Source organism: Sphaerodactylus townsendi, linkage group LG08 (genome assembly GCF_021028975.2).
Source record: "Sphaerodactylus townsendi isolate TG3544 linkage group LG08, MPM_Stown_v2.3, whole genome shotgun sequence".
NCBI classification, from domain to species: domain Eukaryota; kingdom Metazoa; phylum Chordata; class Lepidosauria; order Squamata; family Sphaerodactylidae; genus Sphaerodactylus; species Sphaerodactylus townsendi.
In genome coordinates, this window is record NC_059432.1 from 36,237,719 (window position 1) to 36,502,258 (window position 264,540).

The window sequence follows — 264,540 nt, forward strand, 5'->3', positions numbered from 1 at the left end:
GTTGAGAGCCTTGGGTTTATACTGAACCCAACTTTATTACTGGAGAAGCAAGCTAATGCAATTGCTAAAAAGGTTTTCTTCCAATTCAGCCTAGCCCAAAAGATGGCCCTTTATTTTGATATGGTTGATTTGACCTCCTGGACACACACCACAGTAACACTGAGGTTAGACTATTACAAGGAGTTGCATACTGGTCTCCCCTCAAATCAATTCAGAAACTGCAGCTGGCCTGGTAAAGAATGTTGCGGCTTGGCCATTATCAGGTCCTAGATGGAGAATGCCTATCACTTCCATCCTGCAGGTACTTCACTGGCTCCCCATCAGTTACCAGGGTCAGTTTAAGGTACTGGCTATCACATACAAAGCCCTTCATGGCCTTGGATCCTCATATCTGTGACATCTCCTCTTCCCCTATGGTCTGCCATGGCAGCTTCTCTCACTGGAGCAGGACCTTCTGCAGGTGCTAACCTACAAATGGCAAAATCTACTGCTGCTCATACACATACCTTCTTTGTTGTGGCCCCCACCTTGTGAAATGTCCTGCCTGAGGTCAGGAAGGCCCCCACTGTCCTGGCTTTCTCCAAACTATGCAGAACTGAATTATTCATTAAGGTTTTTTTGTGCAAGCATTAGACTTCCTCTGTACCAAATGACTCACAAAGTTTATTCACAAATGATTCACAAAGCCCTTTGGGGATTGGGTGGTATACCAAATCCAATCAACCAAATCAGTCAATAAAAGTTACATAGAAAAATATTAGGGGGTGTGATGTGTAGTAATGTGTATAGCTTTTTGAAACAAGGATCCTACTGTGGAATTTTGCATCATTTAATGTCTCATGCTAATACATATGCTTGAGTCAGTGTGGTATAGTGGTTAAGAGCAGGTGGACTCTAGTGTGGAGAACTGGGTTTGATTCTTCACTCTTCCACGTGAGTGGCAAACTCTTATTTGGTGAACTGGTTTTGTTTTCCCACTCCTATACATGAAGCCTGCTGGGTGATCTTGGGCTAGTTACAGTTCTCTTTCTCAGCCCCACCTACCTCACAAGGTGTCTGTGTGGGGAGAGGAAGGGAAAAGAAGTTTGTAAGCTGTCCTGAGGTTCCTTACAGGAGAAAAAGGCATAGTATAAAGCCAAATTCCTTCTCCTCCTTGTTTCAGTTCTGTTTTCAGACTTCTTGTTGGTTCTACAATCCTGAACCAGCAGTGGCATAGGAGGTTAAGAGCTCATGTATCTAATCTGGAGGAACTGGGTTTGATTCCCAGCTCTGCCGCCTGAGCTGTGGAGGCTTATCTGGGGAATTCAGATTAGCCTGTGCACTCCCACACACGCCAGCTGGGTGACCTTGGCCTAGTCACGGCTCCTCGGAGTTCTCTCAGCCCCACCTACCTCACAGCGTGTTTGTTGTGAGGGGGGAAGGGCAAAGAGATTGTAAGCCCCTTTGAGTCTCCTGCAGGAGAGAAAGGGGGGATATAAATCCAAACTCTTCTTCTTCTTCTTCTTCTACTGAATGTTCCATCCATCTACTGTATTGACTCACTCTGTGCAATCCACCTTGGTTCTAAGTGAGAAAGGTGGAGAATAAATAACATGAATTAATAAAGTTCACGTACCTAATGGTTCATTCCGCACAGCACAAAAAAGATCTCTGTGGGACATCTTTTAAAAAAGCAACTGCCTCTTTTCACTCTGCACACCCAAAATAAGACATCCAGGGAACATCTTAAAAAGAGGCGGCTTCTGGGTGCTTTCCAGATACCAGAGGCGTCAGAGGGGGAAAGAGGCTGTTTCCCACCCAACCATTTTGCTCTCTGGTCAGTTTCACCCTCAGTTTGCACAACATTTTGTGTGCAGCTGAAAGGATTCTCCCTGCTGCCATTGGCTGAAGGTAGCCCAGGATGTTTGTTCTGCAGGATCTGATCCTGGACACCTTTTCAGCCCAAAAAGTACATAGTTGTATTCAGCTGGTCCTGCCAATTCTGGCAATATATAGTTTTTCTACCTTTTTATTTTATTTTCAAGCAATTATCTTTGTAGATATGCAGACTCACATAAGAGAATCTTAGCCACTCGGAAGACAGGTCTGCTGCCACTGAAAAGCATTGGGTAGACCTGCCCTCCACAGACCGACATCTTCATCATCATCATCATCATCATCATCATCATCATCAACAACAACAACAACAACAACAACAACAACAACAACAACAACAACAACATCCTTTTATTGACAGCAGAGAGGTTGAGGAGAATCAAGTTAAAATAAATAGGTTCAGACATTATCAGCAGTTTTATAAATAAATAATAGATAGATAGATAGATAGATAGATAGATAGACAGACTTGACGGATTTGACGGACGGACGGATCTGGACGGATCGGACGGACGGATCGGCGATGGCTGGCTGGCGATGGCGATGGCGTAATGCATGGGCGATGGCGTACGGATGGCTAATGGGTTACGGATGGGCTGACGGACGGACGGATGGACGGATGGATGGATAGACGGATGGATGGACGGATGGATAGACGGATAGATAGACGGATAGATAGACGGATAGATAGACAGACACACAGACACACAGACACACAGACACACAGACACACAGACACACAGACACACAGACAGACAGACAGACAGACAGACAGACAGACAGACAGACTAAAATCTGCAGCAAATCTGTTGTGCCAGCATCAAGTATTTGGCAATGTCTAGGGATCTCTGAGGATATTGGTCACAAAGCAGATAGAAAGATTTGACCTTGTCCGATGAGAAGACATAGTTCTCAATATAAGGGTCTATATATTGTCTTCTAAATAAAGCATATAGTTTGCAATCTAGAAGGATGTGCTCGATTGTTTCAATGGCTTTTTGTGAGCAAGGACATGTTCTTTGTTGGTATGGGATGTGAAGAAATCTGCCGCTCAGGACTGCTGAGGGTAGAATGTTCAGTCGGGCTAGAATTAAGGTACATCTAAGGCAGGGGTAGGGAACCTTTAACACTCAAAGAGCCATTTGGACCCGTTTTCCACAGGAAAAGAAAACACTTGGAGCCGCAAATAATTTTTGACATTTAAAATAAAGATAACACTATATATATAGGGTTTTTTTACCTTTGACTCCGCTCATTCTGAGAAGCGCATGGACGCCAGCTTCGGGCTCTTGCCACCTGCAGGGCAGGCAATGATGAAGCCGGGCTGCTCCATTTTACCTCACCGTCCGCCGGAAAGCACCGCCCGGCCTTCCAACGGGCGGGTAAGAGGGGAAGCCTCGCGAGCGTATGCCGGGCCGCACCATGTAAGCAGTTGGCGCGCCTGCCCCGCCATACCTGCAGGGCTGGCAAGGATACTGTCAGCGGCTCGGCTCATGGAGCCACAGTGCAAGGGCAGAAGAGCCACATGTGGCTCTCGAGCCACAGGTTCCCTACCCCTGATCTAAGGTATGGCGAAGATATATTGTAGAAATACCTCGGTAGCTCTTTACTGGGGGGGTGGGGAGGTACAGACTGACATGTTTCTCTGCAGTATGAAAAACCTGTGGAGTGGCAGGTCAACCCAATGGAGTGGTGGTCTGTGGAGGGCAGGTCAACCCAATGCTTTTTAATGGGCAGCAGTCCCGTTGTCCATGTGGCTAAGATTCTCTTATGTGTTTATGTAGCTACAAAGATAGCTGCTTGAAAATAAAATAAAAATAGGAAAACTATATATTGCCAGAATTGGCAGGACCAGCTGAGTACAACTATGTACTTTTTCAACTAAAAAGGTGCCCAGGATCGGAGACTACAGAGCAAACATCCTGGGACAACCTCCAGCAAATGGCAGCAGGGAGAATCCCTTCAGCTGCACACAAAATGCCAAGCTCGAGCTGAGGGTGAAACTGGCCAGGGAGCAAAACGATCAGGTGGGAAAAATAAGATGCCTCCTGAGCTCTGCATCCCACACAGCCAGGCAGGAGACATCTTGCAGGCGGCTTAAGGGGGAAAGGTTCATTTTTGTAGTCGTGACCGCGAGGTCAGCGCAAGAACGAGACGAGACGCGGTGATAACATCTGGTGGAGAGTGCCAGCAGCGGGGCTGGTGTCCGGTGTTTTAGCGACTCTCCGCTGCTGGTTCCTGGCACCTTTATTATGATTCTAACGGGGGCGTAGAAGGGCGGAACGGGGGGAATTCCGGGAGAGCGGGAGAGCGGGAGACTGAGAGATCATCATGTGATGCATGATCTCATCTGGCTGCTACGTGCGGAGAGGAGCATCAGTGTCTGGGCCTAATCCTCACCTGGGGCAAGACCATTGTCCCTTTGTCCGACACCCGTGGTTGCGGGAGCCAGGTAGTTCATGACCTGTGACTCCATCGGGGATGAGGGGTGGATGCTGCGCACCAGAAGGTCAGGAGCGCCTTCGGCAGCCAGCGCTTCACTTCACGGGCTGCTGGGTCAGCAGTGCATCCCTACATCTCCTTTTTACATTTAGAAGGGAGGCCAAATGTTAGGGGCGATTTGGGGACGCTTCGCCTCCTCACTGGCATTGTTGGTCCGAAGCTGCTTGTGCAACATTAGAACTTGGTTATGGCATGTAAGGGAAAGTCGAGGGGTTTCTACACATGTTACAGGCAATATTAGATATACATTGAATGAAACAAGATCCGGACGATGAGGCACAATAATCAAACCAATGCAGAGCTGTACAATAACATTTAACCATCCTCCCCGGTAGCCAGCTCCAAAGGGCTGGTTCACCAGTAAGGCAAAACGCCATACCAGGATTAGATACAACATCTTGCAGTTCACGACTTTCATATGAATCAAATGGGAATTATCAGAAAGATTAAAACAACACATATCATGTACATTCTCACAACCTTTGATGATGCAATAACAACAAATAATCAATAGCTGCACGATTATCTAAAGTCGCTTGATCGAAAGTTCCTGCTGCTCGGAGGCCAGAGCATCCAGAGCAATGGAGGTGGAGTTGATGGACTTCAAGCAAGGGCACAGGCCAGCCGCCAATGGTCTTAGCGCTGTAAGAAGCGAGTCCGGGACTCCCACTAGGGAAGTCGCGAGGGAGACTAACTCCGGCCTGAGAGGGCAACCGCCGTCATCCGCAAGAGGGGTCGAGGGGCAGAGTGGAGCGGCGGCGACGGGCGCCCGGCTCCCGTGGAGTTTCTCCTGAGGCAGGACGATGGGTGAGGCGGCTAAGGCAACAGAGAGTCCCGCAGAAAGCCGAGCAGGGATGTAGTTGAAAGTTCTCTCCCCGCAAGTCCAGAACCAACCCTTGGGGAGCAAGATATTTCCATACACACGGGAATGTCCTCCGCGGCGCTGCAGTAGTTCGCACTGGCCGCAGCCGTGAATGGGCCCGGTCGGGTTCACTGCCGCTACCGCAATGCGGGCTAAAGTATTGGACCCGGGTGATTACGCACAGTCTTGGTGATGAGAGGGAGAGCGCCGCCGGGAGGGTTTGGACTCACGGGTCCCTCAGTCAGCCATAGAGTACTCTGATGGATGAAGCATCTATAAGCAGTTTTAAACCAGACCTCGCTTAGGAAGTCTCCAGGGGCTTTGCAAACGGGGAGCAGGCAGGAGCTTAGCAGGCTCCCCTCTAATTCTAGGTACTGGGCTTCCAGGGCAGAAGGGACGTAAACGCTGGCAGCGCAGCAAATTGCTTCCAGATGTTGGTTTGGTCAAAGCCTCGTCAGGGTGGCCGACTGCCACTGGCAGGAGGCAGCAGAGCAGGCAAAGGATGGTGGTCACCGAGCTGGCAGTGATGATTGCAAAGAGGGCGGCACAGAGGTTCTCGGCATCTCGGGTGGCCTTGCCATGCAGCAGCTCTTGAGCTTGACTGGCGGTTGCTTTGACATTCCCCAGGTCATCCGTGGTCCTGGACCGCCTGGGCCAGTGTATGCTCCCGCTGAGGCCGGCTGGACAGGATCCTCCAGAGATGCGTCTCCATCTCTGGATGGGGTTGGTTTCTCCTGGCGCCATCTCCATGGGCTGGCCCACATGGCGAAGTCGGATTTTATCTTGCAGCCCAAGCGTATGGGCTGCTTCTAATGCAGTTCATTGGGGCCACCTCTTCTTTAAATTGTTTGACAGGAAGGGCAGAGGGTAGGCGATCCTGATGGAAGCTGGCTCAGAGCCATCAGGGTGTTGCCAAAGCCAGGAACCGAGCCTCGAGGGAGTGAGGGGCGGACCCTGGGGAATCTGTGGGTATGCATGCTAAATTTGCAACACAAAAGAGGGCTTGGATGCGCTTTGCGGTGGTATTTAATCCAGGAGACAAAGCAATTAGGCGACATTAGGTGAATTTCACACACAAAAGGGGTATTTTGCAGGGAAAATATACTTACCGCGGACCTTGGTGGTTAACGCCGTAGAGGCTGGAAATGGTGCTGAATTTGTAATCGAATTATCTTGGGAATTGGTCAACAACCAGCCCTTATGGGCGGCCGCTGCCTGGCCTTGGACGGTATTGATAAAGTTGCCAGGCGCTAGGCAGCCATAACCCAAACAAGTTTGGGTATTAGAGGCATAATGGTGGCAGCCCCTTTAACCTGGGGCCTGTCCTGGCAGTGCTGCGTACCAGGACGGGCCCAGATTTTAATCCAGGGAGGGCCAGTCAGCCAATCGCCCTCCCGCCTTTGCTGGTTGAAAAATAGAGGGAAGAGAAAAGGAAAAGAGAAAGGGGAAATAGTTTCCCTTGGGCGGAAGTCTCAAAATGAGTTCAGAAGGCACAATTAGGATCAATAATCTGTGTGGATGGGTTTATCCATCCCAGACCAGGGTCGTTTTGACCTGGCTCATGAGGTCCCTTCCCAGAGATTGACATGGATGTCCAGAATGATGGGCGGACTGTGAGCCGTCGCCGAGCCCTGGGCTGTGGACCGCGAGATGGCTGACGCCCGCCTCGCGTTTGTTTTCCCCACCCCAGATGCGGACAGGTCTCGGTTGGCCACTGGTCAGGGCCACTCGGCTGCTCCGGATGACAGTCACATCAGCACCGTGTCCACCAGGCCCTTGAACAGACGCCTCCATGGTGAGCTCCAGATACGGGTGGGAGCTTCGATGGGTGTTTCCACCGCTGCGATGGTGGTACCAAGGCTGCCTGGATGGCTGCCGGGTCATGGCCTTTATTGCCGGATGGCGGTGGCAGTGCATGGGGCAGGAGGATCAGCTAGCGCAGCTGGTTCTGCTGGTACCCCAAGTGGATGTTCAGCCCAGACTTGGAGATGGATGGGTCCCTGGTGCGCGGAGTCGACATCTTCGGGACGATGAACAATCCCTGTTCAGCGGGCGGAGGCCTTTGGCAGCACCAGCCCAATGGTCCCGGTAGGGATGGGGTCGCCATACTGGGTTAGCGACATTTGAGGACCTCTGGGGGAACTTCTGAAGGAGATGGGCTGGGTGCACGGAGCCGAGATGCCATGAGAGGGGGGTACCGGGTGCGGGTCTTGGGTGTTTGGGCCTGTTCTAGTACTCTCCTCCTGATCCTGGCTGGGAGATGCCCGGGCGCTGAAGCTCATCGGCAGTCAGCCTCCAGTGGAAGCCTCTCTGGCACCAGGGGCATCGGGTTTTGGCGGCCCTCAGGGGCCTTCGCCTCTGGGAAGATTCCTCCTCCATCGGGATTGTAGAAATCTCTGCCGGGCTGCCTACACTCTCCGGAAGTGTCCTGACCTGCCGCAATTAAAAGCAATCATCCTGGGGCTGTCTCCTGCTGTGGAGAGAGTGCCATGGCGCAGAAGGCTAGCTTGGTGGGCGGAGGATCCAATGTCCTGGCAAGCCTTAAGCATGTCGCCGTTCAGGATCTTTGCCTAGGCCCGGATTGCTCTATGCACTCAGTGGGAGGCGCTCTCCTGGCGAGGCGCATGAGGAGCCTCGCTTTGGGCCTCCCCGCCATCTACCCGCCTCTTTGAGAGCCTCCTGGAGCCTGTCTACAAATTCAGCCGTGGGCTCTTGGGGGTTTTTTGGCCGGATGGCATGGAGAAACTTTGGGTTGGCTGGCCGGCATTGGGAACCTTTGATAAACGCTTTGTGGTATTTTACATCTACAGAGGCGATCCGTAGCGGCATTCTGGCAGAACAATCTGATCGCTAGCTGGCGTGGCTGCATCGGGCCGCAGTTGCGCTGGCGTGGTGGTGCTGTGCCGCCCGCAGGCTGCCCCTAGCGAAAGACATTGCTGGGGAACTCGCTTTCCAGATCACATATTGTGCAGGGCTCAAAAGCATGGAAGGTGGTCTTCCAGTCATCCCGAACCATTAGGTGATTCCTCGCGCACTGCTTCCAGCATGCCTCCTACATAGGGCTGGTGACTTACTACCCGCATCACTTTGGCGGAGCTCGGGTGGTGATGTTATAGCCTAAAGGGCGGTACTCGACAACCCGCCGAATAACGCCATCCCTCCCCTCGCATCCGCGGAAGTGAACGGGCATAGAGCCAGGATATCGGCATCGCCTTCCATTAGGTTTCCTTCGCAGGTCGCGCTAATAATGCTCTGCGAGGGTTTGAAAACCCGCCATTACGCGTATTTGACGGAGGTGCTATGGCTTCAGAAAATGAAGGCGGAGCAGGAGGGCGGCCGAGCCGAGAATTTGAAGGAGGCAGGGAGCAGGCAGAAGGAGGACAGGGCGCCCACTTTAGAGGATGTGAGAGAAAATTCCGGGGTGAAACTGGAAGTTGAAAGATCGAAAGGAGGGCTGGCCGCCTAAGCAGCAAGGGAGCCGCAGGTCTGCAGGCTGATGGCGACATAGCATTGTTCCACGCCAGTAGCAGTGACACCGGGTGCTAAGGCTCTGTGCTAAGAGTGCCTCGGGATGTTTTCCTTAATCCTAAGATTCAATGTCCCTCCGTCCCATGGACATTGGAGCTTCAATCTCCGACCAATTTCCATGCAGCTCTACGGGGACCTCTGCCGCTGCTGCTAACGCTTTTAGCTCTAATGTGCTTGCTCATAAGCCCTGCTTTTGCAAGTCTTCCCATACTTAATCGCGTGTTCCGCCGACAAGAGAGTGTCCTCTGTGGACTCAGGTCCCTGGATGCTACCATCCAGCGGACGCCAGTACCGCTGCCCCTTCCCAGGCGACGGTAAGCAGGGTGGAGGTTCGAGGATTCTCCCGGTTTCGCACCAGCTTGTAGTCGGACTGCGAGGTCAGCGCAAGAACGAGATGAGACGCGGTGATAACATCTGGTGGAGAGTGCCAGCAGCGGAGCGCTGGTGTCCGGTGGTTCCTAGCTTACTCTCCCGCTGGCTCCTCGGCACCTTTATTATGATTCTAACGGGCGCAGAAGGGCGGAACGGGGAATTCCGGGAGAGCGGGAGAGCGTGGAGACTGAGATCATCATGTGATGCATGATCTCATCTGGCTGCTACGTGCGGAGAGGAGCATCACGCTCGGGCCTAATCCTCACCTGGGGGCAAGACCATTGTCCCTTTGTCCGGGACACCCGGTGGTTGTGAGCCAGGTAGTTCATGACCTGTGACTCATCGGGGGATGAGGGGTGGGGGCGCGGTGCGACCAGAAGGCCGTAGGAGCACCGGTGTGCCAGCGCTCTACTTACGGTGCTGCTGGGTCAGCAGTGCATCCCTACACATTTTGAAGCATTTTTTTAAAAAGACATCTTGAGCAGACATAAAGGATGCTTTGCGAAAAAGTCTGAGTGGAGTGCCTTCCCAGGATGCCTTTTTTTTTTTTTGCATCGGGACATCTTATTTCAGCTGTGCGAAATGGACCAATATTTCTAAGACACAAATGTATATTATATTATAGTATATTGTATACAGTGTAGTATATTGTATTATATAACTGTATATTAGTATAACCAAGAGATCAATTCTTGTCCCCATATAGAGACTCTTAAGAACATCTGCTTCAGTCAGATGAAACTGCATATCTGGCTGCACTTTTGCACTCCAAAACCTGTGAAATTAGTAAGTGTGAAGTGAAAAGTTCATGCGTGTGATAGTGGGTTGTCTTTTTTTGTAAGAATAGAATGTCCTGAATAAATGCCAGTCCTTGGGTCATAATACAGCAGATCAAGGAATTAAAAAGGACACAAACAGTGTAGCAAGAGGAAGGGGTGGGGGAGAAAGGCAAAGGAACCAAAGAGACTTCACATCATTGTTCAAAGCTCCTTGGTCTGTGAGTACCAGGCAAATCCTCCACCTGCATCCAAAATGTATTTATTTGGAAGCAAGGGCCATTGATTTCAATGGGACTTATTTCAGAGAATGTGAGCTGAGGGAGTGAGCCGTAGCTAAACAATAAATAAATTAAGTTATCATGGAAAGTATTATAGGGCCAGTGCCCCATGTAGTCTTGCCTTTCCGTCTGTTATCTCCCACAGTGTGAACGTGAAAGCATGACCTGTGCATCTTTTTTTAATTTATAGCTCCCCTGTCTTCCATGATTGGGGATAGTGGCAAAAGGTCTCCTATCCAAGCAATGACAATACTCTGGGGGCTAAAGAATGTGCATTTGTGGAACTTGATAAATACCAGTAGATTACCTTAGGCATTTGAGTATGACAGCTTTTGAATTGCTATGCCAATACAACATTGCAAAACATCATGCTATAAAAGTATTGCCTTGACATGGCTGAACTGGTCATCTGGATCTGTGCCATAATAACATTAAATCTAGACTACTGTGATGCACTCTGCATAGGATTAGTCAGCTCAGAGGCGCCAATTAGTACAGAACACCACAGCTTGATTATTATCAGGAGCGAAGCCGAACATGCTATTACTCTTATTCTGCAGTCATATTTCATTGGCTGTCCTTCCCTTAACAAACTCAGTTCAAGGTATCGGTTGTCACACACAAAACCCTTCATGGCCTTGATCCCTCTTATGTATGGGCCTGCCTCTCCCCCTATGGTCTGCCATTACATCTCCACTCATCAGAGGAAGGTCTTCTGCAGATGCAACCCTGCAAAATCAACAACTGCTGTATAGGTGCATTCTATGTCGTGGCCCCCACCTTATGGAATGGCCTGCCTGAAGGTCAGGAAGGCTCCCAACCTCCAAGCTTTCCACAAACTATGCCAAACATAATTATTCAGGAGGGCTTTTTTTACACAGATATTAGGCCCGTACTGTAATTGAATATGGTGCAGAAAGCTGCTTTGACAAAGGAATAGGGTCTCCCTCAAAGTGTCTAACACATGCTAGTTGCCGTCCAAAAGATGGTAGCAATTGACTTTTTTTGTGAGAACTTACTTGTATAGATAGATATATAGATATGCACAGTCTTCGTGGACTGCAGTACTGCTTCATAAGTGCCTCTGTAAGTATGTCTCTACAATGTAATTTCTGCATTGTTTAATATGACACATTTCAATGCTTATGTGTTATTTCAGCTCTGTTTCAGATTTCTGTACCATGCGGTTTACTGGATGTCTGGTCTTCTCGGTCATATTTGATTTAAACTGTGAATGTGCCTTTAGAATCAGTGAGAACAGTGGACTAGAAATAACGTAAATAAATCAAGTTGCCTGCTGGGAACAGGAAAGGTGTTGAAGGGGGAAGAGATTTTTCCCCTGTCTTTACTGTAGTAACTCGGGAAAAATGTACTCAAAATGCAGCCTCAAAGGTGCATACTGAATGTTTGTATGTGTGTGAACTTTTGTCCACTTGCTTTCTGCTGGGCGATTTTTGGGTAGGTCATTGTGACATCCCCATGAAAGGTAAGAAAACCCAACATCAAGGAAATTGCCTGTGATTAAGAGATAATGTGAAAAGGATGTTTAATTGCTTTCCTGTAGTATCTAACACATGCTAATTGCCACCCAAAAGATGCTAGCATTTCGCCTTTTTTGTGCTAAGTGAGACCAGAACTCACTTGCCATTTTTTCTTTTTATAACACACATGTTCCTTTGAACACATATTACCAGACTGTAACATGAAGATTAAGAGACAATTGTGAATTGTCGAAGGTTTTCACAGCCTGGAAAACCCACCACAACACAATTGTGAACTTTACCAATTTTTGCAACTTTGTTTCTTGATTCATTTGTATGCTCCTTTAGACAGATATATAGATATGCACAATTGTCTCTCTATGTACATTATATAAGTAACTCTGATTTACCGTTTACATTTATTTAGTGCTGAAAATAGAAGAAATCAAACACTATCACACTAGAAGATAACAAATACTAGATGAAAACGCTGATATTAAGCATAAGTAACACAATACTGAATTTCCTAAAACGGCTATAATTGATATTTACTCAAGATGTGGTTTCAAGTTTTAGGAGAAGTGACACTTTAGTGGTAATAATAATAATTTGGAAATTATTCAAATAAATGCATTAAAATGAAAGCATCAAATTAATTCTGTTAAGCCCCATTTTGCATGCAGCATTATCTGGGCAACAATGACAGTTCATACATTTCCAGAATTATTTAGTTAATGCAAGGGGCTTTCATACAATAGTCTTTAAAACAGTCCTGGTTTCTTGGTCTGTTTACAACCTTGAGTCATGGCCTACAATTATTTACACATAATAGCACTCAGTTTGAAGAGGTAATCATTATTACCTAATTTAACAGGCAAAAAAAGAGAAGTATCTTCAGAATGGTGTGGTGGTTACAGTATCAGACTGAGATGTGGGGGACTCACTGGGTGACCTTGGGCTAATCAGTGTCTTTCATCCTAAAGGATAAAATGGAGAAAGGGGCAATTATGCTGTAATTCAGCGGTTCTCAACCTGTGGGGCGCGACCCCTTTGGGGGTCGAACGACCTTTTCACAGGGGTCGCCTAAGACACTCTGCATCCGTGTTCTCCATCTGTAAAATGGATAAATGTTAGGGTTGGGGTCACCACAACATGAGGAACTGTATTAAAGGGTCACAGTATTAGGAAGGTTGAGAACCACTGCTATAACTGGTTTTGGGTCTCCATATTTAACTGTGTGTGTTTTTGAGGGTCTGTGTGTTTGTTTTTTGAGGGCGTGAGAGATCTTTTGTTTGTGTGTGGGATTTTTTGGTATTTGAGTGTGTGCTTGCCTCAGGCTTCTGAGAGGTGGGACTTCTGGTAAGTCCCCAACACTATTTAACCACCAGCCAGCTCTTTTGAGCATTCTCTGAGAGGCAGTGGCATGCACCATAATTTCTGAGAGGCAGCAGAAGGGAGCTGAAGGTGAGCTCTGTTATTTCCAGGCTTGGGAGAGATTTAGTAATTAATTTAGTAATTAAATACCAGTAATTAACAGCTATACTGCTGGCCCACAGTTTTGATTGGTAACTGCATCCTAAATACGTAGACTCTGAAGTAAGTCTTGTTTCTTTGTGTGGAAATTGCTTCCATGTATGTTTCTTTTGGATAGAGGCTGTGCTGCCTGCTCCTATACATTCGCATTGATAAGTGTGTCTCACTGATTTTAGTATAAAAATGCATAGGAATGTAGATTCTGCCATGAATCCAGAAATCATGAAGTTTATATCTCAGTAATTTACAGTGAAATCCTACGCAGAGTTAAACCTTTCTAAATCGATGAGCAAAGGAGGGGGTAGGTGTGGGTGTGTTCTGGTTAGAAATGCACCTTTAGACTTCATGTTTAAAGATTAATACACTATAGGGGAGAGACAGACCAAAGAATAATGAAGCATTTTTAATTAAGCATTTTTAAATCTCATTCAATGTCAATTAGGATGTTGAGTATATGATTAAATCTCACCCATTTAAATTAATGAGAGATAAAGGTACTTCACTTTGGCTGGACTGATCCATTCCATTCAAGAACCCTCAGTGCATAAATAGCCTCAGGTTCTGCATACTGCCCATGGGGCACAGATTCCCTAATATTGTTAGAGGAGATGTTTCAGTATATGAATTTTATAGCTTTGTAAAATGCATAGAAAGCCAGAGACCTGTTTGAAAATGAATAGAGCATGGACACCAAGCTAGTTCAAACCAGAAGTTGTGATTTCTTGACTCTACTCAGGGCAATAAAATAAAAGTATCCACAGTATCAATTTTATGGTACCCTGTTGCCTTGAGACAGACTGAGAGTCAGTTGAAAATCAGCCTCACCATGGGGTAGCTTCAGCCATGTGATGAGCCAGTTGTCTGGCTTTTGCAACGACCTTGCACTGAAGATGACCTTGTAGAGATGTCAGGGTAGAAGCAGGTAAACATCTACTTTCTTGTGTACCCAAGACTTAACTTCCCACTTTGGAGGAGATTACAAAGAGACATGGCATGGGGTTTATTTCTTCACAAATGGAGAGGTGACTAGTTCTTCAGTCATGTGGAAGTAAAGTTGGCTATCTATATAGTTTAAAAGATAAAGCCTATCCCACTCTAAGACTGCAACCCTAAGAATAATTTCCTGAGAGTAAGGGCCATTGAATAAACTGAGACTTACTTCTGAGTAGACCCTCTCAAGATTGCTTAAGAGTTTCCAGAAAAATACCAGTTTTTAAGACAGCAGAATGATGGCATATCACATTGCATATTTATTTCTTTAGGAAATGTCTTTATTTCTGCTCCAGAGGGCTCATTCAGATTGCTTACAAGGTAAAACATAATAAAAAGGGGGGGAAATGCTGTAGAAGTTGTTAACCATGAAAATCCCATCCTTCTAAACAAAACCAGAGCATAAAAACAGCATAAATCATTGAACATCTTGCAATGACTCTCAAAACAGTTCTCAGTCTAGAAGCAGAGTATAAAAATGATTGGGGAGGGGGACTTTTTAAAAGCCCCTTAGTTAAAAGGCTGGGTAAAACAAAACATTTTTTCCTAGCACCTAAAAGAGTACAGGAATTATTTTCTTCCAAACGTTTAATTATTTATGCTTAGTTTTGCATTTAAAAAAAATATTGAAGTAATCCCTTCATGTGCAAATGCCACAGACATGCAGTAGGCACAAATGCACGTATTACTACCAAATGTTTAAAATGCTGAGAATGCCAACAATTATGATGGAATGCTGATGATCCATATGGGAATTTAGGAATGTTTGAAATTTTGGAAATGATCAACATTCACTGACCTTGAGTCTAATGACCCATTGTCAACATTTGCTCATGTATCTCCATCATACATGAGAAGAAATGGTCTCTAGTCCATGAACTCTTAGGCTGAGTTAGTCATTAAGGTGCCACAAGACTCCTGTTTGTTTTCGCTGCAAAAAAGTGACATAGTTATCCCTTTGGAATCCATCCTTTTTGGCTTTCACTAGATACACCCAGGACTGTTAACATCCCCTTATGATAGTTAGTAGTCTCTGCATATCAAACACTCCTTGGTGTATGCACATGGCAATTTGCAGATAGGTAGGGTAACTTCAAATGTATTATAAAGTTCTGATTCATGTTATGGGAGCAGCACAGTCACCACACCCTTTTGCCTCCATCCCATAATACTTACCATTTAGTAATGTGGAAGCCAGAAAGGATCCTGTACTTATGTTACCAAAGAGGCATGGGATGGAGGAGCTGTGTACCTACCACACCATTCTGGAAAGTTAAAAATGAGACCTTGATCAGTATTGATGAAAAGGTTTCAAATCTCAAGAATGTGGAAGTCAATAATCCACTGATACTCCAGCTCTGGTCTATTTCGTTTCCAAGGCAATTAACAAGCATGAGTTATAAAATCCTTATTTTGAACCACAGCTACTGGGAAGTTTTAGGCAAACTGTTCTGCCTCGGTTTTCCCAGTTGTTATGTGGGGATAATAAGATGACCCAAATGTGCTGGGTATTTTTATAATAGTTATAAAATAATTACCTACAGAGGTAAGGATTGCTAATATAAGGGGGTAGGTCCAAGATGTGGAATTATATCCTGTGATGTTCTTATGTCTTCTTCCAAGAATAGGACTCTTTCTGAAGGACACCTTCAGACCCAGACCCAGAGTTTGGTTCTAGTCCAATATATATATATATATTTAGTAATTGATGTATCTATTATGAAAGTGTGAGCACTTGGCTGTTTTCAGAAATTATCGTTCATTCTCGGGTGCTTTCTTTTTAAAGAAGTTGTAATATTTGAAATTACTTTAATATTTCGCAATGTTATCAGCCATGTAATAATTCACCTGGTAACCACTAGATGCATTTTGGTAATCTTCAGGGACTGAGGACTGTGGATATCCCATAAACAAGGGACAAAAACACAAAAAATCACTGTCATTTTGGCTCTCTTTAATAGACAAATCAGGTGAGAAGAATTCAGAATGTTATTTTTGTTTGTGCTGTCCTGCCAATTTCTTTAAAGTTTCTCTGAAGACATAAGGCTAATATTTATTTTTGAGCCCTCTAATTAAAAGGCCTGTTATCTCTGCTTGACCTTATTTCCTGCCATTGGCAAGAATGAAGATGCTTTCCATTCAGTCTAATAGCCATATAGTATAACCCTTGCTGTGAACAACTGCCTTTTAATGCATCACTTTGTAGAATGCACCACTCTTGGGAATTCAGATGTCCGCCTCAGAAAAAGGTCATTTACAAATTTCCTCTTGTCTGACCTAAGGGATACATCACGCAGTGGTTCCCCCCCCCCTCGCTCTTTGTACTGTACTTCCGTCCCTGGTCCTGTTCAAGACAGCACAGGTGGTTTTACATTTGAAAACCAGGTGTCTAAAGGTAGATAAACAGCTGATCTATTTACATTATTATATTGGTTAGATTTCAAATTCAAAAAATGATAAAAACGCATGTAGAATAGTATGTTTTCCTTGTTCTGGTTGTCATTCTGATCACTTGGTTACATTTTGTGACATGCACACAAAACATACTTATACAGATCTGCACATTCATGTGTTCCCTAACTTACTTCCAGACGGGAATGACTGTATTATAAGTCTTGACCATTTAAAGTGATTTGGTTTGATACATTTCTTGTCCTTCAGCCACACTCAATTATATAAAATGGTTACTAAGAAAATGGGTTGTAAAGTAGTTCTAAGTAGATGTACACTTTCCTCAGTCCATTGAAGTCAAAAGGGTATAACTCTAGTTAGAATTGCCCTGTACATCTAGCCTACAGAATTCGTGTTAATGCCTTTTTGACATAGCTCTATTCCCCAAGACAGGGCAAGGAAATGGCAATGCATTTATTGTGGAAACAGGAATCTGGAATCAAAGTGATGGATGAATTGTGCATTCAATAAATTACATTCAGGAAAAATATGTCATCAGTGGCTTTTTGCTTTGCCCTAAACTCACAGATCTCTCTCTGTGTGTGTGTGTGTGTGTGTGTGTGTGTGTGTGTGTGTGTGTGTGTGTGTGAGAGAGAGAGAGAGAGAGAGAGAGAGAGAGAGAGAGAGAGATTCAAGCCAAAAAGACAGCCTGCTATAAGGACAAAGAAATCAGGGAGCTGGAGAGGGCTGAGACACCAAAGAAAAAGTGACAGAAGATTGGGGGGAAAGTTGCTTTCCATATTTTTTTTCTTTTTACAAGTTGGGCAGCCCAATCTTGATGCAGAAAGGACAGAAATTGAAAAATGTCTTTGGCTATGGAGGTAGGTGATCCCAGGCTAAAATTATTTCCACCTCTGGGAATGCCCCTGACCTGTCCCCCCACTGCACCAGCATGCTGTTCCATGCCTCAGTAGTTTCCAAGCAGTTGCCACTTCTGGGTTTGGGCATTGTGGAGGTGCGTGGCACCTGCTCACTGGTGTCTTTGTGCTCTCTGCCGCGGGGATGCCACCTACGCCAGCAGTGTTGGCAAATATGCCCAAGGATCACCAGAGTATAGCCAAATGGCTTGCAGTTTGCTGTGTCTCGGACCATTTGAAAAAGAAGATGCCTTTGCATTTCTGCAACCCACTGCAGTCACAACCCTTTGCTCCCTAATGCTCATTTAATATTATCTCATCATGTGGACATTAAGCATTTTTAATGACTCCATCTCCATTTCTGCACCTCAGGTCAGTAGCCAACACAGCTTCCTAGCCGTCCTACCTATATCTGGTTGAGGCAGCTATGGTACCATCGGGCCTCCCCTGGCCTTTTTTTCAATTGAGTCCCCCATTAACCCTCAGAGGATTTGTCTATTATCTTAGCCATCTTGGAGGTAATCATAAATGTCATTTATTGCAACATTTTAACATGTTTTAAATTGTTATACAATTTGTTGTAAGCTGCCCCAAGTCCAAAAGGGGAGGGGCAGCATATTACATCTAAAAGAAAGGAAGGAAGTTTCCTCTAGTGTGTGTGTGCTAACAGTTTTCTGCATTTTTAACCCTGTGTTCAAAGCTTTCCCATGACGAAAATGCCATGAGGATGGTGAAAAGCTTTACCAGCAAATCCAGTGCCAGATTTACCTATAGGCTTGGCAGGCTGAAGCCTAGGACCTCAAAATCCAGGAGGCCTCCAGGCAAGGTGTACAATATATTTGACACTATCATAGGCATTTCTTACACAGGCTGCCATAATGCATTGCAAGCAACCCTTCAGTAATTTTCCTTGCACTTCATTTCAGAATAATAATAAATCAATAATACACTAAAAATGTGTTTAAGACACTTTTCATCTTCCTCAAGTTGTGAGCATGTGGATTGGGAGGGGCCTCACGAGTGCAATAGCTGAGGGCCTCTCTTCATCAAAATCTGGCACTGAGCAAATCACAGGCACTGGAGCGGACAACCCCTAAGAGAAGGACAGAGACAGGATCTTTGTAAAAACTGTGAGAGGAGAGGCAAGCAGAGAGGAAGGTACACCACAGGATGGAAAGGGGGCAGGGAGGAGCCTTCCGAATGGAAAGCAAACAATAAACTGAGTGGTGTTTTGAAAAGGAGAAAGAGTCAGAAGCGAGTTGGAAAGGTGAATGAAAACCTCTTAATTGTTTATTGCCCAATAAAGATGAAAGAAGAAAAAGAGACTTCTGCAAACAAGCAAGCCACCACAGCTTGACCACTGAATACAAATAGAGGGAGTCACACTCTCATTTAGAAAGTCTCACATGTTTGGAGATTGTCTGTGTTGCTGGATAGGAATCTAGCTCTGCCCTAACTTCAGGCAATTCAGAAAACTAACTCTATTGTGTCTCTGTGATTAAACAATGCTGCATTGCAAATAACTGCTTTTAGAAGCTCCATAAGCTTGATAAATTCTGATTGGCTTCAATTTGCAGAGATTATACAATCCCTGTGTACACAGAACAAAATCTGCACTAGATTTGGGAAAGGCTTGATGTGTTTGGGCTCCAAAAAAAGGGTGCAGCAGGCTGCAAATAGTGGCAGAAACACAGCTGAGGATTCTCTTATGAAAACGGCTTCCTGTCAGAAGATGAAACATCTGTTCCACACAATAGATTCATAAAAAATCATCCAAATAAAACAGCAGTCTCATCAACAGAGCAGCTTCACAAAAGATGTGGAAATCGTTTAACAAATTATAGCCATTTATTAACATGTCAGTTGTCATATTTCCATCTTATTTCCTGATAGAATTCTACAGTTCTGCATGATATTGAGCTGAATTTATTTATTTATTTATTTATTTATTTATTTATTTATTTATTTATTTATTTATTTATTTATTTATTTGCTACCCTTTTCTCCAGCCCTTCCTCAAGGGAAATCAAAGTAGTTTTTCCCCTCCTCCATTTTAGTCTTTGTAACAACCATGTTATGCTGAGATGGAATGGGTACCCCAAGATCAGCCAGTGGGAATTAGAACCTAGGTCTTGCTTGGCACTATATTTCAGTTTTACAGCTGATATAGCCTCTGTCAGGGAGATATTGACAATCTTATTGTGGGAAGAGCAACGCTAAATAGTATTAATATATCAAGCTTATTCCTTCTTCTCTGAACCCCATTATTACATATTTACACAAATTCAAAAGAAAAAATAGATTAAACAGAAATTAGATCCAGCAGAAAAACTAGATTAAAAAGCAGTCCCTACCTTTAAACCACTTTACTGACTTTAGTTGAGAGAGATGTCACTCACTTAAAGGGGTCACTGAAGGCCTTGTCCTTTGAAGAAATTTATGATAGTGAGAGAGTTTTAATTGTGTTTCTTGATTTAAGAGGATAAGGGCTGACCTATTTCGTCACATCCCTCCCACTCAATTGGATGATACCATTAAAGGCATGAAGCTCTACAAGATAAATTTGAACATTAACTTCCATTAATTTGAATGCAAACACTTAGTAGAGTATTAAATAAAGCTGGTTCGGTATCAGCACAAATTCTACTTTCTGCATTGTATAAAAGAAGGCAGATTAAAAACTTCTTTTTATAGTCAGAAATATGCCTAATATGCTACACTGATTTCTATTTCTATGTTAGATTGTATACAATCCTTCCTTCCATTCAGGTGCATGTGATGAATTAGGCAATAGCTCGGTGGTTTTCAATCAATGGGTCAGGAGGACCCTCAGATAGGTCATAAACCCCTGTAAGGCTGCTATTTTGTGCCCATTTTTTCGAAGTACTTTCTGCTAGTGGGCAAGTGTAGTGTGGAAGCTGTGCCTCCTGCCTGTCTTTGTTTGCTGGGGAAAGCAACAGTATGACAGGGAAAAGTCACTCATTCCATAGTATATCATCAAGAGTGAACTCTGACCAGGGTTACCACTGATACTTTTTTTATTGACCTGGCAAGGTTGCCACACTTGTAAGGGCAGCTGAACCAACAGGGTGGGCCATGGCTCACTGGTGCTCATCCACTTCGCATGCAGGATGCCTCTGGTTCAGTCCCTGGCATCTTCAGTTAGAACACAGGTGTCAAACTCACGGCCCTCCAGATGTTATGGACTACTGTTCCCATCATCCCCTGCCAGCATGATGTGACAGGGGATGATGGGAACTGTAGTCCATATCATCTGGAGGGCTGTGAGTTTGACACCTGTGAGTTAGAAGGATGAGAAAGTGGATGATGCACAGGACCTCTTCTGTCTGGGACCCTGGAGATTGCTGTCAGCCAGAGTAGACAATAGTGGCCCAGCAGAAGGTGTTTTGTTTGTCTGTGTAATCCACAGAATAATGGCACAAAATTCACATTTGTAATGGGAAAAAAACCACCTGTTAAATTTAGACTGTTTTTATTATTTATCTAAATAGTTATACCTGGCTTTTTTTACCAAATGGAATTCAAAGCAGTGTGCAACAAAATTCTTCCCTCCTGCATGTTATCCTCTTAACAATGACCTTGTGAGGTAGATTAGAGACCGATAGTGTATGTGCTGGACTCAAGGTAAGCCAGCGAGCTTCCATGGCAGAGAGGGGATTCAAACCTGCATTTCTTATATCATAATAACATCAGTCTAACTTCTGCACTTCAAGGCGTCTTTTACCTTTTATAACAGTATAGGAGCAGGGCCAGTAAAAATATATATATATAGTTATTAAATATTTTATTTCTATCACCTCTGTTGTTTTAGAACATAAGAATGTTCTGCCCGTCCTTCCCTAAATTCCTTTCCCTATGTTGCTGCAGCAATGGAATTGAATGCTGATGAGCAAGGCAGCTAACATTGACATTTTGGATCTAAATATAATATTTTCAGTAGTCGGGGCAGCCACATTACATGGCTGTTTGTAGCCCAATAGTAAACCGATTTCATTAATATCATATCTATTCTTTTATCAAGAAAGAGCAGTTTTAAAGGTCAGAAAAATGGGGATATTTCCCATTTGATTTTGTTTGCCTTGTGGAGCCAGTTGAAGCCTTTTGAATACTTTCATACAGTATGCAGAAGCCAGACAAAGTTAACTATCTTTGTTCTTTTTATGTTTTCAATTAAGTGTTCTAAATAACATGACAACGCTGTGTATAAAGAAGTCCCGTGACAATGTAAGGCGGGCAGCCATTATGTTGATTTACTTTGGACCATTTTAAGTTCATGGAGTGGGAAAAAGAGACGAGGAGCTTAAAACTTCTTTCACACTGATGTAATAAATTCTGTGCATTGCTTTAAGGATGGGGCAAAATAGCTAGTAAGTGAAAGTCAAGGGTGGAAGCGAAAAACTTGTTTTGTATTCTGCTGTGATGGAAAACAATAGATTATGGGAAAGTTCTCTAGAAGGTGATCAGAGGAAAAGTTCACCAGCATCTATCATGGAGGGTGTCTGTGGGGCCTGCTGGGATAGGAGGGAGGGACATAAAGGTGTCAGCAGTGGGGCTGATACTGTAAATCACAACAAATGAACAAATCAGTAAAATGGCTAGCTAGGAAAAAAACTGACTTCAGAATTCCACTTCTTGGCTGATGCTGGGGATGTATTTCCCCCCTGCCCCCATGTGACCTGAGGGTGCCTTATGCGGTATGTGGGTCTCTTCTTATTAGACTTCACATGAAGATCTATTATCAAATCTATTCAGAAAAGGTGAAAAGAGGAATATTACCACATTCCAATGGCATCTCTAGGATTTGCCGTTTATTCTTCTCGGTCTTTCCTTCTGTGAAGATACAGTCTTCTAATTTTTTCTGCTATAAGTGTGTCAAGGATAGAGTAATTTAGAAAAGATAGCCACAGAAAACATGCACAAACACACACACACACACACACACACACACACACACACATGATGATGATGATAACCTCAAAGAAGCCACAGACACAATCAATGGAAAGCCACTTTATATAATACATTTTCAGGTGTGCATTTAAAGTGCTGTGAGTGTGTGCCTGAAAATGTACAGTGTAAATGTGACAAACATGCATTTGCAAAAACCTGCAGGTATTTGGATCTTGATGCCATGATTGGTTGCACGTTCTTGCTAAGAGTAGAGCAATGGATCACACTGGGCCTTTCCCCGGGCCCAATCTTTTCTGTATGTGTGTTTTATCAGTTGCTGATGTGGTGCTGAGGCATGGATGATTACTTTATTGGAAAAATGACCACACTGCCTTTGCCATGGGCAGCAGACCATTATCAAATTTGTAGTGTCCACCTAAAGAGAGTTGAACTTTTCTAAGACCACAGATTTCAATTGATGTTGAAAGGTGTAACTCTGCTTAAGATGGCACTGTAAACTGCTTCTTCATCTCCTACCATTTTCAGGAGTGAGGACCTATTAGCATAGAGTAATGACCATCAGTGGAGCATGGAAACATGCTCCTTTGCTGGAGTGGGGCTGTGACTCAATCCTAGACAATCTGCTTGGCATACAGAAAGTCACAGGTTCAATCCATGACATCTCCTGTTCGAAGAAGAAGAAGAAGAAGAAGAGGAAGAGTTGGATTTATATCCCTCCCTTTCTCTCCTGTAAGGAGACTCAAAGGGGCTTACAAACTCCTTGCCCTTCCCCCCTCACAACAAGCACCCTGTGCGGTAGGTGGGGCTGAGAGAGCTCAGAAGAACTGTGACTAGCCCAAGGTCAACCAGCTGCCATGTGTTGGAGTGTACAGGCTAATCTGAATTCCCCAGATAAGCCTCCACAGCTTAGGTGGCAGAGCAGGGAATCAAACCCAGTTCCTCCAGATTAGAATGCACCTGCTCTTAACCACTATGCCACTGCTGCTCCCATCAGCTAAGGATCAGGCAGCAGCTAATATCAAATACCTTTACCTGAGACCCTGGAGAGCTGCTACCAGTCAGAGTCAGTAGAGCTGACCCTGATAGACCAGTGGTCTGATTCTTTACAAGCCAGTCTCATATATTCATGTGAACAATATACTAATATAGTCCAGCAAATGTCACCTCAGATTCCAGTTTATGAGGTGGCTGTAGGTTAACCATCATTTCCCACTGCCTGCAGTTGGGAATAACACTAGTCTTTCTTACAGAACTGTTGCAAAAAATTACTGAGCTGATGTATGTGAGCCCACCTGAATTCTGTGAAGTGCTGTATACATGCAAAGCAGCTCTACTGTTATTAGAAAAATAAAGCAAAATTAAATGCGCATAGAATAAATCAAAAGAATAAATGATATTTTGTCTCAAGTGAAAAGTATATAATGATGCGTATGATTACTTATGCCCTGACCTGGATTGCCCAGGCTAGCCTGATCTCGTCATATCTTGGAAGTTAAGCAGGTTTCTCATACTTAGATGAGAAACCATCAAGAAATATCAGGATTGTTCTGCAGAGGAAGGCAATGGCAAACCACCTCTGATAGTGTCTTGCTGTGAAAACCCTATTAGGTTGCAAAAGTCGACTGCAACTTGACTTTACCCACACTCGCAAAGACATACCATAATTCCTTACACTTGTTTGTGGAATACAGAATATGGAGTGCCAAGTTGAACGTGTACCACCAAACCCTCAGACAGCAGCAAATTTAATTTTTTTAAATCTGATATAGGCCAAGGACTCTGGGAGGTCCAAATTCCAGTTTATTTGCTGAAAATTATTTTCATCTTTGAGTCTTCAGATTATGTAACATTTTGTATGTAAGAGCCAATCTGGTGTAATGGTTAATAGTGTCAGGCTAAGATCTGGGAGTCTTTGTTTTGAATTCCCATTCTGCCACGGAAGCTTGCTGGAAGTCACACACTCTCAGCTTAACCAATTTTTTTTCTGGGAGCCACCCTGAGGCTGCAAGGGGAAGGGTGGCATATAAACTGAATTAAATAAATAAATACATCACATGAGAATAAAATGGAGGAGAGCAGAGGGATGTAAACCATTTTGAATCGCCGTTAGGGACAAAAGTGGGATGCAAATGAGGAAAATTAACAATAATAAATTCTGATGGATTTTAAGGATTTGTGAACATGTAAAATGCAAATCTAGTTTGTGTGAGTGTATTTGAAATACACACTCTTCTTTTGGGGGGTATGCTGAGAAGGTCTTTGATCTCATCTCTTCCTTACCAATATTCTGACTTGCTTGATAGAAAAGAATCAGATAGTTTCCACAGGTAAATGTATTTTGAATCATCTAAGATTCCTTTTTAAAAATTTTAGTTGGTATTAAGAAATAAAGGTGATGGCTCAGGTTCTGACAAAAACATCCACTGGTGGAAGGATTTCCATAAGCCCAGAGTAATTTTCCTTCCTCCTAAGGCAACTCAAGATGCTGCTCTTGAAGAAAAGAAGGCCCCAAGAAGAGTATGAGTATGAACATCTGCCATAGAAAGAGGGGAAATGGTAATAATCAAATCCTGCCCGGGATCCAACCCAGTCAGTGTAAACTGTATTGTTGTTACTAATACTAATACTATGTGCTTTACAATTATATTAGTGGTCACTTAAAACTTTAGTTTCATATTAAAACTTTTCTGCCAGTTAATTGGTGCAGCTGATCACCAAGAAAACACAGCATTCTTGATGAGTCCGACACTATACAAATACCATAATTTTTCAATTATTTATTGACTTAGCATATGTCTATGCTGCCTCTTCAGGGTCCTGCTTGATGTAGCTTACAATTAAAATCACATCACAATTTTTGAAACAAGCCATTGGCCCTTTCCCCACTTTCCTTAAGCCCCGCGCTATTCTCCTAAAGTAGCGCGGGGTTCAGCTGCCCTCCCCACTTCAGGGGCGGCGAGAACGCAGCCGCCCCGACGCTGCTTCTCTCGCACCCCTTGACGCGCACAATTTCTGGCGCCTTTTCAAATGGTGCTTTTCGACGACCCCGCGCAGAGCGCGGGGTCGTGGGGAAGCCGGGGCACACGCCAGGAATTGCGCGCGCCGGGAATTGCCCGCAGCAACCCTCGGGCAAAGGTGAGTGGGGAAAGGGCCATTAAAAACAAGTTAGGGAAGGACTGTGACTCAGTGGTAGAGATCTAATTGGCATTAAGAAGGTCCCAGGTCCAATCCTTGGCATCTCCATTTAAAAGGATCGGATGATAGGTGTTGTGAAGGATGTCTGCTGGAGACCCTGGAGAATCATGGCTCTCTGAGTAGACAATATTGTCCTTGATGGACCAATTGTCTGATTCAGTATAAGACAGCTTCCTATGTGTTCAAGCTATTAAAAACAAGCCACTGAACATAAAACAACATAAAAAGCAGACCATTAAGAAGAAGAGTTTGGATTTATATCCCCCCTTTCTCTCCTGTAGGAGACTCAAAGGGGCTTACAATCTCCTTGCCCTTCCCCCCTCACAACAAACACCCTGTAAGGTGGGTGGGGCTGAGAGAGCTCCGAAAAGCTGTGACTAGCCCAAGGTCACCCAGCTGGCATGTGTGGGAGTGCACAGGCTAATCTGAATTCCCCAGATAAGCCTCCACAGCTCAGGCGGCAGAGCGGGGAATCAAACCCGGTTCCTCAAGATTAGAATGCACCTGCTCTTAACCACTACACCACTGCTGCTCCTTAAAAGATAAAACTGTATTAATTACAAATATTTTGTTAAAAAGAGGGTACAGTTTTAGGGAAATGTGTTGCCAAGGGGTTTGTGAGTAAAGAAAGGTTGGGAACCATTGTTCTAGGCCATTCAGATGAATGGTGTTGTACTGTGCATATTGTTAATGACTTGGAGGCCTTGAATATTAACCACTTCTCTAATGCAGAGGCAAACATCTGCTAACATGACACCATGCCTTGCCCTGCAGAGACATTTTCATTCTGCTGTCAACTACATCTGAAATATATTAATTGAGAAATAATTAAACATTGCTTGCAATGCTCTCCTGCATCATATGCAAACAGCTTTTGTTAAATATTTCATTTGAAACCCACCCATTGAAATTGCATTCATTTCCAGACCACACGGAAAGCTGCATAATTCATACAACTTCATCAGTTTTCTGGTGTCGTTATTCCACCATTTGGGCCTGCTCCCTCATTCAGTAATCAGCCACCTCTAAACATGTGGACTTCTACTTACCTTACCTTCCTGCTAATCGATCATGTTAATGGTTTGCACCTCATAAACATCAAGAGCATTGCAGGAGAAATCCGTGTATGTCTCTTGCATTGCATTGGGAAGGGGTAAGAAATGTTCAAAACTGGCAGAAGGACCACCTGCCAGGAAAGCTCCACTTGTCTTAGTGGCTGTTTTCCTATCCTTTGGTGTTTGGTGGAAAATATAGCCTCCTTCCTTAGAGCAGGGCTTTGATCCCTCAGAGTTTTACAGCCAAGAGTTACTGCATTCATTGAAGTGTCACCTCTTCAAGGTAGGGGAACAGCAGTTGTTAAGTGCACACAATACACAAACAAATTTGTGATTATCCTAAAACACTTAAGCATTTTAATGTGGTTTATGCAGTCTGCGGCACCAGCGCATAAACATGTGTATAACCTTTCAATGCCTTAACCGGTGCTAATAGGGTCACCTTGGCATAAATAATGCCTGAGCTGATGTATTTAGCAGGGTAGTTTTGTGAGGCTCGGCTGTATTTGAATGTGGGGATGCAACTGGCAAAGAGCCCTAAAGCCCCTTAAAGGTTAACACATGGCTCCCATTTCACCCCATGCATGAAGCAAACGTATTGTCTAGCAGTGTCATCCTAAGCAGAGTTATGCCTTTCTAAGACCATTGACTTCAACTGATTAAGAAGTTTTAGGATTGCATTGTAAGACACCAATACACAACAATATATTTTTATCAGAAAGTTTGAGAGCATCTCCGAAGGGCTTAACAAAGGCTTTGGAATCCTCAGTCATTACAGGTGCTAACTAGCTTAGCAAAACTAGGGAAGTTGCATTATTACCAGTTAATGCTATTGTGAATGGTATTTTCCTTCTTTATATTGAATCTTACCTGATTTCAACTTACCTTGTACTACCTGAAGTTCATGTCCCCTTTGGTCCTGCAGCCTACAACTTTTGTTCTTCGCAGTCCTGTGTGTGTGTGTGTGTGTGAGAGAGAGAGAGAGAGGGGGGGGGGAGAGAGAGAGAGAGAGAGAGAGAGAGAGAGTATAAATGCATGTTTTTTGAGGACCAGGTATTTGCACCTGATGAAGTGAGCTATATAGCCCATCAAAGCTTATGGTGGAATTAAAAATGTGTTCGTCTTTAAGAATACACCTGTTTATTTTTGCTGCAATAAACTAACACAGCTACGCCTCTACAATGAGCTACAAAAATGCTTGTGATCAAATCCAAATGCCCCCAAATGTTGACTAAAGATGTGCACTTGGCATATACTTTGGGATGATGTTTCTTTCTGGCTCTCCAAAATGCCCATATTGATTAATAAATAGAATTTAAAGAAAGGCGGGGAGTTTTACATTTAGTGGCTAACTAGACGGCAAAAGAAACATCATTGGTGGTGGGGTCTTAAGCAAAGCTGATAGTGATAGAAATGGTATTAAGTTGCAGCTGACCCATAGGGTTTTCAAAGCAAGAGATTTCAGAGGTGATTTGCCACTGCCTGTCTTTGCATAGCAACCTTGTGTAGTCTTCTAAACCCATCAAGTTCAGTAGACTTAGACAAGCATAACTCTGCTTAAGACTGCACTATAATAATTTTTACTGCAACTGAGAACTACAGTTTTTTTTCTAAAGACTAGGGATTTTCATTAGAATTGGCAGATCAAAATAGAAAGTGTCTGTCAGGAACCCACACTAGAATTGCATGAAGGTAGGACCTTGCTGGGTTTGGCTTTTGTTGGTTTAAACAATCTAAGCTGTCAAGATAAATTAAAAATGGGCAGCCAATTCCCAGTGCAAAATAGTACATGTAGGAGTTAGTACTGTGATATTTGTGCGGGAGGACAGAGAGAGCTCATAACTCAATATATTTAATCATTTGGGCGGGGGCGGGGGGGAACACTTAGGATATAATAATAATTGTGACTGAACATTATATGAACATATAGACATTATAAGTATAACTTTATATTTAGAATTGTAACTAAGCTAAGTTTCAATCTCATTGCTTATTCTTTTTGTTTAACTGCTTTTATACTGCTGTTATGTTTTTATCTAAAATAAAAAATTACAAAAAATAAGCATAATAATTTTCCATTGACTTCTGTGGGCTGGTAGACCTCAGGACTATGCATTTCACAAGTAAGTTCTAAAAACTAGTGACTTGGAGTAGATATATTCACTTATGGCTTATAGTTTGACTCTGCAAACCTAGACTTGCACGGCTTGGGACTTACAAGCGACATGCAGTCTAGCAGCCATTTATGGTGACCTGAGATGTGTTTGATACTACTCCCCTCCCTTCTGCAGACAAATCACACACAAAAATGCTGATTTATTTAGTCCCTGTTGGGCCACCTCAAATGGTTTGGGGGCTGCAAACCTGTCTCAAGTTTTACAAACTTTTGCAAATATAGCACAAGCCAGCTAGTGGGACAAAATGTTCTGATATCATAAGATCAGCTGCATTTATTTTCAGTATGACTTGAGTAGGCCAGGCAGGCTATTCTGATTTCATCAGATCTTGGCTACTAAGGTGGGTTGTCCTGGTTAGTGTTTAGATGGGAGCCCACCAAGGAATACCAGGTCACTACACAGAGGCAGGCAATGGCAACCTCTGAATGTCTCCTGCCTTAAAAACCTCTCAGCTGTGAATTAATGGCCAAAAAAAAGCAACAGACTGCCACCATTTTTTTCCAGACAGAGATTTTATAGTAGTGTAACCGGCTAGTAGAGTTTCTTGTGATCTGGCAATACAAGAACACATCGGTAGGATTTCTAAAAAGACCCTATATTAGTAAGAAATGTAGCAACTGTACCTTATAGTAGGGAGGTGGTAAGAATGGGTTTAGGGTTGCCAACTTTTTTCCCATAAAATTAAAATTAATTATTACAGATTAACTAATATGTGGAGTTTGCTTTTAACATCCAAATTTACATCTTTTTACATTCCGTTTGGCAATTTCAAATCTAAATAAGATCTAAGATCTAAATATAGCATTTTAGTCTTATACACATAACCCTTGTTCTCCCCGTTAATCAAGTCTTTGGCTTATGTATTTTTTAAAAAAAAATCTTCTGTACTCTGTATATGATCTGTTGTGTTCTAAAGATGTTAGCTTTGCCATTGTTGAACATTACATTAGTTTGTTCATCCATAATGTAAGGTCTGGGTGATGGTTTGCTTTGCATCTTGCTGCAAATATAACTCTGGCAGTTGTCACCATATATTTAAAGCATTCATTACACATTTTTGGTACATTATTTGTCAAAAGATTTAATAACATACTTTTCAGATCTAGTACTCACTTAACTTCCACTGTATTTTGCATTTCATCATGTATCATAATGTCATCCTTCCTTGCTTTTGGACATGTCTTTTGGACCACATGCTTTTGGACCACATATGATTGCCAACTTTTGATCTGACCTTTAACAGCAATTTGATCTGCTAGTGACAGTGTTTAGCTCCTTTCCATGAAAAGCTTCATAGAAGACCATTCCTCATGGGCCATTAAACATGGGTTTAGAATGGGAAAAATCTGTTTTTGGGGGGTACTTCGCACAGATCTCACCCCTAAAGTGAGTCTTCCCTTGCTATTCGCAAGTCTTTTGAAAAACCCTGGGTTGCAGCCGCTTATGAGCAAACAGCCGGGCAGGAGGTGCTTTATTTAACTGCGCTTTCCTTTAAAAAAATTGCAGCTTACATCTGCATAGCCATGCAGGTGCAGCTGGTCGTATCGTGGTATCATGAGACATCAACATGGCTGTGGGGGTTCATTTGTGCATGCCTGCCTAACAACTATGCATCAGTATGAGGTACATTTAAAAAAATAGACACACGTCCGTGTGAAGGCACAACAGCAACCCGCATTGTTTCCATAGGCACCAATCGCTGCCTGCACGGATGCATGCAAATGCGAAAATAGGAAAGTGGGTTATTTTATCCCAACTGCAACTTGCTATACATTTGCTCTGCAGAAACAGCCAGACTGATTCTTGCAAATCAAATCTCCATTAAGAGTATAGAAAGAAGCTTTCCAGCCAGTTGGCAATCATCTTTTGCAGGCAACAATCTATTCAATATTAATTCTACCCAATTACATTAATTCATTCAAAAATATTCAGTATGTGGTCAGCTTAACAACACCAAATGCATTTAGATTGGGGGTTTTAAAACAAACACACATTTTTCTGGATTTTGTCTCTTCCTCAAGATATTTTCCCCAACAAACAAGAGTTAATGCAAAAAGTAAGCTCTAATGTAATGCAACCCTGTCTTGCTGGGACATTGAAAGAGCTGCACAGTATAAAAACCTGTGAGGAAAAAAAATGCATATTTGGTAAATAATGGAGAAAACAAAGAAAGAAACAAAGAAGACCTGGCTGCATCTGTTTACTTTTTGGCCTGCCATGTTCAAAGCTTTGTCAGGAAGGGGCGGGGGGCATCAAAAAGCAAAGCAGGTATCCTGCAAGTCGAAGACCTGTGAAAAAGGTGGTAAAGGATTTGTGTGTAATGTTCAAAAGATGAGAGGGAAGTAACACATTGGAGAGTCTTCTGCTGCTCTAAAAACCAGCAGACAAGGAAATAAATGTGTTACTGCTCCGATAAAAAAAAACATCACATGAAAAACACAGTTTTCAACAATGTTTTTTCCCCTACTTCAGTGGGAAGTATTTATTTTATTGTGCTTTGTAGCTTTCCATTTAAAATTAAAATCAATAGAACTTGTAAAATTCATTTAAGGAAATCAATACAAATTCATTGTTAGGTAAATGACGGTTATTTCACAAACTCACTTTTCAAATGTTCCACACATCTGGAATTTAGTAGGATTGTCAGCATTTGCTTTATATTGACTGTTAAGAGTTGCTTTTCTATCCACGATATATCCAGAAGAAAATGTATCCTGATTCTGTGTATCCACACCAAGAAGAAGGTTGCAGAAGAGGTTGTTCTAGTATGCTTATGGTCCAGGAGAGCTCTTTGGCCATCTATGTTTGAGGAGTAGCCCCCCTGCCTCCCCCATAAAGCTACCAAGTTATCCTCTGTTGATGGATGGTGCAGAAAGTTTGTGGAGTGGTGTTACAAAACATAAATGTCATAGCTCCTTCCAGAAGCTTTGAGGAACACCTAATACAGATCTCTGGGTTGTGCCCTGCCATATAAGTTAATACGTTACTTTTCTTAACCAAGAAGCTGGGAAATGATGGCAATGCATATACTTTGCGTACAACAGTTCTGGATTCAGTCCCTCCTAAAGGATCATGGATAGCAGAAACTGGAAATATGTTTTTGTGCCTAAAATCTTGGAGATGTGATGCCAGAGCCCTGGATTAACCATCAAGTACATGCTTAGGGCCTCAAGTAAAAGGCCCCATAAAGGTTCCCCCCCCCCCCCGCACTGCCAGATTTACAATGGACCATGGTGCAGTGTTGCAACTGAACCAGGGCCCATAAATGACAAAACTGAACCAGGGCCTACAAATGAAAAAACATTAATATAATTCTGGTATTGAAAAGATTAATGCTATGTTTTAATCTTGGGAAAACAACATTGGAATCTGGCAACTGCCACATGGTCCACAGAGACAGAGCAACCTCAGCTCACTTTAGAATGAGTTTAGTACAACAGTACTTGTCAAGCATGATAAACCAATGGTGGCGAATCTATGGCACAGGTGCCAGAGGTGGCACTCAGAGCCCTCTCTGTGGGCACTCGCAAACAGAGTGCCCCCACACACATCTAGGCTGGCCTGGGCCGCTGGGCTCGATTATTAGCATTAAACCTAAGACCTAGTTTTGGGGAAGCAGTGTAGGTAACCCTGTTAAGTGCTGTTAAACCCCACTGATTTTTATGCAAAGAACTAAAGTGCGATCCTTTACCTGGGAGTAAGCTCAGTTGCTGGCAATGGGGTTTGCTTCTGAGTAAACCCTCCCAGGGTCATGATTCACCCGTTGGAAGAGTTGCACAGTTGCTTCAAAGCAAAGCCACCAACTACAACCAAGCTTGCTCCTGAGTAATGCACGCCTCGGAGCCAACCGTTTTTTTCTAAACGAAAATCTCGGAATTCAGGTTAAATTGCCGTGTTGGCACTTTGCAATAAATAAGTGGGTTTTGTGTTGCAGTTTGGGCACTCGGTCTCGAAAAGGTTCGCTATCACTGTGATAAACCAAGCAAAAAGAATGTGTGTAACATGACCAACAGGCAAACAACCACAACGCGTTACACACCAGGGTATGGCAAATTATTGCAATTTTATCAATGGTAATGCCTATTCAATAACAGCCCCATTCAATAACAGCCCTCACAACACACATGCTAACATTGTAAGTGAAGCTACAGGCACTGCTTTTTGATTTTTTGAAGGTTTTAACCCCACTCCAATTTTTTTTAAGTTCTCAATTTTTTTTTCTGCAAACCTGGGGCTTTATCAGATTTATGGGACAATCTGTCATATCTGTTCATGGATTTAAGTACCCACAGATTTGGTCATGTTGAGAATTATAAATACTGATGTTGTCCAGGACGTTAACATTTGCACTTGTTTAGATTGGTTGTAGCTTCCCAATGCATGTATATTCAACTCTGCAGGCTCAAAGAATATTTAATAGCAATTAACATCAGCTGAAAGCAGGAAGAAACATCTTTAATATTGCAAAATATATTTGAAGTGGAAGGATATATCTATACCCTAGCCATCACTTTCAATTTTGTTGTGAAATAAACTAGTGTATTACAATGGGAAAGAATGTTACTTATGCTTAAATAGCTTATGGCCAGATAGCAAAGCACACACATTTCCATCAGCCTCTGTAGCCCCAAGTGAAACCGAAATTCCATTGAAATCAGTAGCAAAATAATGCACACTGTGTGCAGCTGTACGAGCAAGTGAAAATCTTCACTTTCCTCAGAAAAGTAAATAAAGGGCAAGTCACATCCATTGAGTTTTCCAGAGGGACCCAGAGGTTCAACAGTGCACTGGGAGTGATGTATGGTGAGAAACTTTGTGCTTCTAACTGTTGACACAACTGAATTACCTTGGTTAATGTTTTGGTGCTTAGTGAAAGCCACGACCATCATCAGTACAGAAATGTGACCAAACTTAAGCCGTTAAGGTTAGCCAAGGTTCAGAGGGTCATTCCTGGGCCATTTGATCCATCTTGATCATGCTTGTGGCACTATATTAGAAATGTGTCTGCAATAGGTATTCAGTTACATCAGCCAACTGGGAGAGGGGAAAGGAGATGCTATATTATCATGGAGGGTATGCTAGGACAAATTAGACTAAAGCTCTGCTAAGCTACAAGAAGGTAGCTTGCAAGTATGTTATACATTTCTTCCAGTACATGCCGTTCTCATAAGTCTTCTTCGTTTTTCAGTTCAGACAATAACTGTTTCAGCTGGCAACTGAAAAACGCACATGGTGGTGTAATACTAATCCACATGAGCACATCAGCATGGTGAGCGGTGAGTACATGGTGTCTTGTTTTGTTCTTAACTGTGTTATAGACATGCTGATAGGCTTGTGTGGATGTTTCTGTTTACTTCTTAGGCTCATCAGGTTTAGGTAGAAACTAATGGTTTAAATAGGAACACGGGATGAGGTGATGGTTAGTGTCAAGAAACAGGCCTTTCTCCAGCCGTTTCTTGGCCCCGCAGAAATCTTTGGTTCAGGCTTTTGGGCCAAGTAAATTACAAAAACTTATAGGAAACTAATGTCATCATGGCTTGCAAGTTCAGAGGGAGAGATTAAATAAGAGATGAGATGATCACAGATGCACATGAGTTATGGGAGCCTCAAAGCTAGAGCCCAAGAGGGAGTCTTGATTCCAGCTCATTATATAAGAAACTCTGAGTAGGGGTAAGTGCCTGTTTGACTCTGAGCACATACTAACTGCGGAAATACATGGTCACGTGTCTCGCCAACACACCTGATCGGCCAAACAGGATCAGACCAGCTGCACACAGTCTGGCATAAAGGAAGATCATTCACTCTAGGTTGGGCCTGTTCATGGCCAGAATACCTGCCTCTGGGATTTGAAACTTTACCAGGACTCTTTTAAGTTTCAAATCATAAGATAACATCTGGGTCAGGAATCCAAAAAGCCTGTATAAGTATCTTAGGTTTTGATTTTATTCTATTATTTTCTTCCTTCCTTTGCACTGCTTTTATATTTGTGCCCTTTTTATACATAACTTTGAACAAAACTTTATTAATTATGCTTCTGTGGATTTTGGGGGGTTGGAGGCTTCAATCAAAACTCAGTGCCTTGGCCTATTTTGGCTACAGCTGTCAAAATAGTTGTTTTGGAACTCAACTTGCAAGTGTCCAAACTTGCATGGTTGACTTCTGGATTAATACCCAGAAGGGCTAGAGACCTGGTCCCTCAGTCTCTAATCTGAAGGGTTAGCCAACAGCAAACACCCAGCAAGATTCTCTGGAGCTGTATTCATATATCTTTTGAAATCTACATTACCAAACTCAGATGGCAACTCAGAAAGGCACTACTGTGTGAAACAGTTTTACATTCACTGAAAGTTTGAACAGAAATTCACACACTTGGGTCAGAACAAAAATGGAAAAGGAACCACTGAGCTAACCAGTGTCTGGATAAAAATCTGACCTCGTCAGTACTTCTCTGGCTTGTGGTGTCTGTAAGACAAAATAACATTCATTCTAACATCCATCGAACACAACCTAAATAGTCCCATTCTTATGTAAGTGTAACTTCTAGGGAATTCAGTTCAAATTTTCAGTGAATGGCAAACTGTTTAATACAGAAGTGCCTTTCTGAGTTGCCATTTGAGTTTTGTGATTTAGAGTTCAAAAGATATATGAATACAGGACCAGAGAATCTTGTTGGTTGTTTTGCTTCTGAATGGTTTATTTGGGGACTTTGTGTCCTATAAATCAGTTATAGGATAAACAGCAATGTGCTGCGAGCCATACGCAGGGTAAATATTTGCCTGACTGTATCATTCTTTTAAACTGACCCCCACTTAAATGATATGGTGGGTTAGCCAGAGGGGCAGCTCATTTCCCTGAGCAGTGAGGATTCATTGGTTTGGTTTGGTTGCCCTGACCTGTTATTATCTCTTGACAGTTAGGATGCATGCAGTCATTGGTGTGTATGAAAACACAGCCTGAGCTTTATTTTACACCCAGGAAACCACAACAGTACCATCCATGTTAGTTAATTCTGCCACAAAGCTTAATGAAGTTGAACTGTGCAGCTGAAAATGTGGGGGAGGAATTTTGTAGTAGTCCTGTGGTATCCTTTGTGCCATCCTCCCAAGCTGCTGCAGAATGCATTGATATGCTGTTGGAGAGTACACCTGCACCCAGCCTGCAACAAGGGTCCCTTTATAACACATGCTACAGATGCTAATGGCCCTGCCATTAGCAACTGGTCTCTTGGGATATTTCAGGAAGCCTATCAGTTCTTCTCCCTTCCCTGTCCACCTCTATGTGCTCAAGCCCTCTGAGAACCTGTGGCCATACTAAACAATATCAACTTCATTAAAAACGTCAGGGTGGTGATGAGGTAGTTCTGGCCTTCAGGCCACATTCTATAGGACTAACAACCCCATTGGGGCAGGGAGCGGGGTGGCGGGCTTGAGGGAGACATGCAGCCTTGTACCAGCATGTTCACCCTCCCCAGGGCACTAAGAGTCAATATCCTGTTCCTCAGAATCTTTATTCAGACATAAGCCATGGCGTGGCTTTTTGGTTCAGAGTATACATACAACTCGTTGCATAAAGATTTTACTTCTGAGTGTATACATGGATACACATACAAGTTCTTAAATACCGTCAATATATTTAGTAAACAAGCTTTGAATAAGATTCTTAAATAGTAGGACACTTTATTTCTATAGAAATAAAATTATCCAATTATGAGTCCTGAGGACCCATAATTATAGTGCTTGCTTGAAAAATAATCCAAATAAATGAAATAGCTTTAAAATAGTTTTACAAAACACATAAATAGCTATCATACATTTAAATATAATAATGAGTTTAGAGCACTAAAAAAAAAGTTGTAGCATACACTTAAAATGCACGCACATTTAAGTTAGGAAAACCAAGGCACTATTCTGAAGTACACTAGACTTGACCACTGAATCTTGTAAATTTTGTAGGCAGATTGTCCACTGGGTACACAATAGGGCCTGTCTTCATTGTGGGGGGTCCATTCAAAAGTTGCCAGTTACAGTTCCGGGCCACCTCTACCGTGAAGATTTTGAGGAGGATTTTTGCAAACTCTTTGCCCACACAACTCCTCAAACCACCTCCAAAAGGGATGAAACTGAATCGAGAGGCATCCTCCGGGAAAGGGGCCATAAATCGGTCAGGGTTGAATTCATCTTTGTTGGTGAAGAGTTCTGCAACATCATGTGTATCGCAGATACTGTAGATAACATTCCAGCCTTTAGGAATCTGGTATCCCTATCAAAAAGGAGACAGAAGAGAGACCAAACATAATATAATGCAGATTTGTCTCAGCTGTTTTCTTACAGATGGTGTCTGGCCAGTGTCAGCTCTGTTGTGACACTGACCAAGTGCAACATAATTGAAGTACAGGCAAACACAACTGCAATTGCAAATACAGCAGCAAGTGAAGCTGTAACGGAGCTCTACCCAGACACATGGATATGTGCCTCACCACCCCCACCCCCCGTGAGGTGGATTAAATATATTCCCCATCACACACCGCACTGTGCCATGGAAAGAAACACCTCTTATTGAGACATGCCTCTGAAGATGTTAGCCATAGATGCAGGCAAAACATTAAGAGCAGTCCACAGCCCCTCAGGACCCACAACATCTAATGTACAGTCAGATGTATACCACCAGTAGATGATAGTTAGCATCAAATATACAACACATCACTAGCAGAACAACCATCATCTATGTGGTAACCCTCCGGTTAGCAGTCAAGTGGAGGAAAAACTCTCCTCCTTTACTCCTTTGGAGTCTCCTTCTTTGGAGGTTTTCAAACAGAGGCTGGATGACCATCTGTGAAGAGTGCTTTTTGTGTACTCCTGCATGGCAGTGGGTTGGACTGGATGTCCCCTGTGGTCTCTTCCAGTTCTGTGATTCAACTCCAGTAAATGTACAGGACTGACAAAGAAAAATTTTGCAAATTCTGTCCTTTTACCATGGTGATGCCTGGTCACATGTCTGGAACCATTAAGCAACGCAAGCATTCTGAAGGACTGATGCAGTATCTCAGAACAATCAGGACCGACGTTTGTGACAAGACAGTTCCCAGCATGCGGCTCTATACCTTACTCTGTTCCTGACTGGCACAACACTTCCTTCTCATTTGCCTTCTAATAGGCCAGAGGGCCGCAGGTCAAGGCCATCTCCCAAGAATAATCTTTGGCTACAAACAACCCTTTTTCTGGTCACCTGCTGAGGGGGATCCTTCTCCAAACATCTATACAGAGGTGATCAGCACTGAACAGCAGTAGCACCTAGCATCTGTGCAAGAGAGAAGACCCCTGTAGGCAGGTTCAGCCACACTGTCCTACCGTTGAAAAGTAAATTCTTTTGAATTAAGGCTACCCCATTCTCTTTTTGCAGTTCCCTAGTTTGTGAAGTATGAAGATGTTTTACTACAAGAAGTCAAAAGAGATTACTGAAATTTAATACCACAGGCAGGTATTATTCAACTATGCAAAGTTGCATAATGGCACGAGTCCATATTACAGGATGAGATTCAGGTGCCAGTTTGGAAGGAAAAGAGGAGGAGGAGGAGGAGGAGGAGGAGTTTGGATTTAAACTCCTTTCCTTTCCTCTCCCCACAACAGAAACTGTGTAAGGCAAGTGGAGTTGAGAGAGGTCTGAACAAACTGTGACTAGTCCAAGGTCATCCAGCAGGAATGTAGGAGTGGGAGAACAAATCTGGTCCACCAGATAAAAAGTTTGCTGCTCATGTGGAGTAGTGGGGAACCAAACTAGTGGGGAACCAGAGCCCCTTGGGGATGGGGCGGTATAAAAGTTTAAGAAAATAAATAAATAAATAAACCTGGTTCTCCAGATTAGGGTCCACCTGTTCTTAACCACAGTACCACATTGGTTCTCTTGTCTGAGTTCTGAGGTATTTAGGTGCTTTTGTGTCATATAAAGAGTTTTGATAAGTGATCCAGAAGGGGCGAAACTAAAGCAGGCTATATTCAACAGGCATTGTTTCCCCATCACAATGGCTGAGTAGGAGAAACTGCATTGTGGAACTTTAACAGGGCCCTAATCAGTGGTGGGATTCAAATAATTTGACAACTGGTTGTTTACAAGCACCATTTTAACAACCGGTTCTGCCGAAGTGGTGCAAACCTGCTGAATCCCACCAATGACCATAGTTTTGTGATAGACTTCTGACTGTCACCTTAAGAACTTGCAACAAAATTTCTGTCAAAAATGAACTTGAACTTGGGCACATATGACTTCTCCCACAGAACTGCAGGAATGCTGAAGGCTGCCCTGCAATCAGCACTCTTGGAGAGGGACAGAAATCAAAATCCTTTTGGGTTAAGGCATGGTCAATCTCATTATTTCTGCAACCTAAGCATTGTAAAGCAAGTTCCACTGAAATCAGTTTGACTACTCAAGCAATATGTCCCGGACATGGTTGCTATGAGGTTGTGTGGAGTCAGCTGCCCTCCTTACGTTTAGCTCAAAAGTCTTCAGCGCCACTCGGAATCCTCCTGGAACGGGCGGGCTCAGCCGGAGAGTCTCTTTGATGACACAGCCAGTGTATTTCAGCTGTTCCAAGACTTCCATTTCCAAAGGCTTATCTTGGCTCGTGTTGCCCAGCAGTCCCTGAAAATTAAAAGCACAAGTCCTGAAACCTTGAATAGTTTCCAGCACCCACTAATTTTCAGGGATAATTATGTAGTATGATTGGCACACATTATGTCCAGACCCTGCCCCCTCTTCAGTCACAATGTTGTCATTCCCATCATTTGCTGAGTGATGGAATGAATCTACTTTCAACGAAAGAGACAAAGATTCTTAGAGCCTTCATTTACATTCCTCTCTCCCAGAATGGCTTCCTGCTAGAGTTTCAAGCTTCCAAGCGAGTCCCAAAGATCTCATAGAATCACATTGGATCTCTGGACTACAGAGATCAGTTCCCCTTGGCAAAATGGCTGCTTGGAGGGTGGACTCTATATCACAGTGTAACCCAATAAGGTTCCTTCCCCAAACCCTGCCCTCCACAGGCCCCACTCCCAAATCTCCAGAAATGTCCTGATCCAGAGTGAGCAACTCTGCTGCTTTTGTGATTGCTACCGTGATTATTCAAGTCAGTATAAACATTTCTGCACCCATGGATTGACTTCCTGCTCTATTTATCGATCAGAAAGCAACATATTTCCAAAAATGCTGGATGTTGCTTGCGTGGTCTGAAATATTCTGGGGAGGTGAAACTCCAAAACAGAAATCTTTACATTATGGGGATCACTCCAATTGCTCTTAGCTGATCACAAGGTTTAATTTCTGCATAAATTTGTATATATGGAAAATCCTTCCCTGCCCCCTTTTTAAAAACGTTTCATTTTTAGGCGTTATAGGAGGGAATGCCTCTGCCGAGATGTTGTCTGCTGGATGCAAAAATCAGAATGCCTCTTCTGAGACAGAAGATTCCAGCAGACCATGATCCTAAGTCCCATCTTCTAAAAAAAACCAAGCAATTAAATTAGGAAATAAAACCTGACAGCTGATTAACCCTGAGCAAGTTTTTAATCAAAAAGTTAAAACTAATTACTGCAATTCTTTTTGATTTGCATGCCCTGGGAGCAAGCCCAAAGGTGTCAGCATGTTGGAATAAATATTTGCAAATAGAATCATATATGCTTTAAACAGTTAAGAATTAGGTACCCTTAGCTGATAGTCACCATATTTGAGAATAATTCTGACCAATTATGTATAATATTTTAAGTGTGTCCAAAGTGTATTTGATTGTCTCAGTCTAGTGGATTCCAGGGCCAGCAAGTATCCAACACACTGTCCACTGGTTAACATGAAGGGATTATATCAGCTCACTGAAGGAAGTCAAAGCTGGAGACTTGCCTGAAGACCTCAGGAAGAGACCTATGGGAGAGACCTCACCTACCCCACCAGTTATATGATTCCATTATTGCAGCGATCTTAGTGCCAGGAAGTTTCTCTTCATCTTAATCTATTGCCCTATAATGGACTAAGCTAACCTGATCTCATCAGCCCTCAGAAAGAAAGCAAGGAAGTCCACCAAGGAAGTCCAAACGTGCTGTACAGAAGCAGACAATAGTAAGTCACCTGTGCTTGTCTCTTGTCTTCAAAACCCCTCTGGAGACAAGAAAAGTAATCTGGGACTTGACAGAACTTTCTGCTATCACAACCTGTAACCTACAGCTGTGTGTGTGAAGTGTTGTCAAATCACATCTGACTTATGGCAACTCTTTGTGGGGTTTTCAAGGCAAGAGACTGTTGAAGGTGGTTTGCCATTGCCTTCCTCTGCATAGTGACCCTAGTATTCCTTGGTGGTCTCCCATCCAAGTACTAACTAGGACTAATCCTGCTTCGTTTCTGAGATCTGACAAGCCTGGACCATCCAGATCAGGGAACTTAAAGTAATTAGATTTCATTTTCTGCATTGAACAGAAAACAAGTAGGTATCTGAAGACTGTGATCAGGTCCCTCTTCTCTAGGCTAAACATCCCACTTGGGACATTTTCCAGACCCTCCTCTGATTCAAGCCTGATTAACTTGCTGGCACTCAGAGACAGCAAACCTACCTTTGCTTGCAACTCCTCTCTCACTTTCTGCAGGACATGAGGGTGAAGGCCTAAGAAGGTGATCAGGGACGTAGCAGCACTAGCAGTGGTTTCATGCCCTCCGAAGAGCAGCTCTGTGGCAGATTCTTTGAGCTCCTGTTAGAGGAAGCAAAAGATTATTCTGGACTTGGCCTATCAGTCCTTTTTTCAGGAAAAAACTCAGCCCAGTTGAGAAGACAGATGCATCACGCAGCAGATGCTGAGGGGATTTGCTCATTTTTGCACCAGCAGTCAAATACTTCTCCTGCAATCAGCCATTGTGTAGTGGTTAAAAGCACTCCACAGAAGTGGCAGACTCTAATCTGCTGAAGCAGGTTTGTTTCCCTACGTCTACACATGAAGGTTGCTGGGTGACCTTGGGCTAGTCATAGTTCTCTCCCCACTCTCTCAGCCCCACCTGCCTCAAAGCGTCTGCTGTGGGGAGAGGAAAGGAAGGAGTTTTTAAGCTGCTTTGAGACTCCTAACCATTGAAAAAGTAAGATATAAATCCAAACTCTTCTTCTTCCTGTACATAATTGAATGCCTCCTCACATGTGAAAATAGCCCTGGCTCAGCTGTCAAATAAGAACAGATTGCATATTCTGTATCATATCATCATTGCTGCAGTCCATGGGACTATTCACATTTCTTGTCACCTGAACTGCGGCTCAGACAGGCAAAGGCACAAAGAATCCTCCACTCCAGGGTTAGCCCTTCCCCCATGCTACAGGCACTGCTTCCTAGCCCTGAAGTAGGCTGCACTAGGAAGCTTGAAGAATACCTAGGTTTCAATTTTATGGCAAATTTAGTGTTAACAGATTCTTTCATACAGACTTCATCTGCCTTTCAATCTGGCTTCCCCATCAGGACCAGCAGTACCCCATCAGGAGCAGCTGCAGCATAGTGGTTAAGAGCAGGTGTACTCTAATCTGGAGGAACCAGGTTTGATTCCCCGCTCTGCTGCTTGAGCTGTGGAAGCTTATCTGGGGAATTCAGATTAGCCTGTGCACTCCAACTGGGTGACCTTGGGCTAGGCACAGTTCTTCTGAGTTCTCCCAGCCTCACCTTCCTCACGGGGTGTTTGTTGTGAGGGGGGAAGGGAAAGGGGTTTGTAAGCCCCTTTGAGTCTCCTTACAGGAGAGAAAAGGGGAATATAAATCTAACTCTTCTTCATCATGTAGAATTAAAGATTTTAGCTTGTAATGCAGGTAATGGAATATAAACACTGCTGTATTTGAAAAGGACATCACACCCAGCTATTTCTGTTTTGGAGAGTGAAAGTTACTAGAGTTCTAATTTTGGAATAATTTAGAGCATTCTGGGATCTTGCTCACGTTAAGAGTAAGTCATTGCAAAGGGCAACGGAGTGTCTACATGTTTATACAGCACAATGGTTTTCAATTTCCTTGTGGCTTTCTGAGAAGATGCCCAGAATCTCCACTTCTATTTGATTAGTGAATGTACAGGAGATTTCCCTTCTTTAGCTGGGCACCAGTTCCCATGAAATCCTTGAAACTGCAATTGGATCTTTTAATAGGAACCAAAACTATTAAACTACTCTTGGTCAAGTTTCCATGGTCATTAACCAATGGGAAAGTTATCAAAAATGTTTCTATTACACTGATAGTATGAAGGAAGGCACAATTGGGGGATGGAATGGATCCCACTCTAACACTTACAACAGGATGACTTTCCAGCCCTCAATCTCTGAAAATCCCACCACTGCCAAAGTCTAGGGAGGCAGGAAACAGAGTGGGTTGTTAAGCAGTTGCACAGGGCTCTTGAACAGCAAGTCAAAACAATCACATGTGTTGGGACATCATTGACCAACTTTCAGAGTAAGGAGAGTTAATCAGCTGACCTTTTTCTTTGCACATCAATGAAGATGCAAACTCTTTTTAAAAGAAATTACCAGGCTGCAACAATTAGCTGGGTACTGGTTTCAAAAGCAACTCATGAAATCAGGGAATGGATTATGTAAATTTAATTTTACACATCAATAATGACAACAACAAAGGTTTGTGGCATCCCTCTCGCACCCAGGAGAGAAAGGTTGTTTTTAGCTGCAACCTGCTGAAATCCAGGAGTGGTCACCCAACAAGAATAGACCCTCCCCTCCAGAACTACCCTTTCATTCAGGTGCAGATAGATGTGTTTGATTTTAAGTATTTTACCCAGAAGCCACTCCCTCTTGCTGTGATTGGTCAGACTCTAAACTGCCCAAGACTCAGTTAAACCCAACATCAGTTAACATTGTGACCTAAATCAATATAATTAACCAACTCACATTTCATTAATCAAGTGACAGCTTGGATGATGTTAATCTCCTGATGAATTAAATAGGAGAATGGGGAGCGGGAGGAAAGAGTTGCAGATTCAGATTGTAATGAAGCTGCAGGGAGCCCACAGATTACAGGTGGGGAGTACAATAGCAGAGATAATTTAGGTCCGGCAGGGACCATTGCAAAGCAGCACAGAGGTGAGTTTCTGCCTGCCCTGGGGACAACATCCTGACTGCTCTAATCCTACCTAGAAAAAGATTTTCCCCCTCCCCTCCCCTCCCAAAAAATGTGCTTGACTACCAGCATGGAATAATTACAGAGTTCTTGCATCTTCAAGGTTCTGATGGCTACATATTTGCTCTAGCAGAAGCTGTCTCAGGAATGGGAATCTCCCAGTTTTCCAAACTACCTAGATTGTTAGGGTATTGTGGGTTTTCCTGGTTGTATGGCTGTATTCCAGTAGCATTTTCTCCTGACGTTTCACCTGCATCTGTGTCTGGCATCTTCTAGACCAGTGTTTCTCAAGTTACCTGGGGGTCATGACCCATTTGGGGGGGTCAAATGACCCTTTCACAGGGGTCGCCTAAGACCATAGGAAAAAAGGTCTTTTAATATTTTATATATACCAATTTTATGGTTGGGGGTCACCTGTATTAAAGGGTTGCGGCATTAGGAAGGTTGAGAATCACTGTTCTAGACACAGATGCAGGTGAAACCTCAGGAGAAAAATGCTACTGGAACACAACTATACAACCAGGAAAACCCATAACACCCTAGTGATTCTGGCTGCAAAAGCCTTCGACAACACCTGGATTTTATTTGAAGAGAGGAAGGAACTTGATGGGGCCCCACTGGGCTTCCAGTGCCCCCCCCCCCAGCCAATCGAAAGGGACCACTCAACTGGCAATGCAGCCCTCCCCGGGGTCTCACCTGCATGTTCAGTTGCTCCCCATTGCTCTGCGTGTGCTCCATCAGCAGCTGCAGCGCGTCCTTGTAGCCGTCGGCGGGCTCCTTCTGGGCCAGCTTGGCGCGGATGTTCTCCTCGATCTTGGCGTGGATGATGTTGCGCGCCCTCAAGCCCTGCCGGCAGAGCGCAGCAGTGGCCTGATGAGCCCGCCGGCCTCTCTCCGCCCTCCCAGCCCGCAGGCGCGGCCCTCCCGGGTGGGGGTCGGTGGACGGTCTCGGCCACCAGCTTCCCGGAGAGGAGGAGGCGGCGGCTGGCTCCCTTCCTTACCTTGTAGAGGCCGCTGAAAGGCACGTCGATGGGCAGAGAGAAGAGGTTGCGGATCATCTCCTCGAAGGCCTCCACCAGGTGCTGCTCGCTGTCGGGCCCGGTCTGGCTGGGCCGGAAGCCCAGGAGGATGCGCATGGCGATGCGGAACATGAGCCGCTTCACCTCCAGGTAGACCAGCAGGCACGCCTCGCCCCCCTCGGCCAGCCACTGCTTCAGGCAAGCGCTCACCTCCTCCTGGATGACCGGGATGTAGTGCTGCAGGGCTTCTCGGGAGAAAGCCCGCATGATGACCTGCAAGGGATCAGGGGCGGGACCGGTAAGGAGCGGGGCAGCAGGGGCGTCGCGGCCTTACACCGGGCCGGAGAGAACCGCAGTCCCCGAGCTTTCGGGATTTCCAGGCAGATTCCACTGGAATCGGTGGCCCCGTCTTCCGAATAGGGTCCCCCCCCCCCACCCACGGGGTGGGAGGAGGGCGCGCCGCAGCTCCGGTGCACACGCAGACGCCGCCAGGGAAACCCCGCGGGCTGCGAACCCCTCGGCTCAAGGGAGGCAGGGGGAGCGCCCCACCGACCGTCGGGGGGACTCCGGCCCCACAAAGAGCAGCCTGTTCAGTGGCGCAGCTGCCATGCAGGGCAGACAACCGCCGCATCTCCGGTTCCAGAGGGCGCAAAAGTCGGACTCGCCTGTTTCAGGCAGAGAGTCCTCCTGTCCCCGGAGGCGCAGCGCGGGACAAGAGCGCCGGCCAGAGGCGCCGCCGAGAACGCCGCCGGCTTGGAAGCGGACTTGTGGGGCGCCGGGCGGGCTTCCCATCCGCGGCCCGGCGGCTCAAGCCGGGGACCCCGTTGGCAGCCCTGCTTGCGGCGCGCCCGGACAGCGGTCGCGGTTGGGCCCCCTCCCCCCCGTCCCCACCCCCGCAGCCGCCTTGCCTTCTTGCGGTGCTTGTGTTGCCCGTCGTGGAGGTTGGAGAGGCAACCGGAGCCCAGGATGGTGCGCACCGAGGCGGGCCACTGGACGGCCACCAGCCGGTGCTCGCCCAGCAGGATGTGGCGCACGTTCTCCACGCCCATCACGCGTACCGTGGGCCGCCCGAAGAGGTGCGTCTTGTAGATGAAGCCGTACTTCTGGCGCTTCAGCTGCAGGAATTTGCGCCGCTGCCAGGAGAGAAGCGCGGGAGGCGCCCAGGGGGTGAGCCCGGCGTCGCCTGTCTGTCTCTGCCCGCCAGCCCCGCCGCCACCGCCGCCGCCGCCGCCCCCGACCCGCCGCCGCCTTACCTGCAAGACCAGCTGCAGCGTCTCGCCGAAGAAGGGCAGCCCCATGGAGCCGGGCGGCAGCGGCAAGGGGCAGGCGGCATCCCGGCCGCGAACGCAGTACAGCTCCCACAGCTTGACGGCGGCCAGGAAGAGCAGCGGCGGCAGGAGCAGGGTGCAGCCGGCGCTGGCCAGCAGAGCCACCAAGAAGCCCATGGCCGGAGGAGGCGCCCCGCCAAGCAGCCCGGCCCCGACGCCCGCCCGCCGGCCCGCCCGCCCGCCTCTTATAGGCGGCCCCCGCCCGGCCCAGGGCGCTGCCCACTTTACCTTCCTCCCGGCGAGCAATTAGTTCACCCAAAGTTCAGCCTTAATTGCCGCCGGGAGCCCGCAGACGCCGCCCCTTCTCTCCCCCCCTCCGGGCTGCCCCCGCGCCCTCACGTCTCCGCCCCCTCTTCGCCAGGCTGGGCAGAAGCAGGCTCCGGAGCCGCCCGACGGACGGGTCGGGTTGTTCAGCCGCCCACCGAACCCAGGACTTCGGTAGCGCTCCCGCTCAATAAGGGGGTTTGGGGTTAACCCAAAGCATGAGGCAGGGCAAGTCGGTGGGGGGCAGTGACCCTTCAATGTGCGGAGGATCGCAGCCAGGCCTGCGCGTATCAAAGCCCCTTTGCGCCCCAGCGCGTTTGTCGGTGAGATCCTCCGCCAGGCGCGCCTCTGCCTACTGGGGCTAAGGTTCGCGGCGCAGGGAACTCGGGATCGGAGCGGGTCGCTCAAGTCCGGACCCGTTGGCCCGTTCACACCTCGATCCTATAGCGCCTCTTTAGTGCAAACTGGCCCCAGAGAAGTTCATTTCAAGGATGGCGAGCGGGAAAAATGGATACCCTTTAGTGGATCACTTTCTGGCAGTTCTGTTGGGATCATCTGCCACCTGGATTTCCCCAGGCTACTTGGAAGCCGCAGCCCGTTTTAGAGATCGGGGGGGGGGGGTGGGAGGCTGTGGACATTTGGGACGACGCGGGGAAACTTGGGGACGCGATCGGTTCCACAACCGAGCAGAAAACAGTTTCCGGGGCAATTCTGCCTGCTCTAACGCTGGCCGCCCTTGCAGTGAGACGTAGCCGGACAAAGTTGCAAGACATGCGGCGTTTTGGAGACTGGGACTGCCACTGTAAGCGCACAAAATTTGGAGAAAGCCCGCAGAGAATTCCCTGGAACTCCCATCCTAGGTCAAATCTCCACTACCGTCTTAGCCAGGTTTCAGAACACAAACTAACCAGGTTTGAGGGACGACCTCCCCAGTCAAATCCCCACTACTGTCTTAGCCAGGTTTCAAAACACAAATGACCTCAAACCTGGTTAGTTTGTGTTCTGAAGCCTGGCTAAGACGGTAGTGGGGATTCGACCCTAGTCAATAGACCCAAGGCAGGACTTTGTGGCGCGGGACGTGCAGAGGGGTCGGGTCTCTGCAAGAGAGGAGTGGGGGGGGGGTACTAATTCGAGCGTGCGGTTGGATGTTTTGCTTTCCGAGCAAGGGCTCAGCCCTGGAAAGGGTGGAGGGTTCAGATGACTTTCCCGACCTCCACTCCGCCCCCGCCCCCCACCTCCCGGGCCAGATTCCAAACCCGAGGGCTGGGGCATCTTTTTCTGCACACCTCCCCGTTCCAGCGGGTGCGCCAATCCTTCTCTAAACAGCTGCGGTGTTACTTGCAGCCCTTTGGGGAAATGCGCTCAGCCGGAGGCATAATCTAATCCTGGGGGACCTGGGTTTAAAGGGATCCTCCCACACCCGCTCCCTCGGGCGGGTATGATTTCAGTGGCGTGCAGGGAAGCAGGTCACACAACAGCCTTCAGCAAAGTGACGCCTTTCTGGAATCGTTGAAGTCAAAGGGCTTTGGGGGACTAACCTTGTTTACGATCGCGTGTTAGAAGGGGAGTCTAGGATGAAATTCTGCCCGCGTTAGAAGGTCTTCCTTCTGAGTTTCACTCAGAAAGGAAGGCTTCGGTGTGTGCCATGGAGCCATGTGGATTCTCTAGGGTGTTGTGGGCTTTCTGGGTTGTATGGCCGTGTTCCAGTACCATTTTCTCCTGGCGGGCGAAACGTCAGGAGAAAATGCTACTGGAACACGGCCATACAACCCGCAAAACCCACAACACCTTTGTGATTCCGGCCGTGAAAGCCTTCGACAATACGATGTGGATACGGTTCTGTTCTGGTTGACATGGGGCTAAACTCCATGGCCTCCGTAGGAAATACACCACACGACTCTAAAGCAGGCCAGGCTGGTGTCACAAAATGGTGTGTCATCGAAGCCCTGACAGCTGCCTGTTTGTCTCGGGTCGCACAAGATTCCCCAAGGCCAGCTAGCACAACGTCTCCCTAGTAAGAGTTTCTGCCTCCAACTGTCTCCAAAGGCTTCCTCTGAGATGGGCAAACTGGTCTTGAGCAACCGGGCTCCCAGTGGAGACAAAACTTTCTCAAATACTTCCTAATGCCTGGGGGGCGGGGCGTGATTTTGGTAAAAAAAAGAGCTCTCTGCACATGTTCAAAGGCACTCTTGTCTTGGTTACGACTTCTATCGCAAGGCGCACCGCTGGAAATAAAGAATACTTTGGGGAACGATTTCTGACGTCAGGGTAATACGCCAGGAAGGTCCCGATCCAGGACGTTATTGTAGGTCCCTCCGGGGTCATCGTTGCGGACCTCGCTTCGGAATTTGTCCGCTAGGCTTTTAATGAAAAGATTCTCCAGGAAATGCGTGGCGATTTGCAGTTCCGGACCTCTTCGGGGGCTGGGGAGGGGGGCAAGGGAAGTGGAACCCCCCGTCCGAGCGCGAGTCCATCCCGGATACTCCCCCCCCCCGTCTCCAGCCGGAGCCCTTGGCCTGCAGTTCACCCCCAAGGCAACCGGGGCGGGGGGGGGGGCTGGAGAGGAGCGCGAAGGAGAAGACGGCGGCGCCCATTCGCGAGCTGCCCAGGCGGCGCTAATCGCAGGTTCAACCGCAGGTCAGCGAGGGAACCGGCCGCGACGCCCGCAGGACGACAGGCGGGCGGCCGCCCCCGGATCCTGCCAGCCAGCCGAGCCCCCGGCCAGCCTCTGGACCCCTTGGCCGCCTGCACAGGGGAGAAGGACTGGCGGGACTCCCCCGAGGAGCTCTTGATCCCGGATGCCCAACAGCGCCAGGCAGGCGCTCTCAGGAGAGCGGAGGGGCCGGGCCGCCGTGCAGGTAGCCGCGTGGCCCCGGGACTGACGCCCAGGGGGGCCCGGAGCGCCCATTTGCGCCCTGGTGGGCAGACTGGGGGAAACGTTCGCGCGCTCAGGGAAAGGACAAGTTCCGGGGACCATTCCAGGGACTTCTGGCAACGGAGAGAAGGGCAGCGCACGTGGCTCTGCCTCTCCCAGGTTAGCCCCACGACAGCCCTGTGAGGTGGGCCGGGCCGAGCGACTTTGGGTCATTTAAGGAGCTTCTTCCTGAAAGAGGGATTCGCAGGTTGGCTCTCCTTCAGTGTCCCGCTGCCCTGCGAGTCGGTTCACTCGAAGGGACTCGAGTGGGGTTCTGGGGAGGACTGGTGAGCCTCTTCACCTTTCGAGGTGTCGACGCCTAGCCGACGGTCGTTGCAAAGTGGGCATCGCCCAGGTGGAAACTCTCCTATCAGGCCCTGATCCCAGGCACGTTTGCCGCCCTGGATTTCGTGTTGCAAAAAGACCTGGGCGAGGCGGCTGTGGCCAAACTCAAACGGGAGTCCGGCGACCTGACGCTGGCGGATCGAGGCCTGCCTGGTTTGGCCTGGCCCGTGAGACCTTCTCGTTCCCCCGGGAAGCGGTTAGCCCCATAAACCGTTTCTCCCCTGCAGAGGAAAGCAAACCTGCCTGAGGTCGGGCAGTCGCCGCTGCTTGCAAACCCCGAGATCTCCTCCCCCACAGTTCCCCCCCCCCGCTCCTTAGAAGCGGCTGCTATAGGCGTCTCACCCCACCCCCACCCCCAGGAAGCCCGCGCCAGGTCGCCCTTCTCGGTTGGCCGCTTGGTGCCCCCCCCCCTTCCCTCGGAGGCTGCCAAGCCGACTGCCCCTTTCGTGCCATGGGCTGCTGGGCGCGGGCCAAATGCGGCAGGCACGCAGCGCTCCTCTCGGCAGCTCCCGCCGTCGGGCTGGGGCGGGGGGGGGGAGTTTCTGGGCACGCTGCGTCGGCTGGCCGAAGAAGACACGGGGCCCCGAGGCCAGGCGGCGGAGGCAGCGGTTCTAGGGGCCGCGGGGCGGCCAGCCGGGGAGAAGGGGTGGTCATTCCCCAGGCCAGGAGCGCCGACGGCTACACCTCCTTGCGCACCTGCCGGGGTCTCTTCAAGTAGAAGTGCGCCCCCCACCGCGGGGGGGGGGGGGGCTTAAATGTTCTTTTTCGGAGGGCCCGAGGAGAGAGCCTTGAAACCTCCGGGGAGTCTCTGATTGACCCCGCGGAGAAAAGCCCCCCCCCCTCCTCGTGTCTGTGTTGCCGGAGCTTTAGCTCCTCAGGAAGCTCCTGCCCGGCTCCAAACGGTGCTGGTCCATAAGGTGCTCCGGGACTCCTGTTGGTCTCCCCGCAACAGCCAGAACTGGGCCGGCCCCTGGGAGTTTCCGATGCTTTTTTGGCAACAGCCAGGCAAGGGAGGGAGGCGGGAGGGTCCCAAGAAGGGGCTCTAAGTGAGTCGAAAACGGAGAGGTGATACTCGCGAGGCGCCTGGTGGGGCTAACCGCAAGGGCGCTCCGGCGCAGTTCAATTCAATGGGGCACCCACCGGCCGCGATCCCGTGGGGTTGCTTGATCCACTCTGCGCTGGAGGCAGGCTGGGCTGCCAGGCACCTCCCCCCACACCCCGCAATATATTCGGGGTGCCTTAAGGCAGCCTGCGTTAAGGGGCCCGAAGGAACCGCGACCGAGCCGGGCTGCTACCCCTTGCCCGCCGGAGACTTGCGTGGTCGGGTTCCCAACAAGCCCCCCCCACCTCCGCCTCTAGCCTCCGAGAAGTACAGCGACCAATCACAGATCGACCCGAAGAAGCGGTCAGCCAATGGCCGCCAAGCGGTTCATTTCTGGCCAGCCCTGCTATAGGCCCAGGGGCGCCCCAATGGAACCAGCTGCGGGTGGGGGGGAGGGCAGGCGGCTCCTCGACCCCTGAGGAGGGAGTTGCCGCGAGGCTCTCCGCAGCTGGCTGGGAGGAAGGGGCCCCCAAGAGCAGCACCGCTTCAGCCCCACCAGGATCGCCTCTCTGCGCCGAAGCCGGCAGGGAGAGGGGTCGAGCCCTCTTTCTGCAGCAGGGGCGCCCCACACAGAAAAGTCCCCAGGGAGAGCTGAACAACCCGCATCCAGGCTACTGCACAGGGCTGCTTACTTGGGACTGAGCCCCATTCAGCCCTGGGACTTCTCACTTCTGGCCCCGGCAGCCCCGGGGGGGGGGGGGATGAGAGGGCGGCCACGTGGGCTCTGGGAACATGCGAGGTGACGTCAAGGGGGCTCTGTCGCTCCCCGCTCATGAAAGAGCCTTCCCACACACATGCACCTGAACCCCCGGCGGAGGTTCTTCACATCATTTCGGGGGAAGAGATTTGAGCCCCCGTGCCTAAGTGCCACCGAGGCACCCGGAGTTCACACCCGAGAAGGCAGTACTGCTGGGACTGCAATCCCAACAGCCTGGAGGGGGGCTGCGTTGACCCTCCCATATGTTGCATTTTGGCTCAGAATCTAAAGCTTCTGGCTCGAGTTCCCCAGCCTGGCTCCTCATCCCAGACAGGCAGTTTCAGGGGTGCTGAGGCCTCTTCCGCACATGCAGAACAAGGCACTTTGCAGTTGGATTTTACTGTGCAAACTTGCAGACCACTGTCAGAAACCCTTTCTGGGCAGCTGGGTCGGCAGGATGCTCAGTCTGGCTGCAGCTGCCGATTGGGGGGACGAGGACTGTGGCTCCCCTCTGTGCCCTCAGCGGCCGTTTTCTGCCTTGCGGTCGCCTCTGGGCTCACCACCCCAGCAGGGGCAGCGTCCTCTCCTGGCTCTTTCGGAGTTGTTTTGGTTCCTTCCTTCCGTCTTTTTGGACCCTGACAGGCATCAGGGGCCTCCACGCCTCAAAACTTCTGTACAGCGGGGGGATGGGTTGGTGGTGAGCAGGGAAGGCGCTGCTCTTTTGCCCCCGCCCCGCCTGGCCTGTTGGTGCTCCCCAGCCACAAAAAAGTCTGTCTCACGATGGACGGGGAGCACCACTATATGGTCCTTGGGGCAGACTTGCAAATCCGGGAGCAAAGGAGCGCAACCTTCCCGGGCAATCCGAGCCCTGCCTACCCAGCCGTGCCAGGGAGCTTCCTCGCGGGTAGGCGAGCAGAGGATCGCGCCGGTTCAACTCTGCCAAACGCAGCGCCACTTCGGCCGCGATCCAAGCGCTAATGACGCGGGATGGGAAAGGGGGCAGGGCTGGGGGGAGGGGGCGGACCTCGGCCTTGGGGCTGCCTTGCCGCTCAGGTTGACTGGGGAGGGGGAGGAGGCGGGGGTCGCGCCTTTCCTTCCCGAGGCTCGCCCCCGCCTGCCCTATATGCCACCCCCAGAGCTGCCAGCGGGGCTAAGGGACAGGCGGGCCTGGGTGCCCGGGCGCTGACCTGCAGGCGACCCCCCCAGGTCCGTGACATCTGCATGAACCCGGCCAGCTCCGGGGCCAAGTTCACCGCCCGTCACCTCGCGAGGAGGCCGCGCTGGCCGCAGTGCCGGGAATGGCCCCCGGGAAACCTCGGATGCTCCGCGCAGCCAGCCAGCCAGCCGGGCCGCAGGCGTCAATCGCGCGCGAGAAAACAACGCGCCGCCGGGGCAGGAGTGAAAGGGGATCGTTCCGGGCGGCTTGGAAGGGGCTCAAGAAATTAACTGCCCGGGATGGCCCGGAGGACAAGTGGCCCGTGATGACCCGGCGCTGGCAACGGCGCAGGAAGGGCCCGCGCGCACCCGTCCGCAACGGCGGCGCTGACTTCGCAGGCAGGCAGGCGAGTCTCACCTTCCCCCGACGACGACGACGGGAGGAGGAGAAAAAGAAGAAGCACTCATTAGACCCCGCGGATCTTTTCCTTTCCTGCACCTACTCATGTTTACTCAGAAACAAGTGAAGTAAGGTCTCCATTGGCGCGCATAGGACAGAATTAAGGCGCAACTCCGGTTTGCCCCAGAAGTTTAAATCGCATTCTTTTGTAACCAGAATGTAAATGAGTTTCCGTAGGTGATGAGTTAAAATGTAAAATGGATCTGTTAATGCGGTTGTACCTTAGATTTGAAACCCCACCTGGTCTTCCTATCCCACATTTACAATTTTACAAACGACTCTCTGCTGTCCAGATTTTCAAACAGACCGACAACAGCACTTGTGAAAAGCATCTCTGGTTCCTTCCTTAGTGGCTCTTCGTGGATGTTGGCTGACTGAAGTTGAAATGAAATAATTACTTCTCTTTCACCCCAATGCCTATTTCTCATATGAGTTTCCTTCAGCAGTTAGATTAGGGATATGTTTTATATGGGGATTATTCTGTATAGGAATGCACTCATTGAATGTTAGGATAACAATCTGGAATAAAGATGTCCAGATGTCTGTGAAGGCACTTTGAAAGACAGAGTACCTTACTAGACTTTTAATCAGAGTCGTAAGCTTATAGGAAAACTGGAAGATCATTGTAAAGAGCTGATCTTTTTAAGTGGCCCCTCTCTCCCAAATAACAACACAGAAGACTGAGTGGTAAAGCCTCTTACTGATCTTACAGTCTTTGGGGTCCTGATCCTGGCACACTAAAATGCTGTTTCAGTAATGACAGATCCCCCCCTCCCCCCCCCCCGCATACATAATCCAAGTTTGGAGTATAAAACCAAGATTTGGTAGAGGCTAAACCAAATTTTTTAAAATGTGAGATTGGGGAACAGAATCCCCAAATCCAACAGGCCTGACCATTTTCATTTCCTTCTTCATCTTTTCCACCCAATTCAGAAGCCTTTTATTAATCTCACAATAGGATGGGCAGCACTTAGATAGATCATTTAAGGAGTTGTGCTAATTAAAGTTAGTCATTGACTCTTGGGTCTTCCCTCCTACTGTTTGTCCTCCTCTCGTTTTATCACAAAGATCCACCTTAAAGACAAGGTCAAGAGGGCAAGGGATTCTGGGTCACCAGAGGGTCAATCTGCCACCAGCATTTAACACAGCCCTGCAGTTCAACCTTCTCCAACGTTCATGCTGGGAAGCAGGCAGAAGGGAGACCCATTCTGACTTGTCTCCCCAGGTAGGGTGGGCTTTCCTTTTGGTGTTTCTCACTGGCTAGGCTCATATGCCTTTAATAGTTACCCAAGATGTCAAATGCAGCCACAAAAGCTTTTCCCATTGTTACATTAGCAAGAGGTGAGCATTTCTCCTCCTAATTTTCTCCAGTTAGACGTTTATCCAGAAATTAGGTCCATAACCCATCATTATTGGTTTGTTCCTCATATTTACATCGTACCCTGCCTACAAGGAGCTCAAGAGCACAGATTAAAATGTCATACTTTCCCTCCTCCTCAGAGAAAGGCATGCTGACCTCACAAAAACAAACGCCAGTACTAGGACCTGGAACGTTCTAGTCCCACAGAAGTACCAAATAGTAGGTTGGAAGACTGGATGGAAATAGAGGGGAAATCTGTAGAGACTGTTCAAAGAAAAGTCTTGTCCAAGTGAGATACTTGGGAATGATACCAACACATCGTTTCTGAGGAGGAAATGCCCAGACTTTGTACTCCCTTCAGCTTCATAGCCAGCTGGTCAGCATCCATTCTCTCACCATCTACCTCAACAGTCCAAAATATCTGATCAAAATGGATAGAGCAGTTTTTTCTGCTGATGAAAAGAAACAGAAGAGTCTCCTTTGAGCACCCAAAAAGATGATGCTGAGGATCATGGGACCTGCTTGGACAAAAGTCATGTGAGAGAAGGGCTGCAGAAAGGAGCAGGGTTGAGTGCATTGGAACAGAAAAGCAGGTTGGATCCATCCCAGTTTGTGTCACCGTGGGGACCGCTTAGCCAAATCTACTCCTAGCCAGTGGCCTCTAGCAACTTTTCAGGACAGCAGCATATCTGGAATGTCTCCCTTAAGTTAAATGGCCAGTCTGGACAAGGTATGATTATACGCAGAGGGAATAAAAGGAAATGTATGTATATCCAATTATATTGCTGTTGAAGTGTCTTTGTAAAGGAAAACTAATGATTCTTTAAAAATGGGGCCAAACCCCACCTTGTTGAGCAGTTTTCCTGGATATTTCCACACAAGAAGTTCCCTTTGGTCTCTGGAGCCATTGATAGTGCTGGCAATTTTTGTGTGGTTACAATATTTTAAAGTTCTGTTAATATAATTGCATTCCTCATGGGAGTGATGTATTCTGCATGAAAGCAATGCATAAAGCTATATGATTGAAATAAATATTCTTAAGGAGTTATGTGGCTTTATTAATTTCTTTTGAGTCACTTTTACATGATTTTTAAGGGATTCTGTTTTGGTTTCTTTCCAGGAAGAATCACATCAGTTTTCAGAAGCTGACTGAACAGTCATACTTGATGAAGCTAGAAGACACCCAAGAACTTCTTGTAAATTCACTGGAGAAACCACCCTTTCCAGGGGATTTATTGTTTGGATCTCTTACTATTGAGTTTCTATGTGTTCCTCTATTATATGTAACATCTTCCCAAAGTGTAGAAAGTGGCCCATTTAAAGTTGGATTTACTGTTAAGTAGAAATCAAAGCATCACTGTCTTCAGATGAATAAGTTTTAGCCATAACATTAGATTTTGTTTGAGGAGGAGGAGAAGGAGGAGGAGGAGGAGGAGTTGGATTTATATCTCCCTTTCTCTCCCGTAAGGAGACAAACTTATTTCATTTACCCTCCTCCCCACAACAAACACCCTGTGAGGGTGGGGCTGAGAGAGCTCTGAAAAACTGTGAGTAGCCCAAGGTCACCCAGCTGGCATGTGCTGGAGTGCACAATCTAATCTAGTTCACTAGATAAGCCTCCACAGCTCAAGTGGCAGAGCGGGGAATCAAACCCGGTTCTCCAGATTAGAGTGCACCTGCGCTTAACCACTACACCACACTGGCTTTAGAATGCAGCTGCCATGCTGGGAGACAAACTGTTGTATCCCCTTATTGTAGCACTTTTGTTTTAAACGTTCAGCTTTCAGTGATTTCAGCCTCAGTGACAGTAGGACACTTTTCTCTTTGCAAATTATTGTTTTCCATAACATACCTGTAATCTATGTGTGCTGGCTCTCATGGGGGAATTTTAAATACAGTTCCACCCTTCAACGTCCAAGGAATATAAAGGGTGTGATTCTGCTTAAAATGGTACCATTATCTTATGTGTGAAAAACTTGTGGCTGTCTGAATCCCACTCTCTACATCAGCTATCAACATAGTGCATTGTGGGAAACATTTTTAATAAAGAGTAAACACAACAGTTACTTACCAGGTTTTATTCCTGATAGACCTTTCCCCACTGCACAGGGATTTTACCTGTAACTACGTTTGCTACAGAAGTTGCCCTGAATGTAGATTGCTAATCCTTTTAACACTGGCAGCAGTTTAAACATATAACGCTATTACACAATATCTGATGAACCTCCTGGTATGGACATTCTAAGGAAGAACAACAGACCCAGAGTGAAGTGCAAGGACATCTTTGAAGTGCTGCAGCTGAAGTCTGATGCTCACCAAAGTCATACCCCCTGTGGCTTCTACCATTTACATTACAACAAAGCGTTCAGTGACTGAATGCTCCTCATTCCCAGATTCTCTGCACACAGGAAATGAATACATTAGAAAACTGACAAGCTTTCCCCCTAGTATTTGAATGTTCTGTGTGCAGGGATTTGGTGGGGTGTGTGGTGGAACATCCAAGCATGAGTGAACTTCCATTTGCAAACCAAACAGGTATAAGACGCTAATTTATCACTTCTTATCCATACAAGACTTTTGCTTTCTATCATGGAAACCCTAGAATTAACCCAGCAAAATTGTATCAGCTGCATGTTTCAAATAAACACTCCTTCATTCATTTCTAAACCACAACTCATAGTTTGACTCTCTTCCTCTACATGACTCAATCCTCCTGCACATACACAAGACAAATCAAAGTAGCCTGAATTAAGTATCTGGCAGGACCACTGAAGACACCCAAATCCAATCCTTGGTACAAAAGCAAGATCCTACCTACTCAGACATTCCTAACAAAATAGCCCTCGTGAGTTCTATTATACATTGACAATATAGAAGAAGTGACCTTGTTGTTTCCACTGTATCAATCATTTCTGCTCGCAAAGCAGGCCTCAACGTACTCTAAAACCTTTGCCAACTGTGGCTTTGCTCAGCAACATAAATAGGAGCCAGTCAGGGATGACTTCATGGTACATGGCTTTGTGGATGACATTCAAAGGGGTGTGCTCACAAATTGAAACAATCCACCATCCACACATGTAATTATGTGGAACTAAGTAATCATAAATAGGAGTTCTGTAGTACACTGTATTCCAGGAAAGCTTAAGTTGAACTTTAAAAAAAATGTATTCGTCCTTAAGGTGCCACAACTAACTAATCTATTCATATACTTGTATTTATGCAGATATAGTTACTGCTGTGGAATTGTTCTCTGAAGGGAGCTTCTAGCACAGTGGTTTTCAACCTGGGGGTCGGGACCCCTTTGGGGGTCGAACTACTCTTCCACAGGGGTCACCTAAGACTCTCTGCATCAGTGTTCTCCACCTGTAAAATGGATAAATGTTAGGGTTGTGGGTCACCACAACATAAGGAACTGTATTAAAGGGTTGCGGCATTAGGAAGGTTGAGAACCGCTGTTCTAGCACATTAAACATTGCTGCCTTATTCTACTGGCAGTTAATTCTGTGACTACAAAACAGCAGGGGTAGAAGATGAACTGAATGCAGTCTTAAAGGTTGCCTTGTGCATGTGTATTCACCATCAGATGGCTCAAACATCTAGCAGTGACTTGCATGTGTGACTCACAGGTCAACATTACTACCTAGAACAGTGGTGGTGAACCTTTGGCTCTCCAGATGTTATGGACTACAATTCCCATCACCCCCTACAATTGGCCATGCTGGCAGGGGCTGGTGGGAATTGTAGTCCATAACATCTGGAGTGCCAAAGGTTCGCCACCATGGACCTAGAAGCACCTCAATGGAGTTGACCCACACACTCAACTTCTAAATCAGAAAGCAAGAAGAAAGGAGCATATTTGCTTGGATGAACCAGATGGAAGAATCCTGTCCATATGATGCCTCCAACACAGTTTTTCAAAATCAGCGATAACCTTAAAATCTGCATTTTGTTATGTTTGAAATTTCAGGTCAACCACAATTGATGGAACCCAGCAGATGAGCCAGCTACCATGCAAGAGTCACTTTCCTTTTAATACAAATATTCAGCTCGGCTGACTACCTTTAAAGGATTGTTAGAGGACATATACAAGAATTGGATATTAAGATTTAGACATCTAAGTCTTCCCCTCATCTGCTATCCCTTTGAAGCCTACACTGTGTCCTTGGTTTGAGGAGATCTTTGCAATGAACCATGTGCTCAGACCATGGGAATCTTGGATCGGTATGCCAAGATTTCCTTTACTTGCACTAACACAGAAGCAGACACCCTTCCCATCCATGAATGAAATCTGTTATAGGTATACGTGGTATACCCATTTTGAAGCTTATTTATGTTCCCTTTCTGGCAGGAACTTAGCCATAGCTACCCCATCATAGAATGATGGAACAGCAGCCTCTTTCTGAACTGTAAGGACCTTTGAAGAAGGATCACCTGGGAGAAGGGGGTGTCAGGTGAAGTGCATTTTCATATAATTGAATTCCAGCATACCTGTATACACTTGGTGACTCCTTTGCAAACACCGTCAGCAGTGTTTCTAGGATTCCTTCTGGTACATCGAGCTGTGAACTACAACTACTCTTAACTAGGTTACAATTCAGCCTGACGCACATATTAAATTAACAGGAAGTGCAACTGATTCTTACAGAGAGGGTTCTTGCTGTGGCCTCTCATTTCTAAATGTGAATGGATGCTAATGGTCCATTAAGGACCAAGGACAGAAACGTAGCCTTTTGCCCTGCCCTGATACTCAACAGATAGGAAGGAACGATTTACACTAGAAGACATCTAGCACTTTTATCCCAGATTCTTGTTCTACTGTGGTTCTAAGCTGAAGAGCAGAGACATTATGGAGATTACAGTGGTGTTCAAGTTTCTGTCTTCTTTGGCTCACTAATTTCTCTTCCAGGTTTCAAGGAATGAAAATAGAGCTGCAGCCCATCCACGGGGTACACAATCGGCACCATTTGCATCTTGGGGAAGTCAGTGGTGGCCAGCTCCCAACGGGCTGTGCTGACCAGCTCGATGGCAAGAAGCTTGAGGATGGCCTGGGCCAGTTCTTTGCCAATGCAGTTTCGGACTCCCCCACCAAAGGGGATGTAGTGGAAACGGACAGAGCCAGCTACTTTGTGTTCCTCGCCCTCTTCCTGGGGTACCCAAAAGCGCTCAGGATCAAAGGTATCTGGGGGACTCTGATAGACGCTGGCAGTCTCGTGGGTGTCCCGGATACTGTACATGACACTCCATCCTTTGGGAATCTGGTAGCCCTACAGGAGGGAAAGAAAACAAAATGAGCATCAGAGATCGTGGCCTGCTGAGCGGAACCTGCTGAGAACATCCACAACAATTTGGGCTGTTGAAAAAGCCAGATGGCAACCTCATATTCGAGCTGCATCTCTTGAGTCCCACAGAGTTCTTAGGATTTGGATGGCTGTTGTTCCACTGATACGTGGATCACAGTTGAAAAGCAGTTACCCCCCCCCCCCAAGTCAAATTACTTATTTTAGTGGTCCAAATGAAACTTTTACATGTTCCAGAGCATTCTGCAGATTACTTTCATTTCTCCCTTTTTGATCGAGTGCAGAGCTGGGCTCAGATTTCAGACTTAGAAAGTTTGGCTCATCCTTGTCATTTGCAGCATCTTTGGTATTCATGTGCTCCACCACTCCCTTTCAAGGATTCTAAAACTTCCAATGGTTGTTCTTTACTACAAAAAAATTGTAAGAAGCAGCCTCTGAGGAAGATCTTCCTCAGGGTTTCCATCATCAACCAGAGCAGACTGGTTGACTATTTACATCTTTCTTTCTACCCATGGGGTCCCCCAAAGCTGCTAACATCAGTCTGTTTTTTATTTTCACAACAACCCTATGGTGTGGGTTAAGCTGAATGTGCGCAACTGGTCCAAAGTCACCAGCAAGTTTTTTTTGCCAGAGCTGGGATTCAAACCTGGGTTTCCCAGATACTTATCAGACACCCTAATCATTATACTATGCTGGCTCAGTACAGAGCTAAACAGATGAACAGTCTGACTCAGCATACTATGAGCATATCATACTAAACAGAGAACACTCTGACTCAGTAGTTGGATAATTACATTTCTCTGACCATCACTTAGAATTACAGAATTTTTTGCTCTCTCTACCTCTGTGCTTGAAATGAAGGACTCTGGGAGGACTCTGGGAGATGTCATCTAGAGGGTGCAATTTCTCATGAACAGATGGAACTACAACTTCCAGATGGGACTGATAGGACTACAACTCCCAGACTCCTTCTTGCTCAGCTGGTAACACTCCTTAAAGCTCCGGGGTCCTTGCAGGGCTGTCCAATTCCTTGCCTGAGCCAACTCTCAAGTAAGTCAGCAGTGAGCCTGATGCCAGTGGCCAGGATGATGCCAGTGGCCAGGACTGAACCAGCCCCCACCCCAAGCTATTAGTGGGGAGGGGATGGCCTTGCCACACCTGGAATGGCTCCCATTCAGGTGGTGGGAGCAGGGCTATGGGGGGAGAGGCTTCACCAAGCCCATCCAGAGCACTCCAAGGAAGCTACCAACGGGTGGGGGAGGAGAAAGAGAGAGTTGGAATAGGGGCAGAAAGAGTATGAGTGCTGGGGAGAGGCAGAAACAGAGAGCTAGGGTAGGTGGCCAGAAAGAGCAAACAAAAGCTGAAATGAGGTGGCAGAAAGATAAGAGAATAGAGAGTTGGGGTAGGAAGAAAGAAAGAGAGAGCTGGAGTAGCAGGGCAGAAAGTTAAAAAACTGGGGTAGTAGGGCTGAAAGAGTTGGGGTAGCTGGGCAAAAATAAAGAAGATTAAGAAAAGGGATGGCAGGATGGAGAGGCAGAGGCAGAAGGGGGAGGACAGAAAGAAAAAGTGGGGGTAATGTCCTCCCGAGTCCCTACATGTGAGTTTCCATTTACTAGAAGAGCTCATTGTATTTTTTTTCACACAATGACCCCCCCATCATCACAGGCACCCTGCTGGCTCCCACCCCCCAAATGGGGAATGCTGATGGGGAGAATTCTCCATATTTTCACAGGTATCTTGCTGGTTTCCCCCCGCCCCTTTGCAAAGTAGAAATCCAGTTGTGCAAATGGTTGAAATAATTGTGATCTATTTGTTAGCTGATTTTAACCCAATTGTCACTAATGCTGTAGCTAAATTTCTTGCCTTAGCTATAAGATTAAGAGAAAAACAGTATCAGTTGTTAATTTTACAGTTTTGTATTTAACTTTTTTTTATGCCAATAAAGGTAATTATGATGATCGTGAGCTTTGCAAATCGGTGTGCATGTGTGTGCATGCCTATGGTGATGGGGAAAGCTCTCCCCATCTTCAGAAGCACCCTGCTGGCTCCCACCCCCTTTGCAAAGCCAGGATCCAGCTTTACAAACGGGGGAGGCGGGTGCCAGTGAAGATGAGAACTCTCCCCGTCTTCACAGGCACCCTGTTGCCCCTTCTTGGCAAAACTGGGATGTTTTGGGGGGAGTGTAATTTCAGTGTTTGCACCGGGTGCCATTTCCCATAGATAAGTCCTCTCCCCCTCTCTTGCTCTGGCATTAGTTGTCTAGAGCCTGTTGTATTTTTACACACAAAGGGCTTTATTGTTACTTAGATGATAACCACAAAAGGTGCTATCAATTACACAGTAAAACAGAGGTCCTTAATTTTCAAAGACCTGGGGCTGATCTTTAACCCCAGCATGTGTTCCACTGACCTGAAATCACATGGCAGGAAGTCACATGACATCGCCATCATATGTCAGGATGAGGAGGAACAAATGTATCCTTACCTGTCTGTGCTAGTTATGCATCCTCTTCATCATTGGGTGACCACATGGGATGGCAACTTTTGCTCCCTACACATGTTCAACCAGCAAAAAACAAAACTGCCCTAGAGAGGTGGGTGGAGCTCTGCAATGCCCCTAAGAGTCCTGATCCACAGGTTGAAGATATCATCTGGCTGTAATCTTGCTCTAATTAGCAATAGTTTTGAGCAGAGACACTTTGGTGTCGACAGTGCATTCAAGTGGTACCCTACCAGCCAGTGTGGGGTAGTCATAGGATAGGATCTGGGAGTCCGAGGTTCAAATCCCCATTGTGTCAAGGCAGCCTGCTGAGTAATCTTGGGCCAGTCACACACTCTCAGCCCAACCTACTACACAGGGTTGTTGTGAGGATCTATGGAATCTGTTCCTTACTCAATGGCTTTGTAACGTCTGATGGAGCTTTTTCCAAGCATCCCTCTACTCACACAGCTATGTGCAACTGAAGACCCCCATTTACCATCTCTCCTCCCTGTTTCCCTTTTTTCACTTACCCAGATTAAACTCAGTTGCCCACTCCTCACAAGGGCATGCCTGTTGCAACTGGAATTCCTAAATTCCTTGCCTTTTCCCTCCATCTTCAACAGCTCCTAAGCAAGAGACACTCGTGGGCCACAACACTGCTAAGAACATTCCAATTGGTTGCAGTGGCCAAAATGCTTCCTACCCAGTGGTGGGATCCAAAAATTTTAATAACAGGTTCCGATGGTGGTGGGATTCAAACAGTGGCGCCGCTGCACACATGCACCTCCAGTCCCTATTGGGCAGGGAGGTTGCTTTAGTAACCCCTTCTCGGCACTCAGAAAAAAATTAGTAACCACTTCTAGAGAAGTGGTGAGAACTGGTTGGATCCCACCTCTGTTCCTACCCCCTCCCCTACAGACGATCAGGACAGGACTCATGTGATCCAGCCCAACCTCATCAAACAATTTCCACACAATCCTGAAGAAGAATCTTTGCCAATAGTCGCTCAACTCACATCCAGCTCAAAGGTCTGCAGGGCTGTCCTGTAGCCTCCAGACACCGGGGGCAGCAAACGGAGCACTTCCTTGATAACACAATCCAAGTAGCGCAAGCGGCTGATCTTCTCCAGGGTCAGGTAAGACTGGTAATAGCACTCAGGTCCTTCTGGCCTGCTGAGGAGCTGGCCCGCTTCCTCCTGTCTTTCCACTTTTGCAGTCCCAGAGGTGCTTGTTTTCTGGACTAACCTGGCCACGTGGGGCATGACAGAAGCCCTCTCCTCCCCTCTTGAGTCCATGCCAGCTTTCCATTCCTGCTTGGGTGGAAGAGGTGATTGGGAGTCGCTGTTTGGAAACTCTCCTTCACCAACTGCCTTTTGGTGGGTCTGTTGGTTTGTTGGCAATGGGCCAGGGACAAAGCAACGGCACTGCTTGAGGAGGTCATGGGATGCCAGCTCCTGCTGGATTTTTTGGATGGCACAGGGGTGTTTCAGGAGAAGGAGAATCAGAGAAGTGCTAGCACTGGCTGTTGTGAAGAAAGCTGCAAATATCAGCTCAATTGCGGATTCCTGCAAACCAAGCGAGGAAGAAAGACTCTGTGAAAGTGGTTTTTCATGTCGTACTTTTATTCATATTGACCAACTACAGTCATGAGCTAATTTTCTTCATTGCTCAGAGCAGCAGAACGCATTAGCGTTTTCAACACAAGGTCATTGATCGAACTTCAGATTGCAATGTAACATCATGAGAGTCTGGGGAAGATGCACCAAAGACTTGCATCATTTCTGGACTGCCTTTAAGGCTCCCAGGACTATATACAATGGGACACTCTGGAGAGGGCATAGCTGAGATTAGAGTTTGGGAGCAGAGATGTGACTCATTACAATACAACTGTTGTCGGGTTACAGCTGACCTAGCTGAAGAAGAAGAGGAGTTTGGATTTGTAGCCTGTTTTTCTCAATTGTAAGGAGTCCCAAAGAAGCTTAAAAAAACTCCTTCCCTTCCCCTCTCCACACAAGGTACCTTGTGAGGTAGGTGGGGCTGAGAGAATTCTGAGAGAACTGTGACTGGCCCAAGATCACCCAGCAGATTTTATGTGGAGGAGTAAGGAATCGAACCTAGTTCTCCAAATTAGAATCCATCACTCTTAACTACTATACCACACTGAACTACACTTCTGCTCTATCCAGAAATCCAAAGACATTGTTAACCCATTTCTAGACAAGTTTTTCTCAGCCAGAGAAGAAAGCCAGCCTTTCTGCCAAACCATGGAGATGCTGATACCATACTGGCTGCCTCTCTAAGAAAATACTTCCTTACAGTAAGAAAGCTCTGAGTTAGGTTTTGCATCAGTCCCTGGAGACATTTTTAGTTGGACAGATGCTGAATAACCAGGAAGGGAAAGAAGGCCGCTGTCCAGCAGGAAATTATTGACACTTTGCTGAGAGTGTAGTAAGGCAGAATGGATATATATAATGTACAATCCCAGTCCCTAAAGAAAATTGAAAAATTGTTTTTGCTTCTATAAGGCTTATAATGTTTTAAAGATTGGCTGTATAGCTTATTTCATTCTTCTGCCAATGACATTCAGAGTCATCCTTGACTTTGCTGAGATACAAAGTGGACCTGATACTTTTCTTTACATAGCTGATCCAATGACCCCATATATTTCTTCAACTGAATGTCCTTTCCATTTCACTGGTCTGTGTCATATGAAGTCCTTAACATTTCATTGACTTAGCTCACATGTTTCTGCTTGACATCAGGATCCAGGAAGCTTTTGTTCCTGACCATTCTAACGGATTTCAATTGGACAATTGCATATCAAAGCAAGTGCCAATGGAGCAACTTGTTTTGATTTTTTTTACAGAACAATCCCACTGTTGTGGTTGGAACTGGCAGGAGGGGCATCCTGTATGTAAGCAGATTCACAGGGAAGGGAGCACCACTGATTGCAGCCAAACCTAGTTCCACAGGTGTGCTTTGGCCTGGCCTTTCTTGCAATGTACTGCCCGTTTATTTGCATGTTCTAAGGAAACAGAGTTTGCTTAAGGCCGTTTGCCATTGCTGTACTGTATTCATTTCCAAACAAGAGGACCCAAGACAAAAAAATATCCTCAACAAGAAGACGAAGAAAAAGAAAAAGAAAGAGGAGGAGGAGGAGGACATTATTTTTACCCCACCTTTCTCTCCTGTAAGAAGACTCAAGGTGGCTTACAAGCTCTTGTCCCTTCCTCTCCCCACAACAGACACCTCGTGAGGTAGGTGGGGCAGAGAAAGTTCCAAAGAACTGTGACTAGCCCAAGGTCACCCAGAAGGAATGAAGGAGTGCAGAAACACATCTGGTTAAATCAAATCCCTTCTGTTCAACCCATGTAGAAGAGTGGAGGAATTGGGAGATCAAGTACAGCAAGTCTTGAACTGATGGGAATACATATCTGAACACCTTGGATTCCATTCAAAACATAAGCAGGAGGTCAGTCAGTGTATAGCTGGACATCAAATCTATTGCCTGGCAGACTGCCACAGACACACCATCTTCTCCACTTATTAGACTAAAGAGAATGTCATGTGGGTCTTCAACATGATTTAGTGGGGTCCTGGCTGTGTGGCACAGCCTTGCATGCAGAAGATCTCAGGTTCAAAACCCAGCATCTGCAGCTAAAAGACTTAGGTAGCAGGTGATCAGAAAGTACCTGCAGAGCAACCAGTTAGAACAGATAAACCAGCATCTCATTTAAAGAGATAATGATCGGTATAAATTCACTGAAATTGATCGATGCTACTAATGATTGAAAGTACTGAGTAGACAGTACTGACTTGGATGGGCCAATGGTTTGATTCAGTCTAAGGCATAGGTGTCAAATTCGCGGCCCTCCAGATGTTATGGACTGCAGTTCCCATCATCCCCTGCCAGCATGATGCTGGCAGGGGATGATGGGAACTGTAGTCCATAACATTTGGAGGACTGCGAGTTTGACACCTGTGATCTAAGGCATCTTCGAATGTTTATGAGAATTCAGGTCTTTGAAAAAAGTAAGGACTGCATGTCTTTCCTATTGTAGCCAAGAGGAAACTTATTAAAGTGTCAATGGGGGTGAACGCAATCCATTTTTTCCCCTGATGGTGGCTCACAGCATTGGTGAGATTCCTTTCCAAAAGTTTCCCACCCTGATTCTTGAAGATTCTTGATCTCCTCAAAGCTGTTGTGATGCAAATATGATGCAAGTACACTTGATTCCCTGGAAATCTCACAATGTTACAATGGAGGTCTAACTTTGCTTGTGCTGAAATTCTGGAGATGGCGGCTGTCTAATAACTATAGTGTAGAATGGGTTCAATGGTGGTCAGTCATTGGCGAAGACAGGAAAGGGGTGCCTTGAACAGCTTAGGGGCAATGGTCCACGCAAAGCTGCTCCAGAATAACTTCTGGCTGTAGCAGTGGCATTCATTGGTTTCACAGCATGTGATGCTGCTATACTCTGTTCCACAGAAAGATGACACTAAGGTCAGTTGCAGTGCAGCAGTTGAGAAAACTGTATGCTTCCGTATTAGAATATAGTCCCGAATGAGTATGAGAATTATCATTCATTTTTCCACGCTGCCTTTGTAAAAACCATTACTTTGTGCATTATTGACCATGGTACTTTGATACAAGAGCATTTATAGTTCATTGAGCGACTTTTAAACAGATGGGAGAGCAGGGCTGGGTAGGCACTAGGACCCAGGTGGAGCATTCTACAACAAAGAAGGTCTGGCATGCTTTGTTCTTTGAGGGAGGAATATACAACCCTACTATCATCTTTCTGTGGAACAGAGTATACCCTCTTAAAGCTAAACAGGACTCAGCCTGGTTTATGCTTGCAGAGAACTTGAGCCCAAGCACAAGTGATGGTGGAGCAGTAGTATTGTATAGTGGCTGGAGTATCCCACTAGAATCTAGAAGATCTAAGTTCAACTCCCCATTCTGCCTTGGAAGATCCTTGGGTGACCTTGGAACAACCACACACACTCAGCCTGTCCTACCTCACAGGGATCTTGTGAGGAGGATACACAGAGAGGAGAAATGAGAATTATGTAAGGCAACCCTGGATCCCCATTAGTGAGAAATGCATGCTATAAATGGAGTACATAAATAAGTAAATACATATAGTTGCCCCGAGGTGGAGGAGGATTACAATATGGTTAATTTGCGCTATTTCATTAAGTATCATGACATTTTTTTCTTGCATGACTCATAATATTATATTTCTGGGCCAACATCAAAAAGGAAGTTGGCAGATCCAGGGGAATCATATTTGGGGGATTCCTGGGAACCATTCTGGATATCCTGAGAGCCAATGTGGTGAAGTGGTTTTAAATGTTGGACTAGGATCTGAGAAACCCAGGTTCAGATAACCACTCTGCCATGAAAACTTGCCAGGCAACCCCAGGCCTGCCACACATGCTCAACCTAGCCTATCTCACAGGGTTGTTGTGAGGATAAAATGAAGGAGAGGAAAACCATAGAAGCTGCTTTGGGTTCTTTGGGGGGAGAAAGGCCAGATATAAAGCAAGTAAACAGAATTCAGGGGGGGGGATTTGGATTTATGTCCCCTTTCTCATCTGTAAGGAGAGTCAAGGCAGCTTACAAACTCCTCTCCCTTTCTCTCCCTACAACAGACACCTTGAGAGGTAAGTGGAGCTGAGAAAGTTCTGAGAGAACTGTGACTAGCCCAAGGTCACCCAGCAGGAATGTGTGGGAGTGGGGAAACAAATTTGGTTCACCAGATAAGACTCCGCAGCTCATTTGGAGGAGCGGGGAATCAAACCCAGTTCTCCAGATTAGAACCCACTTGTTCTTAACCACGGCACCACGCTGACAGGGCCTCTCCAGCCACAAGGAGTTCCATTCCTCGCTGAAATTCAACAGGGAGAGGCCAAGGCACACCCTTAGGTAGGCTGGAAAGGCGCCTGACACACAGTCATATCTCAGGGCATGCAAAGCAGGCAGCTGGGCTCATTTGGAAGGAGAGACCTGATAGGATCCCATAGGGGAGGGGCTGGATAGGACTGAAGTTACACTTGAAATCTCTGCATATGGTCAGGGACACTTTTTAAATTGCTGCTCTAGCCGTTTGCAAGGGGCGGGTCTAAAACAAGGCTCACCTTCAGCTCCTGCATGGTCAGTTCTTTGCCGTACTCCTTGGCACTGTCCATGATGAAATCCAGAGCGTCACTGTCCGCCCCCGCGTCCTTCCGCTGCAGTTTCTCCAAGATGGCCTTCTCCATGTACTGGTGCAGCAGATCCCGGGCCTTGATTCCCTGTCGGAACCAAACAAGGTCTTTCAGGGACAGGTGCAGCGGCCAGGAAGAAGATCCTGTTCCTTGCAGGCTCCACCCAAGAAAGCTGATACCTCAGGAGGCCAGTTCCTGTAGTAGTGTGTCTGTGTGGGAGGGAGGGGATGCTGGCGAAATGCAGCCAGGGGACCAGTGCCTTTGCAAGCGCAGTTCAAGGCAAATGACTTGCTCCAAACTTTAAAGCGCTTTGCATGCAGCTGAGAAATTGGGGGAAGGGGGGGCTTTCCTTTCGATCTCAGAACTGAAGTCCCTTGCTTGGAAAGGTCTTGGCCCGTTAGCCTACTTCTCCCAGTAGGACCTCCACTGAATTAGAAGGGGTGCTCCAGAAATGGGCCAAACGGGTTTTTGACTGACCCGCCCTGTCAAGTTACCGTCAAAGGCCAGCAGATCCTAAAGCATCAAGCTGACACCCTTCTACCCAACGGAGGGATGGGGCAGCTTCCACTGGTTGCAAAAGCTTCCACTAACAAAGGCAAAGGCGAAACCATCTCATTCTGACCTTTTTCAAATGTGAGCTTTGGCTCTAAAAAATTCTGGAATCGACTGGGATTCTCTGAGGAAGGCAAAGATTCCCAGCTGGCTCTTCCACCTAAACTTGAGTCTCCCTCCCCGTCCCCAGAATGGCACAAACACTGGTCAGTCGCAGAAGCCAAAAGTCCTACCTGGCCACTGTGGTCAGCTCCTAAATAGAGACACGCCATTTTAACCCCATGGAAATCAGTTCCAATTAGAAAGAGGCGTCTGACTGCATCGTTAATGTCCTGAGATCCTACTGATTCCGAAATCAGCTCACCCTGCCTTGGATTCCAGACCTATTTAGGAATCCACTCATAGATCCCTACTGACCCCCTCCCCTCCAATACACATTGTTCCTGTCTAAATAGGATCACAGCTGCAGGAATACAGCCGAGGTCAGTCTGAGCGCTTCCTACTTCTGAGCGCTTCCTTCCACCGAGAGGCTGTGCGACTCTCCACCCAGTTCGCTCTCCCAGGCCCAGCGGGGGACGTGGCTGTGATGCCCCTGGACCATTCACACCAATCGGGAGAGATGTGTGTGACTGCAAGTCGCCAAATCGTTTTAATAAGCCAGGGAGACATTTCTACCATTGCAGGGCAGAGAGGCCAGAGGGTGGAATTGGAACAGGTGGACTTTTGGCCCTGTGCTCAGAGATGGCTACTTGCAGGCTACCCTTGGGGATCTGGAAGAGCCCGGGCCCAGTGCCGGAAAAGATATCCCTCCCTCCCTCCCTCCCCCCCTCCCACTCAGGCCCCTTCCGCACATGAGGAATAATGCACTTTCAATCCACTTTCACAATTGTTTGCAAGCGGGTTTTGCTATGCTATTCCGCACAGCTGCAGAGTGCACTGACAGTGGATTGAAAGTGCATCATTCTGCATGTGCGGAAGGGCCCCCCCACACACACACACACCGCTGGCCATACCTTCCGCAGCCCGCTGAAGGGGATGTTGAGGGGCAGAGAGAACAGGTTGTCCACCAGCTGCTCGAAGGTGCGGGCCAGCTGGGCGAAGCGCTTCTCCTCCAGGCGGAGCCCCAGCAGGACGCGGGCGGCGATGCGGAAGGTGAGGCTCTTGGCCGAGGAGTAGACGGGGACGGGGCCCGGCTCCTGGCACCAGCGGCGCAGCTCCCCGCTCACCAGCGCCTGGATGCGGGGCAAGTAGCTCTCCAGCGCTGAGCGGCTGAACACGCGCGCCAGCAGCTGCGCAGGGCAGAGCAGAGAGAGAAGCACTAAGGAGGGGCAGGCAGCGGGGGGGGGGCACACAACCCTGCCCCCCCCCCTTGAAGCGAGTCTGGGGTTTCCCGTCCCAAGGAGTCCTGGCGAGAGGCTGCAGGCGGGAGGAGTCCTGACCCTTCAGTAGAACCTTTTCAAACGGGATATCCTGCCTTAGGGCCAAACAAGAAATAATGACGGCAGTAGGAGGGGGGGGAGGGGCGGGGACCGGGAAGTGCGGGAAGTGCCGGCGCTTGCCCCTCCCTCCCCTCTCCACCCCTTCTCTATCCTGACGCTTCCTGGGAGCCTCCTGTAACGCCGCCTCATCCAACTAACGGGACAACCCCAAGCAGGAGCAAGCCCCGTGCATGAGCCTTCAGTAGGGTTTTGAGTAAACCCACTGGGAGGGAGTGGGGGGCCCAAGCGAAACTGCACCTTTCTTAGTTACTCAAGGTCACTGGAGTTTATAAGCCACCTTGAGTCTCCTTACAGGAGGGAAAGGTGGTCCATAAATCCAAACTCTTCTTCTTCTTTAGACACTTCGTTTAGGGTGGCACCTTAGGATCACAACGCCTTTGCGTTACATGCAAGAAGAATTAGGCCAGCTGCATGCCTCGGACTTTTTACACCTTGCCCTATATCGACCCTCTTTTTGTATTGGATATCCAGCCTGATCAAGAAAATCTGGCGCTATTTTGTGTATGTGTGTGGGGGGGGCGGGGGGGGCTGGTCCCCATGAAAAGATATTCCACTTCTATGGGTTCTGAATCGTTCTCTAGGGGCCGGCACAACTGTTTACCATTTTGGACTCCACCTAGAAAAAATAGCTCCTGTCTCCTGACATGCGACTTCTCTGCCTCCTGGGAATCTTCAGAGTTGGAGATATCTAGCTCGGGGAAGTAGTGGTATAGTCCCATCTTCCGCCGGCCGGACTGTACCAGGCTGGTTTTACTGCCCGCTGCGCTTTCAGTGCGCGGCTGGTTCCGACTGTCCGTGTCGTGGCGGGCTTAACAGAAGCGCTTCCAGTCCCCTCCGCCGCCCCCCAAACGCCAGCCCTGCCCGGTGGGCCGAGCGAGCGGAGAAGAGCCGAAGGCGCCTACCTTCCTGCGCTGCCGGTGCGTCTGGGCGCCGGCGCTGAGCAGGGTGTGGGAGCCCAGCAGGATCTGGGTGCTGAGAGGCCACTGCACGCTCACCAGGCTGTGCTCGCTCAGCAGGATCTTGCGCACGTGCTCAGCGCCGCTCACGCGGATCACCGGCTTGCCCAGCAGGTGCGTCTTGAACACGGAGCCGTATTTCTGCCGCCGGGAGCTGTGGAAACTGGAACCCTGCGCGGGAAGGCGAGGAGCGGCAGAACTGAGCAGATCATGAACAGAACGGGATGGCCTCTGCGCAGGTGCAGAGCGCCTTGCCTTCCACAAGAAGGAAGCGCTAGAGCGGAGTTTGGTGCTGGGAGGGGCCAGGGGGGCCTTTCATCCCGGCTCAGAGTCCCGGACCGGAGCTTGGGCCTTTCCCCTCCTCGAAAACCTGCAGGCTTCCAAGCAACGAGGGATGCCCACCCCTTGCGCGCGGGGGATCAGCCCCATCGCTCTCCGCGGGGGTCCCTTCGGAGCGGCTGCGTGACGGCCAGGGCTCCGAGGGGGCGGCGCGATGCTCTAGCGAGGACGGCAGGACCGCAGTTTCCTGGGCTGCGCTGAGTTGAAATCGGGGTAGTCCTCTAAGCATGAGCAGAGTGCCGCTCTCTCGACCAGAGCCAAGCCTCCTTGAGCTTTAGTGTGCCCTCTCGCCCCCACCCCACCCTCCTCTCCCACCTGGGAGCTCACCTGGACCAACCAGTGCAGGGTCTCTCCGAAGAAGGGCCACCCCATGGAGCCCTTGGGCAGGGGCAGGGCGCTGGTGCGGTCCCGGCTCAGGCTCCAGCGGAGGGCCCACAGGTGCCGGGCCAGCGCCAGCAGGAGCCCCACGGCCAGGGCGGCGGCCAGCGCAGCCTCCAGCCAGGAGAGCGCGTCGCCCAACTCCACCGGCAGCAGCAGCAGCAGCATCTCCGCGCTCCGGCGGGGCCCTTCAAGGCGGCGATCAGCGGGCTCCGGCTGTCTAGGAAACAGGGGCCGGGTAAGAAGCGCGCCCGCCCCGCCACGGGACCGCGACGGCGGCGCAGCACCAGTGGGCATCCCGCTTCCCCCCCCCCCCCGCCGCCGCCCATTGACGGCTCCGTGGCCACTGCAGAGATCACCGGGCCAGGGATGCCATCCTAACGAGGAGCGCCCCTTGGCATCCTCAAAGGGGCCACCGAAGCGGGTGGACCCTCATGGAGAAGCGCCCCCCATTCCGAGGCCAGGTCCCTTCTGCCGAGGCGTCTCAGCTGGATTCGGACAGCAACCAGACCCGTGGCCTCGATCCTGGTGGCCGAGCCCGAAAGCTCGCCTGAGCGCCCGCGACCAAAGGCACTGGGCGCCGTCGGGTGTGCCTCCCGTCCAGCCGCGCCAGAGCCCGGCTCCGCATCTTTCCCGGGCAGCCGATCCCCCTTCATTCCTACCCAGGCAGGGCGCACCGGACTCAGCTCCTCCCCGCCGTCCATTCCCTCCTTCCCGTGCCCAGCTGTCAAAAAGAAGCCGTCCAGGGGACTGCCGCGCACCCCACACCCCTGTCAGGCATCCTCTGCCTCGGACAGATTTATATAGGTAGGGGCAGCGGCTGCCCGATCCACCTTCGCGGATGACGTCTGGGCTGCATATTTAAAGGGAGGACCAGAAAGGCTGCGGGGGGGGGGGGGGGGTTCCAGTGTGAAAGAATGTGGGGGATCCGGGACAGGGGAGGGAGGGAATCGCCCTTACAGATCTCTCCTGGCGGGGGAGGGGACTCACCGGGCAGGTAGCCAATGAGAGACCAGCTTGCCCTCCCCCTTATCCCCCTCAACCGGCACCCTCCCGCTGGCTGCGGTATCAGTGATGGAGGAGCCGTCTAGCCCGTCGCTTTCCCTTCAAGAGGGGGTGCTGCAAATGGTGGGAGGGAGAAGCCTCGAGACCCCCACTTTTCGAGTCACCGACGCTGCCTTGGGGTTTTTTCCCCGGTCCTTTTGTCCCACACCCCTATTATTCCGGCGTCAGCGGTTTATGGATCGAAATGGGCGGGCTGGAAGCGCTGGAGCAGCTCGGAGAAACGGGGAGAGATCGCCAGTTTTGGTCCGTAACCCTACGAAGTCCCATTGCCTTCGCTGGGCTTGCTCGCCTACAGGTGTGCGCAGAATTGCAGCCTTGGAGCGAGAGAAAACTTGGCTGTCCTCCCCTTGGCCAAGATGAGGACTTTAAGCGACCCCCAAAGGCAGCAGAAGAGGGGAGGGCAGGATCCAGCGGGGAAGCCCCCAACTCTAGGGGGGAGGGCAACCCCTACCGTCTTGGGGTTCCCTCCTAAACAGCCGAACAGCCTTCAAGTGGCCAAAGATTCTGCCGGCACTAAACTGTTGCTGGTTCCTCAAGCGCCCCCCCCCCCCGGCTCCCTCAGGCCCCCCGAGTTCCTCGAGCGCAGCGCCCCCACCCCCACGGCGCAGCTGGCGCTCCCCTCCCGCGCTTCCCCAAGAGGTTCTGCGGGATGTGCCTTGAGCAACAGGGCCAACCCGAGCAAGCCCCAGGTGGTGCGGGGGGCCAACGGACTGAGCCCGGCTGAGCCGTCTAAGTGGCCTCGCCTGGCCCGAAAGGGAGAGTAGAATCGCAGCCTCCGACGGGGGAAGCCCTGAGCCGCTTCCACAGCCGAGGCCGCGTCACTATGCCGGGTTGAACAACGTGAAGCCGGTTGATGTGTTCGGAGGGCCGTCGAGTCACAGCAGACTTCGGGAGGGGTTTCAAGGCAAGAGGCGTTCAGAGGTGGTTTGCCCTTTCCCGACGGAGCCTGCTAGTCTTGGGGGCGGCGGGGGGGGGGGGTGTCACATCCAAGTACTAACCAGGCCCGACTCCGCTTCTCTTCTGCGATCTGACTGGATCAGCTTTGGTTGTGTCTTTAGCGGAACGGCCTGAATTCCGACCTCGCCCACCTGCCCTCCCGATGCCTGTTTCTAGGAGAGTTTCCGGGCCTGGGGGGTCCGCGGGCGTTTCTGTAACTGCGGGCCATTGTCAAAGGACATGCGGCTTGGGGTGGGGGGAGAGAAATAGCGGGGATCTTCGCCCGGCCAAAACATGCGGCACCCTTTTTGCCCCCAGCAGGAGCAGCAGGAGCAGCAGCGTCGGCTTTTCGCTCCGTCTTCCATATTTTCTCTCTTCTCGACAGTCCAACCGAGTGTCACCCACCCACCCACCCCGTCCCTCCGTTTTCCTCTCTGGTTGCGCCCCTGCCGCGGCGCGCTTGTTGGGGCTGCGGTTTGCAAGGGCCAGGGGGACTTCCTTTCCACAGGCCTGACTGCGGAGCACAGTGGGGGGGGGGGCGGGTTTGCCCAGCAGCCTGCCCCGACCCTGGGCTTTGGTCAAGAGAGCCTCGCTGAAGCTGGGCGGGAAGGGGGTGCCAAGGTCCTCCTGTCCCGCCCTTTCCCGCTGAGTTCCGAGTCGGTCCTTCCCTGCCCAGATTCTGCCCCCCCGGCCCCCTCCTCCTTGCCACAGAATCGGCAGCTGGCAAAGGTCCCTGCCCTAAAGCCAAAGGCCAGGCACCCTTTGCCCAGTCTCTGCTCAGGGAAGAACAGCCCCAATTAGAGAAAGCCCCATTCTTTGGACGATCTCCCCTAGCGAGGGAAGGGGAGGAGGTTGAAAATGGCCCTGGACTAATCCCTGGCTGAGTGGCACCTTTTGGGGTCCTTCGACTCAGGCATGCCAGGCTCATCCATTGCCGCCTCCTGGAAACTGGCAGCAGCGCAGGAAGAGGCAGGTGCCCAGGGCAAAGCCCTTGCTGTGTTTGCTCCTCGCTGCTGGTGGCCCTCATGGGCAGTGCCCCACAAAAAGCACCCCGGAAGCTTCAGTAGGGGGCCTGCCCAGATCCAAATCCAACCCCTTTTTGGAAGGTTGGCTGTTTTGGCATAGATTCAGGTCCCAGGTTTAAACGCCCAGTAGTTTGGGCAAGGGGAAAGACCTCTCTGCTGAAAAGTGGCTGCCAGTCAGAGCAGAGAGAGTTTGCAAGGGGGAGGGTCAGAGTCTGACTGGCAGCTTCACAGAAGGGCCAACTTATGCCAAGTCAGCAAATGTCACCATGGGCGCATCTAGAGGGGCCGGCAGACCTGAGGCTCCTAATAAGCACCGAGGGGCCCCTCAAGCTGAGCCTGGAGGCTTCAATTGTCCCAACTTCTTTCTGGGACCTCCAGGGGTCTCCCCGTAGAAAGGCCGCTTCACCTGGACCCCCAAGAAGGCAACAGAGGGGAAGGGCTCCTGGCATTCCCGCTCCCATTTCTGGCCACTGCAGCCTCAGGCCGGTGGTCCGTAGAGCCCCCCTCCAGACAGAGAGACACAAAGACAGGCTCTGGGTTTATATTACTGTATTTGGGACCGTCAAATAACTTAATACACAGAGCAAAGAGGGGGGAGAAATGTACATTCTTCTCTACAAGTCCCGAAGTTCATTTGGTTTCTCCTTATCATACATTCGCTTGTGTTTAGGACAGCAAAGGATGCTCCGGACAGAAATCGGCATTGAGGGAAAGGAAGGGATCTAGCGCGCTATTAACACCCACCGGGACACTCACACATCACATGGGCCTCTCATCCCTGATGCTGCCCCAGAGGAGGAGGAGGAGGACGAAGATCAAGGGTGTGGGGGGCAAGGGAAGAAGAGTCTAGAAAAATCCAGTGGTTCGGACAATACCAAGGCCGGTGCGGGGTTCAGGTAGTTTCAGGGGCACTACAAAAGGAACAGCCCCCCCTCCCACCCACCGCCTACAAAAAGAAGAGACCCGGCATAGAAAACCCTCTCAGATCCCCCGACGGCCAGTCGCGTACAAATCCTACAGGAGGGGCAAAAGAGCTCGAACCCGGTTTAGAAAAGAGGACGTCAAGCAGAAACCAGCAACTGGGGCGTATGGGGTGCGGGGCGCGATCTTATTCAAGTCCTTTCGAAGTGGAGCAGGGGACCCCACCCCCCCCCACCCCCGAAAATCAACCTCGGTGCGTTGCCCGAAGGCGTCTGTACAAGCCAGCGGCGGGCTCGGGCCCCTGGGCGCCTCTGCGCCCCGCCCCCCCAGGCTCCCCCAGCGGCGATGCGGCCCGGCCGGGTCTTGCCGGCACTGGCGAAGCGGCCGAGGGGCGAGCAGTGCCTTCGTGGTGGGGCGGCCCCTTCGGCGGGCGGCTCAGGGGTGCTGCTGGGCCATGCCGTTCACCAGGCCGCGCAGCTGCCTCACCACCGTCTCGATCAGCTTCTGCTTGTCGCGGTCGTTCTTGCGGAACTGGGCGAAGATGTTGTTCTTCTTGCTCAAGTCCTTCATCCTGCGGGGACAGAAGAAGGGGCGGGCGGGAGGAGCCGTCAGGGCGGCCAGTCCCCACCGGCACGGAGCCCCCCGCCGCAGCTCCAAGGCGGCGGGGCTGCATTTGGGGGTGGGGGTGATGGAGTCACTCGTTAACCCCCCCCCCCCACACACACACACACACACAGACACAGACACACACATCATCATCCTAAAGCCCTAAAGCAAGAATTTAGGGCCAGCCCAAAGTCACAATCCCCCGAGAAGCTGCGGAAGGGCCTCCAAAGAGCCGAAATCGAAATCCAGGCTGCGAGTGCAAGCGGACCCCCGGCCGCCCCCCAGCAAAGGCCGTCGGGATGAATGGAGACGGGCCGCCCACCTCCTCGGGACAACAGGTGGGGGTGCAGCGCCAGTGCCGCTCGTGGCCTCGCCAGTCCCGGGCCCCCAGCGTCCCCGCGGTCACTTCGCGAGGGCTCGGGCCGGCTGGGACTTCCACTTCCCGCGAAAGGACGGGACCCCGACCCTCTTGGGGGTGGGGGTGTGCCCGAAGTGACCCAAGCGAGAGGGGAGGAGCCCCCCCCCCCAACCCCGGCGAAAGCAGCAGACTTACCCTTTGTGGACTCTGCGGAGGAGCGAGCGGGCGGAGGCAAAGAGGGGAGAAGGAGCCACAGTTAGAGAGCGGAGCCGCCTTCCCTTCGCCCCCCAGCCAGAGGCCCTCTCGGAGCAGCAGCAAAGAGGCCCTCCCCCTGCGCAAGAGCACCAGGACAGCCAAGAGGCCAGCAGCCCCCCCACCCCCACCCCGCGCAGCCACTCGGGCCCAAGGGCGACGGGCAGCCGGATCCTCCCTGCAGGGTCTCGGGGGTCCCCTGCCCAGAGAAGAGCCCCACATGCGAGGCCGCCACGAGGGCTGCCGGGCCCGGAGCGGAGGCGGAGGGGAAAGGCCGGAAAGTCGGCAGGCGCCGGGACCGCGGCCGAAGAGCGGCTCGGCTGGGGGCAGGAAGCGCCCGGGCGGGCAGCGGCCGCAGGATCGGGGCCCGAGGCTGACTTACTTCTCGAGGAGAGCGAGGGCGGTGCTGGGGTTGACGCGCAGGTACTTCGAGGCCGGCTGCCCGTAGTCCGCCAGGTAGGTCGACCAGTCCCACACCATGAAGAGATCCAGGAGCTGCAGCCGGGACAAAAGCACACGTGAAACGGCCGCCCCGACAGCCCGACGCGGGGCCACCCCGCTCAAGGCCCGGCTCCGAGGCGGCGGGGACGCCTGCACGGGGGTGGGCGGGGGGGGGGGAGAGTTGGCCCTGGAAGGAGAAAAGATGCCTTGGCGAAGTCTCCGGGACCGACGCGCGCCTCCCTTGAGGGGACCTTTCTAGTGCCCCCCCCCCGCCCCCAGCAAGCCATGAAATGCTGGATGTGGCCCCGCCAAGGCCCACTTCCATTCCAGCCTTCCTTTAGGAAGGAACCCCATGGGGCGGTGGGACCCCACATTTTACTCCGGGTCCCCCCCCCCGCTCCTTCGGGACCCCAGCGGGGCCTGAAACTTTCCAGCGGTGGGTGCCCGCACTCCCCGGCCCCGGCCCCCCCCCCCCCCCCCGCCCGCGCTGCTGTCAAATCCCTGGTAATCTTTTAAAAGCCGGTGTGACTCTCGCAGGGAAGCGGCGGCCCCCTCGGCTCCAATGGGAAGCCCTAATCCCCTCTAAGCCCCTTAAAGCCCACTTCCGAGCCGCGCTTCGCCTCGCCGAGGGCCCAGCCCTTCTTGGCCTGCCACCGGTCTCGGATCGGATTCCCCCCCCCCGCCCCTCCCCTCCAAGATGAGGGCGGCTGTGCAGAGCAGGCTGGTTCGACTCCTGGGAAGGGGCCTTCTCGTTAAACAGCCCGAGCTGGGCGCTCGCCAACCACACTGCCCTGAAAGCGGGTAGGGTCTCCCCGCAGCCCCCAGCCCCCACTATTGACAGTGGCAGCCAGATTTGAGAAGTTCCACTCTTCACACACCCAAGGAGGCGACTGGATTTTTTTTTTGTGCAGCCCTCCCAAGTAGAGCCTGGCTGGAAGCGGGATCTTCCTCCCAATCCCAGCCACTTCCCAAGCCAGCTGGGTGGGGGCCAGTCCCTTCCAAGGGCTTACTCCCGATCAAGGGAAGCTTATGCCGGAATCAGCCTCTGCTAATCTTTGTGGTGCCAAAGGCCTCCCTGCCTGGTTCTGCGGAACCCACCTGTAATGCCCCCCCCCACCAGTTCCTGTTTAGGGATCACCTTTCCCAAGACTGAGACTGTTCCGCCCATCTTTCATCTAAATCCTCCTCGCCTGCTTTTGATAGGTGGCTGGCTTCACATTTAGCCCAGTTTAAAACACACATGCAACCATAAGACATTGTAACAACATTGGGGAAAAATAAAATAATTATGCATATCATGGAAAGGTCACGTTTGAGCCTTGGCCTCTTAGTTTTGAGAAACCACACATCCTATGCACATTCTTTGAATCCACATTCCCCCCTCCCACTTTTCACAACTGATGCCTTAGAAGATGTGGGCTCCCCCCCCCCCCCCCCCCCACACACCTACATTCATCTCGCTAACTGAAGTTTGCATTATGTACATTCACAGAGACCAGTTTCCAGAAAATATGGTTTAGGCTCCACCTGTAAGAACACGCTCAGCCCTCACAATCACCCACATCTTTAATTCCACATGGAAGGTTATCCATTCCCTTTATTCCTTCCTCTTTCTAGTACACACAAACTGTCAAGCAATTGGACAGTATCTTCAAGAAATAAAATGCCAAAAACCCCAGAATCAAGGTGATAAAAAATACCATGGGAAGGTGAATGGAACAAAGCCTCTCCTGAAGGATGCCTTTGCCCACCCCTCTGAACTATCTGCACCCCGTCTTCATTCGAGGGTTCACCCCGTCTTCATTCGAGGGTTCGAGGGTGGGCGGTGTACGAAATCCAATAAATAAATTCCCTACCATCCCTTCTGGAATGAGCCACGCTCCAAAGTGGGGTCCCCTGCACTCCCCTAGCATGTGGACACTGACTTTTCCCTTAAAGGGAGGGACATATGTTTCAATAATAGAAGCAGAACAGCTTCAAGAATGACAACACAGGAGGAGGAAGCAGATACTCAAAATCAGCAGTGCAAAATCTGATATAACATTTCCCCACCTTATTTCTTCTAGCCCCTACCCAACTCCTAAAACAGAAATCCTACCCTTTTCGTTCCTTATTGTAAGTGTTCTGAATCCTTGGATTTTACTTAAGGACCTGCAGCACACTAGTGGGAACCCAGATAATCCCTGCTTCCTTTTCCAGGAGTGTTCAGTGCATGGACCTGAAGTGCCCCAGTCGCCTCTGCTCAGCGGGGCTGAGGCAAGTAGTGTGACTACCGCACAGGCGCTTTCCCAGCTCCAATAATCTTTGTCTCTGTTTGTGCCTCAGAAGCAACTTATATGGGGATCAAGGGGGTTTACGTTCAAACAACATCCTTAAGATCCAGCCGTTAGTTTTAAATGCTGGCACCGCATTTTCTTGTTTCAAAGAACTTGAAACAAGACAGGCAAAAGTGTGTGTGTGTTTTAAAGGTGTCCTGAAAAAAAACAGCCACTGATTGCTGGTGTCTCAAAGCCTGTTGAACAAATGTGCTTGTGTTAATCAGTGAGCACAGTTTTGTTTTAAGCAGCAAGAGGAAAGCAAAACTAGAGTAGCATTTAATAAGGTGGAGGGAGCGTCTTTTTAAAACCGAAAGAAAAAGAAACTCTACATTATTTTCTGTTTGTATTTTCCCAAAAGGACACCTTCAAAAATGTATTTATGATAACACTATCTGTTGCCACTATGAATACTTCGCTTCATCACAAGTACTTAGTCGCAAAAACAAATACTAAGCTTTGGAAAGTTTGTGATGTATTCTCTGCTAGCACAGAGAATCCTCCTGTATGCCAAATATCTAGGTTAGCTGGTTTGATACCAGACAATAATATGCATAAAATTGAGGGTGGGGGTGGGGTGTGTGTTAATAAAAAGAGACCTATCAAAATGGTTTCCAGATCATGGACTTCTCACATTTCCAGATCATGGACTTCTCACATCTTGCCACTGAATTTGCAAGTCTTTTTTATACTACTGTAAAATTCTCTACAAGTCAAATCAATTTCCTTTTAGTAGTATTTCCAAACTTAATTCATTACTTTTCAACAGGCATACGACCCCCACCCCTCAGCAACATTACTCCATGGAGCTTTAAACAGGGTAATTTCCTTATTTGTGCAGATGCTGATACTGTAATCCTAAACAGTTATACCTGTGCCAACTCATTGACTTCAATGGACTTAGAAGAGTACAACTCTGCTTAGACTCCACTGTTAGTGAGCTAGCTTCTAGTGTATACAAAACACAAGTAAGCCAACAGATAGAGATCAAAGAATGAAATCACACAATTAAAGCCACCCTCCTGAACAGCTTCACTGAAAAATCAATGAGAAAACAAAAGTTACTTCAACATAAAACTCCCCACACATGGTGTTATTTCTAATATGTAATATCTTCTAAATCTCACAATCTTTAAGACAATAAGGTCACAAAATAAAATTCATCTATTTTCTAACATGGGTTGATGGTTAACGTATTAGATTTTCTTTATTGCTTATCCTTCTGTCAAGATCAAATCATTGTAATGAAAAAACTTCATTACGGCAGAATATTTGTTCCCATTTATGTAAAACACCAGGGGACTCAGATCAAATTAATACTGCTGCACTGTGAGTTAAAAGGAAGGTATGAGAAAGGATTTAACATTTTTCACATTATGTGGCCAAAAGACAAATGCTCTACATAAAAACATTATCCATAACACACACCAGATACACACCATCTGGCAAGGAGCGTCCATTTTTTTAAACCTCCCCCACCTATAAAGGGTTCCCTAATTTGTTTTGATATTAGCTAGATTAATGACCTCGGAAACAGAGGCTCACTCCAATAAGCTCCCCTTTGGACAGTGTAGCAAACTTGCATTTAATAACGCACAGATCGGATACCAACTGCTTAAGAAATGTTTAGAGTAATCACATTGTCCCTTTCCCCCCAAGCACATTTGGTCCCAGTGTAAAGTTGGGATAAAGAAAAGAAACAATGCTCTCCAGTCATTTGAAGGACTGAATCACTCCAGACTAGAGCAGCCAGCATCATTCATGTGATAACAACTCACAATGCGACCGTAACCACCATGTATTTTTGCAGTAGAGAAATATACAAGGGTCTTTTTCATCTTTACACAAGTGTATCGAACAGACGCCTATTTATAGTGAACATTTCTAAGTAACCAAAATTAGGGAAGCGCCTGTGTAGTCAGTCCTGCTCAATTCACCACCTGAAAAAAATTAAATGGAACTCTCCATGGTTACATTTTAAGCAAAAGGTAGCATAAGCACTGTAACGTGGCCCAGTTTATTCCACTTCCTCTTTGTACTTACTCTCTTTCCCTTTCTTGCTCCCCATAACTATATCCAGTAACTCGGGAAACTACTGGCAATCCAGGGGCATGCTATCACATAAATCTGACCCACTACCCTTAGGATATTCTTGAAGACAGCAGCAAACACAGGGAATAGCTGGAAGCTGCTTACAGGGAATAGCTGGAAGCTTATCTTGATACTGAACCTCCAATATATCATGAGCTACACAAAGTCACAATAAAGCTCCCCACTCCTAGCAGCTCCACTATTTTCCAGTGGGGTTCACTTTTTTGTCACATTTTTTATAATCCAAAAATGAGTGGAACAGACAAGGAACACAGAGCACTGAGAGATAACACAAAAAATAAACAGAAATACTTCTTACTTTAAAAAAGTCTTTGTCAAAGAATGCAGCAATCTGTACACACTATAGGGTCTGCAACCTGTGGCTCTCCAGATGTTCATGGACTACAAATCCCATCAGCCCCTGACAGCATGGCCAATTGGCCAATTGGCTGGCAGAGGCTGATGGGATTTGCAGTCCACGAACATCCGGAGAGCCACAGGTTGCAGACCCTATAGTGTGTACAGATTGCTGCATTCTTCAAATGTGCACCTGTTAATTTACTTCTTCTGTGTCTGACAGTTATGGGAAAAGGTAAGTTCTGCCCCTTTCCATTGTGAGATAAGCTTCCAACACACTTTCACAAAAGTTTTTGGTGTCATAAGTAAACTAGCAAATTGCCTTTTTTAAAGAAAAACAAGAAAGTTTTTACACACAAACACGAGAGAACGAGAACGAGAGAACATATAAAATTAAGCACTTTATATTCCAACAGTTATACATATTATACATGAATTAGTCACAACTGTTGCAAGCCAAGGCAGCTGCAGCCTACGGGATGCGAGCAGAATATGAGGACAGGCAAAAGGGCAAAGTGTGACTGTAGGCCTTCTCCAATTCCACACTCAGTTGAATGGCAACACAGCAGTCTCATTAATTCTAGAAAGTTTCTTTTGCTGAACGCTACAGAAGCCAATTTTACGTGCTGCAGAGAACTAAAGCATACAAGCAAATTACATAAGCCATCCAATTATAACTTCCCTCTCCCCTCCTGAGAGCAGGTTCAGGGGTTACGTTGGGATAACTCTCTCTGAGGGTGGAGCAGCTCAGATAGGGAACTAGACCAGACGACGAAGACCCAGCTCTGCAGTGTTCTTTGACCCACATACAGCTGCAGTTATGAGCTTGGTGCGCTTGGAGAGTTGGCCTATTGTGAAGGATTTTCTTAAACTGGCTAATGCTGATTGGACTAGACCATTTGCGGCGCTTTCTGCTACAAAGAAGCTGGAGAACAGCTATTAGTCCAGGACCAAACTTCCCAATGTATGCACCAGTTCCCTCTCTTGTTGGAAAAAGGCTGAGGAGTTGGTGCATGCTGGGAGTTGTAGTCCCTAACAGCTATAGGGTTAAGCCAGATTAGTACCCCTTCCTGTTTCATCATCTTTCTGCCCAGTCTACCCTTCACTCCAGCTGTTAGGACCCTGTGAGACCTTGGCGAAGTTCCACGCAGGAGCCTGTGAAGACTGTGTTGTTCCACCGGGCCTTTGGAGTGCCACCACAGCCAGCTGATATGGTGTCCCCTCCTTGCTCCTAACATTCCTGGCACTGGTACATCAGAGCCCTCATATTGAGGGGCCTCGCCGCCCCCCCCTCTTTTGGGGTGTGGTTGAAATTGAGGGTGGGACGCCTTGTTTAAAATGTGTTGAATTATTAACTGCTGGTTTTATGTATTTTAAGACGTTTTATTGATGGAGCCTGTGTATTGTGTACTGGATTCGCTCCTGTTTAATGCTTCATGTTTTATATTATGTTGTTCACCGCCTGGTGCCCTTTGGGGATCGGGCGGTATAGAAATTGAAATAATAAATAAATAAATAAATAAATAAATAAATAAATAAATATGCTCTTATGCTGTGGGAAGGCAAAAGCTGCACACGTTTTTGCAACTGTGCTCTGGTCATTCAAATCACCTTGGTTCCGTTTTGCACCAAGCAGTTGTGCCGTCAATGCAAGCAATAGGCTAGTTTGAAGGCCAGGTAAGCAGGCATCAGCTCCAACAAATTTTAGAAGCTGATTCCAGAAGTATCACATGATCAGAATCATATCTATGAAGCACTTTTCCACAACTATTTTTTCACGTTAATAGATTCCAACTTCCATTCATACATTCGAGGTCATAGACTCAAGCCCATGAAAGCCTGTGCTTCAATAAATCTGTTGATCTTGAAAGGCACCATAAGCCTGTTTTGGTTTTGCAGCAACAGACAAGTACCACTACCTACTGACACTCCTAAAAAAGGGTTTTGATACTTTTCATCATTGTTCATGCAGACATTAAAAGCCCTTCCTGATTGCAATATGAGATTTCAAAGACAGATACTGCACTTTATTTTTATTTATTTTATTTATTAATTAGATTTTTATATGGGGCAGCCATATTTTCTTTGCACATAAGTTCTTAACACAAGAGCAAGAGAAATCAGTTGTACTCACACTTCTTGAAATATTAAACAATGTCTTAATGGATTAGCTACTAAAATTGTCATATTGCTACCATCTCAGCTACTAAAATTGTCATATTGCTACCATCTCACAAGATCTAAAGCCTTAACAGAAAAATAATCGTTTTAAAATATAGGTCAAAGTTATATTACAAGACTAAATATTAAAATAATTAACTGAAGTGTAGCTCTCTGACAGACACTGGAGCAATCCAGCAACATTGTCTCTGTGGAGATTAGGGCATCATGGATGACCTCAACGTTTTATAATCATGTTATATAAAAGCTCAGTTCAGAAAATTGGAGGGAAGACATGTCTATTCATTTCCTGGACAGGATGCTTTGAATAATTCCATCCTGGGTAACTTCCACTGAAGTATCTATCAAGCCGAACTGCAACTCCACACTGGAGTTAGTACTCTCATTGTGTGGGGTCAATGGGACTTTGTGCAGCTATGTCTCTGGGTAGGCCCAGATTATAGGATACAGACATTCAGAAGAATCTGACAGAAAGTCAACCATTCATTTCGGTGAAACAAATTAGATCCCTATTTAATGAACGGCTTTGCTCATTTGGGTAAGACTTCTCTGCCCCAATGGCCGATGTGGGAGATATGTTAAAACAGATAACAAATAATAAGAAAAAATATGTAAAGTATGTTTTGCACTGTGCCTGAATGAATTGTTAGTATTAGCAATTCAAATTGTCAAGGAGTTCCTACACTATTTGTTTACTAGGTCTCTGTTCTCCAAGATTGGGGATAACAAGATTATGACTCTTATTTTAACGAGAATATCTTTTTTTATGCTACCAAAAATTGATAATCCATTAGGGAAGAAGGGATACTAAAGCATCTTAAAAGTTGCAAATAGAAGTGAGATGGTATTTTAATTGTTAGAAGCCTATTAGATAAGATGTCTGGGAAACTGTACGTTTGTTTGGCTAGGGACAATATATCCTTTAAACAATCCACTCATTTGGATAAAGAAGGTTAAATGTACAGTTAGACATATTTATATTTATTTATTGTACATTAATATTGAAAGGTATGCAATTACTAAAATACAAAATGACGTAACTGTTGTAGACTTTTCTAATCTGTCTTGAGATACCATTATGATTCATAATGCATCAGAACTAACACAGTTGAACATGTTCATTTCTACTGAAACAGAAGAGGGGTGTAATCCTAGGAGATTTAAATCCTGTAATTAATATAAAGGTGGAACAAGAAAAGAATTTGAGGGCAAGTCCAATCGTAAGGCAGTTGCTTCTGCCAAAAATGTACATCAGCTAAGACAATTACAATTGTTTACAAGGAGGGAAGAGCTTCAACTTTGGTTTAGTAGCTTCCCAAACTGTGGCACATGCAGGAGGGGGAGCTGAAGCCAGCCGGCCCTTGTTGCTCTCTGTGGTTCCCTACTTTGATTTCTCCATATTACTAAGTGCTGGAATAGGGGCAGTATGACATATTGATTTCACAATAAAGCAGAGTTGGCAGAACAAAATGACTAGCCTTAACTGCAAACCCAGGCACAATTACAATGCATCCCTAAGTGTGCATAATTTTTAAATGATCATTTTTTCATATGTGGCAAAAAGTGATCTGCCAACAAAACATCCCCAAGAGATCACAACATCACTGCTATTTCAAACAAAGTGCAACCTCTCAAGGGGAAAAACCCTACAGCAATTAACAGGTAAGAAAAATTTAAGTATTCATGTTTTCATACCACCTTACTCGTTCAAAATGGCAACTCAAGTTCACAGAGCCAGACAAAACTGTAATTCATCTCGGCATTTTGTAGGACAACATTCAAGTCGAGGGGCACCTTAAAGACCAACAACATTTTACAGGGTACACACTTTCATGAGTTAAAGCTTATTTTGTCAGATATTTTATAGTCAGGGAAATTTTGATAGTTGTCAAGAAGCTATTGGACTTGGAAGTCATTCAGCTACTATGGATTAATGTGGGGTACCCACCAGAAATTATCAGAATTTTGTGCCCGTGACAGTGGCCGTTTCCGCACAGCCAAAAAACAGCACCCTAGGGATGGAAACACCCTCCCTGGGGTGCTGTTCACACAGGAGGTGCTGCTGCATCACAGCAGTGCCGTCCTCGCCCCCCCCCCCAAGCGGCGCAACAATGCCGCTTTCAAACCTCGCTCAGGGGGCGAGGGTTTTTGAATACGTCAGCTTCCACCCGTTGCCGAGTGAACAGCAGTGGGTGGAAGCTGGCATATTCCCTGTGCCACTCCCAAACAGCTTCTTACCTTCTCCTGGCTTCAGTCACTCCGAGGAGGCCAGGGGACACGCCTCCTGGCCTCCGTCCAGCCTCCTGAGGTGCATGAGAGCGTGCCCCCTGGCCTCCTCAGAGCGACAGAAGCCAGGATAAGGTAAGAAGCCATTTTGGGGGCTGTGCGGCTGCGTGGCGCCTGCTCCATTAGCTGCACAGCCCGTGGGGCCGTTCGTGCAAATGGCCCCAGGGCTTGCATTGGCATGAATCATGCTGATGCAGCCCTGCAAATCTGGCTGTGCGGAAACAGCCAGTATCTAACAAAACAGGCAATTAGAAAAGAGAGCCAACAAAGCACGAGAACAAACAATATCATAGTAATCATACAGTGCTGGATCAAAGATGCTCAAAAGACATGGGATCCAAGCACCATGGCTTCTTAGGGATGGAAGTTTTTATATATCTAATTTTTTCAGCTAAATATGAAAGGCACATTAAAAATGAGACTCAGATATGTAGGAGGTAATTGAAGTATGCTGTCCATTTCAAATTAACATTGCAAAACAAGCAAAAATATGCTGCAAAAACCAAATAGAGGGCTAGAATAAAACTGAACTACACATATTGTTTGATGACGCATGCTAGATAAGTATCTTCCCTCCAGTACTGAAGATTTCATATTCTTAACATCTATTTAAAAAAAAATTCTGGATCTCAGTACCTCTAAATTTAGTCAGGTAACACTCATAGCCAGAATTCTGCTAGAAAAGGTTCAAGTCTAGAAGAGCAACTGGTTTCACCTGTTTGTATATTTAATTCTCTGGAATAGTTTGGCAGCAGCAGCTAGATTCTTTGCCTGTCCAATTAAACCAAGACAAATTGTTCTACTGAACACTGTTACAGGTTTGCTGAAATCATGAATTTTAGACAATCCTGCATTTGGATTTGTGCATCCAACAGAGCTTCATAAAGTTGTCATTGTTTACCTGTTCCACTTCAATGAAAGGTTTAGGCTCAGATATTAACAGCTGCCTCAAATTTTCTGCTGGATAAGGGGGCTTGCATAGTAATGAGGAAAGACAACAAAGATATTGAGGTTATTATACAAAAGCTTAAGAGACTCTCAGTCTCCTGATTGCTGCACTACACAAAACCAAGGGGAAAAGCACGTCCAAATCATTTTAAAGGATGGTTGAATCCAGAAGTCTTCTTTACCTCTCTGTTATTTTATGCAACTCCGATGTCCATAGGCTCTGAAGGGTACAATTCTGTTTAGGATTACACTGTTAATTTGGTACTGTTTAAGGAAAGTCCTCCTCACAAGAGGGTGAAAAATGCAGATTCAATTGAAGTTGTTGCAAGTTCAGGTATGGAAAGAAAATATATATATATATATATATATATATATATATATATATATATATATATATATATATATATATATATATATATATATATATATATATATATATATATATATATATATATATATATATATATATATATATATATATATATATATATATATATATATAAAGCATGCAAATCCTCAAATTGCAGCATACAACTCATGCAAATTTGATTATCATACACTTTCTACCATTATAAAATCAAGCAAGAATTTTAATGGAGGAAACCTGAATCCTTTTAACAGATTTTTTTATATATATATAAATTTTTATATATTTATTTTTTTATATATTTTATATATATATATATATATATATATATAAAAAGCATGCAAATCAAATTGCAGCATACAACTCATGCAAATTTGATTATCATACACTTTCTACCATTATAAAATCAAGCAAGAATTTTAATGGAGGAAACCTGAATCCTTTTAACAGATTTTTTTAAAGGATAGAGAAGAAGCATCATGGAAGGAAAACAGAAGGGATATTGTGAAATAAATATACACTTTAAAATTTGTATTAAAGTGTTTTTATTCTGCTTTTCCACCATAAAGGCACTCAGTGCAGCTACCAAAATCAACAATCTGAAACAATAAAAAGAGTGATATCTTATTAGAACAAATCCAGATACAAAACCCAAAATAATTAAAAGATGTGGTTGGCCTTGATTCATACATTAAACACCTAATGCATCCATGAGAATGAAAATTTGGTATGCTTCAAAATCTCTTGCAGGGCATTTTATTTTTTCTATTCAATTTTCCAGAGAAAGTGATGTGTCAAGAAGTTTTGCTTTATGGCTTGGAAAAAGAATTAATCCTAAAGCGCCCTTCCACCCCACAACAAACTGGTCACAATACTGTAACTAACACATAATTACATTTGTAATATAAAATACAGATTTTGCCTCCTTAATGCCCTCGTCCAAGATCCCTTCTATTACTTTGTTAAGCAGAAGCAGATCAAGAGCAGCAGACTTGTCATATCAAGGGCAAAAGGAAGAAAAATTTCAGTGTACACAAGCAGTACACAAATACATGTGAACATTGTGAAAGGAAAATATATGTAATTTACTAAATCAAGAATGATTCGTGTTTAAAACAAATCATTAAATACCACAGTCTATTTCAGCTGCAGTCAGATTTCTGATCCACTCTTCAAGAGTATTCACATCTCTGCAGATTACAGAACAAAAACTACTGCAGGGAAATTATATTTTGAGTTAACTATACTTAACTTACTACAAAGTGTATTCTAGGACAGAATGCAGCCTCAGGGCGACTTCCAAGAACATACAATTAGGAGCAAGCTGTCAGTTAGGTATATTTGTATTTTCTAAGTGCAGTTCCATAATCCATAGGTACAGCAATCTTCTGGAAAATTAGGTGGGAACTTCAGAAATGTTACAGTTTCACACACAATGTGATAGGCTTTCTTCATTGTAAAATTGTAAAATGATGCCCAGAGATATATCTCTGTTTAAAAAAGCTATCAGTACTTCACTCCCAAAACATTTATCCCATGTCATTCTTTTAAGACAGAAAGGATTCCAGTCCTTATTAAAAGAATATCTAACAAGCTACCTGATGGAGAAAAAATAATACAATGTACCTGACTTCATATTTCAAAAGGCGGCAAAGCGCAAAGCTCAGAATGAGTGTTAAAATAAACTGCCATTTTAAAACTTCTGCTTGCTTCTAACATACAAATTCCTGAGAATCTATTTATTGTATCTGTTTCCCAGTAAGGAGTTAATTCCTGCCATTTGGAGCCTCAAGGAGCTAAGACAGCAGCCAGCCCAGTATCAAAAGAACAAAAGAAGATGTGGGAAGACACTTGCGCCAGGAATTCCTGCAGCTGACCCCACATTACATGCCCCACATCTGGAACCCAATTCAACCCTTCAAATAACCAACTCAGCAATTTTGCTGCAAGATAAAAAGGGGCATTAGCCGCCCACTCTGAATAACCTTTGTGCTTCAGTATTTCCCTTCCTGACACTTGGTTCTTTTAATCTCACTTTGAAAAATGTGTGTGTGTTCTATGTATATGAGTCTGATTTAGATGATCCATTAGTTATTGTTGCCATTGCGAATTTGAACTAACTTGCCCATTATTCTTCAGATGCAGGTCATCTGAGAGCCAGTGCGGCATAGTGGTTCATCAGATTAGGATTTGGCAGCCCAAGACTAAAATTCCCACTTTGCCATGAAAAATCTACTGAGCAACCATGGGCCATTTACTCCTTCTCAGCCTGTTGTGAGGATGAAAAGGAGAAGGAACGAATGTTGTAAACCCAATGTGGAAGGTAAATCAATTCTGCAGAACCTGTAAGATCAAAATGTTCCACCAAACCTACACCTGAAGCCATTAGGTCCAAATTATGTTATACTGGCTCCCGATACTACTACCTCTCCTTTCTTGCCTACAGACTTTAAACTGGAGTGAGAATTGGTCTGATATGTGGGTGATGAGTTACTAAATAGTCAACTGAGAATTATGATAGTCAACTGAGAATTATGATGTATTGAATGTTTTTAGTGTGTTTTAATTATTGATTTATTTATATGGTGTTTTGATATGTAATTTAAACATGTGCGTTTGCTGCCCTGAGCCCGGACTTGGCTGGGGAGTGTGGGATACTAAATGAAAAATTTAAAAAAGGGTGGGGGGTCTCATTGAGAAGAAAAAATGATACATAAATGAACAATAAATTGAATAAACAAGGAGTAACGTCTATATAAGTAGCTATATTCAATGAGATGTTACTGGCTGCATTTCTCTGGTGGATTAAAGATCTATGTGCATTCCACTGCATGTGTAGCTGCTCCCCAGAGGAAGAAGTGCCCCCCAGTTGGTGGGGAAAACAAACCATGGCAGAAAGACTTGGGGCTGATTAAAGATCAAACACCCAACTTACTGAATCAGTTTTTTTTAAAAAAGGACATATAGAAGCCAAAAAGATACCTGCAGATCAATTCCAGTTAAGAGAACCGACAAGTGGGTTTGGAGTGCATACAGAAAATACTCACGTGTATGAACGTTAGCTAGAAATGTGCCATGTAGTGTTGTTTAACACGTATGTACGCTGCAATTTTTTAAAACACTTATCTTGCTTGGTCTTAACAAAAGGTATTACCCAGCTTTTGTTTTTGGCTATTTACACAACTTTCCTAGAACCCAAAATTGTACCGTATGCTAAACAGCTTATTAACCTGTAATCAACCAGATACTCCTAGCCCTGACTGTATGTGTAATTACCTTTTGTCAAGTACAATTTGCCTGATAAACATGTCAGAACACTTGCTGCTTAGTCTGTTTCAACAGGTAAATGCTGCCTTTCCACAGCCTTGGGGCATAATTAAGGGAGGGAAACACACACACAAACACACACAGAAGCTGATTCACTGAGGCAGGAGTTCACAGCATGCAACCTGCCAAGCCCTATTTCACGGCTCGCCATGCCTGCCTGAGTCTTCTTGAGTTCCAGCCTGCTGTGACAGGGCAAGGATGGCAAACTCTGAAGAACCTTTGATTGTGGACTGCCACATGAACTTCAGGGAGGGACAGGCCGAGGCCTGTACTTCCTATTTTCAAAGGAGAACGGTGGTCTACAAATTTGAGTTCAGTAGCACCTTAACGGACCAGTAACATTTTCCAGGGTATAAACTTTCATGAGTCGAGCAAACTAACCTAGTAGGAATCCCTTTAAAAGAGCCATTAGGAATGATAGCAGGAGAAAATCAAATAGAAATTCTTACCAGTCTGGCACTCTGATGCTAAACATAGTTACGTTTTTACCACATTAATTTAATCTGTGCCAGTTAATTGGAAGTAATTCCCTGTCACTTGATGCATGCTTCAAACATTTCTGGGGCACTGAAGAAATATTGATATGAGGTAAACATTCATTATGTGTGTGTGTGTGAAAGGGTAACTACAGTGCATTAAGGGATAGTTAATCCATCCAAAAATTGATTTGGATAGCTCAAGCTAGCCTGATCTCACGGCTTTCAGAAACTATGCAGAGTCAACAGCCCTGGTCAGTATTTGGAAGGAAGACCACCAAAGAATACCAGGGTCATGATGCAGAGGCAGGCAATGGCAAACTGCCTCCAAGCCTCTCGCACCTTGAAAACCCCGAAAAAGAAAAAACATACTAAGCAACCTTGAGTATGTGTATGTATATGAGCATCACTGTGATCCAATGCACATTGTAGGAAGTAAAAGCCGATGGAATAGATGGGGCTTTATTTTCCAGTAAACATGCTTAGGGTAAGCATGCTATTTTCTTTGACAGGTAACTAGGACTCTTCCAAACTGATTTTGGCTGCATCCCAACAAAGCCTGTAAAGTGTATTGCCCTTCACTATGGGGAGTGCGAAAAGAAATCCCTACCTGACCTCCGGATAACCCAAACAGGAGATTAGCCCATTTCCAAGCAAAGTAAGTTGTCACACTGTTAGGCCAATTGCTTCCATTGACATTTTGCATAAACATCTTAGGAAGGGTGATCAGAAAGGACTGTTATGCCATTAACTTTTTTTTTACTCCCTTCTTTCTTTCATTCATTCTTCCTAATACCTAAGCTTTACAGAATAAAGGCCTTTCTGAATTAGGGATAACAAAAGGGTCAAAGGGTCACAAACATTCTTTTAAGTAGGTACAAATCTAAAAAAGTTTAAATTCATTGGAAAGTGCAAATTAGAACTTTTCAGTACAAAACTCTGTGCGTACCCATAGATTGCTGAAAGAACCCATCAATTCAGCTTACTCTAACTTGGATGACATGAATACTTATGTCAAAAACTTTAAGTTATCGTAGACTGCATTTTTATTATTTACTTTCAAATATTCAAAACCATTCACCTCTCCAACGTAACATACATACCCCTACAAAACCGTAGATTCACGGTTCTCTTAATCACTTTAAACAGATAAATTGACATATTCAAAGTCTCATGAAATATTACCCTAAGCACATATTGTTGTTTTTTTTAAAAAAGAAACCCCACATACAGTATTTTAAATAAACTCAAATCTTCTGGAGATAGCATAAAAGAATAACCTTGAACAAATCTTCTCTTACTTACACAGCACACATGTTCTGCATACAAATATGTTATAATTTTGTTAGTTTTATTTTGGCTTTGAACAGAGATGTACGCAATCTCTTTTAATGGTATGAAAGCCACCTGCTGAGAACTGCCTATTACTGCCAATGACTTCTTTGAAATTCAGATGTAATTTCTAATTAAAGCATTTAAAAGGAGCCATGATATTTCCTGATTAGTAACTGCTGCTGAGTTTATGACGGTGTAAACTGTACTGTTCAACTTCTATAATTTTATGTACAAGTGTGTCAATATAAAATAATGCCACAATGATGACTAGCACTTCTTATTTCAATGAAGAATATCTCTGTTTCAAATGTAGAATATTTCAGAGCTGTTACCAAACCCATTCATAAACAAATCTCTACCTCAAACACTGCCCAAGCAAATACTCCAAAATTCAGTCAATACAAGGGAAAAAACCTCCTTTTGCTACTCAGCACCAAAGTAAAATAGATCAAAGCCAAACTACAAAAATGGCAGTCTTTAAACTGCCTTCTGGACCGTGCATTTAAGCTTTTAAATTGTGTGATTAAACATCTAAAATTATATTTTAAACTGCACTTTGCACTGTAAATCAGCTGAAGGCTAATCTGCCTTTCCATTCTGCATGATGAAGCATTTGTGAATTTCAAAAGCATATTCCTTTGCCAACAGAAAGTGATCTAGTAGACACCGGCCCCTGCCTCATACACATCTGTTTTCCTTCTCTTATTCCACAGTGCTACAGGGACTGTCCCTACCATGCATTACACTAACAGTCGGGCGTGAGAACCATGTTCAAGGTTTGGACCTAGAGAAGGACAAACATCAAGAAAAACAGGTTCTGACTAACAACAATATGCAGGCACACTATTGAGGTCAATATTAAGAAGGAGTTTTGTTTAAAGGAGAATTATATTCAAAGGTGATGAAAAGCAGTTTGCTTGGAGCAGCAGATTCTGGAAAGGGTTTTGTTTTTTACTGTCCCTAGCCAAAGTTTCAGAGATTTTCCAAACAATACTAAGCAAAGGCTTAGGGTCCTTTTCCCCCCTTGCATGATCCTCATGTAAGTCTGTTATAGCACGTTATCTGGCCTACAGAAGATGAGATACCAGCTCCTGGCACATGTGCTGAACAGCAGCAATGCCAGACTATTTTGGTTAGCACCCAGAGCTGGTTCTCTGCCCACGAGGAACCCTGAGGCGCTGGTGGGGCAGCTAGTGCTGGAAAGAAGAGAGAAGATGGAAGGCTTGGCATATACCTATCATTGTCCTTTGGACTCATGCAGCTGCCAGGTGGATCCTAGGAAAACCCTTGAGGCGTGGCTGCTCTCTGGAACTGTGCTTGCTCATAATGTATCTGCCCAAGTACAACACTCCTCTCTTCATCAACTTTGGTTTATTGGCACAGCAACATCTTCAGTACCTTTTTCTCCTTTTTTTGTACTTGAGCCAAGAAGGCTGCACATCCCATTAGTGGTGAAAGAAAATGCTGCGCTAAGGAAGAACTTTCTTTGCAACAAAACTTTATTTTTTGTGACTCTTTCTTAACTAAAAGGAGCTCTTTTAAACCGAGCTATTACACACCGTAAGTAAAAATACAACTTTTTAATTTATTCGAAAGAGTTATGAATTGTTGAGAAAGAAGCATGCAGTCTTTTAAAAGCTAAGAAAGGTGAATAGATCCATGACTTGGCAAAGCATGTTGTGTGTATGTCCCTTCACTGTTTATAAAAGGTACTGCTTGAAGGACTCCCACATCTGAATAAAAATACAGTCCAATCCATAGGGCTCCAACATGGCGCTGCTGTCATGCCACCGTGCTGCCTCCAGAGAGCTTACAGGTGGCATGGGGAGGCAGCAAACTTCAGGAAGTCCCAAGCTGCATGAAAGCTCTCCATAGGGTAAAATGGATTTATATCACCATTTCAGGAGGCATAAGTCCGAGGCCTGCCCTGGGGGCATTACTGGCTCAAAAGCCTGGTGGAACGTCCCTAGCTCCTTTCCCAGCTATGCTGGCACACAGTTCTGCAAAACCGCAGACTCTTCAGGGTTGGGTGCCGTGGAGCTCCGGCCGCCTGCCCATCTCCCCATTTGCCCTCCCCATCAGAGAAAGTACCGCTTATGCCAGTGGGGTTGGCAAACATGCTGGTGCAGCCCCACACTGACTCCACAAGCTGATTCCCATCCCCACCCCAGACAAGACTGCCCTTCAATATTTTAATTTTTAAAAAAACTAAGGACCACAATAAAATGGGCATTGAGGAGACACTGTATCATCTCATGACTTCACAGATCACATAAACTAGCTAACATTTCTACATGTTCCATAGTAGGTTCACAATTACAAATAGAATCATTCAATAAGGGTGGGAGAGTGCGACAGAAAGGGAATGCGACATATTATGATAGCTCTAGTGCTGATGTTCTCATTCTGATGTTCTCATTCAAAAAGTGTACAGAGGTGAGGGAAAGTGAGAAAGTGGTTTTGACTTTTGCCTTCCAGCACTCTTTAGGTACAGAAGTTGATTTTCAAATGCTAAAGGTTCTCCCAAATAAAGATGATTTACAATACTTACAAATTGTTCCAATACATTAAACATGCCCAAAACGTATCATATTATTTACAGCTAAAATTTATTCTGAGGTATGTGTTTTCAAAATGACAGTTCATCAGGTTTTTGTTACTGATGTCAAAAGAACTGAACTCCTGAAAACTGTTCGAAACATATGTGAGGAGAACTTCATTAACATGGATTTTATTTTTAATACTGTTGAGAAATGCTGTTGAGAAAGCCAAATTTGAAGGGAAAAAAACTATTCAAACTTTTACTCATGCATTATGTTTGAACAAAAATGTTTCCTTTTAAGACACCTACATCTGTTTCAAATTGGCATCCCTATGTGAAGATATTAGCTGTCGCTATAATGGGGATATAATCTCTCACACATTTGTAAGTGTGTATAAATATGTAAACTCTGGGGTTATGACAGCTGAACCACAGGGAATGACTGTTTTGCTCAGGACAAGCCAAAAGTTATTTGGGTTCATTTTAATCTTTCACAACCTAAACTCTCTCAGAGGGCAAGCTGTTTTTCTCAAAACTGGACCCTGAGGTAAATTCTTAGCGATGCCTGGTCTTGTTACATTCATGAGTAACCCCATATATATATTAGGACTTCAAATGAATTTAGGACTACATATGGGGCGGGGAGGGGGCAGATGTATGCTGATGGGAAGTGAGTATACAAGACTCCTGGCTCTGCGAGAACAATCGGGATAAGGTTTCAATCCCATATTTTTCAAGTCCAGCATTAAAAAGTTTTAAAGAAATGGTCTAAACAGTAGTGAGGATGGTAAGATTAGACACAGAACGCATCATTTATACCTTAGAAATTCTGAATATAGACACAAAGAAATTGAGTTTCACTGTAGGGCCTACTTTCTCATAATTAAAGAGTAAACAGGAACACTGGCAAATGAACCGTCTTTTTGCGTTTACAGCTTGAAAAGAAGCCGTTTGGCAGACACTCAAGTCTCCAAAGGGCAAGGGTTCTGGCCAAGTTGTTCCTGCATAGCCCGTTTACCCTGAACACAGAGTCCTTTTAGACAAAACGACAAACAACAGCAGAGGTAAAAGTTGGGTGGATTAGAAGTTGTACATCATTCAGATTGCTAGGTTAGGTCATTCGCCATTTTTTTTTCAAAATTTGCAAGGGAAGGAGGACACGGAGGTTACACAAGCAAGCCACAAGCATATTTTATCGTCTGTTTGTCCAAGAACATCCCACAAAACTGTCCAAAGAAATATGCAGCCACAAGTTACATCTCTAATTTTTGGTTCTCAATTTAGTTTATGTTAAACTGAGAAGTGCATTTATAAAAAAAATTATAAACACCATTTAAATGCTTTAGTATGTTTAATCAATTCTTCTTTTGAAATTTTAATAGAAATTGGGTTTTTTACTACAGTTATGGAAGAGATGCTGTTTACCTTTGTGCCAGAACTCCAAATGTACTTCATGCTTAATTCACATCACTAAAAGGAAACAGAAAACATCTACACTGACAGAATATTCTGCAACATTTAGAAATGGTAAATTCTACTTTTGGCGAAGTTTCTTAATATAGAGATTCAGGTCTATCCAAGTCTATTTTTATACACTGTATATAAGCCCTACTCCAAACATGTAACAATTCAGTTTCCTTGGATGAAGTTAGTTCATTTTGATCTGATTCATTTATTCACTGTGCAAAAAGATTCTTTTTTCTATGTAACTGTTCCTATGTATATATCAATTTATGAACAAAATTATTTACTAGGATGTTATGGGTTTTCCGGGTTGCAGGGTCGTGTCCCAGTAGTATTTTCTCCTGACATTTCGCCTGCATCCTAGTGATTCCAGCCGTGAAAGCCTTTGACAAAATTATTTACATTTGAAAATATAGAAACTGTATAGTATTTTCGAAAATAAGAGAATACTTCTTGTGGATATCGTTTTACAGGAAACTAAGAGCTATGGCAGTGTTTGAGTGAAGGCAGGTGTAACAGGGTCCCTTATATTCAAGGGCGAGGGAGAGATATTATCCCATCGTTGCCACCAAATGTAACAGGGTTTGATGCTCAGACTCCCTTTCTGGAGTCTGCCTCACTCCAACTCTCCCCAGAGGAAAAAAAATAAAGCCCCTGACAAAAATGGAGGGAAACTCTGTGAGAAAGTTTTGGCTTTTACACAGCCAGACACCACCCTATGTAGACACACAGGAAAATAGACTGGAACTCTTTGGTAACGTGAAACAGAATTTGTAACGTTTATTTGGCTAGAAATGAAGGCTTCTCAGTAGACTTGAGAGGTTTTAAACGCTTGTTGGTTACAGAAAGTAAAACTTATTTCCTGAGAGGTTATTCAGTCAGTTACATTAAAGTTTTCTGTTTGGTCACACGCAGGTGGCCACTATACTCCTTCTCTTAAAGAGGTTCTGGTTCTCAAGCTTTATCATACACACGGGCCGTTTCTGCACGGAGGCGGAAGCGGCTAGGTCGGCGCATTTTGCGCCGACCCGACAACACTGGGGACGGTCCTGGGAAGAGCTGGGATGCCGGCGCCGCGGAGCGCTGGCGCCCGGGCGACCCGGCGTGTCCCTGGGCCTCCGGCACGTCGCCAAGGCCTGGGGACACGGCCCCCCCCCGGCCCTGCGCGCCTGCTCCAGCGGCGCAGGGCAGGGGGGTGTGTCCCCAGGCCTCGGCGACGCGCCGGAGGCCCAGGCCCAAGGTAAGTGCTGGGAGGGAGTGGGGGGGGAGGCGTCTTGAAGCCGCTGCCGTTCGCTCGGCAGCGTCTTCAAGGCGGCATTTCCCCAACAAGTGCGCTTCCGAGCGCACTGGGGAAACGCCGGCTTCGCGGCGATCGGGCAGCGCGAGGGCGGCGCGGCTGCGATGCAACTGCGCCCCCTGTGCGAATGGCGGCCTGGAGACGGTGTTTTTGCTGTCTCCAGGCTGCCATTAAATGCCTGTGCAGAAACGGCCACAGGTTCTGATTTACTTCAGCTTTCTCTCACAGAGGTTTCAGCTTTTAGTTGTTACACACAGAGACACTAGATTTTCTCTGTTCCACACCCTTTCCAGTTCACATAACCACCCAAGTCTTGACTGGAAGGACTCGGCTCAACACTCACCACCTTCCCTTTCAGTCCCCTGTTAAGGCCTAACTGCCCCCTTTATGGACTGGTCTTCTCCTGACTGGGTTTTGAACTGAGGTTGGACAGACATTAGTCTGGACAGCCAAGCTGCCAAGCACCTGAGCGGCGGATTCACCTTCCACCAAGCCCAGGGCTTTCCTTCACACTCCATCAAGCCTCCTCAGCCTGAATAGAGCAGTCTGACTTCTTGTCAGAATGCACAAGCAGCGACAGATCTCTCTCCCTGATCTGCACTCAGCTTTCTGGATCAGTCCAAGAGTGAAACAAGACAAAAGAACCCTCAGCACTCAAGCTGCCTCCTTTTCTTTTCCTGGGCAATTTTCTCCAGCCAATCAGGACTGGGCAGGACTTAACTATTTCAGGGCAGTCTCTCCCTGAAAACCACTTCCCAAATATGGGCATTTGTCACAGCAGGAATCTTTATAGGGGTATGCTTCAACATTGTACAAAATCTTTTCCCCAGAGTAAATGCGTTTCTCCAGCCTCCCCAAAAATATATTTTAACATAAATCACATTTAGACAATCAGATACAAAGAAGCAACGCTTTTAAGCTTGGAGGCATTAGCACTGACTACACTGAGACATGGACAAGGAGGAAAGAAGAAATAAAATGCAAGAAATCCTTGTGGCAATAGAAGTATCAGTGAAGACAACAGAAGCCACCTTTACTCAAAACGTCTGTCATCAAAAGACCACAAAACATTCTGCAGATTTCTTCACATTTTTTTCACAACTCACTTTTGACTGGCATTAAGAACATAATTCATCATGGTTTTAAAACCAGTGTGCAGTTATTTTATTTGCATGACATTTTATCTGTTAACTTGCACACTAAAGTTCATAGAAACTAGTTCCTTACCCCGTCTCTAAGCTCTTTTTGCCAGCCCTTCAGGTTAACAGGCTGGCCACTGTGTGTCACAGACTGCTGGATTAGGGGGAAGTCTACTGATCTGATTCAGGAGGTCTCCTATATTTTGTAGTAAAATTACTCATATACCAAACTACAAATCTTTTGTACAGCACCAAGCTGGCGAAACATAACCTCAAGATTTGAAAGTGGGTATCATGCCTTGATGAGACAACAACAGACTGAGTTGTAAATCTCAATTATCTCTGAATGTGCATCAATACAGCTGATTCTCAATGTGGTCAAATCTTTGAATATTTAAATCCAGAGACTGGAGATGTGAACAGGCAAGACAGGACTTTCTACAAACCTGAGGAAGGCTTGAAGTCTGCAGAAAAATCTGAAATGTAAAACACACACACACACATATATTGGGAGGAGGGTAACCTGCTCCCAAAATAACAGAAGCAGTGTCTGTAGCTTTAAGAAACAAGTATCGCCAGCTTTGAGCTAGGGTTGTCAACACTGAGTTGGGGGACACATGGAAATTTTGGGTTGGTGTCCATGGAAGGTAGAGTTTTTGGGGGGAGGTGGGAAACTTATCAGGGATGTGATCCCATCCAGCCCATTCTTCAAAGCTGCAGTTTCCTCCAAGATAATTAATTTCTATGGTCTGGAGATTAAATGGAATGGTCAGAGAACTTTGACCTCCAGGCAGAACCTGGAGGTTGGCAACTGAATGGCAAGCCTTGGATTCTGCCAATAAACGCAGGAAGAGGGAATTTTCCAGAGATGCACTGGCCTTTCAAAGAAGATTCATTGGCTTCCCATCAACCACTTGAGTTCCAAGTCAGCTTGATACCACTTGAGTTCCATGACTCACAAATGCCCAGCTCTTTGCTACTGTTCAACAGGAGCCACCCCATGAAAGCCAGTGTGGTATAGTAGTTACAGTCTCAATGATCTGGGAGACCTAGGTTCAAATCCCTGTTCTGGCATGGAAGCTCATTGGCTGTTCTTGAGCCAGCCACCAGGCATCTGGGTCTGGCCCAGTCTGGCAGCCAGAACCATGCACAATTTTCCCAGGGAGTGGCTGTCAGAAGGAGCAAGGAAGAAAAGCAGAAAATGGAGGGAGAACGGTAGGCTGATTTGTTAGTGGTCACATGGAAGCAGAAAAGGGAAGAATTTATAGGGGTTTATAGAGAAGAGAAACAAGAAAAATAACACACAAGTCCATGCAGGTCTCCTGTTTGTGGTATGGTAATACTGATATTGAAGCAGTTAGCACAATAGACTGAATTCTTCTGTTAATATTTTATTTCATGCTTGGGGACAAGCTACACTGATGATGTTTCCAGATTATTAGATGTTCAGAATATGTGCCAGTTTCTAGAGGTTTGTAGGATGAAGACTTCTTTTCCTCTATTTTTTCCTCAGTTTCTTTTTGACCTCAGAACAATGTTCCCTAGATTTAAAAAAATGTAAAGTACATATACAGTTTGGCACCACAGTTTTAATTCATTTGTGCCCTGTAGCGTCATTAGTCTTTTTAAAAAAACCTAGTTTCATTTTTTGTTACGTATTGAAATTTTAAAAATGCTTTAATTGTATTTTAATTTAATTGCTTTAAACAAGGTTTGTTTAAATCATGCTGCTTTGGGGTTTTTAAAGAACTCTTTTGATTTTTTTAAAGTTTATGAAGATTGTTTACCCATTTCTACTTTAAAAATTATCCAAATAAATACATACATAGAAACTATTCTGCAAAATTTTAGACAAAATTTTCACTGTACCTTTACAGCAAGCACTACAAGTTCTTTTTTAGCATGTCAGAAGTAACTACTACTCACAACTGCATGGATGTGCAGATACTTAGGAGAATGTCAGCCTTTCAGTAGTCAAAGCAAATCAAACAACACACCTTTGAGTGAGAATTCTCACTCTTCATTACTTGCCATTTAAAGGAAACTTGCTTTTAATAATGTGCTATTGCATTAATTCTCACAATTATTCTGTCTTCTCCAGTTTGCTTACTGGAGTATGCATATATTAAAACAACAATGAACAGGTAATTTCAGTAACTGAAAAGTCAATAAGCAGCAATCAAAGAACCTTCACTGATTGTAAAGGGCAGAGCTTTAACTACTAGTGAACAGTCTTAAATCAGTCGGCATTGGGACTGAATTCTTTGGCTGTTCTTGGCAGCAAAGAGGTCTTGAGGATAGTATGACATAAGTGTATGTTTGTCTGGCATTTACTGTTCCTGCTTTCACTCCCTCAGGTTTCTTGAACTAATCAATAGGCAAGAAGACTACCCCACAATGTGATACTGTGATTTGATGCATCACAGCATTCCCTCCCCTCAGTAATCCATGACACAAAGATAGCCTTCTCAAATGTGGCTGGCAGGTGACCCTGGCCACCTCTGCCCTCTGCTTTTAGATGTGGCTGAACATCCCCCGGGGGCATCCAATACTGTGGATCTGAATGACAAGGGGAAAGAGGGGAAACTATGAAGGATTTTCCTATCTCCTCCACATCGCAGAGCTTGCCTATGGACTTTGCAACCATTTTATTAGAGCGGATGTTTGACTGGATCTAATTCCCAATCTTTTGCCAGACGTTGCATAATACAGTCCCTGTTAGGGATGAAAAATACAGGTGGGCTTCAGCAGCAGCCCATTTCTCCATAAAAGCTCATCAAGTTGCCTCATACAGACACTGCATACAAAGACAGACAGGATGGATCCTTAGTGGTCACCATACAGAAGATACAGGAGAAGTAACCAACACCTACCCAACCCTGAGAATAAAGAGAACCATTCAATATCAAGTCTAAAATCACAGTGTTTCATCAATACGTGCAAGGGAACCAATGTTTTTATAGCTCTTGGCAACTCACAGTAAATAAATTTAGCATTAGTCTCCTACTGTCCTACTACAATCAAACTAACTATAGTCAATACATTATTATCTACATTTCAATTAGGTATTTATATTCACCACCTTCTCTATGCAGCACTCTTTTCCTCTGTCCAAACAGCATTTCAATTTATCCAGGTGGGTACTAATTTTAATTTTACCCATACCTTTGAGATCAATGTTAACTTGATAGGGTTTAGGGTGTTTTGCCACTTAAACTAGATTACCGTTAACTTCAGTTACATTGGCCCTTTTGACTTGTCACTGTACACAAAGTAGAAATATTTTGCTGTCGTGATGGGGAAAGAATTTCACCATTCAAACCTGCTGTGATCTAGAGTGCGGGGGAGGGGGAGGGACTCTTTACGACTCAGATTTACTTTAACAGCTACTTTGAAATATCATCCATTCCCAGCAAGTAATCCTTTGCTAGCTTCTTGTGTTCCTTAAAACCATATTATTCTAACCCTTTATTGATTGACTACATCCATTATCACTTGGAAGCTGTGTTAATCCCTTAGTAATTAACACCTTCATTAAAGTAATTTGAACTGAAAAGAAGTTTAAGGTGTATTATTGGCTTAGTTAAATTAAGCTTACTGGGAATAAATTTTACATCATTTGAACTTTCAACTTCTTTCACCTGAGTATTTTTAGTTTGGCATTGATATATTAGGGGAGGGAAAATGGATCAAACTTCATAGAACAAGCTTCATTAACAGTAAACTTCACGTCTCTTCAAAATGTCTATGATTTAGGCTGCTTTTCTGGGTTTTCTTAAAAAGGAAAGGGCAAGTGAGATGAAAGACACCAAGAGTTCAAAGGTGACTAGCCCTTTAAAACAAAAATACAAACCTGTTTTTTTGCACAAGGGAAACAGAGTTGATCTGCTCCGTTTGAACTATAACAAGATATCTGATAGACTATTACACAGGAAATAATCACTTAAATGCTAAAATAGGGCTTGTACAATAGGAAGGGAAAACAGACTTGACATAATGATAGGACAAAAACCATGCTAGGTGAGAAGCCTAAAGACCAAGTCAGAAACCTGCTTGGAAACCCAACATAGGTAAATATGTAAAGGCCTAGAAAGGATGCGTGCTTGGCCAAGAAACTACATAGCATTATTTTTGCACAACAATTTAAAAGAACAAGGAGTGAAGCCCTCCTCAAGGAATGGGTTGTGACCTGACTCATTATTCTACTGACCTCTCATCTTTGTGTTACTGGCCAGCTCAGTGTCTATTACATAACATGTACAGCGTGGATACTAAAGTTCACAATACAAAGAAACAGAATAATTTTGAAAATCTATACCTAGACTGTATCAACTCAATCATAAACAGAGACAGCTTTTTAAAAACTCTTCCCTGTGAAAAATATCCCCTCATAAGAAACTAGAATACTAGGGATCAGACTAAGCGGGGAAGCTTTCTAAATTCTATAGGCAAAGAGTTTTTTGATACAAGAATTGATTAATGTTGTGATTGGTACAGTCAAACAACAGTTTTTCATACTTATCTGCACACCTACAGTGCAATCCTAGGAAGAATTACATACTTCTAAGCCCACTGATTACAAAGGGTGTAACTCTACTTAGGGGATTGAAAATGTCATGGTATAGTCCAATCTTTTCAGATCTCCAAAGCTAAGTAGGGCTAGTACTTGGAGGGAGATAATGAAGAAGTCTCTGCAGAAGAAGGCAACGGCAAATAATCTCTGCTTCTCACTTGCCTTAAAAGCCCTTTGCTGGGGTTGTCATAAGTCAGTTGCCACTTGATGGCACTTCCGTACGTAACTCTAGTTAGAATGGCTAATATAACAATGGCTAATATAACAATGCTAATACAACAATTTATTTCAAGTAATTTACTCAGCAGTTTAAGAGTTTGAAGAAGATTTACACATAATTATCTTTCAGATGTTTTAATCCTATAAAATTTTGAGACAGAATCTCCAAATATTCACACACAAAAAGGGGATCCAAGACTGCTCCCAATAAAATTCAAATTTGATGTAAACTTTAATCAGCTTCAAAGCAAACACTGAATAAATACAGACATCAGTAATTATTTAATCATTATTTCTGGCTGTCTTGTGTTGCTCCCATGAAACATTTACATAGCATACAATATTCTCCTGAACTTACTGTTGTGGCTTCAATTCAGCCACAATAATTCAATCCCTCTCTTCATTCCAAGCCACAAGACAATTTGCTTGGGGTGAAGAAGCAAGAGGAGAAGGCTCCCAACTTAGAATATAAAAGCCACAAGCACGTGTAAGACGGCTTGTATCACAACTTGTGAGCATACACGTTTCCAGTGAGCAGGAAATTCTGTATTCCTTTCCTAACTGAGCTATCTTCTTAATGTAAATGTGATCTTTTGATGCAGTATGTCCCACTCCATTTATTTATTTATTTAGAGCCATCAAGTCACAGCTGACTTATACCAGCCCTGTAGGGCTTTTAGTGCAAAAGATGTTCAGAGGAGGTTTGCCATTGCAGAAGTTTAGGCATTTTGAAAGTAAGCCTGAGCTCAAGTTACTAAACTTTCCCTCTTGTTTTCCTACAGCCCGGAAACCACACAGCACCCAAGTTTCCCTCTTGTTGTTCTGAATATGAGGAGGGGAGCCCTAGGAATATTTAGAAGTCATATGTTCTAACCATTTTTAATTTTCAGATAAAAAGAATGGCATTCATCTCCCTTTTAAGATATATCAACATTTCTATAGTAATATTGGGCAAATGATAACCTTGGTAGCACGTTATCCATGGAATAATAGCTGATGGCCAATTACTAAATGAGTATTACGTTAACAGAAATGATGGAACCTGGCAAAAGAGCCCATTTCTTCTGGTTCTTAAAAGAGTTTCACTTCAAGATCTTTGCCCTGATTTCTGGTGACTGTAAAAGGAACACTTCCATCCAACATGGTAAGGCTCCTTCACAAGGATTGGCCCGTTACTATGCTGCAGAGACAGGATAAACCAAGACATTTCCTACGCAACAGGGCTGTCCACATAGGAAATATGAACACATCTTGAAACAGACCCAAGTAGTTCTCCTAAATACTAAAGCTTTGTAGTCAGCTATCATGCCTGTTACATTTATTATTTGTGGCAGAAAGCACCAGCATACGCTGCCCTGTTCTTGCTAATCTCACACACTGTCATGAAATCACACAGAGGGAGTAAGCTGTTGTTGAGATAACTGGCTTCCATTAGTAAGCATGTGATTGGCAGGACGATAAAGTCTTTTCGCTCACAGGTCAGCTACTTTTTAAAAAGAGGGCAAACCTGCTGATCCATCTTTTAGCTGCAGTCTCTCACTGAGCCCCAATTCTCTTGCCATTTAGCTTTGATATGGTTCAAGCTTCTCCCCTTGTATCAGCCTCTACCTGTCATCAGCTCCTCTGTACTGAACAGCAAATATCAGGAGTTTGACCTCAGGGCACAGTCCGGGTGGGCAGGTAAGACCTGACCACCGGACTCACTTCCTTATCTTTCATATCCTGCAATTCATGGAACGGTATCAAATTCAAACTGAAAAACAGAAGCATGACCTCTTATGAGAACTTTCTGAAAAAAGACACTGCTGCCTTTCTAAGTAGGCTTGAAAAGAACTGTCATCTGCTGTATTAGGAAAGAAATGGATCATAAAAAAAGGAGAAAGGAGAAAAGAGCCCTAAATCCTTATTAAATGTCGCTCTTTATAAAGGATTCGCATCACCACGATGAGTGGCTGGTAAGGCAAGAAAAAAGGGGGCAGATAGTTATGTTCTGCACCCAGAAGTGCAATAAATAAAGTGGAGTTGAATGGGATTTCACTATTATTATGTACCTGGAATGCACTTAGAATTCTAGCTAGCCGACACTTAGAAACACAGAAATTATTATATTTAGTACAGGCACACAATTCTCTCAACGTGTTAATTAAGAATTATCACTGCAATCTACCTCACAAAACAGTTGCGAGAATGAGATAGGCAAAAATCACAATATCATCTATTTGATAATAAAAATTTGATAATAATCAAATTTTCTAATAGGAAGGGATTCAAACGGTAAATCCCAAGTAAGGAACGCGAAGGCTCCTGCTCCTACCTGCCTAAGAGATCTAGTATAAACAATCTCAAGTAACATTTCAGTCTTTAAAAAATGTTTAGGACAGATTATATTCTAGAGAGTAAAGGTTGTTTTAATGCTGGAGCGAGTTAATTTTAACCTTGAAAATATTTTTTTTAAAATCACATCCAATGGTCACTTTTAAACTCTTCCTTACCAGTTATCTTATCTACACACTTATTGACACCTATCACCACACATGTCTATAGTGAACGTTTCACAAAAACATTGGAATCATCTTCTAGTCTAGTTGGTATAATAGCACAATTATTCCAGTTCACAGCTGTATAAATATAAATATGCAAACATTCGTCACTGAGCCGCTATGCAATATGCAACCTTTTGCTCGTAGAAATAATAGACTTTCAGCAATGGAATATTTGCTTTCTGCGAAGTTCTCCAGAAACTACAGCGAATGTCCAGGAAAGACTGAAATAACAATTTTGTTTCCTATTTTGAACAAAAATACTATCAGAGCCTTTAAAGTGCTTTCATCACACAATTCTACTGTTATTGTTATCCATCAAAACATAATTTCACCTGCATTTTCAACGGAAAGCATAGAATCATAAGATTTATTTTGCTTGGTCAGGCCTAAGGTTCATCAGCTGGTCTAAATGGACCTAAATGGACCAACAAAATAAATCTTAGACCAGCTGTTGATTTTTCAGCAGTGTCCAGTCCAGTGTATTTGAAAACACACACTAAATGATATTAAACTAGTAGATACCCGCTGGTTTGCCCCCAACATCTGGCATCTCAGAGATATGCTGCCTCAAAATACAAAAGGCCATTTAATTATCAAGATTGAGAGGCACCAACGGACCTATCTTTCATGAGTTCCCCCAGTCCTTTTAGAAAGGCTACCTGACCTAGTAGTCCATATTACGTCTTGTAGTGCCAGACCCCATGAGCATGTCCTATGGAACTAATTTGTTATTTGGAGACCCTATGTCTTCCATATCTTCTTTCCTTTCAGTATCATAATTTTATAACCCTAAATAATATTGACTTTTCCCCTAAACTAAAACTTTACAACCTCCCCAGTTTTCCCTTATAGAGAAGATATTTCACCCTCTTGAATAATTTAGCTGCTATTTTCTGTATTCTTTTCAGTATAATATAATACCATTTTGACATGATACAACCCCTACTGAAATGAGGCAATTGAAAGACATAATATTCCAAAATGTAGTTTCATCACAGATATTTATTTTAATGCTTGGTTTATTTTTTTACTCTTGTAAAATAATTCTTAACAAGGAGTTAGACATTTGTTGTAATACAGATTGAGGAGCTGTTCAGCGAGATGTTAGGTAGGATACCAAGACCATAATCTCAAATAACACAAAGAAAAGCAGAGCAAAACCCTACACAAACTATGCCTTTTAAAATGGCATTGCGAAGTCTAGACAAAGAAATTATATAATTGATAGTTTCAGAAGACAGCCATAAAATAAAATGGAATATTAAAATCCAGGCCTTTAAATATGCAAACTACAATCCCAAGTTTATCTAATAAAATTGGAGGTCTGTGTAATTGTTGCTAAATGCATGGAAAAACAAGCTTAGCATTCCATGGTAATGAAAAATTACTATAATTGCTAAATCAAAACAAAATTTTACTCCTCCATTAGTCTCCTATTTCCCCTTTCTGCCTTCTCCATTAACTGCCACTGCTTCAAAGACAGTGAATATGGTCATGAAGGAAGGGGACCATTCCCATAATAGGAAAAAGCAAAAGCAAAAAAACCCAAACTTGTATAATAGCAACAAAATACATGTTTTTGAAACAAAATGAGAAAACAATTTTTGCACACTTTCAGTACAAACAAAGCCTGCTTATGTTCTTAGACGGGACACTGGAACACCTCTGCACCGAATGTGTACACCGACCTCAAACAACTGACGGTCAACTTAGAAGCAGTCTCAAAACAATTAGTTTATATAATACCTTGGATCAAAACAAGATTCATGATTCTTGTTTTGATCCAAAGTATTATATAAACTAATTGTTTTGAGACTGTTTCTAAGTTGACCCTCAATTGTTTGAGGTCGGTGTACACATTCGGTGCAGAGGTGTCTCAGGTTCGCTCTAGGTGCACTCACTCCCCTTTTGGCTGATACGTTAGATGCGACACAGCAAAACAATCAGCCATCATGGTACAAAACCACAGAAGCCAATGACAGTTTTTCAGAAATTTAGAAGAGTTACATCCAACTGATTTGGGGATTCAGAAAGTAGAAATAACTGATTCAGACAGGGAGACAGTACATCACACATTTATGTTTATAATGGAGACTGTCATGGGACAAATGTAATTTTTATATACCACCTCTGTAGCGGTAGCTATGCTCCTCATTTCTTGCTGAGTTTGCAAGTTGACTGAGAGTTCACACATTTTTAAACTGAAAATGAACTCTAACGCTTCGATCTACCTTGATTTTCGATAGCTGAAGAAGTTACAGGAAAAAATCAACTAAATGCTTTTCAACAGAAGTGAAGAGTTTGAGATTGGCCTCCTTATTCTGCTATGTATTTTTGCTATATATTTTCCTCTGCTTATTTTGCATCTCAAATGCTCACTGGCTTATTTGCATTTGTGTTAGTTATCTCATGTTTAGTTAGAACCAATCAGATATCTAGATATAACCACAAGACAGTAATAGATCAGATTTAGAGAAAGGTGTTGGTTGTTTTTTTTTTTGTATAAATATGAATTCTTGTGACAAGCAAATCCAATTTATCTGGCTGGAACTCTGAGAAGAATAAGTGAGATCATTATCCACCTTGAATATGATTATAGAAAAGTGGAATATAAATAAATAGGTGAGATTTGGGGGGTAAATTGGGGGTTAATTGGTAAAATTCATAAAAGCAGTGAGACAAAAAGTTGAAACCTAATTAAAAAACTATTACTTGCTATGATTACGTAATGCTAGGGACTATTAATTTTGGCATTTATCTTCACAGTGAAAGAAGGGTTAAGTTTTAATGCCTATATTTTTTCTGTCTTGCTCAATAAAAAGAATTTTCTATTTTTTCAATATTTATTTGGCTTATATAAAGCTCTCCCTGCAAATGGGATCAGAGTGGTGAACAACCATAAATATACAATTAAAAGAAGGTTTGAACAATTTCTAAAATGGCAGCCTTCTAAGTACATTTCAACAAGGGTTGGGATGACAGCATTGCTTCCAAAATCATCAATAATCAGCAACCATCAAAACTAAAAACACCAAACAAGAAGCAACAAAAGCAAACAAAACTTAAAAGATGAAATTTGGAAAAAGGTGAAAAAAGAAGAGGCCAGCTTGAGATGGAAATACAGGTGTTCTGTCTGGTTAACAGTTCAGAGGAACAAACCCTATCCCCTAAATTTCTGTATTATCAGAGTTAAATCTCCTTTAAACCCTTTAAATGAGAGTTGTAAATCTCTTATAATATGATAAATCTTGGAGAACTGCTAATCAGTTTTGCCCAGGCAAAGTCTGGAAAATTATTAATATACATCTTCTCATAGGATGGGAGAGGAAACTTCTTAGTACGCTCCGAGACATCTTTCACATCAACAATGAAACCTCAACAAATATCTCTCAGATTAAACTCTGAAGAACATACTGGATATAGTTAATATTTATTATTATGGCTTGTAAAAGGTCTCTGAAATCCAAATAGTCAAACTATAAAGTCATGCTCATTCTATACCCCTCCTGCAAATTGTGAACCCATCACAATTTTAGGTGATATAATTGAGTCCTGCTCATCACTCCTACTGGTCACAGAGCTTTTGGGATCCTAGCTCATGAATCAAATACTTGGCAATGATTAAATGTGATACAAGTCTAAATAACAGAAGTATCAGAAACATCTTACTTGTCTGAGGTCAATGAATGCTAATTGTAAGGTTTCTCCTTGGAATCCAGGTACTGGCTCAGAACTTGCAAACACTGTTAAACAAACAAATAGTAACAAGTCATTTTGAGTCAGAAGTCAAAAGTCTTGTCTGTTATTGTATAGATTATTAAAATGATTTAGGTTACTAGCACTTTCTAGAAAAAAAATTAATACCACAGATTCACCGACACACATCCCAATGTTCTGGCATTGCATTGTGTATGCACAGAGGTCATGTGTCCCCAGGGTAGTATGTAATAACAACTTTGTGGAGGAAGGAATTGTCTGAAGGCGAATGTTTATCCAACTATTTCAAACAATACCAGTTCCAAGGCTGTCACTTTGTTTCTTCAATTTTTTTTTCCAAGAACAAAACAAGAAAATCAGCTAGACGGTTGTCCTTTGTCTACTTCAACCGGGAGGGTAAGTTCTTTCCTTCTGGTGAGTTTTTCTTCACCAAAATTGACATTCTACTGATTCTTCTAAGTGAGAGTCTCCGTCTTGCAGTATAAGTGTGAGTTTCTGTCTTCACTAGCTTTGCCATCATTAATAAATAATAGTAATGATATCTTGGTCAGTGGTAAACAGAAACGGGGTAGGCCAATGACTCACTGGTTGGAAACCATTAAGAGGGACATGGGCCTGAACATCAACCAATTGAAAGAAGTTGTGGCAAACAGGGAAGAATGGAGGCAACTGGTTTACAGAGTATCCAAGAGTCGGACACTACTAAACCGATAAAGAAGAGAAGAGGGAATGATACCTTGTGGTTTGATAACAGGATTGAGATGACATAACTGCAGGTCTTCAGGAATGTAGGTTTCAGTTATCCAACTAATTTGAATTAAAAACATCCCCAATTTCTGAAACTTTAGGGCAGTTCTATTCTGAAGTATTCCCACAACCCTTCCCCTGTTGATCAGTCCCCGTCCTTGCAAAGGGGAACATTATATCAGGGATAAAATATCACCAGACCAGAATCTTTTATGACCACTCCCTTAAATATACATATATTAATGGGGACTGCAGGGCTTGTCCACTGACTTCCTGAGGAGCTCACTCCAAATCTGGCTATAACCTGGATAAGGAACCTCATCAGGCTGAAAAATGATACTGCACACAAGAGATCATTCCCAGAGCTGAACTGCGTACAGAGAAGACTTTCAAACACAGCAGCTGTGTGAAATTATATATACTTTTGTCATTATATCGGCAAGTCTTTTAAATCCTTGGGCCTGCGTCCAGGTTAAATCTGGGGTTGGAAGCAAGAAACAACCCCTTAGTTTGTGGTCTGGGCTACAGTTTGTGAAAAAAGAAGAAAATGCCACAAAACTGGCATTTTCTTTTACATTCAGGTTCAAAAACAAGCATACAAGCATACAAAAACAAGCATACAATTGGCCATGCTGGAAGGGGCTGATGGGAATTGTAGTCCATGAACTTCTGGAGAGCCTCAGGTTGCAGACCCCTGGTCTAAACAGCTAAATGAAAATAGAGAAGGAATATCAATCTACACCAGGGGTGTCCAACTCTGGCACTTCAGATGTTAATGGACTACAATTTCCATCAGCCCCTGCTTATGGAAATTGTAGTCCATTAACATCTGAAGTGCCAGAGTTGGACACCCCTGGTCTACGTTTTTTAATGATTTTATGGCAATGGAATTCTAATCTCTGAAACCTCCAGATTGTTAACTTGATTGCCCAGCGGTCTGGAGAAATGGGCAGCTGAAGCTCTTCATGGTATGGAGGTAACTAATACCCAATTAAGTTTCTATTAAAGGGGAGTGGTATTTTATTTCTCCGTGCAATTGGAAACCCTAATTGCCAAAGACGGAACACTGATAAAAATGCACATTGTTAATACTTAGTTCCTCAAATACTACAATGCTCAAGGATGGTATTTTCCAAGGTGACTAGTAAAGGCACAAATTATCTTTAGTTCACTGAATTGTTGGTTTTTCTCTAACTGGACATTTTCATAATCTAAAACATAAATTTCTGTTCATGTTTCAATTAAACAGCAGATTATGTCAATGGACAACTAAGGAGGATAGGATTGTATCTGAGTGAATGACAGGTTTCTAAAGAAAGATTCCTGGCCTACAATTATCAACCCAAGTACCTACTGTGATATCTGTCAGTCAATCAGGCCTAAAAAGGGCACCTTAAATGAAATAAACTGTATCTTTTCCTACCAGTTCCAGTGAGACATTTACATTGTAGAGCAACATTCTAACCAACAAAAGCAAGTCCGCCAACTTTAGTCTCATACTTACATTCACACTGTATGACATCTAAATTAAACTGCTGAATCGCCCCCATGCTTATTTGTTTTAACTCATTATCCAGCAGCATCTGCATCAGGGAGGTTGAAAGATGCTGGCAAGCGGACATGCAAGCAGTCTGTGCCACTTTCCCCTATCAAGAAAGGTAACAAGAATAAACAAGTACATAGGATCAGAATGTGTCATTGTTACCTACACTTACTAAGTTAAATGCAAAAAAAAATTGTTTTGAATGTTCCTATTACCAGCAATTAGTTTTGGTTTAGAACACAGCTTCCAAAGCAGTTGAACTTTAAAAAGTTTAGAAGGCTGTAACCCTGTTTCATATTGCACTATTAAACCTTTAAACCAATACCCAAACCCTTCTAAACAGCACAAATACAAAAGGTATCATAAATACGTGTTATTTGTTACATTTGTAAATATGGCGCAAAAGCAATTTAAACTGACACATTACATACTTCAACGTCACAGAGCAGAAAACACATGCTTATGGATTATCAACAACATGGACATTCTGAAACACTACATTCTACCTTCATATATTGGAACAATTCTACTACTTTTTGCCACTTCGATTTGAATCTATAAACTTCTCTATTATCTGAGAGAACCACTCTAAAAATCACATTTTCCAAGTCATATGTAGCCCTCTGCTGTTCAAAATTCACTTACATGTCAATTACTATATTTTCACGTAATTTGTAATAGCAGTCAGTGTGAGTGATTATTCTAAAAACAGATCAAAGCCAGCTGTGAACATGCTAACATGCCAACCTGGGAACTGACTCCACATTTACTCAGAAGTAAGTCCTATCATGTTCAAAAAGATTTAATCCAAGTAAGCATCCATACAACTGATACCTTAGGATCACTGCTCATTAATTCAAATTTAATTTGAACGAGAGATTTCTTTTGTAGCCAGATCTGATATTTTTGTAACAAGTTACCATTTCAAAGGAAACACATTAGAAAAAAGATGTTGCCATTAATGCAGCTAATTCAAGAGTTAGAGCATTATAGCTGTTTTTATTTAGAAATAACATCTATTTAGAAATAACAATGGTATATATTCTTTGATACAATAAATATTAAACTTCAAAAGGAGAGGAAGGACTGTGCCAAAGGAGAGCAGATCCCAATATTCATTACATATGAAAGTTGCTGGGTACTTTTTGCAGGCAACACATTTTGCCCTCAACTGTGTTCAATTAAACCAGGGGCCTGCAACCTGTGGCTCTCCAGATGTTCATGAACTACAATTCCCATCAGCCCCTGCCAGCATGGCCAATTGGTCATGCTGGCAGGGGCTGATGGGAATTGTAGTTTATGAACATCAGGAGAGCCGCAGGTTGCAGACCCCTGAATTAAACCAAACATATTTACAGTCAGTCAGTACTACAGTCAGTACTACAAAATTCCTCCTGGTCCCCCCCTCCCCTCCAATGTCTACCTTGTATGTTGCAATATGTTCACATTTGTGAAAGGAAGTTCCATAGACCTATCTGATTAATGGGTATCTTGTAACAAAATTTTAAAAACTGTTCTGAAGCCAATGCATTTGACAGGAACAGAACAAGTGTCAACAAATAAGGCAAGAAACAAAGCACAGCCAGCATGCTCAGATGTCTCCCAAACCCACTGGTAATTACACTGGGAGACAGGCAAGGATATTCGCCAAACAGAACAATATCAATATGAATGGGGAAAAGAAAGGAAAGAGGGAAGCGGGGAGGGGGGGAGAGAAGGGAGAACAAATCAATTAACTTAATTCAATTATAACGTAGCAGATTTAAGACACTTAATGGAAATGTCATTTTGATTTAATGGAACAACTGCATTTTGGTTTCATGCAGTGCTTCATCAAATCAGCTCCGTGTCCTATTTTTTGTGCCACTGTAATGTAATAACAGTAAGCAGATTAATTGAGTTCCCAAGATCAAAATGTTTTAAACGTCCAATTCCATCCCACATGTAAACATGTCGTAGACAGCACTGCTGTGCAATATTCCCTTTCACCTTATTCACCAAACCTATGCGTTCAAGCAGTTTAAAGCTGGCATATCAATAGGTCTGGAGCAAAAAGTAATGATTACAACAGAGTCAATATGAAAGTGAATTTATCTGCCTCCTTTTGTTAGTTTTCATTCAAATACTTTACACGTTTGTTATAAGTGATTGTACAAATGCCGACACCCTAAAATTCAACACAACTGCTTTCAACTATGCACTCCGACTGCAGGCTGATTGCTGTCAGGGCTCAGTCAAAGAAAAGCAAAAGGAAGGGAAAGAAACAGAATCGTTTAAAGTCTCTGGTTTACATTTTAGAGCAGGGCGAAGAAGCAAGTCTGAGCTTTAAACTGCACCTGAAATTGTTCTTATTAAGCTTACTGTTACCAAAAGCTTTTCAAAGACATCCTTAACAAAATATACGCTTTTCCAAGCTGAAAGTGTACAAAACCCAATTTGTGCTTCATGCGATACCCATTCAAATTCACATTCATCAGTAAAGCGCTGTTTATAGTGAGTCAAACGGTTTGTTACCACTGCTTCCTGTTTCTCTTAAATACATTTTTTTCAAGGGTGTGTAAGAACACAACGATCATCTGTTAAAACAGTGAATTAAAATTGTTCTGCTGTTTCTAAAACCCTCTTTCACTATTGGCTAGCGCCAGAATACTGTTTAACTACATCAGTTAAACATCAATTAAACTGGGTAAAACCAGTTTTGTTAAATTCGTCTGAAGTACTTTACACCTACTAACAATTTTTGCCTTCGTTTGTCAAATTAAACGCATCCATTCCAATACACGTATTTTGTATTCCAACTCGGCAAAGCTGAAGAAATAAGGATTCTTTTATACATATATAAAAAGGAACACCTGCTAGGAGTTAGGCATCTACATTTTACCCACCCTTCCACATTTGCTGAAATACAAGTTTGCAAAAAGAGAAAACCCTTAGACAAACTTCTTATATTTCAAAGGAGTTTGCAAAAGAGAATCTGCTGACATGTTAAATCCTTTCTGTAGTATCCAAAAGCTTTTCTCTTAAGAACAATTGCTGTAAAGAGACGTTTGGCTCCTAGGAAATTCCCAAAGGGTCAGCCATATGCATCCTTCCACGGCACCTTCACGGTGCAGCTTTCTAGACCCATGCTAGCTGTCTCAAAAGCAGCTTTCATCATTCACGAGGGTGTCAGTCAATATGATTTATGGACTGCATTCAACAAAGTCAAAGCATATAGAATGAGAAATATGACTACAATCTGCTAATTTGTTTTGTATTGAGCCACTTAAGAGTCAAAGACCTGATGTCAGACTGAGACCAGCAACACAATTAACCAGCCGGTGACAGATTCATCCATCCTTCCTGCCAGGCTGTGCCAATCAAGGACAGCATGAGACGGCATTTGGAAGAATCAGTAAGAAACCTCTTTCTTTAAGTAGCCTACGTGGGCTTTTGATTGACAGCTTCTGAATATCGCTTGCGGAACACTACCGCCTTTTATCCAATAGTTCCTCACTGCAAGCTGTGAAATACGGCTTTTACTGCCAATCACAGGAACAATAAGACAGCCCCCCAAGCAAACAGGAAACAACAAAAGTTGTCTGTTAGATTCAAAAGTCTAGTTTTATAATTGAACAATACTGAAGCATGAATTAAGTAGGTTTTATTTTAATACATTCAGTCCAAAATTTAACACATTTACTATCAGGCTGGTAGGTACCCTTTTATGTTAAGAATATTAATTTGATCAACTGCACTGCATTTCAACTTTCCATTAAACCCCTCAGAATGATCATCAACTGTTTTATATTGACCAATCAAAACATACTATGTCAATTTGTTTGCTGAAAACATTTGCAATGCTTCCTTCAGGTTTTTCCTCTATGGAGACGGTTAAGTAAGATTTTCAGACTAACATCCAATTTCAGACTAATATCCAGTTTCCAGCTGCCTTGGTGGTGTTGACTGGGCAGAATAAAATCTTTTTAAACAAATGTAATAAGAACACTTTGCCAGTTAGTTAATTATTAGGGTACAGTGTGTATCAACATATCACAGGTAAATGCACCAACTCATACATTTTAAGTTCTGGATTAGAACAAAAAATTATTTCTAGGAGAATTTTTTATGAGTAATGAATATGATGGGTCTTAGAGTTTGTTTCCAGCCATACCCTTTCTTAACGCAAAAATCTAATTTACCAACTACCTATTTCATGAGTGAGTGAGAAAGATTTTTCAAAATGTTCAAAATCTGTCCTGTAATATGCAAGAACAGGATTATATAGAAAATGATGATAATTCATTAATTCTTAAATCAATTTGTGGTATGCTTATTTCTGAAAAACTCCGCGATGAAAGCAAAAACATACTAAGAATTCCACAGCAGACCCAGCACAAACTAAAAGGACCATAAGAACTATGCAGCCCTCAAAAGATAAATTGACTTTAACCTCTACTTGAGAAACTGGGTAAGAAGTCTGCATATCTATTAGCAATTGTGGCATACAAGCTCCTTCTCAAATCACTTCTTTTTCCTCAGCGAAGAGCAATCTAATAATAGGTTGGATTCAATTATCCCTCTTCCATTAACCAAGAGAAAGTCCTTCCTCCAGCAGTAGGAATCTTTTTCTGACGAAAATGCCTAATTTAGAGGAAATAACTGAATGTAATTCAACATTTCTCCCCCTTTTTGCTACACGGTATTGCAGTGTGCATCTCCACACATACATTTAATCACCTCAGTCAAGGAAATTGAGCTTGTGAAGATCAATAAGTTAGAAGCTGGAATAGTGGCACCTTTTTGGTTATGTATATTCCATATATAAATTCTGGGACAGATAGCTGCCAGAGATCCCATTCCTAAGAAAGATAGTTTCAGGCTGGAAAGCATGTTCGTTTGTAGTAGCAGAACAAAATTCAAGTCCAGTAGCACCTTAGAGAACAACAAAATTTTCCAGGGTATAAGCTATTGTGAGTCAAAGCTCACTTTCACAGATTTCTGCTAAATGTTTACACCCTGGAAAATTTTGTTGGTCTCCAAAGCTTCTGCTGGACTCTAATTTTGTTCTTATGAATGTTGCTCTGCCCAATAAAATAACATCCCACTGAATGTATCAATTTATTAGGCAAAGTGTCAATAAAGCTGCTTCAGAGTTAAAAAAAAGACAAGTTAGTACCACATGGTGGTCTTCAAACAACTAATCTGACATACCTGTATAAAGAACCTGTATAACAGAAGGAGAATAAGACCAAGCTTGGTCAATGTCTTTCCTCACTTTCACTGAATCTATTTTGTTTCACATATGCCTGAAGCCCCTTCTCAACAGTGGTCCCTGCACTATGGAATGCCCTCCCACCAGAGGCCTGCCAAACACCAACTCTTTTGGAGTTTTGGTGCCAGGAGATGATCAGACTCTTAACTTGGATGTTTGGCTGATGCCCCCTACAGGGACAGAAGGTGGCACTGAGGTGTCTACTATACTCCACCCATCTTTGGGGGAGGTTGGGGTGAGAGTTTTAGAACTTGGATTTTATCGGGCTTTTTACTATAACCTGCCCTGAGACCATTGTAAAAGGCAGGGAATAAATTGAAACAACAACAACTATATAGAAGATCATCAAATATCATGACTTGAAGATCGAGATTCAACATCTATGATACAAACCAACTGAGGTCGTCCTAGTGATAATCGGCACCCTGGCTGCCATTCCAAAAACACTAGGGCTGCACTTGAAACACCTTCAATTTGACAAAATCAACACCTATCAGATTTAAAAGGCAGCCCTGCTGGGATCCACACAAAAACTACATTGATATGTTACAACGTCCTAAGTCTCTGGGTGAGGTTTGAATTGTAATGGAAGGCCAACAACCAGCTAAAGAACTGGCAGATGTGAAAAATAAAATAAAATAATAATAAATAAATGAAATAATAATAAATAAAATTCAATAATAACAATAACAAATATGCAGGAAAATAACTTGGTGCCGGAGGACATTTTCCTCATGGTCTCTATAAGCAGCAACACACATATACACTGAAAAGGTTCCAAGAGACAAAACCGCGAGTGAGATCCTGATTAAATTTTCTATTGATAGAAGGGGGGGGGGGGCAAATCCCACTGCAAGCCTCTGGTTCACCACCACTTATGCTTTTCCTGTGGTCTCCTATTCCTTAGAAACTGCATTCCAGGGTGAGCCATGTGCTGATATAGGAAGGGAATTCTGCCCTATTAATACCTCCCATTAACAATATCAGTATTGGGATCCAACTGAATGATTTTTCCTTCCGCCGTACAAACAGTATGATATGGAACTGTAAAATATAATCTTTGGTTCCCCCAGATGCAAGGCTTCAAAACACATAAATATGCTTATTCCAGTCACTAAAAAGAAAAAAAAACACAGCAAATTTTCACTGAGCTAAACACAAGTGTGTGCTTTACTTTGTAAGTTTTTAAGACTTCTGCAAGCCTCATATGTTTGTGTTCATATTGTAAGGTTTCAATTAGTCTTTAATAACAAATGAAAAAATGAGCTTAAGAACACAACATTTGTCAAATTTGAAGCCCCCATGATAAGCAGCTTTTGGGCAGTCATTCATTTTTACTTTCTGTCTACATAAACTGTATGTTCTTTGCAAAAGCCTTTCACTTTTCTTCTGAACTGTTTGTCAGTAAACATGTATATTCTTAAGTACATGAATTTTATTTAGTCCTTCAAGTAACATATGTGCTCCCGTACATAATTTGGCACAATATAGAACCAGTTTGACTTCCAGATACTTTTTACATTCTGTTTTTATTTTTCTGTTGAAGCTCTGATTTCCTAAAATGCTCTATTGTATGAAACATGGCTATCAGGTGAAAAACATGCTGCGTGCAAATGAAAATTCTAAAATGAGAGAGTTTTCCCAACCCAGTTTTCCCAAAAGCCAGGAATTCTATTTTAAAAGCAGCAATTTATTTATTATAATGCAAATATTTGTGTTGGACTAAAGTAAACTTCTTAAAATAAGTTGATGACCTGAAAATAATTGGGGCATGAATCCTTTAAAGCAATCCATCATCTTTTTTTAAGACATACATTTGGGTGCAGACATTCTCCTAACTTCAAAAAGTATGTTTTTGAAAGAGGCTAGGAAACTTTCACCAGCTCTTTATTCTCAGCCACTATTTGTCCATTTTAACCCTATTTCGTATGCAGATCTCATAGCTGCATTTTGACACCTGACCTCACATCCAAGAGGTCTTATGTCTTCTTTGAATGATCTCATTTCAGATGCAATGCATGCCCTATCATGTTTCTATGAGCCTTTAAAAGGTTCCTTCTGCCTTGATGTCCAAAAGACCAAGGTTAGTCTTCAACTTGGATTCTGCATGCAGCTACACAACTTAGCAGCGAGTGTTGATCAAATCGAAAAGAGTACTTTTAATAATTCACTCCGTACTGAAGCAATAAGCCTGCAGGCAGTTCATAGTTTAAGTTTTCCACGTGCATGCTTTTTTCTAGCACTTGCGTCTACTTACCGACATAGCTGCATGGTCATTGTTGTTATTCTGAGAAGGAAACCAGTCAGGCAATCAAAACAAAACAAAAATTAAAAAGCACTGTCAATATCAAACAGCATTGGGGGAGCAATCAGAAAGGGAATGTGGTCTTAAGAAAACAAGCAATAAGCCTGCCAATTAGCTTTACTTCCAAAATCCTGAGTGGTGAAAGTTACACTTATATTAAGAACAAAATTCACTTTTTCCAGCTTACGGACATAAGGTTCTTGAGACAGAGTACCAAGATAAAATCATGCAACAAAACAGTCAAAATAAAAATAAATCCAATGTGCCTTAATGCAACAGAAAGCTTTGGTAAAGTGAAACAGAACTTCTGTTTGAAGTTACAAACCAACCAGATACACATTTTAAAGGATTAACTGATATCAATTCTCCTGTAAGTCATAATAACAAAGCACAGTACTAGTGAAAGAGTCAGGAGAATAGCTTATTCTACATAAGCAGTATGTCTCCAAAGTCATTCTGAAAACACTTAGCAGAAGAATTATTAGAAAAGGTTTTGGATCAAGTGCAATTAACATAGGCCGGTGATCCGCAGCCCCGCAGAAATGTGACGGTTACGCAGCAGTCGCGATGGACAGCGTGACTGCCCTGATGTCCTGCCCGTCCCCATCTGTCAGTGCCTCCCCTCCCAGCTACTGTCAGGCCCAGTGCATGGGTCTGGGAAAGGTGCTTGGCCATGCAGGGAAAGCACCAGGGACGAGCGATAATGTGTGTGTGTGGGGGAAAAGGTGACCCAGGCGTCTGGCAGTCGCCAAAAGAGTGGTTTTGCTGCTGAATAATGGCCGCCTTCGCTACCGTTTACGCTTCACGACGGGCGAATAAAGACTGCGCTATACGTAACGCCTCGCTTATGGCTCTTTACCGTTGCCACGACGTCATATTTCGCCCGTGCGGAAACGGCCATAGTAATTCCAAATACTATGAATGGGACTCAACATACTGTGGGTAGTCTTCCACTCATGCATATAGATATAAGCTCCCGCTTTCTAGCTGAAAGGTCTCTCAACCAACCAACCCCCCCCCACACACACACACACACACACACAGAGGAAGGTTCTTCCAGAGTGGTTCTCCATGCAGAATTGGGAGACGGGTATTCTGTTTTCATGTATATGCAGAGACACTTTTATTTCACACACAGGGAATGGAAGGGGGGCAGGGAATTGGATCCTGGCCATTATCATTAGCCAGTTATTTAGTTCCTTTGTTGAAAATCCATGTGTGAATTTTTTGTATCTATTCAAGTTACAGCAAGTATTATCTACAAAAATATTAACACTAAATTGATTAGAGCAGTTCTTTTTTTAAAAAAGCTAGATGTTGCCTCTGTCATATGTTTACACTGAAGTTCTTATCAACTGATGAACCTAACAAACAATGCACAAAACAAACATTTCTGGGAAGAAACACACGACAGGAAAACTGTTGGTACCACAGTAGTTAAGAGGAGTCTTATACCTTTATTAGAAAAGCTCATACAACACAGCTATGTAATTAAATGTGGGTGTTCTTTGTGGCTTAATATATATATACTTGTCTTCCACAGAACACTAAGGAACAGAAACGTTTTTGAAGTTACATCATATAAACTACACAGAAAGTGAACATTTGTGGGTAAACACAGAAACCACATACTACAAATACTGCTTCTTCGACTGACTCTCTTTGACTTTTCATCTTACTCAAGTGACAAAATTGCTGCACATTTTAAAAGACACAGATGTAACATGTGAAAAGTGTGAAAAGTCCCCCTGCTGTCTTACAGCAAAATTCTGCTTTATGGTTAAACTGACTCTTTTCTGAAATAAGAATATGTGGTGGAAAGTGCTGTTATGCCACAGCTAACTTACAGCAACCCTACAGGGTTTTCAAGGCTAGAACCGTTCAAAGGTGGTTTGCCACTGCCTGCCTCTGTGTAACAATACTGGGCTTCCTTGGTGGTCTCCCATCCAACTATGGCCAACTTTGCTTAGCTTCCAAGATGTGACGAGAGTGAGCGATACCCATTCCTCACTGAAAGATGACTATGCGGTCGTGATTCCTTCAGCGGAAGTTAAATGTGTACGCAACCCCGTGTCAGAGAAGTGCAGCTTCTCTTTTTAGATTAAAGCATCGTATTTAAGCACTGGCTTCGTCAAAAAGGTCCTTGGCATTGTTAAACATAGCACTTTGATAAAAGAGCATTTATATTGATCTGTTTTCATATAGTTGGGTCTGCCATTTTGTAGGCTCTGTGCTGCCATGGGTAACAAAACGGCAGGAGCAACTGTATAAAAATGAAAGTGTTGCTGGAACAATCTGGAACAATCTAAATGCTCTTTTATCAAAGTGCTATGTTTAACAATGCCAAAGATAATGTTTTTGATGAAGCCAATGCTTCAATATGATTCTTTAATCTAAAAAAAGAATCAGATGAGGCGGGGGGGGGGTGAAGGAAGGAGGGCACAATGACCCCACAAAACATCATTATTATTATTATTATTATTATTATTATTATTATTATTATTATTATTATTATTATTATTATTATTATTGCATTTAATAGACCGCCCTATCCCCGAAGGGCTCAGGGTGGTGTACAGTAAAACCAATAGAAAACAATAAGACATAGTGTGCAAAGGCAAAAGTGCATTAAAATCCATTAAAACAGTAGCAACATCACACTTAATTAGCCGATTTTAAAAGAGGCGTCCGAATCACAAACACTGCATTGCAGCTAAAGGAAGATCCAGGAAGATTAATGGTGAATTAATGGTGGTTTAATCCTGGCATCTTTCCATGAGAAAGGGCGTAGACTGGGCCATCCAGGTCAAGGCACACTAATAATACAGCCAACCTCAAACAAAACTGACTAGGGAAGTGTCAAACCTACTACAGCAGTCAAAATTTGGTAAACATTTCCCCCCTATAGTCAGAAGGCCTGGGAACTTGAGGTTCAATTCTTAACATGTTTGCTGGAAGTGAATATTTCATTATTCCCAGTGCAACATAATTTTAAATGTGTGATTAGAATTTGGTGGCTTTAAAAGGAACATTGTGCTGAGAGTATGCTTGGCACAGAACAGTATGTGATGCTAGTACTTTTGCTTTCTGGCAGACTTTAATGTTAAGGCTAAATTTCAAGTTGTTACTCTTCCTATAATTTATACACAAAGATGGCTAACTACATCAAGAATAGATGAAAGCCTGTAGTGCATGCTGCCATAGCCAAATCTATCCTGAAAGCAGATGACAACAAATGATAAATTATCTATTGTACAACACAAGATGCTTTCAGGTTTCTAGCCAGTGCTTTTAAAGGCTATGTCCTCAGTCTTATTTTTATCCCCAGGATATTGAGCAGACTTTGGGTTCTCTGTCTGCCCACAGGGGCAATTCTGAGTCTTGGATCACATCAAAGGCTGAGCTTTGAACTGCATTAATATAGCAACTATTCTTCATAGAAAATGTATATACCATCCTAAGTGCTAGAAGAAAGTGTCAAGTACACTAGAATATTACAGCCATAGTTAATCAGGAAATATAAATACACAGGGCCTGGTCTGACAGAGGGAAGAATTAACTGAATTTCTTCCCAGCAGCATGTCGAGTTTCTTCTCTACTTTTTGATGGGTGGGTTTTATGGTATTGTACCCCACTGGGGTTCCTGTCCTCCCCAGGCTCTGTCCCCAAACCTCCATGAGTTTTCCAGCCTGGATTTGGCTACCCTCCCCCCCACCCCCACCATTCCCTGTAAGTGGCTGAGGGCACCCAGCAATACAATAGTTACCAGATGGAGGGCTTTCCCCCCCCCCATCACTGTCACAAAGGAAGGAGGACATGAGAAGATAGCAGGTAGTTGAAAAAAAGAGAACAATTCCAAAGCGAGAGAAGCCATAAGTTAGAGATGGCCTACAACTAGTGGTGGGATTCAGCAGGTTCGCACCACTTTGGCAGAACCAGTTGTTAAAATGCCTCTTGGGAACAACCTCTTGTTAAATTATTTAAATCCCACCACCGGAACCAGTTGTTAAATTATTTGAATCCCACCACTGCGACCCACTTTCAGAGGTTTCACAAACCCTTTTGGGTCCAGAGCCACAGGCTGGGAAACATTGCTCTAATCTGTCCTGTAGTATTTTTTAAGTGTCACTGTAATTGCCTAAGGAGTGTTGGAAGAGTTCAGGCTAATTGTAAGCTGGGCATCTGCCAGTACTTGCAGAAATTGTTATGACCCAGGGATAGATGCTGGTTTCCCAAAGCAATTTTCTTCAGGTTTCTCTTTTTCCTTCAATCCCAGTCACTTCTGCGGATACAGGATATTTCCTAATTTGCACACACACACAAAGCTGCTTTTGATGGAAACCTCCTTAACTTACCCACCAAGCTCCAAACACTAAACTTCCAGCTGTTCCCATCAGCCCATGTTCTGCTCTTCTCAGAACAAAGACAACACACACAGAGACAGAGTTTTGCAAGCTTCTCCATGCTTTGAGCACATTCAGAGCTTGATCTGCATTTGATGGATGGAAACCAGACTGGCGGGGCGGGGGGGGAATGGAAAACTCAGATTTTGCACCAGGCTACATTTTCCCTAGATACGCCTCTGATTGTAAATGGGATGCCACCAGTTCAGACTGCTACTTGGGGGAATTATATCTTTAATGTTCTAATCTAGACCAGCGGTTCTCAACATGTGGGTCGGGACCCCTTTGGGGGTCGAATGACCCTTTCACAGGGGTTGTCTAAGACTCTCTGCATCAGTGTTCTCCATCTGTTAAATGGATAAATGTTAGGGTTGGGGGTCACCACAACATGAGGAACTGTATTAAAGGGTTGCGGAATTAGGAAGGTTGAGAACCACTGTTCTAGACAAAAGCCATAGTCTACACCAGGCTAACACTTTTTGGGAATCAGAACTGTGCAAATAACAAACATTTATTTAGATCAGTCTAGCTCTCCAGGGATGCAACAGATCCCAAGATCTTTTCTCATGTTGTCCTCCGTACTAGCACTCTCTTCTGGCCTCAGAATAGTTTAACCCCAGCACTGCCATGCCTGCCTAGAGTAAAAGCACATGGACTGGGAGATTTCAGTGGGGAGGGGAAGTGGGAGGAATCCCTTTCTCCCCCTCCCACTTCTATTAGCAGAGCTACAGTGATAAAAACACCAGAAAGGACCATTTTGACCTCTGCCCCCTCCCCAAACTGCAGCTATATGGGTAGAAAGGACTGCTGGGCCAAGAGAAAAAGGGGGTCCGTGGCATGGCCAGTCTTTCTAATGATGAACTGCTGGATCCAGCCCATGGTCCCTGTGTGATTTACTGTGTGATTACAGCACTGCGAAACTTACTTACACCACTATGATGTTTCTAGAGCAGAAAGCACAGGCTACGTCCTTTTGTTATTGTGATGGATTTACTTCTGAAAAAAACCCTCTCTTAAAGCAAACATATTTTTTGCATTTTTTATATAAAACAGAACTTATAATTTTTATTTAGACTACAGATGGAAAGGGTTTATACCTTGATGAATGATTCACAAGGAAAACAGTAAATACACAGATCTGTTCCCTGCAGCACGTGTAATATAGCCAAAATGCTCCTCTTAGCACTACTGAGGCTAGGTGTGCAACTGCCAAGACTACTGCCCATTTATTTTGTTCTGACAACTTCAACTAAAAGCAGAAAACTATTAGTTTTTTTACATGGACTTAATGAATTTCTTAATTTATAGCACGATACTATAGCCCTTTTCTGCACCTCTTCCAATTACATGAGATCACTTTTTTAAGGTGGGACTATCAGAACATTATCCAGTTTTTCAAGTACGGCCATACAACAGGTGTATACAAGAGCATTACACTACCAGTATTATCAATCAATTTTCTAAGAATACCCAACAGAATTTGCCTTTTACCACCGCAACCTACTCAGTCAACATTTTACCTGACCTGTGTATCATGACCATGTTAGTCAACATTTTGCAGTTCGTATGTAAGGGCAGTTCGTATGTAAGGGCAGGATTTCTTGGCAAAAATGTGAATCACTGTATACATACTGAGCCCAATTGGCCACTTTAAATGTGGTGTGAGAATACACTGGACTGCAAATAATGTATAGATACTGAGCCTAAAAACATTTGGCAGTCACCAGAAAAGGTGTTGGCAGGACCCCTACTTTAGGACAACTCCACAGCTGTTTTAGTGTGGGAAGTAAGGACACAGCTAGTGTCACACAAACCAAGAATACATTCCTTATTGTTCAGTGGGAAGGACTCTTTCTCAGCAAGGTCAGAGATAACATATAAAGCATGGGTTTCAAACTTATGGCCCTCCAGCTATTCATGGACTATATTTCCCATCAGCCCCTGCCAACATGGCCAATTGGCAGAGCTGATGAGAATCGTAGTCCATGAGCATCTGCAGGGCCATAGGTTAGAGATCCCTGAAGTAAAGTCTTCAATGTGAGCAAGCCCTGTGACAAAGGATAACAAAGTTGGGAGTTCTAGTTCTAAGCTGGAGGATTTTTTCTGGGGCTAAGGTCCCCACAACTGCCCTGGCCATGGCTGCATATGTAGCAATTCTCATCTAGCAAGGTATTAGGTTGCATTAAACTCATAGTGAAGACATATCCCTGGTGAATTAAATTGGTTGATATATTAAGCCTAGCACAAACAAGAGACAAAGGAAATTTAAGATCTGTGTTTTGTGCCACAGCATATTATATAATTAAATATTTGTAACAAACCTCCAAAGTATTCCTTGCTCAAATCCTTCATTGTAGTACTACTTCATTGTAGTACTACTCAGAATTAACTCAAGTATTCTACGTAAGACAAGAAAACAGACTACACTGTCACAGAGAATGGACATAATATTTGCTTTGAAAGCACCTTGGGGGAAATAGAAAAAGCTGTTACGTTGCAGCTGATTTATGGTAACTGTATAGGAGTTTCAAGGCAAGAGACAGAGGTGGTTTGTCGCTACCTGCCTCTGTAAGCACCTATATCTTAAATGAAGTAAACTTTAAATTTTGAATAAAGATCCAGCCAGACAAACTACCAACTACAATGTAAGAGACCATCCCTATGAACCTGAATGTTAAGGAGATCTAATCTACCCTTCAAGGTTTTAATACATACACACATATATTTCATGTGGGCTACTGCCACTGTCTATGGCAGTGGGTCTCAACCTGGGGGTCGGGACGCCTTTGGGGGTTGAACGACTCTTTCATAGGGGTCGCCTAAGACTCTCTGCATCAGTGGTCTCCATCTGTAAAATGGATAAATGTTAGGGTTGGGAGTCACCACAACATGAGGAACTGTATTAAAGGGTTGCGGCATTAGGAAGGTTGAAAACCACTGGTCTATGATCTGGATCTTGCTTATTCTCATTAATCTAAAGCAGTGGTTCTCAACCTGGGGGTCAGGACCTCTTTGGGGTTGGGAGTCACCACAAACATGGACCCCTTTGGGGTTGGGAGTCACCACAACATGAAGAACTGTATTAAAGGGTTGCGGCATTAGGAAGGTTGAGAACCACTGATCTAAAGTACTGAGGAAGCTATATAAAAGCTTACTCACAGAAGCTGTATTCTTCAAGAGCCAGGTTGCTTTCAATAGGTTAAAAGTATCCTGGAAATATTACCCTATCAGGAAGCAATCAGCATAATCAAGAACCTCTTCACACGGTTGGAAGCTTCAGAACTCTCTGTGTCCAAACACAGAGGTAACAAGTCCATTTCTTAGTCATGGTCAAAAAACTGGTAAAAGGCCAAGTGCTGAAAGACCTGTCCCTTGGTTTAAAAAAATCCTGTCCCCCTTTCTTATCATTGTTAAGATAGTATTATATCTGCATTAATGCTAATCAGTATAAGTTTTAAAACCAGGATTTCAAACTCTAGTTTGTAAATCCTAGTACAAGTTAATCCTGGTGAGTTTCTGTCCAGGTACATTACACACAGTTAACAATGTCAAAGGAAGAGACAGATTACAAGGGGGAGAAGTGTGATCCTGCAAATTTGTAGCTCACTCCTGTTCCCTTAACTAAAGATAAACAGGGTGGTTATTGCTTTTATCTGCTACATCAAATCATCCTTGCTTTGCACATACCCAGACAAATGAATCTACGATCACCTACAGTACATACTTACAGGCAAGTGAGTAAACACCTGAAAGGTGCTTCTCAAGAAGTTAATCAGATCCATTAAATAGCCACTGGCTCTCCCGTCTGGTTCAGTCATTGACCAGTCATAATCAGCAAGCTGAATGAACTCATCAATCTTCTGGTTGAGCTTGGTATAAATCTCCCCTTCCGCAGCATGTCTTGCATCCTGAATGGAGAAAAAAGAGACGGTAAGCGTAGTTCAAAATGTTACTGACACAGAGATAATTCCTACAAACGTTAGGAAAGACTCCATTTGACCCAAGACAAGAAGAAGGAAAAACCCATTAATGATATTATGTGATCCATATTGTAATACATTGCTTGAAATTAGTCACAATACTATGATAAACAAATTTTAATTACTGAGATGCTTTATATGCCAGGCTTGGGTGGTAAAGGACACTTATGAGTTCCCGGGAAGAACCATGCTATTTATAAAAAATGCTACTTGGTCTTTTTCTGGATAATGTTAAAAAGCCAAATCATACCTCTATTTAAACGATAATTTTTCTGTATTGATTGACATTAATTTTTCAGGCTGTGTGTGGAATTATGTTTGTTTTACTGATTTTAGATACTGTCAATAACCCACTGTTTTTTGATGTATACTGATTGATTGATTGATTGATTGATTGATTGATTGATTGATTGATTGATCGAGCGATCGATTGATTTACTAAACCACCCACCCCCGAAGGGCTCTGGAAGGGATTAGGAAGTTTCCTTACTAAATTCATGTGATCCAAAGGAAACAATGACATTAGACATTATCCAAATAAGACATCTTTAATAGTTTAAACATACAATGAAAACAAATAAGGCTACAGTCTATAAGCCTTGTCTTAAGGAAACAGGGAACAGCATTATTCATGAGGCAATATAAATATGATAGCAAACAAAAATCCTCAGTTATTTTAAACATACTATTACTAACATAAGTTTCTTCCAGATGTTAATAATAGCAGAGTGTTTTGAACTGCAGGATGGCAAGGTTTATTAAATGAATCCTGCTCTTCCTAAAAAGGCACACTGGGATTAATAAAAAAGGGATTTTCAATGAGAAGTGAAGCATGTGCATTGGTATAATCTTCCAACATAGAAATATGTTCAAGTAATAGAAGGGAGGGATCTGCAAAGTATGTGCCCTTATAACATAGCTGGGCTTGTTAGTTAATTCCCCAGGCACTTAGATACCACCAATGATAACCACAATAGGGCCCTCAGACAATTAGATAATACATATATAGTTCAATATAGGGGATCTCATTAAGGCTGTTACTGAAAACAAGAATGACAAAAGTTAAACCACTGCACAAAAATAATCACCTTTATGCTATACTCAGTATACAAACAGGCAACAAATGGAATCTACAAAATGAAATAAGCAAAATATTTATTGAATGATAGAAGGAATAATAACTTCCGTTTGTAGCAACTGTTCTTGCGTATTTTATCAAAACAAAATTTGGGATCTGGGCTCCAAAGTTCCACTGACAAAACAATTTTCTCAGACTGCAGAGCATAAGATCATGAATCAGATCAATATCTGTCCATCATTGTTTCATGACTTGCATTTGTTCTTACAAGCTCTAAAATCATAACTATGACAACAGAAGGCAGCTGGTAGGGAAAATAAGAAAGGGGTCAGAAAAAGGAAGATGTTGGGTAGCAGAGATGGAGAGCTGGACCAAAAAAGGTTGTGTGTCTTGAACTCAAGGGCACAGGGAAGGCCAGAGCACACATACTCAGCTATTAAGATACTACTGCACTACTACTGTGCAACACAAATGATCCCAAATTCTGATCTGCAGATTATTAGTTCTGTCATGTCAGTTATAAATTACAGATGCACAAGTGGGGGACCCGCAAGGACTTGAAGGGGAGAGGACTCTAATTTTCTTCTGCATTTCCTCCTCCATTATTTCTCTCATCCTGTAGCCCTCATATCCTTTTCCAGATTCCTTTTCTCTTTCCTACTAGCGAACATTCCTTTTATCTGCCACCATATTAAGCTGTATTTATTTTCTTCACTTACATCTCACCTTTCTTCACAATGGGCACCCAAAACCAGAGGCATAGCTCCAAGGAGACCAGGGGGTGCACAACGCACCAGGCGTGTGCCCCTGTGGGGGTGTGGCGAGGGCCTCCTGGGAGCGGAATGGGGCGTTCCAGGGTGGGGGATGCACCAGTGCACTGGGAGCTTTTCCTCCTTGCTACTCCTCTGCCCAAAACAGCTGACATCATTCACCTCTCCTGCATTTTGATTGGCCTCCCTCCCTTCCTCCCCTCCCTTTTTTCTTTCTTCTTTTACCAAATCAGAAAGGCAGGGCACCACCTCTATATTGTCTATTAAATCATCTGCTAATATTACTATTTTATATGACATTTTATACAAGTTCACTGTATAACTATATTGTGAGCTGCTCCAATGAGAAGCAACTGGAAAAACTTACACGATACGAGGATTTAAGGATTGAACTACAAAGACTCTGGCACAAACCAGTAAAGGTGGTCCCAGTGGTGATCGGCACACTGGGTGCAGTGCCTACAGACCTTGGACGGCACTTAAAAACAATCGGCGCTGACAAAATCACCATATGTCAGCTGCAAAAGGCCACCCTACTCGGCTCTGCATGCATTATTCGTCGATACATCACACAGTCCTAGATGCTTGGGAAGTGTCCGACATGTGATGTAATATAAAATCCAGCATATTGATCTTGTTTGCTGTGTATAACTGTTTTTGTATCAATATAATAACAATAATTTTATCCATACAGCAAGCCTCTGAGGTAAATGACCCAGAAAGCTTCATTAGTAGATTAGCAATTCAAACCTGTGTCTCACACACCTAGTTTAGAACTCTAGTTACAATACCATCGTTGTTTTCATACAGTGGCTTCTGTAGCAAACAGCTGTGCCTTCCAGTGATTGTTTGCCATGCCTGGTCCCAATTAGTCCTCTCTCACAGGAAAAGCAGGCCTGGAAAGGGACCTGCCCCTTCTCCCCTGCCTTTTACAGAAACCAGCCAACAATTGAAGGCTGGCCATACTGTTGTGACTGCCTAGTAGTTTCGACTGCAGAGGACATTAATTTCTTAAAGGTGTAGATGCTACTTCTATTGTTGTGGGAAGTTTTAACCCCCAAATGCAATTTTTAGGGGTTTTTTTAAATTCCAGGATTTTTTGCAAACCTGGAGCTTTTGTCAGGTTTGTAGAGAGATCTGTGCATGGCTTCACAGATGGAGCCATGTTGAGATTCAGATATATTTATATAGCAATGAAAGCTGTTTAGAAACACTGATGGTAATTTTTATTTGACTACAAATACTGTATTTGCCCTTCGGTACAATTCAACCAAATGGACATCTAAACCATTTTACAACAATTACAATATGAGAATTTCTTGAACAAAAAACAGCCACATATATGCTATTTGGGCTTCTTCACTGGCTTTACAGTAAATCTCATGAAACACAGAGGTCTTTAATTCTACGTAATTCTACGTAAACATACAGTTTAAAACATACAGTTTTAAAACTCATTGCAGAATTTGAGTGGTAATGCTAAGTATCCCTAAGGCTGAAAACACATAAGTGTCATATTAAATGCAAGCAGGGTGTTTTTATCCTGACTTTGCCCTTTTAAAAATATTGATGTTCGAGATAAGCAATGGAATTTGATAGGTTTTATTTTTATTTTATTTATTTATTTTATTAAACTTATAGGCTGCCTATCCCCGAAGGGCTCAATTCATTTGAATTTAGTTACAAAATAAAAAAAGTACTAAAGACAGGACTAGTCTCATTAGGAATAATCTTCTTTAGTTTGTTAGTCTATGAAATCCTATCCTGCTTGGGTGTATTCACAATAACATAATGACTTGGAATTTAAGATACATATATCCCGTAACTGATTGAAGTTTTTTTTTAAAGCCTATGTTACAAAATATTGAAAATATATAGAATAAAAAAATAGACAAAACGTGTATGAAACCACACTATTTAATGCATTGTCATTTGACATATTCTTCATTAAAATAAAAAATGAAATTCCTTTGCCTCTTGGAAATACATCCAAGTACTACAGTTTTGTTTTCACCTCCCCAACACTACCTGGCCTTTAAAAAACAACAACTGAGGGGAGTTTCATAAGAAGCTGGAGGTGTTGTGGGGGAGGCTAGCACAAGCCTACCAAATGAGTCTATAAACCTACGCCAACTGACCTGGGAGTAAATCTCATGAAACACAGAGGTCTTTAATTCTACGTAAACATATGCAAGATTGAGCTACAAGCAGGTTTCTGGATCTCCAGGTTATTCATTATTTATACCTGACACGCTACTTTGGTGTCCTCAAATCACATCATTTTGCTTGTGTAATAAACAAACAAACAAACCCCCAAAACAAACAGCAAAACCCCTGATGTAGGCCACAGGAATTTTCATCCCAATTCAATTATTTTGTAGTAATTAAAAAAAAAATCCTGCACTACCTTTTAAGGCTAAAATGGTAAAAAAAATATGTGTTCAGTTCCTCTTAAGAAAAGCCTGACAGAATTTTTTAATCCCTCTGAGGGAAAAGGTTCTGAGTAACCCCACCAACTCCCAAGATACTTTCATGCCTGTGGAAATCCTTTCTGAAAACAAGCGATCAGAGACTGCATCTTTCCCCAAGTCTTGACCCCGGCAGAAACAAGGTTGAAAGCTGCAAACAGCAAGCGCAAAGGGCAGGTCCAAAGGGATCCGCAAGTCTGCCTGTATAAGGCATGCGATGCCAGTGCAATAATCCCACTAGACACTACTTTAATTCAAAGACTCCATACAGCAGCCCACTTGCAGCCCAAGAACATAAAATTGCTGCTCTTAAAGCAACCTCCCCCCAACATTCTTTCTTATGGAAACTTCACAGTGCCATGCCTTTAGAAATATACATTTTTTTTAGTTGATGAACAACATGTATGATCAAGTCTAAACAATGCGTAGGAGTAACTTGGAAGAGGGGCAAAAACAGCTTCCCAGTTTTCCTCCTCCCAAATATGACCCCATCAGTATCTAAGACGGTACACAGTTTACCATGGATTAACCGTAATGAGATTATGCCACTTTACATTAGGCCAATATTCTAAAAGCAATGACATGCTTATCATAACAATAATGAGCTCATCGTTTGTTTACGTTGGCTGTTCTTGTCCTCAGCAACACGGTAAGTTGGCAGGGAAAGGAATGTTTATGCTAATTCCATGTTGCACTTATGGACTGCATTATGCATTATGGACCATCCACGAAGAAAAAGGTGTGAAGGAGTTACCATACTAGATGTCACAAAAAAAACCCTGAAAGGCTTTAAAGATTCCCAGTTTTAGAAACCACATTGGGAATCAGGCTATTTTGAATTGCCATGAAGTTATAGTCAACTTATGGTGACCCCATAGGGTTCTCAAGGCAAGTGACACAGATGGTTTTGACTTTGCTTGCCTCTGTGTAGTGGCCTTGGACTTCTTTGGTGGTCTCCCATCCAAGTACTAACCAGGGCTCACCCTGCTTAGCTTCTGAGATCTGATGAGATCAGACTAGCCTGGAATATCCACATCAGCTTTTGAAATGGGAATGTTCAAATGTAATTCAGGGGCAGGGTGGGAGGGAGGTTATTCTTCCACAAAACGAAGATGTTCCTTTCAGCCTTAAGTGTCCTTAACCTTCTCATATCTCTTCCCTTTCCATTTTGAATCTGAGAGGTTCAAGTTAGAGCTAGCCCTATATAAATATTAGTCAAGGTGAAACACATCATAAGAATGTAAGAACTGCTCTCCTGGTTCAGACCAGAGGTTAAATTAATCTGAACCTCTCTTCAGCAATAGTTTCTCAGATGTTCCCAGGAAGATCACAAAGAAGGTGTGGTTGAGATAACTGTCTCCTTATGTTTTCCCACTGCCAGATAATCACATGGGTACACTTTCGGAGTAAGAAGGCTTGCTGAAGCTATCACTCTTAGCTTTGCACAGTGGCAGTATTGTAGCCAAGGTGCAATTATTGCTATCACTCTTAAAGTCTTAGTACTCTAAAATGTCAATGTTCACATACCTTAAATGTTGAAAGACCGTAAAGTCTTGCTGTGTGAACTGTTTCTTGGGAAATATTTGTAATATTTGTTATAAAATCCTCAAGGTATTTACATGCTTGCTCCAAATGTGTTGTGTTTATGATAATTTGTACCAGCTGAAACATACAAGAGCAAGTTAAGATAAAAATGGCAATTTCACAGGGAGAATATTTATAATTTTTTACCAGTTATACCACCTTATGCAATCTTCCGAAGTTAAATGACTATCCTTCAGAATAAAATGAAGATATCAGACAGAAACTTTCAACTTGTCTATTTTTAGGGAACTCATTCCATACGGACTTATCTACCAAAGAACCTTCACATCTCTTCCACATAATATCTGTGCATTGCAGAAGATACTGTAACCCATGTTTCACATCAGTGAAATTCAGTGGGATGCTGGGTCTGTTGAACTTTATTGTGTGAATTCAGCACATATTCTAGAATGTACCCAAGACTTCTCCAATGACTGCAACATCCCAGCAAAGAACGTAATATCAAATGCACAGCAAGGGAATTTTTCAGCCTTTATTATCATTGAGAAATTTCTGAGGAACCATAAGGTTCTCTGAGGCCCTTTCCGCACGGGCCAATAAACACATGTTAAATGCGGGATGAAACCTGGGTTGGAGGGAGGGACTTCACTTGGATCCTGCTCCTAACGTGGTTTTTCAAGAATGGCAATTTTTGTGATTCTTTTCTTTTAATGCGCCTCACAGCTGTAGCCGGGCGAACGGCCAGGCAGGAGGCGCATTAAGCGGCTACGATTCTCTAGTTGGATCTTAGTCCCTGGCTCACATCTGCTGACCCACACAGGGACAAAAGGCCGTATCATGGTCCTGGGGGTCGGTCGTGCCTGCCTATGAAGTTCTGTGTTGGGTGGCGGTAAGAAGCACAACAAAAGATGCACCACCCTGTGAAGGTGCATGCCCAGTTCACATGGCTGGCTGTCCACGGGACAGTCAGCCATGCGAATGGGCCCCAGCCCATTCATGTAACCCACCTTCCACCCACACTTATTAGTCCATGCAGCAAGGGTCCTAAATATACTTTAAAAAACGCCAACGAACTGCACAATTGCGCACTTCGTGCCAAGACATGTTTTTCACTAAACTTACCTCTGTCAAACCTATGTGAGGTTTTTTGATGAGGTTTTGTAAACAATTGCTTAAAGTTCTAGTCAGCAGCAAGTTTGTAGACTTTCTAAGCATATCATCTATTTCTGTTGAACTGAAAAACAAAGTTTGAGTTAAAATAAATGAAGAAAATTGCCAACAAAACCATTAAATAATTTTTTGGTCTTTGAAAAACGAAAGGGCCAAAATTACTTCCAAAGCTGTATGTGCCCACATCTGTAGCTGGCATCTTCAGAGGTGTATCACAGAGGGAAGTCCATTACACACTGTGTCACTGTGTGTATGGGTTTAAGTCCTCTGTTTCTGTACAGGTAATGTTTAGAACCCAGTATACATTGTGGGGATAACAAAGTCAACATACAAAGAAAGGAAGAATGGAACAAATTGCTGGCTTGACTTAGACACCCACAATCAGTCAGCATGGAGCAACATGCATGCAGACCCCCACTGAAACGCTGCCGAATTTTCACCTTTGTCATCTTGGTTGGGCCTGCTATGACTCCATCTGGGCCCACCTGTTCCCTCCCTTCCTTCTTTCATCTTTCCCTTGCTTTTAGCCTTAGGAACAGGCGCCTGTCTGAACTGTTTATACTGTTGAATGGCTTGGATCGTTTAAATTATATGTAACTGCTGCCGGAATTTTAATGCGTAAGTTATGTTGTTGAGTTGCTGTTAATAACAGCCATGTTGTTGAGCCCCCTCGAGCCCTTCGGGGAAGAGGCAGCCTATAAATCTAAAATATAAATAAATAAATAAATAAATAAATAAATAAATAAATAAATAAATAAATAAATAAATAAATAAATAAATAAATAAATAAATAAATAAACAAACTGTTTATGCATAAGCCCCACACCCAAGATTGAGAATGCCAGAAAGAAAGCAGAGTTCCCAATAACTTTTAGCAAGGAAGAGGAAGAATGTTACAAGAGCAAGGTCCCTGGAGGCAAAACAGCCATTAGCCTTTTAGTTCAGGAAAATGAAGGTTGGTGGCCAAGTCGCAGGTGACGTTGAAGTGAACTTTTCATGGCAATGCCAACCTTATAACAGTACTGCTAGCAATGATAACTTCAGGTGACAAAAGGAACAGGCAGTACTCCTCCTCCACAGAGGAGGCTGCAGGCAGAGGACTAACAGACAACATGGGCTTCTTAGCCGGCCTCTCATAACAAACTCCAGTCTCTATTCACCTTGGGGTTCCCACCTCCGGGATGGAAAATTCCAGGAGATTTTGTGGGTGGAGCCTGGGGATGACATGGTTTTGAGGTGGAGGTACTTCAGCAGAGTATAATGCCATAGAATTCACTTACAATGCATCATTTTCTCTGGGGAAACTGATCCCTGTAGCCAGGAAATCAGTTGTAGTTCCAGGGGATCTCCAGCCACCAACTAGAGGTTGGCAACCCTGCCCCATTCAATCCAGTATTATTGTTCAGGTCCTAAAGGGCTCTATAAACACTCTTTCTCCAGCAATTAGGGCCCTGCGGGACCTTGGCGAGTTCTGCAGGGCCTGCAAAACTGAGCTGTTCCACCGGGCTTTTGGGGAGGCTGGCCAGTGAGTTCCGCCCCTCTCTGATGCCCATGTACCACCTGTTTATTTTCAGCAATTTGCCAGCCCCCTCCCGAGGTTAGGACCAGATACTATCCACCAAATTGTGGGTGGGTTGTACTGTTGCTACTGTTTTAACTGGATTTTATGGATTTCAATGATGTTATTCGATTTGTCTTTTGTATACTGTTATTTGCTGTTTCCTGTCCAACTTGTACACTGCTCTGAGCCCTTCAGGGATAAAGCAGACTATTAAATTGAATTATTATTATTATTATTATTATTTAATAATAATAACAACAACAATAATAATATTAACAACAACAATAAGGGTGAGGCTCAAATTGTAATGAAGGCCAACAACCAGCTAAGGATCTGGCAGCTGTGAAATCTACCATAATAATAATAATATATGATGGAAACATTGCTCAGAAGAGCAGCAACACAAACATTACCACACAAACGTTCCCTGGTTCAATTCCCTAATTACAGATTTCCCAAGAAAAAACAGATGGAAAGAAAGATATAGTCATTCATGACAGCCTGAACGACTACACTTTCAAAAGTCAGTGGTGTGTGGAATATTTCTTAACGGTACTTTAGTCTAACTACAATACTCTTTTAATTCTTATGTTGTTTTTGCCTGTCTAGATTTTCTATTCCTACTTGTGGGGCTGACCAGAACTGAACCAGTAAGGGGAAGGTGGCCTACAAATGTTGTTGTTAATAATAATAACAACTACATATAGCATTAAAGATATAAACAGTGAATGATTTCCACAGGCATAATGAAAGATTTCAAAAACATACTTTCTATCCTTTTTTGGTAATCACATAGGAAATTGATCAGGAGAGCTCTTCAGCCATGCTTTGCTAACCACCTGACAAATTTTAATACAGGCATTGGTGTAATATGAGCTATATTTGTTATCAGTATAATTGGAAAAGACTAATTTGTATGGTTAATTAGTTCCTGTTTAGATATGGAGACCAACAGGCACTCCTTAGTAAGTATAGCTTATTAGTTCAGTATGTGTGAAAAGAGGCTAATTTACAATTGTCAACAGTGCCCAGCTGGATGACAAAGTGGAAATAGCTTCCAGATTCCAGCAAAGCAAAACAGAATTTCACATTTTATCCAGCTAAAGGAAAGTTTTTAAAGATCCGTTAAAATGGAAACCTTTTGTGCAACAATGTAAAGTTCTCTTTGTATGTTCTTTGCTCAACTATTTGAAATAAAACCTCTCACTGTTCTGAATGGTTTTAAAAAGAAACAGTGAAAATATAGTTCTGAATAGGCATGAAGATAATTATTAACAATAAACTCAACAACAAAATATTATTTCCACGAGTGGATCAAACATGACAGGTTTTTTTTAAGTTGTGTAAGTAAAAGAAAAAGCAAGCCACAACTCAATGGCACAAATACAAGGCCAAAACTAGGAAGGGAGCACGTAGATCCTGGAGTCAAAGACACAGCTTCATACTAAAGTGGCAGATCACACTATAGGATAGCTCCATACAATCCCAGCCATGACAGAAACTCAGCAGTAAGTCTGCATATTCCTGAGGTGATTTCACAGGGGCACCAGCGATCTGAATTGGTTCTAGGCTTTAAAAGCTTTTATCTGGCAGTACTAACACTATTACACACCAAATTTCATATCACATTCACAATACATTAGCTGTACAGTTTGCTTTTGTGAGTGCTTACCTGCGGTGAAGTGATTCTGAAAACTTAAGGCTTGCATAAATGAATTCTTTAACCTGGATATAAATTTGAGGCACTGACTGAGACATTGGAAGTTTCTTTGGAAAACACTGCTGTGGAAACAAAATTTTCAGAGCCATGTTATACCCGATTTCAAACTGACTGGCAAAAACTACACTATGCATTGTTAAACTATTAAAAAACTACACTATGCATTGTCTGATGCCACATATCTGGGGTTTTTTTCCTCTCAGCACAGAAAGAGGTATTCCATACCTAAAATGTGATGTACAAAACATCTTTTCTTCATACAAAATATATTTTATTTATTTATTTTATTTCTTTGATTTTTATACCGCAAGATCCCCAAAGGGCTCCGGACGGTGAACAGCACAATTCAAACATCAAACAGGAGCAGGTCATACACAAAATACAAATACATAGGCTCCATCCCATAATCATCAATAAAACAACCTAAAAACTCATATAAAACAGCAGATAACAGTTAATACATACAGAGGCGTCCAGAAACCCCAATTTAAAACCTACCCCTTAAAAGGGGGGACGGCGGGCCCCTCAATATGAGGGGACCCTGATGTAACAGCACCAAGGCAAAGAGCAGTAAGGGGGCACCATATCAGCAGCTGGACACTCCAAAGGCCCGGTGGAACAGCACAGTCTTACAGGCCCTGCGGAACTCGCCAAGGTCCCGCAGGGCCCGGACAGCTGGAGGAAGGGTGTTCCACCAGGCCGGGGCCAGTGCTGTAAGGCCTGTGTGGAGGCAAGCCGCATCATTGAGGGGCCGGGGATCACCAGCAGATTGGCCTCCAGTATTCTAGTATTTACGTCTCCACTGCTGAATCTATGGCTACTATTAAATTACAAAGAATACAGCTACATGTTCTAAATTTCGTAAACAAACTAGCAAAGAAAGTATGGAAGGTTTTGTCCTCCCAAATTCTTTCAGATATTATCCAGGTATCAAATTCCACTTTTGTCTACTGCTTTTCCAATAAGTGACAAAGAGCACATTAAAAAAATCCTCCATGGCTACTGCTGCCAATGTAATGCCTGAAAATGGTGGAATAAACTCACACATGAAGAAGTCAGGATGACAAAAGATAGCATGTGTACAATCCCACAACCCTATTAGCTGAGCAGCCTGGTGCTGCCCAGTAGAGGGGAAATACTGCACAGAATATGAACACTCTATTCAGTAAACGGAAGGCATTCACAGTATACAACAGAAACTCTGGCAAAGATGGTCACAAGTTACTACCACCCAGAATTAATTGCAAATGAGTAATACTTATTTGTACCCTGCCTGTTTCCAAAGATTCAAGTTGCCAAACAATACAGAATACAATCAACCAAGAGTACACAAGTCAACAACATCAATATAGGCCTGATAATAATAATAAAATTCAATTACAATCCTAATGCAGGCCTCAACGTTAATCATAAAAGAAGGGTCTGAACAAAAGCACTCCCAGAAGATATCCTTGCATACCTTCTAATGACTGAGAAGGCCCCAGATCAAACAAAGGATGAATCATCATAAAGAATAATGACTTGTTTCTTTAAAAAATACTTTTGAGCTTGCAATACCATGTCAAAACACAATAAGCAACAGTGACGGTTCATCTAATCACTGAAATCTTAATCTAACTAGTACAATTTATTTGCACATGAGAATTAAATTCAAAAATGACTCAAACCTATATTGTTCAGACACTAACACTCCTTCGTTTTAAAGGGAGCATAAGTATATGTACTCACCTTATCAAGTTCTAGATCCTGAAAGGGAAATTTGCTGATAACTATTTTGTACTCCTCCTCATTTGATACAGGTATTGGGCTGTAATTATCTGCTTCAAAAATATCCCTGCATAATTAAGTGAACAAGTTAGGAACATAAATCCTCAAACGCATCCTAAACGTGACAATAAGGAAACAATATGTCCACAACTAAAAGTAAGCAATTCTTAACCCGTCACTTGCTTTGAAAAAGTAAAATCAAGCACATGCTTAGCTCAGGCGTGATGGAAAGGTCATTAAACATTCTGTCACCACACAGAGCTGCTTAACAGAAAGTGTGGGGACTGCTGGTGGGCAGAGGTGCAAAGAAACAGCTAAAGCACAGCAGTAATACTACTAGGGCTAACTGTGTCAGAATGATTTGTGTTAAGAGTGAAATAACTATTGGGCACAAACTGATACTGCAGACAAAACCCTATTGACATATTTTCATGGTCTGCTTTTTCCCTCATGTAACTTACAATACAGTGCTAGGCAGAGTTACTCCAGTCTAAGATCACCAAAATCAATGCATTTCAAATAACCTGCCTAGGACTGTGTCCTTAGACTGATTTTTTTGGATACATGGATAGGTAAGATGCTGATGTGAGGCACTACAGATTGAGACCACTGAAAGATTTCACAGCGAGCAATTCACATTCTTTCCTCCCTCCCCTCCCTTGCATGCCACACCTCACTCTCTCCCCTCCCTCACTCCTCTTCCCTTGCATGCCACCCCTCCTCCTCCCTCCCTTCCCTCTCCTCTCCCTCCACTGGGGTGGGTGGGTCATGTCCAGATGCCGGGCCCCCTCCCCTCTTGCCTTAAAAACCTTTTGAAAGGTCACCCATGTCTTCCTAACAATAATGACTAGAAACATGCTAGCTGTTGTATTTCAAGTTGAAAACTGCAGATGTTGAATCCTGCCTCTGGTATCAAATTAAAGCACAATAGTGAATAAACACAGGTCAGGGTATTATGCCAAGACCAAGAGGTGCAGAAGTTGTGTGATTCAAAATATGATTCTGCTGACAGTAATTCTTCAGATTATCTAAACTATTAACATTTCAGAATACCAACAGCACCTCAAGAACTGGAAACTGAAATATTCCAGTGTACTTCTATCAAAGAAATAACCAAAATCATGTAACATAACTTCAAAAGTTTTTTTTCATTTAACAATACTAACCTGAATAGCACAGCCCATTTTTTAAGTAGCGTTTCATTATACTGGTCTCTTATTTCAAATAAGAGATCAAATAGCCTGTTCACAGGAAAACCATAACCCTAAAAGAAAAACACAAAAAAGAATATTGAAATAGCTATCATCATACTTGAACACAGAGGGCAGCAACATTCTACATGTTGCTGCCACCAAAAATTTAGTTAATCAGATCCATCATGCAAAATTCTTTCCCCCACAAAATCCTTCCCTTCCATGTGTGAGGATTGCTACCTTTGTCTTGTATGTATGTATCTCCTATACTCTTGAATCCTATGCCTTGGTTTACTCACTTGCAGTGGTACTCTGGTAGTCAAAAAGACAATACTTGCTCATTATCTCTCACATACTTTCATAGTATGTGAAAGCCACAATAATTTCTCACTGAACCTTAGTGTATGATTGCTCACTTTTCGTGGAGACAGATCTTATGAATCTGTGGAAGGTACACCTGTGACAGACCATCCAGAAGACACACTCTGGAGTGAGAAATGTGGAAAGCAAATGGTGGCAACTTCTACTGAGCCAAATTGTGAGTCAAGGTTTACTTCCCGCCTTATTATACATGGGCTGCAATTCTAATAGGTTGAGTATACAGGGCTTTGAAGATTCAACCCCCCTAGATAATTTTATTTTAATGATGAAAATAAACAGGTGAGCCAATAGGTGAACTGACGGAGCAAGCTCAGAAAATGGCGCCTGGAAGGAAGTCTGGGGACTACTGAGCAGCATGGGAACCTTTTCCACAGATCTGCACAGCAACTGAAAACACTTCCTCAAAAGAATTGATAAGTAAAAACATTTCCACAAAAGAATCGCTAAAGAAGAGGATTCATTTAAAACATTTTCAGGCTGAAAATAAAACGTTTTGGTGAAAAAACCAAAATGTAGAACTCCAAAGAGGAAGCATTTCATTTCCTGCATTAAAACATTTTATTTTGGTTGTGTGGAAAGGGCCATCATCATACAGCTCCAATACAATTATTGCCATTGATTGGGAGGGGGAGTGGTGGCGTTGGACTCAATTAAATAATAAAATTGGTATTTTAGGAGGAACACAAGTTGAGATTGAAGTGTGCAGAATAACACCACATAGCACAGAAGTAAACCTGAACTTGCCATGACGACTCTGTTAAGCAGAAAGTTGTTGCCAATAATGGCTTTGTAATAATCACACCAGTACGGTGCATTTGTTTTAATACATGCATTCCACGCTCTTACATTTTAGGTGTACACTTTAACCAACTTCAGGGTATGCCTAAACATGTATTCTGCCAAAGGGGGCTATCCTAAAGCATGTATTCCTAATTTTGATTTTTCAACATGCATTTGCACTCACTGATACATGGCCTTGGAGTTCCATTTGGAATTCTTTTACTGCCCAAACTGAAATAACAGTTTAAATCCATTGCTACACACACTACCAACCTGCAAGGTATCGGCAAACACAACAATCAGATTCTTCAGCTCCAAAACCAGATCAGGATCAGTGCAATAGGACTGAAAGTTAAAATTACATAAGGTTTGTTTTTTTACATGAACAAGACAACAAAGATACTTTAAGCTCTGGTGAATTGTTATCCAGCTTCCTGGTCAGCAACTTATCAACAAGTCAATCTTAAGAGTGGAGTGGGGAAGAGATGGAGACAAACCCCATCACCACAATTAGCTATAAGACAAAACTTTCAGCAATTTATTCTCCAGCTTGGGGGAGGGCAAACAGCATGCCAGGAAGAGACCCCATGCAACATCTCTCTCTCTCTTTTTTTTTTACACTATTAAGTCATAGCTGATTTATGGAGACCCCTCAGGGTTTTCAAGGAAAGAGCCACTCAGAGGTGGTTTGCCACTGCCTGCTTCCATGTCAGGTCTGGTATACCTTGAGAGGTCCCCCCTCCAAATACTTGCCAGGGTCAAGGCTTAGAGTGGGTGACTGGCCCAAGGTCACCTAGCAAGCTTCCATGGTGTAAGTGGGGATTCAAACCTGTGATTCCCAGATCCTACTCTGACACTTTAACCACTACTCAATGCTAGCTCTCCCAGCACACTTGCTGCTCAAAATGGTCTGCATAGTAAAAAGGCAGACAGATCTTTTCTTTATTATGTCTCAGTCTCTCCCCCAGCAAAAAAAAAAAGGTAGAGTAAAACAGGGTAGTGGGGGGGGGGGGGAATGAAAGAACTTCATCCTTGTGTCTGGTTTTCACTTTAAATAGGAACCAAGTCCAAGTGCTAGTACTTGCAATAAGCAGAAAGAAAGGGAAATATATAATTTCAATTGTGTGAGAGGCTGCTTGGTTGGTATCTTTTATGTAGATGCATAGTTTTAACCACAGTAAATACTATCCCAAGCCATCGTAAAAGGTTCAACCTCAAGTAATCCTAGCTACTCTATCATTCTTTTTCATGCAATTGTCAATTGGATAGACCAAAAAACTTTTTACAAACAAAGATAATTTTACTCTATAAAGTGAGACACAGCAAAATATAACTAGTACTAAATTTACAATACTGGCCCAGCTTCAAGTAGCTAGTAAGGGATCCCTTACAAAGCAGATGTAATGCTTTGGGAGTACCAAAGGGCAGCTCTAAAGGTTTTGCTGGGGAAGTTTATTTTGGAAACAGGGGTTTTGGAATGATAATTAGGAACTACTTCCTGGTGGGCTTTCAGTGCTAAACTGATTCAATCTGATCTGATGAAGAGGTCAGTTGAAACTAATTAGGACAGATTGCAATAATAACAGCAGATTAACTCTGCATATTCCAAACTACCAGACTAAGAGCACAGTTTGGGAGATCCAGGGAGTTGTAAATCAGTAGAAGATTATGCAGATTGGCCATGGCTGTGGCTCACAGCCTGATACTACTGGGATAAACAAAAGCCTGGCAAGTCTTCCCCTACTGGGAGTAATTTTTAATTCCCCCCCCCCCAAAAAGTCCCTCACAGATAGAACTGTATTTTTTCATTTTGACATTTTACCCTTCTTTAAAACACAGGGGCAGGCTCCTTCAGTAAATTAGCTGAAAGGACACAGGCACAAGGCCTGGCCACTTACCGAATGAGTTCTAAGAACAGCTATGATCTTTGAAAGCGCCATGTTCCAGAGTTCATCGGTGTAAGCTCTTGTTATCAATCCTTGAGTTACATGTAAAATGTGATCTTCCACTACAAAAAAGCTGACACGTACACACACATAAAATGGACTTAACAGTGAAATAATTATTTTTTCCTAACACATATAGCAAAGAAACTCTGTTCTTGTCCTCATCAATCAATTAATGGGGTGTAAGCTAAAATATTTTTTTGTTTGTTTTCTTTTAGATGGGAAGGAGATCTTTGGAGTTAGATTGTATTGTTTTTCATCGGGCTTTGTAAAGCAACCTTGAGTCATGAGACAAACTGGACATAAATATTTTAATAAAATAAAAATGGTTTGGTTCAAGCCATACTGCTTGTATCAGAGTTGAACTACAATCAATATTTTTGTTTCGGTCAAAGACCAGAAGGTATCAAATATAGAATATAAAATCCACATTTCCAGACCAAATACAAAATAAAATTGAGGTAACCTGTTTCCAAAGACTGTTTGTACAAACCCTAATATAAGTTGAACTACAGACAAACAATAAAGAAGAAAATTAGAATATTACCCGTTCTTTATCTTTTTTTTTTCCACTAGAAGAGATTTAACAGAATTCACAAACTAGTTCTATCATCCTCTGCTATGTGACTTGGAAACATGGACCTCAGCTGCAGTAGCAGTTATATAGGCGCCTGAATGATACTGCCCATGACCACATGAGAGGAACACATTTCGTATAGCTTAAGCTACAGTTCAGTTCTGCATACTTTACATGGACATGAACAAGAGAAATATAGGCTTGTTTGTATCACAAATACAAAATAAGTAGGGTTGCCCGCCTCCAGATCACAGAGATCAGCTCCACTGGACAAAATGGCATTATACCCTTATAAAAGGTTTCTCTCTTCCCCAAGCCACCCTCCGTGGCTCCAAGAATTTCCCACCCCAGAATTGATAACCCTACAGGTAAGCCCAGAGTTCACTTTCAAAGCAGTTTAGCTATTACGAGGTACGAGGAGAAACCACAAGTCATCCAGTTTCCCATCTTTCTTCATTGTCTTTTGCAATGTTTGAAAATGTCTTTAACAGGGCATCAGTGGTCTTCCACAAATGCTGTAACACGCCTGAAAATGAATACTGTAAATGCTCAGCAGTTAAACATTCCAATGAGGAAAAGTCACCCAATTTAACACTATAACACTTAGAAGAACAGTTAGTTGGGGACTTACCCTACAATTTGACTGAAGTATCTTCGGTAGCCTTCTACCGTTTCATGCTTTAAAAAAAAGAACACTTATTTCAACAGTGAAGTTACATATCCTTGCAAAATTTCAAGACAGGTTGGTCCTGTGGTCATGCATGTTTTGATTTTGTTAAAAGAAACAACAACAATCAAGTACCATATTTGACTGGGGCTGTAATACTAGTCTTGCTTGTTTCCTTCTCTGTTTTCTGTAGTAGTTTTCAAATGTTTCTGCATCAGCCTAAGGAAAATAATGCACACAAATGAATTTTAAGACACCTTCTTTTGGTTGGAAAAAAAAACCCCAGCAACACAAAATATCTATTATTTACTACCACAGCAAACTTTGCATTGGTTCAACAAGCTGCATTCAAGCATATATGGAAGCTCCTTTGTAATATGTTACAGCTGGACTTAGTATAAAAAGTCTTGACTTATATTTTCACAAGAACTGCTTTGGGCCACAGAGAGAAACACATCTCACCATGACATGCCCTGAAGATGCCCGCCAGAGATGTGGCCGAAACGTTAGGAGCAAAAACTACCAGACCATGGCCACACAGCCCAGAAAGCCCACAATAGCCAATTGATTCTGGCTGTGAAAGCCTTCAACAATACAATAAACTGATTTGAAGTTGCAATACATTTCAGTTCCCCAAAAATGGCCATGCTGACATGAGGTAATTGGGGGCAAGGGGAACAAACTACACGAGTCTTCCTTTGCACTTGCTGCACACTTTTGATTCTTCAAAATTGTTCAACTTGATCCTGCAACTACATGTACATTGCATGTACGTTACATATCCATGGAATCTCTAGGACAGAGGTGTCCAACTCTGGTGCTTCAGATGTTCATGGACTACAATTCCCATCAGCCCCTGCTGGCATGGCCAATTGCCATCAGGGGCTGATGGGAATTGTAGTCCATGAACATCTAAAGCACCAGAGTTGGACACCTCTGCTCTAGGGTATCAATGTGAGGCAGCTGAAGCCAAGCATGATCCACAGTATCAAGTTACCGAGACCTGAACTTGGTCTAAGCCAGTTCCTATCCCAGCATAGCACTGCTATTAGACACCAAGTGAAACCTATGGCATAGTTATGCAGATAAGGAGGTGGAGCATGCTTGGTTTTCAGAGGCTCCCCATTGAGAACTGTGTATATGAAGTGCCATCAAGTCACACAGACTTATGGCAACTTAGTAGGATTTTCAAGGCAAGAGACTAACAGAGGTGGTTGCATAGCAACCCAGGACTGGCAGTCTCCCATCCAAGTACTAACTAGGACTGACCCTGCTTAGCTTCTGAGGTCTGATGAGATCAGGCTAGCCTGGGCCATTCAGGTCAGGGCACTGAAAACTACTGATATATAAAATATTCTTCAGCTGATGAGAGGCAAACACTAAAGCTAAGATACAAATATTATGGTTGATTTCACAGCTGGCAGTTCTTTAGCCGGTTGTTGGCCTTTCATTACAATTCGAGCCTCACCCAGAGGCCTAGGAAATTGTAATTTATCGGCGTAGTATTTGCGCTGATCCCAGCAGGGATGCCTTCTGTATCTGACAGAGAAGATCACTAAATACCACGATTTGAAAATCGAGCTTCAGCATCTATGGCACAAACCTGCTGAGGTCATCCCAGTGGTAATAGGCACCCTGGGCACCATTCCGAAAACACTGGGACAGCACTTGAAACACCTTCAATTTGACAAAATCAACATCTGTCCGATACAAGTATTATATATAAGTAAACTGTATTGTAGTTTAGTTACAACATTAACATGTGCCGTTATTCAAACAGGAATATTTTATGTCTATGTGCTGGTCACGGGTGTGATAAAAGCCGCTGAAAGCATTTTGTTTTGTTTTATGTTCATATTACAACTATTTAGAGACAGTTACCCAACTAACCTGCTCCAAACCGATTTTACAATAGCTAATGCAAGCCTGGCTTAACTTTAACGTAAGAATGGAAATCTTATCTAATTACATTATCACTACCTTTCCCTATTTTCTAATTAAAGAATAAAAATAAACAGTCTTTTGTTTTAACTGTGGAACTGCAGTATGGTGAAACGTACATTGTATATGCAGTAAAAGTTAAATAAAATGACTCAGAATAGTTTCAATAGGGTTCCTCCAATATCAGTGATTCTTTCACTTCCTATATAAAAAATGTGGTAGCAACTAATTTAAGATTCCTCTGAAAACTAGAGAAAAATCTTGTCACTCCCTCAGACAGGAAACAAATCTTTCAGAAGTACTTTTCTGGAATTATGAAGTAGAACTACTGGTACTTTGTGCCACTTCAATAGACATAGAATTTGTTACATGAACAAAAATGTTATATTTTTTGCAATGTTATAAAGAGTGATGGGCCCATTTTTTTTGTCAAGACAATTCATTCAGAAAGAACCATCTGTCTGCTTAAAACCACAATAAAATTGCTCATCTACCTACTGAGGTAATGAAAAAAAAATCTAAACTAAGTTCAGTTTTACCCCTGTTGTGGTTAGCTTACTTATTTCATTTCCCATTAATGAGTAAGATCAGAGCAAAATATATTTCAAGAGAAGAATCCAAACATGAAAAAATCCCAACAATATACACAGATGATCTCTTTGATGCAGAACTAAAATAAGATTATAAGTTTAAGCATATTGCTTCATCAGATCAAGATAACAATAGAACTACCAATTGATACAATATTCAGTTTGTAAATGCACTTGCAAATTCCTTGTGAATTTCCATCATCATACAAAGGTAGGATATTGTTGCTTAAATTGTCACAACAATCACTATTGGATAATTCCAAAAAAATTGTATTTATCTACTAGGAGAGTTTATGGTATAAAAGGACAACTGAGATTTCCAAAATAAAGCCTCTCTCACTTACTCTGATTTCCCTCTTTAAGACAAAGAATATCCCCAAAGCCACAGCCGAAAGATTTTTTTTGTAGAAATCACTGTTAGCATCACCAGTGGTTCTGTGATAACTATGGGCAATGATAATACAGGGATGCAAGGGCTGGGACCAAACATAAAAATTACAGGCAGAAAGTTACTGGCTGGACATTAGAAAATAAATGTTTACAATAAGAATAGTTCAGCAGTGGAATCGGGCCGGCTACTTAAGGACGTGGAGAACTGCCACTCTCCAGCAGTCTTCAAGCAGCAGCAGCTAGACAAACACTTGTAAGGGATGTTCAAGGATGATCCTTCATGGAGCAAGGGGCTGGACTACATGGCCTGTATGCTCCTTCTAACTCCATAATTCTACAATTCTATGTATTTAGTTACACTTGATGTGAACATGGACAGAAGCACTGGATACCCAGTTGTCTTGTCCCGCTCTCTTTCCTTTTCCCATTGACCCCTTGTTTATCCTTATCCAAGTTTCACCATTAAGTCTCCACCTGCATTCAATGTCAAGTAAGCTTGTAACTCAGAACTTTGAAGTTTGAAACCAGCTTCAAACCAGAATTCCAAACGCTAATGACGGCCAGCCTGAAGAGATCAGAAAGTTTCCCAAACTGTACTACTGTGTATAGTTTGCTGTGGGCTGGCTCCTGCTGTGCAATTTTGCCTCATTTAATATGCCATCAAATGTGTCATTATGCTTCACTTCGGTTCGGTTTTTAAAACTTCTGGTTAGATCTACAACCCAAATCCTATTTTATTGCTTACTGAATGTCCCATCTTGTTGATTATACTGACTCATTCTGTATAATACACCTTGAATCCCAGTAAGGTAGACTATAAATAATATAAACAAATAAATTAATTCACGTTCAATCCTAGTGAGAAAAGTAGACTTTATTGTAAATAAACAAGCAAATAAATTAATTCACCTTGATAAATAAATCCACTGACTATGGTCAATACTGATAGAAACATAACATTGAAATATAGTTTAGAATAGTGGGAGAAAAAAGGAACTTTTAAACTTGGCTCAAATGGTTGGTGCCCCTGAACTTCTTTACTTAGTAAATATTTTAAAGCAACAGAAGAACCTTGGCTCAGTGTTTGACTATTTTGTTGTGAATGATCAACACTTCCACAAGAGTGCACTTGGGTAACTTACTTACATTATCCAATCAAATACCCACTTAGCTTCATTGTGCTTACAAAGGTTATATGAGCTTTCATTAATGTAGAGCAGACCACTGAACCTTAAACGTGGCTGGCAAGGAAGCAAGCACGCTTGAACATACTTTTAGAGCATAGGTAGGTTTTAAGGAATTTGTGGGTAGCTTCCCCACAGAAAAGATCAACCATCAGACATGTGCAAAGAACAAAACAAATTAAGAACTATACACATACCAGAACTGAATAAATATGCAAGCATCTGTACACTGGAGAAAAATCTACTAGATCATGAGCTGTCAGAACCTGTAGGAAACAAGAAGAAAGAACAACTATAATACTGCATGACAACTCAAAATTGGTGTTAGAAATTCAGATCAATAAGCTGGACAGATCACCTGCAGATGAACATTTACCCAGCTGTTGTAGCAAATGTGTTCAGGCCCGTATTACTAAGAGGCTAGTTCAGGGATCTGCAACTTGCGGCTCTCCAGATGTTTATGGACTACAAATCCCATCAGCCCCTGCCTGAACATCTGGAGAGTCGCAGGTTGCAGACACCTGGGCTAATTACTCAAACTTTATGCATATGACAAGAAAGCAATAGGAAATGTGATAAAAGCACTTTTTAAAATCAAGGTAAAATCTATTAACATTTTGGACTATTCATGAAGAGAAAAGGAAATAATGGTAGGAACAGCCAAAAACATAGTATATACTAGGTTTCTGAAATGTATTATCACTTTCACACAAACAATCACACACACATCTGCTTTCAGACCTCCTTGAAAAACAAAAAGGAGTCTTGTGGCACCTTAAAGGCTAACAAAGTTTATTTAACATTAGTCATGTGGTACCTTAAAGACTTCTATTTACTTTTGCTTTAACAGACTAAGCTTACTACCTCTCTGGACATATCATGAATGCTCTTCTTTGCATTACAAAAGTAAAATGGATCTACAGAAATGCATGCTATTACAATATAACCTGCAATATGATCTATTTTTTCCAAGTTTAGACATACATCTACAGACAAGCATTAGCACCAGATTAAATAGTCATGCTGTCACTGAGTATCTTCTGCTGTTTTACAGCAGCTGAAACAGAACAGCTAGTTGTTTAAGTGCAGAGCAGACTAAGGCCTGGTCCACTCATGCAAGAAATAAGGCAGCAGAGCCCTCCAGTGACAGAACAGATTACGTTACTTCAGATGGCAAATTATAGATTCTGGCTCTGAAAATTCCTTTTAATAAAGGGGGAAAGGGTCCCTGAAAAGCAGATTTGCAGCAGGAACAAAGACACCTGTATCCCTTTTTCTGCTTGCCATGCTGAATTTCCACTTGCAGGGAATGTTTATTCTGAACTGTGGGCTTCCAGCTGCAGTTGGATATAGTGCATTCTACCACTGTGTTCTTCTGCATGTTAGCCAAGTATGATACTTGTTTGCTTAAATAGTTGCCTCCCTCCTTCCTCGTTTCCTTTTTCAAGGCAAGCTACTTTTAAATCTGAGGTGAGCTGTTCAGAGGAAAAATGGTACATTTCACTTGGTCCCTTAAGGAGGCTTGGAAACTCTTTGGATCCTCTGTTTTCCTGCATCTGAAAACCACTTGACAAGTTTCAGTATCCCACCTCTCCATTTCAGGAGCAATTAAAGTATTCAGCTAAAAAGTAATTGTTTGAAATACCTCAGCTTCGTGTTCCTCTTCTTCTTCAAGGTTTTGCTTTAAAACCATTTCATTTCTTGTTTCTGGAACACCGTCATTATTTATGTACATATTTCTCCCATAGCTCTGTTTCTGTAGAGCAGCATTAAAGGTTTTCTGCTGCTGTGCCTGCATTACCAAAAGGTACATTAAATATTTTTTTAAAAAATCTCCCACAAGTTTCAGCTATGATCATAATAAACATGATCAGGAAGGTAGAAGATTTTTATCTCTAACCAGCAAAGTCACTGAAGACAATGCTATTTGTTAGATGCTAAATGCAAAGACACAAAGAGAAAAACTACACAGAAATACCAGGAAAAGCTTGCTGACAAACAGCTATAAAGAAGGGGGGTGGGGGTTTGGCGGCCGATGGATGAGAGAAGAAATTTCAAGCAGGCAGCAGCCACCTCCAAACATTGCTTGCCATTCAAACCCTATGGCGTCACTACAAGCTCGCTGTGACTTGTCAGTACTTTCCACAGTCAGTACACAATATGGGAATGGATGCCGTCCCTCCCACGGTCCCCTTTCCCCTGTGCCTGCTACCTCCCTAGCTCTTTCTGAACTTGGAGCCCAACTGGCACAAAACAAGACCACATTCCATATCCCAGTGTTTGACACTGACACAACGAAGGCAGGGTGTGCTACTGTCAGGTCTAGGCTATCCACGAAAAAAAGAGGAGAAATAAGGAAGGAAAAAATAGTTCAAAGGAAATTAAATTTTCCATTCCATGCACCCAAGCAAAACTTCCAAAATGAATTCGCATCGCAAATTCTAATTCAGTAATAAATTTGGCAGATAAAAGAGGGAAAGATGCTCACCACCATACACACTATATCAGCATTAGATGCAGGTTCTCATACAGGACTGATTTGCATGATTCTTGTCCCTATGTAAGGTGAAGGGGAAAGGCTGTGCAAATCAGGATCCATGTAGAGTGTAGAGTATATATGTAACAGGTAGGAGGCACCTGTGCCATTCCTCTAATACACAAAGCATGTATGACGAGAGGTTGAATTATTAGTTGCCCTGCAGCCGAATATCACATTTAATGGCAGCAAGTTTGGTTAGATTTCAATTATACCTGTTTCATTGCTGTTTCGCCGATTTTATCTGAATGCTTCCGGATACTCTCTAGGAAGTCCTTAAGATCAGACATGGAAATTTCTTTAATTTCTTCACGAAGTTTCGGAAGGTTTTCGATCATTATTTGGCAAAACCGATACTGACTAACTCGAGGAAAGCATATGTTCTCAAGCTGTTCCATAGTTTTTAAAGCAGAGTAATATCTGAAAAGAAGAAGCAAGAGACGTTTAGGGGTCCCCTCCCCCTCAAAAACACTAACTACATGTAACAGTTTTTTAATGTGAATGTGATCAAAACAAATTATGGTAAATATATCCACAACATACATGGCTCATTTGCAATTAGTACATGCAAACTGGACCCGGTGTGACACTGGCAAAGCAAAGAGTTATCCTGTGAAACTTGGTTCAGGTTTAGCATCTTGTTTAAAGGGTCTCGCAACCCATGCAAAGTAGCTACGTATGCTTAGTTAGCAGACCAGCAAAAGAGCCACCAGGGTTTCAGATTTCTGGCACGCAAATTAAGCACGCATAGCTGCTTTGCACGGGGTTGCAGCGCAGCTTAAACAAGATGCTGAGCCCGTGAAAAGTCGAACAGCAAAGTGCTTTAGTGCACATTTAAAATGAAAGCAGCTGTCACCCTTATCAGTCTCAAAAGAAAACAGTTAGCAAAAGTGGGTTTTATATCTTAGATATTTTCTAAAATAGTCCGATCTACAAGCAGCAGATCTCAATCAGAAGTTGTGGGGTTTTTTCCCAAGGGAGGAGAGTGTGGGGGAGAGTGTCAGACTGGAATCTGACAGTCCCACATTTGAAACCCACCCCAATAGTTTACATTGGTTCCCCACATGGTGTTGTTTAGTGGTAGAAACAATTAATGAGATTTTGTATTTAAAGCACATTTAATAAAGTAAGTTTCATTATTTTTGTTTCCTTAGTGACTCAATTTGCTGTCCACTCTTCCTTGAAGTAGTTCAAGGCTATTGTACACAAATTATTTATTTTTACCTTAACAATCTGGTAGGATTGGCATAGGCTGCATGACTTTTAAAATCACTATACCACATTAGTACCAAATTACTATACTGGCAAGATTGGCACTGCTCGTGTTCTTCCTGTTTCTTGATTATCTATACAACAAGGCCGGCTCCGGAAGCTGAAACTATTTTACAGGTTTTCTTATGCACTAAACTCTGTTCCGCCCAAAGATGATAATTTGGTCAATTGAGGTACAGCAATTGAGAAAACTGTCTGTTTCCACTTTAGAATACAGTAGCAAATGAATATGAGAATTATCATTAATGTTCACATACTGCCTTTGTTAAAGCCATTATTTTATGAATTATTGAACACAGTACTTTGATACCAGAGCCTTTATGCCAAAATATATATTTTAGTTTCAAACTTTCAGACAGATAGGGGGGTAGGGAACAGGGCTAAGTAAGCACTGGGACTCAGGCAAAGCATTCTACAACCAAGAAGGTCCTACATGCTTTGCTTTATGGCAGAAGAATATACAATCTACTATCATCCTTCGTATAACACAGTACAGCCGCTACCGACAAAGAATTAGAAGCTTCGCATGTAACTTCTAATGTACAGCCATTCATTAATATTCCGTGCCTCTAAATACACACTGTTAAATAAAGAGGTTATTCTTTGGAAACCTAATGGAGCTATACATGGTTGCAGCCTGAGTGGCCCTGCTTTCTTCTTACTCCTGATCTCTGCTAGAGTCCTTTAGCGAGGGGTGCAGAGGCTTCCTGAGAATGCCAGTGTTTGGTCAAGGTGAAGCAGGTGACCCTTAGGACTGCCCTGTAAATCAAATAATTCTGCCTTCCAAACTGTACTAAGACAAGAACTTCAAGGGTTGCCTTATATTACATTACAGTATTCCAAATAAGCTGGGCATTCCACTAAGATGAACTCCCACTGCATGGCAAAGTCATTTCAGGCTGAAAGACAGATGCTCTTGTTGTCTGCCTAGTAAATACACTGGTTGTAAATATTTCCTACAAACATGTACAATATTTTTATTAGGAACTTATAATTCAAGTACAGTAGTTTACCTTTTCTTTAATTAAAATCAATTTTGGTTAACAGCCCTAAGATGTAGAACACTTGCTGTCAGGACAGTGTGTACTAAAAAATTATGCTGTTACATATATGACCAGTTGGATATCGAAAGAAAGGAAACATTTATTTAAATAAATTTGGAATATATTTGGGTGGTCAGGAGATCTGCACCAGTTATGAGCTCTATATATTGGAATATATTGGAATATATTTGGGTGGTCAGGAGATCTGCACCAGTTATGAGCTCTATATACACAATTCAGGTATCACAAAAGCATTGTTAAATTGTTGCTTCTGATGTCTCATGCCTCATTTAAAGTTACAACAGCATTCACCAGAAAAGTGGACACAATTTAAAAACAGGTGTTTTTTCTGTTACATTATTTCCACAAGAGATGAATCCAGAACACAAAGTATTCTGTCTTATTATCAGTTATTTAAGAAGTCAAGAAAACCAGGGCTACATATATCACACACACACACAGAGAGAACATGCATTCTAAAGCAAGAAAAGCTGAATTCGGCTTTTAAAAGAATTAAGCAACTTTGCATGTTATCATGTTTGAATAATTCATTGTTTCATGATGACCCAGATGTCCCCTTGCCCATCCACTGCAAATCCTACCCAGATTCTGAGATTGCAGAAAGCATTACCTATTCATTTTCAGGCAAATCATCACATCTAAACTAGATGTGACTAGAAACTGTTTGTTTTTAAATCATAGGATTCTAAGGAAACTGAATTAGGTGTTAATTCTACATTCTGCACTCCTTCTGTGCTTCGGTGAGATTGTAGTGCATACATAGCACAGCCTGAACTAACAGAGAGCCAAACATTCTGCTTTTAAGATTAGTAGAGTATACAAAAGTGTAAAAAGCAAACATGATCTACGGTACAGTGGCTACAGTGCTGAACTGTGATTTGTTCATAACAACTTGAGAAGGAATACTTCTAGTGGTTTCCTAGCATTATTCTACTCTTTTCATCAGTGATGAAAAAATATAGATTATCATTGTGTAAAAAAAATCTACAGATAATTTTTGAAGCACTGAAACTATATACTTTTGGACAGCCTACATTGAGGAATATTAGAAAGAATTAAATGAAGAGATTTTCAAGAGCTCACAAATTTAGGTCATAACAGACCCAAACAATCCCTATTCAAGTTCACTCAGAGAAATAAGGCTGAGTGAAAATATTTATATGTATTTAAAGGGTACTTTATTGTTTTTACCTAAACAAACTTTTGTATTACAGTAACTGCATCAAGTAGCTAAATCAGACAACAACGAAAAATCAACAGCCTATACAGAGGACTTAATGGAGGAGAACTTTTTAAAGGAATTATGTGCATTTATTTAGAATGTAGTTTGAATGGTTTACGAACAGGTTAGTAAACTTTCTCATCTTTTCCACAATAAGTAAATCATTTAAAACAGCCAGCTTTAGCAAATTTTAAATGCCATGGAACAACTTTAAAGTTGTGTGAGTATTTTATGCTGTTTCAAAATAGAGCTTGCTTTTTCGTGGCCTTTGAAAATGCTTTAGTTTTCTCCCAACATCTGTTCATTTGTAATGACACACATGAAACAAACAAAGGCTTGGAATTCCAAAGAGAATACAATAAGACTAGACTAAGATTCATTAAATGACTTGCGCAGTAGTCTTTTACCATTCTGTTGGTAATTGTACAAGACAAGTGGATGCACCCATTCATTCAAAAAGTTACATTTCAACAGAATGCAAGGAAGAAATATACTCACCTTTTTACATTCATCTGCTCTTTTAGCTTGCTGTACATTTCCAGTACTGAATAAATGAAGATATGAAGATGCATAAGTTCTACTAGAAATCATGAATACATTCCAATACGTGGGCGTGCCTGTGTATATATTACATATACATTCATGCACCCACTGCATTATCAATTTTAGAGACAAACACAACAGGATAATGAAAGTAACCAAAACATAAAATAATATATGCATACTCAGGGAAGCACATTAACAGTGACAAAATCAGAGAAAGAATAACTTTGGACACCACAATCAAGCCTATTACCCATATTCTAACATATTCCCAATTTACCTCTTAAGCAAAGAAAAAAAACTCCACAGCGTGCCTAAATTACACTGTGGGGAGCACAGCAGGCCAACAGTACCACCTACTGTAATCCTCCAAAGTTACAGCAAAATGAAAGAGCGGAAGGTCAGAGATGCCTACTGGGGCATTTCATAGAAGACATGCTCTACCTAGGAGAAATCTGGCACACTTCAAAGGCTCACATGCAATATTATAGTAGCTAGCTAAAAATAAATATCCAAAATTTCTGCAGGATTCATAAAGACCCTGGTACAGTGTTGCTGTTGTTTACCTTTCTTTTGAAGCAACTAAATTCAGTTATGAACAAATAGAGGTTAACTGACATTTAACTATATAATGTAGACGTACATGTAGGAAGTCATCACCTTTCTCCTCCTCTATGATCTAAATATACAAGAAGAGATCTACCGTGCTAGGCCTAAGCAGGAACATCCTACGTGAGGAGGCCACAATGGTTGCTTTTTTTAAAAAAGAGGCATTCTTCTACACTGATACTGTTTAAGATACATCACATATTTATTTTAACTCACCTGGGAGGCACAACTGAAGCTTCTCAACCACTGTCGTAATATTCCTCTGCTGCAGTCTACACTGGATTATCTCCTCTGTTTGAGCTATCACCTTGGATATTTTAAAACACACAACAATTAAAACTGCGCACACATTTTGTCCCTAACAAGTTTTCATTACGGGCTGCAAAGCAGCACCATTTTCTCACCTCTTTCCCAGCGTCTTGAAGCCTTCGGTTGGTATCAGTAACTTGGACCTTAAAAATAATTTCACCTTTGTTAGACAAGAATGCATATATTGCCCTGATGCATCTGCTCACCCTTGTAATCAGATCATGCTTCATGAGAAACTTAGAACAAAGAAACGCAAATCCAAATTAACTCTGCAGCTTGAACTTGAACTTTTGATCACCAAGGGTTTTTTGTTAACTTCAATTAGTTATGACAGTTCTTTCTAACAGATTCTGTGGCAAACTTCTCAAATTTACTTGGGATTTTTGAACTTTTTTTGTTTCCATAGGTCTGTCAAACAATTCAAATCATTGCCCCAATTGACCACTGGTCCCTTTTTGATAACCTCAATGAGCTCTATGTGCCATTCATTGTCCGCGAGAAATGGCGATTGCATTTTATAGTAATTAAACGTTCATACTTTGCTGAATGCAAACACTGGGTGGTTGATTAACATCAAACGTGGAAATCTCCGAGCCACAGCAACATTTTGATGCTGCAGGTGCAGACGGAGCTCAACCTCAGACTTTCCCACATATTAAGTGACTCATTAGGTCATCATAATAAGGGAGCACATTCTAGTTTATTAAAAAACTCATTAATTTCTAAACAAAGATGCTCAATGACCTCATTGATGCTGTATTGGGTCCCTTGTTATCTGAATATCCTTTATATAATGCTGTTCTAATCATAACCTCTGGTGAACTATGCTCATTCTGTCTGGTGTGCATATTTTCTTCACGAAAGTGTAAAGGGAGCTAAAAGAACTAGCCACACAACTCACTTCGGAAGAAATCTCACAACTAGCTTCTAAAGAATCCCAACAATTCCAATTACTCCTGAAGAAAGAGAGAAACATTTATTGGGTGGGGGGGAGGGTCTAACTTAAAACTGAGTCCTAGTAAAAATGAAGTATTTTAGCATGTTTTGATAGACCACAACTTTATGAAAGGTGATGTACAATTACTGTACTGTTAAGTAAAACTAACATATTGTTCATTACAAAACATACTTCTGTCTTGAGCGGTGTGATACTTACACCAGTTAAAATGTTTTAGTTCAAGATAGGAAAGGCAAAAATGTGTCTGAGGAATGTGTGATTATGAGAAGCTCATATCCAGAACAAGGAAATCTTCTCAATGTTTTTCAACAACAGTACCTTACCTTTAACTTCTCTGCATCAGCTCTAACTTTAAGAAGTTCTGTAATGGCATCCACAAAGCCTTGATGATGAAAATTGCACATTTTTTCAATCTCTCTGTCATGGTTGCGTATACACGCATCTAGTTTTTCCATAAACTTTTGGTGTGCATTTGGCTGATCATCATACACAGACCTGTTAAGAATGTACAAATAATAAAACAAAATTCAAGTAGTAATCTCATGTGTTTTGGCTAAAAAAAATTAGATACACTAAGAATTTTAGAGGAATGTTAAAGAACTCAGTTATTTAAAAACGCCAATGAACCGTTTACTATATTCAGCCTATGAACCACATCCTTCAATAATCAATGCCACCAAAACTGCAAACAAGATCTTGCACAGAGAGCCCCCCAGTGGAGAAGGACTATTCTATTCTATTCAGACTTCAAATGACTATTAGATTTTCAAAACTGAAGGTATTTGCTCCCTTGTGCCATTTTACCAAGGTAACACAGCCAGTCAAATGAAAGATAATAATACCAGCTTCAGACCCAGCATTTCTTTTTCATTATCCTTAAGCTTTATTCCAGTTAGTTTGTACTCAATTTGTATCTAAGCCACAAATAAACCCAACTAGCTAACCAAATTCCCTCCTTTTTTTGCCCAATAATCTAACAGTGAACCTCACGTTGGACTGACCTCCTGATCTCCGGCTGACCTGTGACAAGCCAATGCTGAGAGGGACTTTCTTCCTCTCAGTCCGCCATATCTTTCATTAACCACAATGAATGGCTGAAAGAACTCAGCCATTCCAATTCTTATCTCCTGCGTGCCTATATGTACACATGTTTACACAAGGGGGGGAAACCACCAAGTTCTGCTTTGGAAGAAATGAAGAAAACGCTTCAAATGAGGTTGGGGGGGGGGGACACATTCTCAGTCATAGGCAAATATGGCTCTTGGCAGGAGGAATTGGCGCATAAGCAAGGAGAGAACAAAAGGAGATGAAGCGAAGCTGAGAAGCATGCAAAGGGCCCCAATCAGGATTGTTTTAGAAAGAGCAAAGCTGACCAGTGCAGATGTGCATAGGCACGGAAGATTCAAATGAAGCCCAAAGAAGCCAAAACCCATTAAAGGGCAGACATACCCCATCTGACCCCCCACCCCTCAGCAAACACACACAAATAGAAGCACACCAGACCAGCAATGGAAGCGAGTTACATACTTTTACAGAACTTCAGCACAGTTTTGCCTACTTTCACTATCTGAATGTAATTGTATTCTTGGCAATAAAATATACCAAGAATATTCGACATGTATCACATAAATAGTACGTAACATTTTTAGAAGAAAACATGTATAAAACAAGGCCACTTAGACCACATCCAGTTTTTTTATGAGTCCCATTCCACATGATTAACTCAAGTTTTCTCCCTGCCTTTCTCCTTACAAGAATACCTTGATACCTCCTAAACATGGTATTTCCTCCTGTCTCAGGTTCATTCCCTCCAAAATAGAGCCCCAGAATTCCCTCCAGAATAGAGCCCCAGAAACAATTCAGCCAAAAGTAGCCATCCTGATATCAGAGTAAGAGGTTCAAGTGTGAACTGCTTTTCAGCTGAAATCCACAGGATTTCCATGTCCTTAATTTCGACTGGAATCTGCTCATTCAACCAAGTGTTTTTTTTTAAAAAAACACCCTCTTGTGTCAGTCTTCAAGTTGTGTTTCCAGTTTAAAAAATTACGCCTACATCAAAGTGTACAGTAGCAGAATAAGAACAACTAGTCTTAATGCTCAGGTGATTAAAGGAGATGAAGATTCTGCTCAGTGAAGCCATCTCTTTGGAACTGTGGGTCTAGAGAAATAATCGGTCCATGGAACTAAGGTTTAACCTCTATATTGAAGGACCAACAGAAAAGAGAAAACTCTCCTGAAAGTTACTGGAAGAACACAGTAGATGAACTCAAGCGGTCTCCTGAATATAATTACTTGAGATCGGGGGTTTTCTTCCCCTTGAAAAGATCAGTGTGTTTTGTACTTTAGACGTATCTCACCATTTCTTAACACAAGATGAAAATAGATTTGCAATATGCTGGAAAAACTAAACTATTTTAGCTTTGAGAGAGAAAAGGCAACAGAGGAAAAATGGGTTCCTGGTTATGTGTTTTTAAAAATATATATATACTAACTACAAAGCATTGTGATTCTGTACTATAGAATCATAAATATTCCAACTCACTGTACAAGTGGAATATTTATATTTGCAAGCCATCTCTCCCCTTACAGGCCCAGAGAAGCTTCTGACATTCGAAATGCAAGCATAACACATTTTTTTAAAAGCAATTAAGATGGCAGATGGCAAATAAAATTAGTTTCTATTAAAATAACTCCATCAATATCAACAATAGAAGAGAGAGAGAGGCCATTCGGACAGTACAACTGCAGCTGCCTCAACCATGAGTGCAAATGAATATACAAAGTATAAAAGTACAAAGCAGCACCCTTTCACAAGTCATTTGCTATCCAACTTGAAGGTATCACAAAAGAAAGGGATAATGCATCCTAGCTGGCACAGCTTATTTTGCTTTACATGCAAATAGCACCACCTTGTGGCAAGCACGATAAATCACTTTTCTGTAATAAATCATGACAGACTCAAGTTGCTTTAGGTAGGCTCTTCAGCTCTGGGTTGGAAAATACCTGGAGATTTTGGGGGGTGAAGCCTGGCAAGGGATCCCAGCTGGGCACGGAATCATAGAGTTCACCCTCAAAGCAGGTATTTTCTCTAGGCCACAGGGGTCTGCAACCTGCGGCTCTCCAGTTGTTCATGGTCTACAATTCCCATCAGCTCGTCAGCATGGCCAATTGGCCATGCTGGCAGGGGCTGATGGGATTTGTAGTCCATGAACATCTGGAGAGCTGCAGGTTGCAGACACCTGAGTCTAGGGGAACTAAGTTTGTTGTCTGGCAATCAGGTGAGATCAGACTCACCTGGAGTCTGGCATCCACCGCTTTAAGACAGTCTTTGCTTATCATCATACAACACAAAGAGGTCTTGCATTCTTTTCCCATAGTGATATAATTTAGGAGATATACAAAAAACATGTACAATCAAGTGCATACTTAGAAACATGCATGAACAGACATGGCAATAAATAGGTAAAAGTATTACGGTAAGTTCTCTATAGTGATAGAAGGAAGAAAAATCTGCCCACTGAGCCCCACTGCTGCAAAGCCTCCAGTCATTCATAAAACCCACATGCAGTTCTAATGCTTATTTTATATGTATTTCATACAGGTGCTACTTGCATGGAAGAGACTTGTAACAAATAAATTAAAATAGAATATACAGTAGCATACAACATGGACTACCTTTTTAAAAAATTTCATGTTTTCATGTTTAACCATGGTAGTTGGTCAGCAACGGAATCTAAGGACTGGTCTAAACAGGTGACAGGAGAAGAAATGGAATTCAGAGGTAGGACAATTGTGTATTTCAGGCTGAGAGGGAAATGAACATAATATTAATACTCCCATAATACTCCCCGATTTGATAATTCTTCACAGATAAACTTTGAGCACTTCTGAGCAAAACAAAATCTACCTCAGCCCTTCATCTGCTCTTCTAGTTTTTGCCCTAAAATTTTGTGAATTATTTTAATTACTTTCCAACTACTTTCATAAACAGGATGTGACACTAGATGGCATCAGTCTTTCACACAAACATTACTGGATAAAATGTTAAGATTCAGTCTAGAGTTGGATCTGTGGCATGGAACCATGTTTATGATATTTCCACCACAGTTCTCTCCTTGATGTGGGCCCACAGTTGCTTACCGCAGTGTTTGATACTTCTCCATTTTATCCTCGCAACAACCCTGTGTGATAAGTTAGGCTGAAAGAGAATGGCTGGCACAGGGTTACCCAGCGAACTTCTACAGACCCTTATGCCAAACCAAAAGGTGACCAGTTTCATAATGATTATTGCAGCTAAGCATTTGAATATCCAACAAAGGAGAGCATGAGACAAAACCAAAGTGTGATCACAATTGGTCGGCATGTGCCCAATATAATGCTTCATCTGATTATGCCGGTTTTACCTTCCCCCTGTCCCCTTTTGGATTTGTTCCTTGTCCTTCACTAAATTCTGCCCTCCATTTCCTTCTTCTGGCTCTAAGAATACCATTGTGCAGTCTCTGAGTTGTTAAAAATTGCAGCAAAATGTAAGGTTAAAAAAAAACTAGGCCAACTTACTTATCTTTCTCATAAGTACTTTAAGCTGTAAGTACTTTAAGCATATTTTGTGTTATCTTTAAAATGCTTGCTTTTCATTACTTGATTGCCCTGGAAACTCACTCTCTCAAAAATAATGTAGATGATTGCCTAGAGCTCATAAAATATTCTGCAGATGCAGCAGTCAGCTACTGAGCTATATCAAGGATCAGACGCCAACAGCCGCTTCCAAATTTATGTGCTTCCTGTCAATTTCCTTCTGGAGTTTGTTGTCACTACTCCTATCACATCTGTTTATCATCTGTATGGGCTGTGTGAACATAGATGGATTTTTAAGGGGAGTTAGCAGGCCCTGTCTCAAGAGAAACTCCCTATAAATCAAGGCTGATGGGTGGGATTGAATAGTAGCAAGTAGCCTGTGATGTCATGCAGTCAGGTGATATGAAGTCACCCAATATTTGCTGCCAGGACTGGCCCTGAAAAGTCCTCCCTCAAAGGCAAAAACAGCCCTCAAAAGGGCCCTGTCCCTTCTCCTTGCCTCGGACTGTCAGAAACCAAATTTATGTTGCAAACCGCCCTGAGCCCTTTGGGGGAGGGCAGTATAAAAGTGGAATGAATGAATGAATGAATGAATGAATGAATGAATGAATGAATGAATGAATGAATGAATGAATGAATGAATGAATGAATGAATGAATGAATGTGGAATGTTGTGGTTGCCTAGCAACTGCCACTGAGAGCTTCTTTTTTTAAAAAAAAAAAGCTACAGGAGTTCCTATTATCATTTTGGGTTTTTTAGCCACCACCACCTCCCAGCATATTCTTTTCTAGGTTTCAGATTTTTCTGCAAACCTAGGGAATTTTTAGAAGTTTTTGGTTTGTAGAATGATCTGCATTGTCTGTGCACAGCACCAATCACCAGATTTAAGTATCCTCATATTTGACTGACTTGCTATTAAAATATACCAATGGGATGTGCTACCAGTGGGATGTCCTTGGCAAGGGTCTCCAACATGGTGTGTCTGCGGATGATATGGCACCTCTGACACCTTTCCTGGTACCCACCAAATGCCAGAAAAGTGGGCAGGGCCAGGTAGGGCTTTTGCCCAGCAAAGCTTCTGATTGGCTGAACAGAGTTTTGAAAATATTGCTTTGGCAGCACATGCCACCACAGCACAAGGATTAACACTGTGACTGAAGTCAAGCTGTAGCATTCATTTTATGCTGCCTCCCTCAGCAGCCATTTTGTGGCCCACCACGCCATGTCAGAATTCCAACTGCGCTCGCAGGCTCAGAAGTGTTGGGGATCCATGTTCCATGGCATTCCATTCCATTCCATCCAGGAAAAATTGAAGTTCTGCTGCAGGTACTGCCACTAAAACTCTAGGAATTTTCCAAGCGAGAACTGGCAACCTTCACTGCCAAATTCCCTCTGACTTTTTATATGCACTGAAGGGCCCCTTCCGCACATGCAAAATAATGCATTTTCAAACCACTTTCACAACTGTTTGCAAGTGGATTTTGCTATTCCGCACAGCTTCAAGGAGCACTGAAAGCAGTTTGAATGTGCATTATTCTGCATGTGCGGAATGAGCCAAGATGTACCTCTGTGGTCAAGATTACAAAGTTCCTACAGCAGTCAGTGTGTTCTTTCCCAAACCACTTGTTTCAGGGAAATATAACCAATGTTAAAAGTAATGGGGAAGAGAACAGGAAAAAATGTAGCTCTTTTTTCCTTCCTGTGTTTTCTTTTATTGCCTATCTATTTGAGAGAATGTGTACATGCATGAAGGGAAAGGACATTTTAAAAGACACGTTCGCAGATGAATCGCTAATGTAGCCCACCAACCAGATGACAATTCTTACAAGCAGTATAACTGAGTCAAGATGCATGTCTATAATGTCATTTGAACATAGACAAATCCTGCAACCAGAAGGAGGAAAATTATTTTTAGAAATATACCCTTTAAATCTTTTTTTAATTGAATGAGAGAGCTAGTCATTATATAAAACTGAATCAGACTACCAGTCATGTACTCTGCATGCAAATGGCCCCATGGTTAGTAATAATTAAGTCAAGCTTCATATTCCCAGGGCCAAACTTCATGTAATATTTTTGACAGAGTTTGGCAGAATTTCCCTGGACCTGACTCACTTTTTCCCAGAGCCACCAAGGAACTGCAGGGAATATCATTTGAATGACTGCCAGGTGTTGGATTCTGTTCAGAATGGAGGCATGGCTAGGAGTAGGGTTGCCAACCTCCTGATGGGGTCTGGAGATCTCCCAGAATTACAGATGACAGAATTACAGATTTCCAGGTGACAGAGGTCCCTTCCCCTGAAGAAAATGGACGTTTTGGAGGGTGGACTATACGGTGCCATACCCTGCCGATGTCCCTTCCCGAACATCACCCTAACAAGGCTCCATCCCCAATCTCCAGGAATTTCCCAAGCCAGTGTTAGAACCCGAGGTAGGAGAGGTTGCCTTCCCCTTAGCATAATTTTTCATAGATAAAAGGAGCTCAGCAAGAAGTTATTTGCATCACTTTTGAGATGCAGGTGCTTGGAATACCCCCTGCAGCTACTGTATGATGGGAAGAAAAAGCAAATCATTCTGTGGAACCACAACCTTAGTCAAAAAAACCCCCTAACTACTAGTTTAGGCAGCAGGTTTTGGGAAAGACCTTTCCCTGCTTGAGACTCTGGAGAGCTGCTGCCAGGCACAGTAAAAAATATTGAGCTAGATTAGGGGTCTGCAACCTGCGGCTCTCCAGATGTTCATGGACTACAATTCCCATCAGCCCCTGCCATCATGGCCAATTGGGGCTGATGGGAATTGTAGTCCATGAACATCTGGAGAGCTGCAGGTTGCAGACCCCTGAGCTAGATGATCCGAATGTCCGACTCTGTGTTTCATATGTTCATTTGGGCAGAACAGAGGAGGTAGCAGACAAAAAGAGGGATGTGGACTATGCTTCACTAGGTGACCTTGAAATTGAGGCAACCTTTAGGTCCAATAAGTGGACCAATTCAGTTGCCTCTCCTGGGCCCATGTTAATAGGATATTGGTAGCTGGGATCCTACCACTTGCCCCTTAGATCTGTGCTCCCCATGGCTGGGGAAAGCCAAATGTGATGGTGTGTAGGCCCCCCGAAGGATATCATCAATTCGTACCTGGTTTCTGTCAACCACAATCTTTTGGCTCACTGTCTTGCTGACGTTGGTATACATGGGACAGCCTTAGAGTGGCTGATCTCTTTTCTCCAAGGTCAGGGAAGAGAGCATCATGAGGGGACAGGACATTCCCATGCCATCTGTTGGCGTGTGCAGTCCCACAAGGAGTGATCCTCTCCCCAATGTTATTCAACATCTGTACGTGCCCTCTTGGCAGGTTGGTCCAGTTGGTCCAGATTCTCATGCTGGGTTATCAGCAGTACGCGGATAACATCCAGATATATTTGTTGATGGCAGGCAACCCAGATTTCCTACCCAGTTGTCAGGAAGCCATGGTGAAATGATTAAACTAGAGCCAGCAAAGACACAGGTCCTGTGGTTTGGTTGGGGAGTAGGATACTAGCTCCCAACTTGGGATGGGGTGCAATTAACACCTGTGTCAGTCATCAAAAGTCTGGTGTGATCCTGAACACCTCCCTTTACATGGAGGCCTGCGTCACAAATGTAGCCAAGCTGGCGTCTCCCCAGTTTCCGTAACTGGCACCCTGTGTGTTCTGCCCTGCCTTAGAAACAGTGATCCATGCAACTGTCACCTCCAGACTTGGCTACTGTAACTTGCATTATGCAGGGCTACCCTTGAGGCTGTTCTGCAAAGTCCAGCTGGTCCAGAATGTGTCTGCCTGGACACTGGGACACCACGGGGAGCACATATTCAACCAGTGCTCTGTCAGCTGTGCTGGTTTTAGATGGAGCACCAAATCAGGTTCAAGGTTTGGGTGTTAACCTAAGCACTAAATGGTCTGGGGCCTTCATATCTGCTGGATCACCTCTCCAAATACACCCCCCCCCCAAAAAAAAGAGTGTAATTTTGGGTGATTCCCAGTCTGAAAAATGCCTGGCTTTCCTCAACAAGTCTTTGGTGGAATACTCTTATAATTGAGATGTGGGCCCCGCAGAACCTACATCAATCCATTCTGTCTGGCCTCCCTTTTCTTTCCGGTGGGGTTTTTATTATTATCAATTGGTGCCTAATCTGAAATTGGGTTTAAATTTGTAATTAGGTAAACTGTCATATTGTGTGATGCTGAGTTTTGGAAATGTTGTAAGCCGGTCCGAGTCTGTCCTGATGGAAACAAGTGGCCTAGAAATCTAATAAATAAATAAAAATATGCCTCTTCACAGATTTATTTTTACCACCAAAAGAGCAATAAACAACTATTCTTCAAGTAAAAAAATGAATCCATTAACCACAGAATTGTAAACTAAGGTTCTTCGTGAATTTTAAGTTTTCCCATATATGCAAACTGCTTCTAATCTGAGAACAACAACAGGAAAGAGAAAAAGTGATGACTGTTCTTTCCATGATCAAGAACGTATAAAAGTGTTGTTCCATTTCAGGCTTGAATTGTGCATGAAAAGGAAAGAATTCAGGCATCTGGATGCTCATGGAACCTCCAAACACAAATGGCACAATTCAGTTTCAAATGCCATCAAAATTATAGTCAGCAGATGCTTAGTGTCACAGGGTAACCAATGTTAAATTATTGCAGCAATTTCTCAGGCCTTTGAAAAAGTTTCCTCTCCAACAACCGACAATTATATTTTGCATTGGCCACAAATGGCCAACTCCTAATGCTAATTTTTCCTGTATTTCATGTTGGTTTTGAATACACACCCTTAAAACCTTTCTAAAATAACATCCAGGTGTTTCCTGTAGTTCAAAAAATGCAACATGTATCAATTCTTAATCCCTGAATGGACTTTCTACTTGCGGACATTATAAAGCCAATTCTTTCATTTCCATTTCAAAAATATTTAGAAGACTACAGCATGGCAAAGGAATGCAGAATTTAAGCAAATGCCAAATTATGTATGTGTGTGTGGGGGGGGGAGGATTTATTAATCTTCAATCTGCCTTTTTACTTGGACTTGTCATGTTTTCCTCTCTATACAGTTTCTGTGAATTGTTCTCACTAATAGTATCCTGTTTCTATGAGCAGGAAAGGGCTGAGTACATTTGTTAGTTAACATTGCTTCCTATAACCAGGGTCAATACTCTGTAGCAGTGACACTACAGCAGTTATTGTTCGTTCTGGATAAGCAACATATCACGCTGTTGGTTGTTAATGGACATCCTTTGTAGTGAAACTTCAACTGATAATCAGTAAACCCAGATTTACAACGGACTTCCTGCTTCCTGTTTTTCACTGCTGAGCAAGGAGATACCTCTTCCTGCTTCTTACTGAGTTATACAATAAAAATGTTGAAGCAACGAGCCACTTGTTACATCAAGCAACGTTTGTGATAAAACGAGACATTCTTTACTTTGGAGTATTAGCTTCAGACATAGATGAAGACTGTGAACTACTCAACTACAAGAAATTATTTACAAGTTTAATCAATCCCTTTAAAATGCTCGTAAAATGTTTTTCCATTCTTATCACAGACCCTGATAATAATCAGACTTGTCAAACAAGTACAAAACCGTTAGGCCTGTTTTAGTATTAACACTTCCAGTTTTACTGAGCTAGTACAAAGACAAGACTCCTTCCAAGAATTGGTACTGGAAAAAATAAATGTGATAAAGTAATTTTTTGGGACGTGTTACACTTCTTGGAACAGAAGATAACACACATGTGACAACATGAGAGTTGAACATGTTATTATTTTGTTAAACTTGCTGCATATTTATTATTTTATGTATTCAGTTTAGAATTTATTGGATTTATAATTTAGCACACACAAAAATGTGACTGTCTCCCCTCCCCACCATCCCTGCAAGGTAGGCTGGCGCTCTGGCAAAGTATTCATGGAGCAAACAAACACACTGAGGTTAGCAGTTTCCAGAAGAGACTTGAATTGGCAAGCAGTTTACAGCCCTCTAGCACACTCCTAGCTCTCTCCTTCCCCACTGGCCTCCTCCCCAGTGTTACTTTTATCCCTCCTGAAAGGATTTCTTTCCCTCTTGGGGCTCCCTATTCCAGTCTACCAGCAGTTGATGAGCTGTCTGTCGAGCCCTACCATCTCAAGATTGGCCCCTCGTGGTTCTGGGCCCTCCTCCCTGAGTACAGCTGTGCCAGCCTCGACCCATTCTGTGGAATGCGGAGGCTTATTCATTGCAGCTGGGTTGGAGCTGTGCCAGCCCCACTCTTTTCTATGGAACAACTGAGGCCAGCTCCTGCTGCCCAGGAGAGCTAGCCAGTTCCCTGCAGCTTCTCCTGATTTCTGGCTTCCAGGTGGTTCCAGTATTTGCTGGTAAGTCCAGGGGTGGAGTTGCCAGTTGAAGGGTGTCCTGCGGTCCTTGGGCAACTGCCTGGGTAAGAAAGAGTGGGGAAGGGAAGATTGCAGAGTGGTGGGAGGCAGCCCCATCCCTGGACAATACACACACATGTATATGCTTGCTTACCATATGTACCAGTTTGGCTGGGACAGTCCCCGTTTTAAGGGTCTGTCCTGGTGTCCCAGTCAGTTACCATACTCATCCCAGCAGTAAGAGCAGCCACAGGAGCCTCTCTGACCTTCCACAAGGTTCAAGGGAGGTGGCGGCGCAGAGGCGGGCATGCTTCCCTCTTGGCCACTGCTAGTAACTCTGGCAATGGTGGAGCAGAGGAGGTGGTGACAAAGCAATACCTCCTCTGCTCAGTGGGCTGGTCAACCATGTGCTCTAGAGTGTTGGGGGAGACTTGAAGTCCTTAAAGTAAAACTCCCATTTCTCTTCAAATTCACAAAGCTAGTCAATTTGGTCATATTTTTTCTCTGTTGCAAAGTAAACAAAGAAAAAGGCAGCCGGTAATTGCTTAAGTGGGCAGTCAGCTGTAGAAACTTGGGCCGATTACACACAAGGAATCTGCTGCACAATGGGGTAAATGTCTGTCACAACAAGATTTCTTGTATGGATGTATTTCCTCACACCCCACTTTCACTTTCTAGTCTCCCCATGGCAAGCAAGACCACATGTAGAACGAATGTAATGTTGTTTTGCCACCAGAGCAGGGAGATTTGCCAGTGAGTACAGCTTTGCCCCGGACCTCTTCCCTCCACCCACAGCCAGCCTGCCCATCTCCACCCTTCCCACTCCACCCTCCCACTCCACCTTCCCCACACCACTGGGAAGCCCCTTTGGAAGCAGCGGGGTGGTGTGGCTGCAGTGCCATAGCCAGACACCAGGCCTGTGGATGTGGCTGTAAGGCAGAACAAGCTGAAACTGAATTCAGGCAAGATGGAGTTCATGCTGGTTGGGAGGACTGATAATTTGGAGGAACTGAATTCACTTATTTTGGAATGGGATAGAGTTGACATTTGCAAAAAAAGTCCAGGGTTCTGGTTGATGGCCAATCAGTTCACCCCCACTCTCAGGTTCAGTCAGCCTGACTACGCTAATTTAGGCTTTTATAAACCTGCAATAAAATTACTGTATGTAATAACCTTTATGGTAGGCTGTCCTTGAAGACAATCTAGAAACTACAACTGGTTCAGAATGTAAAAAAAACCAGTTGTCAGAAGACAGCCAATAGGAACACATCTCACCTACTGCAAAACACCTAAACTACTGGCTGCCTGTTTGTTATCAAGTTCAATTGTAGTTCAAATCTCATCATAGTCTATGATCCAAATATCTAAAGACCTGTCTCTTCCTCATGCACAAATCATGGTCCTCTGGTTGCTTCCTTCTCCCCTGTGTTTAAGGTTGCCCAGTTGGCATCTACTCCTGGTCCTTTTCACTAGACCAGGGGTGTCCAACTCTGGTCCTCCAAATGTTCATTGACTATGATCCCCAACAGCTCTTGAACTGGCAGCCTCCTAACTCTTCATTTGGACAAGGAAGGGAGAGCATAACTTCATGTTCTACAAGGTATCAGGATTCCACATGACCAGAAACTTCTCTTCACCACATTGCACAACAAAAATCTCTCCCTGTTTAACTGAATTCGAAAGTACGAAGGCAACGATTGCACACACAGAATTGGGCTTGGGTATGAAGAGGGAAATGATTATTCAGAGCAACATAAACAGGAAAGTAAAGAGGGGCTTTTCAAGGAAATCTCAAAAACTGTAAAAGAAAAGAACAAGACAAAGTAGGAGATGCTTCTGGGGGTGGCAAAAATAAATGCGGGAAGTTCAAATGGCAAGGACACAGCCATATTGTCCCAATTTTGCTTCCGAAATTGGTATTTTTTTCTTTATGTAACTAATAAGCAAGATCCTACAAATGAGGGTTACAGCTGGTAGCCAGGAATTTCCTTTTCTCTGCTTTAGGAATGAACTTAACAGCATGGAAGCCCACATACAAAGAGTGAGTCCAAGGGTGTGCTTGAGGCAATTCTGCACATTAAGAAGTAGCATACTTAGGTTTGTTCCCAGTGCAAGCCCCAGAGAATCTCAGCTAACCCTGATTAGAGCATCTGTATGACAAACACAAATTTGGAAAAATGAAAAATGGGTATTGTACTGTTGACATTTTCAGGTATGCATTTACACCATGTCTGGCATATACCAGTACCTATAAAACAAAGTGTAAATCATTCCGCAGCTGTACTCACTGACTAAATGGCCAAATGGACAGAGCAGGAACTTTTGTACTGTTTCTACTGCCTCAGAAAAACAACTGAATTGCAACTTGGCACCAATCCTTAAAGGCAACTATAATAACTGTGGGAATCCATTAACAACTGCTTGAGTCAAGATTTGGCCAATTTTCATAAAGTTGTGGTAAAACCTAAGCTGTACAAATAATGTGTAAAGCATGTTTAGGCAGGACACTTGCATTAGCCATACACTGCTCGTTCTAGTTTAAATATGAAATTCTAAATCGGGGTAGGGAACCTTTAATACTCAAAGAGCCATTTGGACCCATTTTCCACGGAAAAGAAAACTCATGGAGCCGCAAATACTTTTTGGCATTTAAAATGAAGAAAACACTGAGTATTTTGGTTTTTTACCTTTATGCACGCTTTGTATAAAGGGCAACTCTCCTCCTTCCTCAAGTTCTCCCTTCTCGTCAGGGTCCGCTTCAAACCCTCTGATTGTGACCTTTTCCCATTCTGTTTCCTCCTTTCCCCCTTGTTCTGTCTCTAATATTTCTACCCAGCTTTCAGTTATCTTTTCAGCTCCCCCCCCCCTTCTCTACTACATTCAACCTCCTTCCCTGTTATTCCTCCCCTCTCTGGGGCTTTTCCACAGATCTACCCCTCTCTCTCTTGTTTCTCTCTCCTCCTCTCTCCTAGTCACCCACGCTCTCCTTTCCACCCTCCACTTTCCCCAGCTTCTACCTTCTCCTCGGAACCTCGTTCGGCCGCCCCACGCCGCCTTAAATCCTGCCCCAGTGCCTGCAAGGAGGCCGGGCCGGAGAGGTGTTGCCGTGGTGACATTTGGAATTTAACTGAAATCACACTTCAGTCCCAGTCCATTTCTGTACCTCCTCTATAAATTAGCATTTTAAAAAGTACTTTCAGCCTGCTGGGATGGATCATTCTGCTAATATGGGTAACACCATGGACTCCAATAATTAGTGTAAATTTGAATAATACAGAGCTGGGAACAACTTTTCAAGCTTAATGTCCCTTGCAAGTACATGATGAAGAGTCCTTAATGGGCCTTGGAAAAACAACTAATACCTATAGACCCGTCAAGTCTGGGGAGGAGCCTCCGGGCAGCCCCGGACACCCACGCTCCCGCATGAACGGGGAGCGTACAGCCAGCATCCTGGCCTGAGCCGGGCGCTGCTTTTTTCTCAGGATTCTACCCTGAGGGGAGGGGAGAAAATAGCAGCGCCCGGCTCAGGCCAGGATGCTGGCTGCATGCTCCCCGTTCATGCGGGAGCGTGGAATGTCCGAAGGCTGCTCAGGCTCCTCAGCAAGTGGCGGGCGCCAGCGCAGCTGCGCGCCCCAGCAGCGGCAGGCCTCGGTCTGGCCAGGCAGCCCCGAGCCCCAGCGGCGGTGGCAATGTGCCCAGCCCTGGCCTGAGGGACAACGAGCAGAGCGCTGCGGGGGCAGGCCGCCGAGCAACTCACGGCGGCAACACCTCTCACCGGCCCGGCCTCGTTGCAGGACGAGGGGAGAAGCGCCCCAGAAGGCACTGGGGCAGGATTTAAGGCGGGGTGGGGCGGCCGAGGCTCCAAGGAGAAGGAAGAAGCTGGGGAAAGTGGAGGGTGGAAACTAGAGCGTGGGTGACTAGGAGAGAGGAGGAGAGAGAAACAAGAGAGAGAGGGATAGATCTGTGGAAAAGCCCCAGAGAGGGGAGGAAGGGGCCATGCCAGGAGCCGCACCACAAGCGGGAAAGAGCCGTTTGCGGCTCGCGAGCCGCGGGTTCCCGACCCTTGTTCTAAATGATTTCACCTTCATAACTTGCTATCATCACCATTTTTAATGGCAGTCAGACAAACAATAGTGATTAACTATTTCAGTGGGCTTAAACTGGAGTAAGTCTGCATAGGACTGCAATGTTCAGAAGAGTATGATAGACAATTTCCCCCTGTCACAGCTTTCAGAGTCAGGTAACAAGGACACTTAACAAAGTTTCAGGTGGATATCTGTGTTAATCAAAACTCACTTCATCATTTACCATCTGCATCTCCTACCTCTATGGATATCTCCTAGCACTAATCGAGCTGATAACATTTTGCATTGTATTTCTGTATCCTGATTCCATTTGGCCCTCCTTTGTAACAGTCCCTTCCACCTTTTGACTTGGACATAAAGTATGTTGAATCTTCATTCTCATTTGTGTCCAATGAAGTGAACTTTGACTCACAAAAGCTTATACAGTTATCCCTTCCACAGCTCTGGGGTTAGGGGCAAGGCAACCCTCCACGATCTGGAAAACCCACAATAAAATTTTTGGCTCTCTCTTTGTACCACAGGATAAGTCAGAATATTTTTCTTTTTCTTATTTTTCAAAGTTAAAATAGAAGAAAAAGAAAAGCATTCAAATTCATTCTGTGATACAAAGGGAGAGCCAAAAAATGTAACGTGGATTTTTCAGATCGTGGGGGACTGCTGTGCTCCTAACCCTGGAAATGTGTATATCATGGTATTAAAAGAGAAAATATGTTGATATTATACAATACTATACATATATTTTATGCATTTGAGTTTCTAAACTTTTTCTGTGTTGTCTGCTGGCCTTTTCCATGTCATCTGCGACTTCCACAAAACTCCGCAAAACTTTCCATTGAATTTCTTATGCTGACCCGCGATATATCCAAACTGCAATGGGAAAAGTCATGATGTGAAAGAAGAAGAAGGAGAAGAGTTTGGACTTATAAACCACCTTTCTCTCATGTTAGGAGACTCAATGTCGCTTACAAGCTCCTTTCCTTCCTCTCCCCACAACAGACACCTTGCGAGGTAGCTGGGGCTAAGAGAATTCTGAAGAACTGTGACTAGGCCAAGGTCACCAGCAGGAATGTAGGAGTGCGGAAACACATCTGGTTCACCAGATAAGCCTCTGCCATTCAGGTGGAGGAGGGGGGAATCGAACCTGGTTCTCCAAATTAGAATCCACCTGCTCTTAACCACAACACTACATGTACCTGGAAAATTTTGTTGGTCTTTACAGTGCTAATGAACTTGATTTTTTTTTCTTTTAAAAAGTATTTTTGCATTTCCCCCTTTCTGTGCTCATTATAATCCACTGGAGCATTACCTTCCTTTGGACTTTGTATAAGATTATACCTTCCACGCTTAATTTAAGGAAATTTTTAAAATGCATAACCGTGTGTAAAGTGACTACTCAATTAAAAAGCTAGAATAATGGAATCTGATGGAATAATAAAAATGATACACTCATAAAACTATTATGAGTGAAAATATGCTATTATCCTTCAAGTAATGAACTCACTATGGCATTCAAAAGGGAACGAGAGATAGTGGTTGTTTAATGAATCAGGGACATTCCTATAGAAGTCAAGTACAACACAGAGCATACAATATTGTGTATATGTTTCCTAACACTGCAGTAGCTGAGAAGGGCATCTAGCAACAACAATACAAGGCATTTGTCTTCTTGCTCTAGCATTGAGAGCTAACACAGATTTAAACACAGCACAATCAGCTTCTGGGGGGGGGAGAGTATTTCGAGCAGGAAGAAGACATCCACCAGATGTTATCAAAGTATCCCAACACAGTGTGAGAAGCTTTATCCTCTTAGTGCCAAGCACAACTCTCAGCTGGCAAAAATGGAGGCATACTCAGATAACAATGGGACACACAGATACAGAATGCCCAGGACAGGATGCAACCTCAGGTGTTACAAGTACAACATACCAACTGGGATTGAAATTCCTTTGCTGAATATCAAATACTGTCCTTGACCATTGTAGTGCGGCAGTAGTGAGCATCAAACTAAGGTCCAGGCTCAAAACCCATTCTTCCATGGAAGTCAGCTGCGTGACTTTGGGCCAGTCACATATTCAGCATCATGTACCTCGAAAGGTTATTGCGAAGATAAAATGGAGGGAAAATGTTAAAATTACTTTACTTTTCAGGACCTGCTTGCAATGTAACTCTTCCTTTCCAGCATGAATTGAAAGAATCCCACATCAATTAAACACTGAACATGGTGACACTTTGTGATATTATTTACAAATATATAGCACTACCGAGCAGTGGTGGGATTCAAATAATTTAACAACCGGTTCCGGTGGTGGGATTCAAATAATTTAACAACTGGTTATTTACAAGCACCATTTCAACAACTGGTTCTGCCGAAGTGGTGCGAATCTGCTGAAATCCCACCTCTGCTACTGAGTAACAAGCAGGACTACAAGATTGTTCCACCCGCTGTGCAGAGGCAACTCCAGATCTGCCATCAAGTCTCCTCTCCCAGCTAACCCTGTGCTGCTGCTTCTCCACAAATCTTCTCAGCACCCCACTTCTGGATGCTGAGCCCCAAAGGTGGTACTAACCCCCTTACTCCATCATGAAGTTCTTTGTTTTTAGAATATTACAGTAGTATAGCCAAGGTAAAGGTATACTGTGCAAGGCTACCATCAGTCTAAAAGTATGCATTTGCAACCAGTGTCTCAATTCTGAAAAACGTATTATATTTATTTCTGCAAAAAAAATTTATTCAGCAACTCCACAGACCATGTTTACAGTAAGAAAAAATATAAATATAAACTAATTAGACAATACTTATTAAGTTTGATATCACAGCTGCCAGTTCTTTAGCTGGTTGTGGGCCTTTCATTACAACCCGAGCCTTACTCAGAGGCCTAGGAAGTTGTAATGTATTGGCATAGTATTCATGCGAATACCAGTAGGGCTGCCTTCTGAAACTGACAGATGTTGATTTTGTCAATTTGAAGATGTTTCAAGTGTTGCCCTAGCGTTTTCAGAATGGCGCCCAGGGTGCCGATTACCACTGGGATGACCTCAGCTAGTTTATAAAATAGCTTATTATTGTTTGGTGAGATGGAATAATACCTCCCGTTTGCCAAAGAGGAACGATTTTCTGTTGTCTACTGGTAACTATACTGCTATGTCTCAAACATCAGGTGAGCAGCAAGGTAAAAAACAAGGTTTATTTACACGGTTAGCTTCCACACTAATATATCGGGCAGAGAGGGAGAAACTACGCACACACTCACTTAAATATCACGCTCACAGCTAATGTCACCCCCACAACTACGGACACCTCAATAGCTCAATATATAACACTTCTGTCTTTCTAATGCTAGTTTAAGTAAAGGGGACATTAATTACGCCTTTCTCCTGCCTACATACAGCAGAAACCTTTATCATTTTTACAAAAACCTTTATTATTTCAACCAATTCTCTAAATTCTGTCCAAGCTGAAATCTGAAGAGATGAATCATCCTAAAGTCCAACCAAATAAACTCCAAAGAGTCCTCACAGTTGATCTACTGTTGCATTTTGCTCAAAACTAATATAAGCAACATGAACCAAAGCCAATTAAAGTATAAAGTGCATTCCATCCTCATAGGATACAATCAACAAAGTGATTCATATAGTTCTTATGTGAAATAGGGTCTACAATGGTTTACTGGATACTGAAGTAATGCAGAAAAGATGGAGTAATAATGGAGTTTTACATTTCCAGTTTGGAGGATTTTGAATCTGTTCATTCTACCAAAAAACCTGACAATGCCCATAAATGTCACTTTCTGACACCAGGTATTTCAACGGCTTGAACTCCACTCAAAAACTAGCCTGGTGCAAACTAACCATCAGTTCAAGTCATAGAACCACCTTTCTTCACAAATACCTGCAATTATTTCCTAGCGCAAGTAACTTCCGTTATATTTCTCAAGTCCACTGATCACCCAAAAGTCATCAATAGCATGGGCTTTTAAAAGCCCTTCTCTCAAGTGACAGCATGATACTGAAAATTATGGCGTATCACATGAGACATGGCCAAACTATTTACATACTGTGGGATTGCGAGAATCCACACATACTTTTGACCTGAAAAATGCCAGCCCACACTACCATCTGCACACTCACGCTTACCTTTCTTGCCTGGCATTATCTTGCACTCCCTCCTTTACTAACCTAGTTTTGTTCAACCAATGTTTCAGTCTCTGTTTCTGAACAAACTCACCACAGAGGTAGGAAAAAGTTCTTAACTTAGCTTTTGATGAGATTATAAAATCTTTCTTTCAAAACAAGCATTTAATCAATAGACGGCATGGAGGGATGTTTTTGTAGTCCGTGCTTTTAAGCAGGGGTTGCTTTTCATTCTGGAGCATTAGACACAAATGAATTTAGTGTTTTCAGGACTGACTGGCATTTTGGATTGGAGTGTTTGTATTTGACACACAAGCCAACTTGAATCTAAGAGTCTGAAATACAAATGGTTCTTTAAAAAGCATAACAGAATATGTGCCATAATCTACTTCTGAAAATATCTGAAATAATTTCACAACTGAATTTTATCCATATTGCAGTAGCAAATAAACAACCTCATTAAGAATTGGAGAAAAACAGGTGCAATACTAATGTAAAGAACTTGAATGTTATGCTGGCAAAGCAGCATAGCAGACAACCTTTGTATTCCCGTAGATACCTATCAGAAAGAAATCGAGGGGTGGGGGGAGACAAAAGCTCTGGATTTCAAAGATACATGAAGGTGCCTTCTACCGCATCAGACTGCTGGTCCACCAGTAAGATTAGCATTGTCTACTCAGACTGGCAGTGGCTCTCCATCAGCTACTACCTAATCCTTTCCATTGTAGAGGCTGGGAATTGAACCCGGGATCATCTGCTTGCTGGGCACATGCTCTACCACTGAGCCACAGTCCCTCCCCACTCAAATCATCCAACCACCACAAAATAAAGAGTTTCAATGATTTACCATCCCCAGTTCTGTTCTGGAGTCCTCATATATAACTGGCCAGTGGCACAGTTGATGAGAGGTAAGTTAAACACATGTTGTGCACCTGACACTCTTGCACAGGGGTAGGGAACCTTTAACACTCAAAGAGCCATTTGGACCCGTTTTCCACGGGAAAAGAAAACACTTGGAGCAGCAAATAATTTTTGACATTTAAAATAAAGATAACACTATATATATAGGGGTTTTTTTTACCTTTTACTTTGCTCATTCTGAGAAGCGCATGGATGCGCCCACCCCGCTCCAACAGGGTGGGCGAGAGGGGAAGCCTGCGACACGGCCCAGCCGTCCGTGGGCAGTTGGTGCGCCCGCCCTGCTGCCTGCAGGAGAGGCAAGGATGGGGACGGCGGCTCGGCTCGTGGAGCCACAGTGCAAGGGCAGAAGAGCTGCATGCGGCTCTCGAGCCGCAGGTTCCCTACCCCTGCTCTTGCAGAACCATCCTGAGCACAGGCACAGTTAATAGTCTTAGAAGGGTGAAACTCTGTTTAGGATTGCACAACTACAGGAATAAAGGGCATGTAGATGAGCATACATTATCTCTTACACAACATATCCCAAAAGGTACAATGGAATATGCAATCTGTATACTTATACCTTTGATAGTACAACCTTTGCAGTTTAGTTCTATACCCTCTAGAGTAGAGTACTATATTTCAGTTTTTGGAACCAACACCTTACTGCACAAGATGCACTTAGAGTACTGGAGTCAGGCTGTACATTAGGTACTGCCGATTAAAAACCTGTGAATGGGATCTTACTATACAATCAACCCATCAAGAACTGCAAGAGTCCATTGATACTGCAACTGTCCTGCCCACACTAAATATTTAGCCCAAGTTCTAAATGCACCTTTTCTTCAGAGGAGAAAACTCAAATCATTTTAAACGAATTTTATTCATACAGTTGTAGCAAATACAAGACCTTACTTCTCAAGCCTTAATAAATAAAAAGTGAGCGGTAAGTAGCCTTCATTCAGGTGGTAACTATGCAGGAGTGACAGCGTTGTGAACTAAACCCGGGGGGAGGTCATCAATGTTTACTAAAATTTTAAATTCTTAAAAATGCAAGAACCATTTTTGTCACACAATTCTTTGTTAGAAAAAGCTGTTGAAATGTTTGTGAATAGCCAGATTAATTGCTGAAACTGTTGCCTGCATAACATAAGAAATTTGGGGGAGGGGGGAAGTAAGAATATATTTTTTCCATAGTTATTAAGAGCCACTGGCACAGAAGAAAGTGAAAACTTAGGCAGTGATACTAAATATCACTTTTTACCACACAAGATGAAAAGCTTGTATCTATGCAATTTTTCTACTGCTCAACAGAAAAGCATGCTGAAATATAGTTATTGTATCAAGTGTCTCTATACTTATTTCTTTTTTTTAAAGCAGCAGTGGCGTAGGAGGTTAAGAGCTCTTGTATCTAATCTGGAGGAACCGGGTTTGATTCCCAGCTCTGCCGCCTGAGCTATGGAGGCTTATCTGGGGAATTCAGATTAGCCTGTACACTCCCACACACGCCAGCTGGGTGACCTTGGGCTAGTCACAGCTCTTCTGAGCTCTCTCAGTCCCACCCACCTCACAGGGTGTTTGTTATGAGGGGGGAAGGGCAAGGAGATTGTAAACCCCTTTGAGTCTCCTGCAGGAGAGAAAGGGGGGCTATAAATCCAAACTCTTCTTCTTCTTTCATTAGTTACTGGCTCTGAAGGGATCTTCTGATAAAAAGTGTAACAATTGTATGCAACAGTATGCAATGAAAACTCTAAACCATTAATTAAATGAGCAATATCATAGCAATATCATTAATTAAATGAGCAATATCAAGCTTCGTTTCGCCTGCATCTGTAGCTGGCATCTTCACTATCGTCAAATCCTCTGAAGATGCCAGCCACAGATGCAGGCGAAACGTCAGGAGAAAATGCTACTAGAACACACCCATACAACACCCCTTGTGAACACACATACACATCAAGTAGCCAAAGGCCAGGATAAATATACAAGTCTTAACCTGGAACCAGAAATTTAAAAGACTGTGTGCCAAGCATTCAGCAGCACCAAACACATTACAAAGACACCGTGGAAAAGAATATTGTGGGAATCACCCCACCACACTTTGTATGGTAGCTAATTTTGACCTCAAGTAGAATCATAGGGGAGCAGACAATACTGAAGTCCACATACACACCACTGAAGGCTGAGATACATCTTGCACACAACCAAGTAGTATTGCATGCAACCATTTTGATGGACCTGTATGGGTGTTGGGATTAAAAAAAACAGCCCATTAACAAACATCAGCCTTTCTCCTGTAAAACTGGGCTCACTGTTTGGCAAGAGTACGGAAGGTCTTAGAGAAAAGAAATTTAATTTGTTCATTTCAAAATGGCTGTAGAAGTTTTTCAAAAAAAAACTACACCAAAATCACTACCAAAACCTTTTGAGGAAAGTACTCATTTGGCTGAAGAAATTGAAAATTTTGTGGATGGAGTGGGGGTGCTCACTTCCTAAAGCATATCACTCCAATTGGTCTTGATAATTTGCCTAATATTTTTTACTGGGCAGGGTCCTAAATATAATCAAAAGGAAGGAACTTTGTCACAGTTGTAAAACAAGCCCTCACTATTTCCACTAGGAATTGGAACATTATTTAGCTATCCCACAGCAAAAGCTGATAGCCCTATTTGACCATTTCTCCTCTTCAGCTAATTATAAGATGTTCCTCTGCACAGAGAGAGGATCTGGTAGACCAAGGTTCAAATCCTCACTCTACCATGAAGCTTCCTGGGTGATCATGAGCCAGCCACTTTTCTCAGACTAGCCTTCCTCACAGTGTTGTTGTGAGAATAAAATTAAGGAGAAAAGAACAATGTATCCCATTCTGAGCTCCTTGGAGGAAAAGGTGGGATAAAAATGTAACAAACAAAAGCAAGGCACAGTAATTTTCACATGAGTGTAACTGGAATCTAGAAGGCATTAGAAAACATCCACCAACAGCAGATGTCTCACTGTATCATCATGCAAAACTATTTCATTAAACAAGAAAGAAAGGTGTGTCATCACCAGGATGGAGGGAGAAGAGTGTCACTATCAACCCTCCTAGCTACTCTTCAAGGATCTGCCCACCTGATAGTGTAGCAATGAATAATAATTAGAACAACAGACTTGCTTCACTTGCTTCGTCAAGAGCGCCACTGCTCTGATGCATACTTATAAAACACACCATTAAGATCAAGATGCTATAGTTAAAAACCCCCAATGCTCGAAGGGATCACCTTTCCAAGAAGCCGATTTACAAGTCCAGTGACTACCTCAGTAGCTAGACACACCCACCGACTTTGACAGATCCAGAAACAAAGAATAGCTCATGATCCCACACCACTGCTTTAACACAAAAAACCTATGCTTTCCCCCAATAATACACAATTATTTTAAGCAGATGAAGAAAGAAACCAGGGCCTCTCAGCCTTTCAAACAGCAAAAGGAAAACGGAGAGCGGGACCTTATAAAACTACTTTCTCCTTCACGCTCCCCTCTCCCCAATTTTCCAACTGATATCAAAACAATTTCAGTGATATCAAAAACAATTTCAGCTTCCGTTTGCAGTCCGGCAGGCTTTCTATTTGTTCAGCCTCATCCTCCACCAACTCCCCAGAGAGGGAACTCATACAAAACCCAAGAGCTGGAGACACCCCCCCACCCCAGGTCATGCTCATCACTCAGGCACCTTTTCTCTAGTGGCACCAGGCCACTGCCCTGCCTGCCTCCGCTGAACTGCCAAGACCACCTTGCAGGTAACATAAACAGCTACCACACCTGGGCTAGGTGTGCAACTCGGGGATGACAATGGAGGGCCCCCAGTGCTCCCCATGGGGATGGGAAGGCCAAGGGGTCTCCCAAGGAGAAGTGAAAGACTCCTCCCCAGATGTGCGCACACCGACTGCGGGGAGCAAGCCCTGGGGAGAGGCTTAGCACAGAAGGGGCGCCTGTCCCCAGGGCTTGCTCCCCGCAGTCAGTGTGCGCACATCTGGGGAGGAGCTGTCATTGCAACCTGCAAGCGCCCCTGCTCTGAAGCTAGATACATTAACGGGGGGCACGTGCAGTCCCGCCCTTAGCCCAAGTGGGGGGTCTCCCCCTCCTGCCCCGGCTGGCTCACCTTAAGGTGGGTCCCACACAGGCCGTCTCCGTGCTCTCAATCTCCTGCAGGATCCGCTCATGCTCTGGCAGGCTCTCCGCCATCTTGAATGGGAGGGAAGCGGGCGGAGGGCGACACAGAGCGAGAGAGAAAGGCTGGGAGGGAGGTGAGGGGCGGGGCCAAGAGGCGGGGCCCCGCTGCTCTGAAACCAGGGCCGGCCAATCAGCGAGCGGGGGGCGGGCAACCTAGGGGAAGTTCTGGCAGGGCTTGGGGTAGGGGCGCTCACCTGGGCAAGGTACGGTCGTGTCCTAAGGAGCCGGAGGAACAGCAAAGGAGGTTCCTTGTGGGGCTTGTTTCCCAATCGGGGGCCAGTCCGGCGCAAGTGCAACCGCTCCTAGCACTATAGGACTTTGGTAGGGACGCCTAATCTGCTGGCACCCCATCGCTTCCTGCCCCCGATCCTTGGAAAGATGCCTCGCTGAGTTCCAAATTGTGCATAAGGTTGGAGTTTTGCTTCATCCGGTTTTCTGCAGGGTTAGGAACGCTCCAAGCCCTTTGGAATTAATGGGATAAAAGAGATTTGGAACAAAAGGTCTGGTCAAGACTTTCCAGAAGGTTAGCTTGAAGTGGGAGGAAGGTTGATTGCGGTGGTTAATAACCGGACTTTACGCAGGCTTACTCAGAAGAAAACGCCACTGAGAAATACTTTCAGCTAAATCAGAGTCCACGTGCTCTGCGGTCTGCAGGGCAAATAATGATTGTAGGGCTGAGTCCAGGGTTGGCTCGAGGAGAACGCTGAGTCTCGTATTTAGGATTTACGTTTCAGCACCGAGGTGAAAATTTCACCCGTGGGATGCTGGATCTGCTAGTTGACCTGACCATCTGGAAAACATATTTTATTTTGAAGGTATTATGTTTGGTTTTTTATGTACAGGGCCTTGTGGACTTGTATTAAAATTATTATTACTAATCATAGTACACTTAAGAGGACGTTTCTCTCCCTATACCTAACAAGTAATTGCTGAGATTTTATGCAAGGACTTATAGGATATTTTGCAGGAACTAGTGTAAATGAATACATCTGTCGAAATTGCAAAATAAAGGATAGTTTGCATGTATCCCGAACTCAGCACCATGATATCAGAACAGTACTTATCAGAGACTGTTCATACATGTAGCTTGATAACACTGAGAAAAGAAATATGCACAGATTCATACAAGTGTGGGGAACCTGTAAGGACTTGTGGGGGACACTTTACTTTCCCCTGTATCCTCTTATCCATACTATTTCTCTTTTCCTCTTCCTGGCAGCCCTCACATCTCCCCTTCCCATCCACCTTTTAATTCTCTCTGGTCTTCACCTATAGAAGAAGAGTTGGTTTTAAATCCATTGTTTGTCTATCTTTAAGGAGTCTCAAAATGGCTTACAATCATCCTCCCACAACAAAAGTCAATGTGAAGTGATGGGGCTGAGAGAGTTTGGAGAGAACTCACACTAGTCCAGGGTCAGCCAACGGGCTTCATGTGGATGAGTGAGGAAACAAATCTGGTTCATCAAATTATAGTCTGCCACTCATGGAAGAGTGGGGAATCAAACCCAGTTATCCAGATTAGAGTGCATTGCTTGTAACCACTACACCATGATGGCTCTCTTTATTATTTACTTCATGATCCAAAGTAGCTTACAACATTCTCTCCATCTCACTTGATCCTCAGAACAACTTTGTGAAGTAGGTTTGTCTGAGACAGTGTGACTGGCCCAGGGAATCACACATGAAGATTTCATGGCAGAACAAGGTTCAGATCTGGGTTTCCAAGATTCTAGTCTGACAACCACACCATACTGGCTTTCATGCTTTGATTGCTGCTGAACAGTAGGAAACCACCAGACTAGGGAAATCATGCAATTTGCATGGTAGTATGCTGCCCAGTGGTTGTTGTGAGGCCTGGCCTCTACAATTCATCCCATAAAGGACAAAACAGCCCTGGAAAATGCCTTGCCCTCATGCCTGCTCATTGCTGAGAAAATCCAAGCCTTGAAGGCTGTCAGTACTGTTGTGGTTGCCTAGCAATCCCCACAGCACCATTGAGAATCTTAAAGCTACAGGCCCTAACTTTAAGACCTTTTGGCAAAACTGGGGCTTTTCTCAGGTTTGTAGAAAGATCTGACTTGTCTGTTCAGTGTTCCAGACTCTGTATTTACACATGGGGCCATGTCGAGAATTGGATATATTGACATGAATTAATCTATAAGGAGCAAAATAATAATTTACCACTTCTGAGACTGTGCAGGATGCCACTCCCACATCTGAGGTGTAGAATTTCCAGATTAACTTAAGCGTTATCAGTTTCCTCCAATGAAGCACTGGTGTGGACTTCCAGTTTCAAGAGGAAACGACTTGTTTAATCATCCTAGACATACTTCACCTAAAAAGCCATCAAAGCAATATACTAAAGGAAAGACTGTATTAACATTAGTAAAGATTATTATTATTTCCCAGCATAGTGGAATGGCTGCACCTTTCTAGTTTCTCTGGAAGATGGTTGGTGTTATCTGAATGTTTCCTACATGCTCCTGACCCCTCAGGAGAAAAAAATGTTTCCACTTCAATCTCAGGCACAAAAGAGTCCTCCTGCCCCTTGTATATTTTTCTTTTAAAAGCAATTGGCTCGGGCAGCTCAATTCTGAGGGAGGGAAGGAAAGAGACTGGAATTAGCACTGGGGGGGGATCACCCATCATTCTCACTAGAGAAGGAGTGAGATTGGTGGTGTGTAGGAGGAGGAGCTGAACTTGGCTCCACCCCCTCTCTTTTCCAGACTGGCTGCAGGCAGTGGCTCCACTTGCCCCACCCTGCATTTCCCTATTTGAATCATGTTGGAGGAAGTTTGCCTTTATTCAGATTTCAACAGGGAAGCCACAGGACCCCCACAACTCATGTTCAGTGTGCCAGGTCCCAAAAACTGTGTAGCCATGCAGCTCTCCATGCAGGAGAAAATTCCCACGTGGAAGTAGTTTATGAGTGCCCATTTTTAAGAATGTTTTGGTAGCTGCTGCAACATTATGGCACAACCTTCACGAGTTGTTCCTGTTGAATTGGGTTCAATCTTCATAGGCAGTGATCTGCTGGGTTTTTTGAAATTTGGGTTATTTTTAGTTTTAGCTTCATTATATCTATATTTATCGTGTTTATCACATTTCTAATTCCCTCTCTTTTTATTTTTGGGCAGGAGGAAGCAAAGAGTTTTAACAAGTGAGAAAAAGATTTATCCTCGTTCCCTTTATTTAAATTCAATTTCAATTCAATTTAACCTTTAATGGCATATAGCCTTTTATTTAAATAAGGATGAGCTCCGTGTGAACAAACGTTAGATTGTGGTGATAGTTTTTCCCTTCCAAGAGCAATGGATAAACTGGAATGGAAATACCAAAATGTATTTATCTTCTTTGGTGAATGTACCTGCTCCCTTAGTCAACCTAAATTTACTGGAAAAACAAGGACCAATGCAAGGAGATATTTTTCCCTAGGATTCTAGGAGTGATATTCACTAAGACTACTTATTTTAAAAGGTATGGAGTTCAATTAGCAAAATCTTTCTACAGCTTAATTACAAAGCCACATGAAAAACGCAGCCGCCTTTAGGAAAGGAAGCCAGAGGTATTAAGTGGTAAAGAGCTTTTATTGATAGATTTAGATTCAGATTCATTAAAACAGTCCAGCAAAACTAAGAACTCTAAGCCACAAGTGTCTTCATGTTCATTTTCCTTTGAGCTTATTAGTTTAATTACCACATAGGTGTGTCTAACCAAGAGAAACGTATGCTGGTCTTATATATGATGTGATACTAAATTAAAACTCAGAATACAAACACAAGAGATAGAAGCAAGAATCAGGGAAATTGTGTTCTTTTGAACCTTGGTTTGGCAAATTAGAACTGATATGCAAATAATTCCACCTTTGAAAAAAACTGGATTTTAAAAAATTTATTCAAACGAGCTATTTTTTAAAAGCACATTTGGGTGTTTACATTATTCCTAGAATCTTTTGTCTGATAAGGATTGTAGGCAACTAAGACAACTGGTTAGGCAGAAACGACATGAGTTTTCAAATAATAATACCAATTCCAATCTCACCAAACTGCTACAGTTAAAAAAGAATGTTAAAAATTGAATTTCAAGAAAGAGAAAAAATAGGATACAATTTATGGTTGGGAGATCTTGTATATGGCTGCAAAAGCATCTAATCTACATGTTTTCTGGAAAATAATAAATTAGTTAAAAAGATCTGATTCTGAAATCCCTTATTATATTCCTTTACCTACCCAGGAACACTACTTTTTAACATTATTTTTGGCATATTCCTTCCCAGTATCAGATGAAGAATATGAGCTGCCAGAACTCTCAGAATTCCCACCAATATCCATTTGAGAAATGGCCAACTTAATAAAAAGGTTAAAATTGGGGAAAGCTCTAGGTCAGGGGTAGGGAACCTTTAACACTCAAAGAGCCATTTGGGCCCGTTTTCCATGGGAAAAGAAAGCATTTGGAGCCGCAAATAATTTTTGACATTTAAAATAAAGATAGCACTGTATATATTGGGTTTTTTTACCTTTTACTCCGCTCATTCTGAGGCTCTAGGTCTAGCATAGTTACTCAAAACAAACCCTACTTGATAGGCCAGAATTCTTGCTCCTGTCTCTTCACAAATAAATAATATGAGTATAATGCCTAAAATCTAGACAAAGGCTATACTAGTTCCAATCTTTAAAAAAGGAAATAGTTTGGACCTGCAAAATTACTGCCCAATTCTTCTGTTGTCTATAACATATAAATTGTATGCCTTCTTTTTATATAATAAACTAGGTTTTTGGCTCCTATCAGTTGGATTTCAAAAAGAGTATTTAACCATTGATCACTGTTTAACTCACCACTTTGTTGACAAATATGCCTTGGTAAACAGAAGAATTCTGTTTGCAGCTTTTATTGATCTCAAGTGGGCATTTGAGGGATGAGATATAGGTGTGTATTGACCCTACTCCAGAGAGAGTGGTATTGAGTGGGACCAATACACATCCATGTCTTACCCGTTTATGCAATGGGATCTCATCAGTTAATTGGTTAAGATGTTGGACTAGAACTTGGGAAACTTAGGTTCAGATTTGAGAGAAAGGTATTTGTCCTTCTTTATAGGTTCTTTATTCCCACAGGGAAGCAGTTGATCAGCCCATTTTTAGACTGCTTGTGATAGCTGCTGTAAAGTTGTGGCATAATTCTTTAAAAAAATTATTTCCTTTCCCTCTCCCTCCCTCAGCTATCCTGAGCTCAGGGTGGCTTCCCATAACATTCTTTACAGTACAAAAAATAGCAACTATGAGTGTACCATGTACAAATCTAAAACAAAATCAGTCATCGTACTCCTGGCTGCTGAAAAAAAAAACACTATAGCATAGACCGTGCTATTTAATAGCAATAAAAGTGCAGAACAAGGAAATAAGAATATATATACAAAGTATAGTGCTTTTGTAACCTCAGCTTGTGGGTTCTGTGGGGCAGTACTTGGAAGGAGTTGCAAAGAACCAATTTTTAAACAACAAAATGGTTTACTTTTCTTTACAATTAACACTTGTAAAACATCAACATTTAACGTTACAATTCAAGGTCCTGTTCAGGTTGCATATTTACAGTCTACTGATATTGCCAAGTCCAAATTCTTCTTTGCTGGTGGTTGGTTTTGAAGACTCCAAGGGCTTGATGAACAGGTTGCAACATGATGAAGGTTTCCAGGAGAACTCTCACCCATTACAACCACACAAGAAAACCCTGAAACAATAAACTCCAACATTTACAACATAGCAAAAACAACAACTACCTTCCCAGTAGTTTCCAACAATATTGCAATTACCTTAACAAGGTGTTAAGGGCTTATAGAAATCAAGGTCCGAGTCTGGTAGCCTTGTTCTTCTGCAAAGGAGCTCTTTCAGCCTCTCTGCTGCTCCGAGTCTCCACCCCCTTACTGGGTCAACCCATTCTGGGCCAACCCATTCTGAGCATGGGGGTTACACTTTGTATATCTATTTTCTTTTTTCCTGTTCCACACTTTTACTGTTATTCAATCGCACTGTCTATGCCATAGCGTTTATTATATATATAATTAATATGATATATATTAATATAATATATTATATATAATTAATATAATATATTTAAATAGAATTAAAAACTACAAATCCAAATTTCACTTCAACGGATGGCATTTGGATCACATACCTACTGTATGATAGTACTCCCAGTGGTAAGTTGGTTCACAGCAATGGTAAATAATGGACAACAACCACTCAGAGCAACAAGACACTCCAAAGGGAGGGAGGGAAGGAAGGTATTCCATAGGACGTTAGATCTACATCCCTTCTGCAGCTTCAAAGAAGATGCAAGACTTGAAATTTTTAGAAGGACTTTTGGCTCATAGGGTGAGTGGTTTTTAACACTCTGGCTTTGAAAGGCAACTGCATGGGCTATTTATTTGCTGGTTATTTTAATGGTGCTGGTTATTTTAATGGTGTTCTTTAAATTATTGGTTATTTTGCTTTACCCACCAATTTTCTGGAAGAAAAGTAGACCTGTAAATGATTTATTCTTTTCCTGAAAAGACAACTTGTCCCTCTAAAGGGCACCCTGGCAGAGGCGTAGCTCCGGGGGAGGGGGTGCGTGACGCACCAGGCGTGCACCCCTGTGAGGGTGTGTCGAGGGTGTTCCGGGGCTGGGCGGGGGTGGAGGACGCACCAGTGCACCAAGCGCTTTTCCCCCTGCTATGCTTCTGGCACTTTTTGCTCCCTCATAACCCAGTCTCAAACCCTGGCTGATCATGGCTGATCTGAGCACAGTAATAGTCTATCTCATCTAGTAAGGTTTATACTCTTGTTCAGCAGAGAGGAAATATGCATAGAAAAGACCCAGCTCCAGGCTTCAGAGGGGATAACAATTGCAGCAGAGTCCATAGGAACCCTGCCACAACCCACCAATCAGTGCAGCATACCAGTGCAGACCATGTGACAAGCATACAAGCAGCCAATCAATGCAGGCTGATGCTGACATGCCTCCCTGATGTTATACTGTTACTATTTGCATGTAGAACACCTTGAGGAAGGAACAGAGGCAATACAGCCCAATACTTCCTCTCTTAGGAGGACTCTGGCATGAACTCACTCCAGGGAGCTCTGCAGATGTGGGACTGGGTCACTTCCATCTATGTTTCCTTTTGCCACATATACACCATTGGGGAGAAACCATAGCCATTCTGGCCTACATGCCCCCACATCCAAAAGCACAACAAAAACTCTCCCACACAAGTAATCAGGGTTTTTTTGGGGGGGTGGGGGTGAGTGAGCTAAGCACTAAATTGTTGAGACTCTATTCATATGATGGCAGGAGAATACAGGAAGAAAGTTAAAATAGATGTGGAGGGGGTAAATACCAAAGAGCTCCTATGCTTGTGGAAGTATAGTAACAGTGCAAGAGCACTTTGCTGGGGATAAGCACCATTGAATAGACCTGGGCAGGATTTCTAAGTACCGTAGCTTTTTTTAGCATTGTTCTCTGCCAGGAGGAAGGCATTGTCCTTATAGACCATCCTTAATCCTACAACATTGTTCAGAAATTAAAACTTACATAAAATTGTTCTCTGCCTTATTTATGCTATGGAGTGATTCATGCACATTACTGGGGCAATTAAAAGAACTTAAAGTTGTGACTTCATAGTATCTCTAGCATACTCAGTTTTGTAAACTGACACCCACATGGATACATGCTATTTTAAAATACTTTGGCAGATCCTAAAAATAAACTTGAACATGATATCTTGTAATCTAATATACAGCATGACCAGGCAAATGAAAGGATATTTTGCTTCTCTTTTCCTGAACTAATTACTTAATGTTAACATTCTGAAAGTGAATTTGCTATTGCACTAAATGCTTGTGTTTTACTATGCAATTTTCTCTTAAAAATAAGTGTCCCTTGAATAGTCAAAATTATATCGGTATGTATATGAAATACACTGCCCACACACCTCCATCATCTATGTCATAATGTTATTCTAGACTTCAGACAGAGATTTAAGATAAGTTATCAATTCACCTACAAAAAAAGATGGAGTGCATCAGCAAGAAAAATGTTTCTGAGCAGAACCATCCACAAAACACAGGAAATAACCCAATGGATGAAACAAAACAGTGTCTTATGAAGAACAACATTTTAAATGCCTTTTTGAATGTATAAATTGGAACCTGAAATCCATGGATGTGTTCAAGTTATAGAGTATCAATGCCTCAGTTGCTTTAGGAATAGAAGTCGGGGCAGGAAGGATCCTGTGTACTATCTCTGTGTTTTATAACTAAAAAAAGAAAACCCCAGAATAGAATAAAGAATAGGCAGAATAAAGTATGTCCGTCCACTTACCCTAAAGTGATTCCAAGAGGTAGTTCCAAGTACTTAATCTCCCCAAGGACAGTTTCATATATGTTGTCTTTGTTTTCTTCCATATAAAATCCTTCCATGCTTGGATTGGTATTTATTTCCATGGTCAAATATTAAATTGTTCCAGCATTAACAGAGGACTTTGCTTATTGGAATCATCTCCGTGAAAGATCAGCAGAAAGGAAAACAAAACTCTTTGGTCTCCCCTGAAGACAGCCTGCAACTGCTATGCAGCTGTCATTCCCCTGCTCGCTTTAGTAACCCTGGACTGATGACCCTGGACTTGGATGTCTTTTTGGATGCTATATTTACTTGTTTCAATATAAAAGGGAATATATTGATTAAAACTCTAGTCTTTGTAAATCCATAATTTATGTAAGATCCACAGTACTATATAGGATAAGGGGGAACACAAGATAATTTTAAAGTAATTACGTTCTGCCCTTTGATATCAAATTGTGACTTTCCCCCTGCCAAATGAGGCAGTTAAGCCATGTTTTCCATGCTTTGCATTTTCATATTACATTGAGAAAAGTCCATACAAATGAATAAAATGGATTACATTGGGAAAATGCTGCAAAAAAAGTACATATTTCAGTGTGAGTTGCTCTGGAACCTTCGATCACAATCTTAGCAATGCATTTTAGTGACAGTGATATTTAAAATATATGATGGGGGGATTGTGTTTCTGACATTCATTTATGTTATCAGCCTAAGGTAGTTGATTGGCACATAGCATTTTTCTGGCAGCCTCTCAAAACTTTCTGCCTTCCACATACAGTTCTAGTGGTAGCCTACAGGAAACAATGAGGAATATGGGCTTTAAAAAAACCCCTCCAAAATGATTACCATTCTGTAAAATTAGAGAAAGGTAGATTACATTTCCTGAGGACCTAAAAGAAAAAAAGAGAGAAAACATATTGTTTGCAACATTTGCTGAATTGGTACCAACATCTAAAGGTTTTATGTAACTTTATTTACGGCTGTCCAGCAATAAAGGTTTTTGATAGTTTTTAAGGTGCACTGAACTGTCCTTTTATTTTGCTACACTGCATACCACAACTATCCCTTGCAAATACAAAAGGCTACATGTGTCAATTCTTGCTAGTCCAAATATTAGGACACGATAGACTAGCTGGATCAAAATAACTTGGTCTGCAAAACATCCATACTCCAAGGTATCTCTTTATCCAACCATTTTTTCTCAGTCACTGGGGGAATCCCATATGAAGTAACAGTAAAATAAAATCTATTCTTTTTAATCTAAGTGGCAAATACGTATCCAGCTAGGCATGCAATCTTCAGGCCATGAGCTACATCAGCAAACACGGCTTTCAGTAATCAAAGGCGCTACTGCTTTTGTGCAGGTAGAACAGTCTCTTGAATAATTAACCAAGACAGCATGCTTGTGACTGATCCATCCAGCCACTGGATGTCACACAAAGACAGATGAAAGGATACCTTGACACTAACTGTGGCAGCCTTAAAACCACATGTATAAACAAAAGATTAGCTATTAACTTCAGAGTGTCTGAAAATATTCAACAGAGTTCGATGACATGAAAATTAATAACTCTGACAAAATAATTAATAATTGAGGGCACGATTTGTTCCTTGTGAACAAGAAGCAGGGAAGACAGGTGGGTAATGTTACTCTGGGACTGTGGTAATCACAGCCCACAGAGAAGGCGGCATCTAATGGCTCAGTAAGGGTTTAGGGAAGCTGAGTCAGGAATAGGTTCACTAGCAGGTGGCATCCTGTTGCACGACCTATGATTCCTGGGCTGACCTGATCCCATTTCAGCCAGTGAAACTTTCACCCCTTTTTGTAAAGAGATGCCATCGTTTTGGTGTGGCTCAGAGGTACATCATCTGCTTGGCAGATACAGGCTCAGTTTCTGGCATCTCCAATGAAAAGCATCAGATAGCAGGTGATGGGAGAGACTTCAGCCCAAAGCGGCGGCTGCTAATCAGAACAGACTGTACTGATTTTGATGGGCAAATTGTTTGATTCAGTAGGAGGCAGATCCATGTGTTTGTGCAGAGTGGACTGGCACTGCACTGATCCTTAGTATGGGATGGTTCCTGCAGTTCCCTAATCTTTTGTAGAAGAAATGGGTGGCCGCTGTGAAATATATTGGTGGATTTAAGGTTGCTTTGAGCAATTGTGCAGCTTTCACTATCCTTTCTTGGAAATCCTTCTGGTTTCTTCTGGTGATTTTAATTAAGATTATAAAGTGGCATTTCACGACAGTGTCACAGGAATGCTTAAAAAAAAATAACCAGCAGCAATAAAACCCAGGTAGAGATTTTCTGAGGTAACTCATGGCTGTGTAATCTCCAAGTCCGTGTGTACTTCCTTTGCACTGAAGAAGATATAAAGACTGCCTACATCATGTGAACCTGCACTGCTCAAATCTGCATTCTGCAGACTACAAAGCAGACAAGCAAAACTCTTCTATAGAACTAGCGCAGGGCCTTTGAAGGTGATTTTTTTCATGCAAATAAATGTGCAAGTGTTACTTGTTGCCTGAGATCCAAACATCTCCCTTTCCTTCAGTCAAGGTTGCTCATTTTCTGAGAACACCATACGAAACTGGCAGGATATGATTCATCACTAGATAACAGCACATTCATTGTTACAGCACTTGCCACATGGAATGTCATTTTGTGAGTGTCACATGCACCTATTATCTGTTGTGTGTGACGTGGCAGTCAGTGACAGACTCATAAGTCCCACTTTCTTCAATTATTCATGCCATTTGGTGTCATTTACCAGATTTATTTTAAGGGTTCTGTGTGTTTGCTCAGGTTTTTTTTAAAGGGCAAAAGACTGCAAGACCATACATTCCCTCTGTACCACTCAACAACAACAACAAGCCTTTATTGGCATACAAAACAAAACAAAAGTAAAACAAAATTAAAAAAACACAGGCCCTTTCCACACGGGCGTTGTATGGCGAAACCCTAGGGGATGACAAACTAGCAGCCATCCCCAGGGAGCCATTAGCACAAGGGGAACACAAATGCTTTGCACAGCAGCGCCTGCCCTGGCAGCGCCGCCCACGGTGCCAAGCCAGAAGCGTTTCCAGGTGCGCTTATAGGCAGGCACTTTCCTGCAAACACCGGCTGGAAACGCTAGCCGTGCGAACGGCAGCAGCTTCCAGGCACTTCCCCCCCCCACTCCCTCCCTTCACTTACCTTGTCCCCAGCCCTGCGGCGACAAGGCCTGGGGACTCGCCCCACCGGCCCTGCGACGCTGCAGCAGGCGCGCAGGGCCAGGGGGCGTGTCCCCTGGCCTCGGCGATGTGCCGGAGGGCCGCGGGACTGGTGAGTCGCTGTGACGACGGCGCAGCTCTGCACCGTCATCCCAGCTGGTTCCCGGACTGTCCATGCGGGCGGTCCCAGCCTCATCGGGTCGGCGTGCCTTACGCCGACCCAACCACTTCCACCTCCATGCGGAAGCAGCCACAGTTAAAATTACTAATTTCCAGTATAAAATTTGCAACAGTCTCGCAAAAGAGCACATCAGAGCTGTTCAGGAGGTTGGGTATCTTGTAACACTCTTGCCACTGAGAACACTGCAAGAAAATAGAATTCATATATTTCATGCGTATCTTATCATATTTAGGGCATACAAACAGAGAATGGTCAAGTGTTTCAACTGTAACCAGATCACAAGAACAAACCCTTTTAGAACCTTCCATATTCTTAAATCTTCCCTCCAGGAGAGCTGATGGCAGCACATTACATCTTGCAGTAGCCAAAGCTCTCCTCTGGGTGGGATTAATCAGCAGACAAAGATATGTTGCCATAATTCCACGCTCGCATGGGATTAATAATATAGTCGGGGAGCAGGTTGTCTTGGCTGCAAGAGTCAAATAATGAAAATCAAGATCCAAGAACCTATTCTTAACTTGTCTGAAGGCTTCCACCTTTGTGAGCATAAGGAGTGATTCCAAAGGGAAGTCTGTACCACTCTTATAGGAATAATGTAAGTGGGGGATTCCCTGCTGGATTCAGCCCTATTGAGAAAAAAAAATGAAAACAGAATTTTTGCTGTTATCTCTATTGTCACCTAGAAGTTATCCATCAGGTTCTCCGGACCAACATAATATTTGTTTGCTTTCCCCCCAAACAGTGCAAATCACTTCCTACAGACATGAACACAATCTTAGACAGGTTTACCAAAATCCTACTCAACTCTGTACAGTAGAGATACTTTTGGGAAACTCTTTGCAGGATTGCACTGATATTTCTACAGTTTGTATCTGAATATACTATGGACCTTCTGTGTGAGGTGGCCCTCAGACAAGACGAAACTGGAGAAACACTTGAATCAGGACTTTAAAATCAACATCTCAACATATTTACCATTCATTCTTAACATTCCCCTTGAGTAAAAGAAATAAGGAATGAAATAATTATGATCTTTGCACTGAAAACTTGGTCCAATGTTCAAAAACTGCACATATGCTCAGTTTACAAGTCAGAATTTTTAAAAGCTCTATTTATTCCCCTTTACAAATTACACAGCTTCCTTCCTTCCTTCCTTCTCAGTAAATTCATGGCTGTTACATAACCATGGAAACAGATTAATACAAAGTAAATATTGTGGTGGAAAATAAATGGTCAATATTGCTCACCAGAAGTCTTCCCAAACAATGAGTAACTCCAACACAAAAGTCAGAAGGGTTTAACAAGCCTGTAACAGGATTGTGTTTCTCCTTGAGATTAATTTATGGCTTTGCAAAAGATTCTTGACTGATAGGCCGTTGAGCAGCAAGTCTTTTTGGAAGAGTAAAAATGAATCATTCCAACAAAATGATTGGAAGAGGAAATCTCTTCTCCGGTACTTTCAGTCCTTTATGGCCACTGCTCAAACTCAAAATAAAAACAAGAGGCTTTTAAAATAAAACATCTATAGCTGTTCACTGCGGGAAAAACATTCCAGATACATTACTCATTCACATCTTGAAATGTAGGTTACATTTCAATAAAATGTGGAATCTTTTTATTTCAGCAAAGAAATTTTGAACTAACTTAAGTGGTAAGACAAGCAACAAATAGTAGCACCTACTTCTCTTGAAGGAGCCCTCCACTCATACCTTTTCTCTGTGTAAATGCATAGTAGAAATGTAAGGTATTTAATATATCCCTAAATATCAGAGCTGAACTAAATGAGTGATACTCAGTTGTTCCATTATTATTTTATCCCATTGTTACAATTAAACTTGGAGGGGATCACACAAATGAATGTAGTGTAGTTTGACTTCTGGATGCTGAAAATGAATAATGTGCTACATTAGTCTGCGCCAACAGAAGCCTTTTACCTTTTTCAAAACACGCAGAACAGTTAATGTATATAATGTGGTCATTCCCAAGGCAATGCTAAATTCTTATGCGACATCTGCCAGTCAAAAAGCTCAAACTATCAACATTTCAGAAGCTTCATTTAATTCACCATTGTATGCCTATCCTGCATAAATAGATTCTAATTCAGCATAAAAGGTGTCTAAGTTCTTGGCAGCCTCTTTTCTTTCTCAAAATATCATCAAGCATCTAATAGAAACCATGCTCCTAATGCATTTTAGCCAAATATCATTCTGCAGCCCTTTTTAATGTTATTTTTGTTTATTGTTTTTGTTTATTGGAAGAAGAAGTAGGTAAACAGTCTTTATGTAAACACCAAATGCATTTCCCATTGGTCAGTTCAGGTTAGTTAGAAGCCTCTACACTGACATTCACTTAGATTAGAATGTGCAAGATTTGGCTTATACATCAATATTCTGATTGATTAGGATAATGTTGGATAATTCGCAAGCTCACATACACTCTCACCGAGCACCTCTAGGAAAGTATTCCCCTCAGCCTAGTCAGTGCTCCTGAATGATTCCTTTTCAACATAGTACTGAAGTTAAACAACACTTTAAACACTCAGCTGTGTCCTTAGTGTTTGGTGAAGATTACGTTCAGAGTTCATTGTGTTGTCTGTCATTTTCAAGATTAGATAGTTTAGTTAGGCTCCCGCTGGCCGTGTAAAAGTCTCTGCATTTATTGACTGTCTGGAATTACTATCAAAGCTTCTAAACCCCATCGACACCTTGTAAACAAAAATCCCATTATTTTAGCGAGGCTGATAAGATTTCTGCTGGATTTAACATTTGTGTTATGATTGACTGAGCTGTTGGAGATATTGGAATAGTCAGGGAGATCAATAGGATGGATGATCACAGATTTAATCAGGGAGGTTTTTTTACACACAGAGTTTCACATCAGTTTTTGGTTCAACATTTAAACTGGAGCATGAATATACATGTTACAGTGGCTAAAAGAATAAGGTCTCTTCCATATGCCAATGCTTTCCTGTAGTGTGGGCCAGGACATTTTTGATCCTAGCCTCCACCAGGTGGAACACTTTGTCTGCCAGGGTCTTGCGGGATCAGTTCTGCAGGGCCTATAAGACAGAGCATTCCTTCCGCATTTAATAGTCCTAATTCAACCTGGACCTTCATGAGCCTAAGAATTAAGTTTCTAAAATTTCTGGAAGCTCAAAAAATGGAGCTCCCATCACCTGACTGGTTTGACAGGTTTGACCTGGAAATGGCTTAATGTTAGTTAGCACTGGCGTTCCTGCCTAGGGACATGGGGTACCCCTTGTCCCCGGGCGCATCGATTGAGGTCACGTGGGGGCGCCAAAACATCCTCCTACACAGCGAGGGATTGAGCAAGCCCTAGCAAGCAGGCACTGAAGCAGCGGACTGCTCCCAGTGCCTGTTGTAGCCCCGCCCACTCTGTACGGTGGCCTGGAGTGTCCGGGGGCGGGGGAGAAGTCCCACTGGGCTCCCAGGAGCAGGACTGGGGAGCTCCGTCTCCCCTCCCTCTAACCCAGCATGCCTTATTCGCCTTAAATGGAGTGTGGCATGACTCCAGAAGCTGCTTCTCCCTGGCAGCCCGAGGCCCTTCAGACGAGTCTGAGGAAAAGGCAAAGCTGAGCCAAGGGAGTCCAGAAGCAGCAGCAGAGACTGAAGATGATGCCTGGCGTTTGCTTGAGAAGGAAGTAAACCTTGAGGAGGTGACTGGTGAGAGAGATTTACATGCTTAAAGTTCATTCCCCACTTGCACTGGCTTGGAGCTGTTTCTCAGGCCTAGCAGCCTACCTCACAGGAGTTAGTGTGAGGGACACAATTAAAGGAAAGTGGTGGGGGGGAGAGAGCCATGCCTGTTTTGCTGGGGGTAGGAGGTGATTTAGCGAGAGATGATGCTGAAAGCGTTTGCTTGAAGTAAACCTTCAGATGGGGGTGTAGCTTGTGAGAGATTTACATGCTTAAAAGTTAATTCCCCTTGCACTGGCTTGGAGCTCTTTCTGAGGCTAACAACCTACCTCATAGGGTTGGTGTGAGGACACAATTAGGAAAGAGTGTTGGTGCAGAGAAAGCCATGTATGTTTTGCTGGTGGTGGGAGGTGTTTTGTGAGCTGGTGCAAAAAATCATTGTTTGGTCGTTGTGGGGGAGGGTGGTCGTCCATACCTGGGGTGGGGGGGCACCAAACTCAGATTTTGTCCCCGGGCTCCAGTTTGCCTAGATTCGCCCCTGTTAGTTAGGCTTAGAAAATCCTGGTTCTAACCTCCACCCAGTCATTAGGCTGATTGTGGGTCAGTCATTCTGTCTCAACTTAATCTACCTCACAGGATTATTATGAGGATAAAAAGGGATAAAAGTAGAACCATGTATAGTAGAACAATATATATCTTGCAGGAGGACTAGGATAAAAATATGAGAACTACTAGCAATACCTTAAATGAGTACCTTAAAATGAATTAATGTATTCTCCTCAGAGAAGGTAGCCTATTATTTCTCCATATGATGGGCTGCTCTCACTGGCCATAATTCCACCCATAATTCTGCTATGTTAGTTTATTGTCCACATCTGGATAATTCTTCTTTTCCAGTGTCGAGGTACAGCATGCTAAGTCATCCTTGGATACAGCTGTCTGGTATGTCTCTACCAATATAACCCTAAACTTGGTGACCCCCTTCTAATCCACTGACTTTTGTGGACTTAGAGAAGGATCATTATATTTAGGATTGCACAGTACAGTACCTAAGTTTGCCCCTTTCCATTTAAGAGGCATGATCAAGGGCAACAGTTTTTCGTTCTACACACATACACAAAGAAAACTTTTGTTCAGGTGCAAAAGTACATCCTGAAAAAGGAAGATATATCAGCTATCAAAAATGAAGGAATTATTAAACTAGAAGACATGCAGATTTCTCATTCACGACTATCATGCCTCAACAAAATCCAAAAACTGTGAGAGACCACTCTTTACTGATCCATCTTTTTTGTGCTACAGTTCCAGAGAATCATTTGCAAGTAAATGCGACTGAAATCAAGTGGGATGTATTCAGAACTAAGGTGCCAGCCAGTCTTATTTATTTATTCATTCACTGAAACATTCCTTTTCTGCTTTATCGTTGTGTTCAAAGCAGCTGAACATAAAAAATATCAAAGAAGCTTAAAATCAAACAATACCTAATCAAAAAAGGACACAAAGACTTCCCAAAATTTTCAAAGCAGTCCATGTTGCTGAACGGCAGTCAGTCTTCCTGAACAGCCTTGTTTTCAAAAGGTTCTTTGAAAGTTGCACAGTTTCCACAGCCCAGGAAGGATGGGGCTCTATGTACTGTTTTGCTCAAAGACATGGGGTCAAATGTCCCCGGGCTGTGGCCTTTTAGCAGGGCTGGAGCTAGGGGGAACTGCGCCCGGGGCACGTGTGTGCCCTGTGCCCCCGCCACGGCCCCGCCACACCCGGAACACCCCGCCACATCCCCACACCAGCGCATCTATTAAACCAAAATTCTGGGTACTTTTAGAATCTGACTGTTGTTCAGCCTTTAATCAGCAGTCACTCATAGATACAATGCAGCTAATTTTGGAGCAAGTGTGTAACAGTCTTATATATCAATTTATTTTTACCCTTTACTAGGAATTAGGATCACCAGGAACTATTTTGCTCTCAGTCATTCATATTTTAGATGCTTTGTTGGAGAATGCTCTAGTATATGTTCTAATCTACTCAAACCTACGAGAGGAGTAGTGGAAAAGTGCTATCAAGTTGTAGTCAACTTACAGAGGCCCCACAGAAGGTCTTTTTTGGGGGGGGGAGGAGTTGTAATTTCAATTTTATTAATGTGCATTTTAAAAAGAAATACAATGTCAAAATTTTCACTTTTCACTCTAACAAATGTTCTGCCCTAAATTCAAGCAAAGACTTCTCACTTCTTCACAAAGACATGGCAAATCTCTTTTTTTTAATCTCATCACTTGCTGTCAACTTACTACTATGCTTATAATAACGTCTAATTTCTACTACAGTTAAATCTACTCACTACTGTCCAAGGTACAGCTAACTTTTTTTTTAACATTTCATCAGGTAGGCAATAAGTGGTTTCCAGGTGTTAAGATACCCGTCTGGGTCTTGTGGCCCCATAGCATTTTTAAAGCAAGATACTTACAGTGGTGGTTTGCCGTTACCCGCTTGTGTCTAGCAACCCTGAATTTCCTCGGTGGTCTCCTATCCTTCCTTCTTCCCATGGTACAGTAAAAGCTTTGTATGTCTAGTTCATCTCCCATTAAATAATTTTGGGTAAATGCTTGTAAAAAGGCCTAAGACATTAGAGAAGAGTTGGCAGTCAAAACATATAATCCTGATACATGTGTATATGTATAAATATATATGTATATAGTGTGTAGCTGTAACTTTTATATGCTAGTTTCATTATATACAAAGCAGTGTCTGTAGCTACAGTCACACATTTTCAATAAAGTTTGCTATAATTATGTGCAAATCTTAAGCTTCCTTTCCCAGCTTTAAACAGGGGCCTTTCTGGTAAACCCTTTGATTCCCTTTTATTGCAATAACTTTGCTTAATCAGTATTGTTCTTTGCTGAAACACACTTTTAAACAATATGTAACTTTCAACATAAAGTTCTGTGTAATGGGATTGTAACCAAATAGCATCATTAAAAGCAGTTCATTGACATTTACTTTTTTCAGTGCCTGGATTTATAGCAACGTAGTAAAAGTCCCTGTTTGGACGGGGGGAGGAAAAAATACCTTTACTTCCATTTATAGAGTCGCCTTGGCTTGAGAGAGATTAAAACTAGAATTATTCGAGATAGAATCAAAGAATGCCATCTTTTTAATTAGTCTGTTGAAGGCAGGAGCTTCTAATACAAATATTTGACTCTGCAGTTGCACACCCGGCTCTAGTCACCAAGAAGAAATTTATAGGCAGCCCTAAAGCCACTTGACAATGATTTTCTTAGGTTATGACTTCTCAAATTGCTGTTTATTGCCAATAGCAGTACATTTAGACATAAATAAGGTTCACAGGATTAAGGCACTGTCTATGTTAAAATGTTTAATCTTCACTTTACATGAGTTATGGTAATGGAAGGCCTTTCTTTTGTCCAGGTAGTGGTTTCCAGCAAGGTTAGCTATTTTTACAGACACTAATGAATCACTAGTTAAACAACGTTTTTGGACTAGAAACCAGATTTGTCTTGTTAGGTGGTGGCTTAAATATAGACGGGGAATCCCTTTCTTTGTTGAACGATGTTGGAAGAACACAAGATGAGTTGTTTCATCCTGTAGCAACAAAGAAACACCTGTTTGGTAGTGATTAAAATATTTTAAACATTGGTTGAAATGGCTGTCAAGAACAGCCACTTGGAGATGGCTAGAAATAGCTCTGCTTGATTTATTCCCTTTGTGATCATGCCAGAATGTCGCTGTATTTTCCTTGTTTTGCCCATTTAATAAGCTCTTCCAGATAAAAGCTGAAGTCATGCCCGCAGGGGTCGCAAGGAAGAGGCGAGACACGGTGATATCATCCGGTGGAGAGAGCCAGCAGCAGGAAGCGTGTGATCCGTGGACCTGGCAACTCTGCCGTGTGCACCTTTTATTAGGGTTTCTCTGGGGGCGTGTAAAGGAGGTGAATAGGCAGGAAAGCGGGAGAGCGGGAGATCATCATGTGATGCATGATCTCATGGGGCTGCTACGTGCAGGAGGAAGCGTCCGCATCTGGGTCTAATCCGTACCTGGGGGCAAGAGCCCCTTTGTCCCTTTGTCTGGGACACCTGGTGACCGTGAGTCAGGTAGTTCATGACCTGTGACTCACGGGGGACCGGGGGGTGGGGGAGCATGTGCGCCCAGAAGGCCGCAGCTGGCACAGGCATTCCATGCGCTCTTTCTGCGGTTCTGCTGGGTTTGCGGGCTCACCCCTACATCAGCCACAATGAAAACCTGTGCAGTGCATTCGATACTGCTGTTCAAATATAATACCCAACATTCAAGAGCAGATGTAGAAAGGGATATCAGAACAGTATAGTTGGAATTTTAAAGTTTTCTCTCCATTTAACAAGCTGTTCCGTTATTTATTATAGCATATCCTTCCCATCTTCCATCATGACACTTCAGTTGACATACATTCATGTTATGTTTTATAAAAAATTTTAACTCTCCTTCCATTGACGAAAGATCTAAAGCAGAGTTACATAAGTCAACAGACCTGGAGAAAAATGTCTTGTCCCTTTAATAGATGGGCTTTGAAGTGGCGGGGGGGGGGGTGGCATTTTGGCTGGCTGCTTGCCATCTGCATCAGAATGTGACATAATTGTTATCTACCAGCAGCAATATGGAATGCAAGGAGGAAATCTGTCTGATCAGTCCATAAAGTTAGGAACCCACCACTTCTGCCACCTGAGCTGTGGAGGCTTATCTGGGGAATTCAGATTAGCCTGTACACTCCCACACACGCCAGCTGGGTGACCTTGGGCTAGTCACAGCTTCTTGGAGCTCTCTCAGCCCCATCTACCTCACAGGGTGTTTGTTGTGAGGGGGGAAGGGCAAGGAGATTGTAAGCCCCTTTGAGTCTCCTGCAGGAGAGAAAGGGGGGATATAAATCCAAACTCTCCTCCTCCTCCTCCTCTTCTTCTTCTTCTCCTTCTTCTCCTTCTTCTTCTCCTTCTCATGCTTGAAGACCATCATCTCCCCAGGCCAATGCCAGTTTCTTTAGGGTTTTTTTAAATCAAAAATATTCTCCTTTTCTCTGCCTTTTTCTGTGAGAGGGAAGGCAGCATAGTATATAGCCTCATCTCATCAAATCTCAGTAGTTATTAAGCATGGTCAGTATTTGGGTGGGGAATCACAGTGGATGATCCTGCAGAGGAAAGCAATAGCAAACCACCTCAGCTTCTCACTTGCTTTGAAATCCTGTTGCTGGGGTTTCCATAAGTTGGTTGTGACTTAACAGCACATACATGCACTTCTGTTCCTTCTTCAGGTTCATGAGCTGATATTGTTAAATGCCCTTGCATTAGCAGGTGCATAGACACTTTCAGAAAGTCATGGAAGGAGGAACTAGTAATGAACATGGGAGGTGCCCATGGGAGGTAAGTCCTAGTAACCACAAGGTCTGACAGCAAGGATCCAGTAAAACAATCCAAAGGCAAAGTCGGAAGGCAGTCCAAGGTCAGGTCACGTATTCCAAAGGTAGAGACCAAAAGCAATCCAAGGGTCGGGTAACAAGAATGGATACCAGGCAGATCAGAGGATTGGTAGGGCAGTCGGCAAGACTGCAGACATTGATCCCACTCCAGCTGTAACCTTACGTGGGAGCTTCTGTACAGGTGTCACTAGATCCCACATTAGGCTGTTCCTTACAAGTTGAGTCTGCACCTCTATGCACGAAGAGTACTGGGGTCCAGATCCTGTGGTAACTTATTCATCACCCCTAGTGTTTCCTTAGCAGATGGGAGGCCTTGGACTGCCAAGTGCATAATCCTCTGCCTGGTTCATGCTCAGCCCTGCTTTTTCATCTCCTCTGCTTCAGTGGTGCTCTGGGAGACCTTGGTAGGTCCATGGTGGGGCCTCCAGGCCACTGGCTCATGGAGTAGTTCATGGAGTAGTGCCCTAGAGTTCTTTTGAGGAGGCCCTGAAAGACCAGCCTCAAAGAAAGGATCTGCCAAAGCTGAGCTTGGGGGTAGGTTGTCCTCCTCCTCTGAGGAGCAGGTCTTATCCTCCCATGCCACAGTAGAGTGGGTCGTAACAAGACTGCCCTCATAACTGCTAATACATTTTCCTGCTGAAGCTGATAATTGTACCACTGAACTACAAAATAACATCGTAGCTCCACAAGATCACTGGAGCAATCACCAGCCCTCTTCTATGTGCAGAACTACATTACTAGTATTAGATCTTGTACCTGGTATTAAAGATACAGAATTCCTTCTGACCTGTCTACTTTCTGCTGATATTTGACTACTGTCAAAAGAAAGACACTCCTTGAGACATCTGTGGCAAGGCTGCAGTAAAGATCATAGAACAGAGTGTCCCTTATAATTGAACTCTCCTTCACAAATACATTATTTTCCACATGAACACTGAACTGTACAGTATACTGAACAAATGCAGTTTCAAGCAAACAAGTAAGAACACAACTGAACAAATGTGGCATCATGTTCCAGTTCCCAGCAAATTGACCCCGTGCAATTCTCAATACTGTGAGCAAAAAAAGACCAATCTGCCAAGAATTGCATGGAGATTTACCTTCTTTATCTAGAACAGGGACTTTAGATTGCAATTTTATCTGGCTCCAGGCAGGCCTATGGGATTTTAATTTGTGTAGTAAGAAATGTTGCCTATTGCTAAGAATTTTTTTAAATTTCCAAATTGTAAGAAAGGACAATATTCCATAGTTTAATGCAGTATTTTATACTTTTAAAAATTGTACACATGAGGTTCAAATCCTCACTTGTGTCATGGAAGCTTGCTAGATTACTTTGGCACAGTCACATAGTCTCACAAATACCAGAGTTGTGATGCAGAGGCAGGAATGGCAACCTACCTCTCAACATATCTTACCTTGAAAATACTATTGGGTCACCATAAGTCATCTGTAACTGGAAAGCAAAATAAAAATGCAAACATTACCAATGGAGTACTTCCTTGCAGTGCCAGATTTAGATGAAGAGGGACCCCAGCCTATTCCCCTTGTGAAGTCCTTCCCAATCCTCCACTATCATCACTGAAGTAAGATGGGAGAGAGTTTTAAACAAAATTGAGTAACGCCAAGGATGATGTGTGTTTACAGTTCCACAGTTCACAATTCCTACGCTAAAGGACATAAGATGTTACTGTTAAATACTGTAGTAATTTTTAAAAAATGTATAAGTGTTAAAATTAACACTGAAAAAACTTTTGCCATAACTTAACTTTGTAAACATCTTGCGAAATAAGCAGGATTTTTTAAGGAAAATAACATTGTAAATTTACTGTTATATTCTTTTTAAAACAGTATACACCTTGTCTGGATGGCCCGTAGATTTTGAGGCCCTCGGCTTCAGCCTGGTAAGCCTTTAGGTAAATCCAGCACTACTTCCTTGTGACCTGGGTGCAGATGGGTTGTGTGAAGACAAAGTTTTAGTGGACTTTACCTTGTGTAAATATGCTGAACTAGTTAACATTTAGCACCCTATTATTTTTTATTTGGACATTATGACTCAAGAGCTAAAGTTGAGTTCCCCACTGTAAGAAGTTTACAAACTAGATTTAGAGAATGAAGAGACAAACGAGGGAAGGCAAGGAAAGGTAAACAGAGGCTCATTCCGCACAAGCAGAATAATGCACTTTCAAACTGCTTTCAGTGCTCTTTGAAGCTGTGTGGAATGGCAAAATCCACTTGCAAACAGTTGTGAAAGTGGTTTGAAAACACATTATTTTGCGTGTGTGGAAGGGGCCAGAATTACAGTGGGCAAAAGCAGTTAAACATAGGCCTTTTTTGCACGTTGAAATTGCTCCGCGCCTTACCTGAGGAGCGTACCTGCTGCGGGGCTTCTCATCTTGCTTGTAGTTCCCCACTGCTGCCTTTCTCTTTCCTTCGCTTGAGTCAGAACTGGTGAGAGAAGCCCCAAATGGTTCCCCACAAGGCTGTGGCTTTCCCATAAGCACCACTTAAGCATCATGAGCTCTTCCGCATTCTCTATCACGCATACGTGGGCAGCCTCCATTTCCTGCGTTCGGATTGGCCGAATCTTGCCCCATTCCCCCCACTCACTTTCACTATTTTAATTTTACGTGACAAATCTGGTGCTGAGAATCGGTGCCCTCAACCCCCCCCCCCATCTAAAATCCTTGCATGTGCAACAGGATCACCGTCTTCCACCACCCCCCTCCATTTAAAATCTAAATCTAAAATCCTTGCGTGTGCGAGAGAATCGCCACCCTCCCATTCGCAGCGCCTTCACACACCACTTTTCTGCCCAAGGTTTCTCCCTCCTTTCTAAAAAGCAAGGTTTCTCCCTGCATTTTTTTTTCACTGCAAGGGGGGGGGGGTTGCCGATTCTCAGTGCCTGTCCATTGGTGGGCCGGGAAAACTTGCCTTGTTTCTGCCACAGAGGAGTTTTGCATGGCGGTGGAAGCCTCCGGAGCAACAAAGGGGCATTTCAAAAGAACCTCAACCTTTGCAATTCAGGAAATTCGCAGAGCAAAGCCAATGCCTTGGGATGGCTCCGGGGCAGAAACTTGGCAGCAACGCAGCAGCACCAGGGGCAGTGCAAAACTCCCGATTGCATCTGGGAATTCCCCATGCCAACAGAGGAGCACTTTCGGTGTGCAAAATCAGCCATAGTTAGGGTCTGTTTCATTTGGGGATGAGGACAAAGAAAGCATGGAACATCCAGGTTTTGAGTAGTCTAAAGCAAAAAAAGGGGGGAATTGTGTTGCTGCTCTCTGAGCATCCTTTGGGGGGGTGGCTGAGGATAGTAATCTTGGAACAGAAGTGACTATGAGGAAATGGAAATTGTTCAAGACTTTCTACTCCTTAGTTCCATCATCAACCAAAAGGGAGACTGCAACCAAAAAATCAGAAGGAGAAGGAGACTGGGAAGGGTAGCCATGAAGGAGCTAGAAAAGATTCTTGAGTGTAAGGATGTGTTCTGGTGACCAAGATCAAGTTAATTCATGCCATATTATTCTCTATTAGTATATATGGATATGACAGCTGGACAGTGAAGAAAGCTGACAGAAAGAAAGTAGGTTCCTTTGAAATGTGGTGCTGAAAGAGATTTATGGATATCATGGACCAGGGGTCTTCAAACTATGGCCCTCCAGATGTTCATAGACTACAATCCCCATGAGCCCTACCACTTGGCTATGCTGTCAGGGGCTGATGGGAATTGTAGTCCATGAACATCTGGAGGGCCATAGTTTGAAGACCCCTGCCATGGACCATCAAAAAGACACATTCATGGGTTCCAGATCAAATCAAGCCTGAACTGTCCCTAGAAGCTAAAATGACTAAACTGGTCACATTATGAGAAGACAGGGGTCACCAGAAAAGACAATAACGCTATAAAAAGTTGAAGGCAGGAGGAAAAGAGAAAGACCCAACATGAGATGGATTAACTGTATAAAGGAAGCCACAGCACTCAGTTTGTGAGACCTTAGCAAGGCTGTTAACCATAGGAGCTTTTGGAGGGCAATGATTCATTGGGTTGCCATATGTTGGAGGCAACTTGATGGAAGTTAACCCACACATACACATGACACCACAGAAATGAGATGGGGTGGGCGGGCATAATGGCCCACTATGCACAGGCCAACAAACACAGGTTTAGAATGGTAAAAAAACCCATGAGAGGGCACTGTGCATAGATCCCGCCTCTAAAATGAGTCTGCCCTGTGTTATTTTCCCCAAACTAGGTGGGTTTTTTTTTTTTTTAGAATCGTGCTATTCGCGAGTCTTTTCAAAAATCCTGGGTTGCAGCCGCTTGCGAGCAAACAGCCAGACAGAAGGTGCTTTATTCACCTCCATTTTCCTTTTTAAAAAGGATTTGCAGCTTACGTCTGCATAGCCACACAGGTGCAGATGGTCATATCGTGAGGCGTCAGCATGGCTGTGGGGATTCATTTATGCATGCCTTCAGTGAGAAGTAAATAAAAAAATAGACGTACCTCCATACGAAGGCGCAACAGCAACCCGCACTGTTTCTGTGGGCTCCAACCACAGCCTGCACAAATGCACATGAACGCAAAAACAAGAAAACTGGTTACTTTATCCCAACTGCAACCCACGCTATACATCTACTGTGCAGAGTGGGCCAAAGAGTTTCAAAAGGGAAGAGCAAAAAGTTGGTGCTAGATGTGGAAGAGGATGTAAAGCTGATCAATGGTATCTTCTTCCCTTGGACATTCTACAGATGATTTTACATATGTAAATGCCATCCAGCCACAGCTGACTTGTGGCAACGGCAGCAAGAGGCTTTCAAGGGAAGTGACAAGCAGAGGTGGTTTGCCAGTGCCTTTCTCTGCAAAGCCTTCCTTGGTTGTCTCCCACCCAAGTACTGACCCTCCTTAGCTTACAAGATCTGACAAGACTGGGCTACACCATTCTACCTTCTCTCCCATACATGAATTTAAGGAATCCAAATATATGATCAATGCATCAACAGAGATGCAAAAGTTGTTCCTCAGAACAGGGAAACGGGGATTTAAATGCTTCAGCAACTATCAAGAGGGTGAAATAATACTTCAAGGTTAAAATCAGGAAGGCTCCCACTCTTTTGGCTTTCTGCAAACTAGGAAAAACAGAATTATTCAAGAGGGCTGTTCTGCAGAGATAATAGGCTTGCACTGTACAGAATGGCTCACAAATGTATGTGGATAAATTATATGGGGCTGTAGTCTGTACTTCTGTGTACAGCTTACTGTAAGAAGGATCATATTATATAACTTTTGCACTGCTTAATGTGTCCTGTTAATACTTCTGCTATACTTCAGCCCTTTCTGATTTGTCTCCAACTTCTGCAATCAAAATGCATTGTTTATTGAACGTCCATTTTGTTGATTTTATTGGCTCACTACATGTAATCTGCCTTGAGTCCCTGTGAGAAAGACAGACTGTAAATAACATAAATGAATTAATAAATAAGCAAATAAATAAAATAAAGCAGGTATGCCTGTGTGTGTGTGTGCTCACAAAAGAAACTCAACATTGAGCAATAGGAAGCAGAACTGGCAAAACAATCATTGCTGGGTTAAAGCCACAATACAGAAGTGATTCTATGGCTTTGTCACTGTCAGTCAGTTGTGGCCTGGGAGTTAGATTGCCTGGGAGAGCCACACACAAGGTATATCACAGCTTGTATAGATACGGAGGCCACATTTACCAAACAGTGAAAGGAAGCAGTCTGTGGATAGACCTTAGAGCCGTGTGGTTTCTATCACATGGGTTAGTCAATGATAAACCATAATTTCTGTATGACTTCTGCCTTAGAACGTCAATTGAAAGAATGTGTAGCTTGCTGTTTTTATGTATTTACCTAGATGCATTCTTCCCTTGCTTTACACACATAAGTACATGCAAGTAGGGAAAAGTCTTCTTAGAAAGTACTCCCAGAGGTGGGATCCAGCAGGTTCTCACAGGTTCCCGAGAGTAGGTTACTAATTATCTGTGTGTGCCGAGAGGGGGTTACTAAGTGGTGATTTTGCCACGTGATTTTTGCTTTAGTTACGCCCCTCCTCTCAGCAGCAGCGCGCAGAACTTGAAGCAGTCTAGCAGGAGGTGCACCAGCGTGCGTGGCAGCCTGCGCCTGCGTGCATTCGTTTCCCGCCCAAGGACCAGCACAGCGGCTGCGTCCTTGCCATAGCCCCACCCAGGAATGTCCCGCCCCCGGAATGCCTGGCCACGCCCCCAGAATGCCCCGGCCAGCCCCATTGGTGCTAAGCCACAGTTTGAATCCTACCACCATGGGAACCTGTTACTAAAATTTTTGGATCCCACCACTGAGTACTCCCAGGTAAAAATGTCTTTACACGGAGGAAGCCCAAGGCTATTGTTTTCAGCCTCCCTCCATGTTTCATTACACATGTGATGCTTCCTCAGGAACATCCTCATTTCTGACTTGCTGGTACTATACCATGAAGTTATTAATGTTACAAAAAATGGGCCTGGATGACAAGTACACACCAGCAAGCATCAAATGTGCAAGAAATGCCAGCAGGCCAAAGCAATGCCTCCCCAAGAGAAGATGATCTGCTAGAGAATCATGATGCACGCCTCTAAGCATTTAACTTCTGGCAGACAGAAAACGGTAGAGATCACACATCAGCATGAGGAATATTCAAAAGTCCTTTAAAAGTGAGATCCTTTAGCATTCTGGCATGTCTTGAAGACTATAACAGCCCCAGTAACCAGTTATTTGCAGTGGACAACTTTTATAGATAGCCCAATTGACCTACAGACAAAAAATCCAGAAACATAATCATGTGATTTCTTCCTTATGCAAATGAACCAACATGTCACAAACCAGCCAGCCAGCTCTGCAAGTTCTCCAGAACTCTTCATCAGGTTGGATGTTCAATACAAAATAAAATGGCAAGGGGGGAGAGAGGCGAGGGCGGGGGGAAGCTATGTCAAGGCATGATTAAGAGGCCTAAAGTTTGCCACTTGGAGAATCCTTGAACAGAATACATAGTGTGTTGCAGACTTAGTAGGATCAGGGGCAGTAGCACTGCTGTCATCCACTGAGAAAGCAGAAGGAAGATCATGGAGAGAAAGTGGAAGCTGTAGGCAAAGCTGGGCTGAATTCCAGAGAAGGCAGTCTCACAGCTGGGCTTGCATCAGCATTGGTGAGGGCAGGTTAGACAGCAGGTTTCTGATGAAAAGGGAACAGAAGGTGGTTAGACATGACCTGAGAGAAGCAACCCACCACTGCTGGTGTCCCTCAGCTATCACAAAGATGGGATGCAGAACACATTAGAGAGTATTCCTTTTGGCAGTGACAAACAGGTTCAGTAGCTGCCTTAACAACTGGCTAGAACATAAGAAGAGCTCTGCTGCATCATAGTACCCTAGCAGTGGCGAAGCTGCAATGGGACAGGGGGGCACTGTGCCCTGGGCGCACACCATTGGCATCACGTGGAGGTGGGAAATCACCTCCCAGATCCCCTCCCAGGGCATGGCAGGCAGGTGCATGTGCGGGGGTGGGGGTGGGGGCACACACAGGCAGGTTATACCCCGGGCACAGTTCCCTCTCCCTCTGTCCCTGTGTCCAAGTCGGGCATCCTGTTTCACACTGTGGTCCTGGAGGATCAACAAACAGGTCAAGGCCTTTTCCTGATGTTGCTTTAAGGCACTGGAATTCACTGGCTTACTGTCACGGAATACAGAGGTTCCCTAGAGAAAGTGACTTATCCAGCCTCCATGTTGCCATGCCTGCCTCCCATGTAGGTCATCAGAAGCACAAGGTGGCTACAGTCTTCAATGCCAACTATCTGGATGGTACAGCAGTCAGGGTTGTATTATCCCCAAGGCTGCCTTGGCTGAAGCCGAGGGATCCATCAATTTTTTTTTCTGAGGCATAGTTACTAGCGTACTAGGGCTTTGGCTTTTCTGATAGGTGTTGACTGGGCGCTCTTGCAAGGGGGTTGAGAGCAATTTGCAAGACACACTCATAGTCAGCTGAGCTTTGTCTTGAGTCAATGGCAAAAGGGGGAGATGGAGACAGCAGGCCGATAGCACATTAGCATCAAGGTTGTGACATTTTGCTGCCTCTTCCCTTATTACACCTCCATGAGTAATGCAGTCTAGTTGTGAACTCAATTGTGTGTGAGTTAAATTGTGAGTAAAATTCTTCAGGAGACCCTCAAAATGGATACAGAACTATATACTGCGGTCTAGTACCTCTTATACCAGGGTCAGGCTGACAGCTGTGGTGGGGTGAAAGATTGAAGTGCCGGAGAGGGCCCGGAGTGCCTGAAAACCTAGGGCCCCAGCCATGGGTTAGTATGGCCCTGACAGTAGACATGTGCACATTGATTCCCTGCCTATCAAGAATGAGAACAAGTACTGTGGTTCCTCTTCACAGTTCAAGTAAAATATTTGAAGGTCAGACTAAAATTAGGGTTACCGTACCTAGTTTTAGTTTATTGGCTTTCAATATTTATATGCCACCTTTACCTTAGAAAAGGGGCGCAGGCAGGTCAAAAGCCCACTCAGCTATTGAATTAAGGTCATGCTGCTGTCCTGTCTTGAGTCACATGAGGAAAACAAGACCCTTGCAAGAAGAGCCGAGTCAGCGCCCTTTCTTTCACAACCCATCATTTATATGCCATGAGGACCTGTAACAGACTCCTGTTGCTAACTGCGGGAAACCGGGTTGAGTAATTGCAGTGTTATTTTTAAAGGAAGAGCTAAGAATGGGTGTGGAGAGGCAGAAAAAAACAACGGATTCAGCAGGGAGGGAGCTGGGCCCCTCACTTGAAGCAGTATTGCTCCACTACACAATTGAATGGGTTTCCTGTGGCTGGCAATATAAGCTTGCATCTGGCAATGCAAGCCTCCGATAGGAAGAGAGAACTTCTCTGATAGAAGGAAAAGAAAATAGAAGCAACCACAAACAGAGACAAGCAGCTTTCTAAACCTTCCTCTATGGGCTCCCTGTGCTCACACCGCTCTTGAGTGCTCCAGTCATATGCCATGTCCTTGAACTGGAGATAATGTACCCTTCCGGAGTCTCTCAAAATCAACTCCCTAAAACAGAGTACTTCTATTTTGGGAGAATCTAAGGTAGTAGTAAGTTAACTCATAGCGAAACCCAATTTCTTTTTTAAATTGCATCGTTAAGAATTTTGGTTTGCAAAGTAACATTGGGCAGACCATATAGCTTTCCTTTTCTTACAAAGCGTAATAGTGCAAAAAGAAGAAATGAAACAGCCCAAGTACCTACAGACCTACCAACCAACCTACCCAGTTATCCAGAACTTGCTGTGGTCTACTACCAACAGAAATAGTTCTGTCCTGTTGAGATATATTTTGTTTTGTTACACGGCTGCATATGCAGGGACTTGATATCAGGGCCAGAGGGTCCAGTCCTTTGATGAGTTAACCACACAGAGGCCCACATTTTGATGCAATCTGATCTCACATTTGAGTTGTAGGCAAACTGCAACTGTGAGGAAGTGATAAAAGAGAACTTCCTGCCCAAAACTGTCTGAGATAACACTTTCCATGGGCTGGAAAAAAATAAGACACAAATTGCCACATAACTAAAAGGGAACTTGTTCTCTTCTTTATAAATGACCTTTTGTTTTTCACGTGGACATTGCAAAAGCTGGAGAGGATAAATGACTGGCTTTTGGAAAAGTAATCACCATTCTTCTCAGACACTTGGTAAGCAACACTCAGAGGTGTTGGGTATGTTTTAGCAAATGCTCATGGATTGAAGACAGGTATTACATGTGAGAAGTTCCAATTCTTAACTTCAGGAAGTTACTTGCAATTAAAATGATTCCCGTTTCACTTGCAAAGAACCAAGGATCAGAGGTGGGATCCAACCAGTTCTCACCACTTCTCTAGAAGTGGTTACTAATTTTTTCGGAGTACCAAGAAGGGGTTACTAAAGCAACCTCCCTGCCCAATAGGGACTGGAGGTGCGTGTGCAGCTGCGCCACTGTTTGAATCCTACCCCCATTGGAACCTGTTATTAAAAATTTTGGATCCCACCACTGCCAAGGATCACTAAACCAAATTGTTTGTGGGTGTGTGGGTGTGTGGGTGTTAATCTTAAGAAATGTGAGACTTGATTGTCCACAGCCACTAATTTAAAAACAAAGCCTAACCACGGTTTAGCTTTAGTATCTAGGTTCACAGACAGGCTTTACAGAGCAGTTGGAAACAGAGGCCCCTTCCGCACACGCAGAATAATGCGTTTTCAAACCACTTTCACAACTGTTTGCAAGTGGATTTTGCCATTCCGCACAGCTTCAAAGAGCACTGAAAGCAGTTTGAAAGTGCATTATTCTGCATGTGCGGAATGAGCCAGAGTGACATTTTGAAAACTCACTGGCTTGAGAGGGGTGTAACTCCTCCTGGGATGGTAGCATCAGTATGAAACTGAGCTAAAAAGAAAATGGCTTGGAAAATGTGCTTCATGACTGTGAATGGCCAACATCGGGATGAAAGTTATGGACTTCAGTGGGCCCAATCAACTTGAACAAATTCATGGACGTGTTTTTTGCTGCCCACTGTGACCACTGCAGCCCCTTCAGTAGGATTTAAGACTAACTTTCCGGCATGGCTGCCTACCAGCAATTCTCATGTTAGAAATTAATAGACCGTGACAATGCACTTAACTTCTGAAAATCCATTGAAAAAGCAAGTTGCAGTCTTTCTATTCATCTTAGTTCATAATAAAGTTGCCAGCTCTGCCTGGAGATTGGGGTGGAGCCTGAGGAATACAGGCTCTGGGAAGGGGAGAGACTTCAATGGGATATAATACAGTGGTGGGATCCAAAAATTTTAATAACAGGTTCCGATGGTGGTGGGATTCAAACAGTGGCGCCGCCGCACACACACACCTCCAGTCCCTATTGGGCAGGGAGTTTGCTTAAGTAACCCCTTCTCGGCACTCAGAAAAAATTAGTAACCACTTCTAGAGAAGTGGTGAGAACTGATTGGATCCCACCTCTTTTATTTTTTATTTATTTATTGTTGTATTTATAAACAGCCCTCCCCCGAAGGGCTCTGATATAATACCATAGATTCCAACTTCCAAAGCAGTCATTTTCTCTGAGTGAGCCGATCTCTATTGCCTGGAGATCAGTTGTAATAGTGGGAGGTCTCTTGTCACCACTTGAAGGACACTAACACTACTCAGAACGCAATCCTAATTTGAAAGGAAGGATTGAATTGGATTTATAAGACTCAGGAGAGTACCAAATATACCACAGGCCTTTGAAGAATCAACAAGAACAGGCACTTACTAGTTGCCTAGTAGAATTTTATGTTTCTTAGAGAATCTATTTGTTGAAATTAGCGAAACTTTTTTGTTTTGTACTTAATTTTGCTTGAAACTAGTTAAGACCAAGGTTTATGAGATCTCAGCATGAGAACGTTTTGAATATTGTGAGAAGCATCACTTTATTTTTAACTTTGATGTAAATTCTGTACATCATTTCTGAACATCTGTAAATTCCATACATCAAAAGTAAATTCTGCATTTGTTTTTGATGGAAATTATGTATAAGCACTAAAACTGTTTTTGGTAACTTTATTTGAATATTGTGAGAGGTGTCACTTTGGTTAATGTTGATTAAAGATATATTACATTAAGCGGTGTTATTCTGAGGTATACATCAGTACACTACTGCAAGTACAATGAGCATATTACTGATTCTGTTGCACTAACCCCCAATTAATGATTAATATGGTGGAACCAGCTGGAGGTTGGCAACGTTAGTTCATAACCATTTTTTAGATTATGAATTCTTTAAGTCTGCAGGCCACTTCTGACCAGGTAGACCTAATGGTTGCTAATAGAGAAGTGAAACATTGTCAAATAGTTGTTTGAAAACATTAAGAGCTGTGATATAAAATAAATGTAGGGAGCCAAAAGGGAAGAATAACAACCCAGTAGCACAACATTTTCAGAAGTCCTGCCTCCCAATAAAGTTGTGTTTCAATTCCCTTCTGAAAAGGCTAGTGGATGTGGTAGCCTCTATCAGGAGCAAGTTGAACAAAGTGCGTTTTTTCAGTTGTGGCGCCCAGTGGCGAAGCTCCCACGGATACATCCGGGGACAAATGACCCGGGCGCACTCCGTGGGAGTCACGTGGGGGGCGCAAAATCAGTAGATTACCTCCCTCCGCCCTGCCCCCTCCAATTGCACCCTCCCTCTCCCATCGGCGTCGTCCCCGTTGTCCTCCTTGCCTGCTCTGGAAGGCTGTCCTTTTCTCTACAAATTTTCAAAAACTTGCTCAGCTGGGTATTTAAGTCTCCACTAGCCGTGAACCTTCCCAGTTATGGTGAGTCCTAATTTCATTTTATAGTTTCCCCGTATCTTCAGGGCATCTGAAAATCTCTCTTTTATCATTTGCCCTCATCCCTTTCTGCCCCCCAAAAGGATTTTTCCTCCAAACTGTCCCCCAGTGACATCAGAGCCAGTATGCAAATGAGCCTTCTTCTCATTGGCTCCTTTTAGTTTCAGTTCTGCCTCATGAAAGGGATGGGCTAGAACAGGGGTAGGGAACCTGCGGCTCGAGAGCCACATGCGGCTCTTCTGCCCTTGCACTGTGGCTCCACAAGCCGAGCCGCCGGCCCCATCCTTGCCCACCCTGCAGGCAGCAGGGCGGGCGCACCAACTGCCCACGGTCAGCTAGGCCGCGCTGCAGGCTTCCCCTCTCGCCCGCCCCGTTGGAGCGGGGTGGGCGCTTTCCCGGCGGCCGGCGAGGCCAAGCCACCAGCTTCATCCTTGCCCGCCCTGCAGGCAGCAGGGCGGGCACATCCATGCGCTTCTCAGAATGAGCGGAGTAAAAGGTTAAAAAACCCCTATATATATAGTGTTATCTTTATTTTAAATGTCAAAAATTATTTGCGGCTCCAAGTGTTTTCTTTTCCTGTGGAAAATGGGTCCAAATGGCTCTTTGAGTGTTAAAGGTTCCCTACCCCTGGGCTAGAATACTGACGAAAGGGCTGGGATGGGGCTAGCTGGGAGAACAGATCTTGCAGGCAGCCTACCCTTCTGAAAACTGCCCTCGTAAGTTTTAAAAGATGACCTTCTTCCCTCCATGAAAGTAAAAACTAAAATCTTTTGTGTGCTTTGTGGGATGCTTCAGTCCCAGAAGCACTCTTGTGGCGACTTCCTGTTTGAAGAGGGGGAGTTGGCAGAAATCCTCCCCCACCTTGAGCACCCATTATATGACCAAAGGGAAAGCTCGTGTAAGAGGAGATTACTGCCGATTTTTCCTTGTGGAAGCAATCCCCCATGCCACACCTCATTCTATTCCTATTTCCTGGCATTCCTCTGACGTTCTGGAGTGGCTGGGGGTGGGGGGGGAGCAGAGGCCAAACTGCAAAGAGAAAAAAATAGCAAAGACCTTTTGTACAAAAGTGAACTGAGATAGTTTGCAGAAAGCTTGGATCCAACCCTCTCTGAATTTATATAAAAGGTGGTTGCTATAATAAACAATACAGCACTGAAATCATATTTTATGTGTATTACAAAAATGTGAACAATTCATGTGTGCCAAATACTGGTACTGTCCTCTACACAATATATATTAAGAACATAAGAACATAAGAACAAGCCAGCTGGATCAGACCAAAGTCCATCTAGTCCAGCTCTCTGCTACTCGCAGTGGCCCACCAGGTGCCTTTGGGAGCTCACGTGTAGGATGTGAACGCAATGCCCTTCTGCGGCTGTTGCTCCCAATCACCTGGTCTGTTAAGGCATTTGCAATCTCAGATCAAGGAGGATCAAGATTGGTAGCCATAAATCGACTTCTCCTCCATAAATCTGTCCAAGCCCCTTTTAAAGCTATCCAGGTAAGTGGCCATCACCACCTCCTGTGGCAGCATATTCCAAACACCAATCACACGTTGCGTGAAGAAGTGTTTCCTTTTATTAGTCCTAATTCTTCCCCCCAGCATTTTCAATTCCTGCAACATGGTTCTAGTATTGTGAGAAAGAGAGAAAAATTTCTCTCTGTCAACATTTTCTACCCCATGCATAATTTTGTAGACTTCAATCATATCCCCCCCCTCAGCCGCCTCCTCTCCAAACTAAAGAGTCCCAAACGCTGCAGCCTCTCCTCATAGGGAAGGTGCTCCAGTCCCTCAATCATCCTTGTTGCCCTTCTCTGCACTTTTTCTATCTCCTCAATATCCTTTTTGAGATCGCGACCAGAACTGGACATAGTACTCCAAGTGCGGTCGCACCACTGCTTTATATAAGGGCATGACAATCTTTGCAGTTTTATTCTCAATTCCTTTTCTAATGATCCCCAGCATAGAGTTTGCCTTTTTTACAGCTGCCATGCATTGAGTTGACATTCCCATGGAACTATCAACTAAGACGCCTAAATCCCTTTCCTGGTCTGTGACTGATAGCACTGACCCCTGTAGCGTGTATGTGAAGTTTGGATTTTTTGCCCCTATGTGCATCACTTTACATTTTGCTACATTGAACTGCATTTGCCATTTCTGAGCCCACTCACCTAATTTATCAAGGTCCGCTTGGAGCTCTTCGCAATCCTTTGTGGTTCTCACCACCCTACATAATTTGGTATCATCTGCAAACTTGGCCACCACGCTACCCACCCCTACTTCCAGGTCATTTATGAATAGGTTAAAGAGCACTGGTCCCAAAACGGATCCTTGGGGGACACCACTCCCGACATCTCTCCATTGTGAGAACTTCCCATTTACACCCACTCTTTGTTTCCTGTTTCTCAACCAGTTTTTAATCCATAGGAGGACTTCCCCTCTTATTCCTTCATTGCTGAGTTTTCTCAACAGTCTCTGGTGAGGAACTTTGTCAAAAGCCTTTTGGAAATCCAAGTAGACGATGTTCACCGGTTCACCGGTTCATATTGTTTTCTTGTAACCATCATAGTAACCATTACATCTTTGAAGTGCTTGGAATTAATGCTGTTGTGATTAGAACGGTACTATGTAGTCTGGTCTACCTGTGGAGTTGTATTCTGGAGTGTCTTGGCATATTTTGATAGCATACAACTATCAAAACTGTTACTTTTAATTAGTTAATAAGGGTTCTAAATTGCATTTTTAGGATTTTATCCATTTTTTAATTTTTTTGAAATATGGGTTCTTTGGGACCCCACTCTGTGCCTAGCATCATTCTTTATCTTGCCTATATATCTTTATCCTAATAAGTTTGATAGAGCATACAGAAATTACTCTTTCTAGAGCATCCTCCTGTCCAAGTGTGAAATAGGCATTCAGAGGAAGAGAGAGAAATTCAGGCTGGCTTGTACTGTGGCTTATTTGGGCAGGTTTGATAGTAATCCAAATTGGCTATTATTTCTGGCAATGCTTGGGAGAAATGCGAATGAACGAGTGGAGGGTCATAAAACGTTATTCACAGCAGTAATAAAACATTTTGACAGCATTTTAAGTCATATGACACTTGAAATACTTTTAAGTGTTATAACAGTTATTAAACATTTTGAAAGCATTTTGAAAATGTTGTCCAAAATTTTAATCTCTGCTGTGTGCTATGATACATTGCTGTGTTCAGATTTGTGAGTTAAGACATGTTCTACGTGATGGTGGCTTTGAGATGAGCCGGTGCATAAAATCATTCTTTGGTTGTAGTGGGGGAGGGTGGCCTTTGGTCATGGTGGGGGAGGGTGGTTGCCCATCGGGGGGGGGGGGGCGCAAAACTCAGATTTTGCCCCGGGCTCCATTTTCCCTAGCTATACCCCTGGTGGCGCCTCTTGATTTTCTCAGACGTTCTGGCAAGATGTTGTTGTGTTAATTCTTATAAAAGCTCTGCCATTACAAACACTACGAGGAGGGCCTGTGGCTCAGTTGCAGAGCCTCTGTTTTACATGCAAAATGTCCCACACATAATCCTTAGCATCTCCAATTAAAAGGATCAGGTAATAGGTGATGTGATAAAGTTCTTCTTGAGACCCTGGAGAGCAGCTGCCAGTCAGAATACACAAGTCTTCTGACTTAGAGTAGACAACTCTTGATAGACTAGCCTTCTGACTCAGTTGAGGCAGCTTTATGGGAACCAAAAGTTGCATTTTTAAGGAATACATCCCAGGATGAGGTTGGGTTTGTATTACAGTAGTGAGGTTCATATATATACACACCTCAACTGTGAAAGAGACAGACTATTTGATGCCATGTAGCCGAACCACAGAACACAAATATCTATTCTTAAATCCTCATCAATATGAATTATAATGCACACATACAGTTTTGAATTTTAAAAGCTAACAGAACAGCCACATTGGGAGGGAAGGCATCTTCATATAGTTTCCCATTTGGTGATTTCACAAATGCTGAGTACCTGGTTGGGTACAATGAATAGAGACCAAACTGAGGTTATTAATAGGAGATATGGTGAGTCCAGGCAGAACCAGCAAGAGCAATTGTGTAGTGTGGTGGTGACAATTGTTAGAGGATCTGGGAGAGACAGATTCAGATCTCACCTTTGCCACTGAAAATTGCTGGGTAATTTGGAGCCAATCATACATTCTCAGCTTAACCTACCTCACCAAGTTGTTGTGAAGGTATAATAGAGGAGAGGAGAATGATATTATCAGTTCAGGATCCCACAGGTGACCTATTAATTAATTAGTTAGTTAGTTAGTTAGTTAGTTAGTTAGTTAGTTAGTTAGTTAGTTAGTTAGTTAGTTAGTTAGTTAGTTAGTTAGTTAATAGCCTGATAGAATTAAGAATTGATGTGATCTTTCAATCCCTGCTATTTCAATTTGAGAATCTTTGTTTCAGTTTTGTGCCACCTGAACCTTGAATTCTTTATTTTTGTGCCATTTTCTATTCAGTTGCACCAAGTAGTTCCTACTAACTGTATGCATTTTCAGTGTTACGAGTGTGTCAATAAATCACGATTATACAGGTAAATGAGATATATTTTGCATATACATACCACCATTAAAACACAAATGGATTTATAAGATCAACAGCAAAAAAAACCCCTCAACTGTTAAAAATATTAAAAACCAAAAAAGAAACTGAATAGCAAGCATTCACTCTTCCTTACACAGCAGTTGGTCAACTCTTTGGATCCCAATATTGGCTATTTGGCAATGTTTTACTGCTTGGGCCAGTAAAATGCTAGCTGATTCGTGCTCCTAAGAAAAAAAACTGGGGGACAGGGGCTAGAGGCCAGGGTTGATAGAGCCTCTTTGTTACCTGGTAATTTGCAAAATCTTTAACTGTTTCTTTCCTTTGGTCTTATTTATACAGTTTAGCTAAAAGTGAAGTATGGCGCCCATTCACACCATCCCTGCCCTCCCGCACCTTCTGCTGACAAACACAACACAACAATCTAGTTGTTTCTAATAGATTTCAGGCTTGTTTGGCAAGCATAGGAAATGCTGATAAGTTAATTCACAGGTCTTCCCCAGCCCACTCAATGATGCTTATTCGCTTGGATTAAAATTAAATGTGTTACAAAAAAGGGGCTGAGGGTTGTTGTTTGGAAGTCAACAGCTTTACCACTGGCTTTATAGACTGAACTTTGATGTTAGAATACATCATAAAATTGTTCTAAAAAGCAGATTTTTAGTGTTTAAATGCCCAGGCTAGACAGCCTGGCAAGGAGGAACCTGGAGTCACCCATTGTGAAAGACAAGCAGTGAAGTACAGGAGATAAATGCATTCCGCACTCTTAGCACAAATACAGTTGTGGAGGTAATCTTGTAATGGCTCTGAGCACTTTATCTTAACCATGAATGAATTATTACTTTCTTCAGCTGCAAAAACAATGCAGAGTTAGCAGACGCTGAGGACCAGAAAAAGAGTACACATCCCCATGCTAGTCTACAGGCAGCAAAGTGCTGTCTGCGTCAGAGCTTCATGCTTGAGGAAACAAATCAAAATACTGAGGAATTCCTAAGAGAACATGAGCATTAGAGGGGCAGAAGGGCCCTTTTCTAGGAGATGATAAAAAGCACTGTGATTTGAGTCAGGAAGCACTTGACAAGCCTCTTATCCTCTCAGAATGTGTTGTTGATAGGTGGATTCCTCTGTCACCTACAGCTCAAAGCTGATTCACATGATGCAAGGTCCACATGGTGGACAGGCAGCTGCCCCCGAGAACTTTGGGTCAGAACTTTCCTGGAGCTCTCTACTGGAAAATCCCAAGTGTGTATTGGCCCAGGTCTGATTGGTGCCATTGTGCATGAGGGGAAGGAGATTTACATACACACTCCTTTCCTCCCATGTCATTTTCCTGACCTGAAATGGCCCAGAAAACTGCCAGGAAAACTTACGAGTAGCCATCAAGTACATGTAAGTTTCCACAATAGTTTGAGGAATCTACATGGGAGAAAAGGCTCTTTCACTTCATGTACTGCAGACCCGCTCAGCCCTGAGAATTAATTTCCCAATGGGGAATTTTCAGGACTCTAGTCAGTTTCTACCCAGGCCTTCAAGCCAGGGACGCCAAGGCCAGGGCTTTGGATTTACACAATCCAAAAGGGTTGCATAACTCTATTTGACTCTATGGAGGGCTTTCAGGCAGCGGGGGGTGGTGGTGGGGGGAGCGGGATTGTTTCTACTTCCTGCCCATGCCGCCTGAAAGCCATCTGGACAGGGAGTGGCACAGTGCTCTCCCCGACCACTGGGAGCTTGTGGATTAGGCTTTCCATTTGTGTCTGGCACAGACAGATATACACACCTGCCTCTTCCTGCCCTGACTGAGGAATGGCATTTCATCCAATTCATTCAAAACTGTTAGTATTGTGAGGGATCTCTACTCACTGCTTACAAAGAACTGTAGCAAAGTGCAATGAGTAGAGGCCCCTCTTGCAAGCCCTCTCTGGAATAGTTCACTTTTCTTTTCTTTTGAATACCCACCAGCTTTGCATCTCAGAAGTGTACACCCTGTGAAACTAAAGGAAGCTAATAATGGAGCCCACAATTGACTTGCATTTCCTTTCAAAAGCAGAACTAGCTCAAGTGTGCAGAAGTCATGAAAGTTGTTCAGGATCTATTAGATGTAACTTTTGTTGATCTTCTTTTCTGAGCTTTCTCAAAGCACTCAGCACATGAGTTTCTTAATGTGCCACTTTTTAGAGATTACCAAAATGGTTAGCAGCTGGTTTATAACGTATGGGTCCAGAGCCTAATGCAACTCAAGAAGGAAATACAATAAGGTTGCTTTAGGTGGGTTGCTGCCCTGACCTGGATAGATCTAAGTTAACCTGATCTCTGGAGAATTTATTTTTAATAAGACTTTTTTAAGACAAACAAAAACAACAGCTAAGAACATGCACAAAAGCTACATGATAAAAGGGAAAAGGAGGGCTTCCAATTGCAGCAAATAGAAGCATGATCAAAAATGTACTACTTGCTCCCCAGTTATAACCATAAAAGTATAATTCAGTAAATTCTTCGTTCCCGTTACTATTAAGTAGGATTTTCTTTATTATAACCATTTTCTTATTCTGCTGGTTCTCAAATCCATTAATCATTGGTTATTTTTTGTTCTGTTTTCAACCAAAAAGGACTTGCTGGCAGGGACTGATGGGATTTGTAGTCCATGAACATCTGGAGAGCCACAGGTTGCAAACTGCTGGACTAGCCTGATCCCATCAGATCTCCAAAGTTAAGCAGGGTTGAATTGGGGCAGAATTTGGATGGAATACCCCCAAGGACTACCAGGGTCGTGACACCAGGCAATGGCTACTCACCTCTGTACATCTCTCGCCTTAAAAACCCTTGACAGCCTACACACACAGGTGGGTTGCTGGAATTGACAGGAATGGCAGGCAAAGATTTTTATGAGACTAAAAGGCATTGTAGAGATGCTTGACAGAAAAGGAACAGAAAGATGCAAACTGTTCCCAGTAAACCAAGTGCAGACCGTGCCTGGGTTGATGCCAGCCCAGTGCTCTGCTCCTGTGTATATTTATTACTATTGTGAAACCTCTTGTACAACACTTCCCAATAAAGGCCTCACAACAACTCATGCTTGGGTTGTAAAATCTTTACCGACATATCAAACATAGAGGTTTCTTGGCTGACCTTGGACCAGCACACACTTTCAGTCTCACCTACACCACCAGGTTGTTTTGACAGTAAATGGAAGATAGGAGAACAGTGTTAAGTGCCGAGAAAGGCCTGGTATAAACAAAATAAGTTAAATAAATTATCAATAATGTTAAGTTGTACATTTTCAGTGATGCAAATAGACTTTCTTGTTGCTCTTTTGCTCTGAATTTTGACATTCTTTGGCTCTGATTATAAAAAGTCACTGGCTTCTGCCTTATGTCAGCCTTCACTTCCTCTTCCACTTCAACAGAAAACCTAAATAGATCAGTCATTCTTCTGGAGTATTACATTAGTTTGGTCAACAGCACCCTAGATCCTCAACAATGCAATTGACTGTCATTAGCAGTTGTTCACAGACACACTAATGGGCTTACATTCAGGTAAAGAAATGTTATCTCGGTGCAGGCCATTTCAGTGTCTGGAGTCACTTGGAACCAAACACAGGGCATTTTATTCTAGATCTCATGGCTGCAGATAGGCATGTGTAGAATGGCATGACAAACAAAGGTTTAAGATAGAGGTATTTTTAGCATGGCCCAAAGAATACTGGGATTTTCACGAGTACTATCTCCAAGAAGCTGTATTGGTGTGCCTGAATGAGCCTTGGCAACGAAGGAGTTTCTGGTAACATTCATAACCCATTAATCCCATTCGTTTTTATCAGGGGCATTTTAGCCCTACTCACACAGAAGCTTGGGTTTTTGACTGACCTATCCCAGTCTTTCAGTGAACAAGTAAGTACAATATTTAAGAGATATCCCACTACCGTGTTTCCCCGAATATAAGACAGTGTCTTATATTAATTTTTGCTCCCAAAGATGCGCTATGTCTTATTTTCAGGGGATGTCTTATTTTTCTGTGTTCTGTTCGTCAGGCATGCTTCCAAACAAAAACTTTGCTATATCTTACTTTCGGGGGATGCCTTATATTTCGCACTTCAGCAAAACCTCTACTATGTCTTATTTTTCGGGGATGTCTTATATTCGGGGAAACAGGGTAGTTGGAAAGCTGAGATTGAAAGCATTGTTAATGCAGCTCTTTCATATTTCTCCCTCAAAACTTGGCCAAGGTCTGCCTCCTACAGAAGTCAGCAGACCAGCTGGAAGGAAGTCACAGCAATAAAGGATATTAAACAAGCAAAATATGAGGGGGGGGGGTTGCTGTGAGGTCTTTCTCAATAGGATAAAATTTTATTGCATGTGATCATAGGCTATATCAACACAAAAACAAAAGTTGTATAAACAAAACTCACAGCTATTGGCCTAGGATTTAACATACTATCTATGTTTAAATGCAAATCAAACAATGTAATAAAACCTTGAAAAATTCTAATTTATGAACTTATTGATCTTTCTGAATGCATGCTTCATATCTGAATTGCTTATTCAGCTTGTAGCTTTCCAGCTGAAAAAGTGATTCTGTATCAGAGATAAATGGGTCAGAACCTCATATTAAAAAGGTGAGCTTTTCTGAATCAGACAAGGAGGAGGCTAAGCTCAATAACATCTTGGCAAGAAATTTAACTCTGGCCTCTTTACATAGACAAAATAAAACATAGTGTAACAGGTCTTCCAGTACAGGAGCACCATATATGCAGAGCCACAAGACTTAGACCTGAGAGAAATGCCCAGCAAGAAGAGCCGATGCTAATGTCTGAAAACACAAGAAAGTATGTGCCAATCCGAGATTTTTTTTGATGTGATATTAACCAAATAAGAGAACCTAACATGATTGCCCTTGATTAATTTGAACCTAGAACAGAATTTATACGGAAGTGTTAGTTGTCTATTGAACCTGGCATCAACTTATATGTCTAATCACATAGGTTGAAATCAGCTACCGGAGCACCTGAAATGTGTTGGCATTCCAAAATGGCCTCGGATGTGGGGGAGGGGCAGTCCAGGATCCGCCAGGAATACCTCTCAAAAATGAAGACACCATGTCACACTGAATGATGGGTGACCATGATTGGACCAGTTGGGGCACAACTGGACTACAAGAGCAGCTTTAGGGAGAAGAGTCTTACTATGCATCAGAGCCATTGAACTGAGGAAGGGGCACGTAACTCTTTTCATGCTACTGGGTGACATTGGGCCAATCGCAGTTCTATCCACTACTACAACAGGTTTTCTCTCCTATCTTCTAACAGACTCTTTCAGTCCCACCTACCTCACAAGGTGCCTGTTGTGGCGAGGGAAAGGGAAGGTGATCATAACCCACTTTGGGTAGATAAAAATAGGGTATAAAAACCAACTCTTCTTCCCACAGTACTCATGACTCAGTTGTATGTATAGCATTTTCTACTTTTCTCTTCCTACCATTATATAACCCTAGCTAACTCATCCAGGGCTATTGGATTTTTATGAGACCTGGGCAATTTCTTCTCCAAACATCCAGTCCTGCATTGTGATGCAGGAATTCCTGTTTATCCAGAATTTATTATATGTGCTACAATATGCAATGCCAGTTCCAGGTTTTCTGGGGAGCTGGACAAACAATGCCCAGAAGCCCATCACTAGCCCCCCCCCCAATGCTTTCATTTCTACCCACTCACATCACATGTGTGCCCCCCAACTATGCATTTTGCCCCCAATCACAAGCCGCCACCCCCCCACACACACACACACACACACTGCCTGTACTACAATCACCTACACCATAGTCATGGCCGGTATGTGCAGCGGATAGGCAACAAAAGGCACATAGATAAGTAGCACTGGAGGTGCACGGCAGAGGTCAGTGATAGTGGGCCCATCAGAAGGCGTCAGAAGTTGCCCCACTTTAGAGTGTGCCAACACCAGACTTGGTATAACAGATGCATGACTTATGCACACAGACTTGGGAATAAGCCATGATGAACATAGTAGATTGTGTAGGCTATTGTATGTTTTCCGGGCTGTGTGGCTGTGATCTGGTAGTTTTTGGTCCTAAATTTGTTTTACCTGCATCTATGACTGGCATCTTCAGAGGTCTGTCATGACAAGATGTGTTTTTCTCCACTCTGTGCCACAGAGAGGAACACACTTTACCGTGACATACCTTTGAAGACAGCAGCCATAAATGCGGGCAAAACATTAGGAGCAAAATCTACCAGATCATGGCCACACAGCCTGGAAAACCCACAACAGGCAGTTGATTCTAGCTGAGAAAGCCTTTTACAATACAATAAATAATGGATTTTACTTCTCAGTAATTAATTCTATAGAAATACTTTGTTATCTTAATGTAATATTAACCTATATATTAACAAGTTGTGCATAAATAACATTATCTCCCACAAATGCTAAAAAGTAACTGATACCATCACCCTCCAAAAAGAATGCATCAGATAACAATCGGTTTCTAAATGCTTCTTTTTAACTATGATCTTCCCAAAATCTCTTGCCACTAAGCACTACTGCAACAGGGTTCATATCTTTCTTCACATAGCGCCTCTATTAAACAGTCATACCACAACGTTCCCTTTATACTTTAGAGGAGAGTAGCATTGATTTCAGTGGCAACGACTGCAAAAAAGAACTGTCCTTGCTTTTCCAGAGAGGCTAAAGTTCAGGTTTGGCTTGAATGATTGCAATTCATTCTGATTAGATAACTGTAAAAATGTCCTAGACTGTCTCAATGTACACAGATTTGGGGTTTCTGGCCAAGCTTCTATCCAGCAGTGTTTTCTCTCCTATCTTCTAACAGACTCATTGATTATCCAGGACACAGTAAGCCTGCCAGGTTAGGAGGAGTTTGACAGTAAATCATTCATTCTCCTGTAGTTACTTGTTACCAGATCTTTTAGTGCCCATGACTAATAACATAATTTACAACAGTGTCTATGAAATCCTTGACAAGGAATGGAAATAAAAATAATAATAAAATTGGGAAAGTGTTCTTTCGGAGAAAGAACAGAGGAAGAGGAATATTGTAAAAGGGTGAAGAGAATAAAGAGACTGAAGGTACATCCAAGGCACGCCTGCTCGTTCTATAAGCATCTAGCTGATTAAATAATACAGGACAGGCAGATAATCTAAACTTAAGGATGTGTGAATGAGAACCAATGTCCAGTTCAGTGTCCTCTTGATGTCCTCTCTTGTACATTTTATACAGAGTCCATCCACTCTCTGATAAACTATGCAGCAAATGTGTATCAATCGCCGAAGTATTTGTCACTTAGCAATCCGTGCAGTCTGTGGTTGCTTTAGAATCCTCTAAAAATATGGTTGCCTAATGCTGAGCTGGGTGACTGGATGACTTTCAAAGTGGCTATTGTTTACTCTGACTGGCATCAGTCGCTGGTATTCTCCACTCCTGCAGTCTTATCCTTTAATTTCATGTTGGAGTCAAGAGTGTACAGGAGCGCAATTCCATTTTCTTCTGTACATGCAATGAAAGTACTCCAATGTAATGTATAGATATTATGCCATTGTTGGCCTTTTCTGAATTTCTAAAAATGAACCAGGGAACATGATTTGAAAATTTGAAAAATAACTTCAATTAAAAACTGTTCTTGGTTTAATTATATTACTTAAATACATTGCAATGCTTTTGAAGGGAAACATTTCTTAAATATATATGAATGTGTATAATGTTCAACCCATCAAATTTGACATGATTTTCAGTTTGGGCTGGAAATTCTTACAAAGATTAGTAATGTTCATGCAGACAGTTCTTCACAAGGAGGAGGAGCAGTAAACAACAAGACAATGATATTAAAAATTCCTATATTTTCAGCCGCATGGTTATTCTTCAGAGGTACTTATATACTAAATACAGTATGGAAAATATAGTATAGTAAATATAGTTACTACAGCGCACCGGGAGATAGCCTGCCGCGGCTGCTAGAGGTGGTGGCGGACTGGGCATTGCGACATGAGGCAGCGTCGACATGGACATTGAAGTCCCCCAAGACAATAAGCCTGGGGGACTTCAATGTCCATGTCGACGCTGCCTCATGTGCGGTGGCTGCGGACCTGGTGTCATCCATGGCGGCACTGGGCCTCTCCTTGGTAAATTCTGGCCCCACTCATGAGGCCGGGCACACACTAGACTTGGTCTTCGGGTCGGGGGTCAATATGGTCATGTCCTCTATTGATAGAGTGCCATGGTCTGACCATTATGCTCTGAAGGTCCGGATGGACGTGCCACAACAACCCTGCCTAGGCGACGGACGAATTTTTGTCCGCCCGCAGAGACTTATGGATCCTATTGGATTCCTGAATGCTCTGCGGGACTCTGAACCCTCCGGCACCCTCGATGAACTAGTGGAAGACTGGAATTCCCGTCTTTCCGATGCCATCGAGGTGGTTGCTCCCCGACGTCCTCTACGGCCCCGCTCGCGGCTGGCCCCTTGGTATACTGAGGAGCTTCGCCGTATGAAGCGGGAACTTAGACGACTAGAGCGAGTGTGGAGGAAAGCCCGTGACAAGGCTACACGAACACCTTATAGGACGTTTATGAAGGCCTATGAAGTGGCGACGAAGGAAGCAAAGAAGGTTTTCTTCTCTTCCTCCCTCGCGTCTGCTAGCTCCCGCCCGGCGCAATTATTTTGCATTATTCGGTCCTTGACCTCACTATCGGAGGGGTCGACAAATTGTCAATTGGCTATCAGCTGTGAGGCATTTATGAGCTTTTTTGCAGATAAAATCATGTTGCTTCGCCAGGACCTTCCTGCCACCTTAGAGTCAATAGGTGAACTGGAGGCTCCCTTGCCGTCTTCTGGCCCTTGTTTGGCCCAGTTCTCCCTGCTCTCGGAAGCCGCTGTCGACAGGACCCTGGCTGCTGTTAGACCTACTACCTGTCCTCTGGATCCGTGCCCTCCTGGCTTATTAAAGCATGCCAGGCGGAGTTGCGACCCCACCTGTTGAGCATCATCAATAGCTCCCTTGAGCAAGGAGTTTTTCCTGGTGGGTTGAAGGAGGCAGTGGTCCGCCCACTCTTGAAAAGACCATCTTTAGATCCTGGCGATCTGGCCAATTACCGCCCCGTTTCGAATCTACCGTTTCTGGGGAAGGTAATTGAGAGAGTGGTGTTGGAGCAGCTTCGAGGTTTCCTGGAGGACACATCGGCTTTTGATCCCTTCCAGTCCGGTTTCCGTGCTGGGCATGGGACGGAGACTGTTCTCGTCGCCGTCACAGATCTGCTCCGCTTACAACTAGACCGAGGCGGATCGGCGTTGCTGGTTTTGTTAGACCTAACCGCAGCGTTTGATGAGGTCAATCACGACCTTTTGACCCACCGCCTGGCCGCTTCCAGGGTGCGAGGCACTGTCCTTGAATGGATTGTCTCGTTTCTCCGGGACCGGACGCAGCAAGTGTGGTGTGGGGACCAAGCATCCCAGAGGTGCTCACTTCATTGTGGTGTGCCCCAGGGAGCGCTGCTGTCCCCACTATTATTTAACATCTATATACGACCCCTTGCTCAGTTGGTGCGGAGCTTTGGGCTGACGTGTCACCAATATGCTGATGACACCCAGCTCATTCTGTTGATGGAGGGGGGAGCGGCCGCCGCCCCTGCGGCTCTCCAGCATTGTTTGGAGGCTGTGGCCGGGTGGTTGAAACAGAGCAGGTTGAAGCTGAATCCATCGAAGACGGAGATCCTCTGGCTGAGACGTGAGGGGGAGGGGGGGACTTTCAGCCGCTGGAGTGGGAGGGGGCTATATTGGCACCAACCCCCTCTGTCCGCGACCTGGGGGTCCACCTGGATTCGTCTCTTTCAATGGAGACCCAGGTGGCCCATGTTACCCGGGTCGCGTTCTACCATCTTCGCCAGGCCCGGCGGGCTGGCCCCCTTCCTCTCCCAATCTGACTTGGCCACAGTGGTCCATGCAACGGTCACCTCCAGGCTAGACTATTGCAACTCGCTCTACGCGGGCCTTCCCTTGCGCCTGATTCGGAGATTAAAAATGGTCCAGAATGCAGCGGCTCGTATGCTTACAGGAGGTGCCATAAGAGAACATATTACACCTGTGCTTCGCCCTTGCACTGGCTACCCATTGAATACCGAATCATTTTCAAGGTGTTGGTGCTAACCTTTAAGGCCTTGCGCGGCCTGGGACCTCCGTACCTGCGGGACCGTCTTACCCCATACGTCCCGAATCAGTCTCTGTGATCGGCAGAGGCCAATCTACTGGTGATCCCTGGCCCCTCCATGATACGGCTAGCCTCCACCCGGGCCAGAGCCTTTACAGCTCTGGCCCCCGCCTGGTGGAACGCTCTTCCACCAACGGTCCGGGCCCTGCGGGACCTTGCTGAGTTCCGCAGGGCCTGCAAGACAGAATTGTTCCACCGGGCCTTTGGGGAGACTAGCCGCTGATAGGGGCCCCCTCCTCCCTCCCTCCTTCTTCCATCCTTATTTGCTATTATAACATCATATAACCCTGTCACCCTCCCCTTTTGATGTACGTTCTAGAGGGAATTGATAGTAGGCGCCAACTCAGTAATATTAAATTTTAATATTAAATTATATGTTTTAATGGGGTAGGGTTTATTTTTATTAAGAGCAATCGTATCTTATACATATTATTGTATTTTAATTTTGATTGTGCTCTGCTTACATGTTGTACACCGCCCTGAGCCCTTCGGGGGAGGGCGGTTTATAAACCCAATAATAATAATAATAATAATAATAATAATAATAATAATAATAATAATAATAATAATAATAATACAGGTGTAGAAAAGCTGCTGATACAAACACTCTTTGGCTGATTCCGCATGGGCCAAAAACAGCAGTGTGAAAACAGTGTGAAAATGGTGTAAAAGGGTTTAAAATGGTGTAAAAGGGTTAATACTGTTTTCACACCGTTTTCACACTGCTGTTTTTGGCCCATGCAGAATCAGCCTTTCTTTTTGCCATTTAATATATTGCATCTAATAAGAGAAAACTTTTGACTCTCATGGTTTTGAAAACTCTGAAATGAGGGGTTTTTTTGTTCAAACTCTGTGGTTGCTGTGAATCACCTTCAGAATTCTTAATTATCTCCCTTCCCACTGTTGCCTATGTAACCAGCACAGATGCTACAATTATTCATGCACATCAGTGTAAATCACAAGATTCAGCTTTCCTTGACAAAGAAGTGGGAAGAATTTTGTTTAAAATTACAGAATGCACAGAGCTTGAAATCCTTCACTTCAGAAAAGCATGATTCATCAGAGATTTATTCTGAAATAGTCTCATTGGAAGCTGTCATGATGAACAACTCTGATCTATCACGGTGCGTAGATGTGTTTGTCTGTAGCAGTAGAAAAGAGCAAGAGTCCAGTAGCACCTTAAAGACTAACAATATTTCTGACAGGGCATGAGATGTTATGAGTCTCACAGCTCACTTCTTCAGACAACTCTGATCCATGGCATGTCGGGGTGGGGGGGGGGGGTGGATGGTTTTGTATTATTTTATTCAGAAGCACTATAAAATGTGGATTGCAAGGGCTAAAAAACAAAGTATATGATGAATTGATGTGTGATCTCAAGATCTAGTCATGTACGGATACTGTTATAGCAAAAATGGTCCATTAATCAGCACTATGTCTGGGAGTGGAAAAGCCGTATCAAATGAAGCATTAAGCCACTGATCTTGAAAACTATGACAAACACCAGCTAATTGACCAGAATAAGCCAGGCTGAGTCAAATATTTAGTTTTGCATTAAATCCGTATCCAGCATTAGAGTATTTCCTCCTGATTAAAACAGCTAAAATGCAGTTTATTTTCTGCTCCATTTCCCACAGCTAATTAATGCCTAGCATTGACTCATTTTCTAATAACATTACAAATGTATCAGCAAACATGCATAAAGAGGAACCAAACTAGCTCTGTATGATTAATTCATATTTCTCCATTTGCAAAGGGTGCTAATATGGTTTAAGTGAGGCTATTTGCAGATACTTGCTCAAGCTGTAAACAGTTAAGTCCTCTGATTGCTTAGATAAACAGCCATCTAGATCTAGAGATAGGCAATACCAAGAACACACTGGAGCTAATTTAATTTTAGCTTCATTAGGAGTTAAAAGGCTTTCTGCTGCCGCATTTGCAAGCAGTATTAGCACAGCAATTACATCTGCATCACCCAATATGGTTCTTTATTACCTTCACCAATACGGGACATTTTTAAGAAAGGAAGACCATGTAAGAATAATTTAAGGGGATATGTGAAAAAATATGTAAAAAGTAAAATGGACATTGCTATTCTCTTTTTTAGACCAAATGTGTGTTCTCATTAGGAAACGCAATAGACTGTATGCACCACCTTGGGAATATTTTGATGGACAGCTAGTGTAAAGGTTTCAAAAATAAACTTAACAGTATGGGTCAATGTGGAAAGACTGCATTTTCTAGGATGGGAGTCCTAGAAAATATGGTGCCTGTATGAGCCATGGTGCCCTCTGACTCTTTTTCTGGTGCCCACCATTTGTTTTTAGGAAGTGGGAGGAACCAGGTAGGCCTCTAACCCATCAAGGCCTTTGATTGACTGCTGAAGATTTTATTGGCTATACATTTTTTTTCAAAAAAAAAGTTTCGGCAGCAGTTGCCACCAGAGCACAAAGATCTACACTGTGCTACTGAAGAGTCCTTTTGTGGCTCGCTCTGCCTCCTGCAACAGCTATTTTGTGGCAGCCATTTTGTTGCTGTGCCCATCATGCTGTATCAGAATTCAAAAAGTGCCCACAGGCTCAAAAAGGTTGGAGTGTCCTGATCTAGGAAGTATTGAAGGACTCCACCCCCAAAAAAATGATTTAAAAAGGGGTCTCAACCCATTCTACCGTGTTTCCCCGAAAATAAGACAGTGTCTTATATTAATTTTTGCTCCCATAGATGCACTATGTCTTATTTTCAGGGGATGTCTTATTTTTCTGCATTCTGTTCATCGGGCATGCTTCCAAACAAAAACTTTGCTACGTCTTGCTTTCGGAGGATGCCTTATATTTCGCACTTCAGCAAAACCTCTGGTATGTCTTATTTTCAGGGGATGTCTTATATTCGGGGAAACAGGGTATATGGCCTGTGCAGAATCAGTCCAAGATGCTCCACCACTCGCAGAACAGAACTGCAGGATCCAACTCATTATCATTACCAGCTTCACAAGCAGTATTACATCACTAAGGCTTTATCAGGTATCTGAGGTGTCGAAGGACTGGAGGTGAGCAGCATAAACCAAAGCAGGTGTGAAAGAATTTCAGGAAGTCAGTCTGGTTCACTCCAGAACAAGTCCTTACTTGCTGATAACACTGAGGAAGAAACCTGCAAATCTAGGTTTTATAGGGTGCAAGGGCTCTTTGAGTCATGTGCCAGAACCTGGTCAGCTGATCTCACCAGGTGGGTGAAATGCAGACCAGAAGGTATTTTTATGTATGTTGCAACAGCTGCACAGCACATTGTAAGTTGCTCTGCTTGGGATTATAGGAGTCCTGATTCAAATTCTGTTCTGGAAACCTTACAGCAAATGTATACAGAAGTTTAGAATGATTATTTCCATATTGCAGATAGGAGATTGATAATTAGAGGGGCTCATTCAAAGCAAAGGTGTGGTTTGATTTGGAAATTTATTGGATCATAGTCAGGTCTCTGTTCTATGCTTGCTTCTGTAAAGGTAAGCTACATTTCTCCTGCAAAGGTGTCAGTACACATTCGGCAGACATTCATATCAAAATACTTCTATCTCAGATTACATTCTCACAATGACAATGAGAGAACTGTTAAAGCCAAAGAAGAGAGTTGCCGTTTACTAATCACATCATTTGTAAATCTACCACTTGAGATTTGTCACCGTAAAGTTGGAAATGAGATTATTCAGTTTTTTGACACCCTGTGTCGCAAAACACTATTTCACCCATACTTCAAACATTAGCAGTTTCAACAAAAGTTTTTGACAGATCAGTGAAGGGTTATTTTTCACATTCCACACAGCTGACACTGAACTAGCTGATCAGTTTCCTTGGACAGACAGTTTACTTGACACATTTTAGCAGCAAACACGTTCTAGCAGCAAAGCGAAGAAATGACTATGTTTGGAACAAATGGAGTTTTAATCTAGAAAGAGATCACAGATTAAAATACCTTACGCTTAGCAAAAAGTTATTAAGTGTTCTCCAGCAGCACAGTGGCAGACTCTCTGTCATCAAATGTTAGGTCGAGCGGTTATACCATCTCTTTATTATTGATATGCTCTGTGTTCTGTAGCTATCCTTAACTATTTACTTCCTATGAACTCCTCAAATGCTTTTCCACTCAGTTCTAAACAGAACTATGCCTTTCCAAACCCATCGACATCAGAGAATTTTGAAGGGTATAACTTTTCCTCAGCATTTCACTTAGTGAATAGATGAATGTGAAGGACCTAGGCCATAACACAAGCAGGTTGTCATTCTTGCACTGCAATGTGCTCTTGAACACAACTAAAAATGACAGCCGGTTCCAACTCCCATGCTGGTGTGGGGGGGGTTGAACTGGCTTCCAGTTATCATCTGGGTATAATTCAAGATTATGATTCTTACATAAGGACATGTATACACATATTTACAAATCCACATCCACATATACAAACATACAGTTAATAATATGACTGATATTGGTGGGTACTGTGATAATATTGTTTGAGCAGGGCTACCAACCCTTGTGGGAATGGGGACTATGAGCGTTTCCCCACTTACCTGCTGCTGTGCGCTACTCTCTCCAAGTAGCGTGGGGTCCGCCGGCACTCCCCATTACAGAGGCGGCGACAACGCAGCTGCCCCGATGCTGACACTGTCGCGGCCCCTCAGCACACGACATTCCTGGCGCCTTTTGAAATGGCGCCTTTTGATGACCCGTCGTGGGGAAGCCCAGGCACCCATCAGAAATGACGCGCACTGGGAGTAGCGCGCAGCAACCACTCACCCAGGTAAGTGGGGAAACGACCTACAATACAATATAACCACAATACAACAAACCATGCAATGTATGTATTTAACTAGCAAAAATCAGCAAGTTGCATGTCAGACCACATTTATACAATTTAATAAATATCATATAAATAGCAATATTAACTCTCAGTTTGCGTGACTTACAGTAATATACATATCAATGGGTATCAACTCAACCAATAATAAACTGCAAAGTCTCACAGTGCTGGCAGGTCATCACCCTGCTCTGGCACTAATGGGGACCAGCACATCATAAATTGCCACCATGATATGTTGCAGGAGTTAGTTATATGGGAGGACCATTGCTGCTGGTGTATTCTGTAGGGTAGCTGGAAGTGTGTATGTAAGCACAGCAATCAGTTGGTTTCCATTACATTTTGATGGTTATTTCTGTCACTTACGGTATGTTGTATAATGTCCAGAACCTGCTATATATTATGGTAGATGCTATGGTGGAAGTTGCTAACAGTCCCAATTGAATTTCTCAAGGGTCTTCTTCCCTTGGGGTAGACATGACATTTAAAAAGCCACTGAGACTTCTTAAGTACAGAAAAGGCCCTTGGGAACATGAGCAGAGGAAGCATCGTTCTAAATCTGCCATAAATAAGTCAGCTTACTGTGGGGAGTGTTCTGTGCCATTGGCTTGAATATACAAGAGACTGCCAGATCCTTAATAGCCATAGTGAGGAGAAAGTCTCAAAGTTCAGTATATTTCACCAGGTATAACATTCCTGGTGTCTTGGTGGCCACTAAGAAGTTTTCCATTCAGGTGTCTTAAAATGAATGGCAGCAACACTCTCACACAGCTTCTGTTTATTTCAGTGGAAAAAATATGGAGACTCATGACTTGGGCATCAGGATTGTCCTTCCATAATCCTAAATGGCGCCAGAATCAGTGCACCAAGCCCACTTCAGCTGGTCTCATGATAAAGCCACCTCTTGGGTTTTTTTATTAACCATGCTAGCAACCACTGCAAACCTTAACGGAGATGAAAACCATGCCCTAATACTTATAGGTGAAAGTTAATATGAGAAAACATTGCTTTCTCTTACATCTATAACCCCTCTCTTTCCCCATCATGAAGCTCAAGGTAGCATGCATAGAGTTGTAGCATGTCCCCGTCCATACCCTAACAGGCTTAGCTTCAGTAAGAAGAAGAGGAAGAAGAAGAGTTTGGATTTATATCCCCGCTTTCTCTCCTGCAGGAGACTCAAAGGGGCTTACAATCTCCTTGCCCTTCCCCCTCACAACAAACACCCTGTGAGGTAGGTGGGACTGAGAGAGCTCCGAAGAGCTGTGACTAGCCCAAGGTCACCCAGCTGGCATGTGTGGGAGTGTACAGGCTAATCTGAATTCCCCAGATAAGCCTCCACAGGTCAGGCGGCAGAGCTGGGAATCAAACCCGGTTCCTTTAGGTTAGATACACGAGCTCTTAACCTTCTACGCCACTGCTGCTCTCAGGTTGCAGCGTCACGTTCCTATCAGCCAGACCATGATCATTCAATATATCCTACACTATATATATCCTACACTTCCCCCAAAAGGGGGGAAGTTGCGCTCTCTCTCATGTTTGCACTAGCTGTTCGCCATTAGCCAGATGATTATCCTAATGTGCTAGAACGATATCTAGAAGCACAGCTGCTTCAGCCGGAATTGTATTTTAGTGAATGTTAAGGACTTAATGAGAGCAGGTAATTGACTAGCAAAGTTTTTTTTAAAAAAAAATCATGTTTTGTTTAAACAATCAACCACACCGTACTTCAGTATCACCCCTCACCCTTGCTACTTGTCTGCTATCAAATCTATTTGTGGGCAGCCATTGCCTAAGAAACCACTTCCTCCGGGCTTCGAAACCAGCACTCAGAATGCATTTTGAAAGCGTTTGTTCAATTAATCTGGTGTAATTCGCAAATAATGGAATGCAGATTCCACAAGCAGCCAAGGAAAGCTATGATCTTAGTGCGGTGAACAAAACTACCAGACTTTTTATCACAAGCTTCCTGGTTCAAATAACAAAAAAATTATTTTTATCTTTTGCTCCATCAGGTTGTGTTTCTTTGGAATCACAAATCTACCATTTCTTTGGAATCACAAATCTACCATTTCATCAATCTGCAAATCTGCAATCTGAAAATCATTACACAAAGGACAATAGACCTGTTATTAAAGGCAATAATACTTGGTGTCCTCCAAGCACTATTAAGAGCATTCAAAGCATTACATAATTATGGTTAAACCCCACAACAACCCTGTGAAATAGTTTCCCATTCTGTGGACCACTGTCTGAACCAGAAACTTCACTGAGCTCATAGGCAAGAAGGTGAGAAGTTGAGATATGTTCCAGTCATCGCTACCTAACTTGATTTCTATCTCTATTGATAAGAGAATACAAACACTCACTTCATTACTCATAAAGCAAGACTGAAACCATAGGCCTTAGTACTGAGAATACGCCTGCATTTGTTTTCACCTTCCAACTTTTCACACAATTTACACCTAGTTTGGAGCAAGTGAATCTCCCTTTGCTGGTGTTCTTGCATTTCAGTTGTTCATGAGCAAGAGACAAACAAAGAATGAGTGAACCAAGGAGACATGTATTTGATTCTGCAAAATGTATGTAACTGACATGTATTTGACTCTGCAAAATGATTCCTGTAGCGCCATTTGCTCAGCTGCTGTGATGTCACAGTGGGCATAACGAGCTTTGGGGGAGACTGCTATTGGGCAGTCCAATTTAAAGATTAATCCAGCAAATGCATGAGATCATTGGTGGGCAAGATTTCAGCAAATGCATGAGATCATTGGTGGGCAAATTCCGGACTCAGTTAAACAGTGTGTATGAGAGGGCCTTAGTTGAATGGAGCTCTTCATCAGAACTGAACAGGCAAACGTTAAAGATTGGGCAACTTGTACAAAGGAATCGGTGAATCAATCTGAGACAGAGTTGTAATGAGAAGAGGGTACTGTCCTGCAAAAACTCCCCTTTTTGGAGCAAGTGATTGGCCTTGAAGCACTCATCTCTCTGTCATGGGGAAATCACGCAACTTTTCACATGCCAGGTGGCTGGCCTCCATTTTTAGACAATCACTCCCTTCTTCCCCCAAAGTATCCATAGACAGCAGCTAGATCTGGCTAAACTGTTAGTTACTGTTGATGGTCTTTAAAAGTGTTTTTTGTTTAAGGAGTCAAAGTACACTATCCGGTAAAATCAATATCCTATTAAGGCAGAAAGTGTTCTGACTATCAAAGGCCAATGAACCTAATGACTAAAAATATTAGTACCTGACACAGAAGATTAATCACACACTGTCATGCTGAAATTGGTGCAATTCTTCCAATCATTAACGTTCTGCTTGCAGAAATGTGCTTTGTTTGTTTGTTTTCCTGCTAAATGATAACCTTTTTCAAGCTGAATCTCCTGATAAAGTGAGTCCAGAAACTAGATGAGAACTGAGCTGTAAAGGTCACCTATGCTGATTTGCCTGGCATTAGACAAAAAGCATACATACCCACCCACCCCCAAAAAAGCCAGTTGGGAGTCTCAGAGAAACAGATGAGCCCCAATAGACAATGAAATATGAACAGGTATGCTTTAACCCAGGGGTAGGGAACCTGCGGCTCTCCAGATGTTCAGGAACTACAATTCCCATCAGCCTCTGTCAGCATGGCCAATTGGCCATGCTGGTAGGGGCTGATGGGAATTGTAGTTCCTGAACATCTGGAGAGCCGCAGGTTCCCCACCCCTGCTTTAACCCCAGAGAAGAAATACAGCAGTAAAGAAGCAGAATTGTGTGGTGAGATCCTTCACCACTCATATAGCATAGCAAGAACAAAACTGCTGTATACATCAGTGAATCCCTGGTTCAAACCTCACCTCTGCCAGAAACTCATTAGATGTCCTCAGCCCTTCATCTGAGGCTATAGCTCAGCAGCTGAGCATCTCCTTTATATACAGAGGGTCCCGGGCTCAGCTCCCAGCATCCAGTAGTGGTTGGGATGACAGGCCTTGGAGAAATGCTGCCCATCAGAGTAGACAATACTGACCTTGACAAATCAATGGTCTGACTCAGTAGAAAGCAACCTTATTTGCTCATCAGCAAAATGGGGATGACTATAGCAGCAATCTCCTTAGACAGTGACTGATTCTTCCAAGATAATCTGTGTGAAGAACTTGGACCACTTGGTGCCACTGGAAAATTGCATATTTTTTTCCCTCAAGCAACAATACAAATCATTTAGGACAATTAAATCTGCAAGTTTTTGACTTATATACTAGGATGTGAGACCCACTGAATTCACTGCCACTTTTATCTTAGGGTGCCTGTGCTGTAATTTTTACAGCCGTTGCACTGATGTTTACAAAACCCATCGCCTTAAAAGGGTGATCCTGTCTGCAAAACAACCCAGATTTGCCCCAGGCTGAGAGCAGACCTGTTTTTTAATTTCCTTTACAGAAGCACCCCTGAAGGAGGTGGAGAAAACTCTGACCAATGCCTACACAGTCTGAAAATGGTCCTTCAAAGCAAAGAGCAGGTGAGACCTTATGTACAGTAGCTAAGTAAACAGGGAGGTCATCTTCTTGGTGACCTTACAGAGCAACCCTAAGTGGAGTTATGCTAGCCAATGGCCCTGTGATTAACATCCTTCAGGTCAGCCAGTCTCCTATGGCAGATCCGAGGCCTTTTAGAGAATTTTGAAGCAGGAAATAAAACTTTTCCTCCATAGAGTTCTGCATTGTTTTTATCCCAAGGCATTTTTTACAACCTCAGAATATTTTAAATTAATTCCCTTTTTAAATGATTCTCTGGTTAAAACATTTTTGAAACATCTTCAGTTGCTGTGCGATCTCTTGACTGCATTTTCCACACTTTTCTGCTTCTCTGATTTTCCTCCTTGGTGTCATCTTCTAAGCTCACTCAGTTCCCCCTCACCTGTTCATTTTCAGCATTTCTCACTTCGAAGGGGGCTGGGAGGGCAATCTTCAAAGCATCACGTATATGAGAATTATAGAATGCAGCACGCAGCTGCGAAGAATTGAAGCATCAATTCAACACAGAATTTTAAGAAAAGGGGGAGTGAGCTCATGTAATGGCGATCAGGAATCATTTCGAGAGGTGAGTGTTGACATACATCGGGGGGAGGGGGGGTTAAAGTGTTTTAGAAAAGTTTTAGGGTATTTGGGCAAAAGAGTTCTCTGTGTACTTGACTTTCAGTGTACTCCGACCCAGTGTTACTCCAGTGTAAGTCTTGGACTATTTATTCATTGGGTGACACCAGACCAATTCTTGTTGTTCTTCTTAATACCGCAAAAGGTTGTTGGGAAGATAAACTGAATCTTGAGCCTTCTGAGGAATGGGTGCATATGCGCTTAAAAAAACACATCAATCCTAGAGGATGATTTTCAGTGCAGTCTTCGAGGAGGGGGGTTCTGTGGAGCTGACAAGGCCTGTTCCTGGTCAAATTCGGACTCAGGGCAGCTCCCAAAGCTATTCCAGTCTGGGGATGAACCCCCCCCCCCAAAAAAACTCCCACCATCAAAAAATGCAGTGTAGCCCATAGCCCCCCACTTACAATAAAGGATCCTCCCCCAAGTGCAAGTCTCATTCAGAAGCCACAGAGGAGGACCGGATGCCAATCTCTAGCTGCAACCAATCATCCTTTCTCTAGCAGTGGCCAGCCCAACCCCCTTCCCCAGCATCGAGTCCCGCCACCCCAGCATTAAAACAACCCCAACCACCATGTCCCCTTGTTTAGCAGGCAGGGTGTGTGGCACAGGACTCTGCCTTACCTGTGCACACTTAGGCCCCTCTCACATTATTCTTTCAAATCGGTTGTTCTCTGTTGCTGGCCCAGTTCCTTGTAAAGCACCTGCGAGGCGGGAGGTTAAAATGTCAGACAGCACGTTTGATAACCCTGTATAGCAGCCACAGCAGATGGAGCAGTGGCAGGAAACTTTCTTTCTTTCTTTCTTTCTTTCTTTCTTTCTTTCTTTCTTTCTTTCTTTCTTTCTTTATTTATTTATTTATTTATTTATTTATTTCGATTTATAAACCGCCCCATCCCCAAGGGGCTCCCCATCCCCAACTTCCTCATAAAGTCTTGGCTACCGGTGGTGGATGTTGCCGGGGTTGCTGTGGACTCTAGCATGCTTGCTATGCTGTCGGTGCTTCGCAGAGGGGCACATGTTATTATCTACCCCTATGGAACATCCATGGGGACTGGACCATTTGTGCCACTTTTGCGGCATCCACTGGCCACCACTGCCACAGCATCTCCAGGATTGCGCTGCCCCTGTCTCCAGCCTTTAAGGTAAAGGAAGTCAATCCCCTGTGCAACCACAGGCTCATTATTGACCCATGCTGACTGTTTATCATTGCCTCCCCCAGTTGTCTGTACATCGCTGGGTATTCACTATACTGACCTCAGACGAAGGAAAGGCTGAGTCAACCTTGAGCCGTTTACCAGACACCAGCTTCCACTGGGATAAAACTCATGTTGTGAGCAGAGTTTTGCAGCTTACGGCTGCACCATGGGGCTCTTATATCTCCTGGCTTAGCTAAAAACAAATCTGCACAGGATTGGCCAACCACATATCCTTTCTGTCAGTGTATATTTTACAAGTGTGGGTTTTCTGATGGTTCTATCTGATGTTACATTCACCAGTCTCAAAAACCTCCTTTCCAGAAACATGTGCTACCTACCTGCCTGAAATACTTTTGGGGGCTGTGTTAGCACCCTTTAGAAGCACAAGAGAAATTGCTGGGCATGATTGGAACAAATCCGTGAAGGAAGTCCATTGTGTTAGTGCACGATCAGCCTGTGTTTCCAGATTAAGCATCAACTGGAACCTACGCTGGCTACAAGTCAGCGGCTGGTCTTGCCAGAACCAAGCAGCTGGTCATGATTTGTTGCTTCCCATGTTATATATTTCAAACCCTGTTACCTGGAGGTGGACTGAGGGATCAAGAATGACTCCAGTTCAGAGGTGGAAGAGATTCTGTCAGCCGCCCTTCCTTCGCTCCACTTGGGGGCTGCAAAGAAGCAGCATTAGACGGAGTGTTTCCAGCAATGGTATGGGCCAGTTTATGGGTGCAACAGAATCCACGCACAAAGCTTTCCTCAGGTTGTCTGGGCTGAGAAGACAGGAGTATCTGAACCATCACCCACCCACCCATAAAACCCCTTAGGTGAAGAAAATGAATGTATCCAGAGTGTGACACCTTTCATCAAGCTCGTACTGAACCCTACAAATTCCTGTCTAAGCCTGGAGCTGAGAAATCCCCTCAAGGACAAACCCACCAGCTCTTGATGCTTGCTCTCGAATAGATTAAAAGGAGATGGTTATGGAACCGACATGCAGCAAAGAGGCAGGCCATCCCAATGGCTACCTGTTCCTTAGTTCTTTCAGCCATGCTAGCCTGGTGCTAGCCAATTCCCTACACAGCTTGTTCTTCCAAGAGCCAGCCAGATTTCTTCCCTCTGCAACCACGAAGGTAGGATACTCCCCAGGTATCCAGAGCGGTAAAACTTTGCACATTTTTTAAAGGGAGGGAGATCCTAATCAGGACTGAGTATGCTCAGTGCCCTCCTGACTTGGGAGCAGTTGAGAATCAGTGAAAGGGAACAGAGGGAGAAATTAGCCTGCTCTTGCCAAAGTATAGTATTTAGGAAGAAGGGTACATTTCCCTGTCATTTGCCCCTCCTTCACTCTCTATCAGCCAGTGCAGTAAAAAATGCTTCAAGGATTCAGAACACTCCCTATTCAAGCAGCCAACTGCCTCGCTTGGCTCTGAGTGGCAGCTTTTGGGAAGCCCTTTAAAACCAATTTCACAACTCTCAGGGCAAACAACTTAAGCAATCCAAAGTGGAAGGAAGTCCTTAATCCAGCTTTATTTCACAAACACGTTTATCAAAACAAATTATTAAATACCAGACGGCCTGTGTTTAAACAATATGCACACGATACAAACAGCAGATGCAACGAACCTGCAAGGATGAGTCGATCCTATTGTAGAAGGTAGGAAAGTAGGCCCCACAAGTCATCGCTTTATTTCTCATTCATTTTGGCTCCTCGATTGAGACTACCAGCTCATCTGCACAGCCATACAGCCATGTTGTTTAATTATCCAGTGAAAGCCAGCAAGCCAACAAATGCCCCCCCCCCCTCACCTTATGGAACAGCTGTGATGGGCAAAGGAACAATGGATTTTGGGGTTTTGTTATTTGCGGGGGGGGGGGGGCAGTGCCTTAGCAGCTGTTTCAAAGCCCAAGAGCTGTTCTAGCAGTTGGATCCCTCATTTCCTCAGCTGGTGTGGACTGTGTGGGATCCTCAGGGCTGACGGGAAGGACTATTTATGCAGTAGAGTTTAATATTTCAAACAACTTCACATACATCTAGAAAGCAGTCAGTGTTGCAGACGGGAGATTGAGAGGTAGAGGCATACCACCCAGGGGGTCATATGCAGTGGTGGGATTCAGAAGGTTTGCACCACTTTGGCAGAACCAGTTGTTAAAATAGTGCTTGTAAACAACCAATTGTTAAATTATTTGAATCCCACCACTGGACATATGGAATCAAATGTCCCTGGGCTGTGGCCATTTAGTCATCTGGGGAGCCCCACACCCCTCCTCCTTCTCCCCAGGTCCATACATTGACTTCAAGATCTGGTGCAAAAAAACATTGTTTGGTCATGGTGGGGGAGGTCAGCCGCTCAGATGGGGGGGGGGGCAGAAAACTCAGATTTTGCAACTGGCTACATTTTCCCTAGATACACCTCTGTTGAGAGGTCATCATGGTTTGATTAACCTGAGCTTTTGACAAAAGAGGCACGAACCTCACAGTACAATCCTCAGTCCACTTTCTTGATGAGAAGTCCCATGGAATGGGCCTGAGTAGGATTCTGAGTGGATCAGTTTAGGATTGGTTTCTTGGGCTGTAGCTGCAGCTCAGTGGTAGAGCATCTGCTTGGCATCAGAAGGTTCTGTGCTCAATTGCCAGCATCTCCAGTTAAAGAGACAAGATAATACGTGATGTGAAAGACCTCTTCTTACGATCCTGGAGAGCTACAGCCAAAGTAGACCTTGATGGACAAAGGGTCTGCCTCAGGATAAGGCAACTTCGTGTGCAGATTGCAATCCTTTAAAAAAAACTGGGAATGGGTTCTAAGTCCTATTTAAAGACCACCTCCCCCTACCCTAAGCAAAGATCGCTAGATGGGATTATAAGCAACCATGCAGGAAAACAGGAGGCCCTTCCCCCACCACCTTTATCTTCCTTCCAGTGTCCCCAGTGATTGAATACTTTTTCCCTGAAAGAAGGTGATCCGGGGCTCCTGGAATTCTGGCATGCAAGAACCTGATCTATCTGTGAAAATAATCAGAAGTCTTCAAGACTAACAAAATATTATTCCAAATGAAGATATTGTAGACCAGAGGTTAGCTGCCCAGATGCAATGCTCTTCACAAGGCATACAGGACGTCTGAAAAATGAAATAAAATGCAGGCTCAAGGGGGCCTTAGGACTCCCCACACAGCACAGGTGTTAGCTGACTTAGCAAATGGACAGTCTCTATACTTTTCTTTGAACTTCTTGTAGTAACGTTTCCTCTTGTGCTTCCTGAGTTTCATGGCCCGTTGACCCTGGCTGCTGTTCTTCCTCTCCCCAGTACCTGCTATATAAGGAGTCAGCGCACTGCATCTGAGGAAGTGGGCTGTAGTGCACAAACACCTACTAGGCTGGAGCAAAACTGCAAGTCTTTCAGGTGCCAATCTATTTTTGCTTACACCCTCTGGAATGGCTTGCCGGTGGGCTATTTTTGACATCATGAACATCTCCCTAGGAGCAGGCCTTTGACTGTAATATATCTTTAAAGGAATAAAAACAGAAACCAGCTATAGTATGGGCTAAGTATTGCATGGTTGGAGGGAAGAGCGGTGTCTCAGTAGTACAACATGTGCTTTGCAAGAAAAAGTCCCAGGTTCAGCTCTCTCTGTTTAGAAGATCTCAGGTAGGTGGTGTTGGGAAAGACCCCGGAGAGCTGCTGCCAGTCAGAGGAGACAATTCTGAGCTATACTCTGCCTCAGAAAAAAAAAGTTAGTGTGATCAGTTGAGGTGCAGAGGTTGAGAAAACTGTATGCTTCCGCATTAGAATATAGTTTCAAGTGAATATGAAAATTATCATTCATTTTTACCTGCTGCCTTTGTCAAAACCATTATTTGGTGCATTATTGAACATGGTATTTTGAAATATGAGCATTCATAGTTCATTGTATTTTTACTTTCAAACAGATGGGGGGAGCAGGGCTAGGTAAGCACTAGGACCCAGGCAGAGCATTCTACAAAAAAGAAGGTCCGGCATGTTGAGTTCTGTGGCAGAGGAATATACAACCGTATTAACATCTTTTTCCGAGACAGACTATAGAACAAGCAATGGTCTGATTCACTTTAAGACAACTTTGTATGTTCTGAAGTGAAATACCTCTTAGTCCAGACAGACAAATTAAATGCTCCTTCCCACACAATTAACTTGTGGAACTCTCTACCACAGCTAAAGGCCACTACCTTGGTTTTTTAAAAAAGAGAGACTGGACAACTTCATGAATGACACACCCATCCAGGCTGAATGGAATCTCCATGCTGAGAGACAATATGTGTTTGAATGTCCATGGCTGAAGAAGAGCAGTTGGAGGTAGCTGCGGTGTCCATGGCCCTGTTTGTAGGGCATCTGGCGGATGTCCTTGGGAAAAAGGATTCTGTTCCAGATGGCCAATAATCTGACCCAGCAGGGATCTCCTGAGGTTCTTTTTAAGCAATGAGGCAGTGGTATGGAACAGAAGGTAGACAGTGGTTGATGTTGTTTGCTGAAATTCTTGCAAAGAATATTGGACTAGACAGATTTTGATGTCCTCTTGTGTTCTGAAGCAAGACTGAATACTCAGAATCACCTCTTGAAGGCATAAGGCACTTGATAGGGCAAATCTATTCCTGGTTATCCTGCCCTCCTTCTACGGAGTTCAGGACAGCATAAATAACTTTCCCTGCTCCACTTTATCCTCACAACAACCCTGTGAGGAAGCTTAAGCTGAAAGAGAATGACTGGCCCAAGGTCACCCATGGAGCAAGTTTCCATGGCAGAGTGGGGGTTCAAACCCAGTCCATGCCAGCCAGTCCATCACACTGGCTCTTGATCACATCTCTTCACCCACCCTCTTTTAATTAATACCACTGTTATGACCAGCATTTAAAACTTCTCTGTTTCAGTTCTCTGCATACATTTACACCTGGGAAAGGGTTGCAAAAGGCTGCCTACCAGATGTGAAATTCTTCCTATGAAATCAAATACATTTTTCTCATCAGGGTCAGGATCGTCAGACCCAAAGATTGCAATTCCTAGAGGAGGGGGTAATAGCATACTCCCAAGTGAATGTAAAAATCATCAGCATACAAATGTCACAATTTAAAAACCAAGCTCCCTTGTTTTTTTTTTTAAAAAAGGCTCTGCCCCCATGTATCAACAGATTGTCTGAACAAAAAAAACCCTGTCAGAGTTCTGAAATGTGTTAGTTTTCTCTCTCAGATGAAAGGAGGGTTTTTTTCTACCTTTTGAAGTAAAATCATTTTTGGTCAAGCCAACTCCTCTTAAAGTGCAAGCGGAGAGAAGGTCTATTTGAAAAAAAAAAGGTCCCTACTGGTGGGGACCATTGAAATAACTCTTGTCACCTTCAATGTCCACCTCTTGGTCAGAATCCTCTGAGATGTTGGATTCGAGCTCTTCCTGGGAAGCTGGTGAGGGGGTGTACCGTGGCAGGTTGGATGACTCCTCCTTATCCGGCTCAGAGTTCAGACGGCTGTCCTGTATAAGGTCTTGATGGCTATCCCCACACTCTAGCTCTTTTTTGCTGGCTTGAGGGTTCTCCTGAAACAAAAGCTCCAGTTAGTATTTAAGCAAAGAAATACAGAACAAATTTGAACTTGAAGAGATGAAGCCACAGAATAGGAGAATAAGAAAAGGTGGGGTGGATATCTCCTCTTATCCTCTGTGGTAACAGTCCTGCTTCTCTGAGCAAAACTGGGGGTGCCACACTTGAAATGCCCACCTTCGTTGTAGTGACACCCAACATGTCATCTTCTTTGAAGATTTTTAAACAGAGGCTGGATGAACATACGTTGGGAGTGCTTCGATGGTGTGTTCCTGCATTGCAGGGGGTTGGACTTGATGGCCCTTGGTATCTTCCAACTCTATGATTCTATGTGGAACGGTGACTGAGGAGTTGAGCCAAAAAGCTGAATCCCAGGGGTCCTGAGTTCTAGTACAACCCTCTCCCCACTACACTACACTGCTTGACATTGAAGTCTAGCTGGGAAGAAAATGCTTGCAACAAGGTGAAGCGCTGGAGAGGACAGGATTTAACCTCCTTCACCCATGTGGATGTTCAGGTTTTGCCCTCCCACCTGGTTTTCTTTACATATGAACAGGAGTGCTTGGATATCGAACATGCAAGGATCAGCCCTAACTTAAGTGGTTGCCCATCTTCCTCTACCTAGCAGCATAGTCCAATTTGGGACACTCAACATAACTACTTTAAAGTAAAATTAAAGACTCTGGAGGTCTTACCATTGTGGAATTCTCCTTCTCCTAATTAAATTCACCAGTCACAATGAACTAGTCCAGTAATGACAAACCTATGACACATGTGTCAAAAGTGACATGCCACAGTGTTCTGGATAACACGCTAGCGTTCGCCAGCACCCAACAACAGCTATTGTCCTTGTTTGAGTCTGAGTTGTAATTATTGTACATTTCTTTATGTAATTGGAATGTATTTTTTAAAAAGAAATGAACATTTAAAGAATTGTTTCTCATTTGTTTGGGGGGGAGGGGGCGTGAAACACACCAGCAGAGTCAAAGTAGACATTTTTTAAAATTTTGACACTCCAAGCCCAAAAGGTTTGCCATCACTGAACTAGTCACTAATTTGTCTCACCCCTCTATGTTCAAGGAATCTTTTACTGTTCTTTCCTTTGCCTTACAAATGACCTTTCACAGAAATTACAGGAAAAGGATCTGTCAAAAAGGCAGAATCATACCCTTGTCTTATGTTAAACTGGGTCAGTGAAAACTAAGTGCAGTATAGAAGTTTAAAGGCATTTCACTTCGACTTAAGAAGCAGGTTGGTGTTGTGCAGTAGTCAGACTAATGAAAGGGACCGAGAGAGATATTCCCCATCTATGCTACAGAAGCTTCCAAAAGGTCACATGTTCTGAAATATCTGACCTGGTCTAAGATTCTCTAAAAATAAAAAATAAAAAAAAACACCAGCCCAGTTTAGTGATATTTTACAGCTCAATGCTATGCTTGTTTACACAGAAGTAAAATCTGTGTGAGTTCAATATTGTATATCCCCAAGTAAATAGATCAGAAGATCCTGCAGTTCTTTACAACTCTTAAGTAGGACAGACCGTGGTGTTACCAGAGATCTACTCTGCTTTTCAAATGGCCCAACCTTAAGTTTGCTGAATGCTTCCCCTTTGAGACTGCTTCAATATGCAGATTTGGGGCTTTTACCTGATTCTCTATCCTTCTCCTATTTCCTTTTACTTAATCACCAACTTGGGAATTTGGGTAGGTTCTAATCAAAAGGATACTAATACTCCTGGCATGAATTCTAGCAAACCAATAGGGCTGCTTACAACTTTTAACCACCGAAGAGGCTGTTTTTGATCCTTCATCCCATGCTCAGAACCATGTGATGGAACCATCCTGTTTCTGATGCCCTGTCCCTTTAATAAAGGTTTGGTGTGATGAAATTTGTTTCTCTGCCATTTCTTCAGGTTAAGTTTCTATGAAAGGGACAGTTTACCCCAGTCTTGTTAGCAACCCTCTCCCCTCTCCTCCTTAAATAGTGTCTTAATGTATATGTTTGTTGGGACAGAGAGTCCTCTTCTCTTGCCCTACAGAGCATCCTACAGGTGGATGGCTACTATTATTATGACATGAAAGAAAGTATTTTATTAAAACCCAAGGTATCCTGGAAGAGTGTAAATGATCCTCCGTAAATAAAATTCCAGAGCTATAGCTGATAAAGCACACCCTGGCTCCACTGAGCCACTGAAATCAAAGGCCTGGCACCCACTGGTTCAACAGGTACTTTTGGTCTCAATCCCAAGCAAGTTTACAGGGGAGGGGGGTTGCTTTCTGCCGCCTACCCAAAGCCCTGGCTGGAAGTGGAATGGCTGGACCAGGTAGTTTCGGGACGTGGAGGGGGGGGGGTGTCTCTCCCACAGCCAGCTCTGGTTTCCAACCTTCTGCGAGGGAATTGGGCTGTTGCGGAGGTGGGCGCCTTCCCAAGCCAGGCCACCACCTTAACCCGCCTCCACCCGCCCCGCAGCAGCCCAGGGGGTCCAACCAGCCCCGCCCCCCCCCCGGGGATGGGGGCGGGCGGGCCTTGCTAGAGCAACCGTGGAAGCGGGATGCTGTCCTACCTGCTTGAGGCGCCTCCATTTGGCCCGCCGGTTCTGAAACCAAGTCTTGACCTGGAAGGGGGGGGTGGGAGGACGAGAGAAACAGGCGCGTTAAGGGAAGGAGCCGCGGCCTGCCATCCTGGGCCCGATTCTGTGCTGACTTCCTCCAGTCCAAGCCCGTTGAAATGCATGGGTTTAGAGCGGAGCGGCTCTCTTTAGGATCGCGCTGCCAAGACGCCTCTTCCGGGCGCCCAGCCGGCTGGCCCGCGCGGTCTGCTTGCTTGCGAGGAAGCCAGATCGGAGTCTTTTCTCCGAAAAGTGACCCCTGATGGAAAGGAGCAACCTGGAATTCAGCCTCTGAGCCTGCAGAGGTCAGACGGCGCCAGACAGGATCGCTCAGACATCGAATCCACCCCCAAAACCGATTTAACCGGGTCAAGACGGTGGCCGCTGAAAGGACTACCGGCAGCTCCGTCGGAAGGAACCGATAAAGCTGGTGGGATGGCGCGGGTGGCAGCAACCCCGAAGCCCCGAGATCCAATAAAAATCATAGCGAAGCCAGAAGTGGACGAGCAGCCACCCTGCCTGCCCCAGGAATAAACCCCATCAGGGACTCGCTCATTCATTCGTTTATACCCCATTCCCAGGGCTGGATTAAGACCTGGAATGATTATGGTTCCCCCATATACACTCTACCCCACGTACATGTAATTCAAAATAAAAATAATAGTGAACTGTTATATATCTATAACAGCAGAATTTTTGGCCACATTGTTTTTGAGGATATGATTAAACTTTAAATTTTAAAATCCAGCCGAAAACGTTTTGTAGCGTACATAAAGTTAGAAGTAAGCAACAGTAAACATTGTTTTGCATCTTTGATTCGTGTACGCTTAAATGCTACTTCTCTTCAAGGCACGAAAGCAAAGGAAGAACAGACGTTTTGTGTCGTACAAATAACGATATTTATTCATTAGAATAAATTCATTAGAATAAATATTTATTTATTATTTATTATAATAAATATGCTTTGTATTATTTGTATTAATGAATAAATATCATTATAAATATCCTCTTGTATCATTATTTTTCATACAAATAAGGTTTATTCATTAGAATATAAATACATATTCTAATGAATAAATATTGTTATATGTATGAAACAAAATGTCTATTCTTCCATTACTTTCTTGCCTTGAAGATACGCAGCATTTTAACTTACACAAATCAAAGATGCAAAAAAAACTACAAAAAGTTTTCTGCTGCATTTTTAACTGCAAAATCTTTGATCATATCCTCAAAATTAATCCGGTGTAACAAATCCACTTCAATACTTAGCAGAGATAAGGAGGGGGGAAACCCTCTCTGGACCCTCTTGACTTGAGACCCTAAAGCATAGGTGTCAAACTCGCGGCCCTCCAGATGTTATGGACTACAGTTCCCATCATCCCCTGCCAGCATCATGCTGGCAGGGGATGATGGGAACTGTGGTCCATAACATCTGGAGGGCCGCGAGTTTGATACCTGTGCCCGAAAGCACCTGGTTCTGTTGCTTAATGGTTCATCCAGGGCTGCCCATTCCCTCCCCAGGCGGATCCAAATCCAAAGCGCACAGCTTCCCCGGGCTTGGCCAAGAATGGGGAGGGGGGGATGCTTGCCTGGGGGGCGGGGTTGGGCCAGGGGCTGGGGGAAACTAGGGCCTCACCTGCCTCTCGCTGAGCTGCAGCATCTTGGCCAGGCGCTTCCTCTCGGGCGGAGACAGGTACTTCTGGGTCTCGAACTTCTTCTCCAGCTCCAGCGTCTGGTCGTTGGAGAAGCGCACCTGGCCTCCTTTGCGCTTGTGCAGCGGCCTCTGCATGAAGGGGCTCCACAGCAGCGGCTTCCCTGCGGGAGAGACAGGGCGGGCACCGGTTGGTAGGGTGGTGGGTGGGTCTGCCCGCACGGGAACCAGGACCAGCTCTCGGCGCGGGAGTATTGCACCCCCGGCAAACTCGCGATCGCGCCAGTCCGCACCTCACCGGAGTAGTTTTGTTCGCTTCGTCTCTAGAATAGAGCGGGTCAATGCTACTGCTTAAATAGGGTCTGGTAGACATACCACAACTGGGTCGCTTCACATATGATTCCGCACGGCATATTTATAAGGCGTTGCAACTCGTTTTCCCTAGGGAGGACTTTAGAATCCAGTTGGAGCAAGCAACATGGGAGAAGTAAGCAGATGTCACATACTTTAGGCATGTCGTGAATGCGCAGTTTTGAAAGCATGCCAACTTTACTCCCATGAATACGTGTTATTCGGTTCGAAAGAGGGGGGGGGGGGCCTTGCTCAAATCCTGAAGGTCTAGGAACACCAAAACGCCACATACACACTACAGGGGTCAGTGCTATCAGTCACAGACCAGGAAAGGGATTTGGGCGTCTTAGTTGATAGTTCCATGGGAATGTCAACTCAGTGCATGGCAGCTGTGAAAAAGGCAAACTCTAAACTGGGGATAATTCGGAAAGGAGTTGATAATAAAACTGCAAGGATTGTCATGCCCTTATATAAAGCCATGGTGCGACTGCACTTGGAGTACTGTGTTCAGTTCTGGTCGCCACATCTCAAAAAGGATATTGAAGAGATAGGGGGGAAAAGTGCAGAGAAGGGCAACGAGGATGATTGAGGGACTGGAGCACGTTCCTTATCCTAAGATAAAAAGCAATCCTCATGCATTTGCTTACTCTGAAAACTGAAGGAGGCCCCACGCCAAAAGTCTGCTTAGATCTCACCTAGTTTGGACATCCCGACTTTATTCATAGGTAAGCTCTTGGAGGGAGGGGACCGCTCCCTTGAATTTCTCTTACTGTCCTGAAAGGACTGGATTTTGGATGGGGGTCTCTCTCAAAAAAGAGAGCCAAGTTGGCAGCCGAATTAGATTTGTTGTTAATAATTTACACCCCTCTAATGGATTAGATGTCAGCATAGGAGCGTAAAACTAAGGCCCCTTCCCACATACAGAATAATGCACTTTCAGTCTACTTTCACAATTGTTTGCAAGTAGATTTTGCTATCCTGCACAGTAAAATCCAGCTGCAAAGTGGATTGATAGTGCATTATTCTGCACATGCGGAAGGAGCCCAAGAACCCACTACAATATGTGTTTTGGTAAAGCGGAGGGTTTGGGGGTCAGAGATGCTACAAATGCCTTTTGTGAACACTGCTGCAGAGCACATCAATGCTCAGGATACCTTTATGCACAGCGTAGCCTGATTTAAGGAGCCGATAGGCCTTGGCAGCACCCCCATTGGGGCCAGCCTCCTCCCAAAGGACAAGTCCTCCTCCCCCACCCCCCCATATTGTGTATGTGTGTGTGCTGCAGTCACAGTCAACTCAGGGCGACCCGAAGGTATTGGGAGGTAGTTTGCTGTTGCCTGCCTCCCTGTGGGCTGACAGAGGTCTGAGAGGACTGTGATTGGCCCAAGGTTACCCAGCAGGCTTCATGTGGAGGAGGGGGGAATCGAACCCAGTTCTCCAAATTAGAATCCGCTGCTAAACTACTACTTTTCCCCACATTTACAGCAGAATGCCTCTGGTCTAATCTTCAGTGTTTTCAATAGAATTAGGCTAGAGCAGGGGTGTCCAACTCTGGTGCCTCACATGTTCATGGACTACGATTCCCATCAGCCCCTGCCAGCATGGCCAGTGGCCATACTGGCAGGGGTTGATGGGAATCATAGTTCATGAACATCTGGGGCACCAGAGTTGGATATCCCTAGCAACTCTGCCTAGGATTGTACTTTTAAGTCTGCCTTGCCTTGAACACGGTCGTTTTTCTCCTCGCCTCCTGGGCCGACCCCAGTCGACTGCTCTGCGCCCCAGCCCTAAACACTAACTAAAGAGCCCCGCGGCTTACCTCCCATCCAGACCATCGCAATATACCCCCCTCCCTCAATTCCTTCTGAAACAGCCGCCGTCCCTTTCCCGCACGAAAAAGATTCACCCTCGTCCCCATTTTGAGACGTCCGGCAGTGGTTAAGTGGATTCATTGGGCGGATACGGTTTAAATATAACTGCATAATATCAAAACCATAATGTTATACCCTTTCATAACCCAACCAGCGCTCACGGTTAGCCATCCTTTAAAGCCATCACGATGTAAAATAATCAATACAGTGAATTATTGCTTTAAATATTCGCGAATCGCCTTTCTCTGCACTGTAGGTCCAAGGCGGCTCACAGCAGACAGCCAAACCCAGGGGTGATGAACTGTCACCCGCGCGCATGCAGAGAAAATGGGCTCCTCTTAACGATTGAAATTGGTCTCCCTTGCTTAAAGGGGTTGGGATCGCAAACCTACGGCGGGTGGTGGGAATCAACCCTTCTGCAATCTTGCACCCTACTACCGTTTTAGGTTTGGTTTCAATCGCATCTTTCCTGCGAGGAATAGCCGGGCACCCCTCCGCTCAAGCCCGTTCAGCTGAGAGAACTATACAGGCTCAAGATCGCGAGGGACCGCCCTAGGGAGACTTTCCTCGGATTAGGGTCGCCCCGTGATCTTGTGAAGGCCACGTGGAGCTTTGGCGCCCAGGCCTCCAGCAACACTGGGCACTGCCAAGGACTGAGACGCGTAAAGAGCGCGCGCAGAATTCCCCGACCTTTCCAGCCTCACTCAGCCTCGACCTCCTCTCGGATTTGTACATCAGCCGAGCAGAGGACAGTTAAAGCTACCCCGCAACGCGCTCTGGCAACACTTCCGTCAATGTGTTTCCTGTTGGCCTCTCTCACAAGTAGAGAAAGAGCCCGAAGCCTCCCATCCTGCGCTGCCACCCTCGAGAAAGGGGACCGGAGGAGTCTCTCTCATCTGAAGCCACTGTCATCTCCCGCGACCAACCACCTCTTTGCTGGTCTCCTGCCTCCTGAAGAGGTTGCCACTGCCATCCTCCTTTTCCACTCCTCCATCCAGCCCGGGGCCTTTTCTGGCACTTTTAGGGACCCGCCAAAGAAAGATTTCCAGAGGAACAAATCTAGACTTATTTTCCACCTCCAAAGAGTAGTTAGTGATCAGTGAGTTAATAGAAGGGTTGGGATATGAGTGCCTAGAAATGTCAGGACAGGCGGTGTAAAGCTCTTTTAGATAAGTAAAAAATAAATTGTCAAAGGCTTGCACGGCAGGAATTGTAGTGGGTTTAAATGCCAGCCACAGATCCAGGATAGAATGCTACTGGAACACGGCCATACAACCTGGAAAAACCCACAACACCCTAAAAAATAAATCGTATTCACCCAGACCACAACCACCGCAATCTCTCTGTCCCTTAAACCCGTTGGGAGTCTGCAACCCCGAGATAAACACTTTTATTTGGAGTCCTTGGGGGGTGGGGGCACCGATGCAGAAGACCTGAAATAGTCTTTTTGTTTTTTTTTGGGGGGGGGGTTCAACTTCTCTGGGAAAACACAACACTTAATTTAGGCGCGATTTAAAACTCAGTTTACTGTCTTTGTATCTGCAAAAACGGTGAGTTTTTCCCCAGTCAGATCACTGGAACTTTTTGTCACCCATGCCCGTAGCCAAGCAGTTACTCCGAAGTTACTCCACAGAACTTTTCTCATAAATATATTGGGATCACTGGGAGCAAAGAAGGGAAGCAACAGTGAACTGGAATTGCATCCCGCTTATCCTAAGCGCTTTCTTCAGCCACCGGAATGGGCAAGCGTTGGAATAACGCCGTTTTATTTGGGTGCAATTCTCTTAAGAGAAAGCCAGACCTACACAAATCGGTGGGATTTATTTCCACCTAAAGTTTACCTGGCAACTGTCATTATATATTAGTAGCAGGCGCTCCCTGCATATTGCCTGAGCTGAGCAGCACAATTGTTAGGTCAGATTAGGGTCTCTCAGTCGCAGGTTCGAACCTCCCCTCTGTCTCTAGGAAGCTTGCTGGGTGACCTTGCTGGGTGACCTTGGGCCAATCACACAGCCTGGATCTAACCCATCGCACAGAGTATTGTGAAGGTGAAAAAGGAGAACGATGTAAAAAGCTTTGGGTCCCCATTGTGGAGAAAATGAAGTAAATAAATAGCGTTCCTTGGTGTTACTACTTTTCTATAATCCTTCTCTAGATGTTTGTTGCGGCAGCGAGTCCTCTTGCCTATAAACCTTCTGTGTAATCCTTAACACGACTCTGCAAAGATCCAGTTACTTAGGCAGAACTAGTTTATTGAGTAGATACCAACCGATTTAAGTGTGGCTCCAAATATTTTGAGATCAATGAACGTCCTTATGCCTTACCGACCCTTTGTGGTTCAGGGCAGCTTAAAATCCCGCGTCAATGGTCTATAGCCAGTGCGCAAATCCCACAGCTCGTCTCTCTGCCCTGTCTGCTCAGAGTCGCGCTGCAGTTTCCACCCTAGAATAAATAACTTGCTGCCGCCTCTGATCTTTGAACACGGGCGCTTGGAAGTTTTTTTTCATCGCCGCTGGGGGATTCCACGCGTGTTCAGGGCTGCGGCCCAAAGACAAGCGAGTGCAGGAAACGTGCACGAGGAAGGCACCTTAAAGCCCCTGGGGCCAAATCCGCCTCTTTGCTATCTCTTTAATGGGAACGTTTAACCTAAACGATTTAAGTGCGCACGTGTGAATGAGTGACTGCGACCACGAAGCTGGTTTAAAATGTAAGTCACTGGATCTCGGGGTCAATTTCCCCAATTCCCCCAATCTGTTATAAGGGGGAACAAGAAGTCTAACATTTTTTTAAAAAAAACTGACAGCCAGCTTTCCAAGGAAGTGTCAAATGTGATCAGGGGAGCAGCTCCCCCTCCCAAGGGGGGGCACCTCTGACCAGCACCTCTGACCCGGATTCCTGGCAGCGGGCACAAGCCGCCTGTACTCGCCCCCGGCCCCTGGTACCTTGACCGAAAACTGCTTCTTAAAACGGAATCGTCATCGCGCTCTCCCTAACAGACACCCCTGCTAGGCAGGCCGCCGTCCTTCCCACAGAACGAGCCGAAACTTCCACGCCAAGGCAGTCATTTCAGCAGGACTGATGGCCAGCAAGTTAAAGCAATGAAACCACACGAGTTGTCACCACCCCCCTCCGAAGTCCCCAAATCTGTTTCCTTGGCGTGGCCGGGAGGCGATGGGACTCATAGACCCCCTTCCACACATGCAGAATAATACACTTTCAATCCACTTCCAATGCACTTTACAGCTGTGCGGAATAGCAAACTCCACTTGCAAACCATTGTGAAAATGGATTGAGAGTGCATTATTCTGCATGTGCGGAAGGAGCCCTAAAGCTCCACCCGCTCAGTGCGCTCCTAAACCAAGTACCTCCAAGTTTGCTTCCAAGTAAACCTGCGCTGGATCGAAGCCTCGCGGCTGACCACTCAGCCGCTGGCCCGACCCTCCCTTCTCCCTCTGGGGTGGAGGGAGTGCGATTGTCTGTCTGTCCGCTGTCTTTGAAAATAGTGCTATTCCAGGTTTTTGTTTTTCTGGTTGCATCAGGCTTCAGTAATTCCGGTTTAAAAAAAAACAACCCGGCTGGTTGGCTTGGCTTGGCTTTCCTTTCTTTTTTAAGGAAGCCCCGGGTTATTTTAGCTGTCATAAGGCCCCGTCCCACACAGAGGAAATGAACAATATCAGAAAAACGGATCCGGGCTATCAGAAGCCGAGTGTTTCCTGAATTTGTCTGTATTGAGGATGTCGATAAAATAATCAGCAGTGTGCACGACTCCCGGGGAAGAGCCGGCCCCGGGCGGCCAGGAAAACACTTAGCCGCTTCTGAAACCAGATTTACTCCTATCGAGAGCTCAAGATATCCTGTATGGACGGAAAGGGTCAGCCAAAGCCTGGCCGGACGGCACGAAGGCAAAAGCAATCTGGGGGGGGGGGGGGGGAGAAACCCAGACAGCTCGGGGAAGGGGGGGGCACCAGAAAAACCCAGTAATTTTGAGACGCCTTCCCCAGATCTCGATCTATTTTTGGCTCCGGAGTGACTCCGGTTTGGTTTCAAGCGGGACTCCTGCCAAGAGTGACACCCGCAAACCACCCCGAGGTCTCGGTGTGGGCCGCCCACGCCCTTGCTTTGCAACAGATCTAGGCCGATCCGAGGGGTTTCGCTCCCCCACCCCTTCCCGACCTCCCAAAAGCACATTTCCTTAAAACAAGGACCGGACTCGCCTGCCCCGCGCACGTCGGTGTGAGTAAAGGCCCTCAAACCCGGCGCGGCTGACTTCCGAGTAAAGGCGCCTAGCCTTCCTCTGCTCGGATCGCGGCCCCGCGGCAGACGGGTCGGGAGTCAATCCAGCCTAGGCTGGCTTGCAAACAAACGGGAGCGGCGGGGGTGACGAGCGCTTCGGCGGGGCGCAACCAGTCTCCTCCCGGTTTATTCAGCAGGGTTTACTCCTCGGGATCGCAGCCGCAGCCACTGCAGACGTTTGTGATCTCCAACCCAAGGCCGGCGGCAGGGCTGCGCCCGGGGCCTCCCAGCGACCGCACCAGTCGGGCTAGGGGCCACGGTTAGACCGCGGCAGAACCGTCCCTTGGCCGCAGCCCCCTGACTTCTAGCCCCACTCCACCCCAAGGCTGAGAGACAGCCCCCGGCTGGGAGCCTTCTAGAGGCGCCGTCCTTTCCAGCTGCCCCAGAGACTGAGCGGGGGCGGGGGGGGGGCAAACCTTTGCCCATGGAGAGCCCCGACAACGGCTAGGCGCTAAAGCCGACCTTGGAGCGCGGAAGGAGAATCTGGGCAGGGCGGGTTTGCTCGGGAAAACTTCGCTCTCCGCCCCCCCCCCCAGAAAGAAGCCTGCCCCCCCCCACCCTTTTTGCATCTTTCGGAGGGTCCCTGCCCAGCCCCTATCTTCCCACCGCGGGGTCCCCTTCCTGGCCTCCCCCCCACAGGGCGGTGCTTACCCAGGTGCTCGGGTCGCAGGAGGGCGTGCGAGTAGTCGCCGAGGGCCCGGGGGAACGGGTAGAGGGGGCCGCCGGCGGGCGCGCCATAGGGGCCGGGGGCGTAGGAGGCCAGCGGGTGCGAGAAGGCCGGGTGCAGCGGGGTGGGCTCGTAGATGGGGGTCCGGTAGGAGGCCACCAGGCTAGTGAACGAGGAGTTGGGCGAGGGCAGGGTGGGCGGCGGCGGCCCGGGGGTCCCTCTGCTGCTGCTGCCGCCGCCCAGGATGTTGTCGATGTAGAAGGGCGTGGGGTGCACCGGTTGCAGCAGTGGGGTGGGCGCGTACAGGGGCGGCCCGGTCATAGGCACGGGGGCCTGGAACTGCATGGCAGCTGCAGCTGCTGCTGGTCCGCGCAGGGCGCTCCGTCTGAGGGTCCCTCCCGGGCTTCCCCCCGCCCTGCGGCAGGTTTCAAGCGCAGGGGGCGGGGCCGCTACCTCCCTGCCCCGTGGCTAGCCAATGAGCTCCAAGGCAAGGGACGAGGCCACGCCCCCGTCCCAGCACACACACACACACACACACACACACACACACACCCCGCAGCCCCGTGGTGTCAATCCACAGCCTCTGGTGGAGCCACCGCCGGGCGAGTCCACATGCGGGGGGGGGGAGGGGGAGGGAAGAGAGCGCCCGTGGCCGGACTGCCCGTCGAACAATTGCGGGAGATGCTTTAGCACTGCTGGTTTGTGAAAGGGGGCGGCAGCGGCCTTGGCTGCTCCTGGCCTGGAAACCAAGAGGTGGCCTCGCTCCTGCGTCTTGTTGTCCAACGCCGAGGAGGCTGAGCCCTCGAAAAAGCCTCTGAGCATGTGTCGAGTGCAACCCACCTGACGACAGTGCCCGGAGGGCCCTTAAGTGACTTCGCGAGCCTTGGTTGTCTTTCTCGGACTCCGGTTTGAAAGCCGAGGCCACGGAGCATCTGCTTTGCATGCCAAAGAACTGGGGTTCAGTCTCCCATTTGACAGACCTCTGCCTGGAGAGCCCCTGCCAGCCACAGCAGGCAATACTGATCTGACACGTTAACGGGCTGACTCGGTAGAAAGCAGCTTCGTGTATTGGGACTGTCTCTTCACTTTCAAGGAAGACTCGCAACCGGCGTCTTCCCTCGGTCTTTGCTAAGGCCTCCGCAGGCTCCTGCATGTACATCAGTCCTTGCATCAGGACCCCCTCCCCCGCCTTCCCCAGGCCGAGACCTCCGGGATACTGGATGGAAGAGCCGGGATGGGCTGCCTCTTGAGACCAGCACTACTGAAGCCAGCGGGAGTTTCAGGGCAACAGGGAGGGACCCAGGCAATTTCCTCCTTCCCACCCAGGAAGTGGGGTGTATTGACTCATTCTGTGTAATTTGCCCCGAGTCCCAGTTTAATTCCTTCCCCCCCTCCCCGAGAAAACCCAACACTTGTTGTGTCAGAGACTGGGTTTTCATGGAGGGGGGGGGGGACTGCCCTCAGGGCGCATTTACCCGCACATTCGCCAGCTGATTCAGTCCCCCGCCCGTGCCCACCCAACAGTCTATCCCAGATGCTTACTGAGGACCAGCGTGGTGCTAGATGTGGTTCGAATGTCAAGGTTGGCCCGGGGGTCCTGAGTTCGAATCTCAGCTCAGTCATGAAGCTCACTGGAAAACTTGGTGGGCCGCTGGCATACAAGGCCGCTCAGGATTTGCCTACCTTAACAGGGGTTGTTGTGAGAATAGGCGGAAAATGGACGGGGCCTTGAGGGAGGAGGGACTAAAAATCCATCGCTGGAGGTCTGAGATTTCCTTGGTACCCAGGAGGAATTCCTATTCCATCCAGCGGGGCTGAGTGCTGATCTGTCGGCCTGCAGCTTCTGACATCTGACTAAAAGGCTCTGTCCCCGCCAAGTAGGCGCAGGGTCGTGGCTTCAAGCTGGAGGAGTCGGATCAGTCTCTACTGCGTGGATCTGGACCACTGGAAAGGCCTCTCCGGACCGCGTCTGAGCCAGCTCGGTCTCCTACATCATATGATGAGCAACATTTTCCGCGGCAGCAGCCGCCGGACTGCCGCTGGAAGCGAACTTTTCTCGGCCAAGAACCTGCCCTCTGCTTGAAGTGGTGGACCTTACAAGCAGGCGAGAAGCCCCGGGAGGCAAAATAAAATGCTACTCAAGGGAGGGGGGTGTGTGTGTGTCAGGGAACAGATTTCTACTCTGCCCAAAGAAGGCCTCCTGGTTTGTTTGGCTCTGTTGTCACCAAATATTCCCCCGCTGAAATACGCAAAAGCGGCCGAACAAGGAAGCCCGGAGAGAGCTGGAACATCATCCGGCGCCAACGACCAAAACTCACTCTATTTTTTTTTTATCAGGCACACCTCACTGTACCTGGTCCTTTCGACGGCCGAAGCCTAGTGGTTAAGAGCAAGTGCACTGTAATCTGGAGAACCGGGTTTGATTCCCCACTATGCCACTTGAGCTGTGGAGGCTTATCTGAGGATCTAGATTAGCCTGTGCACTCCAACACACGCCAGCTGGGTGACCTTGGGCTAGTCACAGTTCTTCGGAGCTCTCTCAGCCCCACCTACCTCACAGGCTGTTTGTTGTGGGGGGGAAGGAGGAGAGGGAAAGGAGATTGAAGCCCCTTTGAGTCTCCTTACAGGAGATAAAGGGGGGTGGGGTATACATCTTCTTCTCCTCCTCCTCCTCCTCCTCCTCTTCTCCTCCTCCTCCCCCCCCCTCCTCCTCCGTCTGGGTTTCCTGGCTTTGGGGGCGATGCTAATTTTTGTTCTCTCCCGTTCCGAGGGAATTTCCAAATAGCTGCAGCTGGAAGCGTTGGATTTGCAGCGCGCTTCCCTGCGTGGTCCTGCATGCTCGACTCCTGCCCTTCCGGACATGTCCCACGGATGAGAGGAACTAATCCAATCCCCCCTTCCATATTTTTACGAGCTGCCCCCTCAAAATGGGACGACAGGACGGAAAGCCAGCCAAGCTCCCGGGGGGGCCAGTCCGGCGGCCGGGGGGTGGGGGGAGTGGGAAGCGATTCTTTGCGGGCCTTGTTAAGAAGGAAGTTTCCATGGCCGCGTTATTACTGCATTCCAGTTGGGCTGCACGAGGGGAAAAGAGACCCCCGCTCGCCTGCGCCGCCCCCCACATCCGCTCGCTCCTTTCTAGGGGTTGGAACCCATTAACTCCAACTCGCCACGAAATGTCACATTTAGGGCGCTGCATCATTTTTAATATCACACTCGTCGGTTTTATTGTCGCTGGTATTATTATTTTTATAGCCGTTCGGGGCTCCAAAAAAAAAAAAGAACCCAAACCCGGACTTTTCCTCCCCTCTCCCGAGCTGTCGCCGTCGGTTCTTTTCGCGCAGTCAGAACTCATAAAACTGAACAGTTGCGGCTGCTTTTTTTGGTGTGTGAACGCGAGCGGGCTTGAAGTTTCAATATTTCCACTCTGCTGGATACTCGAACCAATAAAGCATACATGAGATTTTAATTATTTTCTGGATAAATAAAACTTTCCTCACTTTCCTGGGAGGGGGGGGAACGCATCTGCTTGGGTCTCTGGCGAGGTCGCCTACCCAAGGAATCCCCTGCTTTGAGCAAGCAAAGGAGAGCGAAGAGGGCGCCCAGAGGGCCACCGGCAACCCCCTTAAAAATACCCTGGATGGAGTGGGGACCTCCCCCGCCCCGGGTGGGACCTGGCGCCCAAGGCGCACCCACCAGGCGCACCCACCCACCCACGTCCGATCCCAGTCGATCACCCCCGTCCCCCCGTCGACTGGGCAGGGGCTGTGGCGTCCCGCAGTGACTGAGCAGGGAAACACCTGCCTTGGAGATATGGGACGTGGCAGCGCAAGCCTGCTGGATCTGGCCGAGGAAGATTCGGGCTAGATCTGCTGGGACTTGCTCTCTTTGGGGGCCAGAAAAGCCAGGAAGAAGAGCTGGCCGGGGGTGGCAGCAGGAACCCCCAACCCCACTCCGAACCCGTCCAAGGGAGCCTGGCGCCCCCAGCCGCCCTGCTCCAAGGCGAGCCCGGCCTTGGTGCCTTTCTGGGTATTACCGGATGCTTCAAGGCCCCGGGGTCAGAAAGAGGCGTCTCTGGTGGCCCTGGACGGGCAGGGCAGCCCAGGGAGGGCTCCAGCAGACACCACCACCCCGCTTGGCACGCAGCTGAGCCCACAGCCCATTATAGCTGGCGGGGAGGAGGGGGTTAGGAAGGAATCAAAACCTCGTTGGCTCGTCGGACGCCTAAAAATGTTGGTTGAGCAGGGCTGTTGCGGGAGACCAGGGGCTCCCCCTCCGCCGTGGAGGGACAAGAGGGTCGCTTGCCCCGAGCTGCGATTCTCCGGTCTGAATCTGTTCTCTTTAGCCGCTTCAGGGAAGCCCGTCTCTCGCATCCAGCACCCCACCCCCCCACCCCTCGTCTCTGATCCC

The 264,540-nt window shown here is 44.0% G+C and overlaps 4 protein-coding genes across 10 annotated transcripts; all 4 read right to left on the bottom strand.

The window, feature by feature from the left end:
• Positions 1–36,355: 36,355 nt before the first annotated feature.
• Positions 36,356–46,581, bottom strand: LOC125438351 (cytochrome P450 26A1). The gene is made up of 7 exons (XM_048506763.1): positions 46,263–46,581; positions 45,918–46,142; positions 44,992–45,282; positions 44,688–44,837; positions 41,458–41,592; positions 39,350–39,502; positions 36,356–37,126 (listed from the first exon to the last, which is right to left on the bottom strand). Exons 1-7 carry the CDS (start codon positions 46,452–46,454, stop codon positions 36,785–36,787), a joined length of 1,488 nt encoding a protein of 495 aa, XP_048362720.1. The 5' UTR covers positions 46,455–46,581; the 3' UTR covers positions 36,356–36,784.
• Positions 46,582–56,697: 10,116 nt separating this feature from the next.
• Positions 56,698–73,176, bottom strand: LOC125438100 (cytochrome P450 26C1). 2 transcript variants are annotated; one of them, XM_048506280.1, is made up of 7 exons: positions 73,011–73,176; positions 72,298–72,564; positions 71,578–71,802; positions 70,190–70,465; positions 68,556–68,711; positions 63,428–63,976; positions 56,698–59,898 (listed from the first exon to the last, which is right to left on the bottom strand). In XM_048506280.1, the coding sequence occupies exons 1-7, from the start codon at positions 73,050–73,052 to the stop codon at positions 59,500–59,502; spliced, it is 1,914 nt and encodes a 637-aa protein (XP_048362237.1). In that variant the 5' UTR covers positions 73,053–73,176; the 3' UTR covers positions 56,698–59,499. The 2 variants fall into 2 exon arrangements, with proteins under 2 accessions (XP_048362237.1, XP_048362238.1); XM_048506281.1 differs by having other exon boundaries at positions 72,298–72,568; positions 73,011–73,148.
• A 2,730-nt stretch (positions 73,177–75,906) lies between these two features.
• Positions 75,907–192,425, bottom strand: EXOC6 (exocyst complex component 6). Of its 6 annotated transcripts, none has more exons than XM_048505974.1 (24): positions 192,251–192,425; positions 159,926–160,097; positions 158,740–158,787; positions 158,552–158,642; positions 157,682–157,727; positions 153,841–154,045; positions 152,735–152,881; positions 151,287–151,355; positions 147,120–147,203; positions 146,949–146,995; positions 145,693–145,813; positions 144,068–144,139; positions 142,607–142,704; positions 141,402–141,507; positions 139,626–139,732; positions 136,345–136,456; positions 135,205–135,339; positions 129,110–129,289; positions 120,931–120,960; positions 113,381–113,522; positions 111,082–111,155; positions 77,894–78,006; positions 77,455–77,466; positions 75,907–76,866 (listed from the first exon to the last, which is right to left on the bottom strand). In XM_048505974.1, exons 1-24 carry the CDS (start codon positions 192,370–192,372, stop codon positions 76,731–76,733), a joined length of 2,469 nt encoding a protein of 822 aa, XP_048361931.1. In that variant the 5' UTR covers positions 192,373–192,425; the 3' UTR covers positions 75,907–76,730. The 6 variants fall into 6 exon arrangements, with proteins under 6 accessions (XP_048361931.1, XP_048361930.1, XP_048361934.1 ...); XM_048505973.1 differs by having other exon boundaries at positions 139,626–139,735; positions 192,251–192,424; XM_048505977.1 differs by lacking the exon at positions 192,251–192,425 and adding an exon at positions 183,819–183,916 and having other exon boundaries at positions 139,626–139,735.
• Positions 192,426–247,052: 54,627 nt separating this feature from the next.
• On the bottom strand, positions 247,053–260,496 carry HHEX (hematopoietically expressed homeobox). Its single transcript, XM_048506252.1, has 4 exons — positions 260,118–260,496; positions 252,937–253,115; positions 251,253–251,303; positions 247,053–248,685 (listed from the first exon to the last, which is right to left on the bottom strand). The coding sequence occupies exons 1-4, from the start codon at positions 260,476–260,478 to the stop codon at positions 248,455–248,457; spliced, it is 822 nt and encodes a 273-aa protein (XP_048362209.1). The 5' UTR covers positions 260,479–260,496; the 3' UTR covers positions 247,053–248,454.
• Positions 260,497–264,540: the final 4,044 nt, after the last annotated feature.

Coding starts and splice junctions, on each gene's coding strand:
- EXOC6 (XM_048505973.1), bottom strand. CDS start 192,372: ATGGAAATAAATACCAATCCAAGCATGGAAGGATTTTATATGGAAGAA. Junction 139,736..141,401: donor AGGATCTAGAACTTGATAAG/GTGAGTACATAT, acceptor TTGTTTCCACAG/CAGTGTTTTCCAAAGAAACT. Junction 129,290..135,204: donor ACGGTCTTTCAACATTTAAG/GTATGTGAACAT, acceptor TTCTCCATTCAG/GATGCAAGACATGCTGCGGA.
- HHEX (XM_048506252.1), bottom strand. CDS start 260,478: ATGCAGTTCCAGGCCCCCGTGCCTATGACCGGGCCGCCCCTGTACGCG. Junction 251,304..252,936: donor TGCAGCTCAGCGAGAGGCAG/GTGAGGCCCTAG, acceptor CCCCCCTTCCAG/GTCAAGACTTGGTTTCAGAA. Junction 248,686..251,252: donor AATGGAGGCGCCTCAAGCAG/GTAGGACAGCAT, acceptor CTTTTGTTTCAG/GAGAACCCTCAAGCCAGCAA.
- LOC125438351 (XM_048506763.1), bottom strand. CDS start 46,454: ATGGGCTTCTTGGTGGCTCTGCTGGCCAGCGCCGGCTGCACCCTGCTC. Junction 44,838..44,991: donor CTTTCAGCGGCCTCTACAAG/GTAAGGAAGGGA, acceptor CTCTGCCGGCAG/GGCTTGAGGGCGCGCAACAT. Junction 39,503..41,457: donor GAGAGGAGTTGCAAGCAAAG/GTAGGTTTGCTG, acceptor TTTAATTTTCAG/GGACTGCTGGGCAACACGAG.
- LOC125438100 (XM_048506280.1), bottom strand. CDS start 73,052: ATGGACGGCGGGGAGGAGCTGAGTCCGGTGCGCCCTGCCTGG. Junction 71,803..72,297: donor CCCTGCACTGGTTGGTCCAG/GTGAGCTCCCAG, acceptor CTTCCCGCGCAG/GGTTCCAGTTTCCACAGCTC. Junction 70,466..71,577: donor CGCACCGGCAGCGCAGGAAG/GTAGGCGCCTTC, acceptor TGCCCTGCGCAG/CTGCTGGCGCGCGTGTTCAG.